General features: G+C 47.6%; 3 protein-coding genes, 1 long non-coding RNA gene and 1 other non-coding gene across 5 annotated transcripts; 2 read left to right on the top strand and 3 right to left on the bottom strand.

Annotated features, from left to right (window-relative positions):
• Positions 1-5,058: 5,058 nt before the first annotated feature.
• Positions 5,059-78,293, bottom strand: LOC144096598 (alpha-crystallin B chain-like). The gene is made up of 4 exons (XM_077629405.1): positions 78,223-78,293; positions 32,007-32,172; positions 9,869-10,138; positions 5,059-5,422 (listed from the first exon to the last, which is right to left on the bottom strand). Exons 1-4 carry the CDS (start codon positions 78,276-78,278, stop codon positions 5,114-5,116), a joined length of 801 nt encoding a protein of 266 aa, XP_077485531.1. The 5' UTR covers positions 78,279-78,293; the 3' UTR covers positions 5,059-5,113.
• Positions 78,294-78,917: 624 nt separating this feature from the next.
• On the bottom strand, positions 78,918-78,990 carry TRNAR-CCU (transfer RNA arginine (anticodon CCU)). The gene has a single exon. It is a non-coding gene; the product is annotated as a tRNA-Arg (tRNA).
• A 3,039-nt stretch (positions 78,991-82,029) lies between these two features.
• Clbn (Nuclear export mediator factor NEMF homolog Clbn) lies at positions 82,030-86,450 on the bottom strand. Its single transcript, XM_077629403.1, has 2 exons — positions 85,598-86,450; positions 82,030-84,661 (listed from the first exon to the last, which is right to left on the bottom strand). The coding sequence occupies exons 1-2, from the start codon at positions 86,167-86,169 to the stop codon at positions 82,225-82,227; spliced, it is 3,009 nt and encodes a 1,002-aa protein (XP_077485529.1). The 5' UTR covers positions 86,170-86,450; the 3' UTR covers positions 82,030-82,224.
• Positions 86,451-86,678: 228 nt separating this feature from the next.
• LOC144096597 (dnaJ homolog subfamily C member 2) lies at positions 86,679-166,362 on the top strand. The gene is made up of 17 exons (XM_077629404.1): positions 86,679-87,009; positions 97,990-98,180; positions 113,627-113,702; positions 114,032-114,130; positions 116,405-116,549; positions 118,153-118,233; positions 125,695-125,760; positions 136,574-136,665; positions 137,925-138,046; positions 138,778-138,846; positions 142,241-142,410; positions 146,663-146,735; positions 148,742-148,929; positions 159,557-159,654; positions 161,127-161,243; positions 164,996-165,156; positions 166,205-166,362. The coding sequence occupies exons 1-17, from the start codon at positions 86,934-86,936 to the stop codon at positions 166,280-166,282; spliced, it is 1,902 nt and encodes a 633-aa protein (XP_077485530.1). The 5' UTR covers positions 86,679-86,933; the 3' UTR covers positions 166,283-166,362.
• A 63,954-nt stretch (positions 166,363-230,316) lies between these two features.
• LOC144098075 (uncharacterized) lies at positions 230,317-239,130 on the top strand. The gene is made up of 4 exons (XR_013307127.1): positions 230,317-230,391; positions 237,133-237,201; positions 237,911-237,990; positions 239,112-239,130. It is a non-coding gene; the product is annotated as an uncharacterized LOC144098075 (long non-coding RNA).
• Positions 239,131-242,985: the final 3,855 nt, after the last annotated feature.

The raw sequence follows: 242,985 nt of genomic DNA, 5'->3' as shown, positions 1-242,985 counted from the left end.
CGCGGTGGTTAGGCAAAGGAGAAGGGTGGAGTGAGCGGCAAAGACGGGGGGAAGTTACCATCTGCGTACTACACTTGTTCCCATATATAGGCATAAATAGGTAAGGGGATGGTGCCCGTTACCACGACAAACTCGGGGCATACGCATCGAATATTATCTAGTACTGTATGGGTGGGAGCACGACTCTGTTCCCATGTACGGAAATAAACTGGGTCGTCCAGCGCCGCAGGAACAGCGCTTCACCGCCTACTGTCAGCTCTTCTTCTGGGAATTCCCACACAATGAGGCGCACGCTCCTGAAGAGCGGAAACATGGCGCGTTGCCGTCTTCCGCGCCCTTCGGCCAAGTTGCGTCGCTTCCAAAGCACGTACATCACTACTGTGATCATGAGGCGCTCAAAGATTGAGCGCCTTCGCGAGTTGCGCGGGCGCACCCTAAACGTCCTGTAGATCAGGAGCCACAAAGTACCTGCTACAACGCAGTCTTCCAGGGCGTGCCGCTGTGTCTCAACAGCGCCGCAATTGGTGCAGCGCGCATTTGGCACGACGCCCCATCTTGCGAGACACTCCCTCGTCGGCAGTACTTGCCAACGGCCACACCATTCGAAGTCTTGTACTTCTTTTGGCAACGGGCTCGAAACGAAAGACTGCCACTTTCTAGGAGATGTTTTTTCTACCTGGTCAGCACTGAGCTCTAAAACAGCAACCGCCGCACTAACAGGTGCCACTGGTATTTCGCGTATATCTGCGTCCGGAAACTGGCGGAGCCAGAAACGGAAAAAGTCAGTTGCCACTTTGTAAAAGGGCATAGGTTGCTCTGCCAGAGGAAGAGCCGACTCCCGGTACCCAACCACTACAGGACTATTGATCGACCCCTGTACGCCTGGGCCGCCAGCAAGTCAAGAACTGATTTGGTGGCGAAAGCTCGCGCTGTTGCCTGCCAGGAGGGTAGGTTCAAACCTCCTCTGTCGCGTTCCGCGGACAAAACTTGTCGTGATACTGGGGCCGGCTTTCCGTTATACAGTACTTGGCCTGCGAGCGAGTTCAGCTTCCCTGCCACGCGACGCGGCATCGGAGCAATACGCGCAACGAAACAAGCGTACGCAGCTGCGCAGGTACGAAAGAACAGTGATTTGGCATTCAAAGAAAGTTCGAGGTGTGCAATCGAGTCTATGACCCGTCGCGCTCGAGTGATGATGTCGTGCCACGATTTTGGCGACACACCTGCTGACTTAAAAACGATTTCTAGCACTCGCACGCCATCGACGAACTGGACTCCCCCAGCCAACGATTCCTGAAAAGTGCCAAAACTCAGTGCTTGACTCTTCGCGGTGTTCAACTGAGCCCCTGAGAGGGCCGCATATTCGTGATAACCTGCAAGAAGGCAAGAAAACTGTCCGCATCTCGCAAGAACAGCGAGATGTCGTCCACGTAAGCGGACACAGAAACTCTTCCCTGCCCCGGAAGGGGGAAGCCTCGGATAGCTGGGTGGTCCTCAACTGCACGGAGCAGGGGGTTGATTGATGATTATACCTTGAGCCGTCGTGGCGGAGTGGCTATAGCGTCTCCGCCTCAAACGCTAAAGGCCCTGGTTCGATTCCGAGCCTCGGCAATTTTTTTTTTTTATTCAGTGAGTGAGCGTGGGGTTTAGTGACTCCCTAGATGCCGCCACCGAATACGTTGGTTGGCGGTTAAGCGCAGGCTCTGTTAAGGCACGTTTATGCTCCGGCGTGACGCATGCACGCGCGCTGCACGGCGACGTCACGTCGGCCAAAGCGAGACCCTTCCAACTGCGCTTGACCGCCGACGCGTTCGGCGGCTTCGGCGCACTCTGACCGCACTGGGGGAGACTTGGAGCATGTCTCTATTTCGCGCCGAGTGCGCCAGCCGCCCACGGCCCAGCCAGACTGATTCGGCTCCGCGGCGAAGTGCGCGTTGTGACGTATATAATTCAATAGCTTCGGCAGTTGGGCGGAGCTGTTATTTTCGAGCTCTCGGCTAATTTAATCCATTCACAGTACACATCTGAAGGTACATGCGAGTGGGCGAGAGAGCCCGATCCAGTGGAACCGTTGGATCCAGGGGAAGCCGTTGAAGCGTCGTGCGTCGGCTTTAGTTTCAAGCCGCCAATTTTAAACGCGACCGCCCTTGAGCACCCATCCGTGTTTTGTGCAAAAAAAAATAAATAACTTGGCCCTTGCAACGATGGGAGAACTCGACGCCGCCTGCTGCACCGTGCAACCGCGCGGTTCAAGGAATCACAATCCGTTGGCCCCTAAGCCCCGGCCAGCCTCCGATGGGCGCAACGCGCCGACGTTGTCCTGGCCCCTAGCGACTCCCCGCACTGGGGTTAAGATATTTAGTTTGCAACGGCTGCTCACTGGGGAAGGGGGAAACGACCCGCCGGCGCCTAACTTAACCGTGCTCCCTAAAAAGCATCGCACGCTCTGTGGGGCTGAGGTCGCTGAAATGCACGCCGGAGTTTTTGCGAGAACTACGTCATCGGGTTCGGGATCCATCGTAACGCTGGCAAGACGCCGGTGCAAACGTAAACGAAGCGACGGCAGCGACCCCCGATAGATGCCTGCAACGTGCGGCGGCGGTAGCTTTCATTTCGGCAGCTGCTAGACCGCACCGCTAGCCACCAGAAATCACGAAGTCTGCGTTTACGTCACTTTTCACGTCACTCCGTCCTATGGCGTCATAAGAGCTCTCCGTGGCGTCATAAGAGTTCCCGAGTTTGAATCGGAGTGGCGAGAAAAACTTTTTCAACTTTCAATCCAAATTTATTTGAAATAAATAATTGCATCTTTCGCTCCCGGACAAGCGGCAACAAAGCCATGAAATGCCGAACTACCAGATTTTGCTAACAAAAAAAAATTGAAAGAGTTCTCCTCAGTGTCCCTTTAAGTGCGCGTTGTGTGGCCATGTGGCGTCGATGCTGTCTCATTACTCCATGCGGGTTACCGCAGTGATTTCGATTTTTATTCTTGTATAGTCATTTCGCTCTCGTGGTGCGGACCTATGGTCACTAGCTGCCCCAAGTAGACGTATTCTCTTAACACTTACAGCACCTCGCTGTCAATTGTAAACTGCTGCTCCCTTCCCAGACTGTTGAACATTACTTTAGATTTGTGCGTATTAATTTTTAGACCAACCGTTCTGTTCATCCTGTGATGCATAAATTACTAAATAAATCAATAATAGATTTGACCGCAGTCCAATTGTGCAGCGAGATGACGTATTGTTAGTCGTGCCTGCACCAATTCGTACACTCGCTGACAATTTGTGTGAGTGAACGCAGTTGATGGTATCCCACTGCGAGGCGTTTTTGAGGTGCGTCTTGAACGTTGGGTTCCACTTCTTTACACTCCATCCATCTTTGCGCATACCTCTCGTCAATGATGCGATCTCCGTAAACATTCGGTAGCTTTTTGTGGTTGTCGTACACCCCGCATTATTAGTCTGTGAAAAATTCAATGATGGCCTATTGCTGCTGAACCGCCGCGGTGGCTCAGTGGTTAGGGCGCTCGACTACTGATCCGGAGTTCCCGGGTTCGAGCCCGACCGCAGCGGCTGCGTTTTTATGGAGGCAAAACGCTAAGGCGCCCGTGTGCTGTGCGATGTAAATGCATGTTAAATATCCCCAGGTGGTCGAAATTATTCCGGAGCCCTCCACTACGGCACCTCTCTCTTCTTTCACTCCCCGCTTTATCCCTTCCCTTACGGCGCGGTTCAGGTGTGCAACGATATACGAGACAGATACTGCGCCATTTCCTTTCCCCCAAAACCAATTATTATTATTATTATTATTATTATTATTATTATTATTATTATTATTATTATTATTATTGCTGCTTGGAATACATTACTTACCTGCTATGAAAAAGAAATACATTAGTTACCGGCAGTGAAAACAAATGAAAATTTGAAAGGAGAAGTTACACTACGAACATGTAGACTTTGGATGACATATGCAATTGAATAAAAACATCATGCCAATTTTCGCATTACTTTGGGTACAACCCTTATATTAACCCTCAGCAAAGAAGCTGCTCGTACGCAGCGTCACCGATGTCGTACATTAACGGCAGTAACTTACCTAACGACAAACGGAAGGATAATGCGAGCTCGCTATCGGCGAGATGACTGCGTGGCTGGGCTCATTGCCCAAAGTTGTATTGGCATTACTTTTAGAATTTTTATTGCAGCTCTATTCAAAGGAGTTGGCGTGTGAGATCTGTTGATAAAAACAGTGGCAGCAGCTGTCGAACCTTCGGAAAGCTCGAAGGCGAGCGTAAGGAAATGCTTTTCGTACTGGCATTGATTGCGCCGTTTTCTCACTTTCCTTCCGGCGTTTGTAGCCGCGGGTACGTGCCTCGTTCTTGGGGTCATCTTGACGCTTGGCTGAAAATATGTTTAGGACAAAAACCTTGCCTCGTTTGCCTGATAATTGTGAAAATTCCCCGAAACTGCATGGAGACTGCATTTACCTATAATTCTCTTAAACACTTTGTAGAGCTGAGCTTACAGGTTTAGCGCATTAACCAGCGGAAGCTGTTATAGCTTTAGCTTAGCCCTGTATTTAGGCGTGGAATCTGCATCGTCAGCCGTAAGAGAAAGCCTAGCTATGAGAATGACAACCATCGCTGATATCTGATCCAGCCGCCCATCGCCTCCACCCTCTCTCTCCTCGCTCTCGCACTTTCCCTCACCCTTCTCTCCCCTAAACGTGAAGGGGGCCTATTTCAGTTTTGCCAGGCAGCTTACTTCTTGCAACGCAAAGTTCACTGCTTTCCCTGACCGAAGTCAAATGAAGTAGCGCATGCGCTTCGTTAAGATTTTGGGCAAGGATACTGTATGGAACGCGAAGCGTCAGCTGCTTTTCTCCGACTCTGGTCAGTGAGGAAGATGTTGCAGCGTGCCTCACCCTGATCAGACCATGTTCCGTCAAACGCTCGACAACTACAAGAGGCTACTTCGACCAAGTCTGGCTGCCAGGACAACGTTCAAGGCGTGCGAGTGCATGAAATCACTGGAACAGGTAGGAAGCAGCACGGCACGAGGAGTCGCAGGCTTTATTCAGGCACACCGAGGAGGAACGTCGCTCTTCGTCAGGGCTCGTGCTGGACGGGCAGCGGCATTGCCGAGCCCTGGACGGCAATGGGCACGATGCGCTCGTTGGGCGCCGACAGCGGCGGCTTCTTGGGTGCCGTGATGGTGAGCACGCCGTCGGGCGACAACGTCGAGGAGACCTGCTCGGGCAGCGTGTCCTCGGGCAGCATGTAGCGGCGCGTGAACTCCCGGGACACGAAGCCGTGTTCGTCCATGCGCTCTTCGTGGCGGGCCGAAACACTAATGCAGCGGTCCACCGTCTTCACCGTGATCTCCTCCGGGCTGAAGTGACTGACGTCAAGCATCACCTGCACACAATTCAGCACACACAAAGTGTTCCTTGTGTTCTGGACGGTCGTCACACATCTTTCTCACCCTACTGGTGCCATCGGTAACACTGTTAACTATTTAGCCACTGTGCCACGCTGCAGTGGCTACGCCAAGAAAATAAAATACTTCGCCATCAGTGCCTCAAGAAGAGAAAGGAGGAAGAGGAAAGGCAGGGAGGTTAACCGGAAGAATAATCGGTTTTCTACCCTGCACGGGGGGAAAGGGGTGAAGGGATAAAAAGATGAAGGAGAAAAAAGAGTAGCAAGAAGATGAAGTTACTATGCAAAGTCTGTTCGACTAAGAGCGTTAGCTACAGGGCCTTCAAGTGTTTACATCGGTGTGCTCAGCAGACGTGGATAAGACCAAATCCAAACATTCGCGGATGTTTCCGTCCGTCTAATACACAAGAAGCGCCATCTGCATCATGGGTTTTGCCTTCCTATTGCGATTTACAGCCTACTTCGCTACATCCGGTACATTTTGTCGTTGTATCAGTTAATAAATTTTATAAACGTGTACATCACAGCAAGACGAATTGTCTGACACCGTCCGGAACCCCCTGCGACAAACGGCTCGGCCGCAATGGCCGTTTGAAGCTCCTCGGGATGCACGGTTTGGGGTCGGAAAGATCGTCGTTGCGAGGCCCGCACATTTTTGGGGCTTCATCTAAATTAGTAATTTTATCCCCAGGAGCACGTCAAGTCATTTTACACCACTTAGAACATTCTGCGTGAAACGGGTGGCCCCCAAATTTTATGCAAAAGGTGGTCCTGAGGGGGGCCCACTTCGATGGCCGCTATACTGGCACATATATAACGGATCGAAAGTACAGCTACCAGTTGAGGCGCTACGCGCCCACTTTCTGTTATGAGATATTGTGTGGTCACGTGGTAACTGTATGGGTCAATTTGACCTTCATTGCAGACAGACGCGTCCTTGTCAAACGTTGACAGAAAACGATTCAAGATGCTTAAGCTGTCTGCTCGTTTCATGCGGGCCATGCTTGCCCGAGACCTCCCTGTGCTCAACCTCAGGATCGTGGAGTTTTCGATAGTTACAAGACATTTAAGAGAGATTCGAAGCAGCAGCTGTGATGGATGTTGTGGCCTTGTGGTAGAGCATCCGCCTCGTATTCGGAAAGGCGCTGGGCTCGATCCCCAGAGCCGCCGGTTGTTAACAACCGATTTTCTAATTAGTATAAGATTTTTCTCGGCCTGGAGCTCGGATTTTCTTGGGTGAAATCCCAAGAAAAGGTGTATTCGACCAACCCGTTGCTTTGACGGGTCAATGTTTCGTTCTTAAGAAAACCGAAGTCCTCCCCGTGTGGTAAAGCCCGCTTACGTCCCGCTGTATTGGTGGTTTACATGTATTAGCCACCCTGGCGGTTATTGTTGACCTTTTTGAGATAGATTTATGTTCGTAAGCCATCCCGATCTCAAAACGGGATAGTGCAGTATTCGTCAAAACCACCTGAAGCCTATCCGGATCAACCCCCTGGGCATTACCTACGACAGGATGACATACACTGCGAAAACTGTTTTCTGATAGGAAAGACACAGTAAATCTGCAATTACTCTGTAGATGCCTCAAGCGTGCCGTGAGGGAAATGATGAACGTGGGAGTGAAAGGAGAGAGACAAAATGTTTGTTGTTGTTGTTGTTGTTGTTGTTGTTGTTGTTGTTGTTGTTGTTGTTGTTGTTGTTGTTGTTGTTGTTTCATTGGACGGCTCGAAAATAGTTTCTTCTTCTTCCCCATTTATCAGTGAAGGTCGGGGGAGCGGTGAGGAGGTCGCAGAGCACATTTTTATAATTATCCAGAACAAAAAAAAACTGCGCAGGAGATGAGACACGGAGGGCAGGTAGATAAAAGGAGCGCTTGTGTTGTCTGCCTCGTCTCTGTCTCGTCTTCTGCATAGTTTTAAGCATGAAACGCTTTTAACTCTCATACCGGCTAACTCAGGTGAATATCGTGGCGAACCAGAGGGCTGAACATTACCCCGACCCTGAGGAGAACTTTCCAGTTAATGACGACCTGTGTAAAATCTGGGCCATCATTTGGGTGGCCAAATAAACGAATTGGTATAGAGAACCCCCAAAACAAACCGCTATGTCTCCGTTCTCTGCCTTCTTCCCCTCCATCTGTCACCCTTTCCCTCGTGTCCATCGAAAGTGCGACTACTACAGCTTTCTTTTCCTCACAAAAACAGTAGAAATTTTTTGTTTGCAACACGGCCTCAACTGCACAGCAAGACAGTGCCAACTGGACGCCCTTACCACCTCAGTCATATGAGTTTGTCTCATTTTTTGCGCTAGTCCCGCTTTGGTCGTCGATGGTTTTATAAACCCTGTCCTCCCATTACAAAAATTTCTTTAGACAGTCTATAGACTGTCTATAGATGCTCTTGTCTATAGAGTCAATACACTTTTATAGACAAATCCTATAGACTAGTCTATAGGCAATCCAAACTGTATAGACAGTCTATAGACGATCTATAGATTTATGGCCAGGCACTTTTGTAGACTACTGCCTATAGACATACAGAAGAAGTTGGCGCGGAAAAACGAGGACAAGCGTACACAAACAAAGACGAGCGCTACTCACAACTGAAGGTTTATTCGAGACACATGCTCGAATAAACAGGAAAACCAACAAGAACAAAACAATAACGTCATGAACATCTCGTTAATCGCAATGATTTGGTCAAAAAGAGATACTCCCTATCAGAGCAACGGACGGAAGTCTGACTAACGCACTTGTCTCCATTGATGCGCACATGGAAGGCTTCCATGAGCTCACGCGTGAGTTGACCCCTGTGCCTGAATAGGATGGTCGTTTCGTCGAAAAAAGGTTTGCAATGGATTTCAATTTTCTTGTCGTTTGTGCTACACGTGCGGCGATGTTTAGGGAGATTATCAAGGGAATCTCCCCCGCGTAATCTTCGGTGTTCTCCTAATCTTTCGTTGACGCATCGTCCAGTTTGGTTGATGTACAGTGCGCCACACGATAACGGCAATTTGTACAAAACCCCTGGCACAGGTAAATAACGGGGCTTTGTGTTTGATGCTGCATTCATTTTTTTTTTTGTTTTTCGCCTCCTCCTTTCATCCGGCTGTGCACCTGGGAACAGATTGCTCCCAACTTTCGAGGGGCGGAAAACACAACCGGAATGCTGTAACACCCTGCAACGTTTTTAAGTCCATGTACCAACCTGTGCACTTATGATATGACGGCAACACTTCGACGCTCTGTTTCCCGGGGTTTGGGTGGCGACCCAGCCTTGATCCACCTTACCAACCTTCCACAAGCTTCCACGATTACATGCTGAGGGTACCCGCTCTCTTTTATCCTCTTCAACTGGGACGCGACACTTTCATTGATTGCGTGTGGGCAAGACTTGGTGATGGCCGCCTTCAGACAGGAATTGACTATCCCGTTCTTTACGACTTTGGAATGGCCGGATGAATAATCAAGCAATGCTTTTTTGCCCCAGGGTGGTATGCCCAACAAACATGCTTGGGGCGAAAATGCAAGGACAAATCTAGGAACTGGAGCCTTCCATCTCTAGGTAAATCTACTGCGAAATTTAGACCGGGGCCGCACTCCTTAAAAAGTTTGAGCATATTGACGGCGGTGCGTTGCTGGTTGGGTTCAGAAGACAGCACTTAGTAGTCATCTCCATACTTACATGCCTTAAAAATTATCCCACCTGACTTCTGTTCTATGCCTCTATCGAACTTAGGCAGAAAAATGTTGCTAAGAATGGGGGCTACGCGAGACCCGATACAAACACCAGTTCGCTGTACTAAAAATTTCCCGTTCCACCCTATGACCGTTGACTTAAATAAAACGTGAGTATTTCCAAAAAAAAACCCAACAGATACACCACATCTGGACACAAATGCGGCTTCGTCGCTGTGCTGCAAAATGCATTCCTGGACACTTTTTATCACAGGCCGCCGCGGTGGCTGAGTGGTTATGGCGCTCGGCTGCTGGCCCGAAAGACGCGGGTTCGATCTCGACCGCGGCGGTCGGATTTCGTTGGAGGCGAAATTCTAGAGGCCCGTGAACTGTGCGATGTCAGTGCACGTTAAATAACCCCAGGTGGTCAATATTTGCGGAGCCCTTCACTACGGCGTCCCTCTTAGCCTGAGTCGCTTTGGGACGTTAAACCCTCATAAACCATAAACTTTTTATCACCTCGTTATTTGGCACTGAGTAGTATAAGTCCTCAATGTCCACGCTGAAAGCACTGCTTTCAACTTCTTCAGTATGCATATCAACCAACTAGCCCAACTTTCTGATATGCCTGTCTATCTACACACTATGAATAGAGAAAAGGAGACCTCTATAGGAAGGCAATGGAGTCTAGGGGAAGTCTGCAGAAAGTCTATATGTGGACCCCTTTTTCAAGGGTCTCTCCTGACCTGGAAGGAGTCCGGCTCGTTGCGCAGCTCGGAGACGCCTCCACCTCCGGGCCGGGACAGCTGCCTCCGGAACGGGGAGCGCAGTCCCACGCGCGAGGGCCTCAGCACCCTCAGCTCGTCGTCCAGCAGCGGCGTGCCAAAGTGCTGGTCGAAGATCCTGCTGCAGGGCGCCTCCCACGCGTCCCACCAGTCGCGGCCTGGGAACCAGCCCGCGGGAACCAGGCTGCGTGCCATGCCTCTCCGCTGCTGCTCTGGTGCGAAGAAGTCGCTCTGCGTGTGCAGTGAGATACACAAAGGGGGAGTCAGGATGGCTGGGGCTTAAGCAGAGTGGCACGGCCTCCACTCTTCCACCCTCCCCTCGTGTTGCCGCCACCCGAAGATCAGGAGCGCATTTGACACAAGCCCTGAGATTCGGCACGGATGATAGCCGAAAATCTGCTGGCACCAAAACTGCGTCTCAAAACTTCTGAAAATCTGTTCGCAGTGAGGGATCTGGGTTGTTCCTAATGCGACAGGGGGTCGTTCCTTGGCCACTTCTAAAACACAGCTGCTTTCAGCCTCTTCCAACTACTCGAACGCTACCAGTGTTAAAATATGTGCTAAGCACCTTTCATTCTAGACAAAGCGCCACGTTGTCTTCACTCGACATGGTTTTTAACAACGCATGTCGACATGAACGCCGAATGTTGCATTGCTCCGTGAAGATTTTGCTTATGCCCAAACGCATTGTCGAGCAGCAGCAGTCTCAAATGCAATCCAACATATTTTATTTCTGAATACCTGCACGGGGAACCGTCTCTTCCGACGATCTGTGAGGCGGGATTACGTTGCAAAAATTTTAAATATTTAAATTGCGATTGCACTAAAAATATAAAGTACGACTGCAATAAACCTTTTGGCGACAAGAGAGGAAAGTAATAAACCTTTTGGCGACAAGAGAGGAAAGTATCCGTGCTTCAAACGTTGAGCAGATCTATGCCGCCACATGGTGCTGTTAAGCTGTGAATGCCGAGACAGCATTCCGCACGAAGGACGATCCGCAAAAGGTGTATTGTGCAGAGTGGCTGAAGCCCTGCTTCACGAGGTCAGACATTAAAAGATCGAAGCTCCACCGTTCGCAAGCCGCCAAAGAATGTTATGCATTATCTCACAATATGAAATGATCGTACACAAAGCTGGCTTCAGGCTTATTGCTGGCGCTCCGAACAAGCTGATCCATCTGCGGCACAAGGCTGACGAGAATATCAATGAAAGCAACCATGCGCTAAGAAGCGTACCTGGCGCTACACGCTATGGAAGAAAGAATATATGAAGGAAGGATGAAGTTATTAAAAAAAACTGCTGGCGACACTTAAGCGCCACCTTAAGGGTATGACGCAATAAAGTTAATGGGTTAATGCCCATATATGCGACCCGCCGCGGTGGCTCAGTGGTTAGGGCGCTCGACTACTGATCCGGAGTTCCCGGGTTCGAACCCGACCGCGGCGGCTGCGTTTTTATGGAGGAAAAACGCTAAGGCGCCCGTGTGCTGTGCGATGTCAGTGCACGTTAAAGATCCCCAGGTGGTCGAAATTATTCCGGAGCCCTCCACTACGGCACCTCTCTCTTCCTTTCTTCTTTCACTCCCTCCTTTATCCCTTCCCTTACGGCGCGGTTCAGGTGTCCAACGATATATGAGACAGATACTGCGCCATTTCCTTTCCCCAAAAACCAATTATTATTATTATTATTATTATTATTATTATTATTATTATTATTATTATTATTATTATTATTATATATGCGGAATTGGTCATACTCTACATTCATAGGTTCCTGGCAGCCTTCATGACACTCTTGGTACAGTGGTGCAGCGGTTAAGCGATGCGCCACTGCCCTGGGATGGCAGGTGCTGCCACCGGTGGGGCTTGTGCGACCCAGGTTGCTTTTCCCTTTTACAAGCAGCATTTCGCGACCAACCATTGATTTAACTGTCACGTGCCATGGTGGGTAGTTTGCTTACAATCCGGTGGGCAGGTCGTTAAGAAAGAGAGTGAGCGAGTGGGTGGGTGGTTGGGTGAGTGAGTGAGTGAGTGAGTCAGTGAGTGCGTGCGTGCGTGCGTGCGTGTGCGTGTGTGTGTGTGTGTGTGTGTGTGTGTGTGTGTGTGTGTGTGTGTGTGTGTGTGTGTGTGTGTGTGTGTGTGTGTGTGTGTGTGCAGGCTTCGTTCTCGAGTTGCATCCGACTATACCAACGGCAGCGAGAACGCAATAAACATCTGCATGCTAACGCATGTGCAGTTAAAAACGTACCGTGATTATTTTTCATTATGATTCGATCAGTGATATGCCGTTCGCTTGGTCCCACATAGCCTAGCCGCAATGTCAAAAATACCTTATGTGCCACACAAGTGAAAAAAATCTTGACAGGACACTTAAGCTCTTCCTTAAAATTTGGCCCCCTCCCGTAGGCAGCATCGTATAATATTCAAACGCGCTGGGAAGCTCGTGTATTAAGAGCACATCACTGAAACTTGGGCACATTCCTCAGCTAAGTGCATATTATATAAATCCCCGAAGCATTTTTTTGTGGGTGCTTTTGTTCACGTTTTACGATTTTTTGTACCCCTTCCCATTGAGTTACGCGCCCTGTCGCCGCCATTGCCGGCAGAGGGCGCAAGTAGCAGATGTCCCGGAAAGCTGGGCATGCTTTGCACACACGACCAATGTTGTCGGCGCTAGACGCCATTGGGGCTCCGGAATAGGAGCTCCACCTAGATTTGTGAGGACCTGGGCCATAGGGCCTGGGCCCAAACACCTCCTTGTAAATAATAAATGTTTACCACCACCACCAACATCACATAACGCTTAACCTACTGTCAAGAGTATTATGCGGTAGCATTAGGGATCACTCACGCGCAAGTACAGCTTCTCTGTAGCCTAGGTTCTGCCTACATGCCCACATACGCGGAACTGGTCGTTCTCCACGTTGCAGTCATAGATTGCGGGGAGTCGTCATACCACCCCTGGCTCATTGGTGCAGCGGTTAAGCGATTAGCCACTGGCCAGGCAAGTGACTGTTTCGAATACAGCCACCGGGAGGTGGTGGTGGTGAAAAGCATTTATTCATCTATATGTGCTGCGAGGTGCTCAGGGGGAGGCCCCTAGTGGGTCTCGCCCCTTACAATAGAAGGCGGAGTCCCTCATTCCGGGACTCCGTAGGTCCTGATTACTGCGCAGGTCCGCCGAAGCAGGGCCTGTTGGGCGGATTATTCCTGGCAGCCGAGCAGAGCCGCCTCCCAGTCCGCTCGGGTAGGGGAAGGGGTGATGGGGGGGGGGGGGGGGGGGGAGAGAAAGATCTTGCCTGCATGCCCAAACCATGTGAAAGGTGTCTGCCACCTCCCCGCAGAATGAACACCGGCCGTCAAAATAAGAATCAAGGTGCTTGAGAACCGCCGGGCACAGCGGGGTGTTTGTGAAGCGCCTAAGGAGAGTTCGTTCGCCAGCTTTACCCAGTCCCTTCATAAGAACCGGGTAGCTCCGGTCTTCGGCAAGATAGTGCTCAGTAAAATCTTTGAAAGAAAGAAGAGGCTGTGATCTGGGTTAAGGTCCTCCCAAGGAACGCCTGGTGCCCGGTAAGTGAATGCGCGGGCTGCCTCATGGGCGGCTTCGTTACCTGGCATATGCCTTTGTGGCATATGCCGATGAGTTGGATCGCAGTCGCGAGTACTGTGGTGAAGAATTTCGTGAGCAAGTGGAGTGATCCAACCGAAATCAGAGTAACGAAAGGCTTCGCGAGAGTCTGTGAGGATGAACTTAGAGGCGGGATGGGAGGCTGCGAGGGCGATCGCTACCTCCTCCGCATGAGTTGAGCTGGGCGCTCTGAACGAGAGGCTGTCCAGCTGTTTTACCTCGTGTATGACTGCAGCCGTGTATCATTCCCCCCTGGAGTAGTAAGGCCCCGCAATGTCCACGTAGAAGGCGTGTTTCTTTGAGCCATAGTGGCGGTGCAGGGCATCCACCCGCGCCTGGCGCCAGCCATTATGGTCCTCCTTGTTCGTCTTAATCGGAAGGGGTCGAACGTAGAGGGCGCGTCTCCACAGTTCGTGCACTCGAGCCCGTTCCATCGTATGGTGGTCATGTTTGATATGTAACCGGTTCAAGAGGCAGCGACCGGACACGGTCTGAGCGAGACGCATGTATTGGTTAACGAGATGCGCCTCGCGAAGTTCCCGATAAGTGTTCACCATCCCCAACGCGAGCAGTCGCGCGTTGGAAGTGGAGATCGGTAGGTCGAGGGCTCTCTTGAAAATTTTGCGGAGTACAACCTCCAAGCAATCTTCATGTTTCCGTAAGCGGAGGTAAGGAGTTGAGTACAGTACTCGACTAGTTACGAAGGCATGGGCGAGCCGCACCGAATCCTCACTTGGCAACCCTCCTCGCTTGTTGGAAACGCGGCGAACCATTCGCCCCACCTGGTCGCCGACTTTGCGGAGTTTGGCAAGGGTCGTGTGACTCGTGTCTGCCTTGCGATGCTGATAAATGAAGAGACCGAGTATTCGCAGCTCCTGCGCTTCACGCGTGGGGCCGCTGGCGAGAGAGAGCTGAACGGAGATTTTGCAGTTCGGAGAATGTCGAATATGCACAAATTCAGACTTGAACGGGGAGCATTGGAGGCCGCAGTACGTAGCATAGTGGCCTACTGTGCTCGCCGCTGCTTGCAGGCATTCCTCCATCTCTCCTATGTTTCTTGTAGTAGCCCAGATGGTGATGTCATCGGCATACAGTGCATGCTGAACACTGCCGACACCCGCAAGCTGTGCCGGGAGGTGCATCATGGTAATATTAAAGAGAAGCGGGGACAACACAGCGCCTTGTGGTGTGCCCCGCGTTCCCATCTCCAACGGGTCGTACTCGATCTCTTGTATGGGTATATAGGCCAAATGGTCCGCTAATAAATGTTTGATGTAGCTGAATGTACGAGGACCGCGGTTGGTCTCGCTAAGATGTTTTAATATGACGCCGTGTTTAACATTGTCAAACGCACCCTTAAGAACGAGTGCTAGGACTATCTTGTCATTGTGTGGGTATTCTATGGGTTCGAGAACCTCGCGATGAAGCTGTAAATGAATGTCTTGTGCGGACTTACGAGGTCGGAAGCCGAACATGGTGTCGGCGAAGGTGTTCTTGCTCTCGAGGTATTCCGAGACGCGGTCACGGATCATCGTTTCTATCTGTTTCCCTACGCATGAAGTTAGGTGGATGGGCCGGAGGCTGTCTGTGTTTACCGGTTTCCCCACCTTCGGGATGAAGGTTACCAAAGATGTCTTCCAATCGGGTGGCAATTAACGAAGAGTCCCTGGTCCAGATGACGTTGATATATTCAAGTAGGGTTTCGTATGCCCGATCGGGGAGGTTTTCCAACAGTTTGACTGTGACCTTATCTCTCCCGGACGCAGTCCCCCTGCGCATTTTGGCAAGAGCCGCGCGAAGGTCATGAAGCTGGAGAAGCTGATCAAGTTCCGGATTATCGCTGCCTGCATACGAATAATCCTGCCCGCGCGGATCTTGATCCTGACTGAGGTATTGTGAGCGTAAGACGTACGATAGCTGCTCTGTGTTTCCTTGAAAACTGTGTATCGCGCGAGTGAGGTGTTTCTGGGTTTCCGAGCGTATTTGAGTAGGGTATATATACATGAGACTCCTAAAGAGCAGCCAAGTGTGGCGGCTCGACATCTGTCTTGCTGCGTCGTTGCATCTATCTACCCAGTTATTGCCAGCGAGCTGGGAAGCACACTCGGCAGCTCGCTGGGTGAGGTCAGAGATGCGATCGCGGAGCTTACGATTGTGTTTCTGCCGCCGCCACCGTTTAATGAGGCTGCGGCGAGCTTCACAGAGGTGCATCAGGTGGTTATCCGCGTCCGGTGAACGCTCCGTAAGCTGGATCTGCTTTTCGTGTGAAACTGGTAGGGCCTGGCGGAAAGCATTCCAGTCGGGAAGTTTGGCTTGGACAAGGGGGCGATGTAAGGGTCGAGTGTAAATTAGTGTTCAGTATGCAGTGGTCGCTACCGAGGGTGTCCTCAGTGTTGATCCTCTTTGCATGACGGATGTGTTTCGCGAGGGTAAGGTCGGGGCAGGTGCCCCAAGTGACGGAATTCCATAAACGTGTAGAATGGGCAGGATCGGGTAGAAGAGGGATGCCCAGCGTAGATATAACTTCCGCCAACTTACGACCAAGCGGCTCTTCCTTGCGATAGCCCCACATGGGACAGGAGGCGTTAAAATCGCCCACTATTATGAGGGGGTCGCGACCCGCGATCCTTAGCGCAGCGCTAAAGATGTTAGAAAAACTGATGTTTTTGAGTTTCGGGGGACAGTAGATGTTAAGGATGTGTGCGGGCCTCTCTGTTCGCCGTAGAGAGAGGGCATAGACCATCACGTACGAATATTCCAGATTTAGCTCGTGGTTAACCTCCTGCGCTGTGTAGGCGTTATAGACTAGGAGACAGGTGAAGGGGTCTCGTTGAAAGGTACTATAGCCCGAGAGCTTGCCCGCATCCCCGGTTTCTTGCAACGCAAGGACTGCGGCGGGGTGTTCGAGGTTGTCAATGTACGCCCTTAAGTTGGCGCGTTTGGTCCTGTCTTTGAAACGCCGACAGTTCCACTGTACAAGGGAAAGAGCTTGCTGTCTTTGCGGCGGCGGTGCCCTCTAGGGGGTTGGTTGGGAGGGGACGCAGCCATGCTGATTTGAAGGGAGATTACCTTAGAGAGCCGGAACAGATTCCGTCACCTGCAGCGGGAGCGGTTCCGGCTCCTCCGAGAGTTCGGTTAAATCAATGGGTCGGTTGAATCTTGATGAGTGATTCGCCTCTTTGAGGGGTCCCATTCGGCGGAGAAGCCGAGGGTTTGACTCTAGCCACGTCTTAATGTTTGCTCTCACGGCTGCCTTAACTGTGGCCGTGACTTCCTTGAGCAGGTTGTCTTGGATTTGGCCAAAATTGGACATCTGAGTCGTTAATTGGGCGAGGGCATTTTCGAAAGCGGTGAAACGCACGTTAGAGCTAGAAGGTGTTGGGTCCGCCGGCATTTCTTGCATCGGTTCTGGAGCTAACTAGGCAGTGGGCGGTGAGGACCGAGTCGTTTCTAGCGCGTGAATTTTGGCGTGGAGTTGAGCATTTTGTGCCCGTAGAGTCTCGAGCTCGCGGCGGAGTTCCGCGACGTCAGAGTTAGGGGGGGGGGAGGAAGATTTGGTAGAGGAGAAGGTAGGAGAGAATGGGGAGGCGGAGGAGGCCCATCTTGACTGCCTACCTTGGACTGTGATGTCTTCTTTGGCGCCCCAGGCGGAGGTCCCATGGGAGCCGGAAAATCTCCGTTTTGGAATGCGGGGGCACCTTGATCACGTGACGCCTTCTGATTAGTTGATCGAGGAGGCTTGGGGGCACACCCGGGCAAGGCGCCCGCCGGTGGCGCCTGTACGATTGTGCCTTTGCACTATCTTGTTGCTAGGCGGGGGGACTTTCGGAGCGGTGCCAGAACCCGGGGCCACTGCACTCTGAGGTAGTTTTCTATGACCGGTCGTGTTGCCTGGTTGTTGGAGCCGTGGAATTTGGCTTTGCAGTCTTGCGAGCCCGTAAGATGGGCGCCACCGCAGACGATGCAGGAGGGATTAAACTTGTGGGACGCCCTGTTGCCGTCTTCGAGGACTGCGACCATTTGGCCGGAGTGTCCGCAGCGATTTTCTTGAGGATTCGGGCATAAGTCCACGCGGTGACCGATGGTGCCGCATAGGAAACACGCGGGGAATAGTCCGCTTATATTCGCGCACCACAGTCAACACACTGTTATAGTGCACTTATCGCGGTACTCTACGCCCCACGAAGGCGAGCAGGGCAATGGTCGAATTCCCCAGCTCGCGGATGAAGGCTATCTCTCCACGGCGCCACTGGAATTTAGATTTCAGGGAGGTAGAAGTTTCCTGCTCATGGACCGTGATAATCCCCCTGCAGACTTCACCGTCGACTTTGGCGTGACCGACCATCGGAGTGGAGCCAATGGAAGATTTAAGGATAAATTCGCGAGCAAGCGCGTTCGCCGCATTGATGTCTTGAGTGGTGGCGATGATGCTATTCTGGTCCCAGATGGGCCAGATAATAAGCGTGTTCACCGAAGAGGCATTTACGTAGGCTGAGAGCAAAGCTCACTGTTCTGCAGGAACTTCAGGGAGATCGTCACTCAAGGCTTGATGACGATCGTGAAATATTTGCGGAGTCGAGGCATAGCGCTGGGTCGCCATTTCTTCGATACCACTGAGAGAGCTGAGGGTTGGAGCTTGCAGCATTCAGATGCACTGAAACAGCGGCACTCACGGAGGGTCCCTTGACCGCCGAGGTGTTGAGGCGTTGCCGGCGTTTACGAAGTGCCACCAACGAAAAGAGACCTTCGTCCACTATCTCCTTAGTCGGAGTGGATGTTTCAGGCGGATACAATGCGCCTGCGACGACTTCTATCCATGCCATCATCTGAGAATCGTACCCGTGGCGAGCGGAGGCCGCCATGGCGTCCGCGAAGAACGCTGGAGACTGGCTACTTGGCTTTAGGCCTAGGTGGAGCTCCCACAGGGTGAAGACATAAATGGGCCTAAAAGGCCCAAAAATTGGCCCACCTGGTCGAGAGCGGTATCTTCGGCTGCCGGGAGATGTTATCCGTCTAGCAGAAGCAAAAATCTCCACGGTCGCATGGAATTTTTCGGTAGCCCGGACGAAAATTGCCGGAGCCGAAATGAGGCGCATCCGCTCGAGACACGCGGGGGCCGCGTTCCGCCACAGCGTGCGAGACCCAGGTTGCTCGTGCCACGAAATCTCTCGCGACTAATCATTATTTCAATTGCCACCTTCCACTGAGGGCAGGCTGCGATGACGTCACAAGGCAACGTGATCTATGTGGCAGAAGGGCTACCCGCTCTTCTCGACACGCTGACGCCGGGGTTTCCACATGTATCTGGCCACATAAAACAATTTAATTTTATTTCATCGCGTAAAAAAAATCGCGGAGCTATGCTAACCGGCTCAGCGCATGTGTCAGCGAAGCTGCTATAGCTTTTATTTAGCTGCATAGCCCTGCAATCTGCTGTGGAACCACCCTGAGGATGCGCACTCCTCCATCCTCGTCATAGCCTCCCGATCCATCAAGCCTACCGTCGCCTCCCCCCCCCCCCCCGCCCTCTCTCTTCGCTTTCCCGCTTCCTCCAGCCCCCTAAATGTGGAGATGGTATTTATTAAATTAAACTATTATTTATTTCCTTATCATTCAGTTAACTGAAATTATTTCTTTATGTAATTAAGGTCTTACGGCTGAGGCTTAGATTCCCCGGCAGAATTAAGGACTATATAGCTAGCTAAAGCTATAATTGCTTTCGCTGTAAAATTTAGTGTGCAGCCGTCCATGCCTCCTTTGTTTTGTTTTTTCTGACAGGTTCTCAGCCTCTTAACGTCTTTTTTACTGCCACAACTTACAAATTTTCCGGGCGCCGAGAAAATTACTCAGACACCGCGGAAACCCGCCACGGACGCCGGTTAGTTTATGTATGTCTAGACCTTGCATCTGCGCGCCCAGGTCCCGGCTTTCTCTGCTGTGTTCGACCGCGATTTCCCTGCAGATGTTTTCCACTGCAGCTGCATACAACGAACAAGCTGACCCAGTAGCCTTCAGCCGGCTAAATTGGTTGTAAGCGCTGCTGTGCAGGAAGTACTGAGAAATGCTCGCTGCAGGCAAAAAAGCGCGATGCAACTAATTTGTGTTCTTGGAGTGCGCTAAATTATGAGAAACGGCCATATTCTTGGCATGTTCAGCGAAGATGACCACCGTGATGAATACGCTCGTGATCGAAAACGGCTGCACACTGTCGTCGAGCAGACCATACGTAAAAGTCAAGCCCCGTCCATGCTGTCGAAGGGCAGCTCGAAGGCTCGTTCAACGCCCCCGCAATCGCCACAAATAACCCACTCCGCTAGACACACTACATTACTAGAAGCCCGCCGCAAACTGAGCACATCCTGCACCTTCCTTTTCCCAGGCAGTTTCTTCTTCACTTCATTCAGTTTAAACGCGATTTTGACAAGTAGTCAGTTTGTCAGTTTTGCGGAAAGTTTTCCCGCACAAAATATATGCTGGTAAGGCTGTTTTTAGGAAACGATCTCTACCGTCGAACCTTGTCTCACCAAGAGTTACCGTATACATATACCAGGGAGAGGTGTGAAATAAAAACTAGCGCAGAAGGCTATCATCTCAAGCAAGGCCGCTCAGTAAAACAACGCATCCAGAAGCGCACTGCGACAAATAAAAGTTCCGCGCCAGCGCAAAAAAAAAAAGACTGACAAACGATCAATGCGGAGAAATCTCATTAGCTGGAAGGACGTGGCATCACTCGCCTGGCAAGGACGTTACCAGGCCAGCAGTGATGTCACAAACTGGAGAATTACCCACTGCTTAGAGGGAAGTGAGATCACCAGACCAGACTAGTGTGTTCGAAGCCTCTACCCGCAAACCGTGACGGGTGCTGTACGGGAAGAGCTCGGATCTCACAAGCCACACCGGTCACTGCCGGCAAAGGCATCATCAACAGCTTCGAATGTTATCGCATTGCCGCCGACGCATAATGCAGTCAGGTGTCCCATTGTTTTTTTTTTTTCAAGCTCATCTGTCCCACAGGCAACGACATAAAAAGGAGGCGCAGTGAAGATTTCGATTCGTTTCCCAAAGAAAGGGAAACAACGCATGTATTGAATACATCAGAAAAACTTCGGTCGTGAAGTAAAAATATCTGCAGCCTTTAGGTACTACGTGGCATCAACCCGGATTCCATCGAATCAAAATTAGAATTTTGCGGAGAGAAGGCAGATCTGTACCATATGGTATGGGCTTGCCAAAAAAAAACAAGTCATCGATACAACTCAGCCAACGCTCGAGGAGTGGGAGGCGGCACTGTCTAGCTTGGAACAAGGGCATCTGCGTCATCTTATCGAACGAGCAAGGGCTGCAGCTTACGACAATGGAGTCCCGGACTCTGGACAACACCTTCCTCTTTCCCACCTCTACCTGAGCTGCAAAAAATATTTTCATCGTCATCTCTGGTTAAAACAATAATACTAAAAAGAAAAAAAAATTGGTAGTGGCTTAGCTCAGCTATGCCATGCAGGATATACGTAGCTAAAGCTGCAGTTCCCCCTGGTCACGCATGTTGTCGAGCTTGTTGCTGTGACTAAAATGTTAAGCATTGAAGAAGTGTTGCTGTGACTAAAATGTTAAGCATTGAAGAAGTATTCGGTGAAACACATTGCTTTTGTATTCAATCTTTTTAACAGCGATAAACAGTCCCGACGATCGGTAGAGTAGCACGCAGTTGTCTCAATGCTGCCACAGTATTTAGACTGGTTTGTTTCTCTCAGATACACAAGGTCATTGGTAGTTCCCCACTGTGTAGTCTGAATGCGAGGATCGCTAGCTAAATTAAGATCAAACTTCTCTTTCATGTATCGACTAAGAGAGTTTTGTTCCCTATTGAAATCACCCAAAGTCACACACAACTCCGACATTGTTCCACATGTGGGTATACACGTGGCAACCACATCGATAGTTTCGTTGATAGACGTATGTGGTGCCACATAAACTCCCTGGATGACGATGCCACTTTCCAGTAGTCGAACCCAGCTTGCTTCGACTACTCAATTTCGCATTCAGATTACACAGTGGGGAACTACCATTGACCTTGTGTATCTGAGAGAAACCAACCAGTCTAAATACTGTGTACATCCTGCAGACGATGACGAAACCGCGTTAAAGCGGTTCCGCTACCTAAAGAAGAAACATACGCAGTTTATCCACACGACCGCACACGCGGAAGCGGCAGCGGCCAAGCTCTGACGTCATGGGCCGCGCACCAGCTGCCCTTCTCCGGTTGCCGCGCATGCGCACTATCAGCCTCTCAGGCTCACGGCGAAATGCTCCACTGGGTAGCGTAGTGTAGCTCTCGCTACAAAAAAGACAACGAAAGAACGTTTCATACGGAAACAGTGCGGGGAATAACTGTACTGACAAGCATTTTTTATGGCAGGAACTTGCAGCAAAGAGTATGCTTTTGTACTATTCCGTGGTCGTCTTGCGCTTGCTGGCAGGAGAATAATTAATGTCCACGTGATTAGTTTTGCGGTGAATCTTCTCCACAGCAACGAAAGTCGCAAGGAAAGTCGCGCTATTTTGTGATGCACTTATAGGGAATCAATTCGGCTACGTCATTAATTTAAAATTCAAGTCGTGGCGGTTTTATTTAGCAAGGCAAGAAAAAAAAGAGTTCTTTTCAATGAGTACTGCCCAGTCGGGAAAAATCGTGTCAAATATACGACAAAATGTTTTTGCAGTTTTCTCGTAATGACAGATTTTTCTGTTCTTCTGGATTATTTTTCTGCAGTACTGTAGTTTTCCCTGTGGTGTTTTTGCGTAGACTGTAGTGCTGTAGTACTTTTTTGTAGTAACGACGCGAAATTCTGCTGTTGCTACAGAAAGGTCTGTCGTTGTTACCAGATTTGCCCCAAAAACATTATAGAAAATCTGTTGTGACGACAGAAACTTTTCTGCTGTGTTTTCCGACTGGGTGGCGCATAAACCCCGTCTATAGTTCACAGATCCCATATGACCGGCGCTTGTTAAAGCGTGTATCTAGTAAAAAGATTCATTCTTAAGGTCTATTCAGTTGGCATACGTTTTTTTAACGTTCTGAGGAAACTCTTTTCCCAAATGACAATAATAAAATATTCGAAATAGGAGTTGCGAAGGTAAAATTTGGTGCTAGCACAATGCTGCCTATGGCAACTGGAAACTACCACGAGAGGACCGAACATTGAGCTGCTCCATACGAGCCACTTTTTACGACGTCTTTTTCCACGCCTCGTGACTAACGCGTCCAGTCACCGCTGCGCCCCCTGGTGCACTTACATCTCTGGAAGGGGGACGAGCTCAGTGTTGCTTCAACGGCTTGCACCGGCGTAAAAGCGAGCAAAGAAGAGAAAACGAACGCGTTCGGTGCCCGGACTCACGCGTAACAGAACGGCCGCTGCACAAAGCGAGTGTCGTTGAGTGATGCTCCGAACAGCCGGAGATGACGGATGATCTGCGACAACGCTGCCGACAGAACTGCAGGAAGCGGACGCGCCAGGCACATGGCGCAAAATAGCGCCTGACGCAGGATAGCCGGGCTTCGAAGCGAGCCTGTGTCAACCGCGGGAGAAAGGAGCCGCAGCGCCAGCTCGCACGACGCCGCTGTGCCAGAATGGCAGCGGTCGTGCTCGAACGTCTCGCGCTAGTGCACTGTTGCACTTCGAGCTGTGCCGCGGAGAGCCGAGGGACCGCCCACATTTTTGCTGCGTGCAGCTGCCGGCCATTCGCTGCAATCTATAAATAGAGGAACAAGTCGGACAGAAGAACTGTGAAAGAGGCACGCCCGTGCCTTACGCGTTATAAAAGAGACGGGGACTGAAGCGAGTAGTCCGTTGAAACGGGTTAGTATGGCAGTTAGTGAGAAGTGTGGTGTTCACATATATCAAAGAGGCTCTCGTTGTAGCTACGATCCCTTGCGTGTCTCCGACTACGAATATTACCAGCTGGGAGTGGAGCGCCTTCAAAGCTCCTGGGGAAACAGGAAGTAGTAGTAGTAGTAGTAGAAAACATTTACTCCAAAAAGGTAGGATAGAGAGGCGAAAATACAGATTTTGGGTGGAGTCCTTATTTCAGGAACCCAATGTCCACCGCAGTTGCTCTTGCTTGGGATATCAGCTTTCGCTGCGTCGCCAAGTCAGAGCTGAGCAGGGCAGACTCCCACTGTTCCTCGGAGTGATGTTTGTCTAGTTCGGGGGGCTTGGGACCGGAGCAGCCCCATGTTACATGATATGTTTTTGGAATTCCGCCACACCAGGGGCAGATGCTGTCATATCTGTCGGGGAAGATGATGTGGTACTTGTGTAGGTTAGGAAAGGTGTTCGTCTGCAGTTGTCGCCATTCCCTCGCCTCCGCCGGCGTTAGCTTACGGTGTGGTGGGGGATAGACTTGTCTTTGTGTTCGGAGAAGGAGGAGGCGCTAGCCGTACGTAGAGGGGTGAGGTCGGGGAGGTTAGTCGCTCGGTTAGTATATCCTCGAGCTAGACTGTCCGCGGCCTCGTTTCCCTCGAGCCCCTCGTGCCCAGGAGTCCAAGTGATTTGGTGCTTGCATGTGGGATTTTGAACTTGTGGGGTAGTCAGAATGGGAGCGACGGAGTGTGGAAGTCTGCCAGAGAGGAAGAGGCGACACGCGGACTGGGAGTCGGTAATAATTTTTAACTCATTTCCCGTAGCATCGCCGTGCTGGATTGCGAGGGCAATTGCCGCAGTTTCTGCTACTGTGGGAGATCACTTTCGTAGGGAGGCGCTGGCGATTTCCTTGAAATTGGTGTCCAAGACGACCGCCACCGCGTTTGTTGAATCGGGGTACATGGCTGCGTCGACGTATTTTGTGCCTGTCGATGTGTGCGGCGCAGATAGTCCACTCACGCCTTTCGTCGTCCCTTTTGTGAGTCCGAGTGCATGTTCTTCGGGAGTGGAGCTACATACACGCGAGTTCGCAGAGTTGAGGGTAGGTCTCGGTTGTCCTGGACGGCGCGTATGTCAGCCGGGGAACCCACTCTTTCCAAGATTGCGCACCCAGCTTTGGTGGTGAGGAGGCGTTCCTTTTGCGATGCTAGGACGGCTTCTCGAATTTCTTCTATTGAGTTGGTCAGTCCCAGGTCCTCGAGGTGGCAGCTGGCCGTGTACATCGGGAGGCCTAACGCATGTTTGTAGGCGGTACGGATGATGGCGTCTGCTTTGTCTCGCTCATTCCCCAGAAGTGGTAGGAATGGGAGACCGTATGACAGGCGGCTCATAACTAGAGCCTGTATCAGTCGAATTGTATCCTCCTCTCTCATGCCCTTTCGGTTGCGGGTGATGCGCCGAATCATGCGGGAGATCTGGAGGGCAGTTGTTCGGAGACGCTGTAACGTGTGATTGGCTTTCCTGTCGCTCTGAAGCCAAAGGCCCAGGACGCGGATAAGAGGGACTTCCTTTATTCTCGTGCCTTCGAGGTAAACCTCGATGTCGCCGGGAGATTTGTAGGCATAGCCCTGAATGCGGATAATTTCGCATTTGTCGGGTGCGCAGCGGAGGCCGCAATTTGCTGCTTGTCTTTCTACGCAATTGACTGCCTCTTGTAGGGTGTTTTCTTTGTCGGCAAGGGAACCCCAGGTGGACCAGATGGTAATATCATCAGCGTAGATAGTATAGCCGATGCCTCCAATAGCCTCGAGTGCTTTTGCCATGACGATCATAGCTATATTGAAGAGGAGAGGAGAGATGATAGAGCCTTGGGGAGTGCCTTTGTTGGGTGTCTGCTATGTGCCGGAGCGGACATCTCCCATGCCAATCGTGGCCGTGCGGTTGCTGAGAAAGTTTTTGATTTAGTTGAAGGTCTTGGGTCCGCAATCGAAGGCGTTGAGCTCTTTCAAGATGGCGTCGTGAGAAACGTTGTCAAAAGCGCCTTTCAGATCAAGTGCCATAATTAGGTGCTCGCCGCCTCTCGGGATGTTACTGAGTACTTCTTCCTTGGGAAGGAGGAAAGTGTCTTGCGTAGAAAGACCTTTTCTGAAGCCGATCATAGTGGGTGGAAAGAGGTTGTTGTCCTCTATGTAGTTTTGGAGGCGGGTCTGGATAACGCGCTCGTATAGTTTGCCCAGGGAAGAGGTGAGGGAGATGGGTCGTAATGCTTCCAGGCTTGGTGGTTTGCCTGGTTTTGGGATAGTCACGATTTCGGAGTGTTTCCACTCTGCAGGGAGTTCTCCCGCCTCCCATAGGGTGTCATTTATGTAGGTAGTGAGGACCTCGGTCTGCGACTTGCCCAGGTTTCGAATCATCCCATTTGTGATCTTGTCCGCGCCAGCTGCCGTGTTGCGCGTGGCAGATCGAGCCGCGGCGTAAACCTCGGCAGTGGTGATGGGGGCGTCCAGCCTCTCATTTGGGCCTCCCGTGTACGAGATTGTGCTGGGAGGATGGGGAGTGCCGATGTATTTGGTTTTGAGGGCGGTGAGGAGGGCCGCGTCGTCTCCGGGGTACAGATGGGCGATTTTCTTGAGTGTACGGTTAGTGGCAAACCGCGATGTTTGCGGATCGACGAGGCTGCGGAGGATCGCCCAGGTGCGGGAGGTCCCCAGCGTGCCGCGTAGTGACTCGCAAAATTCCTGCCAATTCTGTTGAGAGAGGTGTTGTGCATACTCTTGTGCTTCTGCCGTGATCTGTGATATGCGGAGTCTCAGGGGACGATTGATGCGTTGGCGTTTCCATCTGCGAACCAGAGTCCGTCGGGTGTGCCACAACTTCAGAAGGTGACGATCGACCGCCGGATTATCGGGTGTGCATCGTACTTCGGTGGTGGCCTCCTTGTGTGCTTTCCGAATCTGTTCACTTCATTCACTGATTGATTGAATGGGGTCTTCCGGAACGGGCTGTGCACGGTATTTAGTTCAGTCTGTGATTTTGGCTGTTCCCAGGGTGCGACGAATGTTTGCGGAGGTGATAGACGTGCTTACGGTGTAGTGGTCGCTACCTAAGCTCTCTCCGAGATTTGTCCACGTAGCGTTATGGACAGGAAGCCAGTAAATATAGCCACGAGGTGGTTCATCGGTTCCAGGAAAGGACGAAGACGCGCTTTCTCTATCGCCACGATGAATTCAGAAACCTGTATACAGCCGCCCTTGAGACATTTGGGCAACTGAGGAAGATCTTAACTGCATAATTACTTTCCTTGAAGAAGACAAGTAAATCGAGCACACCCTTGTCACTGTTCATCATCATCATCATCATCATCAGCCCTACTACACCCACTGCAGGGCAAAGGCCTCTCCCATGTCTCTCCAATTAACCCTATCTTTTGCCAGCTGCATCCACCCTTTGCCTGCAAACTTCTTAATCTCATCCGCCCATCTAACCTTCTGCCGCCCCCTGCTACGCTTACTTTCTCTTGGAACCCACTCCGTTACCCTTAAAGACCAGCGGTTGTCTTGCCTTCGCATTACATGCCCTGCCCAAGCCCATTTCTTTCTCTTGATTTCGACTAGGATGTCATTAACCCGTGTTTGTTCCCTCACCCACTCTGCCCGCTTCCGATCTCTTAACGTTACACCTATCATTTTTCTTTCCATGGCTCGCTGCGTTGTCCTTAACTTAAGCTGAACTCTTTTCGTTAGCCTCCACGTTTCTGCCCCGTAGGTGAGTACCGGTAAGATTATGCTGTTGTACACTTTCCTCTTGAGGGAAATTGGTAAACTGCCACTCATGATCTGCGAGAATTTGCCATATGCGCTCCACCCCATTCTTATCCTTCTAGTTATCTCCCTCTCATGATCCGGATCAGCTTTCACTACCTGCCCTAAGTAGACGTATTCCGGCACAATTTCTAGGCTCTCGCTGCCAATTGTGAACTGTTGTTCCCTTGCTAGGCTGTTGAACATTACCTTGGTTTTCTGCATGTTAATTTTTAGACCCATCGATCTGCTCTGCCTGTCTAACTCGTTGATCATGATTTGCAGTTCACCTCCTGAGTGACTCAGCAAGGCAATGTCATCAGCAAATCTCAGATTATTTAGGTATTCTCCATTTATTCTTATTCCCAACTGTTCCCAATTCAGGCCTCGAAATACCTCCTGCAAACATGCGGTGAACAGCATTGGCGAGATCGTGTCTCCTTGCCTGACGCCCTTCCTTATTGGAATTTTATTGCTGACTTTATGGAGGACTATAGTAGCTGTGCAGTTGCTATATATATCTTCCAGTATTTTGACATAAGGCTCTTCTACCCCCTGATTACGCAATGCCTGTATGACTGCTGAGGTTTCCACTGAGTCGAATGCTTTCTCGTAATCAATGAAAGCTATATATAGAGGTTGGTTATATTCTGCGCATTTCTCTATCACCTGATTGATGGTGTGAATATGATCTATTGTAGAATATCCTTTACGAAAGCCTGCCTGATCATTTGGTTGATTAAAGTCTAACGTTGCCCTGACTCTATTAGCGATTACCTTAGTAAATACTTTGTAGGCAACGGATAGTAAGCTGATCGGCCTGTAATTTTTCAAGTCCTTGGCGTCTCCCTTCTTATGAATTAAGATAATGTTTGCATTCTTCCAAGCTTCTGGTACAGTCGAGGTCATAAGGCATTGCGTATACAGGGTGGCTAGTTTTTCTAGCACGATGTCCCCTCCATCCTTCAACAGATCTGCTGTTACCTGATCCTCCCCAGCTGCTTTTCCCCTTTTCATTGCTTCTAAGGCTTTCTTTACTTCATCTTTCGTTACTGGCGGGATGACGCATTGCTGTGCACTGCTGTCTTTCTCATTAGCGTTCTGATTACATTGGCTACTATACAGGTCTGTGTAGAACTCTTCGGCTACGTTAACTATCTTATCCATATTGCTAATGACATTGCCCTGCTTGTCTCTTAATGCATACATCTGGTTTTTACCTATGCCTAGTTTTCTCTTCACTTTTTTTAGGCTACCTCCGTTCTTTAGAGCATGCTCGATTCTCTCCATATTAAACTTCCTTATGTCGGCTACCTTGCGCTTATTTATTAACTTTGATAGCTCCGTCAGTTCTATTCTATCGGTAGTGTTAGATGCCTTCATGTTTTGGCGCTTCTTAATCAGATCTTTCGTCACCTGAGATAGCTTCCCGGTATCTTTTCGAACTGTCCTACCGCCTACTTCTACTGCGCACTCCGTAATTATTGATGTCAGGTTATCGTGCATTGAGTGAACATCAAGATCATCTTCCTCAGTTAAAGCCGAGTATCTGTCACTGTTATCAGTCACTAAACCGCTCCATTTGCCGGAGCAAGCCCTCCACTTACTGTTATACCTGTTAGGGGATGCACCCCGTCTGCAGTCCTCTAATACCAACAGGCGGCATCAGTCCACGAGCTCCGCGTGATCGGCAAACCACGGCGTTTGCAATTCACCTGGCAGCTTTATTCCTGCGCCAGTGGCGATTCGTAGCGCTGTTAGTGAGAAGCGTTAAAATTCGGAGCACGGAAGAATGACTCGTAAAGCTAGTATTCAGGCGAAAGCCTTTAATGGCTCATACTCGCGGTAAACGTCCGTCCGGTCACGTGACCTCGCTATGTCCGTCCGTTACATCCTAGGTCACGTGACCTTGTCACGTGATCACAACCTGCCAACTGGACTGTGAGCAAAGTGCCCACTGTGGCGGGTGGCGTGATCCGCCGCCAAGCAACAACTGCGCATGCGCAGCGTGACGTCACCGCTCAAATTCAAATCAGTGCAATGAGTCGCAAACGGCTTTCGCCTTCCCGCAGTTAAGAGATATCTAAGTGCCTCCAACGAATTTTTTTCTCTCTTTTCCTTGCCTCATTCTCCACATACTCATTATATTAAGGAACATCATGAAACCGGTTTCAACAAAGGATGCCAGTGGCTACGAAAAATCACACGTAATTAAAAAATAAAAGAACGAAATCAAGAGCTAAGCGCCCGCAGTTGATTACTGCGCAGTCACGCGGTCCACAGAACACCAGCGGTCAATTTGACGAGTAAAAAGAAGAAAAACAATGTAGCAGAGCACAAGGACAAACACCGCAATGAAATGAGTACACTTGGCAACTGTTGTGCAACGAATCGGTGACACCCAGTCTCTTCCAAGGGATGGGAAGCCGGTGCCCGGGATCCCTTCTTATCGACATTAAATCTACGTGGGTAACAAGCAGCAGATCAGGAGCTGTGCACGAAAACAGAACAGAGGCCTGAAGGACTGCTTAGAGGATTTCATCAGAAGCTCGTGTGTGCCGACGAGATGCCCTAAGAGTCAAGCTTTCCGAGCAGCGAGTGCCACGACGACGATCAGTTGGGCGAGCCAAGTAAACGAGGAAAAGATGCGTGCAGGCATGGCCATTTCCTCGCGGATAGCAAGAAAAAAACGAGGGTTGTAAGGAGCAACGAGTGTACAGAATAGTATATCTGCAACGCCGACATCATACACTGGAGTCAGGTCGAATTCAGGGCGAAACTAGTGCCGCAAAAATGCACACAACACGCAACAATGACCGCCGCCGCAGTATATCCTGCGGTACAGGTAGAACGTGAGCAGAGGATGATGAATCCACCGCTAGGTGCAGTCGTTTGGAAAAGGGAATGACGATGAAGCCGCTCGGCCCGATCAACTCCCCGCTCGCTACGCGCTGTCTTGCGCGGGACGCGAGGCAGAATTTTTAAATGCGAATATCATGAGGGCAAAAAAAAAAACAAGCAAACGACTCAAAGATGCTTTGGCACTCCTCTAGCCGGAAGGCCTGCGTCGCCGAAGGAAGAACATGCGGTGAAGTGTCTACGCCATTCAACCACATACCCAGCAATCCTGGGCAAACGCACTTTCGGACGGGGAGCCATTTATGGACATATTTTTTTTCATATAATGTAACATTTCGCTATAATAGTCAACATAGCCACAGAACACCTGACGACAGTCTTGATTTTTTTTTCTACTAACGTTTTTGCTATAGTCAAACGAGTTCCGCATTGGTTTTCTATGGGAGTCTTAACTGCTAGATGCGGCCGATGGAAACACTTTAAAAGAAAGATTTTCCTACGTATCACAAAAATGGACCATTACCTTCAATATTACCGTAAAAGTATCTCGCAATGTTCCAATTTTCAAAATTTTTGTCCGAAATCGCTGGACATGTGATCACAACGCGAAGCGAAACTGTCGTAACCATCGAGAGAGCAGAACTATTTCTGCAATGACACGGCCAGAGGCTCCGTCCGATCAGTGAGCAGCAGTAATTTCTCGTCGACCCCTTTCTTGATAAGTTCCCGGCACTTAAAAGCGTAATCCTTAAGGACGCCAATATCCACTGCTAAAGGCGTTGTGTCAGCGGCTGCATACCGCGATTCGAACTGGATGCCTCCAGCATACCAGACGGATGCTGTACATCTAAGTCATCACAGCGGCCATCCGGGCGTGCTCCACAACGTTTCAACCAGGCTGGCGGACTTCCTCCCTCTGTCCGGTATAGCTGTTCAGCAGCATCGCTCAGGTGAACGCGGTCAGTGGCCGGTCATCAAGTGATGAGGGGAAAAAATAAAAAAAGTCACAGTTACAGTAATACGACGTCAAATTCAGCGACAGATACTGCACAACTGAAATGTAGCAAGTCGGAAACGCCTCTCGCAGCGTACAGCTGAAAGCCGGTGGTACTGCATCAGGTTCGTTGCAGAAGCACAGGTGCCCAAACGGCTTACCCAGGAAATGCGTGCGCGCATCTTGCCTCCAACAGCTCCCTGCTTCGGCTTTTGCATGCAAGCACTGCGGGGTCTTCGCGCCGCGTACACTTTGCTGCGGCTTCGGTGGACACGCATTCTGTCTGCCGAAGTGCAGGATCTTGGATGGGCTCGACGCTCTCTCCCGGACCCGCTTGTGCATCGCAACCATCTGCTACCTCCGGCTTTCCGGTCGCTTCTGCTTCGAGGCCATCTGGTGTGCGTGCCTGCCCTCGCAGCTGAGGATGACGCTGCCATCGCCGAGAGAGCGATATGGGGGTTTGAGAATCCCATTTTAAAAAGAAAAAAAAAACGCCCACCGCTGCTCTAACCCGGAGTCGCGCTGTCTACTTTTCGATTGCCAAGAGCTAACACCTGCTTACGGAGCGAGCGGAGGATGCCGAAAAGGGGAGAGAATTAACTGCCACGACGCCGATCATGCAGCGCACCTTAACAATAGTGAACAACTGTTTGGGAGCGTCCAACCCGATTCAAGCTGGCTTGTACTTCGTTGCATATGGCAGAGTGTGCTTCTTATTCCGCGTATATCTCCTCACCAAGCGTCGAGTTAAAGGGAATCTACGTCTGAAACAGTCACCTCATTGGAAAACACACATAATAACAAGCAGTGTACGGCATCGGCAGCAACTGATCGCACACAGTAATGCTTAAGTTGGGAGTTAACGTCTCTTGTCAATAGCTGGCATGCGCGGCTCTGTCGTGCGCACGGCGCTAGCGAAAGCGCAGCGAAACAACGGAGATTTGTGGCAGACTCACAGTGCGTGGTGCGAGGCGAGCGTCGCTGTCGTGGAAGACTTGGACTGGCGCTGGGCTTCGCCGATGACAGGGCGTGGGGCGAGGAGAGAGCCCCGAAAAGCGGAGCCACGCGTCTTGTTCGCCCAACTTGGCCCGGGAACCCTCATCCGTTGCTGCTTCGAGACGCCTGCGGGTGAGGAGAGCGGCAAGGGAGAAAGGGAAGCAGAGAGGGAGGCACTGCTGCCGGGCAGCGACTCGCGTGAGTTTCGTGCACCGCTGCGAGGAAGACGGCCCAGGCCTTGCATAATTGTTGGACAGGCTCGCTTTGGGGGGCGAACTTTTTCCTTCTCTCTCCTACTGCTAGGTTTTGTCTCTTGCCTGACCCGTGGCGTCTTGTTTGCTCTGCTCGAATTTCTCCCGGAGTAAAGTGGTGCCCAATGACGGGAACAAAGCGCGTCTAGCAAACTCCAGCGCCTCCTGCGTTCACTCAATCCCTGTTTTATTATTTTTTAAGGAATATTATTTCATCAATACTGCCTCTCTGCGGTCGGCTTTTGACGACGTTCTGTTGTGGTGTTGTAATGGGCCACTCCAGGTAATCTCAACCTACGTGCTAAAACACTGCTTTCGCTGTTTACTTGCATGGATTAGGCATCTCTTCTGATAAAAAAAAAAAAATACTTGCATTTTGTTTCATCTCTCAGCCCTTCAAAGGCCAAGTGCGCTACGTATTGGGCCTTGAATCATAATTCTCATTTGATAAGAATGTCGAACCAAGAGAAATCAAGAACTTAATCTCTGTTTAAAAGTTTAACGTAGCTTTCCGCAAACTTCCTTTTCTGTGCAAGGATTTCGATATATTCTCGGTGATGCTGCTGGAATTGGGTTGCTTTCGAAACTGATCTGCCTGGGTCATTATTATTTGTTCTCATGAAGCTTCTGAGCTGTATCCACTGACTTCATTTCGTTTTGTCAGCGTGTCATCGTCATCATCAGCCTGACTACGCCCACTGCGGGACAAAGGCCTCTTCCATATCTCTCCAGTTACCCTGTCCTGCGCCAGCAGCCGCCACCCTATCGCCGCAAACTTCATCTCATCCGCCCACCTAACCTTCTGCCACCCCGTGCTACGCTCCCCTTCCTTTGGAATCCACTCCGTTACCTGTAACAGCCATCCGTTATCTTGCCTTCGCATTACATGCCCTGCCCAAGCCCATTTCTTCCTCTTGATTTCGACTGGGATGTTGTTTACCCGCGTTTGTTCCCTCACCCACTCTTCCCTCTTCATATCCCTTAACGTTACGCCTGTCATTTTTCTTTCCATAGCTCGCTGCGCTGTCCTTAGCTTGATCTGAACCCTTTTCGTTAGCCTGCGCGTTTTTGCCGCATAGGTGAGTGCCGGTAAGATAGAGCTGTTGTACACTTTTCTCCTGAGGGATATTGGTAACCTGCTATTCATGATCTGAGATAACCTGCCATACGCGCTACATCCCATTGTTATTCTTCTACTTATTTCGCTCTCGCGATCTGGATCAGTGGACGTATTACCATACCGCTTCCGGCACATCGTCGCTACCAGTTGTGGGCTGCTGTTCTATTCCTAGACTGTTCAACATTACTTTGGTTTTCTGCATCATTCATTTTACAGCGGTAGCTGTTAGGCGCACGTCCCTGGCTTTCTCGTCGCCGTCGCCGCAACCGGTCAACCTGAGTCGCACAAGCCTACGGGTGGCTCTGTTTGGAACAGCCGCCTGCCAGTGCAAGGGTGTGCATCACGTGGGCACTACACCAGTGGCCACGTGACTAAACGGCTAAACAGCTATCGCTGAACCTCGCGTTGCATAGTCGTAATCGTCCTGTGATTTTTTTTACTTACAGTACTGCTCTGCCTGTCTGACTCATTGACCATGTTTTGCAGTTCATCTCCTGAGTGACTCAGAAAGGCAATGTCATCAGCGAATCGCAGATTATTTAGGTATTCTTCATTAACTTGTATCCCCAACTGTTCCCAATTAAGGCCTCTGAACACCTTCTGCAAACGGGCGGTGCAAAAACACCATTGGCGAGATCGTGCCTCCCTGTCTGACACCCTTGCTTATTGAAATTTTATTGCTGAATTTATGGACGACTATGGCAGCTGTGCACTCACTAGATATACGTTCGAGTATTTTTACGTAAGGTTATCCTACATCCTGACTGCTCACGAAGAAAGACAAATTTGTGTTCAAACAAAACGGAGCTGTTGAATCTCCCAAAGAAATCCCGTCACATCGGCACTTTTCATAACCAAGTGGCGCATAACCGGATTTGAAAAAACCCACGCAAACACGAAGTATCATCCACTGAAAGGATTTTTTTAACGTCAACATTCTTGCAAGAAGCATTGAAAAGAATACACAGAGAAAATTCCAGCCCTGTCAGATAATTACGCATTTTATGTCGCGTCGTCGTATGTGCACATCCTGATCCTTTCAAGCTCTCAAATATACTTGCTTTGTCTCAGCAATTTGCTAAGAAAAGCAATCAATACATCTGAAAATTTTCAAATGCGCTGATGCTGTTGAAACAAACACACGAAAAAACATTCACCGGAGCTGCCGAAAAAAAAATCACAGGACTGTTACGACTGTGTAACAAGAGACAGATGTTTAGGCGTTTAGTTTCGGGGATATATTCCTGGCGCACTGGTGCAGTGGTCACGTGATGCACCCCTGCACTAGCAGGCGGCTGTTCCAAACTGAGCCACCCGTAGGCTTGTGCGACCCAGGTTGCCCGGCGCAACCGGTGGCAACGTACCCACCAGTTACGCCGACGGCGACGACGCGGAAGCCAGGGACGAGCGCCTAACAGCTATTGCTGTAATTAAAACTGACGCGTCCACCTTAAAAAGGGGAGAGCACTGCAGTATACTGCTTTGAAGAAATGCGTCAGCAACTTTTTTTGCAGGTCTTCGCTATCACGTGACACTTACCACGTAGCCCTTGCATGACGTCGGAAACTTTTTTTGCAAGTCATCGTTGTCTAACATCAGTACACATCCTCAACAGACCCTACCGTCGTACACACCACAACGCGATCCCTTCGAAGGGATCGATCGTGCTAGAGGAGCACGATCGTGCTCCTCTAGCACGCCTGAACCAGCGACCCTTTGTGGTGTTTAGCCACAGGCGTGTTTAGCCTGTGAAAGAGTCGCATAATAGGCCGCCACGGAGAGTCGCCAAGTTCATCGAAGTCCCTGTTCAGAGAGCAGTGTGCTATGGTGCGATCGACCTCCTGCCCGGCTGCCTTTACTCGATTCATGTGTGCGTCTCCCGAAATTTTTATGTTCGGGCGAAGTGAGAGCAGCATGCTGGTGTGGTTGTCTATGACGGGTTGCGGGATGCGACCTGGTTAAGTCGGGCTTGAAGCCTGTCAGGATGGGCGTACTTACATGCCATAAAAAAAAAAGGACTCTTCGTGGCGTATGCGTTGCGAGTCCGCATGTCACACAGAGGGCCTCGGTTCGAACCGCAAAGCCGGCCAATTTCTTTTTTCCAGTGGTCATTTTCGTGCGGATACGCTCTGAAAGACACGCTCTTCCGACCGGTCCTGTACACGCCATTCATGTGATAAGAAATGCTGTCGCATTAAAGCCAATTTTCTGCGTTGATTTCGAGTGCCTAGCCTCCAATATCGGCACATTGGTTGTTTCTAAGCTCCAAACGCAAGCTGCAGCTTTTCGAGCCGCACTATACACCAGCAGTAGCCGAGACCGTAACCAAGCAAGATCCACGCACTCTCAGCAAGAAATCAAACGAGAACAAGATAATTTAAAAACAAACAACAAAATGTCAACATAGTAGCCGGGAGAAGCTCATTACTAGCGCAAGTTAATTACATTCTGAGAACGCGAAGACCGTCACTTAGAAGTGTTAATGAAACTAGCTTGCGTCTTTTCTCCAGAAGCAAATATGCTCGGTGTTCGTTTTTCGGGTCTCCTGTTCTCGTTTCATTTGTTACTGATAGTACAGCATGTGTCGTACTAAGAGGGCCCCGCGCTCCGGCGAGCGTCAGTGTTGCGCGGCTGCGGAAGTTGGCGCATGCGGGGATAGCTCGACAGGAGGAGCCTGAAGACGCGCATCTGCTTCGCGGTGAAATACAGTTTCCTCGGCGTTGAGAGCCGGTTTAACCATTTTTTTGTGTTCTCTAGAAGAGTGACACATACTGTAAATATTAAAATACCAGGCGTTGAAAGGTATAAAGCAAATAGAAGGAAAGAAAAAGGAACACCCATCCCACAGCATGCACAATATCATTCCTGCTTGTGTCCGTGGGGGCCATTACTCGATGAGAACACAGGACGCTTGCAGACGGTCTATAGTCAGGAGCTTAATCCAGAGTCATTTAAGTATTGGAAGAACAGCTTGACGGGATTGTTGCCGGAAGAAAGTTGGGGGCTAAGGCCCCAGGATTTTGGCGTCCTTTAGCGGACGAGAATCCAGTCGCCGGAGCCCTGCATGCCGGGATGCTCCTTCACGGTCAGGCGGACGGCAGTTGCAAAGTCTTCGCACCTGTAGCGGACAACAGGCTGCAGAAATTGCCATACCGATAAGGTAGGAGCAAGCATATGCAAACTCCACTCCCAGCACCGGGGGAGACCGGATTGCAGAGTTGCAGGAACGGATCAAGGCTGTGCAAACAGCGCCCCTTGCCTCCGGGGGTAGTCTTGCATCTTTTAATGGCAAGGAAACCTGATGTTCAGAAAAAGTGGACTCCCGAAACCCAAGTGAACATACGAAAAAAATTAAATTTCTTCCAGGGGTGCTGGAAATTGAAATCAGGACTTTCAGGCTGCGAGGCGAGCAGGCAGCCCGTAGGGCACAGAACTGCGTTGCTTATTACGAACAAAGGTGGAACTAGTATAACTCTACAAATACAATTGACAGTATTACAATGGAAGGCATTAGTTATAGTGGACTCGCACTCGCAAATAAGTTTAATAGCTATTTCAGTGGACTTGTTGATAGTGAACACAACAATATGGCATTGAATTACATTACGAATCATACAAGTTACAGTATTTTTATAACATGTTGTGACGAAAATGAGGTGCTTAATATATATAAAGGCATGGACAATACAAACAGTGAAGATGCTTTTGGACTGAAAATGAAACCTGTTATGTACGTCTTGGACATAATCTGCCCAATTTTAACTTATATTTATAACTTGTCTTTGACTAGCGGCATTTTCCCTTCGGACATGAAAATAGCAAAAGTAGTTGTTCTTTATAAATGTGGTTCGAAAAACGATCTTGGTAATTATAGACCAGTGTCTATATTGCCTATTTTCTCTAAGGGCTTGGAAAAAACAATACATTTACGACTTTCCAATTTTCTTGAAAAATACAACGTGATAACTCCAAGACAGTTTGGATTTAGACCTAAGTCCTCTACTGAAATGGCTCTCTTGAAGGAAAAAGAAATAATCTTAAATAACATTGAATGTAAACAAATAACCCTTGGAATATACATAGATTTCTCCAAAGCCTTCGATAGGATTCATCACAAAACTCTTCTTAAACTTTCTGCATACGGCGTCCGGAACAAAGCACTATCTCTTATCACCAGCTATTTAACTGACCGATATCAGTACGTTTCTATAGATAATCATCGCTCTACTTACAATAAAATAAAGCATGGTGTACCTCAAGGTAGTATCCTTGGTCCCTTATTATTTAATGTATATATTAATGATTTAGTACAGATTGACTCCGAAACAGAATACGTAATTTACGCTGACGACACTACTTTATTTCTGATTGGCACCAACGCGAATGATATAGTAGAAAAGGCTAATAGCGTGTTGGGAAAACTTAACTCATGGTCTGAAAAAAATTCCCTACTTATAAACACACGGAAAACGAAGGCGATATTTTTTAGAGCTAAAAATGTCAAATGGGTTGTACATACAGATTTAGTATTGGGTGGTAATATAATAGAAATAACTAATGTTGTAAAAACACTTGGCGTTCACTTCAATGAATTTATGTTATGGGACTACCACATCGAGCAAATGGAGAGTAAGCTAGCTCGCGTTGTCGGCATACTCAGAAGGTTAAAGTGCATGATACCTACTAGGACAAAACTTGTTATTTACCATGCCCTCTTTGACTCTCATGTTAAATATTGTCATTTGGTTTGGGGTACAACGACGCAAACTAATATTCAAAGGTTTTGACATTACAAAAAAATGCAGTCAGAGCAATTGCGGGTGCCACATACTTAGCACATACGAGTGCTCTATTTGCAAAATACCGCATTATGGATGCAAGGGTTATTCATCAGTACCGTGTAATTCAGCAGTACAAATCTCAGGTACATAGTGACACCACATTTTTTTCTGACCTTGCGAATCTACGGGAAAATACCGCTGTTCACAACACAAGACACTACGAATATTGGTATGTACCTTGTCCACGCACAAATTACGGTTTTCAAACACTCAGGTATGTGTTTCCATCTTTCCTTAATAGAAATGCTTTCACTAATCAATCCATTCTTTCCGTTTCATATAACGCTGTCAAAAATATGTTCTTACAAAACAATGAATCATATCCAACTGTAAAACAAACTAAGTATCCATGTGCTGTGATTAAACTATCATTTGCGTGTGTGTAACAGTACTGAGACTATTCTGGTGATCTGTTATGAAGATATTGTACATATTTGTTATTTCATGCATTCTCTTGTTATTGTTTTACTGCTGCCTGTCATCGCCGTGCCAAGCCGCTACGGGAGATGGGAGCTTTGTCAAGCCGCGTGCGCGGCTTTTTTTCCTTTCTCCTCAGCCATTGTACATGACTGAAATAAATGCAAAATAAATAAATAAATAAATAAATGCTGATCAGTAGGAGTGTCATTAGAAACGAAGGAGAAAAGTTTTTAAAGTGAATGAAAAAGTAAAATGATTTCGCAACACAGCACGCAAGTAGTCCCTTCGTAATTTTCTTTCGCTCCTTTCGCCTCCGTCCCCAAGTGTAGGGCAGCAAACTCGGCATCGCCTGGTTAACCTCCCTCATCATCATCACCATCAGCGCGACTACGCCCACTCAGGGGATGAAATCCTCTCCCGTATATCTTAAATTAACCCGGTCCTGTGCCAGCTGCGGTTACCTTAAACACGCAAACTTCTTAATCTCATCGGACCACCTAACTTCCTGCCGTCCCCTTGCTATAATTTTGCTTCTCTTAGAATCCATATCACTATTAAGGAAATTCGGTTATCTCGCATTCGCATTACATGCCCAGTCCATGCCCACTTCTTCTTTTTGACTTCGACCAGGATACCATTTACCTGCTTTTGTTCTCTGACCGACTCTGTCTATTAACGTTACACCTCCCATTTTCCTTTGCATAGCTCACTGCATTGCCCTCAATTTGAGTTGGACCCTTTCCGTTAACCTCCCTGCCTTACCACTGTTCTCTCTCTCTCTCTTCATTCTAGCGGGTTTTGTGCACGAACGCTGTTAGTTCTGCATAGTTCTCTCTGTGTACTAACGTTACACCTCTCATTTTCCTTTGCACAGCTCACTGCATTGCCCTCAATTTTAGTTGAACCCTTTTCTTTAACCTTCCTGCCTTACCACTGTTCTCTCTCTATCTTCATACTTGCGGGTTTAGTGCACGAACGCTGTTAGTTCTGCATAGTTCTCTCTGTGTACTAACGTTACACCTCCCATTTTCCTTTGCACAGCTCACTGCATTGCCCTCAATTTTAGTTGAACCCTTTTAGTTAACCTCCCTGCCTTACCACTGTTCTCTCTCTCTCTTCATACTTGCGGGTTTTGTGCACGAACGCTGTTAGTTCTGCATAGTTCTCTCTGTGTACTAACGTTACACCTCCCATTTTCCTTTGCACAGCTCACTGCATTGCCCTCAATTTTAGTTGATCCCTTTTAGTTAACCTCCCTGCCTTACCACTGTTCTCTCTCTCTCTTCATACTTGCGGGTTTTGTGCACGAACGCTGTTAGTCCTGCATAGTTCTCTCTGTGTACTAACGTTACACCTCTCATTTTCCTTTGCACAGCTCACTACATTGCCCTCAATTTTAGTTGAACCCTTTTCGTTAACCTCCCTGCCTTACCACTGTTCTCTCTATCTCTTCATACTTGCGGGTTTTGTGCACAAACGCTGTTAGTTCTGCATAGTTCTCTCTGTGTACTAACGGAGGATGCAGCGATGGCGTAGAGGTAGAACATCCGCCTCGCGTGCAAGAGGACCGGGGTTCAAATCCTGGTGCCGCGCAATTCTCCACCGGGTTTAAAAAAAAAAAAAAAAAAAAAATCCGCGTGTCGATGGAATTGCATAACCAGGCCTGGAGTGCGGCCTGATCTCGGTGACCAAAACCGACAACGCACTCCCTCACCAGAGCAGGATTTGGCCACCCTGGTGTAGTACTTGGCCACAACCTTCTATGATCAAACCAATTAACCCTCGGCCCTCAGTCCCCAGCGGCTGCAGAGCAACTGACCACGGCGGCGGTCAGACCTGTGACGCAGCGGAGGGTGCTAAGAATCTCTGGCTCCGGACAGGCCGCCATTGGAATCTGAACCTGGCAACGTTTAACGCTAGAACTTTAGCTAGTGAGGCTAGCCTAGCAGTGCTGTTTGAGGAACTAGCGGGAATTAAATGGGATGTGATAGGGCTTAGCGAAGTTAGGAGGACAGGTGAGGCGTATACAGTACTAAAGGACGGACACATACTGTGCTATCGCGGGTTAGAGGATAGACGAGAACTAGGTGTGGGTTTCCTCATTAATAAGGATATAGCTGGCAACGTAGAGGAGTTCTACAGTATTAACGAGAGGGTAGCAGCCATAGTAATTAGGCTGAATAGGAGGTACAAGCTGAAAGTGGTGCAGGCCTACGCACCCACATCCAGCCATGATGACCAGACCGTTGAAAGCTTCTATGAGGACGTAGAATCAGCAATGAATAGAGCAAAATCGCAGTACACTGTACTGATGGGCGACTTCAATGCGAAGGTGGGCAAGAAGCAGGCTGACGACCACGCGGTAGGTGACTATGGGATAGGCTCTAGAAATAGCAGGGGAGAGTTATTAGTCGAATTCGCGGATAGAAATAATTTACGGATCATGAATACCTTCTTCCGCAAACGAGAAAACAGGAAATGGACCTGGAAGAGCCCCAATGGTGAGATTAAAAATGAAATCGACTTCATACTATGCGCTAAACCTGGCATCATTCAGGATGTGGCCGTCCTCGGAAGGGTGCGTTGCAGCGACCATAGAATGGTAAGGTCTAGAATTAGCTTAGACTTGAAGAGGGAACGGAAGAAGCTAGCGAAGAAGAAGACCATTAACGAGTTAGCCGTAAGAGGGAAAGCACAGGAGTTTAGGATAGCGCTGCAAAACAGATATTCGGCTTTAACTGAGGAAGATGATCTTGATGTTAATTCAATGCACGATAATCTGACATCAATAATTACGGAGTGCGCAGTAGAAGTAGGTGGCAGGACAGTTCGAAAAGATACCGGGAAGCTATCTCAGGTGACGAAAGATCTGATTAAGAAGCGCCAAAACATGAAGGCATCTAGCACTACCGATAGAATAGAACTAACGGAGCTATCAAAGTTAATAAATAAGCGCAAGGTAGCCGACATAAGGAAGTTTAATATGGAGAGAATCGAGCATGCTATAAAGACCGGAGGTAGCCTAAAAACAGTGAAGAGGAAACTAGGCATAGGTAAAAACCAGATGTATGCATTAAGAGACAAGCAGGGCAATGTCATTAGCAATATGGATAAGATAGTTAACGTAGCCGAAGAGTTCTATACAGACCTGTACAGTAGCCAATGTAATCAGAGCGCTAAAGAGAAAGACAGCAGTGCACAGCAATGCGTCATCCCGCCAGTAACGAAAGATGAAGTAAAGAAAGCCTTAGAAGCAATGAAAAGGGGAAAAGCAGCTGGGGAGGATCAGGTAACAGCAGATCTGTTGAAGGATGGAGGGGACATCGTGCTAGAAAAACTAGCCACCCTGTATACGCAATGCCTTATGACCTCGACTGTACCAGAAGCTTGGAAGAATGCAAACATTATCTTAATTCATAAGAAGGGAGACGCCAAGGACTTGAAAAATTACAGGCCGATCAGCTTACTATCCGTTGCCTACAAAGTACTTACTAAGGTGATCGCTAATAGAGTCAGGGCAACGTTAGACTTTAATCAACCAAATGATCAGGCAGGCTTTCGTAAAGGATATTCCACAATAGATCATATTCACGCTATCAATCAGGTGATAGAGAAATGCGCAGAATATAACCAACCACTATATATAGCTTTCATTGATTACGAGAAAGCATTCGACTCAGTGGAAACCTCAGCAGTCATACAGGCATTGCGTAATCAGGGGGTAGAAGAGCCTTATGTCAAAATACTTGAAGATATATATAGCAACTGCACAGCTACTATAGTCCTCCATAAAGTCAGCAATAAAATTCCAATAAGAAAGGGCGTCAGGCAAGGAGACACGATCTCGCCAATGCTGTTCACCGCATGTTTGCAGGAGGTATTTCGAGGCCTGAATTGGGAACAGTTGGGAATAAGAATAAATGGAGAATACCTAAATAATCTGCGATTTGCTGATGACATTGCCTTGCTGAGTCACTCAGGAGGTGAACTGCAAATCATGATCAACGAGTTAGACAGGCAGAGCAGATCGATGGGTCTAAAAATTAACATGCAGAAAACCAAGATAATGTTCAACAGCCTAGCAAGGGAACAACAGTTCACAATTGGCAGCGAGAGCCTAGAAATTGTGCCGGAATACGTTTACTTAGGGCAGGTAGTGACAGCTGATCCTGATCATGAGAGGGAGATAACTAGAAGGATAAGAATGGGGTGGAGCGCATATGGCAAATTCTCGCAGATCATGAGTGGCAATTTACCAATTTCCCTCAAGAGGAAAGTGTACAACAGCATGATCTTACCGGTACTCACCTACGGGGCAGAAACGTGGAGGCTAACGAAAAGAGTTCAGCTTAAGTTAAGGACAACGCAGCGAGCCATGGAAAGAAAAATGATAGGTGTAACGTTAAGAGATCGGAAGCGGGCAGAGTGGGTGAGGGAACAAACACGGGTTAATGACATCCTAGTCGAAATCAAGAGAAAGAAATGGGCTTGGGCAGGGCATGTAATGCGAAGGCAGGATAACCGCTGGTCTTTAAGGGTAACGGAGTGGGTTCCAAGAGAAAGTAAGCGTAGCAGGGGGCGGCAGAACGTTAGGTGGGCGGATGAGATTAAGAGGTTTGCAGGCAAAGGGTGGATGCAGCTGGCAAAGGATAGGGTTAATTGGAGAGACATGGGAGAGGCCTTTGCCCTGCAGTGGGTGTAGTAAGGCTGATGATGATGATGATGATGATGACTAACGTTACACCTCCCATTTTCCTTTGCACAGCTCACTGCATTGCCCTCAATTTTAGTTGAACCCTTTTAGTTAACCTCCCTGCCTTACCACTGTTCTCTCTCTCTCTTCATACTTGCGGGTTTTGTGCACGAACGCTGTTAGTCCTGCATAGTTCTCTCTGTGTACTAACGTTACACCTCTCATTTTCCTTTGCACAGCTCACTACATTGCCCTCAATTTTAGTTGAACCCTTTTCTTTAACCTCCCTGCCTTACCACTGCTCTCTCTCTCTCTTCATACTTGCGAGTTCTGTTAGTTCTGCATAGTTCTCTGTGTGTACTAACGTTACACCTCCCATTTTCCTTTGCACAGCTCACTGCATTGCCCTCAATTTTAGTTGAACCCTTTTAGTTACCCTCCCTGCCTTACCACTGCTCTCTCTCTCTCTCTTCATACTTGCGGTTTTTGTGCACGAACGCTGTTAGTTCTGCATAGTTCTCTCTGTGTACTAACGTTACACCTCCCATTTTCCTTTGCACAGCTCACTGCATTGCCCTCAATTTTAGTTGAACCCTTTTCTTTAACATCCCTGCCTTACCACTGTTCTCTCTCTCTCTTCATACTTGCGGGTTTTGTGCACGAACGCTGTTAGTTCTGTATAGTTCTCTCTGTGTACTAACGTTACACCTCCCATTTTCCTTTGCACAGCTCACTGCATTGCCCTCAATTTTAGTTGAACCCTTTTCGTTAACCTCCCTGCCTTACCACTGTTCTCTCTATCTCTTCATACTTGCGGGTTTTGTGCACAAACGCTGTTAGTTCTGCATAGTTCTCTCTGTGCATTAACTTTACATCTCCCATTTTCCTTTGCATAGGTCACTGCATTGCCCTCAATTTTAGTTGAACCCTTTTAGTTAACCTCCCTGCCTTACCACTGTTCTCTCTCTCTCTTCATACTTGCGGGTTTTGTGCACGAACGCTGTTAGTTCTGCATAGTTCTCCCTGTGTACTAACGTTACACCTCCCATTTTCCTTTGCACAGCTCACTGCATTGCCCTCAATTTGAGTTGAACCCTTTTCGTTAACCTCCCTGCCTTACCACTGTTCTCTCTCTCTCTCTTCATTCTAGCGGGTTTTGTGCACGAACGCTGTTAGTTCTGCATAGTTCTCTCTGTGTACTAACGTTACACCTCTCATTTTCCTTTGCACAGCTCACTGCATTGCCCTCAATTTTAGTTGAACCCTTTTCTTTAACCTCCCTGCCTTACCACTGTTCTCTCTCTATCTTCATACTTGCGGGTTTAGTGCACGAACGCTGTTAGTTCTGCATAGTTTTCTCTGTGTACTAACGTTACACCTCCCATTTTCCTTTGCATAGCTCACTGCATTGCCCTCAATTTGAGTTGAACCCTTTCGTTAACCTCCCTGCCTTACCACTGTTCTCTCTCTCTTCATACTTGCGGCTTTTGTGCACAAACGCTGCTAGTTCTGCATAGTTTTCTCTGTGTACTAACGTTACACCTCCCATTTTCCTTTGCATAGCTCACTGCATTGCCCTCAATTTGAGTTGAACCCTTTCGTTAACCTCCCTGCCTTACCACTGTTCTCTCTCTCTTCATACTTGCGGCTTTTGTGCACAAACGCTGCTAGTTCTGCATAGTTTTCTCTGTGTACTAACGTTACACCTCCCATTTTCCTTTGCATAGCTCACTGCATTGCCCTCAATTTGAGTTGAACCCTTTCGTTAACCTCCCTGCCTTACCACTGTTCTCTCTCTCTTCATACTTGCGGCTTTTGTGCACAAACGCTGCTAGTTCTGCATAGTTTTCTCTGTGTACTAACGTTACACCTCCCATTTTCCTTTGCATAGCTCACTGCATTGCCCTCAATTTGAGTTGAACCCTTTCGTTAACCTCCCTGCCTTACCACTGTTCTCTCTCTCTTCATACTTGCGGCTTTTGTGCACAAACGCTGCTAGTTCTGCATAGTTTTCTCTGTGTACTAACGTTACACCTCCCATTTTCCTTTGCATAGCTCACTGCATTGCCCTCAATTTGAGTTGAACCCTTTCGTTAACCTCCCTGCCTTACCACTGTTCTCTCTCTCTTCATACTTGCGGCTTTTGTGCACAAACGCTGCTAGTTCTGCATAGTTTTCTCTGTGTACTAACGTTACACCTCCCATTTTCCTTTGCATAGCTCACTGCATTGCCCTCAATTTGAGTTGAACCCTTTCGTTAACCTCCCTGCCTTACCACTGTTCTCTCTCTCTTCATACTTGCGGCTTTTGTGCACAAACGCTGCTAGTTCTGCATAGTTTTCTCTGTGTACTAACGTTACACCTCCCATTTTCCTTTGCATAGCTCACTGCATTGCCCTCAATTTGAGTTGAACCCTTTCGTTAACCTCCCTGCCTTACCACTGTTCTCTCTCTCTTCATACTTGCGGCTTTTGTGCACAAACGCTGCTAGTTCTGCATAGTTTTCTCTGTGTACTAACGTTACACCTCCCATTTTCCTTTGCATAGCTCACTGCATTGCCCTCAATTTGAGTTGAACCCTTTCGTTAACCTCCCTGCCTTACCACTGTTCTCTCTCTCTTCATACTTGCGGCTTTTGTGCACAAACGCTGCTAGTTCTGCATAGTTTTCTCTGTGTACTAACGTTACACCTCCCATTTTCCTTTGCATAGCTCACTGCATTGCGCTCAATTTGAGTTGAACCCTTTCGTTAACCTCCCTGCCTTACCACTGTTCTCTCTCTCTTCATACTTGCGGCTTTTGTGCACAAACGCTGCTAGTTCTGCATAGTTTTCTCTGTGTACTAACGTTACACCTCCCATTTTCCTTTGCATAGCTCACTGCATTGCCCTCAATTTGAGTTGAACCCTTTCGTTAACCTCCCTGCCTTACCACTGTTCTCTCTCTCTTCATACTTGCGGCTTTTGTGCACAAACGCTGCTAGTTCTGCATAGTTTTCTCTGTGTACTAACGTTACACCTCCCATTTTCCTTTGCATAGCTCACTGCATTGCCCTCAATTTGAGTTGAACCCTTTCGTTAACCTCCCTGCCTTACCACTGTTCTCTCTCTCTTCATACTTGCGGCTTTTGTGCACAAACGCTGCTAGTTCTGCATAGTTTTCTCTGTGTACTAACGTTACACCTCCCATTTTCCTTTGCATAGCTCACTGCATTGCCCTCAATTTGAGTTGAACCCTTTCGTTAACCTCCCTGCCTTACCACTGTTCTCTCTCTCTTCATACTTGCGGCTTTTGTGCACAAACGCTGCTAGTTCTGCATAGTTTTCTCTGTGTACTAACGTTACACCTCCCATTTTCCTTTGCATAGCTCACTGCATTGCCCTCAATTTGAGTTGAACCCTTTCGTTAACCTCCCTGCCTTACCACTGTTCTCTCTCTCTTCATACTTGCGGCTTTTGTGCACAAACGCTGCTAGTTCTGCATAGTTTTCTCTGTGTACTAACGTTACACCTCCCATTTTCCTTTGCATAGCTCACTGCATTGCCCTCAATTTGAGTTGAACCCTTTCGTTAACCTCCCTGCCTTACCACTGTTCTCTCTTCATACTTGCGGGTTTTGTGCACAAACGCTGCTAGTTCTGCATAGTTCTCTCAGCGTATTAACGTTACACCTCCAATTTTCCTTTGCATAGCTCACTGCATTGCTCTCAATTTGCGTTGAACCCTTTTCCTTAACATCCTTGCCTTACCATTGTTCTCTCTCTCTTCATACTTCTGGGCTTTGTGCACAAACGCTGTTAGTTCTGCATAGTTTGCTCTGTTTATAAACGTTACATCTCTCATTTTCCTTTGCATAGCTCACTGCATTGCCCTCAATTTGAGTTGAATCCTTTTCGTTAACCTCCCTGCCTTACCATTGTTGTCTCTCTCTTCATACTTGCGGGTTTTGTGCACAAACGTTGTTAGTTCTGCATAGTTATCTCTGTTTATTAACGTAACACTTCACATTTTCCTTTGCATATCTATAGCTGACTGCATTGCCCTCAATTTGAGTTGAACCCTTTTCGTTAACCTCCGTGCCTTACCATTATTCTCTCTTTCTTCATACTTGCGGGTTCTGTGCGCAAAGGCTGTTAGTTCTGCATAGTTATCTTTGTTTGTTAACGTCACACCTCCCATTTTCCTTTGCATAGCTGACTGCATTTCCCTCAATTTGAGTTGAACTCTTTTCGTTAACCTCCCTGCCTTACCACTGTTCTCTCTCTCTTCATGCATGCGGGTTTTGTGCACAAACGCTGTTAGTATTGCATAGTTCTGCACCCGAGACAAATGTTACGTGCTGTGCCGCTTTTTTACTATGGTTAGGCTGAACGTCGACTTAGCTGTTGTCGTTTCTAGACTGAGAAGCAATTTCCAAAAAGCGGCTTCCATTAAGGACGGTATTAGAAGTAGCTGACCAGAAATCACAGAGGGAACAATGTGTCGCCTTGCACTTGCTTGGCACCGCTTCTGATCAGTATTTTAAACTAATGGTATTTTATCTCTTCACAGATGGAACGTGCTACCGTCATACTGCATTCCCTATGCGCATTTTCCAGCACCTTCACATATTCGTCTTCTATCCCCATGCATCGGCTTGGTTGACATTGTTCTTTCCTATTCGCACCGACTCTTGAGGGCCTTTATGAGCATTCCTAAAGGAAGTTGCTGACACCTTCAATTTCCTCACTGTGTGATTTTCTTTAGATTACCTGCATAGCCTGTCCAGAAGGCAGATGACTCAGGCACTTACAGAGTATTGTTTCCTATACCGTTATATCGGCAACCTTTTCTGGATTTTCTTGACACCGCGTGCTCTAAAAAGTATTCAACGAATGTGCACTTCATCTGCTGCAAGAACGTTCTTCTTCAAACTGCACATCGACGCTGCCTGTGAAGGCATGGCTTCATGCTAAGGAGATGTTTGTGCCATGGACGGTGAATTGCCCCCTGTGCAATACACCAGATACAATTGGCCATTGTTTTATTCTGTGCAATGATGCTATGTTCTTTTGGGACATATTACAGCGAGCAATTAAGACGGACATTGAAATCACACCCTACAGTATCCGTTTTTGGCTGTTCATAAAAACTGTGTTGTGCCATGTGATCTATTTATATTGATGGGACTATTTAGTATCTGGAAGAGCCGTATGATGGGCCACCATGCCGAATCACCACGGTCGTCGAAATCTTTGTTCCATGAGCAATGCGCTTTGGGGCGGGGTGTATATGCTGCCCTGCAAGAGCCGCTTAGCTGGCTCCCCTCTCTAGCTAGATGCGTGAGTGCGCCTCCCAGAATAATGATTTTTGGGAAGCTGGGAACGTGCAGGGGTATGGTGAGCTCGTATTACTCATCCTAGTGTTTTGTTGCATAAGCATACTCATATTTTCCTTGCCGGCAATATTTCCATGCAATAAATACAACAAAAAAAACTGCGGCGATGTTGTAGTGCTCTCGCGCAGCGACCTTTGAAGCTGATCTGTTTGCGCCACCGCGGGTTCGACTTCCAGACGCGGATATTGATGTGATTTTATTTTCTTTCTGTATCCTTTGCTGCACAAACATCGGCAACGGGCGATGCTGCTAGGCTCTGAGCGTCCGAATTTGTGTTTTCACGCTAAGATAAAAACGGAACTTGAGGTCGATGCTTGGTGCCCAGATGATGTTGCTACGTGATGATCCCGGTGCCTCGCGTGAGGGCCCGGCGTTCGACAACCACGTCCGAGCTAAGCAGCACGGCCTCCCACCGCTCAAAAGTACTGAGTTGCAGCTCCGGTTTAGGGAGATAAGTGGGGCAACAAGTACAACCACTGTAATTTTTTACGTCTGTTATTTCACGTTTCCTGTGCATTGTTATTAACGCGATAGCGCTAAATGCCCCGTTCACCTGAAAATCCGGTGCCGGCGCTGTGAGCCAAATATCACGGGCATGGCTTTGACAACCTGGGAGGCAGGTAGCCCACCTAGGTCGCGTGGCCTTGCGGCGTCATCACAACCTGCCCGGCGGATAGTGAGAGAACTGACCATTGTGGCAGGTGGCAGTTAAATTAATGATGGACCGCTCGGGAAGAGCAAACAGAGCCGCATAAGGACCACCGCTCGGAGCACCTGCCATCGCAGGGCAGCGGTGCATCGCCTAACCGCTACACTACTGCGCCAGGAGAGGTACGTGTGAGACCTCCTAGGGATATATTAATGTAATTTAGAGAATGGCCTTCTGTATATATGGGAATTAACCCATTACATTATCGGGGCATACCCTTCAGGCGGAGCCTATAGGTGTCCCCTCCAATTTTTGTTTGGAATCCTTCAAGCTTTTGGAAAAGTTGGGGTCACAACGCGTTATGCTTATAGGGTGGCAAGGTTTTCAAAGCGCAGTGCCTTCGGCAGTGAATCACAGGGGAGGAATTCGAAGCCGCACACGCTTCAGAGCGCTCTTCGCGAGCAGTATTTTGTAGCGACAGCTTTACTAGCCTCGTCGAGCCAAGGTCATTGGCGCGGTACATTTGACCTTCAAGATGAGGAGTGGAGGGGTGTCAGCCACGTGACTAACCACGTGACTCGCCGCTCGCTTGAAAGGGAGACGGCGCCGCTTTCGCGTGCATACACACTGCCGCCTAGGAGTTTCTCGCTATGGATGAAGCTCAGTCGGCGGGGACCATTTACGCCGTCTGGACGGTCTCGTAGACGACGTTGCCAATCATGCTAAGTATTTAGCTAGAGGTGGGGGACTTAAGCGTGCCAAGTTAGCGGCAGAGACGGCGGTTGAAGGATGCCGAAAGGCGGCAGCGAAGAGCTTTGCAGGCAGCTGCCGCTGCCTCTGCCTCCGCCACGACTTCGGCGACGGACAAAGAAGTTGAGTCTAACCTGGCCTAGCAACACAGGATAAGCATGCATGACAAAGCTTTCACTTGCATTGCGGGGCTTAGCCAAGCTAAGCCGCAGCCGTTTTTGTTGCGTCAACACTACGCCAGCCAGCTCGGCTCGTCGCGTGGTCGCACTTCAGCCGTATGCCGTGGCCCACGAACGACATTGGGCCGCCGTTTCCTAGCAACGCCGCTGCCGCGCTCCAACAGATGATCTCCGCCGGGGTAGAGGGAGAGGAGGTGTCGCCTCACGGAGTGTATATATATATATATATATATATAAAATCACCAAAAATTGAAGAAACATAACAGAATTTAATTCACGACGTTTCGGCTGGAGGACCAGCCTTTTTCGAGTAAAAGGCTGGTCCTCCAGCCGAAGCGTCGTGAATTAAAACCTGTTATGTTTCTTCAATTTTTGGTGATTTTATTTTATATTGACCAAATCAGCGGCCAGAATTCACTTTTGGTATATATATATATATATATATATATATATATATATATATATATATATATATATATATATATATATATATATATATATATATATATATATGCGCGCTTCGCCTCACTGGATTCTAGTCGTCCCTTATGGAAAGCGCGAAAGAGACACGCAACAACGAAAGAACGAAGCGAGGAAAAGACAACGCGCTCAAGAGACGGTAGAAGAACGCGCCGCACGACTCGAGGAGCGTCGCAACGAAGATGCAGCTAGAAGTCGTGCCACGTTCCGCGGGGGAGCGGGGGACTCTTCAACTGCGGAAGAGACGGGTTTGAGTTCTCGAGAGCGTCGGAATGAGACGCTGGGTAGACGACGTGCCGCGGAAACGAAGCTTTCGCAATTCAGCTAGGGTTAACCAGAGCTAAACCACAGCCAATTTTTTTTCTACTTACAGCTGCCGCTTCGGCCTCACTGAATTTTTTTTCTTATCTGACTGTAATTTACACTCTGCAATGAAAGCGACGGCGAAATAAAGAGAAACAAATCAGTTAGCTATGCGCATGTAAAAATAACATACTGTACAGCATTTCGAACCCCACTAAGCCAAGTCTGAAGTGATAATTTTCAAATTCCGTCAGACTGTACGAGGCGTTCCCGTCAGAACAAGCATATATGATCACCACGCTTACGTGCTGCGCACCAGCCAGAGCAAAGAGCCTGCCTATGTCAGCGGCGAGCTTGCCAAGATGGAGGAAGAACGAGATAAAGGAACTTTACTAATATCATATCCCTCAAGCACTGATGGGCTGGCTCGAGAAGCGTTAGCGGCTCGGGCGTACTCAGCGATTACCTGCTTGCCTTGAAGCCGGCTCAAATCATGGGGTATACCACGATGCCAGAACCAGGCGGGTTCACAATGTGGCTTGTATAGTTTATCTCACGTCGCATGCAGTGACATATTGCCGCGAATCTTTGTACTGTTTGTTTGTTCACTCTTCAAAGCTGCCGACACGCGGTTATATCGCTTTGTTTGCGATGCAAGACGCGACCAGATTTATCTCGATTGATCGCACCCAGGCGGAGCCGATTCTACGATGTTACAGAGTGTTGTGGTAACTTTGCATGCCGTATCTCTAAAGCTCGCTGTCAGCTTTAAATTGAGCACGGCCGAGAGCGGCGGGCATTCTGTTCGACGACCGCCGGGACATTGAGTCCATTGTGGGTGCAAGTCAGCCCGAATAAAGAGTTTGGCTTGGAAGCCCCTTTCACTGTCTTCCTGACTGCCGTCACCACTACGCGACAATGTGACATGTGCAAGCAATGCACGTAGCCGGGCAACAAGAGCGGGAAAACGTCCGGCGGGTCAAACGCAGGGATAACGTACTCGGGACGCTGCACACAAACATGCTGCAAGGCAAGCTCCGCCAGTCCATGCCCCTGCATTTTTTCAGAACATATAGCACTCATTGTAACACTCTACAGCATGACAAACGGAACTGTCACCTCAGACTCGTGCTCGTCGTGCTCCTGCATGGGGAAAGCCTCCTAGGTTGCCAAAGCCACGCCCGCGATATTTCGCCTACAACGGTGACACCGACACCGGATTTTCTGGTGAACGGGGCATTTAACGCTATCGCGTTAATAATGGTGCACAGAAAACGTGAAGTAACGGACGTAAAAAATTACAGTGGATCGCGGTGCGCGCAATCACCAGCTGGGCGCCGTGCCCACAGCCACCTCGATTGGTGGCTCTCACTGCTTCCCGGACGACTGCGATACTAGCGACAAACACGACGTACACATCCCCAACACACTCTACCGTCGTGCACACCACAACGCGTTCACTTCGTGCCCCTCCAGCACGCCTGAACCAGCGACGCTTCGTGGTGTTTAGCCGAAGGCACCCAACAAACACAAAACCTCCTCAAGACATCCCAGAAATGTCCCATCAGGACATTTGGAATGTCCCCAGGAGGTGCTAATTTTTCCCGAAGACAACCAAAAAACGTCCCCACAACTAGCCGTGTCCAAAAAGTTGTGCGTCCCAGGGACAGCACCAAAAGGTTAATGCCAGATTTCTCGGCTCTGCCTCAATAAAAGTATTCCTTCTTTTTCATACAGACTTCAGGCATTTAAGCGCACATATGCGCCAAATTTCAGGCACATGCTTATGCATGTTTAGCCTGTGGAGGAGCCGCATGACAGATCACCACGCAGAGCCGCCACAGGTAAGCCAGCTGATGCCGAGGGAGATGATCCTCCAGCCAACAGTGGAGGAGATGCACAAGGAGGCGCAGCGTTAAACAAGTCATAGGCTACTGGCTGTATAATGATGAGAACTAACTACATTCATCATACCGCTAATCGGACATTTACAGTGCAAGAGACTCCTGTTCGACATTGTAACGGGCTCTTCAAACTGGAGATGATAAGACTCGTGTGATAAGCTAAATGTGAACTACGCAGAGAAGAGAGACCGTTTTCTGGGTAATGAATTGGACGTCAGAGGCGTCGCAGCAGACCCCGAGACGGAAGGACTCTTTAGAATGCGCTCACCAAAAGTCGGGCAGAGCTGCGCTCTTTCTTGCGATCGCAGGGGTCAATTCATTTCAGGTATTGCACAGCAAACAAAGCCACTTCAACGTATGCTACATGAGGCAGCGAGCTGGCTCTGGAACAAGCTTCAAGAGGAAAGGCTACTTCATATAACGATTCCCATGTGCAGGACTCGGATACCTGCGCATTCTGCAAGCCGGGTCCACATCTTACGTTCGCTGCTGACGGATCAACTAACCAATATGATTAGGGGCAGTCCTACATCGAGAGGAAGAGGCTGGCAGCAGGCATCTTGTAGCATATGTTTAAACCGCCATGACTCCGACAGAGCAGAACAGTATGCCCAATAGGAGAAGGAGGCCCTGACACGGTACTGTTTGGACCAACGTTCATGGATATAATTCAGTTTCGAAACTCCTCCAGCTATCGGAACAAGCGTCGTCTCCTAGCACCCAACGTTGCGCTTGCGCGGGGGATTCCGAGTTCGCTGGAAGAATGTTTGTTCAGCGACCCTCTTCGACAACTAGGCAATAAAGGCACAGTTGCTTTATCGCATGGATAAGAGATTGAGTCGGGCTGGCTTGATTTTTCTTTTTTTGGTAGCACTGCATACGTTGCGCACCCGCTGCTGCTAGCACACAGCAAAGAGATGCGTCTGAATGCGGCGCTCATCGTGCTGACATCTGCGACAAAAGTGCCGACGAACTAGTGTATATGAGGCTAATTTAGGCTTGTTACGGTATAATTTGAAAGGCACTTGCTCGTCACCTATCGTGCCAGGCCACCAAAGCACCGTGCGCGCATGTCCCGGCGACGTTGAATTCTTTTAATTGCGCTCAGCGCCCCGTCCCTCTGGTTCACATTGCTGCTCATTATGCAACATTCCTCAGCGTACTGCTCCATGATATACTCATCACTGCAGCACTGGGCAAGGTAGCATCGTTCGAATGCGAAAATTTGTAATGAAGGATCGCACCTCGTATCAGGAAAAGCGATCACCAAAATAAGTCACACCATTGCAAGCTATTTACAATATTAAAAGTACGATATTGCCGCGAATATTTCCAGTGTTTGTTCGTTTTTCAAATCTGCCGCGACACCACCTTATCGCTTTCTTTGCGACGCAAGACGCGACTAGATTTATCTCGATTGATCGCAGCCAGGCAAAGCTGATTCTACGTTGTTCCGGAATGTTCTAGTAACTTTGCGCCCTTTATCTCGAATGTTCGCTATCAGCTTTAAATTGAGCACGGCCGACAGCGGCGGGCATTCTGTTCGACGACCGCCGAGCACGCTTGTCGCTTCGCCGCCGCCGAGTGATTCAGTCCATTTTGGGTGCAAGTCAGCCCAATAAACAGTTCTTTTAGAAGACCCCTTTCGTCCGTCTTCATCGCTGCTTCGACTGCCGTCACCACTACGTGACATCTGGTGGAGGTGCTGGGTAACTTTCATGTTCCGGACGCCCCCTTCAAGTCGTGAACCCAGCCCTAAGCGCTTCACACCCGAGGACGAACAAGCAGCTCAGCGAGCCAGCCGACGTCTCCAGGGAGAGGAGCCTGAGTTCGGGAAACTGCCGGACCGCACCAGACAGCGAAAAGACGCTGCTACCAGCACTGCAACCTCGCCAAAGATGTCGACACCGATCATACTGCAGCAGCCGCGGGTGCCGCCAACTTTCAATGGATCCCTAGGCGAAGACCCTGAAGAATGGTTGGACCAATTTGAGCGCGTGGCGTCATTCAACAAGTGGGATGATGCGGCAAAGATTGGACACGTTTTTTTCTCATTGGATGGCTCCGCACGCACGTGGTACGAAAACTACGAGTCGTCCCTTACGACATGGGAGCTATTCAAGAGAGAACTATTGAAGGTATTCACCAGTGTCGTGAGGAAAGAAAGAGCCGAACGACTCCTCGAGTCCAGGATCCAGCTTCCGAATGAGCCCGTCCGCAGTTACGTCGAGGAGATGAAGCGCCTATTTCGCCGCGCCGATCCCGGGATGACCGAGGAAAAGAAAGTTCAGTTTTTAATGCGCGGCGTAAGAGAACAACTCTTTGCAAGCCTCGTCCGCCAGCCGCCAAAAACAGTCGAGGAGTTTATGCAAGAAGCCTGCACGATTGAGAAGACCCTCGACGTTCGAGCTCGGCAGTACAATCGCCCTTCCTCTGCCTGTGCAATGCGTTCGGACACGCCGGCCACCACCAGCGACAGCTTGCGGGAAGTTATCCGCGAAATCGTCCGAGAGGAGCTACGCCGATTACTGCCATCTTCCCCACAGCCACAAGCAGCGACTCTGATGGATGTGGTACGGGAAGAAGTGCAACAGGCACTTGGCACCCCGAAGGCCACAGAACCCCAGGCCATGACCTACGCCGCTGCAGTAAGTACTGCTCAGCCCCAGCGACAACCCCCACGTCCTCCCCGAGATGAGCCAATCGTTCCACAACGCCGCCTCCCAGCCCCCGCCCGCCCAGCCTATGACCGACGCTCAAGCCCCAGGAAATGCGACGCCTGGAGGACTTCCGACAACCGGCCGTTGTGCTTCCATTGCGGTGAGGCCGGCCATATTCTTCGTCACTGCCCGTACCGACATATCGGTCTTCGAGGATTTGCCGTTAACGCCCCACGACCACGCTTCGGACAGCGTCCGCACGAAATCGACGAGTACCTGCGTCGAGAAGAGTACACGCCGAACCGCTTTTCGCGCTCACCATCGCCGTCAACCTCGCGCTTTACGTCGCCACGCAGCAGCTACGCAGCCGCGGTACGAGGGAGGTCGCCCAGCCCCCGTAGGGGAAACTAAAGGCAGCAACCTCTGGAGGTGAGGTTGCTCACGAGCTAAACGCCGAAGATCCTCCACCGACCACGCCCCATGAAGACGCTGCACCCGCGACGCCGCATGAAGAACCGACACTCGCTGCACCGACGCCGCACACAATGAGAACCTCGACCACGACGCAAGCTACCTTGAAATCGACGCCGCCACCCAGAGAAGCTTCGACCACACGCCCAACCCGTGACTCGCATACGCGACGAAGCCGTGACCCGACGCCGAGAGCGACATGCAATGCAAGAGCCAGGACCTCCGACCTAGAAGAGACTATCGACGGCCGGAAAGTTACCGCTCTAGTCGACACAGGAGCCGATTACTCGGTGATGAATGGAACATTCGCTGCGCAGCTCAGAAAAGTCACAACGGCTTGAGACGGCCCACAAATTCGCACCGCTGGGGGCCACCTCATTACGCCATCAGGACGATGCACAGCGCGAGTGAATGTCAAAGGACATACCTATCCTGCGACCTTTGTTGTGCTACCGCAATGCTCCCGCGAAGTGATCTTGGGTATGGATTTCCTTAATGAGCATCAGGCGATCATCGACCTGCGATCCAAGCTGATCACGCTTTCGACAGACGAAGCCATCGCTTCGATGAAAACTCGGGAAAATCACGTTGCCCTAAGTGTCCTGGAGGAAGAAGTGAGCGTCCCACCCCGTTCAAGCGTTATCGTGACCGTAGGCGCCACGAAAGCCATAAACACTGAAGCCATCATCGAGGGGAACATGCAGTTGCTACTAGACCGAGGAATCAGCATCGCAAGAGGCATCGCACATTTCCGCAATGGCCAGGCCGAAGTACTGCTGACTAACTTCAGCGAAGAATACCGGCATATTAACAGAGGAACGACGACTGCTTTCTACGACGAAATATCTGACGTACGAGATTCCTTCGCCCTCTCCGACCCCTCCGCAGAAGATCCGCCTCACCAAGAGAACTCGCCCACTTTCGACATCAACCCAGCCCTGCACCGGAACAGACAAGACCAGATCCGCAATCTGCTTCAAAACTACAGTGAGTGCTTTTCGACATCGCCGAAGGTGCGACAGACGCCAATTGCCAAGCATCGCATTATAACGGATAAACACGTCCGACCTCTCCGTCAAAGCCCCTACCGTGTGTCTCCGCGAGAACGACAAGCCATCCGGGACCAAGTCGAAGAAATGCTTCGCGACGAAGTCATCCAGCCTTCAAACAGCCCATGGGCGGCACCGGTTGTTCTAGTGAGAAAGAAAGACGGCGCACTTCGATTCTGCGTGGATTACCGCCGCTTGAACAACATAACAAAGAAGGACGTCTACCCCCTCCCCCGCATCGACGACACACTGGACCGCCTCTGCAACGCCAAATATTTCTCATCGATGGACCTCAAGAGCGGCTACTGGCAAATTGAGGTCGACGAAAGAGATCGCGAGAAGACAGCATTCATAACTCCGGATGGGCTGTTTGAGTTCAAGGTGATGCCATTTGGTCTCTGTTCCGCACCAGCGACGTTTCAGCGAGTAATGGATACAGTGCTGGCAGGCCTGAAGTGGAAAATTTGTCTGGTATATTTAGATGACGTCGTTGTCTTCGCCTCGAACTTTGAAGAGCACCTCAAAAGACTTCGAACAGTACTAGACGCAATCAAGTGGTCTGGCCTAACCTTGAAAGCAGAGAAATGCCACTCTGCCTACGAAGAGCTGCTGTTTCTAGGCCACATCGTTAGCAAGGAAGGAGTACGCCCAGACCCGCAGAAAACAGCTGCTATTGAACAGTTTCAACCGCCGGCCGATAAGAAAGCAGTGCGCAGATTTCTCGGACTATGCGCATATTACCGACGATTTGTGAAAAACTTTTCGCGCATCGCCGAGCCCCTGACCCAACTGACGAAGGCAGACGTGCCGTTTAAATGGGAAGCGCCGCAAGCAGAAGCCTTCAAGGAACTTCAGCGTCGTTTACAGTCCCCACCGATCCTTGCGCATTTTGATGAAAACGCCGATACTGAAGTTCATACCGACGCAAGCAGCGTGGGACTAGGTGCCGTTCTCGTTCAAAAAAGTGACGGGCTGGAGAAGGTCATCGCATACGCTAGCCGTTCCCTTTCCAAGGCCGAGGCTAACTATTCGACCACTGAGAAGGAGTGCCTTGCCATCATCTGGGCTGCGTCGAAATTCCGCCCCTACCTCTACGGACGACCGTTCAAGGTGGTCAGCGACCACCACGCGCTCTGCTGGCTTGCCAATTTGAAGGATCCCTCTGGCCGACTCGCTCGATGGAGTCTGCGTCTCCAGGAATTTGACGTCACCGTCGTTTACAAGTCCGGACGCAAGCACACTGACGCCGATTGCCTCTCACGAGCCCCTGTAGATGCACCGCCGCTGGACGACGATGAGGACGCCTTCCTGGGACCCATCAGCGCAAGCTCTTTTGCTCAGCAGCAACGCTCGGACCCCAACCTAAAAGGCCTCATCGAGTACCTGGAAGGCAAGGTTTCTTCACCCCCCGCTTCATTCAAGCGAGGACTGTCTTCTTTCTGTGTGCAGAATGAGGTCCTTGTGAAGAAGAACTTTACAGCGAACAAAACAGCCTACCTCCTTGTTGTACCTACTTGTCTCCGCGAAGAAGTTCTACAGGCTTCACACGACGAGCCGACAGCTGGACATCTCGGGTTTACTCGCACCCTCCGCCGCATTCAAGACAAGTATTACTGGCCCCGACTGTCTGCCGATGTCGCACACTATGTGAAAACATGCCGAGATTGTCAGCGACGAAAGACTCCTCCCACACGACCAGCAGGATTTCTGAACCCCATTGAACCTCCCTCAAGACCCTTTCAGCAGATTGGCATGGACTTGCTTGGCCCTTTTCCAACGTCAACATCTGGAAATAAGTGGATCATCATAGCGACCGACTACCTGACCCGCTACGCCGAGGCGAAAGCCCTACCGAACGGAACAGCAGCAGAACTGGCCAAATTTTTCGTGGAGTGCATTCTTCTTCGACACGGCGCCCCCGATGTGCTCATCACGGACAGAGGAACAGCATTTACGGCGGAACTCACGCAAGCCATCCTGCGCTACAGCCAAACCAGCCACCGGAGGACAACTGCATACCATCCACAGACCAACGGACTGACCGAGCGCCTGAACAAAACCATCGCCAATATGCTCGCTATGTATGTCGATGCCGAACATAAAACCTGGGATGTCATCCTGCCTTACGTCGTCTTCACCTACAACACCGCAGTGCAGGAGACCACCCAGATGACGCCTTTTAGGCTCGTCCATGGCAGAGATGCCACGACCACGCTAGACGCCATGCTGCCCAATGTTACAGAAGAAGAGAACGTCGACGTTGCCGCCTACCTTCAACGCGCAGAAGAAGCTCGAAGGCTTGCCCGATTACGGATCAAAGATCAGCAGCGGTCCGACGCCAGACGCTACAACCTACGAAGACGCAACGCGGAATACAAGCCAGGAGACCAAGTCTGGGTGTGGACACCCATTCGCCGCCGTGGATTGAGTGAAAAGCTTTTGCGCCGCTATTTCGGTCCGTACAAGGTTCTTCGTCGGCTGGGTGAACTGGATTATGAAGTCATCCCTGACGCAATGACTGCATCCCAGCGACGCCGCGTACGACCAGAAGTTGTCCATGTAGTCCGTCTGAAGCCGTATTATGCGCGCTAAAGGCCGCTGCATTTCCATGCTCTATTTTCGCAAGATCCGTTTTTTTTTCCCTTACTAGTCGCATTATTTGTTTTAATGCATCGGGTCGATGCTTCTTTGAGAGGGGAGTAATGCCGCGAATATTTCCACTGTTTGTTCGTTTTTCAAATCTGCCGCGACACCACCTTATCGCTTTGTTTGCGACGCAAGACGCGACTAGATTTATCTCGATTGATCGCAGCCAGGCAAAGCTGATTCTACGTTGTTCCGGAATGTTCTAGTAACTTTGCGCCCTTTATCTCGAATGTTCGCTATCAGCTTTAAATTGAGCACGGCCGACAGCGGCGGGCATTCTGTTCGACGACCGCCGAGCACGCTTGTCGCTTCGCCGCCGCCGAGTGATTCAGTCCATTTTGTGTGCAAGCCAGCCCAATAAACAGTTCTTTTAGAAGACCCTTTCGTCCGTCTTCATCGCTGCTTCGACTGCCGTCACCACTACGTGACAATATTAAGGCTATTAAAATTCAAAGGAAGCGGTTAAATTTAATACCAAGTTATTTATAAGTTGACCTATTTAGTGGTAAACTCCTACGAGCGCTCTTTTATACTACAGGCGGTGTTAGGCTGCTCCAGCCTCGCTCTGGGCCCGGGCGACCTAAAACCACTGTAGACACTCTCTCTCTGCACGGATTTTTTTTTTTTGCCATCTTAATTTTGCAACAAAAAAAAATGCATGTGTGTTACCGAATAAAAATGAACCAATTGGGCTCATCTAGCGTTCCAGGCAGCTGATCAAAAACTGATGCTCGCTTCTCTTGAAGAAACACAGCCTCTTCTATCCGTTTCAGAAGAAAATGCACTTCCGGAAGATCACGCTGCGGTTCTAAAAGCGACGTTAAAGTAATTTGACCTTGTGAGATCTTTATATTCTGAAAAAGTCGAAGGGTGGGAAGCAGCAATTTCGGTAACAGCCCCGAGATAAGTACGCTTCAAAGAATTTTGTGACTCAACTCTGTTAACCTGATTTAAAAGACACTGGCTGCGTGCTGCTAAACTTCGTCTACCCTCTACGGCGATCGCTGATTTTTAAAGGCAAACCACAGGCGGCCAGGCAGGATTGATCAGAAATCGCCTAAGAACGGATTTTTTCTCAGTGCGCCTTGGGTATCTGCCCGACGTCACCATTGATGTCTACGCTTTTACGCTAAGTGATCGCTTGAAACTTAATCACATATATTGTGTGTTTTCTCGAGCGGTCTGACAGGGCAGGGATTTTCCTGTTCACTTATTCAGGAACAGAGGGTCACAATTAAGTGAGCAAATAGGTCATTCTTACATATCCTCAGCCGCTAGTGCAACCACGTATGAAGCAGGCAGTCTTATTTGTTGAATATCAGATAATCGGTGTGGATAAAGCAGTGGCGCACCGCTTCAACGGTCGGAAGTTCGATAAGAATAACACGACCAGACAGGGAGCGGCTGCATATGCATGAGCGGCGTTCATGACAGCTTTCAAACTTCTCCCTGGTGGATATCAAACGGCGAAGGATAACGGCTAATCGTTACTGAAAGCCATAAGAGAAAAAAAAGCCGGACGCACAGCGAAACATTCTACCACCATATCCAACAAGATGCTCACTGCCGCCCGCACCGCGAGACGGCCACGACGGCGCAAGCGTCGACTGCAGCGCCCTCACACTCCCTAGGGGCAAGTCGCGCCCGGTTCTGGTGGGAGAGTTTCGACACTGAAGTATATCTAAACGTTGGTTTGGAGTAGCGAACATTTCCACGCTTGTTCTGTGATACTGCATAGCGAAAAAGTTTATACGCAGCCTGAGGTGCCACTTATCTCTACTAAACGTAGTTGTACAAGACCAGGGTTACAGCGGCTGAGAATGCATGTCCCAAAAGTATCATTTTACCACCTTGCACGTTAAAGGCACATAACTTCTCACCGCAAATGCGCTGTCAAGGCAGCCTCCATCATCGGTCCACCTATCAGAAACAAGTGAAACACTTGGGCAGGAGGATACAATCCTGATAGTAGATCTTCGAGCGTGCAGTTCTTAGGAAGACTAACCGCTGAACTTACCAAGGATACTTTCGCCCTAACTGACAGGAGATGCATTGGGAGAACTCCACGCCGTAGCTGCTCGAAGAGTAAACTGAGTATATGCTATATGCATAACCGGTGCACCCAACAAATGTAGCGCGACTAACATACACTTAAAACACTCGTCATGAAATGGCTACCTTCGCTAGCTTCCAATTGCCTGAACTGTTACCTGAGTCTATTTCTACAGAACTCAGTCAACTGCCATAAAAGGTAGATGAACAGCTGCTCGCATCTCTCGCTTCACATTCATCGGGGCTGCCGCTTTGCACCGCATTTACAGGTTACACACAACCTCTATAGTGACATTTTACTTCATTTTATGTCCGTCGCTGGCGCAATGGCTTCACTGCTGCTTGAAAAGCTGTTTCTCACAGTGAGGAACTTTCAGTACGCAAAACGATGGATGCAGAAGCTTTGCAATGCCGATTGGTGGCACTTGCGTCGTGTTCCGCGTAAGCGACTGCGCACACCTGCATAACGCCTATAGACACCAGATAGCGCCACCTTCACAAGATGGCGGCGCCCTGATAAGGCAGTCTGTAACCTCACGATACTCCTGACCTTATCGCACAAGGATTCCGGAACTGCCTACCGCTGTGTACACCAGCGCTCGGAAAGGGGACGGAGGCGGCGGCTTCGGCGGATCGTGACAGATATACTGCTTTAAAGGGTACATGTTAAAGGGGCGCGTGTTTTCAGAATCGATGTTGTCGTCAATACGATTACCAGTTCCGAGACTGCGCTTTGCGTGTCAGTCCCTTCCGTCGTTACTCGTGTTGCTTGTTTACTTAAACGTCGAGAACTCGATTTATTTGCACCCAATGACCCGCCGCGGTGGCTCAGTGGTTAGGGCGCTCGGCTACTGATCCGGAGTTCCCGGGTTCGAACCCGACCGCGCTTCGATGGAGGCGAAAACGCAAAAGGCGCCCGTGTGCTGTGCGATGTCAGTGCACGTTAAAGATCCCCAGGTGGCCTAAATTATTTTCCGGAGACCTCCACTACGGCACCTCTTTCTTCCCTTCTTCTCTACGCTATAGAATAGTACAGCACCAAAACGTGAGTTAACCGAGATAATCTTGCGGACACGGAAAAGAATCCACTGCATGACCCCCTTGACGCAGGTTTTCCAAGTAACACCCGGTACCGCTTGCTACGGTTACCATTAAACACGCATGCTGGAGCAACACGCGCTCGAATACATCTAAATGCACGCGCCGGGACACACCGGCACCAATAAATGCCCGCATACGCTTTTCTTGTTTTATTAATGCGATGGCATTAAAGGTCAGGAGAAAAGTGTGTTGTCAGTCATAAAATTCGCCCACTGGCTGGAAAGAAGTGACGTCACCAGACTGGATAACTCAACCTGGTTTGACGGAAGTGACGTCTTTTCCGATAAAGGCATCAACAGCTATAGTGCTCGGTTTTCGGTATTATTAGGGCTAACCAACCCAAAGCGACTCAGTCTACGTGGGACGTCGTATTGAAGGACTCCGGAAATTTCCACCACCTGGGGTTCTTTAAGGTGCACTGACACCACACACTAGACGGGCCTTTAACGTTTCGCTTGCATCGAAATGCGACCGCCGCGGCAGGGATGGAACCCGCGTCTTTCGGGCCAGCAGCCGAGTGCCATAACGCCGCCACGGCTACAGTGCTACATGTTGCATCGCCAACACGTGTGTTGGCGATGCAATAGCGATAAGGTTATTAGACGGCCCTGTGAATTTATTTTTTTCGTGGCAAGCCCGAAAATAAGGGCACCGAGCACTGAGAAATCTTTGGGCAGCAATTTTCTTTTGTGCGTGCGTATGTGCTAACCTTTCCCACAGATGCCCCCAGCAAGCGCGATCGCGCCGCTATTTCCGTCGAAGCAAAATCTTAGCACAGGCTTGATTTCCTGCGTAGTGTCAGTGTAGATCCTGCATAAAGTAAACGTAACGTGACTTCTTTCGGTTTTCCATTCCGATGTCCGCGTTAAGAGAGTGGATTCTGAACAAATACGGATACCGAACAACGGCGACGCAGAACTGCATCAAATCGGAGCCAGCCCCGCACACACGCAGTTGCGTTCAAGACTGGCCTTGACAGCGCGCTGCAGGGTAGGGTACTGAGATCGGCAAAGGAAGGGAGTCAAAAGCGGCGCCGTCGTCTGCCCGCAACAGCATGCCGAAGCACTGCACCCAACTGCGGAGCCCGCGGAGGCCCCGCGCGCAGCGTCTGCGGCTTCGAGGCAAGCCGGGCGAGCGCTGCTATTTCCGGGCCAGTGACGCAGGGTCTTGGGACCGCCGACGACACGCGGGTTCCAGCCAAGCTGGCGCCTCTTTTCTTCTTATTTATTTCGTCCACTTTTGCTGCTGCTGCCGACGCTGTTGGACGGGGATTCCGCCCTGAGCAGCCGAGACAAGAGCGTGGCGACGCGCGCCGGAATAAGCGTGTCGAGTTCGGCTGGTCGGGCAACAACCCCCGAACCCGGAACGTGGGCCCTCGGTTGTATTCGTGGTTCCGCTCCAGGGGTTCTGAGCTTGGATCTCTTTAAACGCAGAATGCTTAATTTAAAGGGTGCTCACCGAGGTTTCCTGTGGGCCAGTTTTGAGCCAAGTTTTCGTAAATCGCACTCTGAAACGTCACGATAAATGCAGTAAATGCACCTAGAGGCATGTGTAACTGGTGCCTGCGCGAAAGTCTAACCGTATCGCTATCGCGGGATGTAGCTGGTAAGTGACTAATTACGCAAATTATTGGCGGGATAATTACGACGAAATGGAAACAACGAGAAGTCTTAGAGAATGATTCATCATTCTTCAACATCGCTGACGCCTTGCCAAGAGGGTGGTGGTGGTTGGTGGTATGAAATATTCGGAGGGTGGGATACTGGTCCCGACGTATATATATTGGCCCTTTGAGCACCACTGTTGGGGAAGGCTGCTCCCGACAGCGCGTAACGTGAACCACCGCCACAGCTCGCTACCTCCTCCCCGTCCTCCTTTCCCCTTCTCCTCGCTAGACTGTTCGCGAAGAGACCGCATGAGGGGCGCTGCTGGCAAGCGCCGTATAGCGCCGCACATTAGGCGCATCGTTTGTTTGTATACGATTTTGCCTGAAAAAAAAAAGCATTTTGGAGCTGACAAGTTCGACGCGAGGGGAATAAATTGTAATGCGGAATAAACGTGGTTTCAATCAATCAGGCGACTACAAATCTGCGAACTCCTTGCAATGGAACCAGCTTAAAGATGTACATCAGTTTAGAGATTTTATGAAAACGAATGTGTTCTCTGCCTGGCTTCGACGAACAGATTTACATGAAAAAAACGGTATCGTGAATACATAGGCAACATGGGACAGGGTTAATTAACTAGAGAGCTACCGGGGGGGGGGGGGGGCTTTGTCCTGCAGTGGACGTAGTCAGGCTGATCATGATGATTCACAGTTTGATCACTGAAAGCTGCAAATGTACCCACTTTCATGTGCAAGCATTAGACCACAGTCGACGTCTCAGTGTCCTTGTATAAAATGATGCAGGTGCTTGTATTCCCCTTCCACACCAAATGCAAAATTTGCCAGAGATGCATTAACGCTTTTCTCAAGTTGATGACATGAAAAGTCAATGGTGTGTAGTTCATAGCGGTAAAAAGATTCTTCACTTTCCTAACACTGCGGTCTGTTGTGTCTACAGCAGTGTGGTGTAAGTCAGCACTCCGTTAAATGACCACTTCATGTGTCTACAGCAGTGTGGTGTAAGTCAGCACTCCGTTAAATGACCACTTCATGTGTTTACAGCTGCAGGCCATTGGACTGTCGCGGATTGCATCATTATGACATGCTAAGACATGTTACGCAAAGTGCTGACCAGAAGCCCCTCTGCACATATCTTGTGCTGTCCAGTTTCACACAGCATAACACTAGAAAAAAGTCCTTTTCACGAAATAGCACCACAGTTCAGTCCTACAGGCAACTTCTCAGCTATCCGCGAAAAAAAAAACAATTTCAGCGAGGCACAAAGGTAAGTATCCTTGTAAGCATGCCACAGTTCGTCTTCCGCGATGGTGCTTACTCTATTGAATTTGGTTGACCCGTGGCATTATGCATTTTTTTCATTCAATACAGTGTTTCAGTGCTTGCTTAGAAAAGGAAAAACTGGAGGGGACACTTAAGCTTCGCCTATAGGATATGACGCGATAGCGTCAATGAGTTAATTCCCATATATGCGGAATTGGTCATTCTCAACTTTACATTCGTAGCTCCCTGCGAGTCCTCAGACCACTCCTTTTGCAATGGTGCAGCGGTTAAGGAATGCACCACTGCCCTGCGATGGCAGGTGCTGCCAAAGGTTGGTCTTACGTGACCAAAGTTGGTCTACGTAAGCAACGTACCTCTCGCGATCAATCATTCATTTAACTGCCACCTGCCAGTGTGGATAGATTTCTCACAATCCGCTGGCTAGGTTGTGATGACGCCCCGAGGACACGTGACCTAGGCCGCCCACCTAGGTTGCTTCTCCTGGGGTGGGTGCCTGGGCCACCATATTTTTCGCTCACAACGCCAACGCCGGATCTTCTGGGTATCGGGGCCTTTAACGCGTTAATATATCACAGTAAAGTCTCAGAATAGTCTGTCCGAGTCGTTATTAACCCACCGCGGTTTCTCACTGGTTAGGGCGCTCGGCTACTGAGCTGGAGTACCCGTGTTCGAACCCGGCCGCACGGCAGCTGCGTTTCGAAGGAGGAGAAACGCAAAAGGCGTCCGTGTGCTGTGCTATGTCAGCGCACGTTAAATATCCCCACGTGGTCGATTGGATTGGAAAAACATTTTATTTCGTCAAGAAGAGCTCGGTGATCGAAGGGCCCAGTTAGGTGACCGTTAGTCCATGACTGTTGGCGACCTGGTTGGCCCACTGGACGGCCCGGACTTGCGTCTTCGGGTCTGAGCTGGTCAGCACAGCCTCCCACCGCTGGAGAGAAGGCGTTTGTACTAGCTCCGCCGGAGGCGGTTCTTCCTTACAATCCCATAAGATGTAGTCGTAAGTGCGGCGTTCGCCAGAGCGGAAACATTGGGGTTCGTATTGCGAGGGGCACTTGAGTGACAGTTGCGCGGGGTTCGTGCGCGAGCGCGTTTGAAGCCGTCTCCACGTGGTTTCTTGTGCTTTGGACAGCGTTTTATCTGGAGGAGGATGTAAACTCGCCTGCCCAAGTTGTGATGGTGGGTAATATCATGAAAAGAGGTCATGCCTCTTTCGTAAACGTCGGATGAAGAGGCGAACTACCTGCCCGGTTGACGAAACCTCGGGGTTTACTGTAGCGTGAGCTATACTGGCCGAGGTTGAGCAGTTTCGCGTGGCTCCTGGAAAGCCGTGCTGCACATGCGCGAGGAGCAATGACGTCATACGCCGCACAGCTAGCGCGCCTCGCCGGTCATAGCCGCGGCAGACGTACTGGCGCCGGCGCGTGCCCAGCCGTGCTCCTCAGTTGCGGAGTAGCCAAGTCTGACGCCGCGCCAGAGCCGCTTGGTAGCGCCTCTCATTTTGTGCGCTTGCGCAGAGGTGTCAGTGGGAGTATACATATAGCGGGGCGTTTGCCAGTGTGGTATGCCCATGGAGAAGGACAGCGAAATTGCTGCTCAGCGCCAATTGATGCTCAGTGGCTCAGCGTACCTCACGCTACGTATATCCTGGCATAGCCGAGCTAAGCCACTGCTAATTTTTTTGTGAGCTGCCTCGTTCCCCGGGTTATCCGAGTGGGACAGCACCCCAATTCAGTTCGACCTGTCTGGGATGTTGGGCTGCTTTTTTAAGAATGCAAAAGGTGATGGGTGCTACCCCCCCCCCCCCCCCCCCCTGCGAAATTTCGAACGGCGAATTTTGAATCGCTTAAAATAATATCAGCGGTGGTATTAGCTACGCGCAAGACTGTTGCCGCCTCCTCCGCGATCTACGAGGAGCTTGTTTTGATAGTCGCGGCTGCGAGCAGTCCGTCGGGCCCGTCCACCGCCACCAATGCGTAGGCCTTGTTGTTTGGGTACTCCGCAGCATCCACGAACACCACTCGTGGCCCACGGTGTACACGGGATGCATGGTTCTTGGCATGTGGTTTTATGAGTAGGCTCTTCTGAACATGCTTCGGTAGCCGAGTTTTCGCGTCTCCTCTCGGAGGTGCGTTGCCCATTCCTAGTCGGGAGAGAACGGCTCTGCCCTCCGCTTGTGTCGTGAGGTGTGCTTCGCAGAGTTCATCTAGCATGTTGTGTATGCCGAGCCCCAAGAGCCTCTCTGTGGACGTACATGTGACGCGGTAGACCGAGGGCGCTCCTGTCTGATGATATTCTTCTCCGCTGCATGGAGGCGGATGCAGGGGACTGAGTATGCGACTCTGTTTAGAACGAAGGCCTGAACCAGACGACAAAGATCCTTTTTCTTGATGCCCCTCTGTGGTTGGCTATTCGTCTGATGAGTCTCGTCGTCATACTGACAGTAGACTTGAGTTTGTCAACAGTTTGGGTGTTTTTGCGGTTGGTTTGCATGTATAGCCCTAGGATGCGTATGGTGGATACCTCCTTCACGGGCAAGCCTCCTACGCATACGTTTAAGGGAGGCGGGGGAACGTAGTTTTTGAGGTGTATGCCTCTGGGCTTTTTTCTGAGTACAAAGAGTTCATGTTTTCGATGCGAGCACAAGAGGCCCCCCGCTTGGGCGTATGTCTCGACCGTGTCTACCGCTTGCTGCAGTGTACTCTCCACTTGGCCGTCACTCCCTGTGGTTACCCACAGAGTGATGTCGTCCGCGTCGAAAGTATGATGCAACCCAGGTATGGCGGCGAGTTTTGAGGGAAGTTTGATGAGGGACAGATTGAACAGAAAAGGGGAGAGGACTGAACATTGAGGTGTTCCTCTGCCCCCCAAGGGGGATGGGGTCAGACTGGATAGCACCCACTGCGAGCTCCGCGGTCCTCTCTGAGAGGAAGAAGCGGATATCTGTAAATAACCGCACCCCGGGATTATGGTCAGAAGGGTTCGTGAGGATAGCCTCGTGCGAGACGTTGCCGAATGCCTTGTTCAGGCCTAGGCCGAGCATTGCCTTCGTGCCCGTCCCTTGCACGGGGTCAGTGATGTCGGACTCCAAATGATGCATGACATACTATGTAGATAGATGCGCTGTGAAGCCATGGTCATGGTGTGGGGAAGTAGGTCGCTGTCTTCCGCAAACTCTTGTAGGCTGTTGAGGCTTACGTGCTCCGTCAACTTGCCTATGCAGGAAGTGAGTGATCTGGGTCTAAGATTCTCTATAGAGTTTCTTGCCCGGTTTGGGAATGAAGGTGACTTTATCGTGCCTCCAATCCTGTGGGATTTTGCCTTCGCGCCAATAGGTGTTCATGAGGTCTTTGAGAGCCACGACCGAGACGGGGTCGAGGTTCCTAAGCATTTTGTTTGCAACTCCGTCCGAACCCGCCGCGGAGGTGGTGCGGAGTTGACTGAGGGCGTACCACACCTCGGCATCCATGATGTGTGCGTCTAACTCGTCGTTGGGAGCTCCTGGTCTTCCGGCAGTGGGTTATCCGGGGTGGTGTTTAGGTATCGCCTCTGTAGGTCCTCGAGAAGCTCTTTGTTAGTGCCCTTGTACTGGCGTACCAGTGTTGTGAGCTGACTACGTTGAGCAGGTTTGCTCTGGGCGGGGTCTAATAGGTGGCGTAGTAGACGTCTGTTTACAGCCCATCTGCCCGTTCATTTCATCGCATATTTGTCCCCCCTGCTTGTCTTCGAGTTCGAGTGAGTACTCCTCTATCTGTCGCTCGAGTTGTGCAACTCGTTTGCGCAGAGATTTGTTGTGTTTTTGCTTTTTTCCGCCGCCTCTGCCGGCTTAGGTGGGCCTCCCACATGCGCAGTAGCCTAAAGTAAAAAATCTGACCCTGTTCCTCAACCGGTTGCTCGACGGTGGCAGCTTTTGTGTCTTTCTTGGGGGAATCGACCCATTCCGAGTGGTTGGTGATGGTTCTGAGAGCGATTAAGCGGCGTAAATTCCTAAACCTATCCCACTCTGTAACCGTTGCTTTTGCAAATGAGGCTTTGTGTGGTCTGGTGTGAATTGATACAGATAATATGTAGTGACCACTACGTAATGCGTGGCCTGTGTTGGATCACTTAGCGTCCTTAGTGTTTCTAGTTAACGTCTTATCTGGGGAGGTATCCACGCTGACACTACTGCCTATGTGTGTGCATTACAGGGGGTTATTCAGGATGGATCCTGTATTGTTTCCGATAGCTCATTAAGGCGATAGACTTTAATGGCTCATACTCGCGTCCGTCCGTTACATTTTAGGTCACGTGACCTAGGTTACCTTGCGATGTCACGTGGTCGCTCTGCCATGCTCGCGCCAGCTGCTATTCTCCTCCGTCGTGAAATGGATTCAAGCGCGGCAAAATCAAATCAGTGCCATGAGCCGCAAACGGTTTTCGCTTTCCCGCAGTTAAGAGATATCTAAGTGCTTTCAACGAATTTTTTTTTCCTTTGGGACTAGCTTTCCTATACCCCATGCCTGGTGTTGCGTGCTAAAGTCGCCGACAACCAGCAGCTGCGCTTTGGCTGCAAGTTTAAGGGTTTTGACCACCAGGTTGGTCAGGCCAGTGCCCTTGTTCTTAGGAGAGCAATACACATTTAGGACGAAAAGGTTTGCGTCCCCCTTCTTCTTAGGTACTATTTCCCCTAGTGTGTAGTCTACTTTAGTGTCGTGTAGAGTGCGTTGTATAGCTGTGATGTTGCGATGCACAAAGGTGGCAGTAAACGAGCCGGACGGCGCCGTCGTGTCGTAACCCTGTGGCAGGTATGCCTTAAAGCCCGGCAATTTCGCCGCGTCACTAGCTTCCTGGAGTGCTATTACGTCCGGCAGACTAGTGAGGCTTTGAATGTTCAATTGCAGGTTGCCTCGCTTGGGACGTAAGCTCCTGCAGTTCCATTACCCGACCTCAATTTGTTGGCGAGGAGCCATTTTGAAGAAATTGGGGGGGGGGGGGGGGGGGATCACGGCGTTGGGGTGCGCCGCCGAGGGGAGACTGCCTCCTTTATGGCCTTGATGCCATTCGCTAACTGCTGTATCCAGGCGGTGACCTGGAGTTTGTATGAATTGAATTCGCTGGTCATAGAGTCTAGGCGACCTGTTATGCGACCCAGGTGGTCGAACTTATTCCAGAGCTCTCCACTACTGTTTCGACGTGTCGTCGTCGAAAGGAAGAAAGACTGGCCGAGTAGCGTGCGGAGCACACCATGTCTATTGGAGGGCTTCGTGCCGCAGACTGACCGTGGGAGCGGGAGCGCCAGGGGGCCTCGCTCGAGTACGGGAGTTTACGGTGTCCTATGGCCGCAGTACCGCACACACAGAAGAGCGGCGCCGCCGCTCGCGGGCTTCCGGTGCGCATCACTTACGGCGGCGTTCGGGTGTCCACCGAGATGCGAGACAATTACTGCGCCATTTACCTTCGTAAATGGGAGACGGGGATGCTTCCTCTCCGCTTTTATTTTTTTATTGCCTGGCTTTGGCACATAACATTTAACCAAAAAACACTCAACAAAAAGCACACAAGACGCTATGTACATATGACACTGTCGTGGTCAGCCAGCACGAGTCTGGCTTCGTCATACTAAAATGCAGGTAACATACACAGTGGCTCTAGTCTCGAGAGCCACTCAGGAGGCTCCGCAGAGGCTTTCCGGATGGCAAGAAACCAGTCCACACTTTCCCGAAAATACGTTCGGGCAGGTCGTGCATCTTTGTCACAGTGATAGCCTACCATTCTGGAGCGCCATATACAGTGGTGGCCCAAGAGTATTATGAGATCAAATGGTACCTCACCCTCATTATCAGTGCTTAAATAACGAATTCCCTGCGCGTCAAGTGGTATCGCTTTCTTTATTATTATCCTTTGTAACACATCGCAAAAATAAACTTTTTCGCAGCAATGCAAAAAAAAACACGGCTGTTTACAAATTAAGCAGTTCGTTCACCACAGCAAAAAGATTATCCCTTCCCTCTAAAAACTCTTTAACTGGTAGGGTACCGGTGTGCAACTTAAAAAAAAAATGTTTTTACTCCTGGCGGCTCCTGCAGTCATAGTTACGTGACTAGTTAATTATGACGTCCCAAAATCAGTGACGTTACCAATTAATCACCAATTCGATACATAATGACGTCATCAGTCTATCTCCATTTCGGTTGCTATATCGATTTACTATAGGGGCCGCCATCTTCATTTCCGCGGATTTAGAAAATTTCACGCTGAAGGGAGGTGGTAGCAGACCCCACAAAAATAGGGAAACGTGATAAGAGCTAAAGCTCTTAAAATTACACCCAGAGCTCCTCTGTGGATACAACAAACTCCGACAGCAATCGTTCGGCAGTTCGAACCCGACCGCGGTGGCAGCGTTTCGATGGAGGCGAAACGAAAAAGGCGCCCGTGCGCTGTGCGATGTCAGTGCACGTTAACGATCCCCAGGTGGTCGAAATTATTCCGGAGCCCTCTACTACGGCACCTCTTTCTTCTTTCACTCCCTGGTTTATCCCTTCCCTTACGGCGCGGTTCAGGTGTCCAACGATATATGAGACAGATACTGCGCCATTTCCTTTCCCTAAAAACCAATTAAACCGAGCAAATTTTTTCCTTTGTGGTTTTTGTCGTTTCCTGCTGCTATTTAGTCCTACCCTGTAGCCGCTTCTTTTACGTCAGGCAGCGACAGCGTCGCTGAATAGCTACACACTGCGCCAGGCCGGACGGCTGCGCGCACTGGCTGCGTTCGCTCCTTCCTCGCATGTAGGGCCGGGCGACAAATTGCCAGTAGCGCTCCGCGCAGGATTAAAGCGAAAGCTTTACGGCATTTTACTGGCCTAGCAGGAGCGAGCAAACTCGGCACCGAGAAACCAGACTTGCAACAGCTGGAGCTTGACGTCACAACCACATGACGCCGCGAGAAGTGGCGCCACTGCCATAGCAAGCATCACGTGACTTCACCGCTACGCCGAGCCCAGTCCGCCGTCGCTGCGCCGACGCTCCACAGCCGCCGAGCGGCTGCTGCCTGACCACGTGATCTAGCCGAGCCTCAGCTGGATAAAAAAAAATTAGCTGCTGTTTAACTTCTGCTGAACAGAGGTGGGCAACCTCATGAGGTCGACCTCAACCTCACGCCGTGAGGTGTGGTGAGCTCGGCGACGGCTCGAAGTTTTGTGAGTGAGGTCAGCAAATCATACCTCAACCTCACGCGTGAGTTTGAGGTTGAGTGAGGTCGTCACTCACTGAGGTCGAAATTTTCAGGTCGAGACTTTTTGCAGTTGCCGCGGCATAATCCAACGAGCGCCCCTTCCGAGGCGGAGTTACAGGGCACCGCCGCAGTGTTCATTCAGCGACTCTTGTTGTTCGGTTTCCCCTGTTTGGACGACTGGATGCCGCAGTCCGCTCTTAGCTTTTGGCGTTGCGCCGTAATGTCCGTTCAGCCCGAGGAGGAGGAAAAACTTTATTAAAGTGAAGGGGAGTTGGGCGAGCTTATGGGTGGGGCCTTCCTTCCAGGTCTCCACTGGCTTGAGCTGCCCTGCGGACCTGTTGTATGAGGGCCCGTTGGTCCTCCAGGTTACCGCTGGTCAGCAACGCCTCCCACCGCTCAAAAGACGTGTTTCCATCTGTAAAGTGTTTGGCTTGGCCCTACATCCCCACGAAATGTGGAAGAGTAGAATACCCCTCGAGACATCCCAAATCAATTGGAAATATGGCACTGGAACTGTCGCTCGTTTCATAAAAAAGGACAGTCGTTACAACTCTTCATTCAGACCTCTCCTACTCCACCCGACGTCATCTGCCTTCACGAAATAAGAACGCAATCCGTCACCCTAAGAGGCTAGACAGTCAAGTGACCCTGAGCCCACCACAAAGGTGGAACCATCGTACGGGGAAATCCTAAATCACTACAGATGACAGAGGATGGCGTATCCTCCGCCACACCAGCTATTAACGCAATATGAGGCAGTCGGTTAGCGTAGACTGCAAACAGGAAGCTTTCATAACTTACACATACTTCACAAAATGTTCACGAACCAGTACGCGGACACATTCAAGTGGTGTGGAGCCACCCCCACTTTATACCATATTACATGGGAGTGTAAAAACAATTATTCATTCCATAAACTAAAAGAGCCCAATACGGAACAGTGGGAGAGCCTGCTCACCAGCAGCGTGCTGGCGGTCCAAAATGGACTGGTCCAGCATGCGTGTGAGGTAGCAAGACTCAGTGGTGCCCTGGAATAAGGGCACCACCCCTGGAGGACTCGGAACTTCAACATGAAGACACCCGGGTCCCGCTGAATCGACAAATTTTTGGCGCCAATAAAGTTTTTTCTCTCTCTCTCTCTAACCCGGATTCACCACGCGTCGCTGTGTATATATCAAAATCCATAGCCTCTGTGGCCCACTCCACCTCAGTTACCGGGATTAACCACATATTGCTGGAAGTCCTTGCACAAAAGCGGGGAAACACAGCATCTTTATAATAAACCTATATAGCCCATTTCGTGCGCAACAAGAACAGTTTGAAAACATACTCCAGGAGTGCGATCGAATAGCAGGCAAAAACCAGCTTGTATAGTATGAGGCGACCTGAAGAATGCGCCCCATACGGCCTGGGGGTGTACAAAGGACACCAGAAAAGACACCTCCCTGTTGGAAGCAGGGAGGGCCTCAGGCTAGCCACTGACTTTACGACAGAATCGTCAACAGCGTATGCAGAGACACCACTCTTGATCTCTTACAAAGAACGCTACTCACGTCGCATGGACCCTAGGGAGTGATCATTACATCCTGAGCACAGCAATCTCCGCTCCCAAGCTCAGACGTTCAGCTCGAGCCTACAGGAGGACGCACCGCTCCAGTCTTCCTGGAAGGAGTGCTGCTGTCACGGCACGCCACCCTCCCTTCCCCCGCTGGCGTAGGAGCCGTAGCTGCCTGCCGGTTGGCTCCCGGGAGCGCGTGAAGCACAAAACTCACGTTCATCCGCGGTAGCTTTGTCTGATGCCGCAAACAAATAAGGTCAGTCCAAGAGGCACGATATAAGTTCGTCGCAACGCGGATAGCCCAAAGCAAGACTGCATGTTTCGTGTTCACGCTCGTCGCCAGAGCTGAAGTCACGACTCTTGCCTTACAGTCGAGTAAAAGGGTTCCTGCTCTGCATCACACGGTGACTGAACAGAAACTGGAGCAGTTGGCACAGGCAAGAGAATGTGATTCAGGTGGTTTCCAACAAGGACACCTGCTGATTCGATGAAAACAGAATGCCAAAAAAACCTGTAACCCCGTCGAAACTTTTCATCGGTGTCTTCCCCTTTCGAATCTCACACTACTTCTCTATATTCCCGTTCCGCAATGCAAGCAGATGCAAATATAATTTCACTTTTATATCCTTCCGAACAACCTCTCGTTGGTCTCCTGTTCCTTGTGCCAACACAGCACGGCGCTCATGAGTGCAAAGCGAGTTGTAGATCATGCGAAGTAACTGCGACTCGTCATAAAGCTCTGGCGCTGCCGCGCCCAAGGCAACGGATACCGGCGAGTCGTGGCTGCATGACGCAAGCTTCGCGCCTTCAGGCAGAACCACATATTCTGTCGAACCATTCACTGTCCACAGTTCAGTGCGTCCGTTGCTGACGGAACCATGGCATGAGGGACCAAGATGTTCTTCTTCATGCAAGTCAAATGGTTCGGCTCGACAGTCGGGTCAAACACGTCGACAGTGGTATCGGGGCAGGAAACCGGTACGCATACAGCCGAAGAAGGGGGCACGACAGTATCTCGGCTAACACAGAACACACTTTCTCCACTGCACGAGCCTTCCACAAGGCCAGTGGTGAAACATTTGCCGACGCTGAGCTCACCGGTGCGACAGTCGACGTTAGCGCCACACATCTGCAAAAAGTCGAGGCCAAGGATAACGGCGTACGTCGATCAGGCGAGCTCCGCCATTTGCGTACCGAACATTTCAACACTGAAGGAAACTTTAACACTACACACTCCAACTGCAGGCAACAGTTCAGCACTAACACCACAAAACTGGACATTTTTGTCCCACCGAAACAAAACTTTACGTCCGAGGAGACACACTTAAACGCAGCACTCATAACTGAAACAATAGCAGCGGTATCCACTAAAGCCGTCACAATATCAATGATGAAGTATCTTCGATACTCCCCATCCCATGCATGATTATTACCACCACTGCTGCTGCTGCTGCTGCTGCTGCTGCAGCAGTATCTTCGATACTCCCCATCCCATGCATGATTATTACCACCACTGCTGCTGCTGCTGCTGCTGCTGCAGCAGCAGCAGCAGGTAATAATTACCTAGCAATACCACAACAGCTCTCGCTGAGTCTCGTGTTACATATAGTGGCAACCACCTTGTCAGTTTTTTTTTAGAGCTGGATCATGCAGTGAAAGAGAATGCGGTTTGTTAAGTAAAGGGAAAAGCGACCGCCGCACGTCACTATTCAGCAAGCTAAGCGGTGTCACCGCAACTGCGCCAGGCTGCGGAGGTAGGGGAAGGGAGATGGTAATAAACAAAGAGAAAATACAGGCGAAGATGAGGGAGATGCAGAGCATCGCAGCTGGGAGAAAGGATTAGAGAGGGGGGAGGGGGATAAGTGAGGGGTTGATTGATACAAAGAGTAGAAAGAAGGTCTGGAAGGCCTCCGTGGAGTGGAAAGGAAAACCGCGGCGGGAGGAATGGAAAGACTCCGCATATAACCGTCTGACGCAGCCGGTCTGCACGTGACACGAATGGTGGTACGGACAGGAACCATCCTCCCGGGGAGATTCAAAAGAAGAAAACTAAATGAGAATAAAATAAAAAAATTGGCTGTGGTTTAGCTCCCGTTAAGCCTGGTTGAATTGCGAAAGCTTGGTTAGCTTTCGCCTTAGAATTTAACTGTTCCGAAGCAGTAGAGCAACTAGATTCAGATATAGACTCTTCGTCGGTAACTTCCATGGCGAGACTGATCAACCGACGCGTAGCGCACCGCTATATATCCCGGTGAAACCGCCACGGACCGAGCGCAAGGCGAGGTCATCGTCATACCAACGGAGAGACCACCTGATAGGCGCGGCGCCGGCTCGGAGGCCACGGCACACGCGACGAGAGGCTCCCTTCTAGCTGCGGCGGGGAGCAAGCTGACGTCACGCGTCGTCATAGCAACGAGAGAGCTGACGTCACACCACCTGCCAAGCCCAGCGCCGGCTCTGGCGTACGGCATACGCGACGGGCGGTTAGACCTGGCGTAGTATTGCTTTCGCAATAAAATGCGGTAAGAGTTCCAACGGCTTTAGCAGTGGGCGCTAATGAACCGAGCGGCAAGACCAGAATCGGTGAGAAACCGGAGCAAGCTTCGGGATGCCCGGACGTCGGAGGATGGGGAACCGCGCGGGAAGAGGATCTCTTTCGCTTTGGAACAAGGAATACCCATCCTCTTGTACCATGCCACCGATACGGTGGTGTGGACAGATAGTTCTGGGAACTCCAGCAGAAGGTGCTCCAGTCTCGCCCGTTAAGTAAAAGCACGAAGAAGAGGCTTAAAGGAGGAAAAAAGAAAGAGTCGCCGAAGAGGAGGGAACGCGTGCACTGACATTAATTCGCACAGAAGGCAAGCGTTTTGTGCATTTCACCTCTAGGTGAGACCGCTCAAAAACCGGATTCTCTTCCTCTCACCAGGCCCAGTTTCTCAGCGAAACTCCCCTACCGCGTCCTTGAACAGACGTTGTTTCCGGTCACTATTACATCCGGACCGTACCTATAGCCTGGAACTGTACACCCCGGGTTAAATGTTTACAGGGCGAGGGAGTCGCTGAAAAAAAAATACAATTTTTCTCGTAGCGAGGGCTCATATAGCGTGGGAACAGACATTCCGCCGTGTTCCAAAACTGCAGCAAAGGCTGCACGAGCTCGGCAAGCTTTTGACGCCGGGGCTATTAGGTATACGTAGTACGTGTACAGCGCAATTAAAGCTCAGTAATGAACCGCCCGTATTTTCATCCCGCATTAGCAGTGAAACTGGAGAGACAGCTGGCGTCGACCAACGAGGCAGAAAAGATAAAGACCATCCTTGAGCGCGAGCTAGGATTGAAGAGAGCAACCATGCATACAACGTTACGCACCAGTAAGGAGTCCTCTGAACAAAGACGCCTCATTACTTACTTTTGCTCCTCATAATTTATCTACTAATTAGCATTTACGACAGAAATACAATTCACTCCGTATTGACACAGCTATGAGGACAATTTATAATTATTCTCATCTCAATACCAGCACGGCTCACGGACGAAAAACGAAGGACATACCCAACACCGCTCCGCTGTCCTAAACGTTCTTTTCTTCGTCTTGGCCCATGTGCCATGGCGCTGTTTCAACATGGCGTGTTACACCAACTCGCCAAACCGTTTATGGAATGTGCAACTACAAGAGCTGCATGGCTCTCGATCTGCACCCACAATTTCGCGCCATAAAACTCCCAAATGATCGTAACATCCGCCGAACGTGGTACCCCGCATCTCTACATTAAATCAGGCGTGGGACGCCTGTTACAATTCGCTACTTCCGAGTGGCACCTCTGGGTGGCATGCTGATAGGCACAGGTGCAAATCAGTGATCTAACGGTGCACTCAACAGGTGTAAAACGCGGTAACGAAAGCATGATCCGGGCGCCAAAGTACACGTCACACTGCCGCGGCAATCAACGGCAGTACCCGCAGTGGGCTCGCCTGCGCCTCACCGACACCTCCTGTCGCTTCGCCTTCGCATCAGTAACGTTACGGAACCGTACAGCCGTACGGCCGGCTCAGCTTCGCAGGCGGCTCGGCGGCACCGCCGCCTGCGCCGGCGTCGCAAGCGTCGCGCTGGCACCTTTCCCGGCCTCCTTTATTTCTGGACCGGTTCCCACACGCCCAGCCCGTTTCGCGGGCCGACTGCCGCTATCAAGAGAGGGAGCCTTCAAACAAAGGCAAAAAAAAGTGAGTAAAAGTAAAAAAAAAGCAACTACCCCTGGCGGGACTCGAACCCGCAATCCCCGGTTTAGGAGACCGATGCCTTATCCATTAGGCCACAGGGGCGACAGTAGGCAGAGAGTGATTCAAGGCTACTTAAGGCATGGACTAACCATAATTGCGTTCCTTACAACCAGTAGTTTTGAGATGCAGCGCCGGTCTCTCGCACATCAGCACTCGGGGCCAGTACGATTCCGTACCTACCTGCGAGAATGCAAGACCTGTGGCAGTGCGCCTATCGATACGGGGCGTTTAAATCGTGTTTACTATGTTTAATACGTGCCGCATGCGCACCGTTAAATGGTTCAGGCATGCTGAACGCTAACGTTTGGTACTTTACAATTCCCGTGAATTGCGAAAACGCGGACAGTTTCAAATTAGCTTGCCTCAATTCAGAAGGCTCGAAGCGTGAATGAAGGCCGAAGCTCCATGTACGTACGCGAAAACTGACGCGAAGGCGCAGACGAGGAAGCAACGCATTTCTACCATGTTGAAGTTGCACCTTCAACTTCGCATCACAACCGCTAAGCTGTACAACAAAGATGCCTGCCCATGATCGTAAAACGACAGCATCATACGCCCGCTTTCACTCCGGCTGGGTTTGCAGCTTCAAAAGCTGAGAAATTTGCTGGAGTTCAGGACTTGCGTGTACGGCGATGTACAATTATGGGCACTGTAAATCAGATATAAGGGCACAATATAAAATTATAAACACAGCACTATGACCATTTAATCCAGTCAGGCACACAATATTTCATACCACGGAGAAAAATCTGAAAATTTGTGCCTGTACACCTGAAACACCTATTTCAGAAAAATGACGACTCAAAAACTTGGGCACACACACACACATGCCACAAACTTCCACGCTCACGGAACTGCAGCCTTAAAAAACAAAGCACATTTAACATGTTCAATGCCTCGTGGGTCACCCAGAGCCATATATTCCCTTCGGGGTCACCGGGAGGGGGAGGGGAGGGGGGGTTGCGTCATGCATTCATGCTGTGCCGCAGCGAGTACTGAGTTGCGTGATGAATCCGTGGCTCAGCTCTGATTTATCAAAGAGCCTGCAATAATCACACATGCCATGTCGCTGTTGCCATTTGTTGGTGGTTCCAAATGGCTTAAATTCACCGTTGCTCCCTGTGCATTGTCGCAACACACCAAAGCAAATTAAAGGCGGCCACCGGTGGGCCACGCTGCGCAGGGATTAGGGTTCCTCAATGATCACCATCGCAGTGAACTTGTTAAGCCCAATCAATTACTTTCTTTGCCATTTGAAGCTGTTCCCAACACAAAAAAAATCAGCCTCATGACGTTTATTAAAATATTCCAGTGTGTAAGAGAAGCCCCAGGTGAAAATTTGTTAATGGGAACCTACTGGTTTGTTCTGGTTCTCCTGCTGGTTGTACTGGTTCCAGCAGGGTGCTTATGCCAGTTTTCTCCTGGTTGCACTGGTTCAAGCAGGGTGCTTACTGACTCACTGCTGGTTGTATTGGTTCCAGCAGGGTGCTTAGTGGTTTTCTGTTAGTTGCACTGGTTCCAGCATAAGGAATTTTTGCTGTTGTTTGGAGAGCTTTTTCCTTTATATCCTTCAGCTAAAAGAACCTTGCAGCTAAATCTATTCGACTGTGAGTGCTGAAAATTGAATAAACAGTGCCAAGATTTAATGAGAGGGCTTTGCTTATTAACCATTCCCCACTAACACCTGTGGGACACCCATCTTGGGGGGATATATAAGCACGAATCCATATGGCATTAGAATGTGAGTACACGTTACACATGCAAGTTTTATCTATGTTATAGGGCTTTACTGTTGCTAGTTGCTGCTTTTCAAGAGGGGTTTAAAGCTGTATTGTGATCCTACTAGGGGCAGATCTGCATGGTCCTGCAGGATGAGTTTACCGATTTACTGTAGTTTTCGAGTGTTTTTTGCTCATTTTTTTTGTGCGTGCTTAACTTTTTAGGAAGTTACCATTTGTTTTTAATGTTTCAGAAAGGTTCAAAAGGATATATTGTACGAATGATTTATTTAAACAGAATTAAATGTAATGTTTCGGTGCTATATGGAAGCTAATGGCTCCAGCACCTACTGATTCCATCAGCTGTTGGTTCCAGTAGCTGCTAGGAATGTGCTAATATAAAAGTACTGCTGGAACCAGTAGGATCCGAGCAGAATACCAGCAGCAAATTTTCACCTGGGATGACAGCATCAGACAGCAGTGGGCACAACACAACAAACCCTTGCCAATCCCCCACCAAGGGTATGCACCATCTCTTCAGAGGCAACAATAACACAACAACATCAGCACTTGCCATGTGCACCATGCAACTTGGCGACATCCACCTCTATTATTTGGTTTTGAAAAGCAATCCTTATCGCTAGACACGAAATGGACCTCCCATTAATAGCAGCAGAGATTTCAAAGGAAGCCAATATCACTGACTTCCTGAAAACAACGCAAAAGACTTTCAGGAAAATTTTGAAAAGTGGTGCCCACAAACAATTTTTAGCAGAAACAGAAATTGATGCCGGTATCTTAAAAATGTTCAGTGCACCCCGACACTCCTCACGCCCATTTCGAACATTTGAAACAAAATCGAAACGTTCGGAATTGCTGACGACTTTAATGTCCTCCACTGCAAAACTAGGTGCACTAGGATCACAAGAAATCTGTGCTGGACCTGTCAGCTTAAATTGAGATTGAAAATGCCTATTTTGACTTCATGTATGTGCTCTTAGGCTATGGCTCCCTATGATGTTCCATGAAGTGCAAGATGCAAGAAGGGTCAGGACAGAAGTCCTCTCACCATGTCTTGATAATGGGTTATGTTTATCTGATCTTTAGTTAACTTTAATGCTGTGCTCTGACAGTTGAATCTGTTAAATGCCACATGCACATAAAACAGCCTTTACAGCCAAACTTGGTGCTGCCAGCTCTCGCTTACAAACTCAATAAACTAGCTAAGCATGCCCAGTTTCAAAAATAGAGCAAGGAAATGTTCGAACAATGACCACAGCTTATATCCTAATTTTCCTCGCCTGCAACCTGTTCTGCTACACCTCAGGCACCAATGTGTGTCTAGTTAAAGCACAGCACTATCTTTGAGCTGCTTTAACGTAATACGCTTTATTTTGGATTGCACACCACTGCGCCACTCCATGTGTTAGTTCAATAATGCACAGTCATCTAAAACAGCAAGACTTGAGAGCCCGGCAAATGTTCCACTGCCACGTCTGGTATAACAACCACTTGACCCCAACTGTTCTCTCCAGGGAGAAAAGGCCAAGCAGCACGCTCATTTCCGTTTCTGCAGGTGTGGTGCCGACAGCTTGACCTTGCCGGGGATATTGCGCGAGATGTCTTGGTCCTTGCAGGCTCGCAAAAGGTCCCGCTCTCGCGGACTCGTGTTCTTGTCCTGCACAAAGACAGAGAGGGCTGTCTTGGCCGCTTTGCCTCTCCGTCCCGTGCCGGGTGTAACCTTCACTTTATGCTTATAGTTCTGGATGGCAGCGTACGGAGCACAGATAGGTACGGCAAACAAGAGAACGTCTTCTGCTAACGGGCAGCCCGTCAGCGAAGCCACAAGCCTTTGTTGCTCATCGATGATATTGGCCTCATCCTCGTCCTCCTCTGCATCAGCCTGTGGGTCCTCATCCTCTATTGGGACCCTAGCCTTGTTGCTGGCTGGCCGTAAACCACCTTCTACTGTCTGCTCGACACCTTCCTGTTTCAACACCTGCTCTGAACTTTCCAGTCCTGGGCCATCGGTTTCCAAAGTGATGTCTGGTTGTTTTACGTTTGCCTCCGCATTTGTTTGACACTTGGCCTGAGGCTTGCGTGGTGGCTGTTTTGCCTTACCAGCAACTGCCTGCCCACCTTCTTTCTTGCTGCCCTTCTTTTGCTTACGACTCTTGGTTTCTTTGGGAGCACCAGCGGATGCCAGAATCTCCATGCGGATGCGACGCTCTTCTTCATCCTGGTCCTTGTACTTCTCCTTTATTTTCTTCAGCTTGCCATGCATTCCTCTCTTAGGTTTGGCGGTGGTCTTTTCTGTGCTGGTGACAGTTCGTGGTTCTTCAGGCGGTGGTTGTGTCTTCGGCTTGGCGGCTGGCTTGCGGTTGACCTGTAAGCCCCTGTTGGGCTGCGAATAGACAATCTCTTCGGCTGCGTACTGGTCACTGTGCTCAATTGCAGGGGCTTCTAGCTCATGTGGCAGCTTGACCACTGTGTCTGGGAAGAGCTCTGCCTCCCCCCTGATGCTGTCTGTGTCACCGTCACCCTTGACGCTCCCCTTTTCAGAATCCGATGCATCAGACAGCTCCAGCTCTGGCCCCTCCTCCGGCGGTTCTGTGCTGACTTCTGTCTCGTCCTCTGAAACACGAACCCTGCGCTCACCTCGGTGCCTCTCAATGCTTTCATCGTCCAGCTTGTAGAGGAAGCCGAAGCCCATGATGAGATAGGATGGAGGCAAGTAGTTCTTCTTGCCGCGAATCATGAATGCTCCAGGCGTCAAGTACTGTCCTGTAGGCGCCGTCTTGGAGACCTGGTGGTGATGCACCCACCAGGCACTCGTCACCACCTTAGCATCCCAGGCCGCACTGTAGCAGATGGCCATTGTTCCCGCTTCATTAAGGGTCTTCGGAGGCACGGGAGTGCCTGTAGGGTTCTTGATCACAATACTACTTGCGCCGTGCAAGTCTGCGTGTACGTAAATGTCACCCGGCCGCAAGTACTTCTTCACAATGGCCTCGTTCTGCTGTGCATCCCGGCCTCCCACGACAAGATAATCCTCTGAACTGATGAACCAGAAGAACTTCTCAAACCAAAATGCCTTGCGTGCCTTGGCAATGTTAGTGGTTAAAGCAACCTGCTTCAGCGCCTCACGCGTCTTTTTCTCAGCTGACTTGTACGCCTTGGCTGATGATTCAATGGTCTTCTGCTGTTTGCCCGCGGCATGCTTCTTCAGGTCATAATATTTCCGTGCATTGGCGTACGCGGACAGGTCAATGTCGATGTCAACCAGGGCCTCCTCGCCGTCATCGTACGGATCCTTCAAGAGCATCTCGAAGTGGTTAGTCTCGAGCTTCAGCTTCCGGATTGAGCATGCCATGGGGTCGCCCTGCTCCTGGGCTTCTTTCAGCAGCTCCGTAATCTCCGTCCAGCCGATTTGGTTCGCAATGGCACTGCGGACTACACCGAGTGCCCGTTCCACAAGTTCCAGGTTGACCTCAATAAGCTCGGCCTTCCGCACATCTGCCTGCTGCACCTCTTCTAGGGCCTGGATTCTCTTCTCGTGGTCCGTGCGGATGTTGTCAAGTTTCTTAAGCGCCTCCTTCTCACGCTGATGGGCGCGCAGGTTGATTTTCTGCATCTCAACGCTTGAGAAGAACTGGTCCACGGCTACACTGAACGAAGGCAGCTCAATCGTGGAAGTGTTGCCACTGGCTCCTGCAAAAGCATCGTGCTGCCGCCAGAGGAACGGGTGGAACTCTTGGTAGGAGACGATTTCGGTGCTTCCGTCTTCAGCCGGCTGGATGCGTTTCTCAATCCTCTGGACGATGTAGCCACGGCACGGCTCGGATCGCGCCCGTGCCATGATTGCGTCAGCATCACGCAAGCACTCGAGGATTTTTTCAGCAAGTCCTTCAGCTGGAAAACTGCTGATCTTCGCTCCTGCTGAGAGGCCACGACCCAGCAGCACATGATCTAGAAGGGCTGGACCATAGAGTGTCCTAAGGGGAAAGGAGAGAACTGTGTCGGTCTCTGAAACCTCTAGGAATGCTCTAGTGACGTTACAAATAACCCACAAGTCACAGTCTTTGGAAGCTAGTTATCAAGAGCATACATGGCAGCATGCAACTGATGCTATTTTTTTCATACACCAATTGCAATTCATGGGGGTACCATGTCCCGATTTCATTCACTGAATAACATCACTCGGGATATCATTTCCAAGTGCCACATTTTAATACCACAAGCAAGTAAAAGGAGGCGTCGCGATAATAGCCTCACTACACTTGTGCCCATCCCAAGCACACTCCCAGAAAGCTGTGCCAAAAAGTTAAACCTCAGATTTACGCTTGCCTTATGATGACTAGTGTAAAACTGTATAGTTTTATGAGCAGAGAAGCAGGGCACAGAAGACTCATGGCAAAAAAATTTAATGCGTTATGTGATAACTTCTAGAGACGAAAAAAACAAGAGAAGCCCTGCCTGGTTGCCTTTTGTTGCCACCAGTTGTCGCATATTGCAGTGAATTTTCCATTATGATGCTTCCCCATATGGTCCAACCTTTAGCATCACTGAGACCTATACCCTGTATTGATTCGCAGCGATTTGTTTTGGCCTTGCTGAAGGCCTGCTATAAGAAAAACGTCGTCATCATCAGCCTGACTACGCCACTGCAGGGCAAAGGCCTCTCCCGTGTCTCTCAAATTTACCATGTCCTGTGCCAGCTGTGGGTACCCTATCCCCATAAACTTTTTAATCGTATCCGCCCACCTAACCTTCTGCCGCATCCTGCAGCACTTGCCTTCTCTTGGAATCCGTTCAGTTACCAAAGTAGAGTAACATCCAAAGCAACATTGCTGCAATAAACACGCCGCTCACAGTGAGCACTGGGTGTGTGTGGCTCGAAAGCAGCGCACTTCGCTACGCCGTGTGCCTACCTGGGCGTGAGGAGCTTGCGGAGCGTGTCGGCCGGGCTGGCCCCCGCCAGGACACTAGCCAGTTGTTCGGCGTCCAGCGCAGGCGCCTCGGCTAGCGCGCCTTCCACAGGGTATTTCTCGCGCACCACCAGCTTGACGTCCTCATCCTTGCCCAGGGCGCGGGGCCGCAGGATATTCAGGATGAGGTAGTCCCCGTCCGTGAGCACCACGTTTCCCCGGTCGTACAGTTCCAGGATGACGTGGTAGGCCGCCTCGCCCGTGCCGAACTGCAGGTCGACGACGCGGTCGGCGCCCAGCTGCGCGAGCCGCTCGACGCGCTTGTTCTTAAGGTGCTTGCGCAGCTTCATGGCGAACCCCGACGGGCTCTGGTTCTTTGGCCACGCGAACTCGGTCGTGTGCAGTCGCACGCCAGACTCGATCAGTAGCACGGCTTTCTCTTCCTGGCGGCTCAGCTTGAAGAGGTAGGTCTTCGTGTCGACGTCGTACACTTGCACGACTCGCATGCCGACGACGGTCTTCTGTAACTCGGCGACCATCGCGAGGATGTCGACGGTGCTAAAGCGGCTCTTCATGGTTTCGGCTCAGTGGTTGCCGCCACTCAAAAAGCAAACTACGATGCGCTTACAGCGTGAAAGTGAAGGTCTGCTCGGCGATGCGATCGAAGATGACTGCGGCGTCATATGTCAGCACAATGGCCATACCGCTTGATAAGCGCGGCACCTTAGCGCTTGAGACTTGGTGTGGATGCCAGTTGTCAAATCGTGCGAGAAAGAAAAATAAGTGTTTTCATCCGAAACGACTACTCTGCCACAAATCATGCACACGAAAACGCAGACAGCGCTTGGCTCGTCTCGTATTTGAGCGACAGTTTGGCCAAAGTGTGTGCGTGCCAGCAAAAAAAAAAAAATACAAAGCGACCATTACAAGATTACTAGCAGTAACTTATAAGTAAATTAAACTTCATGCAAAGTGAACGCCTTGTATTTACACTTACGTTAATATTTTAAATATAGTGATATTACTTGTCTCACTGGATTGAAGCATAACAATCCAATCAACCCAATCCAGTTCCGAAATCGCCGACGGCCAGTTTGCAAAGCATGGAGCGCGACTGGCGTGGGTCACCGCACACAGTGTAATCTAGCGTAGCATGTTTTGTCCTCACTGTACGTTGTGTCACTACGTTCTGCTACGTCTGAAAAATTCAAATCTTATATAAAGCTTCACCATCATCTACTGCTTCGCTGAGAAGCAGGAATCGACGACGCCGTGCAGCTGACAGCACCCGTGCCTTCCCGCTGTATTGGCCCCCATCGACCGGCGGTGACCGAGAGTCATGGTGCAACTTGTGGTGCTCCCACCGGCGCCTGATGGCCTCACTTCTGGTGCTGTGGCCTTCGGGAAACTTACCGGTAAGGTGTAGTGCTGCTCGAGCGACATCCGTTATTGGGGGGATCTGCGCTCGACAGCCAGTGGCGGCCATCCCGTGGGACGATAGCCAGCGACTGTCAGTACGTTTGAGGCCATTCCTCTGTTTACCTGCTAAGTTCTTTGTCAATATTGATCACCCGCATTGGCTGTAATTAATGACTGAATTGCACTGCGGGCTCAAGATTGCTAGTCGTGTTGCTGTCGCACGTTGCTTTGCGCACTATTTCATTTTTTTTTTTTTTACAGCGACAGCTGTTAAGCACTTGTTACTGCGTCTCGCGTCGTCGTTGTCGCCATCGTTGTCGTCATAGTAGTAGTAGTAGTATGTATTAGAAGTCTGCGTGTCCGATGGATGCATTGCCATGAGAATCACTCAGGAGGAGGAATCCCCAACTAGAGGATGGTTGCCGTTAAAAGGGGAGGGTATGGAGAGAGCACAGGAAAGCTTAGCCGGAGTGTGCTTGCAACGGGGACCACCAGAAAGGAGGAGGATAATATGGCGAGAGTGTAGAAATGCATAACCGAATTGTGGTTACCACGGAAGCAGGAGAGAGTGCTTTATGAGAGCGGAGAATGTAGCATAGCTATCGCAAAACGAGCTGCCCCATGAGAGGGTCGCCAGTAGTGCTGTGTGCCTAGAGAAGAGGAGAGCTGGTCGAAAAACGAGTATGTGTGGAAAACTAATTAGAGCACTCCAGAACTACACACACATGAAGTCGCTGTCATATTCTCTACCTCAACTTGTGGTAAAATATAAATACCTTAACAGCTGTCGCTGAATCTTGCGTTACGCAGTGGTAACTGTCTGGTCAATTTTTTTTTGTATGTGCAAATAAATTTGATTATTATTAATATAAAATGACCAGCCATCTCCGCCTAGCATCCGTTGATCATTTTGGACAGCTGTCATTTCTGAGGAGTAGACTTCTGGGTGAGTTGGTTTGACATTATGTTTTGGTGCTGCACAAGCATGGTACGCAGACGAGATAATACAACGTGTGCGAATGTATCGTGTGTCTGTTTTTGTTTCTCATTGTGACTGTGTCTCCTGTGTGCGCAGTCTGTGGCACTGAATGAGCTCAAAGAGTAACCTTGTTCTGTGTGCTGAAACGCGGCCCGTGAGAGGCAGCTTAGGGAACCTGTAGCTAGCGCTTTTCGTGGTGAAAGCCTTTTCAGCACAGCTGACAAGTACAGTCGCAGCCACACTAAATACCTTTGGTACTGTTGCACTATCTTGAGGCACTTCTATGCAACTTGCAGCTACGGCATCAGTTTTCTGAAATTAACATTTTGCAGAAATTTGAAGGCGGCCCTGTCACTTAAAGTGCGACTGATGCAACTTTAATGCCTATGAGGCACCTGCTGTCACTTCTAGTTCTGTGCTTTTGTGCAGCAGAGATGTGTGAAACAAAGCCACATTTCTGGACATAGTGCGCTTCGCAGTCTGTCTGAACACATTTTTTTTTGCTGTCCTCGTGCTGATAATCATGTTAATTATGGCTGGTGTGTGCTTTGGAGGACATGCAGTTCAATTTAGCACGCAGGCGTCAGTAACTCTGCCTTGCAAATAGCTCAGTCAGCAATGGTTTCTGGGTGCATAAAAAAGAGGCCTTAAATTTAAAGCACATTAGTACATTGTTATCTAGTTCTGCATTGCATGCAGGTATCTGTAACGATAAAAAGGTTTAATGCAGGTAGATGTAGTCGATGGTTTGAGGGCATACCATATGGTCAGGAAGTACAGCAGATGTTCATAGGTCGCTGACCATGGTCAGAAAGAAAACATGACTTTTCAAGAGCACTATGGTTGTCCTGTTCTCACTTAAGCAACCATCTGGATGCATCCAGGTTTTGTAGCACTTAGTACCTTTTTTAGTGATTTGGCTCAAATAGGATACAAGGTGCTAACGTTCCTGTTTTGGTGTGTTAGGTATTGTCTGGATGATACGTGACTGTAGATTTAGGTAGGCTGGTACATTCTTTTCCATTGCCGATATCTTGGCTTTGTCCCAGTTGATCTCATGGCCACTTTTCATGACATGCTTGCGATTGCATTCATTGTTACTTCTTGGTTTCACATGTCATTCTGGGGTTCTCTCAAATATGACATGAAATCTGTCGTTTTGCCTGTGTATACTGATGAACAGTCGGCGTGGGCAGTTTCATAAAGGACGTCGGGAAACTTTCCGTGAGGGAGCTGGTCCTTCATGTTAACAAGCTCAGCCAGTGTCGTGCTCGTTGAGACATACAGTATGGATGCCGTGCTTGCTGAAAATGCACACGTGCGCCACGCTTATTCCTACTGCATACACAGGACAGAGGCTCATTCCGGTTTCCTTCTGCCGTTACTTCCACTTCCCTCAGCACAAGACTGCTTCAGTGATGGCATCCTTGAGTAAAGCTGAGATTTGAGTGAGTCCTTCATTAAACTCAGTTGCTAGTCAGTGCTTGTCTTGCTGTCATCCCTCCTTTGTTGCCCTGTTCACCCATCATGAATGGCATTCCTCTTTGTCTTTTCCGGATGTAGGAAAGTGGATAGCCGTTTCTCTTCTAGTCAATTTTTTTTAGTGCTATAGTGTTAGAACCACATGTCGGCCAAAACTGTCCGATGTTCTCTAAAGCCTCTGAGAAACACCTGCCATGAATGGCAGGTGACAAAGTGGAGAGAGGACCCAAAATACTGCCCTGCGGTACGCCACTACGCACCTCCAGTTGTTCAGTGACCGAGTCAGCTATTTTAACTATTTGTTTTCGATGTTCCAAGTAAGATTGTATTAAATGTATGGCTTTGCCACGAAAACCATACCGCTGACATTTAAGAATTAATATTTTATGATTTATGAGGACGAACGCCTTGGAAAAGTCTATAAATATTCCAAGTATAAAATTACCTTGCTCGAAATGTGTTAAAATATGTTCCTTTAGTGTCAGAAGAGAAAATTCGGTACTTAGACCTCGCCGAAAGCCATACTAAGAGTTAGTTATTATCATATGTTTTTCTTCAAATTTGCTAAAGCGGCTCAATATCACTTTCTCGAAGGCTTTAGATAAAATAGGTAAGATATAGATAGGCCGATAATTGTTCATGTCATTCTTGTTGCCCTTTTTATGAACAACAGTTACCCGTGCAAGCTGCATTTTATGGGGAAAAGCACCTTGATTAATACCAAGGTTGAAGATATGTGTTATAACTGAGGCAAGGAGATCAGCAATGTATTTAAGAGGTTTCATTTTAAGACCATCGACATCTCTGGCATTACTGCTGTTTAGGCTCGTTATAACTGTAAGCACTTCAGCCTCGCTTGTTGGGTGCAGAAAAATTGTCTCTCTATTCAATCGAAGGTTTTCCATATTGTTCTGAACGCTATCTTGCACCATAAGATTGACTAGATATTTATTAAACGCATCTGCAAGTGGTTTTCCAGTTAGTTCGGTGCCGTCTATATTCAGTTTCTGAATCACATTCGGTGATGCCTTATAATTCAATAGTGAAGCTAATCTCTTTCATGTTACATCTGTGGATCCTGGTTTAAATTCCAGAAAATTTGCAAAATGTTCACGACGTGCTATTGCTAAGTCCTTATTTAGGCGATTTCGATAGACTTTAAGATCTTTATATTTATTCAGATCTTTAGTTTTTATAAAGAGATTGTAAAGGTAATTTTTATAATGAATTCTTGTTCTAAGTTCAGGTGTGACCCAAGGCTTTCTAATCTTCCTGTTTTGTTTAATATGCACTTCAGGAAAGCTAGCCGCATATACAGGCTGCAGTATTTCAAGAAACGTATCATAAGCTACGTTGACATCATCACTTTCTAAAACTCCCTTCCAGGATAGTTTTTTTTATTTTTTTCCAAAATATCGAAATGTTTTGTTCGGTAATATGTTGGGCTGTTAGCGTGGTTCTTGACAGCTTACTCCGTACATATCCTTTAGTGCAAAGGAATATCGGTAAGCAGTCACTTAGGTCGAAAAAAAGTACTCCCGACCTAAGTTTATCTTGGCTTATATTTGTAAGAAACATGTCAATGAGCAACTGTGAATTTGTAGTTACTCTTGTCAGGAGGTTAATTACATTTCTAAGCCCATTAGCATTTTAACAGGACTTCAAAATTGGTTTTCGCATTATTATTTTTAATCATATCAATATTCATGTCCCCACCGCGGATGAGACTCAGGTTATTATTAGTCATAAAGCTAAACAGTTTATCTAACTAGTTGAAGAAACGCAACGTTGAACCATTCGGCGGGCGGTAGCACACGACAAGTGCTGTGTTTTGTAGTTTAATTGTCAGGATCTCATAGTCACTTGTTATTACCGAACACTCTGAAAGTATTTCGCAGTCGTAGTCTTTTCTAACCAAAATACATATCCCGCCACCTCGACCAAAGGGACGATTTAAATAGAATGTTTCATGGGGCGGAAGTCGGTAGACGTTTGTTCCATCAGTGCTCCACGTTTCCATGAGCATAATGACGTCAAAAGGTAGCCCTATTTGATCAAACAGCAAGCGTAGCCAACCGGAACCCCTTTTTGGTTAACATCCCTGCCTTTCCCTCCTCCTCTTTATCTATCTTTTTTAAATCCGATTCCTTATTGTTAACAGATCGAACATTAAGGCGAAAGCATTTAAATGACTTGAGGAACTGTTTTCCGATGCAGTTTCCAAAGGATTGTGGAAGTAGGTAGGCGTCAGTGTCGGAGCCTGCCATAGTATGTGACATTAATGGAGTTTTTCAAGATCAAGGCAACTTGAGATGACAACTGCCGTTTCTCCGACATCCTTTCTGAGTAGAATTCGACCATTTGAGTGCCAAGCGTACTTAAAGTTGTTCTGTTTGGCCCAGTTCTTTACATGAAAAAGTAGGTCGCGGGCCTGTTTTGTCAAATTTTCCAGCACTTATATCTTATCGTCACTTTTCTGCAGTTCCTTTCTGCTCTGCCACCACTTGTCTCGATCAACTTGTTTGGTTTCTGGAATTCCGTGGAATTCAAGGTTCAATTTTCGGCTTCGCCATCCAAGAGCATCAAGATCGGCTTTGAGCTTGGTTACTTCTGCGTCCTGTTTTTCCACTTTTTGTAGCCTTTGTTTGACATCTTTTATGTCTTTTTCATGCTGTTCTGTATGCGCTGAGAGGGTGTTTAATTTTTCACTCATGAAATGCAACGCCTCCTCAATGCTGTGAACAGTTTCCGTCAAGGGCAACAACTGGTGAAGTTTGGCACTGATTTCCTGCAACCACAGTCGTACATCTTGTGAGTCTGGTTCGGTGCTCGGTAGTGCGGTTGCTTCTGCATGAGTTTTTGCGCGTCGGCAGGCAGTGCAGCGCCACGCTTTGCGATAAACTTCACCCTTAGCTTTCAACGTGGCGTCTGAGATGCCCGCACATTTTCCTGTTTCCTGTGTGGTATGTACCATTTCACTCACTACACTCAATGACAGCCTCTTCTTTAGAAATCTGCTCATCACATCCTAGACAGTTCATAACTGAAGGTAATAAGTACACCTTGGCAGCAGCAGCGGCAGCAGCAGGAGCACTAGGAAGTGCGATATTCAATGGAAGGAAATGAACACTAACCTGCAATGATACAGGGCAGATTCTTAGCACAGGTGCCTCTCGGTGCCACTGCCGCTGCCAATGTGTCGGTCGCCTCCTTTCGTGCTTCTTTTAAAAGGTTGTCTCATTGACGGCAGTAAGGGAAGGTGTAAGGGAGTCAAGTGTAAAGAGAGAGAGAGAAAGTAATTTAATGAAAGGAAAGGCCTTAATGAAAGGAAAAGCCGGGAGGTTGGCTGGCGGCAAGGCGACCCTGGCCTGCTACTCCACCAAGTGTAAAAAAATGCAAATAAGACTATGTATGCAAGTAAATTCAGTTTGTCAGCACAAATCGGCCACACAATTGGAGTTACAATGTAATGCATGCCTTTCCGCATCAATCGCATTGATTGTGTATCACTTTTTTTCTTGTCATCTCATCACTTAGATTAATGTCTTCACAGCAGAGTTTGCTGGCATGGCCGGTCAGAGTTACAACCACTGACTGCTTTTGATTGTGATTGACTAGGTGCACTGAATTGAAATCCAGGTATCTTCCACAGTGAGCAGGTTTTCGATAGGCACAGGAAGTAAGGCCAGTCGGAGCAAAGGCTACTATCATAGGCATGTGCAGGGTTCTCCATTAGAGGAAGCAAAGTTTCACCGCAGTCCCCCCCCCTCCCGCCCCCAATCCTTTCCCATCGAGCCCCCACGTTCGAAACATAGCGCAGAGATGAGAAATGGTTATAAAACATTTATTTCATTGTGGTGGAATTGCAAAATATACGAAGTATTGTTAAGCTGTAGTTTTTACTTTCATGTATAACATCGGCATAGGAAGGCAGTTCTTGCGCTACTGAAGCATGAATGTAACAACGTGCTTCTGAAGGAATTCCCATTCTCTCCAAACCACAGAAAATATACAACTTATCTGTCTTTTTTTTACTGCAAAAGAGAACCTGAAAAGATTGCCTCAAAGTGACCCGTCAAGTAAACGGTTCTTGGAAAGCATCGTCACGTGTCCTCGGCCACCAGTATTCTTGAAAAACCTACATTGCCATAACACTGGAAGTGAGAGAAGAAAGAGAAAGGTGCTGTAATGGAGCGCTCTGGAATAATTTTGACCGTGCCTAGGGATCCTTAACATGCATTGACAAAGCACACAGGGGCCTTTTGGCCTCCATTGCAGTGTGGCCACCATGGTTGGTTTTGAACACAGGTACTGGGGGTCAGTACCCAAACGCCTAGCCAATGAGCCACCACCCCACTTTCCTTACAGTGTGGTTGAGGTGTCCACTGAGAAGTGAGGAAGTTACTGCGCCATTTCCGTACCTCAAAAACCACTAATAAAATAAACAATAACGGGACAGGCCTGACAGAGTAAAGGTATGTGGGGCAGACTTGGCACCCTTCTTAGATGACTTGGGGGGTGGCCGCACCCTCTGCCACGCCCTCCTGTGGTTACTATGGTGTCTAGGAACAGAAGAGAGCAGTTTGTCTGTTCTTCAGTGGCAAATTTGACTGATTGTTCAATGGTGTTGAGACACTCAGGGAAAAAGGACAGATGTGCTTTTCGTCTAGGACACAGAAGCAGTCGTCCACATTCCTCAGTAATATTTTCCATCACAGCTGGAAAGCGGCCAAAGGTTTGCTCTCAATGGATTCTATTATAATGTTCACTATTGTGACCTAGATGGCTTGCCTCAGTGCTGTGCCAAAAGTCTGCTGGTAAAAGTTGCCGTTGTATGTGAAATGCCTGCTGGATAGACAGAAATGCAAAAGCTGGCACAACTCCACTGTGTTGAAAGGCATCTGATCTTGCCATGAAGCATCTTTTTCAAGATGTTCCTGGTGTGCTTTGACTTTGAGATCAGCAGGTGCACTTGTAAAAAGCGAGCAGACTTCCAAAGACACAATCATGTAGGTGTCTTCTGCATTGACAGCTTTTACCTTGCTGTTGAAATCGTATGTGTTCGTACCTGTCTTGTCAACGAGTGGATCCAGAACACTTTGAACGTGTTAGTGTAGCTACAATGCGTGGACCTTTCATAGTGTTGTCTATGTCAACATTTTTGAACAAGTTCACTATTCAGTTCACATGCAGGAGTTAACACCAGCGCGATGCACGCGTCCCTCACAACGGAAAGGGCAGACCGGTTGGGAGATGCACGCCTGCACGTGCTGCACAAATTCGGCAAAACTGCACTGGAGTGCATCATATTCCTCCTTCTTTCATTGTATTCGTGGCATTCGGTTGCCACACATTAATTGCTGCATGCAATAGCACATACATGAACTCGCCACGGAAGAGGTTTTTCACGTCCCCAAACGAGCTACACGATGTAAAGCAAGACGGAACGGTGGGTGGCTCTCGTCCCGACGGGTAGTGAGCTGGCAATGTCAGGATTCACTGCATTGCGTTCTTCCCAAAAGAGAAAAATAAGGCACACTACAAAGCCCTGCTCTCATATTCTCCTCACCACCTGAGGAAATCGAGCTACTTGGCAGTGTGGTTCCTACATTTTCTGCTCTCATTTAACCTGCTTGACAGAAGGAAACCGCGTGCACCAGGAACCACAGAACGCATCTGATGGCATGCGCTGACACAGTTGGTTATTCCATAACCCTTAAAATATAGTTTGGCCTATATTGGCCAAACGGATCACTGTGTTCACGATAGCATGCGTGACCACCAGTACCATGTAGGTGATCAAGTGGTACCATGGCGTTTGCTGCAGAGAACTGCTCCTCCAGAGTGACAACTGAATGAATGTTGTCGGCAAAACCAGCGCCGCATGAAGGTCGGCCAGTGGCGAATATATATATTGACGAACGACGTGTGTTGGATTGTCTGAAGGGGCGGTGCTCGGCTTGCTGTGTCCGTCATAGGGCTGCTTGATGGCGTCACCCTATTTTGCTTGTCATCGCAGGACCTTGCTGTACAATCTGCGAATACACACACTAACACACACATGCCGCTGGCTTTTCTCGTAATGGGACTAGTAATGTTTCTGCATTAAAAATTGAATTTTATATATTCCAGTTTTGGAACATTGGTAAATACAAGGTTAAGTTAGGATGCCGGGTCAGCGACCACCTACGCGCACCAGTACTTTTTATTTATTTATACAAAATACCTCTAATGGCCCTCAATTTGAGGGTATTACTTGGGGTGGGGGGCAGTACAGGCAAGTAATCAAAAGAAAGAAATAAATAAGCCAAAAATTCAAGAAACTACAAACAAAAAGCAGATAAAAGCATATGGATCCTTGGAATAAAAATACAAAACTGACATAATTAAACATTGAAGCATAAATGGAAGCATAAAAGTACAATGTGGAGAGAATGATCAATGTGTATCTTATTAACATTCCTGGCAGAGACCACTGCTACATGCAGTCCTTTAAAAGCTCTTCTGTCATCAGGAAAAGAGGTAGCTGCCCCACCACAGAGATAATTGAAGCCTTTCAAACTAATTCTGCCGAAGTCTAATGGAGGTCTAGAGTTATCTCAGTCATTGTCACAGACAGGAATGTCGCTTTCTACGACCAACCGTAGCTGGCCGTCATATGCAAGTTTTCAAGCTTTTCGTCACCTTTTCGTATTTTCTTTTCATTCATCTTTTTTGAAAAGCTCCCTCTCCATTTGTTCCTCCTCTTCTTTCGCATCCTTTCCTTCCTCCTCCACTTCCCCCACAGCATTCTTTGCTTTTTCTTTTTGCTCTCTGAGCCTTTGTCTAAGTACTCCTTGCAACATTTCCATTCCCACCATATTAACCTTATGCTTGCATCTGCTAATCGGTCATTAGGTCTCTTAAAACATAACCTAAAGCATGCTCCTCCTCACCTCCGTGCCCATGCCTATACCACTCTAATTCGACCTAAAATCGAATATGCCTCGGCTATTTGGGACCCTTACCAATCTTACGTAATTAATAACATTGAATCATTGCAGAACCGCGCCGGTCGTTTTATTTACTCCGATTATTCACGTAACACCAGCATCACAGCCTTAAAGAAACGCGCAGGTCTCCAGGATTTATGTCTCCGCCGCAAAATTGCACGACTATCACTTTTTCATAAACTTTATCATCATCCATCACTTCATAACGACTTTTTTTCTTTGCCTCCTTTGATTTTTGACCGCCGCGATCATCCCTTTAAAGTTAGGCGTTTCACGTGCAGAACATTTAACTATGCGCATTCATTCTTACCACGCACAATATCTGACTGGAACACTGCCTTCACATATCGCAACCACCACTGATCCTGATAAATATTTTAATCTTATGTCTTCAATAACTACTGCTTAACTCTTCGCATACATTGTTATTTTTTCATGGCTTCCTTTACAGGGTATGTTATTGCAGGGTATGTTATTAAATGATTCATTGCATTAGTGTTCTGTTTGTATAATTTTAATACTGCAGTAATCTTCGTTCTTTGCCGCGCTGCCATTCTTTTGATTCTTTTGCTTACTTGTGTCATGCGAAGTGTCTTATTTTTGCTTTTGTTGTTTTATATTTGTGGTTTTGTTTTATTCTGTTCATTTGCCTGTGCCCCCCCCCCCCCCCCCCCCCTATGTAATACTGTCTCGAGGGCCTTTAGGGGTATTCTGTATAAATAAATAAAAAATAAAATTGCCTAGGTATACTTTCTCAGGCAGTTCCATTCGATCAACGGGCTCGGGGCTGGGTTCATGTCGCATTGTACCACATGTGGAGGGGGTGTTCACCAAAAATCTTGTTTTGTATTTTTCTACTTCTTTCATCGTATTTTCTTATCTCCTCCTTCTCCTTATTCTTCTCCTTGTGTCATCTGCTCTGTTTCTCATGCTTTGCTACTTGGAAACAGATCCCCAGCATGCAATCAGGGCTCATCCGTGTCTCTCTATGTTGTGTCTTGATGTTCCTGCTCTGTTTATCCATTGGTATGTCACTCCAATTAGCCCAAACCACCGCCACCTCACTGTAACGATCCCGAAAACTTTCCCATGGCCGCCCCGACCGGGCACACACCCAACCGAGGAAGCCATGACTCTCCCAATGCACCTGCTCCGGTGTCCACCGGCGGCGCTGCCTGTTCACTGCGAGTGCTGCCCCCTGGGTTCCTGCTCGGTTTCTATAATGTTGACTGTTCTTTGAATTACACTGCACATTGGTTCTTTACAAGAGTGTTGATGCTTCAGGCAGTTGTATACCTTGCCGTAGCAGAATCTCTGCACATGTTATTTACCACTGGTTGGAGCACATTGCAGCTGGTGCACATGTGAAATTATCTCTGCATGGGAAGTTCTTTTTCTACTCTTGTGATTCACTTGCTGTCAGCTGCAAAAAACCATTGCAGAATTAAACTTGAAGGTGCCAATTCTGATGTCATGCTTATTGACAACAATGTGCTTTGCTTATACTCCGTTCCTGGCTGCAGAGCTCAGTCAGGTGGATGTGGAGCCCGTAGGCAGGTGGTTTGAAGCAGTGTACCAAAGCTCGCGCACTCGGCACGTCTCATCGGCGGCATCAGTTGGCTCCGAGTCATCGGATGAAGGCGAAGGGGACAGTGTTGCAGAGGAGCCTGCAGAGACCCGTTACCTGCTCAGTCTGGACCCCAAGGAGTGGAAGGTGGCTCTTTTATCCTATTTTGCTGCTCTTTTATTTTCACACGATGCTGTGCAATTGCATTGAAACATAAAAAAACTTGTTAATGTATTTGAGGGATTCTGGCTTACTGGTAGTATATTGGATGGGTGCTCATACACTTGGCATCTGTTAATTCTGTCAGTGTGACATCATTTAATTTAGCTTTTCTGTTAACTCAGCCACACCTTAATGATTTAGTAGGTGCCGGTGCCTCTTTTAGGAGAAGAAGAGTTGTGCTTTTGTTCAGTGTGTTTTGGCTGACACAGTATCAATTGAGGGCAAGTCATGTCCTAATGGGCCTCCTATTTTCATCTGTGGGGTTTCTAGCAAATCATGGAAGAATAGCAACTGCTATTTGGCAACAACTTGTTTTTGGATTTAGCAGTCTTTATGTCTTGAGGGTGAAAATTTGTGCTGGTGATGGCTTAGGTTTGGTTTGGTTTATTTATTTACAGAATACCTGCGTCGCCTCGAAGGCATTATCGCAGGGGAGACAGTTTGAAAACAACGTGTTCTTTTCGCAGAAAAAGCAACAAGAACATTGAGCGAAGTTAAAATCAAAGTAAAACAAAACAATCAGTGAACATTATTAAAGGTAACAGAAAGCTTGAACAATAGTAAGACAGGAGTAGATTCTCAGGAATACAGTCGACAATAAAAATCGCGATTATCAAACACTGAAAAACACTCTTCCGGCATCAAGTTCCAGTCTTTCACAGTTTGTGGGAAGAATGATTTAGAAAAACTGTTTGTATTAGAATTGTATTCATGCACCTTCCTGGAATGGTCATGCCGAGTCGAGACGTAAGTTGGCTCCAGGAGGTAGTTGCGGCTATCAATTCCTGTTTGATTATAGAAGATACGGTGGAAGAATTTCTCAAATTTCTTCTTCTGATGTTTAATGGTTCCCAGACCAGCAGTGATTTTATCTCAGTGATACTTTGGAAGGGGTTATAATTATTGGGTACAAAACGTGCAGCCTGATTTTGGAGTTTTTCTGATATGGGTCCCAAATAATGGAGGTGTAATCGAGGATGGATCTGATGTGCAAGAAATAAAGTGTTTCTTTAACATATTTTCATGCTGATTTGAAATTTCTACAAAGGAAGAAGAACATTTTACTTGCCTTAGATATTGACTGCTGGATGTGTGTGTTCCATTTAAGAGTCTGCATAAAATGAACACCAAGGTACTTGCACTCTGAGACGCTTTTTATGTTTATGTTTTCAACAATGTATTGTGTACGAAGTTTGAATTTTTTATTTGAAAAATGGACGTAATTACATTTATTAATATTCAGATTCATCTGCCAACGCTGACACCAATTTATTATTTTATCAAGGTCGCTTTGCAGGATAGATACATCTGATGGTGAATTTATTTCCCTGTAAACAACGCAGTCATCCACAAATAGTTTTATGGGGGACTGTATGCCATCTACAATGTGATTTATTTAGATCAGGAATAAGAGTGACCCCAGGACACTGCCCTGGGGCACTTCTGAAGATACGGCTATAATAAAAACATAGGGTCACTGACCAAGTCAAAATTTTAAAGAAACGTATTGACGTTTCGGAAGCCGTACGGCTTCCTTGTTCACAGTGGGTGAAACCAGGCAAAAGCATGCGTTTATATCTTATTCAAAAATGCGTCGTAATGATCTTGCGTAGTCAGCAGGCAGATTTCCTTGCGTCCGATTTAGTGTACCGGGAGTGGTTTGTATCATCAAGGACTCTAGATACAGGCGTCTAGAAGTGATTCGTTCTCTGGCAAGCACACGTGCCCCATCCCAATTGATGACATGTCCAGTCTCTTGCACGTGTTCGGCCAGAGCGTTAGCAGCACTGCGTCCTTTCGCCACGTCATTTTTGTGCTGCTGGATCCGTCTGCACCAGTTTCCGGATTCCCCGATATAATTCCGGTCGCAATCTTCACACGGAATCTTGTACACGACCCCAGGATATCTGTCAGGGGGAAGCGGGTCTTTCACATTGACGAGCTCGTTTCTAAGCTTGCTTGTTGGAACGTGGGCAACTTGCACGCCGTACTTTCGGAATACCCGACCAAGTGCTTCACTGATATGTGGCATGTAGGGGATGGATGCGCGTTTTGGCTTAGAAGCATTGGCGACGTCAGAAGGTGTCGGTCGCTCCAGTAGTTTCTTAAAAAGATGTGTTTGCCACAAAACTTCTTGGATAGCCATTTCTCGCCAAATCCCTTTCAACAGTCTTTAGCCCTTCCTTCAGGGACTGCTCGTTCGAGCACGTGTTTATTGCTCTTTCGACTAAAGAGCAGACGACAGAGCGCTTGTGTGCCATCGGGTGGACAGAATAAAAGTCAAGATGACGGCCTGTGTGCGTAGGCTTTCTGTACACGGTGAACTCCAGGCTCGTGGGTTTTCGCGTCACACGGGTGTCCAGAAAAGAGATGCAGCCATTCGCCTCCTCTTCCACAGTGAACTTGATTGAGGCTTCTATGCCGTTGAGGTGGTTTAAGAACCGTTGGACGTATTGTTTCTTTAAGATGCAAAAACAATCATCCACGTACCTGACGAATAATTTAGGGCGTGGCTCGAATGTTTCTAGGGCTTTCGTCTCGATGGCTTCCATTGTGAGGTTAGCCGCCGTCACGGAAATTGATGCTCCCATGGCTGTGCCGAAGGTCTGTCGATAGTAATTGCCACCGTACGAGAAATATGTGTTGGCAAGGCAAAAGGAAAGAAGCTTACATAGGTTGGGTACGTCGAAAGGTGTGCGCTCTTCAAGAGACGAGTCCTCGTTCAAACGAAGCTTGCAGGTTTCCACAGCCAGGTCAACCGGAACGCACGTGAAAAGGGAACAAACATCGAAGGAAACCATCACTTCACCACTTTCAAGTGCGACGTTCTTCACTTTGTTAATGAAGTCCACTGTATTCCGTATATGCGTCTCGGTCTTGCCAACTAGAGGAGATAAAATCTTGTGCAGGTAGCGAGACAAACTTTGAAGTGGAGACCTTGTAAAATCCACAATAGGACGCAACGGAACACCTTCCCTATGAACTTTCGGCAGCCCGTAGATAGCTGGCGCCGATCCGTTTGTGCAGAGTAGCTTGTAATATAGGCTTCTTTTTGACGGTGGAAGGAACTGAAAAATCGTTGACAGTAGCTTTTGAAGGTCCCTCTGGACTTTAGAAGTGGGGTCTTTGGGTAGGCGGCTGTAAGTTTCCGGGTCCTGAAGCAAATCTTCAATTTTGGCTTTATAAGACTCACGGTCAAGAATAACTGTGACGTTTCCTTTGTCGGCTGGTAGTATCGCAATCCTGCGGTTACTGCGTAGCCTTTCTAGTGACTTCCGCTCTTCTGAGGACAGAGGGCACACAGGGTCAGACTTGCGTATACGTGAAAGTATCCCTATTGCCTTCGTACGGACTTCATCCCTGAGACCAACGTCTAAAAGTTGAACAGCGCTTTTAACGGCAGAGATCACTTTTCGTGAATCTGGTGGCTTTCCTTGGTTGAAGTTCAGTCCGTGACTTAGAACCTGGGCTTCGCTCGGAGTCAGAGTGTAAGAGGAAAGGTTCCGTACCTCAGACAATGGTGTCGCCCGTATGCCCCTTTTTTCGGAGGTAAGTTTGTCGAGCTTCGATTCCTGGGCCCTCTCGTGTTTTTCCTTTGTCAAGCGGGCTTCTTGGTTGGCAACGAGTTGGATCTTGTGAAAAACGTCTGGAGCCGAAGATTCTAGGAGGCGCCTTTCACAGAACACATCATTGTCAAGGCATTTCAGAGTAAGTTTGCATTCTTCAATGCGGGCTTGGACGAGAAGGCGCTCCGCTTTGTTGATCACTTGGTGTCCAAAGGCAGATCTTACGGGTCTGTGCAGACGAAGGGATCTCGGCGTCACACGGTGAATCTTACAGGCCAAGTTGAATTGCAGATGCGTTCGGAAAGCTGCCAGTTTTGACGAACTACGAATGAAATGGCGGATGCTTGTAATGACTGGCTGCCCATACTTATGGCGTATGTTGATGTAGTCAAGAGTTTGACGAAACGTCGTCTGGTCAGGTAGAGGCATAATAAAAACATAGGGTCACTGACCAAGTCAAAATTTTAAAGAAACGTATTGACGTTTCGGAAGCCCTACGGCTTCCTTGTTCACAATGGGTGAAACCAGGCAAAAGCATGCGTTTATATCTTATTCAAAAATGCGTCGTAATGATCTTGCGTAGTCAGCAGGCAGATTTCCTTGCGTCCGATTTAGTGTACCGGGAGTGGTTTGTATCATCAAGGACTCTAGATACAGGCGTCTAGAAGTGATTCGTTCTCTGGCTATGTATGATGAGCTACAGCTATTCAGGACAACACACTGTTTACGACTGTTTAGGTAATTACATATCCAGTTATGGGTTTTATTATGTATATTCAAAGAGGTTAACTTGATACTTAACAAGGGATGCGAAACTGTGTGAAACGCTTTCTTGAAATCTAGGAAAAATCCATATACATGTTTATTCTTGTCAAGGGATCTACCTACAAAGTGCTGAAATTCGACTAATTGCGTGTTGCATGAGCGCCCATTACGAAAACCGTGCTGTGAAGCAGTAAAAAAGTTAATGGATTCAATGTATTTAAATAACTGACTGTACAATATATGCTCAAAAACTTTACACGAAACTGAAGTCAAGGATATAGGCCTATAATTTTCCACCGGTTTCTTGTCCCCTGATTTGAAGATCGGATTGACAGCCGCTACTTTCCAGTCCTGTGGAACCGACCCGGTTTTGAGCGAGGCTCTAAATATGATACAGAGATGCTGTGCTATAATGCTGTGACATTTCTTCAGAATGACGGATGGAGTTCTATCAGGACCCATAGATATAGAGAGGTCCAGTTCTCGTAAAAGACAGACAATACCATGTACATCGATGTTTATTTCAGGCATGCAGTGGTCAGAGACACAGTTAGGAGGGAGTGATGCAGTTGTGGCAGGCATCAGTCCCTTAGAAAACACTGATTTAAACAACTGATTAAACATTTTAACCTTTTCAGCGTGTCTGTCTTTATAGTGTTATCATTCGATTTTAGTGCGGGAATGGAAGTGTCATCGGTTCTACTTGTCCTTACATATTTCCAGAAGGCTTTAGGGTTTTGTTTCAGATCTGTGTTTAACCGGGCAAAAAATAAGCGGTTCGCTTTCTTGATACCTAGCTTTACCATCCGGTTCGCAGCCTTTAATTGTTGGCGGCTGAGGGAAGTGTTACATTTAGAGCACTTTTTGTACGCGCTTCTAGCTTTCCGTATCAACCTACGTACATCCGAATTAAACCATGGTTTATGTTTTTTTCTTAGCCGCAGGAATTTTTTAGGGACATATTTCTCTAGGAGTTCCAATACTCTCATGCGAAACGCGGACCATGAATGCTCAGCGTCACTACTTTCTGAGAGACGCTGAAAGATTGGCAAGTACGATACTAATTCTGCCTGGATGGCGTCAAAATCACCGTTCTCATATATGCATACCTGCCGTAGGAGTTGCAGACGAATCAGTACTACTGAAGTGTTTAAGTTCGTAATCACCGCGTCATGATCACTAAGGCTAGGTTGCGTAGACACTTTGGTCACAACGGTGGGGTCGTTACAAAGTACAAGATCTAATGTAGCCTGTTGTCTAGTGGGAACCAATACATATTGGGTTAAATTATTTAATGTAATCAGTTCACGAAAAGTTGTATTAATTCATGCTTTATTAGTTATTGCACCTTCGGAAGTTCATGTTATCTCCGGGAGATTAAAATCGTCGCCCAGAAAAACTGTATCAGAGGACTGATAAAATGTCAGCAAGGTTATGAATTGGAGTTTCATTATTATCAGGTCGATGGTAGAAGGATTCAAATACTAGTCTATTCCCCTTTGGGAGGCTCACTCGACACCACATGGATTCCGCAACACTGTCAAATTGAAGTTCCTCACTAGGCAGGTCGTTTGATATTAAAATAAAGACGCCTCCGCCATGCCGATGTCTATCTTTACGGTAGACAGTAAACCCCGGTGGGAATGCTTCGCTATTCATAATACTCTTGTCTAACCAGGACTCGGTGCCTAGTACAATGTGCAGCTGCACTGTTGCAACCATAGAGGAAAAAGCGTCCGTCTTATTTTTGATGCTTCTACAGTTTACCAAGAGCACCGAAAATTTTTTGGGTTCAACCAAGTCGATGATGTGGTTTAATGTCTTGAAGTTGCTCAGGCTCCCAATGATTTCAACCACCTGGGATTCTTTAATGTGCACTGACATCACACAGTACACGGGGCCCTAGCAAGGGCGTCCAGAAGGGGGGCCAACGGGGGGCGGCTACCTCCCTCCCTGAAATTTCGGATATTTTTTTTTCACTAGCTGAAAACAACTATATAGCTTGATTAGCACACTTAGGTCCCGCATATGCATATGAAACGCCCTTCAGGATTGCGAGCCAACTTTGCACTTTACACACTATGATTTAGACACTGCTGCTAACGAAGCTGTCATTGTGTTTGGTCCACAGAAGAGTCGTCACATCGTGGGAAACGATTATGCAATTGTATGCTAACAGAATTTCTGTTGGTGTCACATTTACTGTCAAACCCACTTGTAGCAATACTGGATAGAACAATATATCGGATATAACAATGAACAACCACTGCACCGTCAGCTTCACCTTGTGTGCTATGGTAAAATAAACTGCTTATAACAATGCTGTCATAGCACATAAACGGTTATAACAATTGAATCTGGTCTGTGAGAGCCAACCTTAAAAGGTACAAAACCATGGAAATTCTAGAACGACACCAGCCAAGCCGTGCTCAGCACAAAAGTGCACACGACACCAGCCAAGCCGTGCTCAGCACAAAAGTGCACATTGTTTTGAAAGAGCATTGACCTCCAGTTTCAGGAATTAACCAGAGGACTCTTCTTTCTTTCATCCGGGTTGCGTTGGTGCCCGCAAAGACTAATTAGCCACTTCACCGTTGACTGCAGAGTCACTGGGTACTGCTTCTACGAAAAAAGGCTTGCTTGCTTTCTCTAATGTTCCGGAGTCCTACTTCTGCGGAATTCCACCAAAACAGCCAAGAGAGCCCATCCCAGATCAGCCCATTCAACAAGCAGCACACCCCGTGACATACAAAGTCTGTCCAGTTTGGGGACCCCATGTCACCCACTCCTCTTTCTTGCTTCACTGTCCGCCCATGCTACTGCCCCTCCTGGAAGCTCGAGATGGTTACGGGAACCTACCAGAAAAAGAAAATGGAAGGTTCGGAGCTCTAGCATTCGGATATGCGTCCACGATTCTGCCCAAGGGCCGCGCCCACGAAACCTGCTGCTTGGCAGGAAAGAGCCGGAACCGGCGGTGAAAACGCTATAAAAGAGCGCCTGTCTGCCTCAATGGAAGGACTTCCCTCATAATTTTTTACCTTGTAAAGTCTGTCATTTGCTCCATGATGTAAATAAGTGTAAATAAAAATACCTTGTTTTCCCTGAGTCTCCTTCCCAGTCTCCTCCTGATTTCTCTTGCGGGGCACCACTGCAGACCATGACACTCAACAACGTGCGTGCGACGAGCACCTGACCATGCACATGGAGACAGTGGGCGCGCCGGGGAAGCTTGCATGCCGTAACCACGCAAAGAAAGAGAAAAGATTCCTTCTGCACCAAGGCGGAGGAGAAAGTGGGGGAGTTTCTTTTAGTGGAGCAGTCCATTACATTGGGGTGTGCCGCTCATAGAAAATGCACTGGGGCAATTTTTTTTTTGCATTCTGGACTGGCCACGAAAACTCAAGCGCTGCCTCATCCTCCTTCCCCGCTATCCTGATGCCAGCGCCGCCGACGGCACACGCTACATCGAGGCTCCCTATACCCTATCACCCCACTGCGGCAAGCACTGTGTGTGGGGTTGCCCGACTGTGCGGTCAAACCCGTGGAACTCCCCAGTCAGCTTTGCCTCGAGTGGTCCCAGATGATGGACATCTGAACCTTCTGCAAGCGTCAGCGGGTGTCTGATGGAGTTTTATCCGGCTGCCCGGCCGAAGATTTTAGTGTGTCACGTGGCAACGCTGCAGCATTTGACCAGAATAATACAAGCTTTCATCAGCGGACAGCAGCTGAGGTCATCGACTCCATAGAAGGCACTCCACCAACAGTGAGCTCCCATGACGTAGTAAGCCATGATGATTCCCTTTCTCCTTGCTTGGGACTGAATTGCGATGACAACAGTGAGAAAGCAACTAACCCGTCTCAAGAATGTGATTTGGGAGAGTTTCTAGGCAACGCTGAACTCACAAGCATTCCCTGACTGTTACGCCTTTTTTATTTACCCATGGTTGCCAAATGTTACATACGACTTTAAGAAAGATGTAACACCTGACAAGAGAACTTTTCGCTACGAGTGGCTGGCAGATTATGCTCCTTGGCTTGCATACTCAGTGACAGTGAAAGGTGCCTTTTGTCATTTTTGCGTTACTTTTCTTCCGAATGTTCACCGGTACGCAAGGGAGTTTTATCGTGCGCGCTTTCAGCAACTACAAAAAAATGCACGAGGTGTGGAGGGATCACGTGAAATCCCAATGGCACCAGGAGGCAATGGCTGCATCGCAGAACTTTGTGGATGTGATGACTGGCAAGCAACTACCCGTTGTACAGCAGCTAAGCAGAGCACTACGTGAGCAAGGTCAGAGGAACTGCAAGACACTATTTCCTATTGTTTACACCATTATCTTTCGTGCAACGCATGACTTGCCAATTCACGGGGAGCAGTCTGACAGTGGAGTCTTCAATGATCTCCTTGACTTTTGTATAGAAGCTGAAGATACTCGACTTCAGAAACACTTCGCTTTTTCTGCTGGCAATGCTAAGTGCACTTCTGTCCGCGTCCAGAACGAAATCATAACAATCTGTGGCAACACCCTGAAAGAGCAAATAGTAACCGGAGCTAATGCAGCGTTTCTTTTTCCGTCCTTGCACGCGAAATTGCAGGAACAGAGCAGGTGTCTATAGGCATTCACTTCATTGACAAGACAGGAACTGAAGTTTGCGTTTGAGAGCAGTTTTTGGGATTTGTAGACCTGGAGCTACTGAACTCTGCTTTCATCGCTGCTGCAATCTTGAAGTTTTTAACGGATGCTGGGCTGATTCTTTCAAACCTCATTGAACAGGGGTACATTGGATGCTCTACAATGGCTAGAAAAGAAGTTAGAGTGAACAGAATAATACAGAAAGAGCTTCCAAAGGCACTATTCTTCCACTGCGCAAGTCACAAACTGAATCTCATGATCAACGATTGAAATGAGGTCTCTGAAATTTGAAACGCAATAGGGATCATCAAACAAACCATAAACTTCTACCGTGAGAGCATGCTCCGAAGGAAATTGGTGCCCAACATTCTGATGCTGTGTAAAAATAGATGGTCACAAAATACAGCTCAATTAAAATCTTCTCTCGGCATTACATGGCCATAGTCGAAGCACCTGAGGAGCTCGTGTCAATGGAATCAAGCACGAAAGCTGCAACTAGGCAACAAGCTCATATCCTCTATTGTGCACCAACAAGCTCATCTTTCATCGTTTGCTTGCATGTTGTAGCGAAGTACAGCGCACGACTGGAACCAGTTATGAACGTTCTGTGAAGTGTATCTATGGACGTCCATTCTGTACACGACCACATCACTGATGTGTAGAATATTTTTCGCGGCCACCGGACTATCGCTGAAGAGCAGATCTATGACATCATGAACACTGCAAGTGAAGCAGCCACTCGCTTATTGTGTTGATATCTGTACCAAGACAAGCTTCTCGTCAGGCCCACCGACGCAGCTACGGGGTTCAGTTACTGAAGGCAGCTACGGGGTTCAGTCACCGGAGGCATACTATCGCGTGGTAATATATGTGCCCTACTTGGACTCTCTCACTGCCTCTTTGGCTCACCGCTTTTCTGAAAGCAATGCGAAGACAAACTTCTCAAGTTGCGTCCAGCAAAAGTAAAGTATTCGAGCCACGTTGAGTTTGTTTCCCTCGCTGAAGAACTCCAAGGCTTTTACTATGTCAAAAACTTCAAGGAAGCGGGTATCTCTTCGTATGAGATGTGGAAAAGCAAATCTGGGGACTCATTAGAAAACGTACTCTGAACTTCTGCTTGAGGCCAAGGCATTCTTCCCCACTGTAGTAAAAGCCATTGAGGTGGCTCTGGCCTTGCCACTTGCACTGTCGCACACTCCTTCAATACAGTGAGGCGAGTGAAAACCTGAGTACGCCCAACAATGACAAATGATAAGCTGGATGGGCTTTGTATGATGAATGTTATGCATTATAGCGTTATAGATGTGATACCGCACGCGCGGTCCTTTAAATTGAGGTCTAATTGCACCGAGCTTTGATCGCCTGCAGTTCGAGAATACTCAGCAATACTGACCGTTCTTCTTCATGAAGTGATAGTAACTTTTCACATGTTACTTACTAAGTTTATATTTTTGTTTATTAATAAAATTCAATGTATGTTCTCCAAGCCTAGCACTAATATGCTGTTTCTAATTTTTGTTTCATGTGCATAGTTCTGACCACAGATAGTGCCTTTTTGGGGCTAACCTACCACCTCCCCCATCTCCGACCATCAGGTGCCCACCCCCCCCGTAAAATGTTCTGTAGACGCCCTTAGCCTCTAGTATTTCACCTCCACCGAAATGCGACCACCATGGCCGGGATCGAACCCGTGTCTTTTGAATCAGCAGTCGAGCACCATAACCACTGAGCCAATTTGGTGGCTCACAGAAGTGCACAGACAGCATTCACCAACAACTGCTACTCTCAAGGCAGGACACCGGGGACAAACTGAAGTTGGGCTGCATTGTTCGATTGCCACATTTTAATTACAAAGAGACTACTTTCACTGAGAAGGGAGCTTAGCTTTTATAAGCTGGAAAAGGTCAGAAAAAGAACTACAGGTGTCGCCACCATCAGCCTTTTTCGCAAGCAAATTGTGGTGATGACAATAGTTTTCTGCCTGCAGAACCAAGAGGCTAGGGTTCATTTCCATTCAGTACTGAACGGTTTTCACAGAGTGTCCTTGTGTCCTGGCGTCACCGGTTTGACACCAGTGCTGGGAAAATACTTCAATCCAAACAAACGTCAGCTTATCCAAAAAGAGACATAAAACGATTTGGTTCTGAGAACTGTAGCAGTTTTAAGGGGCTGAGTGTGTTCTCTGCACCTACGACGAAACCGCTATGGAAAGTAAATTCGTGCACGCGTGGGCAGGGTGCCCTTTGAGTGGCTCTGCCACGAAGTAGCCTCGCGAACTCAAAGTACGATCACACTTTGTAAACACAAGCTTTACTCTGAAATACATGAAAACTCGTACAGCGAGCATGCAGGCTCATGGTGGCAGGGCGCAGCTCATAAAACCATAGACAGGACATTCCACATGCACGGGAGGTAGGAGGCGGAGGGCTGCCATGGTGCTCAGCTCACGGGTTCTTCGAAACGTTGGTTCGCCGTTGTTAAAGAACAAAAATTGCATGGAGTTGTCCTCAGTAATCATTTAATGCAAGAAAAACGCAAATATGGACATATTTTATTTGTTGTGAAGCAGCCGGACATCATCTTATATTTACTGAGGCAAAGAAGAATAAGAAGAAGTAGCCGCACTGCCATCGCTCAGACCGAGCGCCTGCTGACCTGAACAGACGAGAGACTTGGTCGCCGCCGCCTGAGCGTTAATCTAAGCCACCGTTACATTTGGTGGAGGTTCGGTTTAGCATCCTCGTACCGCCCTGGACCTGCGCAACCACACGCTACCGACCCCCGCTATGCCCGAACCCGCCCACCACCGAGCCGTGCAGGTTGGCTCACCAGTCCTCTGTTCCGGCTCCCTCCGGCAGCGGGACCCCGCATTCTTCAGCGGTACTGACGACCATGACACTGAAGACTGGCGCACATCATACGAGCGGGTGAGCACATATAACAAGCGGGACGATACCACCAAGTTGAACAACGTCATCTTTTATTTGACCGGCGTTGCCAACCTGTGGTTTCGAAACCACGATGCAGACTTCTCCACGTGGACTGCTTTCAAGGCGAACCTCACCGAAATGTTCGGACGTCCTGCTGTGCACAAGCTACACACCGAACACCGCTTGTGCGAGCGCTTTCAGCAGTCGGGTGAGATGTTCACCAGCTACATTGAAGACGTGGTCAACCTATGCTTGCGCGTCAATGCCCAGATGTCCGAGGCGGACAAGATGAAGCATATTCTGAAAGGCATCGAGGATGACGCCTTTCAGATGCTGCTGTCGCGAGATCTCCGCATCGTTGCCGAAGTCGTCAGTCTCTGCCAGAGCTACGACGAGCTGCGCAAGCAGAGGCTCATCACTCGCCAGCATACAGCAGTGCCTGTCGAGTCGCTTGCCGGCCTGTCGACTGCACCCGACCACTCGCAACTGTTGGCGCACATCAAAGATATTGTGCTTGAGGAAGTTGCCCGAGTCTTTCGCAAGAGGAAAACTAGACACTGCAGTTCCTGAGGCGAGAACTGTGCCACCAGCGAAATGTCCAAGGCCTCAATTATGTCCCGCCAATCTGATCGCCGTTTCCGTAGAGGGTGTTTCTGTTCTGGTGCTTGTCGACACCGGTGCTGCTGTTTCTGCCATGGCCGCCTCCTTTTGCTGCTCCTTGCGAAAAGTGACGACCCCACTTTCTGGATTCTCGCTGCGCACCGCAAGCGCGCAGGCTATTGCGCCGTTAGCGACGTGTATGGCTCGCGTCGTTATTCAGAAAATCCTCTACTTGATTGAATTCGTCATTTTGTCAACCTGTTCTCATACAATCATCTTGGTTGGGACTTCCTGTCACGCCATAACGCAGGCATCGATTGTGCTCGTGCTGAACTCGAGTTCTTTGCGCTCAGCGGTTCCTCCCCGCCCGATGCCCCTTCTGCTGCTCCTGACAAAGCCGTTGTTGCCGAAGACACTGAACTGCCTGCCTTTTCTTCTGTTCTTGTGCCCCTCACTTCTGACCTTGTTCACGACGGCAACATACTTTTTACACCATCACCCCTCTTTCTGTGCCGCAAGTACCTGTCCATACCTTACGCCGTCCTCACTCTGTCAGCTGGCCTTAGCGCGTAGTTTGTGACCAATCCATTTACATATGCTTCCGCTGTGCGTCGCGGTGAGTGCCTCAGTACCGTGCAAATCATTGGCTTCATTCTCTATCGCGATGAAAATGACGATTCGCCATCCCTCGACCTCGATGCCCTCAGTTTGCCGGTTCCTGCACTCAACACGTCGTCTCCAGACGTTTTCCATTCCTCCATCGACGCCTCACTTCCTGCACCTCAACGCACTCAACTGCTCGCGCTGCTTCATCAATTTCGTTCCTCCTTCGATTCACACCAACCCGCTTTGACCCGCACGTCGACTGTCGCCCACCATATCGACACCGATGACCACGCACCTCTGCGTCAGCGGCCATATCGTGTCTCCGCCAGTGAGCGCCAAGTTATTCAAGACCAAGTTGACACCATGGTTCAGAGCGGCGTGATCCAGGCCTCACACAGTCCCTGGGCTTCGCCCGTGGTCCTCGTGAAGAAGAAAGATGGCTCTATTCGTTTCTGCAGCCACTGCATTGTCCTCCTCGCCCCTTCAACCGTGTTGGCATCGATATATATATATATATATATATATATATATACGGTCCTCTGCCGTACATCGCTGCTGGCAGCCACTGGGTCATTGTTGACATTAACCACTTGGCCCGGTATGCAGAAATTGCCGCGCTCCCGGCTGCTACAGCTCGTGAAGTAGCGTCCTTCATTTTGCAGCGCTTTATACTTCGCCACGGTGATCCTCGTGAACAACTCAGTGACAGAGGATGCGTATTCTTGTCTGATGTCGTTAAAGCTCTACTCGCCAAGTGGAATATAATTCATCGGACTTGTACAGCCTATCATCCGCAAACAAATGGTCTAACTGAACGATTTAATCGCACTCTGGACGACATGCTGGCGATGTACGTTACTGCCAACCACACGAACTGGGTCCTCGTTCTGCCCTATATTACGTACGCCTACAACACTGCTACTCAGTCCACCGCCGGTTTCTCCCCATTTTTTCTGCTCTACGGCCAGCATCCATCCGCTCCCATCGACACAGTTCTCCCATACCACCCTGCCTCATCTGAGTGCACAACTGTTTCTGAAGGTGCCCAGCACGCCGATGACTGCCGCCAGATTGCACGGTCGCTCACGGCAGACACTCAGGGGCGCAAAAAACATCGCCGTGACGACGGTCAGCATGATCCGGATTTCCCACCCGGTTCACTCGTCTGGCTGTGGATTCCTTCCACTGCTCCTGGCCTCTCAAAGAAACTTCTTTCGAAATACCGTGGCCCCTACCACGTCCTGAAGCGCACATCCTCCGTGAACTACCTTATTGAGCTCTTCACACCATCTTCTAATCTTCGCCGACGTGGTCGCGAGACTGTACATGTCCAACGACTCAAGCCATACTATGACCCGGTTCTGTTGTCGGCACCCTGAGTCGCCAGGATGGCTCCTTTTCTCCCCGGGACCATTGTGAAGACGAAGGACATCATCCTATATTTACTGAAGCAAAGAAGAAGTAGCCACACTGCCATCACTCAGACCGAGCGCCTGCTGACCTGAAGAGACGAGAGACTCGGTTGCCGCCGTGGTTTCGCCGCCGCCTTAGCGTTAACCTAAGCCCCGTTGCATTATTTATTGTACGAAAAAAAAAACGTGAAATGGCAGAATTTAAGTTGATAGTCTCATCACATTCCTTAAAGTCCCCTCCCTCTGGCACAAAAAAAAAAGTTTTTCAAAATACTAAGTAGAAGTAATTTTAAAACAGCAAAAACCGAAAAACCAAACTGAAACTGAATTTTGAATGAACTACTCTATAAACGCTTGTAACAGACGCATTTTTCTTAAAATTCAGGTGTAAATCTTTTGAGGAGTGGCCTTTGCACGAACTGAGAAAAAGCTTATAATCTGACGTTTTTTCACAATTGTCTAGTCCAAAACGGGGAATGTGGCCCATACACGAGATTATCTCTTACTTCACGGCGGCCGAACTATGATGTGATGGATACTGTCACAAAACCAGCCACGTGTGGTTTGATTGGCTGAACTGAGGACTGTAAGTGACAGTTTGGATAATTATGTGTGTGAAATGACAGAGAAGAAGCTCAAAATTTTGTCGTTCAACAAACGCAAAGTGATTATCAATAAGCATACAAACTATGACGTCACATACACAAAAGTCCGTGTAGAAATTACATGGAGGTCATGAAACGGGAGATTTTAATACGCATTCATTTGTGCTTCAACAAAACACCACCTGATTGCAAAATTCTTCGCAAAAGTGGCAGTGGTGTGAATTGTGCTTCTTGCCCGTGTTGCTGTGCGCAGAGCCAGGACCACTACCGGGTATTGGGCCTGCAGACCAAGCGGTATGCCGCAAGTGACCATGACATCAAGAAGGCCTGTAAGGAATGTTCCCGCACCTTTCTGAGATGCCTGGAAGTGTAGCAACAAGTGTTAAGCTAGCACCTAGTAATCTAGAAGAGAAAAATGGCAGAATTTGTTATTTATGTTTTGGATGCTCACTGTTAGCAATAGAGGGAACTTTTAGCATTACAACTTCAGTTTCACTTGTTGGAAAATGACACTAACGCTAAGTGCCTCTCACTTGAAATATGCTGAATTATTAGTGACAGGGTTTTTGTTTTGCTGTTCCCTTGGTTGGTTTCATCTATTTGCACGTTAAATCGTCCCGAGGGGTAAAAGCGATGTGACTGGGTGGTGGGGCCACAGATCGCCGCAAGGTGCTCCTGCACCACCCGGACAAGCGGAAGACAGCGGGCGAGCAGGTCAGAGACCTCGACCATGACTACTTCTCATGCATCACACGGGGTGAGTGGCTTCTCGGCATTGTGGTCTTCCTTTATTTCCTTCAGCACCTGTAAACGAGAAACCTGGACGCAATAGTTCTGATTGCCGCTGATAAGGATAACAAAACTTTTGAGACTACAACACTTAGGTGTCCAGTAGCAGTCAAGGCTTTGCATAGTGTAGCTCTCCACTCGACTAAAGCTGCCTGATCCGTGCCATACATGGCTTCAGTTGCAATGATACATTTCAGCCAGCCTTCACAGTAGAGCTGTTCTTGGTGCATTCAGGATCGGTGGAAGAGTGTTTACACCATTCAAGCACGGATGGGAATGCCGCTACATGTTCTTCATAGATAGCAGTACTTGATTAGTTTTAGTGAGGTTTAACTTTCCTACCAGAGATTTCAGGGCCACTTGAATTTTTGAGTTGTCATCTGATTCGACTGATGGAAAGCACGAAAAGATGGCATCAGTTATACACCATCCTGTCCGGTGTACTTTTGGAGAGGAGTATAACATTATTAGCACATTCATGTAGATCTTAGTCTCTCATGATTACAGTGGGTGCAGTGCTCGTGGTTTTGGCAGGAATTTATGTTTTAATTGGTTAAGAAAGTCACTTCAGAGCTGACAGTAGCACCATGCTGCGTTAAAACTTAGCAGCTGTTCATGTAGTTGCATGGGGGGGATATCTAGTCTGTTAACAGGACTGAATGCCATGCAGAGGGTTGTTATTGCTGGAAGATACTCCAGATGTCATAATTTTTTACTTCTGTGATGATTCACCATTTCTTACACGGTTTGATCTGCTTTTCCATCAGTTCTTAAAACATTTTCAGCGGCCACTATGCTGGCAGTGGCTCTACCATTGAAAAAATAAATAGTTGCCGGTACATGTGAACGGTACTGCCAGTCTTATTTTACTGAAAGTGTTTTTAAAACCACCTTAATCTTTTTAACTGTTGTTTTAATAAAACTTGCACACCTCAGTTACTGTCAGGCTCATTTCTCCACCTTTGGTTTATTATTTGAAGAAAATTACTATTTGCTTCAAACCCAAAAACACTATTCATGCAGGCCTAGTACAGATGCTTTTTTGGCAAGTGGAAGTGGCCTCTGGGGAAGGAGGTGGCACACTTTCTGTGACAACTAAAGATTGCGGAGGGCTGCTGGCTAACATTTAGGTGGCACCAGATGAGAAGGGGCTTACAATAAACAGTTCAAAAACAGAACAGTTAGTGCTTTCTGTGCATGAAAGGTCACATGAAGAGGTTTGTTGATTGCATGCAAAATTTAGTTTATTTTCTTCCACTAAGCTATGAGAACTGTCATGTGGGCCAGACTTGCTCCTGTGTGAAGAACTGATTCAAGCAGCATGGTAAGATTCACAGTGTGTTTGCTGCTAGCAGTTCCCTGGGGCCACACTGCTAGGAATGTGGTTTTTCTGGGGAATTAAGCTGAGGTAAAGTTGTACAATGGCGTCACCAGCATCTGGTACCTGAGATTGTTGTGGCAGCAAAGATAGCTAGGGTTTAGAATCATGTTGCCCTCCTGTTCATAGCACAAGCTGGAAAAGAGAAAAGCATGTGGCCGAGGATGAGATATAGTTATGTTTTCTTAGGCAGTAACTTCCATATGATTATTATCGTTGCCCAGATGACCACACCATTCCTTTTCATTCTGTGCGTGGTTGCTAGCCATATAAGCTCGCTTGCAGTCAGTGCTTGTAGTGGTTTGCTTTCTCCTGTAGTATAATTGTCATTTTTGATGCTGTTTGTTGCATCATGAATTACCAGCTTGCCTGTGTTGCCATTTTACTGGTAAGGGTTGTATGACAGCCGGCTTTAGGAATCATGAAGGTGGCAGTCAGTGATAGCAGGCAACAACTATATGTGAATGAGGTGAGGTACTAAAGAAATGCTCTTGTCTATGTATAACTTCACGTATGGGGTGGCGACCGCAGCGGTGGCCAAGTTGTTGAGCATCCGCCTCGCATGCGGGAGGTGCGGGGTTCGATCCCCAGTGCCGCCGGGTACCCACCGGTGATACAATGGGTACAAGCTTTCCCCTGGTCTGGTGCTCGGCTTATTTAGGGTGAAATGCTTGGAAAACGAGTCCTTGACCCCACCTTGAGAAAAAGAAAAATACCTTGTGTCATGGCGCTCTTTGGCCGTAGATGCCCTTGCGCCATAAAAATCCATAATCATAATCATAATCACGTATGGGGTGGCGTGTGAGCGACACTGGACCAGCAGGCTTAATCTTAATGCCAGCTTTTATCCTTCCCTCCTCACAGCATATGAAATATTGGGTAATCCGGTGCGACGGCGTTCCTACGACAGTGTGGACCCCGAATTTGATGATGACATCCCGACCAACTGTGCTGAGTCACGAAACAACTTCTTCACCACGTTTAGGCCAGTCTTCGAGACAAACGCCAGGTGAGACACTGTGCCATGGGAGGTGTCACATTGTGCTGGTGGTTAAGTTTGTCGTTCTGTTGGCCATGGCTGTCAAGCTTGAAGTGAGTCTGAAGTGAAGCTAGTCAGGAACAGCGCCAGGACATTCTCAGTAGGGTGGCGGGGGGGGGATCCAATTTTTAAAAGCGAAAGCTCTACTACGCCAGTCTGAACCAAAGTTTCACTGCTGCACCGAGCTCCACGCTTCGCCGTGGCATACCTCCGCTGGATCGCTAGACTAAGATAGTATATAGGCGTGTACTAGTTAGAGTGGTTAACCATGGTGACATCATATTATAGTAATAACCATGATTAGTAGTAAACATATGAATGTCCACATGTAATATGTCTGGAAAGAGGAAGTTTAGCCTAATTAAGCAATAGTAATTAGATTAATTACCATGATTTATAATTTGATATGTATGTTGCTATATCAACGGATAACTACAAGTGCTAAACATGTGACGTGACCTTAGGATTGGCCCTGAGAAAGAATTTAGTGAAATGTAAAAATATTGATGAGTGAACGGATGATGTCATATACGGTATAATGCAATATAAAGCACGTGACTTATCACGCGCGTTCTAAAGGCGCTTGCTGATGCTGCTGTCACTACAGACGGTGGCAACATGGACGGAAATGAAGACACAGTCACTTCGACGAGCTTCAGTGCTGGCAGTTGTCCGAAATGTACTCAACTTTGCAGACGCCAAGCCGCATCTAGTTGCCCGATACACCATAGCTTCAGCTCTCTAAACTAGTTCAACAGTAATTAAACCACATCTAATTTTTTGTAGGCTCGATGCCTCTGTGGCTTTGTGCTTTGTCAAGATAAGATAAACAAAATAAATAAAAAGGAGCGGCGAGAGCTCCAAATAGTCAGGCTTGATATGAGCAGTATTCTAAGGAAATGTCTTTCTTGTTCCAATCTGAAGGAAGCACTCGGTAAATTTTTTTGTCTTCTCCGGAAGATTTCTGTAGTGGCAGTTGTCACGCCATCACTGCTAGTGTTTTAGGAGGAGAAATTGTTCCGTAACAGATGGCACAGGGCAGGAAGGCATTGTGAAGGTCTCTGATTTCCTGGGGTGGGAAATTTTAATGTTCTGCAAATTGAAAACAAAGAATTTGCAGCATTCGACGAAAAGTCTCCTGCATGTTAAAGGCAGCTCCGGGTTTTTTCTAACATTTTGATTTAATTATCGCATCACATTCCACATCGCATCACATTCTGACACAATAAGCCATTTTTCAAAATACCAAGTAGAATTGTTTTAAAACAGCAAAAACAGCAAATTTAGACCGAAACTCGATTTATGGTCAGGGATGATGCTTCAGATGAAAAGTTTGACCAACACTTGTAGTGCACAGCCAGTTAAGATCAAGAGATTGATCACCGAAGACGTTTCAAGCAAGTGAAGGCCTGTTGCAAGGTTAAAAAAAAAACACCAGTGAAAGCTGAAGCCATTCATTATTTATAGTGTACGCTTTATGCACAAACATAAAAGAGAACCTACACAGGCGACAGGTCTTCAGAAAGTGAGCCTCACTTTCCAAATGCGTTCAATGTCAATGGCTTGTGTGCAGGTGGTCGACCAAGCGTGACGTCCCTCCGCTGGGCGACGAGAACTCCAGCCGAGACGAGGTGGACCGGTTCTACCACTTCTGGTGAGAGTGGCTCATAAAGGGAAGGCGTGCAGACTCGCTGTTTCTGAGAGTCCCTTGTAAACTGCATTTCATGGGAGCTTATGAAGTTGTGTGAACACTGAATCGCAGTTGATGTGCTCTGTGGCACACTTCACCGCTGGAAGTTGCTTACATTCTTTTCTGTTATGCCAGCGCCTTGGTAGGTAATGATGTTGAGTTAATATATTGAACAGGAACGTGAAATAAGAATACAGCAGAGGTACGAGCGGAGTATTGGGGGTTCAGGCTATGCTAAGCCAATACGTTGCTGTTACTCTGTGGGCTAAGAGCACTTGCTGCTGGGCTAGTTGGTTTTGGTTCATAATTAAATAGTTTTAGGCGCAAAAAAGGACAAGACACATAGGGTAGGAGACAGGACGAAGCGCCAACTTCCAACTGATTTTATTGCATGCGTGAAACGTACTTAAATAGCTTGTCGTCACATGTGCAGATGGGTCACCTAAAGCTCAAGTACGACTTGATAAGGCGCGCTCCAGGAATTTCTTTTCACAGTTGTACAATACTATCGATGTGTCGCTTACGCACAGGTCACCTTTCTTTTTGATAAAAAACGCTTCTATCAACTCCCTAGCATTAGTATTCCAGCTTTTGCCCAGAATGCGCACATCAGTGAAGCAAGGCTCACAATTGCGGGACGGGCACTTACTAAGGTGCTTAGTTAGATGTGTGCCTTCCTTCTTCTGCTCTACGTTTCTCTCATGTTCCCTCGTTCGCTCATTCAGGCACCTGCCAGTCTGGCCTATGTAGGAGTGCCCGCAAGACAGGGGGATTTCGTAGACCACCCCTTCAGCACATTTTACGAACGGTCTCCTGTGCTTTGTTCCGCAGCCTCGTTCCTTGCTGTTCTCTTTATCAGTACGGGAGCAAAGGCCACCTAGCTTTCTCGGTGCCGAAAAGGCGAGCCGTACACCATGGCGGCTGGCAACTTTTTTCAAATTATGGGCCACACGATGCACGTATGGCACCACCACTGGTCTTACCTCTTCTCGAGGGACCTCTGGTCTAGCTCTACCAGTACCATTCTTTGTCTTGTTTAGGAGACACTCAACCACCGCAGTCACGAGCGAACGGGGGAACCCGGCTGCAAAAAGCCTAGCCAATTGGTTATAAGAACTGTCCCGCATTTTGTGAGGGCATGACTTTTTGAGAGCGGATTCAAGGCAAAGCGAAGCAATCCCGCGTTTAACAAGTTTGGAATGGCAGGAGTCAAAAGGTAGCAGCTGCTTCTTTGCACGCGGAAAGTAAGACCAACAGACCCGATCACCACAGAACTCAATTTTCAAGTCTAAAAACTGTAATGAATCATGAGCAGGTAGTTCGTGTGTGAACTCCAGACCTTTTCCAAAGGCAGATAAAACACAGTCCACCGTTTTCTTAAGGTTGTAAAGACCTTCTTTAGTTAAAACAATCATAAAATCATCAACATACCTAAATACTTTAAAAACCTTGTCAATGGGTAAAACTTGCTGCAGAGCTTGGTCAATATGAGATAGAAAGATGTGACATAGCACCGGTGCCACACAGGACCCAATGCATATGCCTGATTTCTGCAGAAAAAACTGCTGGTCAAAGGTGATAAAAGTAGATTCCAGGTAAAACTGTAATAAGGTTAAAAAGTCATCTATGGAAATACCGGCTGAGTTCTGAAAAGAAATCGGGTCATTTCCCTCAATACATTCCCTAACAGCAGAAAACAAGGGGCCATGAGGGACTGAATAGAACAAATCTACAACATCCACTGAAAAAGCACTCCCAACATCAGGGTTGGTTTCAAAAAATTCACAAATATCATTTGACCGTTTTGTCAAAAAAGGATCATTTACATGCAGCTTGGACAGGCGCTTAGTCAAATACATGCTAAGATTTTTCTGCCACGTGCCTTTTTCGGATACGATAGTTCTAAACGGCATGCTTTGCTTGTGAGTTTTGACAGAAAAGAAAACTTTGAGCGCGCTCTTTTTGCTATCTCTAATCTGGTTAGTAAGGGTGCTCAACCCCAGACCATCACACAAGGCCATCGCGGCCGATTTCACTTTTGTAGATTTTTTAGATATTGGAACGAAATCTACAAAAGTGAAATCGGCCGCGATGGCCTTGTGTGATGGTCTGGGGTTGAGCACCCTTACTAACCAGATTAGAGATAGCAAAAAGAGCGCGCTCAAAGTTTTCTTTTCTGTCAAAACTCACAAGCAAAGCATGCCGTTTAGAACTATCGTATCCGAAAAAGGCACGTGGCAGAAAAATCTTAGCATGTATTTGACTAAGCACCTGTCCAAGCTGCATGTAAATGATCCTTTTTTGACAAAACGGTCAAATGATATTTGTGAATTTTTTGAAACCAACCCTGATGTTGGGAGTGCTTTTTCAGTGGATGTTGTAGATTTGTTCTATTCAGTCCCTCATGGCCCCTTGTTTTCTGCTGTTAGGGAATGTATTGAGGGAAATGACCCGATTTCTTTTCAGAACTCAGCCGGTATTTCCATAGATGACTTTTTAACCTTATTACAGTTTTACCTGGAATCTACTTTTATCACCTTTGACCAGCAGTTTTTTCTGCAGAAATCAGGCATATGCATTGGGTCCTGTGTGGCACCGGTGCTATGTCACATCTTTCTATCTCATATTGACCAAGCTCTGCAGCAAGTTTTACCCATTGACAAGGTTTTTAAAGTATTTAGGTATGTTGATGATTTTATGATTGTTTTAACTAAAGAAGGTCTTTACAACCTTAAGAAAACGGTGGACTGTGTTTTATCTGCCTTTGGAAAAGGTCTGGAGTTCACACACGAACTACCTGCTCATGATTCATTACAGTTTTTAGACTTGAAAATTGAGTTCTGTGGTGATCGGGTCTGTTGGTCTTACTTTCCGCGTGCAAAGAAGCAGCTGCTACCTTTTGACTCCTGCCATTCCAAACTTGTTAAACGCGGGATTGCTTCGCTTTGCCTTGAATCCGCTCTCAAAAAGTCATGCCCTCACAAAATGCGGGACAGTTCTTATAACCAATTGGCTAGGCTTTTTGCAGCCGGGTTCCCCCGTTCGCTCGTGACTGCGGTGGTTGAGTGTCTCCTAAACAAGACAAAGAATGGTACTGGTAGAGCTAGACCAGAGGTCCCTCGAGAAGAGGTAAGACCAGTGGTGGTGCCATACGTGCATCGTGTGGCCCATAATTTGAAAAAAGTTGCCAGCCGCCATGGTGTACGGCTCGCCTTTTCGGCACCGAGAAAGCTAGGTGGCCTTTGCTCCCGTACTGATAAAGAGAACAGCAAGGAACGAGGCTGCGGAACAAAGCACAGGAGACCGTTCGTAAAATGTGCTGAAGGGGTGGTCTACGAAATCCCCCTGTCTTGCGGGCACTCCTACATAGGCCAGACTGGCAGGTGCCTGAATGAGCGAACGAGGGAACATGAGAGAAACGTAGAGCAGAAGAAGGAAGGCACACATCTAACTAAGCACCTTAGTAAGTGCCCGTCCCGCAATTGTGAGCCTTGCTTCACTGATGTGCGCATTCTGGGCAAAAGCTGGAATACTAATGCTAGGGAGTTGATAGAAGCGTTTTTTATCAAAAAGAAAGGTGACCTGTGCGTAAGCGACACATCGATAGTATTGTACAACTGTGAAAAGAAATTCCTGGAGCGCGCCTTATCAAGTCGTACTTGAGCTTTAGGTGACCCATCTGCACATGTGACGACAAGCTATTTAAGTACGTTTCACGCATGCAATAAAATCAGTTGGAAGTTGGCGCTTCGTCCTGTCTCCTACCCTATGTGTCTTGTCCTTTTTTGCGCCTAAAACTATTTAATTATGTACTCTGTGGGCGCATTCATTTTATGCATGAAAAAAGAAGTCAGTCTAAATGTTCTCCCATAGCGTGCAACATTGTGCTGGATGCTCTGGGGCTCCTAGAATCAGACACAGATGGCAGGCACAACAACTATTGATTGGACTGACTTAGACACTGTTGAGCCATGCCATGAAGACAAACAGCTTGGAGCGCTTAATAGCAACATCTGGCACCCTCAGTCTGGAATACTTCACTGAATACTCAGAAATAAAATACCTTATTTACACGATTGTAAGTCGGCTCATATGTAAGTCAACCCCCCCACATAACATTTTTGAAAAAAAACAAAAAAACTTGGAGGTCGTTTAGGCTTGGCCTTTAATAATAAAACGTGATAGCGCTATACTGCGGCCTCTGCTTATCGCCAGCCGCTATCGGCTGCCGCGCGCGGGAACGCCTGTGGGCACATTCCAAAACAAAAATGTAAAGTCACTGGACCACTCGTCCACATTTGCGCCATCGTCCTCACCAGCACTGCCGTCGTGATCGCTGCTGCGGTCCCACAGCTCGTCATTCTAACATCTTCATGCAGCGAAATCCCGCACCTCGCAAACAGCCACATCATGATATTGCGTGGAACAGCGGAAGATTTTGCCCCGCTGCAGCTGCCACACCTGTATCACCCGTTGCGAACTTTGAACTTGCGGTCCGGCGCACAGTTAGTTTCTTCGGCTTAAATAATGACAGCCATCTTGAATGTAGCCATGAACGAGCACCAGTTGCTTACCGGACCCGGAGCACAAATGAAGAATGACGAAGCACTACATAAAAACTTGTGAAACGCGGCCGGCAGTAGCCAATGCATCAAAGCCAAAGAGAAACTACGCATGAGTGGCTTCGGCTCTTCCGTTGGCTACCGACACTCCCTGGCGCCGCTGCGGTTCCAAGTGGCGGTGTCGCCGCGATTGGAGCAGCGGCCCTTCCATCAACTATTTACGGTCCCTTGAGTGCCGAGTGCGTGGTTCAAAGTAAGTTAAGAAAAACTTGGACGACACCTATTAAGCAGAATGCGAATGCGCTATCGGGCCGCCACCGCTTATCAGCAGCCTCAATCTGCGGCCACATGTGGGGAGTGGGCAGGTGCCGGCTTGCTGCTTATCGACAGCCACCATGTGCCGCCGTGCGTGGGGTGGGGATGCCGGTTCTGCGCGTTGACATAGCAGCTGCTCAAGGCCAGCACCAAGAGTGATGTCATGGAGCCATGCAGCAAAAATGCAACCACGCTGTAGCATGCCTGATATTTCATTTCTCTCGCCTTTATTTATGGTTCGATGCTTTGGTTTCGATTTTAAGTTGACCATATCACTTCAGATTTTCAAATTTTGAAAAATAGGTTGACTTGCAATCGTGTAAATATGGTACTCCACAGCGCATTCGTGTGGATGAGGAAAAAAAATTTGTAAATGTCAGGTAATTCGTGTAAATAGGCCAAATGCAGATATGTGCGCTAGCATGACAGCAATTGTCGGTTGGAGCTATGACCTACTACAGTAGATGGTACCCTAATTACCACTCCCACTTCTTCCAACTGCAGTGGTGGCCAAGTGGTTGAGCATCCGTCTCGCATGTGGGAGATGCGGGGTTCGATCCTCAGTGCCGCCGGGCACCCACCAGTGATACAATGGGTACAACGATCGAAGGGCTCTGTCTCAGAAAAATAGTCAGGCCGCATAGTTCTGATTTTGCTTTTCTGAGGCCAGCTCGCGACGGCGATATCCATCCTCTCAAAACCTTGGTGATGGGTTCAATGGGTGAACACATAAAAAGCACGAAAATAAGAGGTGGGTGCATGTCAAAGGTGTGAACCACGAAACAGCTGCTTTCCTTGTTTCAAAGGCACTTCGCACATGCTTGCACTTGGGCTCTTTCCCCAGCCCTTTGTGTTTGCGTCCTGTGGAGCACGACTTGTTTCCTCTGAGCAGACTGGGGGCCGTATTCCGAGTTTGTGTCATTATAAAAAGCGTCATAATCTGCCACAGCAGCTACACCTGATTGGTCAAAAAACCAGGAGCGGATGTCAGTTCGGTTGTGACTGTGAGCGGCGGCAGGGTATCACTGCATTGCAGTTGCCGCAGCGAAACGTCCAGCGGCGCTTTTGCTCTTTGCTGAGAAAATGAACGCGACCAATGCGACTGAAGAAATATTCAGCCACAAGTTCGGTTGTGCTTCGGATTCCACTGTAAAGGAGTAATATCAAAGCTGCTTTATTTACCCAACTGACTTCAGCAAATACAAGCAATATAGCTCAGGCACTCATTGCTGCACCGCGAAGGCCGGAGGTATACTTAAAGAAGAAAATATTGTACGCAACCACGCATGGCTTTTCAGTGACAGAAGGCGGCCTCTACAGCCGCCGATCGCCGATGGTAAATGAAAGGCAGCTAGCTTGTTTGCACAACACGGTGTTTTGCATTTATCTTGAGGAGAACCGAACAGGGATGAAAATTTGTGGCATGCACTCACTCGCTGCAAAATACGCGCTTTGTGCCGGGCTGAACCAAGATGCCGTGACGACTTGCCGTCTGCAACATCGCTGAATGTAAGTTGGTGCTGTGGTCGGATGGTTGTGCAGACAGTAATTTGTTTTTTCATTCATTTTATGCAGGCAAGGCAAATAAATAAAAGGAATGAGCTAAAAAAAATCTTACTGTGTTTCTCTTGGTATATGCATTGGAAGACTTCGCAGACGAAGTTTTCATAGATTTGCCATGGTATGAAGTGCACGCATGCCCATTGACGCCTTAAAGCTAACTTGTAAGCTAACTCGCGAGCTCAGTGATGCAGAGCCACACCACCGCGGCTATCGAGAACCATAAGGGACACCAAAAAACCACCTCTGGCATGTCAAACGCTTCGGTATAGCAGCGCGTCGCTGGCGACTGACCATCCGTGCACATGAGTGGTTTCATGCTGGCAGACATTACACACGATCATGATGGAGGATGCTTCAACAGCTAATAGAGATCTCTAGAATAGGAAATGCACATTTGCCCACTGTAAACGCAAGTATTTTGCGGGTCATTCTGGTTTATTTTACATCAATCAACATACGCACACGAGATAGCTCGGTGATAGTGGCGCCATCAAGTTTGAATGAAGAGAACAATTTCTGTAACAAACTGGTGCTCGTTAGGCCTTAGAGCTACTGAATCGTCCAACGAAATAAAAAACAGTCCAAATTTATCGTCCATTCAATTTGTTATAAGCAAGATGAGACGAAGCAAAAGTCCCATACCAGTTTATAGCCAGTTCACGGGCCGAAAAACTCACTAACATCGACGAGTTCACTTCGAAGTGAGAGGCTCCACTTCAGAGCGCGCCGCCATGTTGGCTGTCGAGCATCTGCTGCGTACCCTATGTGTTTGACGTCACCGTCCAGTTTCTTCGACCCTTTTCGCTGCATCCGAACCACCACATCCACTTCCAGAATTTCGACCAATCAGGTGTGCTCGTTGCGGCAGATTATGACGCTTTTTATTATGACACAAACTCGGGATACGGACCCAGGGCTGCCATCTTCTATGCTTGACGTGAATTGTACTCACATTTTCCTTCCGTTTCTTTTGTGGGGTGTGCAGGTACAGCTTTGACTCGTGGCGTGAGTACTCTTACCTGGATGAAGAGGAAAAGGAGAAGGGAGAGAAGTGAGTCACCTTCACTTTCCTGCTCCAGTTTTGCTCGTTGTGGTTCTTATGCATGCAGTGTCATTTAATTTAATAGGACGCTCTGCTGCCAAGCCTGAGGACTTGGGTTCGATCCCGGCCACTGCAGCCTTGTTTTGATGGAGGAGAAACTCAAGGTGGCCATGTGCAGTGGGATGTTAGCTCGTGTTAAAGAACCCCAGGTGGTCGAAATAAATGCAGAGCCCTTCACTACAGTATCCCTCATAGCTAACGTGACACTCCAGGGTGTTAAGGGGGGACACGGGTCTTTGCGGCCGAAAAATTGCAAAAAAATCAGTTTTTCAATTTTGGATTATTCGTGACCGTGAGGTCATTCTCTATATGTGGGTGAAGTTTCAAAGCGGAGAAACCCATAGTTTTTCAGAAAAAGCCAAATAATGGGAGTATTGTGACCGATAGTCTCTCGAAAGAACCTCAAAAATGCTCATTTTGCGCCGTGCAACCATTTTCAAATGACGCGCCGGAAAGCTGCCATCTTGGTCTCGTTTGAAAGAATGTCTCTTCCTCTTTCTCTCCATCGGAGCTGCACGCGCAGCGTCGCTTTGTTAGCCATGAAAAGAAGAAAAAGGAAAGACTGAATCTCGCTGTGCCATTGGTCATTGCCTGTCACGTGTCAAAACCGGCACAGCTCATTGGCCCGTGCCATTTTGTTAGGGTCCGCGCTGCCGACGGACGCGACGCCATATTGAAAAAGTCTCTGCCTGATTTCGGAAGCGAGTTATGTCTCCACCGTACCGAAAGTTCCACAGTGCGCACAAGTTCGGTAAAAGGCGTAAAATGCCTTCTAACAAGCATAAGGATGGAGTGGAAGGTCGTCCGTGCACTCTCGAAGCAGGTGATCGAAGCGAGACACTTGTGTCGCGACGGGCGTCTCCGCGGCTGATTCCGATGACACGGGTGGCCGCCAGCAACGAACACGCATCGACACGACGTTTGTGAGCCCACAAGACTCGGAGCGACTACAAGAACGAGCTGACGCCCGAATTTCAGAGCTCTCTTCTATATCTGCGACCGAGCGCAAGCTGCAGGCTCTTCGCACTGAGAGAGGCGACACAGGCCCGGCGGCGACGGCAGCAGCAACGTACATGATCGTCGATCTGTCAGCAATCAACCGGCTGCTCGAAAAAACCGTGTGCCTCCAGTGCGGTGGCGACGTGTCCATCCAGAAAAGCACTCGCGAATACAGTGTTGCTGTACAGTTGTGCTTGGAGTGTTCTGTTTGCGGCGATGTCGTGCGCGAGTGGAGTTCCCAGCGTCTACCTGGAAGCACAAAGTGCAATCCCTTCCAGGTAAATATTCTTGCTGCCCGGGCTGCGCTAACTACAGGGAACGGCCAAACAGCACTGAATGACTTTTTTTAAACCATGGGAATCTCCCACAGGGGTCTTCACAACAAGGCCTACCAAGCACAACACCTCAAGTCTAAATTGAAGCCTGCCGCGACGCTAGCTGCTGAAAGTGTGCTGACTGATTGTGCTTCCTCAGTGAAAGAACTATACAGAGAACTGAATTTGGTAATCCCGGAAATATCGCAGTCTGTTTCGATGGAACGTGGATGACGAGAGGGCACCAGTCCCACATTGGTGTGGGCTCTGTCATAGAGCTTTTTTCAGGCTATGTGTTAGACTATGTAGTGCTGTGCAACTACTGCCTTGGCTGCAAAAATGCACCCAAAGAGGAGGACCCCCAGTACAACGCATGGAAGGCACAGCATGTACGCCAAAAGAATACAGATTCAAAATCCGGGCAGATGGAGGTGGATGCAGCTCTGATGCTCTTCCAACGATCATTGGAGCGGCACGGCCTGCGCTACACCACAATTCTCTGTGATGGAGATAGCAAGCATTTTCGTGCAGTAGAGGAAGCAAAGGTATATGGTTTTATACCAGTTGAAAAAGAAGATTGTACAAATCATGTACAAAAGCGGATGGGCAGTGCTTTGCGCAATCTTCTCCAAAAGCACAAAGCAGAGGATTGTGAAAGGTTGAGTGGTAAAGGTCGACTGACTGCAGACCTTATCACCAAACTCTGCAATTGCTATGGTTGGGCACTAAAATCTAATGCAGGCGATGTCGAGCAAATGCATCGGGCAGTAATGGCCACATATTATCATGTGACGTCGACCGACAAGCGCCCAAACCATGGCCTATGCCCACGAGGCACCAACTCGTGGTGCAAACAGAATGCTGTGATTGCAAGGGGACAGCAGCCACCGAAACACCGTTACAACCTGCCCGACTACGTCAGCCAAGCATTGCTACCTGTGTACAAGCGCCTTGCACACAAAGACTTACTCAGCAGATGCCAGCGAGGACAAACGCAGAATGCAAATGAGGCACTGCATTCAGTGATTTGGTCCTTGATGCCTAAGACAAAGCATGCTTCGCTGATATCTGTTGAAGCGGCTGTCGCTGAGGCAGTCATGCGGTTTAATTCTGGGACACAGGAGGCTGCGTCACGCATTCTGCAAGAGCTCCAAGTGGAACAAAACCACATAGCCAGCCAGAGGGCACAGGAGAAAGACTCTCGCCGAGCTATAGGCTCCGAGCGGAAGCGTGCAGCCTCAGCCTGCTTCATCTCTGCCGCAAAGCGACGTCACCCAAGAAAAACTGATGAACATTACTCGCCTGGGGCATTCTGAAGTTAGACGCTACTTTTTTTTGCACAACTGTGCATAAAGAAAGCATTGAAAGCATTGTAATTTGTTTTTTGCAATTTTCTCAGTTCGATTATTTTCGTCACATAGCAGTCTACTGACAAGCCTATCTCTGCTTCTGCGCATCAGATTTTGGTAACTTTGTGTCGTTTAGTAGCTAAATAGGTGGTGATTGCAATAAGGGTTTCAGATGGTAGCTAGGTGTAAACACAAATTTGTTATTTGCTAAAATTAACGTTAACTAAAATTTCAGTTCTTCAACCACAACTTTGGATGGCCACAACTTTTGAACTAGAAGGGCTAGAAACATGCTATTACCCTTGTTGCAATCCTTGATCCTTCTAGAATCTAGCAACATACAGAGTATGAGAATCTGTTCAGCAGCTTTCTCTAAAACCCTTCCTGAAGCTCTTCTCATGAAAAACTACATACAATAGAAAGAAAAAAAAAGTGTAGAAACTAATTTCATATTTGAGATCAACATGCTGAAATATATGTACCTACAAATTTTCATGGCAATAACTTCAATATTAAAAATTTTTTCACAAGGACCCATGTCCCCCCTTAAACCCCACATGCCATACCGTACCCCATACCATACCCCATGCCATACCATGCCATACTGTACCGTACCATAACAGAGTAAGTAGTGGCATTGGCCACTTATTCCTCTAAGTCCGTTTTCCAATCTGTTCATTGTAAAATTCAACTTGTTTTTGTTTGCCGATTTCTATTTTGTGCGCTTACTTCTGAAGGTACAAAATGGGGGGGAGTTTTCACAGTGGCCGGCCACCCTGCTAGCCATGCCTCTCGACCTGTGCCCCTGCTTCTGCTCTGTAATGCTTCATCAAGTGCACAAGTGCATTCAGTGCAGCAAAACCACTTGTGTTGTCTGCCATTATGGGAATGCAGTTCTTAAAATGTAAACCATTGCAGTAAAAACAAGCCTAGCACAGCCTTATTAGGACAGAACAGGCAGCAGGAGTATAATACCCCTGTCACACGGGCACTCTAAAGGCACTTTGAACTAATGCTCCTTTAGGCTCCCAAAGGAGCACTACTTCAAGGGAGTTCGTCCGTGCTACACGGTCGCGGAACGACCTTCGCAAGAACTTTTTAGCGCCCTCATCGGCGAAAAGCGTTATTTAAATTGCAAACCTCACTGCACATATAAATACATAAATGTCACATTTTTTTAGTAAATTAGTTTTATAACCGTATTATGTTAAAGCTAGAGTCACTAAATAAAGACTTAGAGTACCGTCACTGCAGCACGGCGGTAAGCAGGGGCGGCCATTTTGTTGTTTATCATTGTTGCCAGATTGCCGCTTCGGCGACCTCGCCGCTAACTTTGGCCCGGCCATTTTGTAAACAACGCTGTTAGCCACCCTGCGCTGCGGCGGGGATCGTAGCCGTACGGCATGGAAAGCGGAAAGCGCATGAAGCGTTTTCCATCATTCTGCGAGTTGAAACAGCCAACAACGCAGCAAAACGGCATCCTCGTATGCTCTTGTGCAGCTGAAATGCTGCGAGGCGCGGAATCCCTGGTCACTGAGTCGGTCACCGGCAGCACTCGCAGCACTAGGACTACCACAGTTGCCCGACTGAAAACGCATAAGCCACAAAATGGCAGCCCCCATGAACCGTCGCAGTGTAAACAAATACCACGTGATGCAAACTGACCAATGATCGTGGCGGCGGCACAGAACAATAAGAGAAAAGAGTGCCGGTACTCTAAGTCTTTATTTAGTGACTCTAGTTAAAGCAATGCAATTTTAACTGCAATAATGACATGATTTTCCAAGTACAGAGCATAACATCACAGTGCTGGCCACACTGAGCCCAAATGGCTCGTATATCTGGAACGAGAGTATGGCGTGGTGAGACTGCCACAAAACAAATGATCTTATATTTTAAAACACCACTAATCTTATGAAGTGAATTTATAAAATGAAAATTTAACGTTTCTTTTCTCAATTTATTTGTGCTGTTAACTCGCTGGGAGAGAGAGTACTCCCTTGAAGCCTCAAAGGACGAACTCGAGCTGCCTTGTTTCGAAGCTCCTTTGAGCTAGGTGTCCTTTGGCGCGTCCGTGTGGCAGCGCGCGTTCGTCCTTAGAGTAATGGAGCATTAGTTCAAAGTACCTTTACAGTGTCCGTGTGACAGGGGTATAAGAGACAGAATTTTATTTATTTATTTTTTACCCACAGCGCCATTTGGCATTACAGTGGGGGGGGGTTGATACATATAACATAGCACATAAATGCAGACAATAAAAGAAAGAGAAACAGCAGCATCGGCATTCGCAAAGTAATGAAAGAATAACAACATTGACGCAGTACGCATGCATGTACAGAATTTAGGGTACAAGAACGGCAACTGTGTAGTTCACCCAAGAAACATGTATTTTTAAACAAAAACAAAGCACCAACTTCGTTCACATGCATATGCAAAAGTGCAGATCATAAAAAAAATTTTAATGTTTTCATCTGTGTCATTATTTGAGAGTCTCCCAGAGTGGTGTCTGTTAATGAGATGCATGAGCTAGAGCTGCCTTGAGACCCTTGTGAACCGAGTCGTATGGTGTTGCGCATGCGTAATGTAGTGCAGTTGCTCTCACAATTGCAAGGCTCCGAGATACAGGGAATTTTTTTGCAGTAGAATCTCGATGATACGATTACGGTTGATCCGAATTTCGAAAGTGTCTTAGATGGTCTACATTGTACAGAATGCGTTACGATTTGTGATTATACAAACAATTTTGCAAGCCAGTGTGGATGATACGAACGCACGCTGCCGCCGCTGGCCTTCTCTACCCCCGCCTTCCTTTTACCGGTCTCGACGGGCGCGAGCTACAACGCATTGCCTGTAGCAACCCGACGAGTCAAGGTGAGTCGCGTGCCTGAAAGGGCTATGTCACCCACTTGCTGGCAGCTCAATGGCCTACCGGAAAAGTTGTCTCGCAGCTGCTGGGAGCTGGCCGGAAGGCCGCTACCGCTGGCTGCGCCCGTCCATTTCCCTCGTTCGTCGCTGCCGTGTGCATTTCGACGAGTGCAACGTGGTCTGCCCAAACGTGACAAAGACACAAGCTGTGCAAGCGTTCGCTGTTGACATGTTGTGGAAGCGGAAGGCTCTTTCTTTTAAGGAGAACCTTGATACACTCAAGAAGGTCAATGAAAACCCAGCAAAGAAACGTGCCGACTTGGCAAAATAGTTAGGACTGGCACCGTCGACACACTGCACCATTGTTGGGCAGAGAGATGTTATTTTGAAGAACGCTCAAAACTTCGGTGTCAACATAAAGCAGGCGAAGACAGCGATGCATGTTAAGCTAGAAGAGGTCCTGATGACATGGTTTCGCGAAGTCACAGCGGCTGGCATCAACGTGGATGGCAATGTACTGCGAGAAAAGCTGACAACATCACGCTTTCTCTTGGAATCAAAGCTTTCCAGGTTTCTGAAGGATGGCTGTACCGATTTAGAGACAGGCACCGACTTGTGTCGTCTCTGGTGAAGGAATGAAAGTGGACGAGTCAGCTGCCGACTACTGGCTGAACATGCTGCCGGCTCTGATTTCGGAGTACGCACCGCGCGACATATTTAATGCCGACAATGCGGGCCTCTTCTTCAACCTGCAAACGGTGAGGAGTTTGTGTGTCAAAGGCTAGGCATGCCAGGGCGGCCAGAAAAGCAAGGAACGAGTGACAGTGCTTTTTTGCTGCAATGCTGACGGCTTGGAGAAGCTGCAGCTTACAGCCATCAGGAAGTCCAAGCAGCAGAGGTGTTTCTGATCGGCAGGACGTTTGCCTGTTTTGTACAGGGGGAACTGAAAGGCCTGGATGATTGCAGATTCATTTTGGGAGTTCCTCACAAACCTGGACCGTAAAATGAAATAAAAAATCAAATAATTTTGCTTTTTGTAGACCAGTGTTCTGCCCACCCAAAGCAAATGACTTTCAACAACATCACAGGTTCCTGCCAGCGAACACTACCAGCCATCTGCAGCCACTAGACGCTGGAATCATTCGCAACGTTAAGTATCACTTCAAAGGACTTTAAGTGAGGCATCTTTTGTCGAAAATTGAGCACCAAGATGTGAATTTGCAGATAAGTCTGTTATATGTAGTGCACTTCTTAGCCATGTCTTGGGACAACGTGAATGCAGGCACAATCTCGAATTATTTTCGAAAATGTGGATTCAACATGGGACCTGATGCGGCTCCGAATCACGAGCCCGGTGAGGATTTCACAATTGAAGGCTGGGACAGTCTCGCAACTCAAGTTTTCGGCTCACGACTTCTTAACCGTGGACGACGCTGCTACATGCGGGTTAAGAACCATGGGAGAGTTAATCAATGAAGCAGACGGAGATAAACTCGAGGAGCCTGACAGTGATAGTGAAGATGCCGATGCGTCAGACCAACCGCCGTCGCTGGCAGAAACCTTTCACGCCCTTTATGTCCTGCGCAGCACCATCGGTGCCGGCAATGTGAGCGACGTAACTGCTGCACGATTTTACGCGTTTCAGACAGGGCTGGTCAGCAACATCGAGGGCAGAAAAGTGCAGACGTGCATTACAGACTTTTTTCGGTGGAAGTAGTTAAGCAGAATGAAGGTTTTGTGCATTTTCGTGTTGAAGTTAGCTTGTTTTGGAACATACGAATTCGGGATGATACGAATATTTTGCAAGTTCCTGAGGAATTTGTATCATTGAGATTTTACTGCAATGCGGAAGCATTGCTTGGCTGTGTTGGCAACGTCGTGCCCGCAAAATGTGTTGGCAGCCTTTGTGTCATTCTCAGAACAGTTAGGATCGAACAAATGATTATAATCGATAGAGGATGATGTGAGGGTATGTGCGACAAAATTTAGTGTTGATAGGATGTTTAGTTAATTAATTAGAGCCGAAAAAGTCGAAAAACCGTCGAAATAGCGCATACGTCGATATAGTGAGTGGAAACAAAGTTTGAAATGAATTGGACTGCATTTGATGAGTGATAATTAATCAATAAAAAAGTTTATTGACAATAATTAGTTAATTAATTAGAAGCAAAAGTCATTGGAAAGCCGAATAGGCTGGACAGGTATATACAGTCGACGACTGGTTTTTCGGACTCTCTGGGGACCGTGAAAATGACCGAAAAATCGGGCTGTCCAGAACATCGAATTTCACTGAAAACTCATTACCAATATGCCGGAGGAAGTGGTCAGCTGTATTGCACACATTCTAGGGCTCCTCATGACTAAATTTCACCGTACGACTTGTGCATAGACAACGGCCGGCGACTGCTTTCACAAGCTTGGCCTGGCTGTGCTGCCCTCAGCACGTCGCCAATGAACGCACGGGTTGGGATAAAGTTTAAACGGGAAAGCGCCTGCGGGAACTGCGCTGCGCCCGCAGTACAATGGGCCCGGAACAAGAACGCGAAGATGGCAAAACAGTAAGAACTGAGAAACTGCCGAAGCAAGTGCTCCATCAGCGCTAGCCTTCGTCATTAGGCCTAGCGGCTAGAGCCAAGATCGGCATGGTATCCGGCGATATCCACTCTGCGGTAGCTTGCATATAATGAGACGTCTTGCCTGTCATCGAAACGCCAGTTGCTTACAGTTTTACGATAGAAGAGTCATGGTTGCGGTGCATTTTGCCGCAGGTAGGCTGACCTTGCTTTGAAATGCACCATCATTTCTCCCCGTGCCCGCCGTCTCTGTGAGGCCGTACGCCTCCCACGTGCTTTGCTGGTACGTCTTTCCATATTCGGGATGAAAGACTCAGCACAGATGCGTTCCGCGAACTCTGACTACGGTTAAGTTCATGCGGCGGAAGACATTGCAGAACAGTATGAATTCAAAACCATGCGAGCGCAATGTGCCAGCTTGTGCAGAATTTCAGCATCACAAGTTAACAGGCTCCCTTTAAGCTTGAATTTCGTTTTGTTTGATCAAGTTTTCGATCTCTCCTGCAGTTTGAATTAATGAGGTTCCACTGTACACATTATATGGCAGCTTGGGTATTGGCGATGAGGAGGTCCGAAAAATCGAGTGGTCAGTTGCGGTGTGTCCGAAATTTTGAGGCGCTCTTATACATTGGCTCTATGGACCATGTCACGGTGCCGGGAAAAAGTCCGAATAATCAAGCATATCCAAAAAATAAGGAGTCCAAATTTTCGGTCGTCGACTGTAGTAGGTGGACACGAAAGCAGCAATGGGCGCCAAATTTGAAAAACCAAAATGTGAGATTGAGCTGAAAGGGGGACTTAATTGCAGTAACTGTGCGAACCTTCTTCTGAAATCCTCCTTAGAGGAAAAAGAGGAGCAAAGAGAGGCGATGAGTTATCCTCAAAACACATGCTTTCGCATTCCTCCACGTAAGCAGGCTTAAGTGCCCTCAGAATTTTTTGTAAGTGCATAAAATTATAAAAAAACTTTTTGAAAAGGTCACTCATGCAAGGAGTAATGTGTAACGTTGTCGACATTTTGCAAAGAGAGGCGATGAGTTATCCTCAAAACACATGCTTTCGCATTCCTCCACGTAAGCAGGCTTAACTGCCCTCAGAATTTTTTGTAAGTGCATAAAATTATGGAAAAACTTTTTGAAAAGGTCACTCATGCAAGGAGTAATGTGTAGCGTTGTCGACTTTTTGCAAAGAGAGGCGATGAGTTATCCTCAAAACGCATCTTTCGCATTCCTCCACGTAAGCAGGCTTAAGTGCCCTCAGAATTTTTTGTAAGTGCATAAAATTATGGAAACACTTTTTGAAAAGGTCACTCATGCAAGGAGTAATGTGTAGCGTTGTCGTCTTTTAGCACCTTGTTTTTTTATCTTGAAGTTCCTTATCACACCTTTCACCCCCGTGGACACACTTTGCAGTTGTAATTTTTATTGATGGTTGTATACAAGAACGCAGGGCCCTGATCACTGGCCATGCGACATTGCAGTGTTGTGGGGTCGGAGCAATGTCGTGGCGTCACAGTTCGTAATGTTAGCACAAAATGCACTGGCCATCAGTTATGTGCTTGCTACATCTACAGATTAAATGCTATTTGAAGTTGCTCAACATGGCACTACAGTTCAGCCTCGTTATAACAAGTTGAAGTCGTCCAGCGATTACTTTGTTATAGCCCGTGTTGACCGTGCTTCCAAGGGATTTCTTCGTTGTATCCATTATTTTGTTTTAAACCATTTCATTATAATGAGGTTCAACTGTACTAACAGTTCAAAAAGGCGTTATCTGCTCTCCCCCTTGAAAATTGTGCCAGATAGCATGTCTTATTCCCAAATGGCTTTTCATAAAGAACTAAGTTTTAAATCATTGAGGTATTGATAGGGATAAGATGTATGACCCTTTTGGGGTGTTTAAAGCATGTTTGTGCAGGCTTTAATTTATAACTAGGACTGTTTTTATGTATATTGCCACACTGCTCACATTACGCCAGTGCCGCCATGTGGTTGAGCGGCATGACTTGGCTCATGATGGAGCGAGGAAGACGACGCTTGGCCGTTCGCTTAAAAGCCCCTTTTTGAGTCGCGCTACATTTGTCAATGACAATATACTTGTGAGTAATCAGGAACAGGGGAATGCAGTACACCGTGGAAACAGGAACCACTTATCAAAGGCTGTGGTGTCCATTCAGTGCCTGAAGAAGCAGCCGCTGGTTGGGTTAGACACCGTGGTTGAACTCAGAAGGCTAGTGCTTCCCTGCTAGGCTAGGCACCAGCTGGCTGTTGATAGATATTAGCATTGTTCCTTGATGTTTTCCGAGAAGCCAGACAGGTTTTTGCCATGCAGATTGCTCAACTTTCTTGTTGCATTTTCGAACACACATCTTTGACCAGCCAAGGATAGCTGCTAAGGTTACCCAACTCTCTTTAAAGGTTTTACTGATAGTCATTTCTAAAATTTCTTCTCTGTGGGATCACTAGGTACTAGTACTAATGTTTTAGGCCTTCTACACCACTGATGATTTTTCACATCTTTATAATTCAGCGAAACACTGTTCGTATATACCTTGTGCTTGGCGCATGATGGCCTTAGTTGCCTATGTGCCATAAAACACAACACACATTTTGGAACTCGAGACTGTGTTCTGAGCGGAACCTGCCCTTGCTCCCTCATGCAGCCGTGAGGAGCGTCGCTGGATTGAGAAGCAGAACCGCGCAGCCCGCCAGAAACGCAAGCGGGAAGAGATGCAGCGCATTCGCCAGCTGGTCGGTGGGTGGCCCTTGTGCTTTTCTCTGCTCACTTTCTTGTCGCTTCATTTCCGAAAAACCTATTTCTTCAACGTATGATTTTCTAATGGGGTATTTATTTCAAATACTACTAAATTTTAGAAGTGGTAAGTGGTGTGTTGTTAATTTGAATTTGTTTAATTTGAACTTCCGGTTTATTAGAACTCAAGTTTGGCACCGTTAGCATCAGTTATATTTAAAAGGGCTTCCTCTATTTGAACTCTGCATAATTGAAAGAAATTTTTGGCCCCTTCCAAATATTAATTATTCCAATAAATTGCCTCCAGAATCACCAGGTACATTGAATGCAGCAGTAACAGCTCCTTGCCGTGCCATCATTTTGATCTTTTTTGAAAGCTACATGATTCTACAGTCTGGTTCTGCTGGAAACCTGCCTTTGTGCTAGGCAGCCATACAGATATATGCTGTGCAAAAAACGCCTGACATGGTTTTGCAGCACTTGCAGCAAACGGTGTCCCCTAAGTGGATGAAGGTGGGCGGTGGGTGCAGGCAGGTGGTGGAGAAAGGTAGGCAGAGGGTGGAAGTGGGTGAAGGTGGGTGGTGGGTGAGGGGGCAGCCCGCTTGGAGTCACCTGGTGGGTGCTTCTGGAGGGTGAAGGCTTCCCTCGCGGAAGAGGCTTCAGGAGGCTTCCTATGGATGATGCCGCCCGCCATTTTTGCCAAGTGCCACTGGTAGTGCTGTCACAGTAAAACCGAAAAAAAAAAAATGACAACCTCAGACATTTGAGGAGGCATCGCGTGATCCAGCAGTGGTAGTATCCACCACAGCTGCCCACTCTGGCATGCTTGTGAAGAATGATCGCATGCACTGCACCCGCAGCCAAAATGTTGTAAAAATACGTATACTGACATAATTGGAGTTATCTGCTACCTGCTGTAAGCAGTCTCTTCTGGGAGACTACTGCACGGAAGTGGAGAACAGAATGTCATTCATTAGTGACTGCAAACAAACTGTTTCAGTCTGTTAGCCCTTCAATTCTCTTGGATGCAGGCCAATAATTCAGAAGGGCAGTCAAGCTTGTTCTGAACTGAACCATCAAAGGTGATGTCAAGTAAGGTGCTTCACAAGCGGGAAAAAATCCCATTTTTCTTATTTTTTTGTCTCCGAACAGTGTACAGACAAGAAGGCATGCAACGAGTTGTTAGTTAGCACGTCGGTGTTAGCAGCAACCAGACCCTTTGCATGGTGTCCTGACCAATGTGCTATTCCCTCCCTGTACAGACACGGCCTACGCCTGCGACCCCCGCGTGCAGCGCTTCAAGGAGGAAGAGCGGGAGCGCAAGGCGGCACAGAAGCGAGCCCGGCAGGAGGCCGCCAGGGCACGGCAGGAGCTCGAAGAGAAGGTGCGTCACGTCTCACCACCCCTTTCTCAGATTACTGCTGCTCAGCATAGTTGTCATCACACCAAATCCCCACCGATGTCCGGTAGCAGTGAAGTAATATAGCTCGGACAGAGGAGTTACAATCGCTGGCTGGTGTCTGTCGTGGCTCATTCTCTGATAAGTGGGCGCGCATGAGTACGTATACACTGAATTTCACATGTGCAGCACGCAGAAGTGACGCACCACTGCTTCGTCATTCATGGGAGGAAGTGAGACAGAGGCTGCTTATAGTCACCCCCATCTTGAAGGCTTGGTATTGTATAGCACCGCAGGGAGAAGGATGAGGGGCGCCTGCAAACATGTTCTCATTCACCGCGAAAGTCGACTTGCTTTTCTCAATCTATCCCTGCTTTGTGATGGCCTGTTGCCCCAGGAGGGGTGATTGATGACGTCCTTTGCGGGCCGCATTTCTTCCAGGGCTTTCTGGCGATGGCGGCATCTTTGCACAATGAGCTAAGCAATGCTCACGCATTAAAATCTCTGGTCTCTTGAAGTTTGAATTAATGACAGTCTACTGTATATCCGAATTTATTATGGTGGGATTCTACTGTCTTGTCATCTTGCACTCCTTCCGATGACTGACATGCCATTTGAGAATAACAGCACTCTTAGCAGTTGCACTGCATTATATTGTACTGTGTAGTATTGTATTGTATTGCATTTCATGCTTTCAATGCTTGTCACCACCACAGGAGCGCCAGGAGCGGGAGGAAGCAGAGCGCCTAGAACGAGAACGTCAGGAGGAAGACGCTAGGCAGCAGGTGAGATGCAAACCATTGCCCATGATGACTTGAGCTCTGTGCAGAGGTGCATGGCCCATGATGTTGGAGGTGACACCAGGACCTAGTGAACTTGACATTCGTTAGCTGTGAGAATTGTTTGAACTACATCGGTCTCCAAGTTATACAAAAGGGAAATAGAAAGAACGTGCCAAAATTTGTTTTCTTTTCAGCACATCGGCATTATTGGGGAAGTATTCATTCATATTCCTCCGTTTTCAGTTTGCATCACACAGGGTCTTCGTTTCCTGTAGGCCAACCACATGCCTTGCCAAATTTTAGGGTCACCACCATTGCAGCTAATAACGCTGCAATAAATGCGTAACAATTTAAATGACTGTTCTAGCAGCTGAAGCTCAGGTGGGCTGATTGTTGTCATCGCCATAAGCAGTTTCCGATGAATGTGCTGGCTTCAACATGTTCACGGCATATTCATCGTATTGCGTCACTGTCACTGAACCTTGACTGTCAGGATCATCATCTGTGTTGAACATAGATTGTGTGTTGAGGTTGATAAAGAAACATGCAAGCTCGGAGCACTCTATCTTTTGACATAATGGCAGACATCTAATGGTGGAAAGATGTTGGTAAGTTCTGAAAATTGACTAGTGTCCACCATTTCTTTTTTTTTTTTTTTTGGTTGGCTGCTTCCTTTATGAATGGGGCTCTGGCAATTAGCAAATGGCAGGTCCCTAACAACCCTGCCCAGTTTGCTGGCTCCGTGTTCTTGTTTGTTTGCATACAGTTAAACCTCGATTTAACGAAGTCAATAAAATCGGCAGTTTACGTCATAATATTGAAATTTCGCAACATTGAAATTTGCCTCCTAGCATGCTAAGAATCCACCAAAAACGTGCTGCGGATAACTCACAGGAAAAGCCTTTATTTGTGATTAAAATGCTTCTTCTTGCATGGTCGTCGACGTCGGCCCCCTCTCTGAATCGCATTTCCCTAACTCTTCCGTTTTTCATGTTGTCGAGAACGAGGAGAGTGCCCTCTAGCGAGTGTGGGTCTTTTTGCACATGCGTGGATCGTCTGAGTTAGAAGCGAGGTTGTAAGGTGTGAAGCACACGTGAGGCTTCACAGCTGATAAGTGTGCCAACGGCACTGACCTTCCAGTCCTTTCACCAGCTTTGGGCATCCGTAAATGTGATAAACGCGGCGCGCTGACTTCGAGCATAAGCAGCGCGTCACATTTGGCGCTGATTCGCCGATTTTGAACGAGATAGCGAGAGCCGCGGGTGCCCTGGCAGGCTGCCAAGGCTGCACAGACGCTCGTGCCAGCCTCACCTATACTGCTCCAGATTGCGCCGCCGGTGGTGCTCTCACCACTGTGATTGTTGTCGTATTTACGTCTGCCATGCTTTCTCTATGTGAGAGCAGTGTGGCGCCCATGCTATGGACGTGCTCCGATACGCTCTTCAGCACGCGCTCCGCTCAACCACTCACGCCGGTGATACTATTTTTCCACAGGTTTGTTTCCAGCCAGCAATGAGATTTTGTTGCATTGAAAGTGTGCCAAAATCTACTTTGTTATATTGAGCCTAAAGATACATGGTGTTCTATGGACGCGAATTTATGAAAACTGGAATACTTCGTTATATTGAAGTTCGTTACATCGAGGTTTAACTGTAGTAGAACTTTTCTACAAAAGTGCAGCCTCAACTCTACGCTACATTATGTGAAGCATTCATTTAAATAAAGATTCTCTTAATTGCTAATAATGCTTGTGTGGTCTCTACACGCACAGTACTTCATATCTTTATTAAGGGTAGGCAAGCTGCACTGTGCAGAAACGTAAATATTATGTAAACCCTTCATTAGAAAGTGCGATATCATGTGCACTGTTAATATTTATCAGTGTGAAAATCTTGGGAATGTGTGGTATGGGTAGTGGTGCTGTACAAGCATGCTGCATGTTGTCTTTCTGTGGTGGTGGAATTTTCACTGCAGCCATATCTAATATGCTCCCATAGCTCACAATGCTTGCAGTGTGTGAAATTTCCCCCCTTGACTCCCCCCCTCACTCTGATGACCTTTGACATGAAATTGGGGTGCTGCAATAAGTGTTTTTTTTCTTCTTGTTTTCTTTATCTCTTTCCCTTTGCATTACCTTTCTTCAGCAAATCACATGCTGCTGAGTGAGTTGGTCTGCCGTAGTCGTAAAATTTGTTGGTGCAAACCAGAGACTTGACAAAGAAAGGCAAGGGACGTTCACAGGCACTGCTGCCAACTGCAGAAAAAGCTCATTAATTTGGAAATCCCAACAGTTTGAGCTGCCGGCTCAGTAATAGCCCTACTCAGACCTTGAGTTCCTTGCTGCAGGGTAGCTCACACACCTCGGACGTGTGCATGACGGCAGATCTGACAACGAACGGGCGGCCCTCTCTGAGAACAGTCCAACTATGCAGTTTCATTTTTGCTTTTTTGAGCTTTGTGCCAGTTCACAGCGACGACGGCTGGACCAGCCAGCATGAGCCAACCAACCTAACCCAGCTCAGCATGGTTTGTTTCAAACGCTGAATTGCGCATCGCTGCCATTTCCTTTCTTGTTTTCTTTTCTTACTGCTTCGGAGCCACTGAACATTTTCTTCTTGCTTCCATCCACATGATTCCGTTCTTCCAGTGGACCAAACCTGTTTGTGTGGTGAAGCCTACTCACACGTGATGATGTCGCTTTTGATGGGTGCACAGTGTAAGAATATATTGTGGACGGGTGTGATGCAGCAGCGGTAGAACTCCCTGAGTCGCACCATGAAGGACATGGGAGGCCCTTATGGTTTTGGAGCAGTTCTGCTTCGATGCTACCCACCGTGGCTGTTGCATTTCGATGGAGGCGAAATTCTAAAAGCCCGTGTACTATGCGATGTCAGTGCACTTAAAAAAACTCTAGGCGGTTGAAATTACTATTAAGATCTCGCCACTACAGCATCCCTCATAGTGTGAGTAGCCTTGGGACGTTAAACCCCATAAACCAATAAACCTTCGATGCTCCCGACTGTATGTACGCAGTAAAGCATTGATGCGAACAGGATAAATAGTCATTGGTACTCTCTTCTCATCTCACAGTCAGGCAACCCCATTGCTCAGTTTTTCACCAGATAAATTTACCGCGATGCAAGCAGTTTCTGGCAGATTTTTTGATGGGGTTCATTTGAAAATTAGAACTTTTTATTAATTCGAGCAATTTTTTCAGTCCCTTGAAGTTAGAGTTAGCGAGCCTTTACCGTAGTACTTTCTCCTGCGCAACTACTTTGACCTGATCAATACATTTGGTAGCAGCAGCTGTAAATGTCCCTAGTCATTTTTTGTCTCATCTCCATTTTCACTGAGGGCTTTTCTGATCGTAAGTCATCTTTCTTGCCTGCACATGCAGCGGGAAAAAGAGCGCCGGGAGAAAGAGAACCTGCGCCGGCAGCTGAAGAAGGAACGCAAGGCACTCGAGACAACCTGCACCGAAGACGGCCACTACGCCACCGATGCCCAGGAGCGCGTGCTGCGGCTGCAGCAACTTGACCGCCTCTGCCAGCTGCTGGCCCTGGACGAGTGAGGGTTTAAGCCTTCTCTCTCCCTCCCTTACAGCTTGAGTGAGGAGAAAGCTCTGAACACTTGAGAGCTTAGCCGGTGACGTACTGACGTGCCCTGGCGGCCACAGCACCATCCAGTCCCTCGTTTCTCCACGACAGCCACATCACCCCTGCCATTCGAAAAACCCAGTTAGCACCCACAGCAAGTGCTTGTCTTCTTCCACAGATGATGCGCCCGCCATAGGTCCCCACAGTCGCAGCACACCACATAACACATAAGGAAATTTAACTATGTATGGCAGAAGCTTGGGCCAACTGGTTATGTCACGAAGCTTGCTAGGATAGGCTAGGTGTAGCTACTGAGGCCCATTTCACTTTATCTTTGGCAGGCGTTCTTTCCATTCACAGAAAACGCTTCGTGCTTCTTCCTGTGAACTTATCCTGCTGGATATAAAAAAAATAAAGGTTTGAGTAAGATTTGGTGATGTGGTAGACATGGCCAAAGTATTGACAGGCTATGGTCGCAAGTAGTTTTTCATGGTACATAGTTTGCAGAGTTTGGTTTCCTGTATTTCTTTTTTTATCTTCCTTTGATCCTTAAACAATAAACTCAACATATTTGAGCACTCAGCATTTTAGTTGATCTAGAATACATTTGCTTCCAGTCAGCTTTTTAACACTCCATGACTCATTACATCAGGTCACCTTTAAATGATAAAGGTTCATTTATTAGTTCTACACATGCAAAGATTTTGAACAATGCAGAAGTGCCCCTTGAATTACCTGGTTTCCAATTGCTGTCAGGACATAATGCAGCTCTGATAATATTGAAATTTATCTGAATTTTCCTACTGCACTAGAATACTCACTGATACTTGTGCTGAAGTGCTGTTCCAACTGCCCACGAGTTTAGCTCAGATTGCTCTTCTAAGCTGAAACGGTAGACCAGCAAGGCAGTCCTTGGCTGACTTGGTGTCACTTTATCCTGGCTAGGGGAGCCAACAACCTTCTTCAAACAAGCTTTTCTAAGCATCCATATGAACACACAAGCATATGTACCGTATTTACACGATTGTAAGTCGACTCGGATGTAAGTCGACCCCCCCAATCGCATGTCCGAAAAAAAACCACCAATGGAGCGCTTCAAAAACGAAAATTTATTGTATAGATGGGCTATTCATCCTCACTTGAGTCATCTTCAGTGGTACTGCTGTCGTCGTCGTCGCCGCTGCGATCCCACAGCACATCGTCCTTCATGGAAAGCCCGCACTTCCTAAATGACCGCATCACGACATCGCGTGGAACGGCCGCCCAAGCGGAAATCACCCACCCGCACACAGACGCCAGGGAGGCTCTCTTCACGCGCCCCGTTGGCGTAAGTTCCCACCCTTCTGCCGCCAGCCACTCGTACTCACGCCGGAGCAAGTCCTTGAATGGCTTGTTAATGCCAACGTCTAGCAGCTGCAGCTGCCCCGTGAGACCGCCGGGAATCACCAGCATATCTGTATCTTCTTTTCGGAGCTCTGCCTTCACTTTCGCGGTAAGGTGGCCGCGAAATGAGTCCAGCACGAGGAGGTTCGGATTACGATTTTTGAGGGATGCCCCTGGCCTCAAAAGCCACACCCGACGGTACTAATCAATAACTAAGTCGTCCGTCATAAAGCCTTTTTCGTTCACTCGCACAATCACACCTTTCGGGAACATTTCCTTTGGCATAGTTTTTCTTTTGAAGACGATGTACGGTCGGAGCTTTGTGTCATCTGCCAAGCATGATAGCATAACAGTGAATCGAAGTTTCTCGTTTCCTGTCGTGAGAAGCTTAACCTCGCGAGCTCCCCTCACGCTCACTGTTGTGTTGCTCGTCATGTCGAAGTAGACGGGAGTCTGGTCCGCATTGCCGATTTGGCCGAGCAGGTATCGCCACGAGTCGCGGAGCTTGAGGTAGTGCCTATGGAAGGCGAGAACTTTCTCCTCGTAAGCAGCAGGCAGCTTCTGGCATACACTAGTACGCCGACGAAGAGAGAAGCCAGCCCTCTTCATAAATTTCGAAGCCCAAGCCCTGCTGGCTTTGAAGTCTGTTCGGAGTATTCCAGCTTCCGCAGCAAAGACCCGGCCTTGTTGCGGGATCATTTCGCATGTTACTGGAAGGGACCGATCACGTATTTCGGTGACATACGCTGCAAGCTTGATCACCAGATCCAGAAAGAGTCCCGACTTTGGCCCGCGGAAACCTCTTCGCTTGGAGTCGCAATTGAAAATTTTGTCTCTCTGCTTCCGCCTCTCCCGCACTAACCGTTCAGAAACGTCAAACTTGCGGCCCACCGCGCAGTTGTTGGTTTCTTCGGCGTAAATGATGGCCTCCCTCTTGAACGCTGCAGGGAATGAGCGCCGAATGCTTTTCGAACCTGGAGAGCTCATGGCGAAGCACGCGGCCGGCAGTCGAGTCAAAAGCACCAACTCCAAGCACCACCAAACAAAGAGTGATCAGTGTCGGGGCATCGGCTCTTCCAGCAAACATCGGCATTCCCCAGAAGGGCCGCTGTTACGTATTGCACAAAGAACTGAAATAGCGGCTCTTCCATCAGCTAGCGACACTCCCGGGCGCTGGCGCAGACTCCGCGATTGGAACAGCGGAACAGCGGCCCTTCCTGCGAGTGAAATGAAATGAAATTGGTTTTGGGGGAAAGGAAGTGGCGCAGTATTTGTCTCAAATATCGGCGGAAACCCAGTTGTAAGGGAAGAGATAAAAGAGGGAGTGAAAGAAGAAAGGAAGAACGAGGTGCCGTAGTGAAGGGCTCCCGAATAATTTCGACCACCTGGGGATCTTTAACCTGCTGTACTGACATCGCACAGCACACGGGCGCCTTTGCGTTTTGCTTCCATCGAAACGCTGCCGCCGCGGTCGGGTTCTAACCCGGGTGTCCTCTTCAGTAGCACTGAACCATCGCGGTGGGTAACGGTGTGTGCAGTAAAAATAAAAAATGAAAAATCCTGGCCAAAAAACCCGCGGAATACCTGAATGCTACGCTTGGAGCCGTAGAGCAAACAAAAACTTCTAACGTTGCAGCAGCATCCCTGATAGATTGTTTTTCTTGCTTTTCTTGGCAGTTCAAGGTTTTGTTTTGATTGTAAGTCAACCCCCCTACTTCGGAATTTTAAATTTCAAAAAAAAGGGTCGACTTACAATCGTGTAAATACGGTAGGGACATGAAAAAGCCCTGAGCTAGCTCTGAAGCCAGACAGAGCTCTTTTGTACCATCCTGGCTCTGTACAATTGCAGCTTTTACAAAGCACTAACCTTGCACAAAAACTGCAGCATATGAAAGGTCAAGTAATGAGCTCGTGTGGCACATATAATTGGCAACTGCGCATCCTCAGTGGCCACCCCTCTTATTGAACATAGCACTGACCTGGACTGCATTCATTGGCCAGGGGTGACAAGATCACATAATTCATTCCAACATGCTGCGCCAGTGGACCAAATACATAACATTTACACCATTAACTCTGGAAAGATACTTGATACAGGCACCAAAGTTTGAAGTATAAACTACGGGATGCAAGCATGTCTGCATGGATTAATGGACTGCATGTGGCATTGCCATGTGATCAAGAGTTTCTACTGGGTTCACCAAAAGCTGCCATGGAAATGTAGCCAGCTGCTGGTCTGTTTAGCGAACAGTGCTTTGCAAATCACTTCTGCCATGCCATGCACTGTATTGTGCGTGCAGTCATCAACTCAGTTCATTTGTGTTCACTTGCATCTGCACATGATACCTCTCTGGCCGGAAGTAGTGTGCTAAGTAAAAAAAATGAATAGACTGGCTGCTGGGAAGCTGAGCTATCAGTCGCTTGATTGGCCCTTGAAACTGCCTGTGGGGCGGGGTGTATTAGGCCAGTCATTTACTACTACTACTCGTTGTGCAGACAAGCCTTCCTTTGTGCAAGGAAGCTGACCAAGCATCATCATCATCAATCAGCCTGATTTGGTCTGCTTCAGGACAGAGGCCTCTCCCAGAACTCTTGATGTGCTTGTGCCAGTCTTAGACACCCATTCCACAGAAGCTTCCTTATCTGTCTCTGCACCGTGTTGCCTTGATCACTGCCCGGAAGCTTGCCTGTAGCACAAGAGTGGTGACGTCAGCCTGTCTTTCATGTTTGATGTGCAGGGCCAGATTCCATGAGGGAAACATTACTGTGCTCGCCTGCTGATTTTTTTTTTTACATGTGTGCACGGCCTCTGAAGATGGACATTTTCTTCCACTGTGCAGGTTACAGCAGCTGAACCAAGCCATGGAAGCAGCTGCTGATGTGGATGAGAGAAAGGAACTGTTCCTTGAAAAGGTAGAGTCTCTGTCTGGAGCGCATTTTTTTTACTTGCCTACTGGGACCTTCACCAATATCCAGTCACTGATAGACTGTGCTGAAAGCTTTTCTTCTACAAGTGCTATCGAAGAGCCTTAACGTCATAGAACCTAAGCGTCCCCCCTTAAGTGTATGAAATGATAGGGACAATTCCCATATAAGCAGGAGGTCATTCTCTGCTTTACGTTCATAGATCTCTGGCATCCCTCATACCCATCCTGGCGCAGTGGTGCAGCGGTTAAGCAGTGCTCCACGATGGCAGGTGCTCCCAGCAGTGGGCCCTGTGCGGTCCAGGTTGCTCTTCCAAGCGACCAATCATTTATTTAACTATCCGGTGGGCAGATTGTGATGATGCTGCAGGCTCACGTGACCTAGGTTGCCCACTTGCCTCCTAGGTTGCTCTCTGGGGACCACCTGACAGAGCCATGCCCGTGATTTTTCGCTCACAACAACGCCGGCGCCAGATTTTCTGGACAACGGGGCCTTTAACGGAATAGCATTAACAAGAAATAAAGAGAAAGTGACATGCATATTTAGTATTTTCAGTAGATGTCACCTCAGTCTGTTTTGGTATAGAGAAATAAATTGTGTGGTTTGACACCTTGAAGCGACGTGGTTATGAGGAATGTAGTATATTGGAGGGCTCTGGATTTTTTTCAGCAATCTGGCGATGTTTATTGTGCACTGACATTGCACGGCACACGGGTGCCTTTGTGTTTCGCCTCCATTAAAATGTGGCCGCTGCAGCTGGAATTGGATCCGGTCCTTGTAACTTTTGAAAGCATAGGACAAAAAGATTCCAGTCGAAGTTGTGTAACCTTCATTATATAATGTGCATAATTCCTGTGGCTTGGCTTGTCGGTGGATCAGTGATTAATAAAATGAAAAATTAATTTGGTCATGAGAAAAGTGAAGGCTGATTAACTGTCTCGATGGTGGACACCTCACATGTGGTTTAGGGCAAGGGATGTATGATGGGGTGAAAGGAGGATGGTGCGGCAGCGGAGGGCTCCAGAATAATTCGGGCCACCTGGGGTTTTTTTATAGGGATGGTCAACTAGATTTTAAAGACCCTTCTTTTTTTTTCCAGGCAAACAGAAAACTGAAGTGACTAAAGGTGCCCAGTTTTGCAGCAGTTTTATCAAAAGCGCCACGCAAGGTTTTTGCTAAGGGTTTTTCAGTGGATGGATGCACCCATTTTTGTGTAGCCCGATGCCATAAACCATGACCAGGGAGCATGCCAGCGATTGCATGTGATCAAAAGGATAAACCATAAACTGCCTAATAGTATAATCTCAGCTGCCAGACAGCAGCCAGGCATTTTTACTACAGCATAGCATGTATTTGAGTTTTCATACCCAAAGTTTTTACTTTGCAGTGATGTGGGCCTTGTTGATGTCTGTTTTGGTGGGCTGTGGTTGACGCCGCAACCAAGAAATGCAAAACACTGGCCTTATTTAGTAAAGTAAAAGAAGCACAAACCACTTCACTGGCGATGCAAAGGGAGCATTGCTTTTCGTCAAAGGCGCACTGCAGAGAGCATAAATTATAATAAAATGTGATGAATGCTTCTAAATGTAAGAGCACTTTGCACTTAATGTGTAGGCAGTATTTTGCAGAGATGTGGTGACGTGGTGGGAAACACCAATAATAAAGAAATTCCACCACAATATGTTACTAGAGCTTGTTCTATGCAATTTTCAAAACCAAATTGAAACTGCTCATTTCTTCTATATGACAACGCTGGATTCTTATAATACTTGGCAAGATGTTTTCATTTTCATCATAATCTCCTGACACGTTTTTGTCACTTGTCGGTCCTTTTAACATGCGTTGGCGTCGCACAGCACACGACTGTCTTTTGCATTTTGCCTCTGTTAATGATACCACACTGATGATTCCATCAATGATACCACATTGTGGGCATGGAATGAAAGATCAGTCGGTGTGTGGTTTTAGCAGAATGCCCACTTCCTCCACTGCAGGCCAGGGCCCTGGAGGAGCGGCTGGAGCGCGAGAAGGCGGAGCAGGTGGGTGGGACACAGGGTGGGCGGAGCCAAGGGGGCGGAGCCACAGAGAAGGGCTCCTCGTCCACTTCGTCCTCTTGGAGCCCAGATGACGTGCAGCTGCTCGTCAAGGCAGTCAACCTCTTTCCGGCTGGCACTGCTAACAGGTAGGATTTATTAATGCGGTGACACTAGTGCAAGCGGAAATGGCAACTGCTGTCACGCATGGCACATGTGTTTTATAACAAACTTGGTATACAACCTTGGATATAACGAACCTAATTATGCCACCTCGGATGTAACAAACTTTCGTGTGTTGACCTCGAATGTAGCAAACTTAAGTGTGTTGACCTCAGATATAGCGAACCTAAGTGTATCACCTCAGATATACAGTTAAACCTTGATTTAACGAAGTCGGTAAAATCGGCAGTTTACTTCGTAATATTGAAATTTCGCTACATCGAAATTCACCTCCTAGCATGCTAAGAATCTGCCAAAAACGCGCTGCAGATAACTCGCAGGAAAAGCCTTTATTTGCGGTTAAAATGCATCTTCTGCTCTTTCTTCGCCAGCAGCAACGGCCTTACGCACGTCATGTCGCGAGCCATCCCGGCACGTCAATCGCTTCCATCCTTAGGTGCCCCAAGCACACCGCCGATACGACATTGCGTTCCGCCGCTGTCATCGCTGCGACCTCGTGGCCGTCGACGCCGGCCTCTCGACAGATCATGCCATCGGCCCCCTCCCTACCTAGCATTTCCCTTACTCTTCTGTTTTTCTTAATGTTGGCGAGAACAAGGAGAGTGTCTCAATCACCAACCAATGAAATGAAATCAGGCCAACCTCACTCCTCGTTTTCTGCCATAAACGCGAGTATGTGTCTTTTTGTACATACGTGCATCGAAACGAGGTTGTCAGGTTTGAAGCGCACAACGGGCTTCACAGCTGATGGGTGTGCCAACGGCACTGACCTTCTACTTCTTTTGCCAAGCTTTGGGCATCCAGAAACGTGATAAACGCGGCGCGCTTACTTCGACCACAAGCAGCACGTCACATTCGGCGCCGATTCGCCGATTTTGGACAAGATAGCGAGAGCCGCGGGCTGCCCTGACAGGCTACCAAGGATGCACATACGCTCATGCCAGCCTCGCCTGTACTGCCCCAGATGGCACGGGCGGCGCCACGCTCACCACTATGATCGTTGTCGTATTTACGTCTGCCATGCGCTCTGTATGTGAGAGAAGTGCGGCGCCCATGTTATGGATGCAGTCAGATATGCGCTTCGGCACGCGCTCCGCTCAACCACTCGCACCCGTGATACTATTTTTCCGCAGGTTCGTTTCCAGCGAGCACTGAAATTTCGTTGCAATGAAAGTGCGCCAAATCTACTTCATTATATTGAGGTTAAAATACATGGTGTTCTATGGTCGCGAAGTTCTGAAAACTGGAATATTTCGTTGTATTGAAGTTCGTTACGTCAAGGTTTAACTGTAATAAACTTTAGTGTGTCAGCCTCATACAAAACGATCGTTTGGATGCTAACGCATGTGAACGATCCACCGAGGATCGCCTAAGGTTTTTTTTTATTCACCCACAGCATCACTTGTTGTATTCCAGTGGGTGGGTATGATTATACAAAACGCAAGGAAATTTTAAAAAGCAGTTACAATAATAATGAAGACGCTTTATTGTGAGTAACATTAACAGAAGTTGAAGATAGAGCATTACTATTTAGAACAGTGTGGGAAAAAAACAATGATTCGAACAAATCGGTATTGCTGTGAATTCGCACACTTCATGATCAAGATCAACATGCTCGTCGGATCTGTAAAGAGAATTAAAAATATACTTTTCTCCCGGAATAGCAACTCTATTGTAGTTGATATTATAAAAAAAATTAAGCCTTAATTATCTTTTCACTTCAAAAAGTTCCCATTTTAATACCTGTTTTACACTAGACATACTAGTTTTAGTATAATTTCCAGGAACATTGTGGGCAGCTGCCATGTTATAAACCCATTATAATTTACGTTTTTTAACATTTTAACTGCCATCGTTGCTCGGTGGTTACGTCGCTCGGCTGCTGACCCTAAAGACACAGGTTCGATCCCGGCCGCGGCGGTCGAATTTCGATGGAGGCGAAATTCTAGAGGCCATGTTGAGTGTGATGTCAGCGCACGCTACAGAACCCTAGGTGGTTGAAATTTCCGGAGCTCTTCACAGCGGCATCACTCATATTTTGAGTCGCTTTGGGATGTTAAACCCCTATAAACTAAACGAAACGTTTAGCGTTATATTTATTGCCCGGTCCCCTACAGTGTAGGCATATTCTGTCACAGACCTAATCTAAGTTTTAAACAATGAGTCCCTAGAATTTTGCAGAATCTTCCTTGTGTTAAGACACAAAAATCAAACATTTTGCAAGCTTTCTCAGAAAAATAATCAATATGCTGATGACAGCACACTTTTGAAGTGAAAAACACTTAAATTTTTGTACTAGATATTCAGTAATAATTTGCAGTAAGTGTCTGTTTATATTTTAGACATAATTTGCTAAATTTTTTTATCTAGTAAAACTCGTGCGAACCATTTACCTCATGTTTAATTTCATATGCCACTGTTTGCAGCACTGATGCACTATATCTAGTCCTTTCTGTAAAGTGTGCGAATCATGACAATTTTTCACTTATCTATACACCACACAATCAATGGGGAACAGTCACATGCAGAAACTAATATTCTCTGATATTTCATCAAGAGACATGAAAAAAACTGAGGTCCCAAAAGTGACCCTTGTGGAACGGCTGACGTGATGGAAATTACATATAAATTGGCTCCATTTATTTATTTATTTATTTATTTATTTATTTATTCATTTACAGAATGCTGCAGGCCCTTCTGGGTCCTAGCAGGAGGGGCAATACAATGCAACATGAATACAAAAAACACTTGAAAGAAATTCGAAACACAAAGCCGATAAGTTTGATGACATCAATCTTCTATTTCTTCAATGGAGTCTATGTCACATAGTGCCGTCATAGGTAAAGCATTCCATTCAGTTACAGTGTGGTGCGAGGGAAGGAGTAGGTATTTAAATAGGTTAGTTCTGGCGGTGAATGGAGTTAGTGAATCAGAGTGCCGATGTCTTGTTGGCCGTGGAGCGGAAAATGGCTTGACGTAGGGATCTGGGCGCATTGACAGCTTGTTATGTTTGAGAAGCGGAGGAATTTTTATTTTGAGAATTTTACGTCTTACCTGCAATATTTGAATCTGGTGTGCTTGCATTATGGCTGTTGGCGAGTCGGCTGAACGGTATTTTGAAAAGATGATCGAATGGCCTTGCGCTGGATCATTTCAAGTGCTTGAATGTTAGTTTTAGTAAATGGGCCCCAGACAACGGAAGCGTATTCTAACTTGACCCTGATTAATGATGAATAGGCTAAAAACTTCAAGTCTCCAGGGGCATTCTTCAGTTTGTGCTTGAGGACACAAAGTTTACGAAAACCCGATGCACATACGTTACTTATATGTTTATTCCAGCTTTGATTATTAGTTTTTGTCATGCCAAGATACAGTGAAACCCCGTTCATTCGTTTTTCACTGGACCGGGAAAAAAAAACGCAACAGCCGGGAAAGCGCAACAGTGAGGAAAGCTCCGAAAATAATGAAAATAGTGCTGCTTTAACTTGAAACAATTTATTTCCACAGAATGAGCTTAAGAATTAAAGAAATCGAGAAAGGTGGATTGCTGTTTCTTTCGCTCACTGGAAAGCACCACTCGTTTCTCGATAGCTTGGAAAGCCTCATTGCTGTCGGCGTCGCTTTGAGGTGCAACGTACCTGCAGAGGAGGTCCAGAGCCACGATGGCTTCTCCAAAGCTCGGATCTGCCTGCTGCCCGGAATCATGCGCCTAGTGCTCCTCGTCATCATCAAAGTCAGCGGCTGCACTCGCGACAGAGTTCGCACCAATCTCGGCGATATTCTGGCACGCCGACATCACGACAGCAGCATCCATGGTGGCGTAGCCGTCATATGTGACTCCTGTGGCACCCAGCGCATTCAAAGCCTCAGTTAGCTCTTGATCACAATAGGCTGCTTCCGACTCTTCAGCTTCTGTGGCAGTTTCCAGTTCCCTGCTTAACTTTCCACGAGCCTGCTTAGCTTTTTGTTCGAAGAGCGCGGCATTCCCTTCTATCTCGGCACGCTTCGAGATGATGCTGTTAAGCGTCGAGGCTGTCAAACCAAGGTCTTTGGCAATGTCGACTCTTTTCCGCGCTGGCTGCCTATAGACTGTGTTTAGTACATTCAGCCTTTCCTCAAGGGAAAGCGCCTTCCGCTTGCGCGACACCATCAAAGCACGACAAATTTCTCGCGGTGTTGCCGGTGTTGTGGTTACAAGACGTTCTCTTTACGACGTTCACGAGGCAGTGGCCATGTAGTGGCGGTCTCTCCAACTCGCGTGCGGCTTCTCACGGCCTCCAAGGTTACCCCCGCACGCGTGAGGGGTTGATTTCGGAGGCCATGGGCTTGCAGCCAGTTTCGTAGCCATGCCTGGCCAAGACTCATCAAAATGGCGGTTGGCGCGCATTGCCCGCCTGGGTTCGGGGTACCAGGTTGCGACGTATCATGCGGCAAATGTTTTCACAGCTACAACATAACAGCCGTGTTCCCAATACATTGGATCCCATGGGAGCTATGCCGGGACCGGACGAAAACAACGTAACAGCCGGGAAACTGCAGCAGTGAGGAACCTAACAGCGGGGTTCTACTATATTTATATTCAGTTACCTCTGTAAGTGGAAATGATGCATGAGCATAGGGGTACAATAGGCTGGTTTTTTTTTGTTAATCTCTTTTTGGTTAATTTGGTTGTTTTTTTTGTTAATACAGTTTACTGTGCATTAAGTTTCATGTCCCACTGATTGCACCAATCCAAAATATTCTTTAGGTTTAAATTGAGTAAGAGTTGGTCTTCATGACAAGTAAGTACATTAAACAAAACGCAGTCGTCTGCAAACAGCCGGATTTGAACAGGATGCGTAACTACTGTCATTCAAGTACATATATTAAAAATAACAGGGGACTGCAGACGCTTCCTTGGGGGACACCAGAAGAGACGGGCAGGCTGTGTGAATAATGGTCGTCAATACTAACGAAGTGCTCTTGGTTAGATAAGCAAGCTGGAACCCAGTTAACTACAAAGTTAGTGAGACCAACTTCTTTAAGCTTGTAAATTAATCTAGAATGGGAGGCGAGGTCGAATGGTTTACTAAAATCCATAAATATATCATCTACTTGGCCATATTTATCAAGTACAGATGCGAAGCTATGAACAACCGATGTTAGTTGTGTTACAGTAGAATAGCCCTTCCTAAACCCGTGTTGAACGTTAGAAAGGATCTTGTTGTCAGGAAAACGGATGATGTACTTGGAGATGATGTGTTCCAGTAATTTGCAACAGGTTGAAGTGAGAGATATGGGAGGATAATTTGATATCAGTGATGCGTCCCCTTTCTTTAGAACAGGAACAACACGTGCAGTTTTCCACTCTGAAGGAATGACAGCTGATGACAGAGACGCGCGAAAAACACAACCAGAAACTCGGAAAGCTTTTTGGCATACCGGTGCAAGAAAGCATTTGGAATTTTATCAGGGCCAGGCGGCGCTTTAGTTTTAGGTTTAGGAACAATTCAACAATGCCAGGTCTTTGTATCATAATAGAAGGCATAGTGCATGGCATTTTAAAAGGACGATGTCTATCACTTGCATATAGCGAAGATACTGCGGAAGTAGCGGTTAAATTGCGTAGCAATATCATTTTTATCTGTGAGAGGCTTGCCGTCGTGCATTATTCGGTCAATTGGTTTTTTCTTTTGACATAAGTGTTTCCAAATTTTTCAGGTGAAGTTCGAATGAAATTAGGCAGTTTGTATTCAGAGTAATGGCGTTTAGCGGACCTCACAGCTGCATTAAGTGATAGTTTAAAAGACTGACTAATGGAACGACTGGTGCCTCCACGTTTCAAACATTTTACTTTTCTTTTCAATTGCAGGACTTCACATGTGATCTAGGAAGAAGCTTTGTGACATTTTATTATTTTATTAGAGACAAAGTTTTCAAGGCAGTGAGTGCGCAGTGTTTTATAAACTTATTCCATAGCTCTTCAGCATTACTGCCTCGGAAATTGCTGAGGCAAAAACTCAATAATCCAACACGCTCTCATCTTTCGCACGTGAGAAGTCCTTTACATAGCAGACTTTGGCCACAGGCTTTTTGCAAAAAAATATGGATAGGGAAGGGACAATTGACCATATCATGATCGGAAATTCCCTACTCAGTTGAAACATGGTAGTCCCTAATAGATCGGCTTACAAAGACAAGGTCAAGTATAGAAGAAGTACAACCATGTACACGTGTTGGCTGCCTCACTACTTGCTGCAAGTCACGTCTCAACATAATACTAAATATGTGCTCTTCGTGGGCAGCATGATCGGGATTGAGAAAGGGCTTGTCCCAGTTAATCGATGGAAGGTTTAAATCACCAACTAGTAATATTCTGTTATGATGAAAATCATTCATGAAATCAAGACAGTTCACGTAGAAACTGTGGAGGGGAATAAGGGGCTCTGTAAACTGCAATTACTAGAAAGGACCGTCCCCAACAAGAAATTTTTAACGCGAGGCGTTCATGGTTTTCAATTTGAGTTAGCAAAGAAGTGTCGATGCCATGTTTTACGAGTACGGCAACACCGCCTCCTCTGATAGATCTGTCCCGACAGAACACCCAGTAAGATACCACAGCGGTGGCCAAATGGTTGAGCATCCGCCTCGCATGCGGGAGGTGCGGGGTTCGATCCCCACTGCCGCCGGGTACCCACCGGTGATACAATGGGTACAAGCTTTCCCCTGGTCTGGTGGTCGGCTTATGCAGAGTGAAATGCTTGGGAAATGGGTCTTTGACCTCACCTTGTGAAGTCGCAAATACCTCGTGCCATGGCGCTCTTTGGCCGCAGATGTTCTTGCGCCATAAAAATCCATAATCATCAATCAGCACCCAGTAAAGTGGAGGGAAAACATCTTCTACATCAATTCCTTCGCGCAACCAAGTCTCTGTGATTGCATAGATATCTTAGAATTATGGATTCAAGGTCGCTTTTATTTGCCACGCTGCGCATATTTATGTTTAGTAGCCTGAGTTCCTTGATAAGCGGTGATGCGAGTCACTCTTCACTCTGCTCATTTCGTATCTTGATTCTGCAATTGTTGGCCTCATCCCCTGCGAAAATCTGCCCGTCCATTTTTAGTTTATCGTGCACCAGAATAGGTTTCGCGCCTTGATCTCTATTGATTTTCGTGCTATCCAACAGGAGCTTTCTTATTCTGAGGGTGTCACGTGAATGGTTATTTTGTACAGAATATTCGGTTCCTTTAAGCTTGCGGACATTCCGCATTACTTCTTGTTTAATGCCCTGGAAGAACACCATGACTGGTCGCTTTTTCCCAGCTCTGTCAATACGGTGGATACGTTGGATTGCACGTCACACCAAGCTTCTCCTGCAAAACCTCAAAAATAACTTTCTCTTTAAGGACAGATTCTGTTTCATTGCTGTCTTCTTGTACCACAAACACAACTAAGTTGGAACGCCTACTTCTGTCCTCCAAGTTGATAACCTTTTCACATAGGAAGGTAACTGTCCTTCTCAGGTTTTCTATGCAGGCTGATTGGTCTTTTATTAGATCGAGCTGTTGGGTGAATTCGCACAATATTTTTTCCATCTTCGCGTTATGCGTCCTTAATGCTGCCGTTTCGTCTGTCAATTTTTGCTGTCCCAAAATCAGTTGCTTCAACAACTCTTGCATGCTCATACTGTCTGAGTCCGTCTCGGGGCCAGGATTCAGTTCGACGTCACCACAAAACATCAATTCGCACATTAGGTATATATCAGATGCGATACGAATGCACTGTTGGGGGCAAGGTAGAACCAGGATACCACGACAATCACTTTTAAATGTACAATAATAGGCACCAACCTGGGTTGGACAGAAGAAGGGTGAGTAAGGCCACTTGCCTCTGCCTGGTCTGCCGAGCTCACTGAAGTGAAATTCTTGCGGTTGGCCATTTAAAGGGATGTCCTGTGAGGTCACATGCTGTTGCGGTGGCGCTGTAGGCATGACGCACATAGCCGGTGTCATGATGTCATCAGGCTCTTGATGAAGGTTGTGCTGATAGTCCGCTCCAGCATGACCAAGCAGAAAAACCGTGGTTAGACAGAAGAAGGGTGCGTAAGGCCACATGCCTCTGCCTGGTCTGCCGAGCCCGAATTGCATACTGAAATCTTAAATATTCCCTGATCTGGTTAGCAACCTTCTCATTCATACTTCAGCAACGCCAACGCGGCTTGTGCGCTAATAAACCATGATCACCACATCAAAAGCCTTTTTGAAATCCATGAACACGTTGTCGGTGACTCTGCAGCTGTCAGAGACTTCACACACCTCGTGAACAAACTCGGTTAGTTGTGTAATGCAGGATGCGTTTTGCCAGAAGCCATGCTGGTTTGTAGTTGGGATGGTATTGAGATGGTTCATAGTGTGTGTGTATAAAATGTGCTGCAGAATTTTACAGGCATTGCTTAAGGAAATAGGACGGTATAATTAGAGACCAATGCGCAAGGCCCGGTCTTATGAATTGGGACCATGCAGGCAACCTTCCATGCACTAGGAAGGGACTGGCGAGCAAAGATTTCCTGAATAAGACAGCCAAAAATGGCGGTGCAGGCTGTGCACGTATCTTTTAAAGTCCATTGGACAAACCATCAGGGCCTTCAGCTTTGGAATCATGTAAACGCGGAAGAAGTGCGGTAATTCCCCTTTAACCTATTTCTTTGTCCTCCGTGTGATTTAGCTGAACTAGATAAAAATGAATGTTGTGGGTTACGCTGGGCAGAAATACCGAACTGAATAAATCATTAGAAAGCTTGCCTTTTCGAGACTTCCATCGATCAGGTGGCCACCGTTCATGAGAGATGGAATGCCTACATTACCTTTGCCATTTCGTCTTAATGTATCGCCATAACTCCTTTGGGTTCTTTGCAAACCTTGGTGAGAAAGAGTTATGAAAGCTCTTTTTAGCTTGCACAGTGACCACATGTAGGCTGTTCAAATCAAATAAACTCTTTTATTTCAGCGTTATTGATGCTGACAGTCAAAAAGCCAGCTTGACAGGGACTGTGCTCCCTTTACGATGCAGCAGTAACGCACACATCAAATACATTTTTTTTTTGTAATTGTGAACAGGAGATGTAAAAGAAATAGTCCTAGAAGAAAACTTCATAATAAATTTTAAAAAGAGCAAGCAGAGTGAAATACAAGCATCTTTATTTATTCTTTATTCAATTTTTACCCCGCTTACCCCGAAGGCGCTACAGCAGGGGTGTTACAATGATGAAAAAAACACATCTTCATTCATACAGCACACTTGCTGACCTGAAAGGCGATTCCATTCACTGATAGAACGTACAAAAAATGAATTTGCATACATATTGGTTCTGGTACAGTATTCCAAAATCCTAAAACAGTGATCAACAAGAGAAGAGACATAATGGGGCCTGTGTAAACATTTTTCCTTTTGAATGCCAGTTTTATCATGAAATATTTGATATTTCATTTGATATTTGATTGAAGGCGCAATTTTCTTTTTCGAGAAGAAAGACTTTCCCACTCTAATTCGTTTTTCATGTCAGTACAGCCATCACCTCTGGAGTATCGAAGTATCAAATGAAATAAGATTGCACTTTGTGATAAACTGTATGCTATGTGAGGCCAGTGTGGTCAATTTATGATGTTCTGGATTAACATGTGGGGAATACGATATCGAAGCATCTGTTTGCCATAATTAATACAAGCAGCCTCCAAGCTTTCTTTGGTTAGTTGCTTGTATCACGCTTATTTTGGCACGTACATTGAGCTGCCATGGCAGACATAGCAATGGCACCATTGTGACCATAAAACATGGAGAAAACACTTGTACTGCACAGGGCAACAATTAACTCATTGCTATTAGTCCCTGCATGTTGCACATAGAGAACAAATGTCAAAGGGTGAGAGGGGAAAAAAAAGCAGAAAAAGTGGAAGAAAATTCATGTATGCTAGAACAAACCATGGTTTCATTGGTATAACTACATTACTGAAGGTGTTGTTATTGTTGTGTACAGAAGGCTTGTTGCAGATTTTTATTTGTTTCTGTTTGCCCTTTTTGTTTCTGAACCTAATTTGGAAACTATTAGAAATTTAGAATATTCCAACACCCTAGTAATAAGCTGTATAAGACACTATAAGAACACTCAAACATGCTCGAGAGCATTGGTTTGTGCAATCTGTGCAGAAAAAAAATAAAAATCGTGGTGTTACCATTGCTGCTCACATGAAGTGCTAATCTGATATAATAGTAGATCACATGCCAGTACACTCTTGCTAACTGTCAGTTAAACTGATATGCCGTCAGCTAGGTCAGTGTGACGATATTGAAACAGACAAGTGGCTGATTGTGTACTAGCCAGAGCTAACCAGTTGGAGTTTTTGCACCGGTATTGCCAGTGATGTCCAGACTCCCGCTCCTGAGCTCATGGGAAATACAACTGGCTTCTTTGATGTATGCACTGAATGTATTCTGTGTACCTTGGGAGGGAAAGATTGATGCATGAGATTCCACTTAGTATTCATATAATGCCGCAGCATGTGGTGGCATTGCCTGTGAAGCATGTGAAGCTTCTCTCCTTTCATCACTGAGCACAGGTGGGAGGTTGTGGCTGCTTTCCTGAACCAGCATGGAGCAACATCGGACCGGACGGCAAAGGAAGTGCTGGCCAAAGCCAAGAGCCTGCAGAGGCTGGGTGCGTCCTTTGTTGTACGCCATGCTTGCCGAACCACAGTGTCTTGCATCTGTCTGTGATCGAGCGCTGCATCTGCTACCGCAGGGAGCTGTCACTTCCGTGCCACCTGCCACACCACTGCTTTCCCCATAATGGCCAGCTCCTGAGTTCTTGTTTTCTTTGTAGTGGCAGCTGTTAAAGGCATGTTTCGTGGTTCTGCGGCGGCGCCAGCATTGATATAACACAGGCGAGGGGCGAAGGCGACTGCTTGCTACACCATGGATTTGTGGCGTCCTCTGTGTGCAGTGGCAAGAAGTAGTGCTTGTGCCGTTCGTACCTCTGCGTACAGAGGGCTCCATTCATTGTCACAGTGCATGTCTGCACTGCAGATAGCTGTCACTGAATCACGTATTACACAGTCATGGTAACTGGTGGTCTCTCTCTCTTGTTTTCTTGGGGTGGTTTTGACATGGGCTTTTATTGCGCAAACATCAGAATGGCCATGCGAATGAAAACCCGGCCATCGTCTGTCCGTGTACAACAAAGTGGAGAGAAGGAGGAGGTTCCGCAAGGTCATGAAGGAGGGAGTGCAAAGCGCAAAATTGTGTAACGGCCCAGGGAGGAAAAGGAGTCAAAGAACTACCAAAGAATGGAAATGGAATTGATATTGGAATTGCAGTTTAAAAATTTTCATCAAGAATTGTAAATGTGACTGCATAGGAAAAATAGGATTTGAATTTTTAATTGGGCTCACAAAATTGGAGCCCATGTGCTAATGCATTCTGCTCTGAATTGATCGCCCGTGAATTTTTTCAATGGGTGTGTTTTAGCCCATCAGTTGGAGAAGTGGGCATGAGCTGCACTGAAGCAGTCCACATGACACATAGAGAGAAAGCTCAATAATTCCAACTCCATTCATTCAAAATTTTAGATACTTTGATCTGTATGACTTAGTCTGTTCATTCTTTATTGAAAGCTGTTAGGTTAATGAGGGTTAATTTTCCAAAGCGACTATGACCTATGAGGGATGCTGTAGTGAAGGGCTCCGGAAGGGGCCTAGGTCTACGTGACCTTAAGATCACATGACATCACAAGGTTACGTGACTTTGATCTGTATGACTTAGTGTGTTCATTCTTTATTGAAAACTCTTGAATTAACGAGGGTTAACGATGAGGTGGGCTATCAGTTTTTTACTTGCAACTGTTTTGTATAAGAAATATAAGTTATAACCAGAGCTTGCAATCATAAGGAAATTCTTGCTGAGGTAGGCGTGTCAGCAGGTAGATGTTCGTCGTAAATCAATTAAGCACACACCTGATGGGTTCAGATTCTCTGTCATGTAGCACTGTCAAAGCAGTTCACTTCTTTTTGAATGTAAAACACTTCTGTGAATTCACGAATGATCTTGTCTCTGTGCTGGAAAACAAGTGCTGCTTCATTTGCCAGTAGAATGCGACCTTGACATGACCTCTCCCTCTGGGGTTGTGTGCAGACCCCCAGCTGAAAGAGGAGGCCAACCGCAAGGCCTACGAGCAGCACCAGAAGTCGGTGGGGAGCAAGGCTGAGGTGGCGTTCAAGGACGAGTCCACCCCATCGCAGCGCTTTGACGGTATGCGCGCTTCTTTGTTATCAGGCAGTGGACAGCAGGAATTGTGGTTGTATAATTGACCAGTCACAGAAAGACTAGGAGACTAGACATGTAAGACAGAGATATCTTGCTCCTGCTGCCGTGCAACACTATTTCAATGCAGACTGGAATGTCATCAATTTAAATTCAGTTAATTCAGACTTGTTTCTTTTTCTGTACTGGCTCTGTGGTCCAGTCAGCATCAGATTGTTAAAAATGTTCCCTTTAATTAGAAAATGTGCATTGTAATTCGCATAGCAATTTAAAAGATAGTGTGAAATAACCCACAGGCTACCTGCATAACGCATGGTAGTTGCATGTATTTGGCACTTAAATTGATGGCAAGTTTTTCACTGCGACTACAGCATTTTTGCAGTGGTGCCTATATGTGTGTTGACATCAAGGGATGCATAAAGGTGTAGCAGTGTAATTAGTGCATCAGAGAATGTTTTGCTCTCTGGAACACGTCGGCTTCATCTTTTTGGGCTTACTTTTGTCATAAGTTTAGCTTTGAAATGCGCTACAAGGGACATTGTCATAATGCCTTGTTTTAGGTTGTATGTAGGTTAGTGGCTGTGTTGTTTACGTGTAACCATATCATGTGCATAACTTTGCCAGGCAAAAATTTTCAACCTTTCTTTCACACACACTCCTGAGGCCAGCAGATGGAGACACCAGCGTTAAGCATGCAATAGCAGTCAGTGGTTTTGTGCAATATTTTCAGAAGTCCTGAGTGGTGAATTTTAGTGCCAGAGTTAGCATGAGAGTGTGTGTACCCACAAAGTAGTATGCTGGATTTCGGAGTATGTTGTGTGTGTGCAGGCAGAGTTAGTGAGAAGTGGTCTGAGTTGAATATAGCAACATTCAGCAACGGTTATTCAGAAATGCCTGATACGAGCACCGAGTTCAGCTCTGGGAGTGTGCTGCCTCTACCAAGGTTGCAGCGCAGACAGAGGCAAGCGTTCCGTCATCTTCCAGCATCACGAGTGTCATCACGTCACTCTCCTCTCCCCTTGTGTGTGTGGTGGAGCGAGTGCAAATTTTAGTTTTCTGTGAGAAGAGAGAAATTAAAGCCATTTGCACATAGTTGTCTTTGTAAAGAGCTGAAAGGAGCGTCATCAATATTGCTTGGAACTGGGGCTGGGATGGTATAGTGACTCTGAAAACAGCTCTGTTCCATTTTTCTTTTTCCCACCCTTCATGAATGGCTGAAGTGATGCCATGCCCTGCATTTGGTCTTCATCATTGGTTCAAGTCTGACGTAACGATACTGAGGGCATGGTGTTGCTACAACCAATCACAAAGGGTGGCAAGTACAGTCAAGCCGACTTGTAATGGCCGCACTTACAACAAACACTCACTTATTGTGCATGAGGCCGGTGCTACCATCAGAGTATGTAGTAAAAGCTCGGTAATTCCTCACCTGTTAACCCTTACAGGTACACAAGGAAATGACCGATGGGAAGATCAATGCAATAATATTTTTCGTTTAATATGCCCTCCAAAACAACAAGAAAACAGTGAATAAGCTAACCGGTATTAAATTAAAAAAAAAAGATATGGGTTGGAAGACATGTGTCCCTATGTACCTCAAGGGAGTAAACTTGCTCCGGCCATAGCCACTGCTTTTACGCGCTTTGAATCTTTGAAAAACAGTTTCCAACCACCGCAAAGCCCACGTGTACTCTACAAATTGTGCAGTAATTGAACTGAAGGTTATAAACCATCCACTTCGCGCATTTCGTACAGCGCTTACGAGAGTAACCTTCGTGCATTTGGCATGCTGTGGCTACGGTCTGCAAGAATGTCACGACGAGTCACTGCATCTCCACAAGACTTGCGCCTCGTTGTCGGCTATGGAAACTAGAGATAAGAGAATGCACCATGGCCTGTCGAAATACTACTGAGGTAACAGCAGGCGTATTAGCATATTTAGCTCGCAGCTTATGGTAGCAAATCTTGGTGTTGTTCATTGCCGTGTTGCGAAGAAAAAGATGAAGTTTACTGCTAAAACGCTTTCATATCTCCGCTTGTTGTAGCGAAAAGAATTCCAGTTAGGTGTGTGTAATGAATACTTTCTTTTACTAGTACGTCAAAAACTAGCGCATCGAAATTGATCACTTCCAAAAAAATCGCAAGTGTTTTGATGCTACCTTTATCTTGGCCTGGTACGCTCTCAAAATTACCAACCCGTACTCCACTTCAGCGTTATTTATAACTTTCTTTGCTCTGTGAGACGTTTCCCATGTGATTTCCTTTTTTGTGGCTTTCATCCCACGGGAATATCCGAGAGCTGAGCGCTGCTGATCCAGTTCACCTGATTCCTTTACTCTAGTGTTTCCAAGGCTCCTGCTTATCTAAGTGCTCAATGACAATCTGTGGTCCAACCTTATCTACGTCTTCCTCCAAGAAATCCAAATCCTAACTGTGGAGTTCTAAGGCGGCCTCATGACCGCTGTCGTCGATAAGAAAGAATATAGCTTCTATCTTTCATACACTAAACACTTCCGCCTTGCACCCTCCTGCGAGGTAAAAAGCAGCACTTAGAAAAAGGAGTAATTGGATAGCTCACAGACACACACTAATTGAAAAAAATAAAAAAATACCGATCATTAGTATTTTGTCACATTTGTAAAGGCGAAAGGGCACCAGCTTCGGTCATGTACACGAATTCAAAGCAGATCCGAACTTCCCTTTAGGTACATAGGAACACATATGTTCCAAGCCACTTTTTATGCTACTGGAGTCCGATATGTGCTGGGGCAACCATTGTTTCTCTTTTCTGGCTACTTAAAAATCCTAACGATCCTAATATTGCCACAGCTTCATTAATAACACACAACAAATATAAAAAAATACACTCACATTATAAGGCGAAAGCCGCTGCTCTCCGGGGGCAATACTGCCTTGTTTTAAGCGGGGGCCGGTGCTAGTTTTACCGACCGAGACCTAATTTTCCGTTAAAGTCGGCACAGAAGATTCAAATGCGCAAGCTTTACGCTTATGCGCACGGTAGTCCTTCAGTTACACCATTTTGAAATCCGGGAACATATGTGTCCCGTGTACCTTAAAGGGTTAATCTAGAAATGTGGATAATTTGAACTGCTGGTGTGGTCCTGACTGACACCCATGTAAGTCTGTGGTGTCAGACACCTGCTAGTTCGGACACTACGGGTCTTGCTCTGGTTAATTCGAACGGGCTCCCGAAAGGAGGTTGTCTCTAGGTGTAACCGTCATTGCAAGTGATCATCCAAATAGCCCTGCTCAAGCCTGAATTGCATTCTGCAGAGTCACCTGCACACCTTTGATGTGCGTGCAACAGCAGGTGTGAAAAAAACTGATGTTTCTGTCCTGGGAACTGTTTGACCACTTAGTTGTGGTTTCACTTTACTGTGCTTCGCTCCAGCCTGTGGCAACTGCAGCAAACTCAGCTGCACGCTTTTGTGGACACTGGTTGGCACATTGCGCCATTTTCTTTCTTTTTTTTTTCTCTCGTTTCAGTGCCACTGCACGTTTGCCTCGCTTTAATTCACGTGGCTCTTCAAAAGTCTAGCTTTTCCGTTCTTCCAGAGCACCAAAACTATGCACTCATCGTGTGTTGTTCGCTGTTTGTGCAGTGAACTCCACTTATATGAACTTTGGATGCAGCAAATTCACTCAATGCAACCATCGCGTTACCCTGGCCAATTTTCTTGTACACTGGAGAATTTGGCTGATGCAGAGCATATGTGCAGGTGATGGCAGTGGTGCAGCGAGCACCGTGTGGCAGGCAGACGAACAGCGGCTGCTTGAGCAGGCCCTCAAGACGTATCCGGCAAGCACACCCGACCGCTGGGACCGCATCGCCGAATGTGTGCCCACTCGTTCCAAGAAGGAGTGCATGCGCCGCTACAAGGTGATAAGCACAGAGCAAATGCGCTCTCTCGGCGTGCATGCAGGCTATTCAGATGCACAGTTGAAACATTGGCCATTTTATTCGTTCTTTAGGGGCGGCAGTAACAACCAGATAGCATTTGACTTGGTCAGAGCTGCCGGGGCAAACACTGACGGTGATTATGAAGTTCACAGAGCTTGATATGCCAAAACTGTAAGCTGAATGTCCAAAACATGGAGAGGTGTTGTAGTTTGTGCCAGACGATCTTGCTTTGCAGTGTTCCATCTGTCACAAGGTGCTCTGACACACCTCCGTTCTTTTGCTTTGTGCAGTCCTTGAGACAAGATGTGTTTGCATGCAGTATTTTAGCAACAGGTACCGACATGCATGTTTTCAGCCATCAGACAGTACATACTTCTTGGCCCTGAAAATTCTCAGACAGTGCTGATTTAAAGGGGCACTGGGCACAAATGCATCCAATATTTGGTCAGTGTTTGCCTACCTGTAGCTATGTTGAGGTTTGTTTAGCAGCAAAAGATACCATTATTGCTGATAAATTAGGATTTCGAATCGGAACACTTTTTATTGTGCCACTCGATTCAAACCCTCGACATCATTGATAAAAATGACTCACGATGAGCAGCCTGTAGTGAATGGCAATGTGGTCCAGCATAAGGATCTACACCAGTGACCAGTCTTGACGCCACTGCAGTTTGCCTGGAAGTGGCCGCCGTGATGGCTCAGTGGTTACGGCGCTCGGCTGCTGACCTGAAAGACACGAGTTCGATCCCGGCTGCGGCGGTCGCATTTCTATAGAGGCGAAATTCTAGAGACCCATGTACTGTGCGATGTCAGTGCACGTTAAAGAACCCCAGGTGGTCGAAATTTCCGGAGCCCTCCACTCCGGCGACCTTCATAGCCTGAGTCACTTTGGGATGTTAAACCCCCATTAATATTGCCAAAGTTGTGTTTTCGGGGAGAGCTGTCATTAAAAGAACTCTGTCGACATACAGGCCAGCCTCAGTGTTTCTTTGGGAACCACGCATCAGCGGTGTCATTGCCTTTGCAGGATCTGGTGGAGCTGGTGAAGACCAAGAAGGCTGCTCAGCAGGCAGCGGCAGCAGTGGCTCAGGGTGGCCGAAAGTGAATGTGGGATTGGGGGAGCGCCTTCGGACTTCTCGTCTTTGTCTGGAGTGAGAGTACCAATAAACAAAAGGGACCTCTTCACCTGTAGGGTGGAACCATTGCATGAATTTCTAAAACTGGCCCTGTGAGGGCACTCTTGGTGACAAATGAGTTGGACTTTGCCTGCAGAACACTGTCCTAAAGAGTGGGCATGCCTTTGTGTCGCTCGTCTTCTCACCGAGTGCTCTGAAGCGCGTGCACATTTTTGCAGAGCATTATTGTCGGTTCAACTGCTAAATAGTAATACTGGTATGAAGAAGGAATTGTTATCTCAACGGTGCTTCCTGCTTTTACTTGGACTGTGTGATTGGAAGAAACTTACTGTTCGCTCTTTTTAAGCTCTTTAGCTGAAACGGAAGCTGTGTCAGTTTAGGTGGCAGTCACCGGACTGTGTTTTCCTTTCCTTCTGGACTTTGGCTGTGGTCTAAGTACTAAAGGGTTTCAAACTCGTCTCACCACATGGGCAAGCTTTAGTCACTCATGTGCCTGTGCTTGGAAAAGGAAGACAGTAACGCACTCCTCATGGTGTCTGCTTGGTTGGTATGGAGGGAGGAAATTACTATCCAGGATTACTCTGTTTCATACATAGCAGGCAGTGCTGTGGAGGTTGCAGAAGTAGTGTATCCGTGAAAACTTATCACTCTGCCGCATACCATTTGTTCTTCTTGAAACCTCGGTGAGTGTCTGAACGAAAACAAAGAGCAGTATAAAATGGAGTGGTAGCATTGAAAATCACGGTCGAAGCTGTGAGGTGCTCTGTGTTCGTGCCCTCTGGCTATAATTTTCACTGAGGGTGAACTACTTTTTAAAGCACGGATGTGGGCAGAGCGATTCACCTTGCCAGTCGCATATCATGCCGCCATGTGTCATTATTACTTCTCGAAGCCTTGGATGAGTCGTAGGACAAAAATGTGGCAAGAGGTAAAGTGAAGTGCAGGAAGTTGCCAGTCAGGGCAGTTCAGAGGTGTCACAAGGAAATATGCCTGTATTCACTCCAGTTGTATGGCAAACTGCTTTTTGGGTGCAGACTTAGCCTGCGCAAACAGGTGTGCTAACTTTGGCAGCGTTTTACTGCTCTGTATGAAACAGGGTCTAAGTCTGCCTATCCGCTCACTTACAGAGAAACTGTCTGGTGTCACCTGCATACATGTTTGTCAGACTGCTGTCTGTTGTGGCGTTGTAGGTGAAGGCATATTCGGGTGGAATGAGCAAGACAGCAAGCAAGCTTGCATTGGCCTCTGTGAGTTTCTCATTTTGTTTGTTGTTCATGGCTCATTTCTCTTCCACAGTTACTGTACGTTGCACCATGGCTTTTTGAACCAAGTTTTCTGACTTCCCCCCTCACCATGGAGCACATTCTGCTAAATTTCACCAGTGAATGTGAAATCTGCTTGAATAATCTTGAACCTGGCTGCTGGTAATGATGCCGAGTATCTTGTTATTATCCTGTTCCGCTCTTTCAAGAGTTCTGGAATGCCAGAATATATGACTTAGGCATTCCTCACTTTGCGACAAACCTTTGGAAGGATTGCAGAAAATCCTTTATAGATGTGCTACCTGTCGCCTCTAGATGTACTCCTCTTGCTACTGCACACGTGAAAATGGCAATATATTGCTTGACTCCTCTGTGGCTGTCTTTTGCGTTCAGAACGCCTGTGAAGTCTCTGCCACACACTTGAAAAGGTAAGGCTTGTGTGGCCGGTCAGCAGGCAGTGAAGAAATAAAGTGACTCGTTGGCCTGGCATTGTGTCGTTTGCAAACACATTTGTGAAGAACACGTTTGACGACCTGTCAGCCTTGAATGGTCCAGTACTTTGTGCGTAGTCTTGTGAGAGTATCTGTAACACCTCCGTGTAATATTAGCTTATGGACATGCGGGACAAGTAAGGATGCTTGTTCACTGCGCTGTACTGCAAGCGTCCGTTTTCAAGTATATAATACCTTGCTCTACCATGAACACATCTTGCCCATGCAGTGCAAAACTGTCCTTCGCTCACATTGATTTTTGCATGCTGTCAGTTAGAAGGTTTTCCTGAGCTCTTTTTACCACGCAAGTTTCAGCTTTCAAGAGCTGTTAACAGCCCTGCCAACCGCTGTGTTGTGTATGAATCTGAAAGCCCGTGTGATATATGAGCTGTACTTCTCAACGTCAGGCATCACTGTTACTGTTTCTGTTTTCTCAGATCCTTCCTCTTTGCCACATTCTTTGTGAGCGACCTCGACATTTGCACTGATTCTTGCTCTCTTTGTATTAACCAACACAACCCATGTCACCACACTTAGAAGTCATTCATTTGTTGGTGCTGATTCCATGTGTTAGCAAGTCTGCTGAATTGTCTTCCCCTTGAACTAGTGCCCAGTTCTCTGTTTTTCTTCGCACCGATCTCTCTTATTCTGCTTTGTACAAATTTTTCCTTGGAGTTCATGGCTCTGCTCCAATGCAAGGCTATCATGGAGTCAGTCCAATAGGCAATACCTTGCACTTCGCCAACATAGTTTCTTCAAATACAGTTAAACCTGTATGTAACGAACCTCCATATAGCAAATTCTTCGATATTACAAAGTTTCTCAATTCCCCAATGCCGCTCCCATTGAAGCATGTGTATTCGAAACCTCCATGTAATAAAGGTGTTGCAACTGTTGATGCGAAAGTTTCGTGACGATAAAGCACGTACTGACATGAGAGCTATGCCGTTCGCAACGAGCGACTGTGGTGGACACAACGCGCCGCGCAGCAATTGAAGCTATTAGACTGCAGCAATTTGAAGCTATCAGTCTCGATTCTCTGTATTCATTGTCATATTGTATTGACTGGAATTCGTCCCGTATGTTGTTTAGGTGGTATATCTGATTATATGTAGCTGCGAGAAGAAATATACTTGACGCCAATGCAAACGTCACCCACATCATCCACCAAATTTTGATTTTGTCTGGCAGCTGGCCCCTTTCATCTTGTTTCCGCCACATAAAGCTTAAGGCATCTCTAGCATCTTCGTGTGTTTCAATTTGCAAAAAGGCTTTCTCCATGCAAACCAATTAATGCTGCCTTCTCCTTTCAAAAATTGATGAGTAGTGCAAGTATGTCTTCATTAAAATTCAGTCCTGCATGGAGATTATCATTCAGAGATGCTCCATGAGTTGAACTTGAAGACACATCAATAAACGTGGACCGTGGTGGTTGCTCTGTCTTCACATATTGCGGCATGATGCAGCATGTAGTAACACATTCATGACTCTCGAGGCTTACTATCTGGAACTCTCTGTGCAACTAATGTCTTAAAATACTCTGATATTGCATAGTTGTATCCTGACAGATTTTCCGGACATTGCTGCAGTCGTTTTGTAAGCTGCCGTAACCGTCGTCGAGCCACTTGACTTGCATCGACGTTGACGCTTTCTTTCCACAGCAGAATCGCACTGTATAGATTGTGTGCGTTTTGTGGTTCTCTGGAACTCTGTCAATGCGTTTTTGAGCTACAGTGCTGTTCGGGTGGCATGATTCCAATTGATTCTAAGGTCCAGAACTGCTGCAATTATCTCAGGTCATCCTAGATGATGTTCGTCAAATTTTTCCGATGGTTGGCAGATATAGAATTTCTGCTCCTGTTTAGCTTCAGGTACAAAAAGCCGCATGCACCATTGCAACAAACACCACTACAGTGCTGTTTCAAAGATACCTGAGAGCCACTGCGGTGGCTGGGTGGTTATGGCGCTCGGCTTCTGGCCCGAAAGACGCGGGCTCAATCCCAGTCGCGGTGGTCGAATTTCCGGGCTCAATCCCAGTCGCGGTGGTCGAATTTCTATCGAGGCAAAATTCTAGAGGCCCGTGTGCTGTGCGGTGTCGGTGCATTCAATTTCAACCCCAGGTGGTTGAAATTTCCGGAGTCCTTCAATACGGTGTCCCACGTAGACTGAGTCTCTTTGGGACGTTGAACCCCCATGAACCATCTTCCCTTATTACACTTACAGGTGTCACCACATGTACCATCACCTCGCCACTGTTCGTCATCGTCGCTTGTTGTTGATGATGTGCTTCTTGGATTATCCACCCTGTCATTTCCAAAATGACAATCTTGCCTCTAGTGCGGTCTATCCTTCCGGCGAAAAATTCCCTATAGAAATCGGAACCAATGAGCCATACCCCTGACTGGTTTAGGTCACCAGCGATTTCAATACAAAATCTGCATAATTTCTGCACCAGCTCTGTAGGAGATCCACACGGCTTGCTGAATTAAATCTTGTCAACTTGCTGTGCGATTTGAGGAAACAGTCACTTCAATGACACCCGCAAACTTGACTTTTAGTTAGTGTTGTCCAGTTGAGTTTATTGTTATGTGTTCTTTACCTATTACTTTTGCTCCAGCTTTCATTGCCAAATTTTTTTTAATAAATGACCATCTGACTGCCACTGTCACAGAGCAGTGTAGCATATTTTCCAGATGCATCTTCTTGCGCCCACACAACAGCAGTCTGCAATGGCACTGAGTGTTGCACTTCAGCTTGCTCCACTGTGTGCAGGAGGGACTCTGAAGCTGCACTGGCCCAACATTTTAATGCGTGAGCACTAAAATCCCCAGTCTCAGATTTCACCCATGCTTTGTCTGTGTGAAGCCTCTGGCAGGTGGCATCTTGACCACCGGGTTGTGGGGAACCTGCCAGCAGGCTTTATGGGCAGCTGTGCAAAACAGGTTAACACAGCATAACAGAACGAAGACGAGAAGAAGAAACACAGGACGGGCGTTTCTTCGTCTTGTCTTCGTTCCGTTGCGCTATGTTGATCTGTTTCGTAGAAAGTATGAACCAACTAACCCACTCCAGAATTTTCCTAGAACGTATATACATAACACTTTACGGCAAAGCATTCGATGGCCATAAGTGGATTTCAAACTTGTGGCGTGAAAAATCAGCTTTGTTGGCCACTGCATTAGACCGCTACGTCATCGCCAGAGCTGAACATCCCGCGTGTTTCACTGCCAGTTTCTCGCGCTGTGCATTGGACATAATTGTCTTCGACAACTTCCAATCGTGTGCAGTGGATTCAGGACACACCATTATCGCACTGTCCTCTTAAACAGAGAAACTGAAGTGCGAGCGCACCTAATACGCATTTGGTCAAACCCCACTAAATCATCGGTCATTCTTTTCGTCCGACCTGATGACCTTGAGCGACACATTGACGTAGCATGATATCCCCTGCAGCGTTTGCACTGAACTTGGACCTTACAAAACTATGCCACATGATTGGGTCATGTACACTGCACTTTCGCTCAGCATCCTTTCCCTGTCTTGGTAGTAGGTTACACTGCGACGGCAGTCCTCAGTTGCATGGCAGATGGACTGCAGAAAACGCATGCCCTGTTTTAGATGTCATTCAAACCTCCCTTAGGGCGCATCATTGCTAATTCGCATTTTATTTCTTTGCGACACTTTACTTGCTCTTTAAGAAATGCTAGAACACATTTCAATAATGCTGCTGTCTTGGCAGTTGGTTCATCCAGTGTATCGTGCGTGAAGCTTTTTGATGCTTTGCCTCTTTGAACTTGATCTCCACTGCTAAGTCTGAAGGAATAATTCTTTTCAGCATGGGCATAAGCATTGGCACATATCCCTCTGCTACCTTAAGTGCCTTCTGTACTAAAGTGTGAACTTGGACTTTCTGCACAATCTTTCTAAGTCCTTCCGTATCTTTTTTCGAACAAATTTGATTGATCTGAAGCAGTTGTTTCATGTGAATTTTGACTGCCTGCTTTTGGTTACCAGATGTTTCCTCCAAAATAGTTTTGGGCTGTTCATAGTTTTTCTCTGAAAACTGAAGGCCTTCAACTGTAGCAGCTTCTTTTCCTGTGAGTTACACCATCAAATATAAGTTAATTTTTTTGCGTTACTCATATTCAATCTTGTGTGGACTGTGGACTAGTACTGAGTTCAAAAATTGGCTGTGGTTTAGCTCTGGTTAAACCTGGAGTGACGCGGTAGCTACAGCTGGCCGAGTGGAACTCGCTCAGTCGAATTGCAAAGTCAGTCTTTTGCCGCTGCGTTTCGCTGGGCATACCTTCTTCATCTTCGGCCCTGGACGTGGGTTCACTCTCTCCCCCCTCTCCACTCCCCCCCCACTCGGTTTTGCCGGCCTGCCGCCGGCAGCTGCTCCGCACCACGTGACCAACCTTGTGACCAGCTGTGGCGCGTGGCCACGGGGTGGCCACGGGCCACGGAGTGGCCTCGCTGAAGGCTGGAATGTAAAGTAGCTATGGCTACAAAACCGTTGCCACTGAATCTTGTCTCCAGCAAATTTTGTCATCTCTATTTTCGGTAGTCCTAGCCTTTTGTTTTCCATCTGACTTGCACTTTGTGTCACGGTTGGGTCTGTCTCATTGCCAGCTGTGGCATTGCCAGCTGTGTTATTGCCAGCTGTGACAGCACTGATTGGACCTTCATGTCATATTCAATGACTCTTTGAAACTCTGCACCAGCTGTCGCTTTAGTCAAAAACTGGTTCATTTGCACGTTCGCTTCTTTAAGGCTCTCTGCTATTCCAGCTATCTGCACATGTGTTGCTGTAAGTCTCCGTTTATCAGCATGGCTACTGATCTCATCTTCCACTGTTGTCACCAGCTGTGTAATCTACATGCATAACACTTCCCGCTTCCGATCTAAGTCTTTGTTCATTATTGGAAGGGTGTGATATTTGCTTGCAGATCAGTAGCTTTGTTGTATTGTGGTCAGCTGTCACGTCTCTGCAAAGTTGTTCAGCTATTCCGCTGCCGCACTCTTCACATCTTCGTCGAGGCAGGACCCTTGCTTGCAGTCTGGGAGGTGTTATCCTGGTCGCTGCACTGTTTTGTAAGAACGAGGGAGCCAACTGCTTGCCTCGTATGTACTGCTTTAAATGCGAAAAAAAAATTGCCCATGGCAGTGCCTAGGTGTCTTTATCTTCATCTTATCCTTCTCTTCGAAATATCTTACAAGGCGAAATGCTAGAGGGCTGCGCATGCGCGATGTCAGTGCATGTTAAAGAACTCCGGTTGGCTGAAATTATCCGAAGGCTTTCATTATGGTGCTCTCCATAGCTCGAGTAGCTTTGAGACATTAAACCCCATAACCTCATTCCAGGACCTCTGAAATCATTCCTCTGCCCTGCCTGTAGAATCAGAAGCCATGCAGCAACAATTCAGTAGTGCACTTGTGTTTGTTTGAAAGCGGCCAGAGTTTAAATTTAAGCCCAGTTTCATGCAAACAATAAGGCATGTATGAATCATGGAAAAATTTTTATTGCCTTTGTCATGTCACAGAGGTTGATACCTGTGGAAAATTTAATATTCCGCAAAGTTTTTAAAAACTGCAGTGTTCTGCAGGAAACACAACACTTTTTAAGATAACCATATAACTTTATTTTCAAAACATGCCTTGCATGCTCCAGGTGTACAGCTGTCGACTAAAGCTTGCGAGATGCAGATTTGCAGAAAAAAAAATTTATTGCGGCGCGATTAGGCAGAGCAGGTCAGTGAAGTGCATAGAAGCGTGGCGAGACTTGCGCTCCATCTGCTAGAATTGGTGCTGTTTACAATATTGCTTTTACCAATTGGCCTAGGTTTTCATTTTACATGTCAAGTGCCTCTTTGCCGTGCTCATTATGGCTTCGACCAGCTGTATCTCGGGTTGTTTATATAGCTAAGGATACAGAAAAGTATATGGATACTTGTCTGGAAATTTATGCAAAAATGAATTTAAATAGTCCCAGTTGTAAGGATGCTACTGGAAGAGAGCCTGGAGAATGCATTATTCACGTGGTGTTTGGAGAAAACATGCAAAGGCTTCGTTTTGAAGTTTCACGCAGATGGCTCCGTCAGGCTTATTTGCCGCCAGCTGTTATGGTCATTTCATTATTCATGCAGGCTTTGTGGTACATTTGCAGGTGTATAGGAATGTGCTAACTGTTTGCAACAACTGGAAATGCAGAATATGTACATTAAGTTAAAGGTTTACTTAATGGCATCCAAGCTTTCCCATTAGATTTCTATAATGATTTATTTACCTACATTTACTTAAGGGGCATTATAGTAGGGGGTTTAACATAATGTTTTTCATAGCTTTTGCGCCGAGGAAAGCAATATACAGAATAGCGCTAGCATTAATACAGGATAGATGAAACATTCAGGTAAGAACAGGGACAGCATGCGTACAAAATGTCGGTGTAAATGGACACTTAAAACGAAAGATAAAAAAGTATGGTAATATTGTGACTCACTCAGCAAATATAGAATATTTGAAACATGGTAAGGGGAAGGAACGTTTTGTGCAAAAGTTAACAAATAGACCAGCGATATCAGTACTAAACAAGGGCCGTCTTTAAAGGGGCTCTGAAACGCCTTCCGAGGAGAGCACATTAACTCACTTAATCACTGCACTGTGTTGCCATGAAAACCAAAACCAAATAATACTCTTCTACACGCAGCAGGCAGCCCACAATCACGCGTCAAAGTTGGCGAGCCCTTCCCGGCGATTTTTTCATGCTCGCACCCTCCTCCGTCCCCCGCATCTGCGTAGACAAGGTGAGAGGTGGCTATTGGTTAGATTATTTCAGACGTCAGGCAGCTACCGTGGCCGCGGCCAATAAGCCGGTTAGCTCCGACGGGTCGGGAAGCTCCGCTCCCAGAGGGGGGTCGGCGAAGGATCACCTACCTTCCAGCGCGCAAAAAGTGACGAGAGGAGAGGGAAAGCCTCGAAGACGCTGAAATTCAAATTTTAACTACAGATAACTCGACTTCTACAAAGCGCATTTAAAGAATCCTTGCTGGACACTATTCGTGAAGCGGCGTGCTTCAACATCCCAGGCATGCCGCAACTTTATTAGAGCCCCCTTCACAGTCCCTTTAATGATGCTGCAGCCAGTGTAATCGGGACATGAATGAGAGAGGCAGTCGTGCACAGCAATGGGACATCCTGCAAGTAATGAAAGAGGAAGCAAAGAAAGCCTTAGGAGCAATGCAAAGGGGAAAGCAGTAGGTGAGGATCGGGTAACTGCAGACCTGTTGAAGGACAGTGGGGAGATTGTGCTAGAAAAACTAGCCATCCTGTATCCCCTATGACCTCGAGCTTGCCAGAAGCTTGGAGGAACGTTAATGTCATCTTAATAAATAAGAAAGGAGACCTCAAGAGCAAGAAAAAAATACAGATCAATAAGCTTACTGTTCATTGCCTACAAGGCATTTACTAAGGTAAATGCTAATAGAGTCGGGACAACCTTAGACTTGAATCAACCAAATGATCAGGCAGGCTTTCGGAAAGGATACTCCACAATAGACCATATTCACACTATCAATCAGGTGATAGAGAAATTTCGCTGAATATAACAAGCCGCTATATATAGCCTTCATAAATTATGAGAAAGCATTTCACTCGGTGGAAGCCTCAGCAGCCGTGCAGGCATTACAGAATTGAGATGTAGATGAGCCGTGTATAAAATACTGGAAGGTGTCTAAACAGCTGCACAGAAATCGTAGTCCTCCATAAAGTCAGGAATAAAATACCATTAAGAAAGGGTGTCGGGTAGGGAGACACGCTGTCACTTATGTCATTCACCGCCTGTTTATAGGAGGTATTTAGAGGCTTGAATTGGGAGCATTTGGGGATAAGAGTTAGTGGAGAACACCTTAGTAATTGCCTTGCAAAGTCACTCAGGGGATGAATTGCAAACCATCACCAATGACTTGGATGGGCAGAGTAGAACAGTTGGTCTAAAAATTAATGATGTGCCGAAAACCTAAGTAATGTTCAACAGTCTTGGAAGGGAACGCAGGTTACAAATGGTAGTGAGGCGCTGGAAGTGGTAAGGAAATATGTCTGCTTAGGGCAGGTAGTGACGGAGCACGAACGAAGGATTTCGTCAACAACTCGGGAAAGGAAGCAGCGGCCACGGTCGGTAAGGAGTTGACGGGGAGCGCCATGGTGTAATATGACGTCGTGCAGAAGGAAGTCAGCGACGTCAGTGGCGCAGCTGGTTGGAATGGCGCGAGTGATCACGTACCGCGTGGCATAATCGGTGGCGACGGTAATCCACTTGTTCCCCGTGGAGGACTCCGGGAAGGGCCCAAGTAAATCTAGCCCAACACGAGAAAACGGGTCGGTCGGGATGGGGATCAGCTGCAGGTGTCCAGACGGCAGGACAGCGGGCTTCTTTCGGCGCTGACAGACGTCGCAAGCGGCGACGTAGCGTTGGACGGAGCGGTACAGACCAGGCCAGAAGAAACGCCGGCGCACGCGGTCGTACGTACGGGAGACACCAAGATGACCAGCCGTAGGTGCGTCATGCAGTTGTTCGAGGATAGTGGACCGTAGGTGGCGGGGAACAACGAGCAAGTGCTCAGCGCCATCAGGTCGCATGTTGCGGCGGTACAGCGTGTTCCCGTCCAGCAAAAACCGGGCCAGAGAAGTGTCGCGGCGGTCGGTGCTGAGACGGTCGATGAGAGAGGTGAGGGTGGGATCCAAGCGCTGTTCGTCGGCAATGTGGGAGAGGTCGGAGATGGAGAGGACACAGGCATCCGACTCACAGTCTGTAGAAGGAGGATCGACGGGATAGCGGGACAGGCAGTCTGCATCTTGATGGAGGCGACCGGACTTGTGAACCACGGAAAAGGTGTATTCTTGCAATCGCAATGCCCACCGGCCAAGACGGCCAGTAGGGTCCTTGAGAGATGAGAGCCAACACAGGGCGTGGTGGTCGGTTATAACAGTGAATGGGCGGCCGAACAAGTATGTGCGGAATTTTCCAATGGCCCAAACAAGAGCCAGGCACTCGCGTTCTGTGATGGAGTAATTCTTCTCGGCGGAAGAAAGAAGACGGCTGGCGTACGCAATCACGCAGTGCTGGCCGCGTTGTCGCTGAGCAAGGATGGCGCCAATTCCGTGACCACTGGCATCGGTGCGAAGTTCAGTCGGGGCAGACGGGTTGAAATGGGCCAATACAGGAGGGTTGGTGAGGACGGCGATAAGGCTGGAGAATGCAGTAGCCTGCTCTGGGCCCCAGGAAAAAGGAACGCCTTTCTGCAACAGATTGGTGAGAGGGCGAGCGACGGCTGCGAAGTTCGGGACGAACCGGCGAAAGTAGGAACAGAGTCCGATGAAGCTGCGGACATCACTGGGCGAGCGGGGACAGGGAAAAGCACTGACGGCACGAACTTTATCAGGGTCAGGTTGTATGCCACTCGCATTCACCAAATGGCCGAGGACTTTGAGTTCGCGGCGGCCGAAAGTACATTTTTTTGAGTTGAGTTGAAGACCTGCGCGGCGGAAAAGTGCCAAGATGGACGAAAGGGGAAGCAGGTGGGTTTCAAAAGAGGGCGAGAAAACAATTACATCATCTAAGTAACAAAGGCAGGTCGTCCACTTGAAGCCCCGGAGTAACGAGTCCATCATCCGTTCAAATGTGGCAGGGGCGTTACAAAGGCCGAAGGGCATGACCTTAAAATGGTAAAGGCCATCAGGGGTGACGAAAGCTGTTTTCTCGCGGTCTCTTGCGTCAACAGAGATTTGCCAATACCCGCTACGAAGGTCGATGGAAGAAAAGTAGCGGGCGCCATAGTCTTCGGCATGTGTCTTGATGACAGCAGCAAGATTGACCCATGCTTGCAGCTCTGCCTTCATCTTACACAAGGCTCTCGTTTTGCTTGCATGGCTTTGAAAAAGGCTGGACACGGAATTCAGAGCTGCAGAAGACTACAGATAATGGGAGACACACAAGATGGTGCCTTGTGTGCCTCCCTATCTAGGTTTTTTTTCTGAGGCACTTCAAAAGTTTCTTATCCTTGCTGTCAGCTCCTTTCCCTACCCTCACGTACACAATTGTAAGAGCTGCCTAGGTGCCCAATATGTGGCCTGATCGGTTGTGGCATTCAGTGCAAGCTGGTGGAATTCTGTCCCAATGACAGTAGGGCACCAATTCAACTGTCATGTGAAAACTGTAGAGACCGTCGATCCATGTTTCGGCGGGTTGTGCCTGCCCAGTTTTAGGCAGCATTGGCAGGCAGATCTTCGGCATTTCTCAAATGTGTCACCACTGGTCCAGTTATAGTAGTGACATTATCCTTGTCCAAGATGAAAAAAGCTCTTGGGGCCTCCTTGCAAGCTAACGTAATTGCGTCTTCTTGCTTTAACTAGAGTGGTTGGTTAGTAAGAACTTTATTTCAGCCGCTTCAGTGGATCAGGTGAGGGTGGGGAAGGGGGAGGGAGAGAGGGGTGTAGCGAGATGGTGACAGGCTCTTGGGCCATTTGAGATCTCAGTTTACTATTTGTCCGTTGTTCTGTTCTGTGTTCTGTTTCTTCAGTGTTGTCCTCCCCCACCCACGGCATGTCCCTTATGAGGCTTTCCTTCTTGCTTCCTGTGTGGTTATAATTGGTCCCTATCCTCAGCAAACTACGTTCATTGTGTTCCTCATTTCAAGCTACCTTGTGTGGTACATACCCTCCTCTTCCACGGCTTGCACCTAGCTTCCCTGTGGCTGGCCCTCTCTTGTGGACCCTGCAGGACAGTGCTTGTGTAATGCCTGTCATCATCATGAGCCTGACTGCGCCCACTGTAGGGCAAAGGCCCCTCCCATATCTCTCTAATAAACCCTGTCCTGTGCCAGCTGGGGTCACCCTGTTCCCGCAAACTTCTTATCCACCCACTTAACTTTCTGTTGCCCCCTGCTACGCTTGCCTGCTCTTGGAATCCACTCCGTTACCCTTAATAGCCATCAGTTATCTGCCTTCGCATTACATGCCCTGCCCAAGCCCATTTCTTCCTCTTCATTTAGACTAGGATGTCAATAACCCATGTTCATTCCCTCACCCATTCTGCTGTCTTCCAGTCTCTTAACATTACACCTATCATTTTCCTTGCCATAGCTTGCTGGGTTGTCCTCATTTTTCTCCGTTTCTGCTCCATAGGCGAGCACCGGTAAGATACAGCTGATATCAGAAACACATTTAACACACAACAGTGCAGAAGACTGATCAGAGGATGAAAGCAAAAGATGTGTGCTTTCTCTAGTTCGTTGTCTTTTATACTGTTTTGTGTTGGATATGCATTACCAACTCGGCCAATTTCTGATGATTCAGGCGCATTGTTGAGTCCTCCATGTCTCCCACACATGGATGGTCACCCTGCATGGTGTTGCTGTGCTGGTACCCTTTCCACAAGCACACCCATAGTAGATATTTTACAGAACCTGATACTACCGAAAAAATTCAATTTCACTGTCACCTTGCATGCAGCTTGAAGTATATATGTCCAGCCTAATTCCGAGTGTCCAAGTTACAGAGTGCAGCAGTAAATCTGAAGTAATGCACCAAGGATGCAGTGAAAATTTCACCAAATTGCGATCCATAAACTTAGGAAGCTTAGTGTACAGTCATACTTGACAGCGCAAAAAAAAAAAACGAGGACAAAAGCGAACGAGGAGACACAACACAAGCGCAGACTATCAACTGAACTTTTATTCACTGAAAGGAAGCTTTATAGGCGTGATAAAACACAAAAAACAACAAAAGGAACCGCCACAACCAATGTACAAAGAAATCAATAACATTTCATTCCTGCGTGATAAGGAACACCACAGCAACAGGAAAACCAAATTCAATCACATCAGGCCAACTCCCCGTACTGTCTACTTGCCCCCAAGAAACTGCGCAGAAAAGGAACTTCCTTATCCTGCAGGCTGACCGACGGTGATGCGGCACACGCTTCACTCTCTTTCTTAATCAAGTAAGCTTCTATCAACTCCCGGCATACCCTATCTTTGTGCCTGAACAAGATACTTGTCCTGTCAAGGCGAGGAAAGCAATCTTTGCAATCCCTGCAGTGCAAAGCGAGGTTGGAGGACACAGCACCTTTTAGAGATCTGCGGTGTTCCGCTAGACGCTCATTGATACATCGACCAGTCTGGCCGATGTAATTCTTACCACAGGAAAGTGGAACGCGATACAGAAAAGAGGCTCACAGATTGCGACACATGTGTTGTGTATCGCGTTCCACTTTCCTGTGGTAAGAATTACATCGGCCAGACTGGTCGATGTATCAATGAGCGTCTAGCGGAACACCGCAGATCTCTAAAAGGTGCTGTGTCCTCCAACCTCGCTTTGCACTGCAGGGATTGCAAAGATTGCTTTCCTCGCCTTGACAGGACAAGTATCTTGTTCAGGCACAAAGATAGGGTATGCCGGGAGTTGATAGAAGCTTACTTGATTAAGAAAGAGAGTGAAGCGTGTGCCGCATCACCGTCGGTCAGCCTGCAGGATAAGGAAGTTCCTTTTCTGCGCAGTTTCTTGGGGGCAAGTAGACAGTACGGGGAGTTGGCCTGATGTGATTGAATTTGGTTTTCCTGTTGCTGTGGTGTTCCTTATCACGCAGGAATGAAATGTTATTGATTTCTTTGTACATTGGTTGTGGCGGTTCCTTTTGTTGTTTTTTGTGTTTTATCACGCCTATAAAGCTTCCTTTCAGTGAATAAAAGTTCAGTTGATAGTCTGCGCTTGTGTTGTGTCTCCTCGTTCGCTTTTGTCCTCGTTTTTATTTTTTGCGCTGTCAAGTATGAATCCACACCAACTAGCCCAACTTTCTGTTCTTATTAGTGTACAGTGTCTAAAAAATTAGCTGCGGTTCAACTACTGCTGAACCTCGTAAGGGAGCGAAAGCTGTGGTGTATTGGGTAAGTAGATGCGGCTTGGCCTCTAAGGTTGAGTGTGTTCCCTTCCGCATACTCGATAGGCAGCGCATCCACCCTGCCAGGTGGCCGTTAACTTAATGGTTGATCGCTAGAGGTTGGTCACCCAATGGACGCTGCGGCCTATTGCTGCAGCGGCAGGTGTCTGCCATGTTGCCAGCGCTAATGCATGCAGCCCACATCTCTCTCTCCCCAACGCCACTTACCTCAAAGTGGGATTGAGGCGTCCACTGCCCCAGGGAGCCAGTTGTGAGCATTCCTTTCCTCAAAATCATCTGATACAACACAATGAACACCGACCATATACAGTATTCCTGTTTCTGCTACAACCTTGTGAATGCCAACACCCACACCACCCACACGTAGCTTAAAGTGCGACTGAGGTGTTCACCGTCCCAGGGGACCAGTTATACGTGCATTTCCTTTGCTTTGGAAGAAAATTGAAGATTGCTTTTTAAAATTGGTTTTGAAGGAAGGAAATGGCGCAGTAACTGTCTCACATATATCGGTGGACACCGAACCCGAACTGGTTCACCCGCTGTTAAGAGGTTTGACCTCTGGCTCACTTGAAAGTCAAAACCACAAGAGGTAGTGTAGTGAACCGTTCGCTTCAAAAGACACACAACCTTCAGCCAAGCTTCTGACACAACTGTTCACAAATGTGTGCTTGGAGGATGCTCCCATCGTGCTGGGATTGGAAGGCGCGGGCTCCTTTCCCATGCCATGCACTATAGAAAGCCGAGCACCAGGCCGGGGAATGGCTTGTACCTATTACAGCATGACCGGTGGGTGACTGGCGGCAGTGGGAGTCGAACCCACCACCTCCCGAAGCCGAGGCGGGTGCTCTACCACGAGGTCACGGCTGCGGTAAAAAAGGGCCACAAGTGGGCTTCTACCGCAAGAGGCGGATTTAAGGTTGTTGACGGCAGAACTTATCGCTGATCCGTCAGAGCAACTGTGGTCAAGACCCTTTTCCCAAACATCTCACCCAGAAGAGCCGAGTACCAGGCCGGGGGAAATCTTGTACCCATTAACAACCGGTGGGTACCCGGCGGCACTGGGGATCGAACCCAGCACCTCCCGAATGCGAGGCGGATGCTCTACCACAAGGCCACGCCTCTCCCATGTCTTTCCAATTAACCCTGTCCTTTGTCAGCTGCACCCACCGTATGCCCGCAAACTTCTACCTAACTTTGTGCCGCCCCCTGGTACACTTGCCTTCTCTTGCAATCCACTCTGTTACCCTTAATCTTTGATAGTTCCATAGTCTGTCCTGTAGTCCTAGTATTTATGTGCTTACTGAGTGAGCTAGGTGCCAGTATGAACACAACGCAAAGGTTCCTGTGTGCCCCAGAGCCTAGTGACGTCATGGATTTCAGTGTGCATCTGCTCTAGTGAGGCCTGCTACTATGTGTGGAAATAGATCTAATAGTTCCAGATGGCTTCTTGAAGAGCTGTTGTACTTCAAGTGCTTTATGTGCAAGCAATGATGCACCTAGCGAAAAGAACCAATAGGGAAATTTATTGGTCTTATAGAAACCAGCATTGGTCTATAGTTCCTCTGCATTTGTATTAGACCAATACAAAAAATAGGCGCACCTTGCTGACCGATACATATATGTCTTATAAACAATGGCATTGGCTGTATCGGTTTATCTACGCATGGGCCCATTATCATTAGTATATCTGACCACAATGCAGAATCAAATACACCTTATCGACCGATACATATTTGACACACTTATTCGTCCATGGGACTGATAAACCAATATGCATTAGTCAGTGGGTCTTTCAAGATCAGTCGGTTGATGGGTCTATTTGCTTTTCATTGCTTCCTTCTCAAAAACAACACATGCTGATCCCAACGGTTAGACATTGCTGTAGCGTAAATTATTTGCCACATTTAGAATACAGAATGCTCAGGCATAAAGAAAATCTGCCACTTCACGTCCCAAAGGTACTGGTGCGCAGCACTGTTTAACAAACTTGCGGTGGACAACGCAGTGCCCGTAGCAGAAACGCACGGCCGGTGCTTGCATTGGGACTGGGGCCATGAGAGAGGAAGGCTCCAAACACGGAAGAAAAAAAAAGTGACCAGCTTATGATTGCCTGCATGCTGGACTCCCCAATGTAGAACTATGATGAGTAAAGCTCTTTTCTAATGCGAGAGCATTACTTATTGGCTCGTTGTGTTAAAACCCTGCCATCGTCAAAAAGCCTTGGCAGGCACGCGTGGCAGAAACGCCGCACGCGAGTGATGCAATCATCTCTCCTGTAGGGGTCGAGTGACCACCGCCGCTCAACCCCCTCCAGGCGAGAGAGGGAAACATGCCTCCACGCACTGCGGAACCTGATTCTCCCACTCCAAGAAGGGCAAGTCAACTTCCGCGACGAGGGATTTCTTATGTCAGCTACTGCTCGTTTTTTGCGAGGTGTTTCTTCCTTGCTTACCGCGCTTACTGGTGTTTCTACTGATGCGGTCACAGTAGTTTCCATTTCTGTGACTTCCGGCATTGGGAGTGGTTTTGGAGGAGGGTCCTTGATTTGGCGGGTGCTTTTAGTTTACCATTTTCTTGTTTCAAGTGTTTGATTCGGTCCGTGAGCATTTGAATGTGGTGGAGTGCCTGATCGAGTTTAGACTGCAATGACTGCAGCTCCGTCCCCTTTCCGTGAGAGACCACTCCTGAACGCCAGCGGCGCGAAAGCCACGGCGGCAGTCATGGAGTACGCCGTAGTTGGGACTAACGCCTCTGCAGTCAAATTCGATACGGCCGATTGGAAAACGATTGTTTCTTACCGTAATAAGAACCCCAAAGCTGAGTCATTGACAGCTCAGAAGCCAAACAAGCAGACCGAGGGGCCGCAGGCGAAACCTCTCCCTCCACTCCATCCTAAGAAACCACTTCCCCGACTCCTGGAGGAGGACTATAAAACCATCTACAGACCAACGGGTGGCGCAGGCTTCACGCGGTACACTGAGAAGTCCATCAGGCACGCGATCTAAACAGCGACCGGCATCACCGCGACTGAGGCTGATAAAGACAAATCTAGAACAAATTCTGCAAAAAATGTGTCATATCGACGCCGGCGCAGGCAAACGCATTACGCTACGTCGCAGTCAGGAAAATCAAGATAGAAGGCAAAGACATCGTCATGGCGTCGTACATCGTCCCTCCGGACGGGGCCCTGCAGGGCATAATCTATCGTACGTGCTTACGATGGCGAAACTCAACAAGAAATAATGACAGAATTCCGCAAAAGAATCCCTGAAATCGTACAAGCACGAACCATGGGATGAACACCAAAGTCCCTTGTGCTGCACTTCGACGCGGACGAACTACCAGATAGCATCGTATACTTCGGAGTCCTGTACCCAGTCCACCCCTTAATTCCAAAAGTAGAGGCGTGCACGAACTGCAGAAGAGTCGGACACAGAAGAGACGCATGTCTGGAGCCACCGCAACAACGGTGCCCGTACTGCAGCAACCAGCACCTAAAGGAAGAAATATGCGACCCAGTCTGCATTGTCAGCGGAGGAGGGCACCGCGCAGGCGATAACAGCTGCAAGAAACGATTTCAGAGAGTCCCCCAAACGAAACATCGGAGCACCAGTCAAGATCCAAATCCCGGACCTGCGACGACCCAACATCCACGTACCCAAAAGGACTAATACCCCTGTCACACGGGACTTCTTCTCGGCCTTTGCCGTAAAGTTGTCTTATTGCTCGAGCTCCTTTCCGTCCTTGGACAGCGGAAGCAGCACATGGCAGCACCAGCAGCCGGACTCTGAGCCCGGGCCGAAACAGTCCTGACCAGCGCCTCCTCTATGGACCTCCTTCACTCCGCGACTATAGAGGCTAGCTAGTACCGCGACGTCACGAAGATGCGGTGGCGCTAATGTTAGCAGCGACTTTCGCATGGTAGGCAAAGCAGGTTCCGCTTGCCCGTGCCTACCGCAGCTGCCGCAGGTACCGGCGGCTGCTTCAAGCCTGTGCACTGCAGAAGCAGCATGTATTGACCAGCTGCGTCACTACTGGATCCGCGTAGTAGCATAAAAAATATTAAATTAGCCTCGATAGGTTTCTCGCGCATAAATGCCGCATTCGGGAACTGGCTAACAGGCATTGGGCCACGGTAGTAAAGCACGAAGTCTGGGAGTCGATAGGCACTGCCACTCAACGCACTTAATAGCATGACAGTTACTGCGTTCATTCACCTGAACTTCAGGATAGTAGGCTGATAATTGCTCAAGGAAAAAAGGAAGACATATGCAGCTGCACACGTACTTATCACCTTGAGCCGGAGTGCGCGGGGCGCCGACAGGTTCACTCGCCCCCAAGGAATGCGTTTTTTTGTTAATAGCACACCATGTTTTAATGGCGCGTTTTATGACATTTAATATTTACTTGAAACTGTTTCTTGATATGACGACGTAATTATTTCATTCGAGTAGAAAGAAGTCTGGTAAGTTGTGTCAATCTTGCGCAGTCGCGTTCGTGTGCTTAGAATAGCGTACCTTAAGTGTGCTAAACGCCATATGCTTTTTCATTGCATCATGCATGTGTCATGTTTCATGAGGTAGTACATGATCGCGAAGCTTGTTTGGAAAGTAGAAGCCGCAGGCGTGCTACTAACAGACACGTGGCGAGATTGAGAGGTGACGCGGCAATGAAAAGTGTTTTCGTTATTCATGCATGCGATATGTAACTAAACTTGGTGCAAATATGAAATTCCTACGCTAGTTTCACTAATTCCTTTTATTTATAGCTATACCTGGTGCAGCTCTGGGTAATTATAATTAACACCGTCGTCAAGTCCCCCCAAGGTCTCAAATAATTGAGTAGATAGTGCGAAGTTTTTTTTTTTATGCCAGCATGTACATAAAGCCCTGTTCTGTACGATGACGCGATTAGTTCTTTTTCTATATGATCAGTACTTATGCATGCATAGTTACATGAAAACGTTTCTTACAAGAAATAACTAACACAGTACTGCACGTGTAGGGAAAAAAATCGAGAGATTTATTACGCTACTCAACGTCTCAGGAATAGTTTGCGACAAATGGAATCATTTGATTTTCATGCGAATTACGAAGGTGAGAGATCCAGTCGCAGAAAATGTGACAGGTCACAAAACGAACCTTAAAGTTTATTCCCCAGTTTATGGCATCTTCGCTTTCGCTTTGGTCAAAGAAATGCGGCACTGAAATCAAAGAAATTACCTCAATTTTTGACGACCACACTTCTAAAAAGCATAATTTATAAATTTGTACTCAATATTTTGCTATAATTTTTCGTCACGAAGCTAGACTTCAGGGCTAGGAAAGAAAATAATTCTAGAAATCAAAAATTTTCACCAAATCGACCAGCTTAACAAGAGGACAAGTCGGCCTGGCTGGTGCGTGGTCATGCGGCTAAAAGCAGCGCTAAGCGAGACAGGAGATCAGGGACACGACGCTGTCCCCACTTTTCGCACAGCGCGACACGTACGTATGTCAGCAGACGATGAGCGCATGTCTGCTCCGACGAAACAAGGCCAGCACTTCCCCTCACTATTGTACCGAAGTAAAATCATTCCGGCTAGTGCAGAGTGTCAAAACTTGTTTTATTCAATGCCTAGCGCATAAATAAACGGCAGGAACGCTTTCTACATGTTTACTACTAACCATATATACAATACAGTGGCAAACTATTTCTCTTTATAGGCCGCACGTGGCCAACGCGAGCTCGTGTACTTCAACAAATTACTAAGTTGGAAGCATCGACCATTGCTATGATTCGCAGAAACTGGAAACGCGCCTACAAGCCTTGAAAACTCGCGCTCAACACCTATCCGCGACGCCACTCCCGACCTTTTGCCTACCACGAGCTCGCTAGCGACTGCAGCGCCACCTCGTTTGTTTACAAACATGCAGGAGTCTATACTTTAATAGTATAGAGGGCAGTGACTGCTACATCCAGGTAGGGAGCCTACATACATGCCGCCTGCCGCCTGGCTTAGGGTGGTGACATCTCTCCCAGTGTTGCCGAAAACGGCCGCTAAACATGACGGGCAGCCATGTTGTTCCCCTTGAAGAGAGCATCCCCGGCTTTCAGTGGCGTGGTCGCTGGGGCGATCTACAACATTAGTTTATATTCTAGTTTATCGGCGTTTCTTTCGAAGTTAGTACCAACAGATGACGCCGTTCCGACGACATAGAGCAGTTCTCAGCGACGGTGCATTACACTCCGAACGGGTCTCTCCTCTGCGCGCGTCATCGCGCCAAAAGGCAGCGCTTATCAATTACGTAAAAAGGGTTCCTCCTCACGATGAGCACTAACCGAGCTTAGGTGTTGGGCGTTCAGAATTTAATGTTATGACGGTAATCAAAAGATTACGCAGGCCCACTTTTTAATGCTTATCAATTACTTGGTTCATGCGCGGCCTGTACAGAATGTGGCCGTAGTGGCTGTGTAGCTTATGTCGGGCATAATCGCCGCAAGTGTTCTATCGTTGGATAGCTTATGTCGAGTATAATTGCACCAGACTAATTGTAGGTCTCAATTAATTACCGGTAATTAGTTAATTGTAATGTAATTGAAATTTACGCTACATCACTAAGTCGCTGGATAGCTTATGTTGAGTACAATTGCACTGAACTAATCTTGTCTTACCGACCATTAATTAGATAACCGTGATTAAAAATCAATCGTTATGCTCCATCATCAAGCTATATATCGTTGGATAGCTTATGTCGAGTATAATTCCACCGGAGTAATCGCAGGTCTTAATTACCATTAATTATTTATTTGATTTAAAATTGAACCTAATGCTATAGCATCGTCATATATCGTTGAAAGGTCTCGATGAGTAGAATCGAAAATGTAACGGTAAACCGAGCTAACGCTGGTCTATGTAGGTTCAAAATAAAACCACGCAACAGAAGCAAAACAGTAGCACCTAATGCTTATGCATTCACAGCACGGGAAGAGACTTAAGTGCCCCAGTAGTTCTATTACCGACATCACAATGGCATTTGCGTGTGCAATGTACCATTAGTTTGTGCATTTTGCTCTTCTGTGAGCAATTACACATGCTCTACGCAATGAGCTATGCAACCCCATACTAGCACACTGTAGCTTCAGCAAAAGGTATAAACATACTTAAAAAAATTTAGGGAATCTTGAGGCTGATGTTAACAAATTAAGATCGAGTGTTGTAAGCGTCTTAGTTTTGTACAGATTGCCATTGAGTTAACATTAAAACAGTGCTTCATTTCACATTGCCTACCATTTTTCCACGTGTGCTGAGAAACTAACTTACACAGGGTGTTCAGTAGGAGGCTCAAATGTTCAGAGTGTAACATGAGACTTGCTGGAATGGAATCAGAGAAAGAGGAGCAATACAAACAATGGGACAAGTGAGAAAACCTAAAATCAAGAAACCAAATGACATTTTCAGACGCCTTCGTGTAAACATTCAAGAAGCTTCTTTTATTGCCGACACACTTCTGGCAACTGTCAATTAAAGGGGAGGTGCTCATATTCTTTCTCAAGCAAACTGACAGAATATATAAGCATCCGCAGCCAGCTAAAGTGCATATGAAATTACATTCTTCCATTATCAGCATCTGTGAAACCAGTGAAATTTTTGTACACATATCAGTCACTCCTGTAAAACATATCTGGTGCGCACACTGATGGTGTAATTGCAAACAGGCTTATTATTTTTAAACATTGACCGAAGTAAAGCAGCTTCGTTGCTCAATGAACACTTCTACATAAAACAAAATATACTGATAGCCGTGAACAAATTGCATGAGTGCAGTACAGAGGACACAATAAATGGGCTAAATTAGCAGGACTAGTAATGCAAACAACTCAAATGATAATGAGAAACACCACGGCAACTCTGTGGGAGCGTATGTTTTACAGCCCCTAAATAATGCAAGGCATGGTAGTGATGCTCCAGCCACAAAAATAAGACTGTTACGCACTTCACAAAAGACTTGAAACAGTGGTTTACACATTTGCATCTAGTTCCAACACTTGCTCCTAAAAACTTCACCTTTGATGAACACACTAGTGGCACGCACTGTAAATCAGTTTGCTATTTCCAAATGCTGACTGAAGCAAAGCAGCTTCATTGGTTAGTGCACACAATCTGCAAGCAACAGCTTGCTACAGAGAGGTGACATAAAAATATGCTGAAAGACGTGAACAATTTACAGGCGAGCAAAGTACACACGACATACACAGTGAAAGTGTCAGAGTGCTATATTCGGGTACAACCCAAGGAAGTAGTGGCAGATGCCCCCCCGACCGTTTCCCTCCAGCCAATAGCAGTGACCGATTTTCATGACAACGCGGTCAATCCGATTAAGCCACGGTTAACTGCCGTTCATCTGCCACTCCCAGCGATGCAACTTCCCAGCATTAAACATGGTGTCATGAAAATCGGTTGGCGCCATTGGCTGGATAGAATTCTTTAAGGACATCTCCCCTATTTTCTTGAGTTGTGTCAAACTATAGAAAAACAACGAAAGCAAGGCCAAATCATTAACTAGCTGACTGCAAGCATCTAAGCATATGATGTTACCATCCTTCTCAGAGTTCAGACCAGGTTTGTTGCGGCACATGTTTTGCTAGACATTCCATCCACCCTCTGTGCATGCTGCTGTCGTAGATGGATCCTCAGTCTTGTCCTCACATATTTTGTCAGGAGGACCTTCCCTGCCTGAGCATGATGTGTTTCACAGCAACCTAAGTTCAACTTGACAGCCTTGCACAGGGCATTCAGAATGCTAGCAAATGGGGTTTTGAGCACCATGATTTCCTTCATATCTGCAAAAGTCTTAAACTGCTCCTCACATTCTATAAGGACATTAATCACTGCTTGCGTTGGATAAATGAGGTTCTCAGAATTTTTCACGTACTCTTTAAGCTTAATAAGATTGCTATACTGATTTGTAGCATCTCCAACAAGGGCATTTTTGCAGTCACTACAGTTACCAATGGACTTCATGACAGACTTGACCAGGAATCCTCCTAGATAAGCAAGAATGTCACATTCTGCTTCTGTGAGAGCACACACAAACAGGTTTTCTAGCTCTTCAGGCTCTTGGTTTTGTCCTTCATGTCTCTGGATAGTTGGGTCAAGGAGGTCAGCTAGATGCAAGCTGTCATCAACCTCGTAGCTAGAATTTGTAGGTGTGTGCATGAACTGTCCAACACAAATCAGCTTCAGTGCACACTTAACGTCGTATGCACTAGGGACCGGCTTCTTGAGTCTCAACACAGAGAATATGTTTTCGAGACAATCTTGTACGAGCCGGCCAAGAAGCACATACTTGTAGCTTTGGTTGTCCAAGAGGTCTTGCGACAGGCTGAGAGCAACAGTGGTCGATGCCAGAAGGCCAGCTTGTGAAGGCTTCCAATGTGCCGTTGCTCCCATTTTCATTTGACGGAAAGTGCTGCACGTCAGTTCCAAAAGCGCAGTGGCCTCTTTATGCTTTGAAGGATCTATATCGCTCAGAGCAACAACCGGATGTCTGGCCGACATAAGGGTGTACCACCTGCTCACGAGGTTAAAAAACCACGCTGTAGCCTCTGCTTTGGGGGGCAAAATTTTTTGTTGGATTAAATATCGGATAGCAGCAGGAGCCTCACGGAACAATTGCACAGCAATGTTCACTTTCATGGTAGTGAAATGTCCACTGCTGATGTGGATTTCCGACAGCCTATTTGCAATCTTCAGCTCACTTTGACAGTCGTACTTCAACACTGCTTCAACATGCTCCACCTTGACAGTGCCAGAAGGAAGACTTTGTTCCTTAACAGTTTCTTCACCCAGAGTGAATTCTCCCACTCGGAGTAGTTGGGCACGGATGTTCTTCAAGACGTGGGCGGGGTCAGCCATAAAGAATAGTTGCCTGCCACGGAGGTGCGGGTGCGGAATACAGCAGACAGTCTGTGAGTTTCTGTGGTTGGACAAGCCAAGCAGGCGCCAAACTGCACGGTTGGCAGCTCCCATGTCACTTGTGACAACAAGCACTCTAAGCGAGATTTGAAAACAAAGCTCAATCAAGTGGAACACAATGTCCTTCAAAATAGAGCCATCTATCGACCTTCCAGTGAAGTGATAGGCGATAACCTGTTTCCATCTCGTGTTCACGCCACCAACCATGAACACAAGAGCATGGTTGGCAACATCTGTAGCGGACTCCGGCAATGTAGTGCTCCCAAAAAAGCAATCAAGCGAGCGATCGTGGTCAAATCCTTGGGAGATTTCCATCTCATCCATGAAGAGCACACAGTCTTTTTCTATGTCTTGCATTGTGGCTACTTTGGATTTCAGGACATTAAAAACTTCATGAAGAACTCCAGGCAAAAATTTATATTTTGAAGCCTTCGTATTAATGTCCTATTGCATGGCAGTGGATATGATAATGATCTTAATAATTCATAGCCTGCTGTTCCACATGCGTGCTTTATTTGAAGGGCCTCTCGAATAGTCTTCTCAGACCACTTAAGGCCCTTCGTAGTTTTCACCGTCAAAGCCCTTCTCTGGTCGTGTTTGAGGAACGGTAATTGTTCCAAGGTTATCATTTTTTGTTGTGGCGACTGTGACTTCTTTACAAGACTGCGCAGTTTTCTCTTTGTTTGCTCGTGAAGCCTCTGTAGGTTTCTGTACTTTTGGGCCAAGTCCTTATTTCTCTTTCTCAGCTCAGCATTCTGTCTTTGAAGAGACAAGTCAGTTGAAGCCGTACTTGAACCAAGTGTGAATGCAGCTTGAGGTATTTCTTTACTTGATCGCTCATTACTATGCTGTGACCTTTCAGCGCTTAAGGATTCGGCCTCCATGGGTGAAGCTGCGGGCAGAGGAAGTCGACTTGCATCAGTGGAATCTTCCCCACTGGCTTTATCTGTTCTCAGAAAGGAATGGGCAACGCTGTCTGCATAGATAACAGTGTCGACAGCTTTGGGCGGCAGCAAGGTGGTTGTTAAAGGTAGATCATACCCTGGTACCTGAGCACATTGTAGTGGACTGACAGTGTCCTGGGAACTCATGCTGTCACTCACAGCCGAGTCTTGTGTTTGTTCGGCTGTTGATGCGAAGACAGGCTCTAGAGCAGCACTACCACATGGTTCATTTCCGGTGGGGTCAAGTACTGGGCTTTGCGTTGGCGTGGCCGGACGAAAGCAAGACCGCTTCTTCGGAGGCTTCCGGTGTTTCGGGATGGCTGAAATAAAAAATTCAGTCAATAGGGTAGCACTACACTCAAGAACTGCAGAAATTCTGCATTTACAGAAGAGCAACCTAGTACCTGCATAAAACTTCCAAATAAACTTCAGGAGTAGTAATATCAGTTGGGTTTTAAGATCCCAAAGCTGTACTGGGGGGCTTTAGATTTCTTACCGCCAGTGCATATTTAACAGCGTCGGAAAGCATGCTACAACTGGCAATGATTCAGTCGTGCAAAATTGTGCTCAACAGCAGGTTGTGTTAGCAGCTGAGGTACCATTGATGCAACTAGAATTACTAATCGTCCTGAATTTTGCCATTTTAGCTTCTGTGCCAGGTGACATAGAACAAATGAGACAGCACAGTATGCAGTCTGCTTTAGGATATTTGTTTGATTCTAGACGCCCCCTTTCTCGCAGGCGTCGGGTGAATTATAAAGAAAAAACGATGCTATACAAAGTATAAACACACTATAGGTGGCCTTGTGCTCTTTGAATACAAGGCTATATCTGTGTGTTACGTTTTGGATCTTAGTATCATATATATGAGTGCATTCAATGTGTAGAGAAGATAAACAGTAGTCCCTTAGGGAAGCAGTGGGTGTTCAAGAAAAGCAAATATAGTAGGGGTAGGCAGAGAGTTAGGTGGCAAAAGTTTTGTTTAGTGCCATACTTTATACCTTTATGGCTTACACGGAAGATTTCAATTGTCATTCATTCATTTTTTTTTTTCAATCTACAGTGAAAAATGAGCCAGAGGTAATGCAGAAGCCGTTAAAACACGGCTTAAGGTGATTTTATGTTTGAAGGTGCTGTTCGAATGCATGATCCTACAATAACGTGCAATATACATATTTTTTTATGCCCGCGATTTAGTTTTACAAGAAATCAATTGCATGGATCCCAACAAATTTCTAGCTAGGGATCTAGATGCTGATGCAAACATGCGCTGTAGGAATGCTTGGATATAAAAGCCATATCAATAGACCAAGAAGTTTGTGTGGATAATGTGGCCACAGATGGCACAGGAACCGGTTAAAGGGAAGTCAGTAGGATAGGCTTCGTCCTGCTATGGACCTTGAAATGCTGATGGTGATGAACCTTTCTTTGCAGCCTTCTAAAAGCAGATGAGCGCACATTTTTGAGCTTGCACAAAGCAACCACAGCACTACCGTATACGTGTAGACAAATTTCTTTGCAAACATTTCATATGAATGAGGCAGAGTTGTATTTAAGAGATGGATCAAAATTAGAAGCTTACCTCGATAAGTAAAAAGTGTGGGAACCGCATCTGGCCTTAGCTTCTTTAAGCCATCCTGTCTGTTTTGCTCGAAACTTGTTTCTTCAAAATGTGCCTGAAATGAATGGCAGCAAGTACTTCATAAGCATCAAGAAGTATATTCATACCTGCACATAACTGTGACAAATGCTGCAAACCGGAACATGACTAGCGTTACAACTACAGAGCTGTTTCTACCTGCTGTAATGTTTTCACATGCTGTCTTTTACCAGGCTATAGTGCCAAGCTAAAAAAACTGGATAAGGGCTTCCTAAAGGCTTCATATGCATGCCAGTAACCGGGCATATACAAAATGTGTTCTTTTAGTCTGATCTTGGGTTTCCAATCTTTTTCTACCGAATAGCGTCGTACAGCAGAACGGTGCCTAGATAACCAGACCTGACTGAAAATAAGTTCCTCCGACCACAGCGCTCACGAAACAGCGAACGCGTACAATGTCAGAGAGATGTAGAAATTTATTTTCACTACCTCAGTCATGTTCTCTGACATGACTCTTGGCGCATGTATTACAGCGCAAACAAGGAAGCGGGCGCCAATATATCGTGAGTGCACTCGCGTGAGAATTACAGTCAGCGAGGGCGAATGCGAACCGTTGCTTCTCGCCCTTGGTGCTCGAGACACGCCGCCAGCGCATCTAAAACTACCTGGTTGTAGGCTCCCTACAACCAGGTAGGGAGCCTACATGTCGCGCCCCCTCCCGGCTTAGGGTGGTGACTTCCTTTGACACAGCACATGCCGCCTCCCGCTAAGACCCATGTTGCCAGCGCGTGTGTTGTCATGGTTACGGGAAGACGCCGCGCCATCTTGTTCCCCGCCGTGCATAGGCGCGCATTAGCTGCTGCAGCAGTTGCGTCTTCATCGCCGTTCATCGTTGAGTGGGACAGTCATATGTTGTCGGTTGTTGCACTAAGTGCGCCAGGAAGCTTACGCAGCAGCAATGCCCGGGTGTTGCGTTCCGCAGTGCTCGAACCACTGCAGGAAGGGCACACGGATGTTTCGTTTCCCGGCTGACTCCAACCGAAGAAAACGTTGGCTGGCACAAGTAAAGCGAGACTGCTGGGAACCCACTGCTGCTTCTCGCATATGTTCTGTGAGTACCGTACCTTTTTCTCTTTTGTTACCTGCTCGCTTGTTATGTTTGGTGTACTGTGCTTCACGTTTACGATAATTAAACCACGGCCGCCTCGAACGGCGTGCGCGGCGTGGGTTTGATAACAGGCTACGCATTGCGGGCGTGGGTGCAATCTTCTCGTTAGTTTTTAGATGCGCTGGCGGCGTGTCTCGAGCACCAAGGGCGAGAAGCAACGGTTCGCATTCGCCCTCGCTGACTGTAATTCTCACGCGAGTGCACTCACGATATATTGGCGCCCGCTTCCTTGTTTGCGCTGTAATACATGCGCCAAGAGTCATGTCAGAGAACATGACTGAGGTAGTGAAAATAAATTTCTACATCTCTCTGACATTGTACGCGTTCGCTGTTTCGTGAGCGCTGTGGTCGGAGGAACTTATTTTCAGTCAGGTCTGGTTATCTAGGCACCGTTCTGCTGTACGACGCTATTCGGTAGAAAAAGATTGGAAACCCAAGATCAGACTAAAAGAACACATTTTGTATATGCCCGGTTACTGGCATGCATATGAAGCCTTTAGGAAGCCCTTATCCAGTTTTTTTAGCTTGGCACTATAGCCTGGTAAAAGACAGCATGTGAAAACATTACAGCAGGTAGAAACAGCTCTGTAGTTGTAACGCTAGTCATGTTCCGGTTTGCAGCATTTGTCACAGTTATGTGCAGGTATGAATATACTTCTTGATGCTTATGAAGTACTTGCTGCCATTCATTTCAGGCACATTTTGAAGAAACAAGTTTCGAGCAAAACAGACAGGATGGCTTAAAGAAGCTAAGGCCAGATGCGGTTCCCACACTTTTTACTTATCGAGGTAAGCTTCTAATTTTGATCCATCTCTTAAATACAACTCTGCCTCATTCATATGAAATGTTTGCAAAGAAATTTGTCTACACGTATACGGTAGTGCTGTGGTTGCTTTGTGCAAGCTCAAAAATGTGCGCTCATCTGCTTTTAGAAGGCTGCAAAGAAAGGTTCATCACCATCAGCATTTCAAGGTCCATAGCAGGACGAAGCCTATCCTGCTGACTTCCCTTTAACCGGTTCCTGTGCCATCTGTGGCCACATTATCCACACAAACTTCTTGGTCTATTGATATGGCTTTTATATCCAAGCATTCCTACAGCGCATGTTTGCATCAGCATCTAGATCCCTAGCTAGAAATTTGTTGGGATCCATGCAATTCATTTCTTGTAAAACTAAATCGCGGGCATAAAAAAATATGTATATTGCACGTTATTGTAGGATCATGCATTCGAACAGCACCTTCAAACATAAAATCACCTTAAGCCGTGTTTTAACGGCTTCTGCATTACCTCTGGCTCATTTTTCACTGTAGATTGAAAAAAAAAAATGAATGAATGACAATTGAAATCTTCCGTGTAAGCCATAAAGGTATAAAGTATGGCACTAAACAAAACTTTTGCCACCTAACTCTCTGCCTACCCCTACTATATTTGCTTTTCTTGAACACCCACTGCTTCCCTAAGGGACTACTGTTTATCTTCTCTACACATTGAATGCACTCATATATATGATACTAAGATCCAAAACGTAACACACAGATATAGCCTTGTATTCAAAGAGCACAAGGCCACCTATAGTGTGTTTATACTTTGTATAGCATCGTTTTTTCTTTATAATTCACCCGACGCCTGCGAGAAAGGGGGCGTCTAGAATCAAACAAATATCCTAAAGCAGACTGCATACTGTGCTGTCTCATTTGTTCTATGTCACCTGGCACAGAAGCTAAAATGGCAAAATTCAGGACGATTAGTAATTCTAGTTGCATCAATGGTACCTCAGCTGCTAACACAACCTGCTGTTGAGCACAATTTTGCACGACTGAATCATTGCCAGTTGTAGCATGCTTTCCGACGCTGTTAAATATGCACTGGCGGTAAGAAATCTAAAGCCCCCCAGTACAGCTTTGGGATCTTAAAACCCAACTGATATTACTACTCCTGAAGTTTATTTGGAAGTTTTATGCAGGTACTAGGTTGCTCTTCTGTAAATGCAGAATTTCTGCAGTTCTTGAGTGTAGTGCTACCCTATTGACTGAATTTTTTATTTCAGCCATCCCGAAACACCGGAAGCCTCCGAAGAAGCGGTCTTGCTTTCGTCCGGCCACGCCAACGCAAAGCCCAGTACTTGACCCCACCGGAAATGAACCATGTGGTAGTGCTGCTCTAGAGCCTGTCTTCGCATCAACAGCCGAACAAACACAAGACTCGGCTGTGAGTGACAGCATGAGTTCCCAGGACACTGTCAGTCCACTACAATGTGCTCAGGTACCAGGGTATGATCTACCTTTAACAACCACCTTGCTGCCGCCCAAAGCTGTCGACACTGTTATCTATGCAGACAGCGTTGCCCATTCCTTTCTGAGAACAGATAAAGCCAGTGGGGAAGATTCCACTGATGCAAGTCGACTTCCTCTGCCCGCAGCTTCACCCATGGAGGCCGAATCCTTAAGCGCTGAAAGGTCACAGCATAGTAATGAGCGATCAAGTAAAGAAATACCTCAAGCTGCATTCACACTTGGTTCAAGTACGGCTTCAACTGACTTGTCTCTTCAAAGACAGAATGCTGAGCTGAGAAAGAGAAATAAGGACTTGGCCCAAAAGTACAGAAACCTACAGAGGCTTCACGAGCAAACAAAGAGAAAACTGCGCAGTCTTGTAAAGAAGTCACAGTCGCCACAACAAAAAATGATAACCTTGGAACAATTACCGTTCCTCAAACACGACCAGAGAAGGGCTTTGACGGTGAAAACTACGAAGGGCCTTAAGTGGTCTGAGAAGACTATTCGAGAGGCCCTTCAAATAAAGCACGCATGTGGAACAGCAGGCTATGAATTATTAAGATCATTATCATATCCACTGCCATGCAATAGGACATTAATACGAAGGCTTCAAAATAATAAATTTTTGCCTGGAGTTCTTCATGAAGTTTTTAATGTCCTGAAATCCAAAGTAGCCACAATGCAAGACATAGAAAAAGACTGTGTGCTCTTCATGGATGAGATGGAAATCTCCCAAGGATTTGACCACGATCGCTCGCTTGATTGCTTTTTTGGGAGCACTACATTGCCGGAGTCCGCTACAGATGTTGCCAACCATGCTCTTGTGTTCATGGTTGGTGGCGTGAACACGAGATGGAAACAGGTTATCGCCTATCACTTCACTGGAAGGTCGATAGATGGCTCTATTTTGAAGGACATTGTGTTCCACTTGATTGAGCTTTGTTTTCAAATCTCGCTTAGAGTGCTTGTTGTCACAAGTGACATGGGAGCTGCCAACCGTGCAGTTTGGCGCCTGCTTGGCTTGTCCAACCACAGAAACTCACAGACTGTCTGCTGTATTCCGCACCCGCACCTCCGTGGCAGGCAACTATTCTTTATGGCTGACCCCGCCCACGTCTTGAAGAACATCCGTGCCCAACTACTCCGAGTGGGAGAATTCACTCTGGGTGAAGAAACTGTTAAGGAACAAAGTCTTCCTTCTGGCACTGTCAAGGTGGAGCATGTTGAAGCAGTGTTGAAGTACGACTGTCAAAGTGAGCTGAAGATTGCAAATAGGCTGTCGGAAATCCACATCAGCAGTGGACATTTCACTACCATGAAAGTGAACATTGCTGTGCAATTGTTCCGTGAGGCTCCTGCTGCTATCCGATATTTAATCCAACAAAAAATTTTGCCCCCTGAAGCAGAGGCTACAGCGTGGTTTTTTAACCTCGTGAGCAGGTGGTACACCCTTATGTCGGCCAGACATCCGGTTGTTGCTCTGAGCGATATAGATCCTTCAAAGCATAAAGAGGCCACTGCGCTTTTGGAACTGACGTGCAGCACTTTCCGTCAAATGAAAATGGGAGCAACGGCACATTGGAAGCCTTCACAAGCTGGCCTTCTGGCATCGACCACTGTTGCTCTCAGCCTGTCGCAAGACCTCTTGGACAACCAAAGCTACAAGTATGTGCTTCTTGGCCGGCTCGTACAAGATTGTCTCGAAAACATATTCTCTGTGTTGAGACTCAAGAAGCCGGTCCCTAGTGCATACGACGTTAAGTGTGCACTGAAGCTAATTTGTGTTGGACAGTTCATGCACACACCTACAAATTCTAGCTACGAGGTTGATGACAGCTTGCATCTAGCTGACCTCCTTGACCCAACTATCCAGAGACATGAAGGACAAAACCAAGAGCCTGAAGAGCTAGAAAACCTGTTTGTGTGTGCTCTCACAGAAGCAGAATGTGACATTCTTGCTTATCTAGGAGGATTCCTGGTCAAGTCTGTCATGAAGTCCATTGGTAACTGTAGTGACTGCAAAAATGCCCTTGTTGGAGATGCTACAAATCAGTATAGCAATCTTATTAAGCTTAAAGAGTACGTGAAAAATTCTGAGAACCTCATTTATCCAACGCAAGCAGTGATTAATGTCCTTATAGAATGTGAGGAGCAGTTTAAGACTTTTGCAGATATGAAGGAAATCATGGTGCTCAAAACCCCATTTGCTAGCATTCTGAATGCCCTGTGCAAGGCTGTCAAGTTGAACTTAGGTTGCTGTGAAACACATCATGCTCAGGCAGGGAAGGTCCTCCTGACAAAATATGTGAGGACAAGACTGAGGATCCATCTACGACAGCAGCATGCACAGAGGGTGGATGGAATGTCTAGCAAAACATGTGCCGCAACAAACCTGGTCTGAACTCTGAGAAGGATGGTAACATCATATGCTTAGATGCTTGCAGTCAGCTAGTTAATGATTTGGCCTTGCTTTCGTTGTTTTTCTATAGTTTGACACAACTCAAGAAAATAGGGGAGATGTCCTTAAAGAATTCTATCCAGCCAATGGCGCCAACCGATTTTCATGACACCATGTTTAATGCTGGGAAGTTGCATCGCTGGGAGTGGCAGATGAACGGCAGTTAACCGTGGCTTAATCGGATTGACCGCGTTGTCATGAAAATCGGTCACTGCTATTGGCTGGAGGGAAACGGTCGGGGGGGCATCTGCCACTACTTCCTTGGGTTGTACCCGAATATAGCACTCTGACACTTTCACTGTGTATGTCGTGTGTACTTTGCTCGCCTGTAAATTGTTCACGTCTTTCAGCATATTTTTATGTCACCTCTCTGTAGCAAGCTGTTGCTTGCAGATTGTGTGCACTAACCAATGAAGCTGCTTTGCTTCAGTCAGCATTTGGAAATAGCAAACTGATTTACAGTGCGTGCCACTAGTGTGTTCATCAAAGGTGAAGTTTTTAGGAGCAAGTGTTGGAACTAGATGCAAATGTGTAAACCACTGTTTCAAGTCTTTTGTGAAGTGCGTAACAGTCTTATTTTTGTGGCTGGAGCATCACTACCATGCCTTGCATTATTTAGGGGCTGTAAAACATACGCTCCCACAGAGTTGCCGTGGTGTTTCTCATTATCATTTGAGTTGTTTGCATTACTAGTCCTGCTAATTTAGCCCATTTATTGTGTCCTCTGTACTGCACTCATGCAATTTGTTCACGGCTATCAGTATATTTTGTTTTATGTAGAAGTGTTCATTGAGCAACGAAGCTGCTTTACTTCGGTCAATGTTTAAAAATAATAAGCCTGTTTGCAATTACACCATCAGTGTGCGCACCAGATATGTTTTACAGGAGTGACTGATATGTGTACAAAAATTTCACTGGTTTCACAGATGCTGATAATGGAAGAATGTAATTTCATATGCACTTTAGCTGGCTGCGGATGCTTATATATTCTGTCAGTTTGCTTGAGAAAGAATATGAGCACCTCCCCTTTAATTGACAGTTGCCAGAAGTGTGTCGGCAATAAAAGAAGCTTCTTGAATGTTTACACGAAGGCGTCTGAAAATGTCATTTGGTTTCTTGATTTTAGGTTTTCTCACTTGTCCCATTGTTTGTATTGCTCCTCTTTCTCTGATTCCATTCCAGCAAGTCTCATGTTACACTCTGAACATTTGAGCCTCCTACTGAACACCCTGTGTAAGTTAGTTTCTCAGCACACGTGGAAAAATGGTAGGCAATGTGAAATGAAGCACTGTTTTAATGTTAACTCAATGGCAATCTGTACAAAACTAAGACGCTTACAACACTCGATCTTAATTTGTTAACATCAGCCTCAAGATTCCCTAAATTTTTTTAAGTATGTTTATACCTTTTGCTGAAGCTACAGTGTGCTAGTATGGGGTTGCATAGCTCATTGCGTAGAGCATGTGTAATTGCTCACAGAAGAGCAAAATGCACAAACTAATGGTACATTGCACACGCAAATGCCATTGTGATGTCGGTAATAGAACTACTGGGGCACTTAAGTCTCTTCCCGTGCTGTGAATGCATATGCATTAGGTGCTACTGTTTTGCTTCTGTTGCGTGGTTTTATTTTGAACCTACATAGACCAGCGTTAGCTCGGTTTACCGTTACATTTTCGATTCTACTCATCGAGACCTTTCAACGATATATGACGATGCTATAGCATTAGGTTCAATTTTAAATCAAATAAATAATTAATGGTAATTAAGACCTGCGATTACTCCGGTGGAATTATACTCGACATAAGCTATCCAACGATATATAGCTTGATGATGGAGCATAACGATTGATTTTTAATCACGGTTATCTAATTAATGGTCGGTAAGACAAGATTAGTTCAGTGCAATTGTACTCAACATAAGCTATCCAGCGACTTAGTGATGTAGCGTAAATTTCAATTACATTACAATTAACTAATTACCGGTAATTAATTGAGACCTACAATTAGTCCGGTGCAATTATACTCGACATAAGCTATCCAACGATAGAACACTTGCGGCGATTATGCCCGACATAAGCTACACAGCCACTACGGCCACATTCTGTACAGGCCGCGCATGAACCAAGTAATTGATAAGCATTAAAAAGTGGGCCTGCGTAATCTTTTGATTACCGTCATAACATTAAATTCTGAACGCCCAACACCTAAGCTCGGTTAGTGCTCATCGTGAGGAGGAACCCTTTTTACGTAATTGATAAGCGCTGCCTTTTGGCGCGATGACGCGCGCAGAGGAGAGACCCGTTCGGAGTGTAATGCACCGTCGCTGAGAACTGCTCTATGTCGTCGGAACGGCGTCATCTGTTGGTACTAACTTCGAAAGAAACGCCGATAAACTAGAATATAAACTAATGTTGTAGATCGCCCCAGCGACCACGCCACTGAAAGCCGGGGATGCTCTCTTCAAGGGGAACAACATGGCTGCCCGTCATGTTTAGCGGCCGTTTTCGGCAACACTGGGAGAGATGTCACCACCCTAAGCCAGGCGGCAGGCGGCATGTATGTAGGCTCCCTACAACCAGGTAGTGTTCCTGGCTGCGTTCCAATACTCCCAAGTAGACGGCTACTTAGACGTCTAGCCGGACAGCCGCCATCTTGGGACGCGTTCCATTTCTCGGCGAAGCAGTCTCATAAGACTGCTTCGCCGAAGTCCACATCGATGCAGGCTAACTTGCTGTCTAAAGATGGCGGAGCTGATATACGCGGACGAGCGAGTCGTGCTCTTGCGGGCGTCGGACTGTACACGGAGTATAGGAAAGGAAAAATGTGAGTCATTCCATAATGTTATTTGGTACGCAAACTAGTGGCTAATTAATCTTCGTGGACGTGCGATTCCTAGCAGTGAATCACGCAGGAGAAAATCGTGCAGTTGAGAGCTTTGCTACAGCAGCGGACGCTGTAGGTCTGTTTACGTGATCCGGACGATGCCGGATCTTAATTAGCACTTGATTTTAGAGAATACTCGTCGCTGTCGTTGGTTTCCTCGACGGGCGTTAAGACGGCTGGCGTGACGGTTAACAAATGTGTTCTTCTGTTGCTGTATTAGTTGCATCAACTCTTTCGCGTGCATTCTTTTTTATCTCTACACTCTCAGAACAAATACACTGGCATGTTGCGAATTGATTTTAGTCGTTGCAGGATTAAAGATCGCTGCTGTATTTAGGTCTCTCGCTGTCTCCGAGTGCCACGTAGGGCAGACAGCGGGTTTAATGTCACGTATGTGTTTTCCTGTTGCAGTGTATATTAGCCGTATCGTATTTCGCGCATATTAATTACAGTCTTTCGTATTCTTATGTTTACAGGACCGTCTGGACGAGCACGCTCGAGGAGCATGTACAGTTGAGCATCAATAATAAAAGAATAATCGCATATCTCTTTAGCGTCGTCTTCGGAGAGCGGTCCCGTCTGCTACAAGTAGACTGTCCGATAGGCACATCCACCAGTCCGGTTTACGCGCAAATTCATTCCAGAAGAAATGTGTAAACTTGTTGAAAACACGTTTTTAATTATCTTTATTGCTCAGTTTGTGAAAAATAGTAGTACAACTGTTCATAAGCTTTAGTTACATTATTATGCCGCGAGGCGGCGTGAGCACTAGACAAGTTCCAATACATGGACATGTAGACTGCTTCCTAGACGTCACACTGGACGTCTTGTTAGACGTCTAGAGTATTGGAACGCAGCCCCTGTATATGCTCCCTCAGGGAGCAGAGTTGCGCGAAGGTCCGCCATTTTGTTCCAAGCTGTGCGGGAAAGCAGCTCCTCGAGTGCACAGGCGCTGGGATTATGACGGAGCTGGCGTTGTAGAGCAGTTCGCTTTTTTTTTTTTTTTGAAAAGCTTACAAACGTCGCTCGATTGCGGGCATCCTTTTTTCCTTTTAGTCTCAGTGCTCAGGGATCGATGCTAAGCCAATCATACTTCGTTGAAAAAACGTCAAAAAATAATCCGATTTGCCGAAAATATCATACAGCATGACAGAAAGATCGCGGAATGACAGCTATAGCTCGCAGTACGGACATTAATGGCGCATAAATTCTTGGAAATGTAAAACATGCGTGAGTTGTGCGATGGAGAGTAGTGCGGTAATGCATCTCCCTGCAGAACCACATTGAAATACATTATTCTATAGGGTTGCGACCGCCGATGTTGCACGAAGCTTGTGAAACCACGCTGCATACGATGTGAATGCGGGCAGTCTAAAGCAATGCATTTTGCACGCAAGTAAATCTAACCAACCAAAGGCACAGATATCGCGAACTCGCGCGCTTATCTTTCACAAAATATACGTATCATTTGTAGCTCTGACTTCTAGCCCTCCGTTGCATTTTTCCTATGGCATGGTCATCTTTTCAAGCCAAACACATCGCAAGCCGTACTTCTTTAATATCCAAAAGTTAGAGGAGCCTGCCTTAAGTCACTGCAGCTGAATTGTGGTATACGAGTTTCCAAGGATCTCGAGGAGTGATGTGTATCTCCTTCTGGTGCTGTTATTTGCTCGTTTTTCCCTAATCACTACTGCGTTTTCTCTTGACCTACTTGAATTATATGTACGTTCACTGTATTCTGAAATATCTTTGTTTTGGACTGCTCCATGCTTTTACTCAAGGAAAAATAATTATCTGAATATCCAATTTTGCTTTCAAGTATTTCATGCTATTTTTGTTCCCCTCTACTCCAATGTTAACATCCTTGTCAGTGGAACCTTAAGGGTACTCTTAACAAATGAAATAGTTAAATAGCCGCCTAGGCAAAGCTTGTTCTCATTCAGAGAGACTGGTCTCCCACTTCTGTGTGGTAGACTGGGACTAGAACAAAATTTCACATAGAGTTTGCTTGTCAAACATTCTTTATTTCCCAAAACAAACCATTTCTACAAAATGCTGGAGGTGGCAGCAGAATAAGCAGACACGCTGGCAGCGGCTACACACGAGAAATGCTCTGTCACGTAAAGCGAGGTTAGGAATAAAACCTTTGTTCACATTTTCATTCGGAAGTCGTAGCGTTGCAGGAAAATGAAGATAATTTGTTGATGGAAAACATGAGCCGCCGCATGGAGTTTGAGCGTGCCTGCTGAACAATTTATAATTTATATTGAACTGTAATTTTTATCAGACTAAGCACATAGCCAAATGATGGTTGCAACGTCAGAGGGAGGTATGAGATAATGGAGGTTATGTGGTTAAGTGAGCCATGCAAATACGGTAAAGTTGTGCTGTTTATTCTCTAGCAGTCATTGTAACAGGCCAGCACTAAGAGTTGGAATGGATTAAAATATGAATCAAAAATTTAATTGCACTTTTTGTACACATCATGTGATATCAATCCTGCCATGCTGCAACTACCCTTCGGCCACAGAAACTGAAAATACATAGGGAGAGAAATCAATTATTAATTTACGGGCGAAACCAACTGCACGAGGTAATACGCTGTCACTAGTGTCCTATGCATAATTCCAAACAAAACACATGCAATGAAAATTTTCTGGTCTCCACCCTTTAGAGAAATATAGATGACAGAGAGGCGCATCACACTGGTCCCCATTATCTCCTAAATCTTGCAGCATAGCACCCCCTCCCCCCGTGGTGCACCACACGCGTAATGGCATATCTTCTACTGTGACTGTTCGCATCCCGTGAGCCTATACTATTTATCCGTTTCGCTGGCAGCTCTTGAGAGCGGCTTCATATTGTTCACAATTCAAGAAATACAGCAAATAGGAACATCAGCGCGGCACCTTTATAGTGTCAGATATGAAAGCACGAAAAAAAAGGCCATGAGCAAGGCCTTAAAATTTTTACACTACCTTTCACTGGTTTCCTGCTCTCAAGATACAGGAAAGTAAACATGTTGTTGGGGCAGCCGAGATTTCGTTCTTATTACTGTCCATAATAACGAGACAGAAAGACATAGGCCCCATATGGGCTATGGGCATGTTCACCCAATACAGTGTATGGACAGCGAGTTTCTATATGAACGAGGCATAAATGTTTCTAAAAAGTTTGGTCCCCAGAAAAATTGTATAACTCGAGTCGTCCATATTAACGGGGGTCGTATCAACATGGCATGGCTGTATACAGATCAGGTTGCAGTTAAAAGGCGCAGTACCGCATGAAATGGAAATACGTTTCTTGCAGTTTGGCGCGGTGCACCGCGTCATAGTTGGAGGCTGCCGTCACTGCACACTATCAAAATATATACAACTGCAGCGCACGGAAAATGCGGGAACACACCGCAGCCGACCGCACCGGACGCGTCCGATCACGATGGCAGCCGAGAGTGTACTGGGGCTGGCGAGGAACCGGCGTTGCGCCTGGAAAGTCGGCTCCTCCACTTCAAAATGGAACAAACGTCGTCAGCAGAATCACGTGACGGCCGCTCGGCGAATGGCGTCAAGAGCGGTGCGAGGAAAACAGTCGCGCAACTCTGCTCCCTGCGGGAGCATATACAGGAACACTACAACCAGGGGCCCTATTCTCGACACGCATGGCCGCCGTTCGCCGCCATATTGTCTCTCTGATTAGCTCATTGGGCGATCACGTGCAAGTCACGAGTTTTAAATCTGTGGCGCGAAACCATCAGGCTTCGAAATAGCTTTCTGCCGTGACGTCAAAATGACGTTTACTTAATTGGTTTAATGACTGGTTTTTTTATGGGGGGGGGGAAGGAAATGGCGTAGTATCTGTCTCATATATCTTTGGACACCTGAACCGCGCCGTAAGGGAAGGGATAAAGGAGGGAGTGAAAGAAGAAAGGAAGAATAGGTGCCGTAGTGGAGGGCTCCGGCATAATTTCGACCACCTGGGGGTCTTTAACGGGCACTGACATCGCACAGCACACGGGCGCCTTAGCGTTTTCTATTCTACCATTTTGCCTGCAAAGGGCTGTGGTGGAGGCTACCTTGAAGGCAGTCTACACGGCCCCGTGATCTTTTCCCCTCATTTTCTTGCAGCCACTATTACAACTATTTGAATTAATCGCAGGAAGGAAGACACATGAAAATTTTAGTGTAGCGTTCATGTGTTACGCCCAACGAGCCCAACCAGCGCGCGCGAAAGAGAGTCGACCAAGGTGCTTAAGCACCGGGTGTTCCCTTCGTTGTGGCCCCTGCTTGGAAAGTGTTATTTTTGTATGCTGAACGTGCCGCGCCGACGTGGGAGTATCCTGCACCTGGTAAGTATCCTGCACCAGGTAAGTATCCTGCAATAATAATAATAATTGGTTTTTGGGGAAAAGAAATGGCCCAGTATCTGTCTCATATATCTTTAATAATAACAATAATTGGCTTTTGGGGAAAGGAAATGGCGCAGTATCTGTCTCATATATCTTTGGACACCTGAACCGCGCCGTAAGGGAAGGGATAAAGAAGGGAGTGAAAGAAGAGAGGAACAAATAGGTCCGTAGTGGAGGGCTCCGGAATAATTTCGACCACCTGGGGGTCTTTAACGTGCACTGACATCGCACAGCACACGGGCGCCTTAGCGCTTTTCCTCCATAAAAACGCAGCCGCCGCGGTCGGGTTCGAACCAGGGAACTCCGGATCAGTAGTCGAGCGCCCTAACCACTGAGCCACCGCGGCGATCCTGCACTCAACACAGTATTCAATGCACACGGCAAGAAGGAGTGTAGAAGATATTAAAAATGGCATTTATACAGCATGCAGCAGCATCTATATAGCAGCATTTATACAGCAGCATCAGACATGTACAAAGCCGTACGACGATTATTACAAGCCCAAACCGGGGTTGGTTCGTTGGCGGCAGAGCTTGTGTTCTCGACGTCACTTCAAACACGGTTGCGCGGTCTGACCATACCTAGGAAAGTCGTCCGGAAGCAGCCGAGGCAGGGCCGGTTGTCGAGAAAACCGCCGGCTCCCAGGCGCTGCTGTCTCCCGTCGCACAGCCGAGTCGTGACGGGATACCGCTGACGAAGCCACGTGACCGGCTTCACACTCTGCCTGGTGTGCATGTAATGCTCATGATGCACCTCTTAACAACGGCACTTTGACGTGCATGAGCCTCAGAGAATACGGCTTTAACGTAGTTAAACTGAGTACAGCCACCCACACACTTAACACGAATGACGGAAATCGTGGCCTAGCCTGCCGCCAGCGCCACGAAGCGGTAGTGATCGGTTCGAGATGACACCTTCGGTAGGTTTACGGTGGCGGACGATAGCTGGTGCGCAGCTCGCTTTCACTGCGATTTGTGATTCCTGCGATACGAAACTGAAAAGAGCGTTGCCGGGGCCATAGAGGCCGCATCGGCGAGCAAAAAGCGCAGAAACGCCCCTCTGACGTGCGCGCTGTCCGGCTGTCCACGCGGCAATCAGGCACACGCGAAAAAGAACTCAAGGCTAGCTGTGCACCAGCTATCACCAGCCACCGTAAACTTGCCGAGAGCATTGTCTCGCACCCGATGACTATCGCTCCGTGGTGCCGTAGGCAGTCCAGGCCACGCGTTCAGTCATTCGTGTTAAGTCTGTGGGCGGCTGTACGTACAGTACTCACGGATTGAAATAGGACATTCGGAGCGCTAGCCTTGCAGTGCCACGCAGGCATGTGGTAAACCACAGGCCGGCTCATTGGCTACTGGAAGGAACAATTCTGCTTTGTAGATGTTCTCCCTCTCGCGCCATACCACAATGCACCACCTTGGTTCCATGAGCGTCTACGGGCGGCGCTCCATGAAGCGACGGCCACGCGCTCCGAATGTCCTATTTCAATCCGTGAGTACTGTACATGTGCGAAAGCATGTGTTTAGCCTGGTTGGCTCATCCATGGTTTTGCTTTGATAAGACGTGGGCACGTCTGGCGACGATATTAAGGCCAGGGCCTTCATAGGATCATGACTCCCTAGCGGGTTTGTTAGCAGAAAATCTTCACACCATACCTGTCAATCAAACTTATGACGTCATCGAATAAGCCCCAAAGAGAAGCAAAAAAACATTAAAAATGAAAAATAACAAGGAATAGAATTCAAAGATAATAAATGTAAAAATTAAATAATAACAATAAGGCAGGTTTGATCCAGCTGATTTCGATTGTGTCGAATAAAAAAATTTGAAGTTTTACAAACAATTCTATATACTTCAACATCTTCAACATCTTCAACACGCCTCAGCGACACAAGCAACAACACCGCGCTAAAAGGATTTCGCCCCACCGCACTTCGGGCCGCGAGAGGGCAGCGGCGCTTGTTTGCTCTGCTCGAGCTGCAGTTCAGGCACATTTGCGGGTGAGATATTGGGGACCCGGCCCACTCGATAGCTGCGGTGCTCCTTACATAACTGTGGACTCCGTATACCTGCTCAGAGCCGTTGATTACCGAGCTGTACTACATATCTGACCGTGATGTGATGCTTCAGATTTCAATCTTGTGACCTGCGAAATTTTCTGACCAAATGCTGCCTAAACAAATGCAGAACGGTCACTTAAGTTTGCTTCAATGTTGAATGAACAGATGTGACCTCGTGCTTTCTTTGATCTTGAAATAAATTCTTGGGGCATGCGCTTCATTTTTTCGGTGTAATCGTACGTGGCCACCCAGGCGGCGCCTTTATATCGTGGATGAAGTCAACTCGTCGCTTGAGTCAGGGTGATACTGCAAGCTCGCGATCTGACGCGGCAACCTCGATCCCTACCAAAACAGCTCGCTAACTTTTGCACCGTGCGTTGTGTTGTCATATGCCGGCACGAAAAAGAGACACGACACTGACAAAGCGCGGACCATCAAGTGTCAGCTACAGCAGGAACTGTCGTGTCGAATTTTCTCAACATGGCGCGCGCAGTGCAAAAGTGAAAAACTACCAAGCCCAGTTTGCTGCCTTATAAGGGGCCGTTGTGACAATCTATACCACCAACTTTGTGTTGTGGTAACAGGGCTTACTAAGTGCGCTTATGTGTGTGCGTTGTGTGCAGAGGAGAGAGAGAGAGGGTTTATTGATAGGAAGGGCAGAAAGGTTGGCCTGAAAAATAAATATCTGGCCTGCTACTCTGCTCTGGGGGACGGGAAGAGGAGATAAAAGAAGGTCACGATGGGGTACGATGATGATGGGAGGAGGCAGATGAAAAACTACTTAAAAAAAAAACAGGGCACACTTTCTGACATCACAAACGCGAGACAAGGTCCGTGTCGCTCAAAAAGCGTGAGAGCGCTCGCGTTGCCTTTACAGTTCTAAAACTATCTGGCCAAGCGCCGAGGATCAAATCCTCAGAGAGGAGCGATGTGTCCATAGGCTTCAGAGCAGATGCGAGTATGAGTCTTTCACGTGCATACGCTGGACACGCCACTAAAACATGTTCTATAGTCTCTAGCACGCCACATGTGGTACATTCCGGGGAGTCCGCTTGTCATATTAAGTGCAAGTATTTGCGCGTGAATGCCACCTTTAAACGTAGTCTACGGATAACGCATGCAATAGGGCGAGGTATTCCGCGAGTAACTGAAAAGGTCATCGTCGGATCTAGCCGTTTAAGGCGGATGTGGCGGGTGTCTGGCAGGGCCCAGTACCTAGCCGTCGCCCTCCTCATCAATTCCGAAAGGAGACAAGTTGTGTCCACTACAGAGAACGGTACAGCTGTACGCAGGCCACTGCTGAAGGCGCTCCTTGCTTCAGCGTCGGCGGTCTCATTTCCATCGAGTCCGCATTGTCCAGGGATCCACTGAAACACTATACGGTGGCCGTTTCCCTGAGCAAATGATACGAGACTAATGATATCAAGAGCCAGAGCTTGGTAGGCTGTGTGGCGTAGGAAGCATCCTGAAATGTGTAGCGCATATTTACAGTCGGTGAAAATGCGCCACTCCTGAGGCGGTTCTCCGCAGATGTGGCGAATCGATTCCCGAAGGCCCACAAGCTCTGCAGCGGTTGAAGTAGACTTGTGTCCCAAAATGAATCTGCGGGTCGTCTGTTGTGCAGGGATTGCGAAAGCTGCTGTTGATGCATTTGGAGACGCAGATCCATCCGTGTAGACGTGCTCACATATGTGGTATTCTGACCAGATGTAGGCAAGTGCGAGTTGCTTCAGTCCGCTAACCGGCATCGCAGACTTCTTGATTATGCCAGGGACATGCAGGCAGACTGAAGGCTGAGCCATTACCCATGGGGGCTGCAAGGAATGATGCGGCAGGGCATAGTCTGATGGCAATTCGGAGCGATGGAAGCGCAGTGCGCGTGCAAAACTGCTGTCCGGTCGCTCATCAAAAATCTTTGTCAGCGGGTGACAGCGGTGCCGTGTAAGCGCACGTAAATATACACGAAGTGGTTCGTGTGACAGGTAGACCGATATTGGGCACGCACGAGATTCCTCAATCGTGCCTTTGTTCGAGGCACAACGTGGTAATCCGAGGCATATCTTGAGCGCCTGTGCTTGGACACTCTCTAATGTCCGCAAGCAGGAAATACTCATGTTAGAGAGTACAGGAAGGCTGTAAGGAATGTAGCCAATAAAGAGGGTATAGTAAAGTCGAAGCAAGGAGCGCTTCGTTGGGCCCCATTTAATGCCTGCCACAAAGCGAAGCACATGGCAAAAAAGAGTGAGTCTTTTCTTTAGCATGTTTATATGCCTCGACCATGACAGATCGCGGTCAGTGATAATGCCCAAAAATCTGTGGTGGGAGACGTATGGTATTGCAACCCCTTGAAGAGTTACCGGGTAGTGGCAGACAGACTTGCGCGTGAATGCGACCACAGCACATTTTTCAGCTGCCAAGTGCAAACCCTGACGCCGTAGGTACCTTGAAGTAGATGACACGGCACGTTGTAATCTCGCACGCATTTGCGGACGTGTCGAACCCGACGCCCAGATGCAGATATCATCAGCATAGGCACTGATGTGAATGTTAGTGGGAAGTTCATTCACCAGTCCAATCAATGCCACGTTAAATAGGGTTGGGCTAAGAACTCCTCCCTGAGGAACTCCACGGCAAACCTGATGACGGGTAGTCTCCCCATCAGGCGTAGACATGTAAACAGACCGGCCGTTGAGGTAGCTCCCAATCCACGAATACATTCGGCCGCCAACGCCAATGTCGTCAAGGGCATCAAGGATGGCGTCATGAAGTACATTATCGTAGGCCCCTTTGATGTCCAAGACAGCAGCCACGAGTCGGCGACTACGTTTTTCATGTTCCACTGTCGATGAGGTCGATTACGCTGTCAATCGAAGAACGTCCCCTCCGGAACCCGGTCATCATATCCGGATAGAGAGCATTCTGCTCTAAAAACCATTCGAGCCGCGCCAGCACCATTCGCTCCATAACTTTGCCGACGCAGCTTGCTAGTGCAACTGGCCGGTATGAGGTAAGCTCATAAGGAGGTTTTCCAGGCTTCAAAAGTGCAACCAGGCGGCTGATCTTCCAGTGTTCTGAAACGATTTCGGAAGCCCATGTATCATTGTAGTAACTGAGCAGCACAGTTCGGCCTTCCATGCCAAGGTGAGAGAGGGACGCGCACGAAATCCCGTCAGGACCAGGTGCAGATGGACGCCTACACGAGGAAAGAGCAGCTTCTAAGGCATCGTGAATAGCATGTCGTAGTGGTCATCTGGTGAAGGTGGTACAAAAGCCTCCAAACTGGTTGATGGTAGCATATTTGTGCCCACAACCATTTTGCAAAATTCTTCTGCTACCTCTACATTATTACGGCGTTGGTAAATAGACAGGGCATGGAAAGGATAGCGTTCCTGCGGGGTTGAACACAAGCTCCTGGCTACATGCCAGATACGCGACAGTGGTTTGCGAGGGTCCAGCGATGAACAGAACTGCCTCCAACGTTGTCTCCCTAGTCTCGCTAGGTGGCGCTTTATTTGTCGTTGAGCTCGGCGACAAAGGGCAAAATCATACGTGGATTTGGTTCTCCTGTATTTCCTTCCGGCGCCCCGACGGACTGCGCGTAGTCTTTCGAATTCCACGTCAATAGTAGACCCTGGCGTAGGCGCACATATATACCGCGTGGTCTCACTGAGAGAGGACGTAATCAGGCCTTCTATTTTAGATGATGTTGAGAGGTCCACACAGAAAATCTCCACGGACGACCTAAAGGCAGGCCAGTCTGTACATCGCACGTGAGACGGAGTAGTAGGTGCATACCACTTGACGCAAACATATGTTGGAATGTGGTCACTCCGATGTGTTTCCACGTCACTGCACCAGCTGACGTAAAACTGGACACTTGCTGAAACAAACGCCAGATCCAAGCAGCTGCTGTACGACGTGCCACGCAGAAACGTAGGTGAACCATCGTTGATATTGATGAAGTTGTGCAGAGGAATCTCACACAAGACATAAGCGGTGCCTTTTGTCAGATATTTACCCGGTGTGCTCCCGGACCGCAGACGTTGCAGCGAGAGGCCGGATCAACGATCACTTCCTCACTATTGTGTCTGAACTAAATGCGACTTTCTGGTTTCATGAAAGCGCTCCAGTCATTGACACTGTCCTAACTTATATCATATAATCGAGAACCAAACCCACAACTTTCGTCGCGGCGCCTGTTTTCTCGGCGGGCTCGAGCAGGGCAAACAAGCGCAGCTGCCCTCTCGAAGTGGCGTTCGTTTACGACGTAGTTACGTGCAATATTGCGCCCTGCGACTATCGGCCTAATCTCCGATGCACGCGGATGCCAAACGGCTGTCTCAATGCGACAGGCGGAGAAAACATGGTTGCGGAGCAGGCGTTCGTCAGCTACTTGCACCTGAATTATAGCGAACTAATATACTGGTCTAGTGGCGCGAACGGAGGCGCGCGCAGGGGCTCGGCTGAAGCAAAACGCCTCTCCTCGCCGCAGGGGGCGCTGCCGCGCCTTTTACTAGCATGTTTACTAGCATCGCGCCCGTGGCGCCACCGTAGCCTGGCAGTAGGAAAGGCTCTCTGCGTTTTCGCGCTTCACTGCTGGCGTTCTAGGCCCAAGTTCTGCATCCGTTGACAAGCTTAATTTATTTCTGTCGCACCTGAGTGCGTGGGGAAACCAGACAATTGGAATAAAACGTTTTTATAAGCAAGTCGACAGCTACAGGACTGCGTGTGACACTGCCTAGCGTGTTGTCACTGTTTAAGTACGTAATAGAACGTGCAGGATTCAATTACCTGATGACACGTAGAGTGAGCCAGGATCCAGCCGGGAATCTTATCAGAATGGTGCGCCAGGCTTCGTTCTGGCTGCAATACCCATATCCAGCGGCTGAGCAGACATTCGTAGTTATACTGGAATCTGCCTTGCATTTAACAACCGTTCCCGCTCAGTTTCTACGGGAAACCTGGAGCTTGGCATCCTCGTTGCCATTCTGTAAACAGATGCTAGCCAGCAAAGCTGTCACAGTGGCACGCAGGAGCTTGATAAAATTCTAGATGCAGGCAACACGCAGCAGAGGCAATGCTTAATTCTGAAAATACTGCCACACCTTTCCACTTGCACTGTAGCATCAAGTGACAGGGGCTATTATTCTAATATAGAAGCTTGGGCGCGTTGGTGGTGGATCATTCCTAAAATAGCGCAAACAATTCGAGGGCGCAGAGACAATACGCTCAGACGAGCGCTCATGTGTACATCTCGTCTTTGCGCCCTCGTGTTGTTAGCGCGGTTTCGTATTGTTAGCTGCACGGTTATGTAGCAAAAAAAAAAGGCATCTTGAAGACAGCCTGTGAGAGCTGCCCGAATTTGCTTCTAATGACCAATGAAGCGGCAGCGAACTCAAGCCAACCGAGTGCACCCACATGAACGACAAGGGTGGCGTTCTGTATCCCTCCGCAGGGCCCCCTCTACAAATTGTAGCTTACCTGGACATGCTTTAACCTCCCATACAGCTACATGCAGACAGTATCCTTGATATTGCACAGGTGGTTAAGGCAAAAACAGAGCTTAGATCTGGCGGTCCTGGCCCCTGCGAAAATGGGGCAGCCGAGCTCACTGCTGCGGTGCCTACCGCTGCTTTTTACATAACAAAACGGCCTTCCATTTTCAAACAACCGGAAGGGAAAAGGTTATGAGCACCAGGAAATTGGTGCGCTTAGACCCGCAAAACACCTGTTTGGGTGTAATTCCATTTATCATAATTTCGGTTACTCGAAGAATGCATGTGCCTGCAGGAAGCCAAGATTTGCTATAATTTTTTTTTTGCACTTACGCTACAAGCCTTGCATAAAATTGGGGTGAAAATATTTTTAATCGTGGGTAAAATTTTGTGAATAAAATGCGTTTCCGAGGCCGCTGAACCACTTCAGGAAAAGTGGAAAAGTTATTCCGTTCAAGCAGATCATACAGTGCCCTCAGAGATGAAATAAGGGGTTTTAAAAAAATCAGCTTAGTAAGAGATGCATCTAAACCAATTACATCAACCAGCAAAACTATCATCATTTCGCATTGTTTGTTGTCGGTAGCAGATGACATAGAGCGACGTGATATTTCATCATCGCCAAAATGCGCGAAGGAACTCGGTGGGGAAAAAAATAAGGCGCCTAGGAGGTTACGTCGAAGCTAGTTGAAGCCAATGGCACGCAGGTTTCTTAACTAGGCGCTTATTATGCACCCCACCGTTACGAAAACATGCACAAACTCCTGAAGCACCAGCGACGGTGCCGCTAGAAAAAGTTGAAGTGGCGCCATTTGGTGGCTTCTATGCCAAAGAGCACGGCCGCGCCCTCCCGTTCGCGCCGCTATGACAGTATTCTAGTTCGCTATAACATCAATCAAGGCGGCCGGCTGTACGGCTGGCTGGCTGGCTGGCTGGCTGGCTGGCTGGCTGGATGGATGGATGGATGGATGGATGGATGGATGGATGGATGGATGGATGGATGGATGGATGGATGGACGGACGGACGGACGGACGGACGGACGGACGGACGGACGGACGGACGGACGGACGGACGGACGGACGGACGGACGGACGGATGGATGGATGGATGGATGGATGGATGGATGGATAAGGTTGTACTCTTTAAATCGGGCAGTGCTTCAAGCCACCTAGCCATGACTTCTGAAATTTTACTCTTGTCTTGATTTTAGCCACCAATCACATAACCTTCGCTTGGTTACTTCTATCCGCTTAAAATCTAATTTTCCTTCGCTATCCTTAGACCCCAATGCTTTGAATAAATCAGCCCCGCTGCTTACCACTGCAGGGTGAAGCTCTTTAGAGAGAACTATCAAGTGTTCATCCGTTTCCTCCTCCTCTCTGCACGCAAAGCACAAGGTTTATATCTCGTGGTACATGACTCTATATGTCTCAATCCGCAAAACTCCCGTCCTGGTCTCAAGCTACAAACAGCTTCCCCTACAATTATCATAGATATTTTCTTCGGCAATTTCCTGCTTAAAGATCCTGTATGTTCCCAGTGCCGATTTCGTCAGCATCCCTGTTTTCCACAGAGCTCTCTCTGTTTGTTTAACCTTTTTTTAACCAATAATTGCTTATTTGCCCCTCGACAGCTGTCCAGATATGTTCTTGTGAATTTGCTAGTTCGCTTTCTCCATTTCGTGTCAACATTCCTTATATACAGGTATCTGAAAACTTTCCTAGCCAGCTGCTTTTCCCCCATTTTTTTTTCAATCGCTCCTCAAATGCTATCTTACTGCTAGCCTCTCTGCTCTCGAAAGACACCCATTCCATATCGCCCTGTACCCCCTGATTTGGTGTATTGCCATGTGCTCCCAAAGCTAGCCTCCCTACGCCGCGTTGTTTGATTTCTAACCTTGCTTGAACATCTGGTCTCATGCACAGGACCGCACTACCGAAAGTTAGGCTAGGAACCATCACCCCTTTCCAGATCCCTCTTACCACTTCATACCTATTGTAATTCCACTGTGCCCTGTTTTTCATGACAGCTGCATTCCTACTAGCTTTATTCATTACATACTTTTCATGCTCTGTCAGATACTCAGCACCGTTATTTATCCACACCTCAAGATACTTGTACTCAACCACTACTTCTAGCGTGGAGTCCTGTATTCTATGCTCGCCGACCTCATCATTAAACATCATGGCTGCAGATTTTTCCTTACTAAACTTGAATCCTAATCTATCTCCCTCTGTGCCACATATGTCTATCAACTTCTGTTAATCTTCCTTGTTGTCAGCCATTGGCACTAAATCATCGGCGTATATTAGTCCCTGTAATGACTGTGTAATCCATTCTCCTTGCTTGAAAAAAGAAAGGTTGAAGCCTAGTCCGCTCCTCTCTAGCTTGGTCTCCAACCCTTGCAGGTACAACATGAACAACAAAGGAGACAGAGGACATCCTTGCCTAATCCTCTGATACTCTTAGTACTTTTCCGCGACGCCTTCAGGCGCTTATTGGCGTGAGCCTTCACGCTCTGTCGAAGGCGCACGTGCTGTGCGTCAGCTTGTGGGCTGCGCCGAGAGAAGCTAGGCAATGAATTCTGTCAGCCAAACGCGGTATCTAATCGCGCAGAATGTGTTCTCGCGTTTGAAGCGGCCCAAGCGGCTGACAAAAGCAGTTTTGAGTCACCGAATGGAACAATTGCAGTGCCACCTTGGCAGCGCAGGTTTCCCATTTCTCGCTGGCCTTCGTGTTTCCTGCTTATTTTCTTGCAGTGAACAGAAAATACATGAGAAATCGCATGTGCAGTGTGCCACGGTGCACTATCACGGCCGTTCACAGCGAAATAAACCTGTATTAATTTCCGTACGACCGCAATTGAAGAAGGAATCGATATTACGCTCGTGTCTGCGCGAGTGTTATGCCTTCCCGGACTGGTAGCCGTTGCCTATGCAAGGCAAAGGCTACCAGTCTGGGAAGGCATAAAGAAATTGGCCCCGAAGGCCCGGGCAAACACTCACATACGGAGGGCCTCAGCCAGCGCTCTCGCCATGAATCGTCCTCTCCGCGCGAGTGGCTCCGTGCATACTGTTACGTGCGCTTTCTTAAATCGGTGGTTACGCCCCCTTCAGTCGCTTTTGCGCATGTCCCTGATATGTGTCTTCCATGCGTCGCTTGATAAGCGCGCGCTGGCCGGGCGGCTTACAGGAGTTAGGAGTGTAAAAAGGACTAGATAGATAGATAGGTAAAGAGGAGGAGGAAAATGCAGGGATGTTAACCAGAAAGGGTTTCCGGTTGGCTACCCTGTACTGGGGAAGAGGAATTAGGGGACTAAAAGGAGGAAGAGAGAAGGGGAAAAAGGCATAACACACACACACACACACACACACACACACACACGCACAACGCTGTCACAATTTGTCACTCAATCCAGTCGCTCGCAAGTAGGCAAAGAGTGCCTTGTATGCCTTGTGGGCAGTCGACTGCTGTGGCCACGGACCGAGGATCTTTTGCTCTGTTAATGGGCGAGGATCGAAGCGGTCCAGGGCACAATATAGTGTATGTCTTGCACTAGCAAATGTAGGGCACTCACAGAGAAGCAGAACGATGATGAGGGGGAGTAACCCTCGATTAAAGAAAGACTAAAAAGTGCATTTATTGTTGCGATCTCGAGCAACGTGAGCCTTGTACACGATGAAAACACGATTCCCCTGACAAGTCGAAACCGGGCTCATTGGCCATAGGCGTTACACATTTACGAACTGTGTTCTCGACGGGATTTCAGACACGGTTGCGTGGCTTCGTTAGACCGATGAAAGTCCTCCGGTAGCAGCCGAAGAAGGGCCGGTCGACGAAATAAACGCCGCGTCCTAAGCACCGCTGCTCCCCTTTGTCCAGTCGAGTCGTGACGACGGGATGTCTCTTGCGAAGCCACGTGACGTGCTGCATTGCCCACCGCACGTCGATGTAGTGCGCGTGGAGCACCTCCAGGAGCGGCAGTTCGGCCTGCATGAACCTGAGAAGAAAAAAATGCAGGTAGATAAATTACGAATTTCTGACATTCTACGCTGCACAGGAGAACGAGGAAAATAAAGAAAGAGGTTTATGATAGGCATAAGTCGACTCACTCATTTATACTGAATACGCCTCACTCTCACACTGACAGACGTGAATGATACGTGAGGGAGTGGAGGACGTGTGTTGAGTGGGTACGGGTAACGAGTGATTGTGCTGTTGAAGAGTGGTGCGTTTCCTGATCTGATGTTCAGAAATGGTGTGTTTCCGGATGAACTGAAAAGTAGCTCGTGTCTGCCCCGTATATAAAGGAGGCAATAGAAGTGAAACCACGAATTACCGGCTTGACGCCGTATTATATGTGTTTTACAAGCTGTTCGAGCAAAATGTTAACAGGAGGTCGGGAAAGTTTTTTTAGCGTTTATAATGTCATTAACACCTCTGTGTATGGTTTTGCAAGATCAATCGTCCGAGCATGTTTTATTAGCAGATACTTATAAGATAATGTTACTGATAACATCGAATCAAGGGAAGCACTCGTGGTCTGTAATTAGACGTTCAAATATTATCGACTTTGAGTAGCATGAAACTTCTTTTTCTCGTGCTGAACATTCTCGAAACACGTGAAATGACATTGAACCAGCTGAGAATTATTTGAGTAACATGTTACAGATCTTACCATGTGTGCTGATCACACGAATGCTTTCTAGAATATTTGCAGACCTGTAGTCGGATAAAACTCAAGAACGAATAGGCAAATGGCACTCAAAGGAGGTCATCCAGATAATGGCGTCGACAGATTTTGATGATCCCGTGGTTTAAGTTTTGGTTATCCCCTCCTTCATCTGGCACGCCCTGTGGTTTTACGGCAGCAGGTCCAAGGGGATCGGTCAAAGCGACGATGGGGCGAATAGGCCGTCGCTATTGGCTGGATGGCCCCATTTGAGGGACATTTGCCGCTTTGTTCTTGGGCTGTATTCGACTATTGAGACTATTGTGAATGTTAATATAGTAAAGTTATACGCTTGAATGCAAGCAAACAAATTTAGTTTAAATTTGAAAAAAAAAACATTTATATTATATGGAGACCATTTAGTGCTCCAGTTCATTGCACGTTTAAACTCAAGTATACCAAAAACAAAACTGCAATAGGTAACAATTCAGAAATTGCTTGCCGTCTGTTGCTGGTTCAAAGTACATTTACACCCACCCGAACGCAGCCATACGGCTACAAAGGAAAGCTATACAGCTTCCTCAGAACAGCTTTCCCAGAAACTTCGTAGGTAAAGAAAAATTTGTCCTGGTCCGGGACCACAGCTGCACCGGAGCAGTCGCTCTAATAACTGAGCTAACTGGGACGGCAAGCTTACGGCAAGCTTCATAAACGGCAAGCAATTTACTCCACCTTGGGGGATTGCCCTAAATAATTTGGCCAAATGATATTTGCCACGGTATGCATAATTGAAATTCACAGATATTCTCCCCGTTTAGTTAAAATTGTGTTTGTATTACGCCCTATTTTTCTATATTATCTTACAGTGCGAACAAAGTGGAAGCTTCGGAGAGTTGGTGCAGCACATCCTCAATAAAAACAGTTAAAGTACTGGTATACACATTTCGTTGGCTACAACATATCCATAGTGTAACGAAGACAGGACCGGCCCAGATCACGGTCTCAGCGAAGTCCAGCGCACAGCAGGGAACTCACAAGATGGCTGTCCGAACCACACACACACTTCGTCTTTGTCCACCGGCATACGCACACTTCGTCTTCATCGTCGGCGCGCTCCCATGAGCACGCGCCATTACCCCCTCCATCAAGGCGGCGGCCCGACGCCGGAAACGAACACGGACAGCAAAGGTAATGTTCGGTATAGACGGCGGACGGCAGAGAATACAGAGAGCTGTTAAGCTGGTAAAGCGGCGGGTTGCAGCCTGTCATGGTAGGGCTTCATGCGCACCACGTGGACAGTCTCGGTCGGATGGCGCCGACGTAGTGAGGAGGTCGTGTCCCGCGGAACAACTTCGTATGTGACATCACTTATACGACGAACCACCTCGTACGGACCGAAGTAGCGTCGGAGGAGCTTTTCGGAGAGTCCGCGGCGGCGCACAGGTGTCCATACCCTTACAGAGTCGCCGGGCTCGTACCGAACGCATCGGTGTCGGAGGTTGTAGCGACCAGCGTCGAGTTGTTGATGTCGAATCCGGCACCTTGCGAGTTGGCGGGCTTCTTCAGCCCGCTGGACGAATGTGTCAATGTCAGCGTAGGGGCCGATGTCTCCATCGTTGTGAGCAGCGGGTAGCATAGCATCCAGCATGGTAGTGACACACCGTCCGTAGACCAGCTGGAAAGGTGTAAGACGGGTAGTCTCCTGTTCTGCCGTATTGTAGGCGAAGGTTGCATAAGGAAGAACTTCGTCCCACGTACGATGCTCAACGTCGACATACATAGCAAGCATATCTGCAAGCGTCCGGTTGAGGCGTTCAGTCAAGCCGTTTGTTTGGGGATGATAGGCTGTTGTCTTCCGGTGACTGGTGTGGGTGAGTTCGAAGAGAGATTGCATTAATGCCGCCGTAAAGGCGGTTCCACGGTCCGTGATGACGACTGATGGCGCACCGTGAAGCAAGACGATTGATATCATAAAAAACTGAGCCACTTCTGCAGCACTAGCGTGGGGGAGCGCCTGTGTCTCGGCGTACCTAGTTAAGTAGTCTGTCACCACAACAATCCATTTGTTCCCAGAGGAATACAATGGGAATGGGCCCAGCAAGTCCATGCCCACTTGTTGGAAAGGTGTTGTAGGCGGTGACATGGGCTGGAGAAGCCCTGCGGGTTTAACTGGTGGTGTCTTTCGTCGCTGGCAGTCACGGCAGGTCCTCACATATTGCTGGACTGATGAGAGCAACTTTGGCCAGTAATACTTCGCACGAATGCGGGCATACGTCCGCGTAACACCCAAATGGCCAGCCGATGGCTCGTCGTGGCAGGCGTGCAAGATTTCTGGACGGAGTTCGGAAGGCACAACCAGAAGAAAGGTTTCGTGTTATGGGCGAAGTTCCTCTTGTAAAGGACGCCATCTCGGAGACTGTAGGAACCCAAACCTCGAACGAAAAGCCGCGGAACAGCGACGTTAAGGCCCTCCAGATGCTCGATGAGCGGACGCAACTCTGAGTCAGCCCGTTGACGCCGGGCCATATCGGACGATGTGACGAGAGCAAAAAACGGGAAGTCATCCTCCGTTTCGGCCGGAGCAACGTCGGCAGGTGCACGTGACAAACAATCGGCGTCATTGTGCTTACGGCCGGACTTGTACACTACCGTGATGTCGTATTCCTGGAGGCGAAGGCTCCATCTCGCAAGCCGTCCCGAAGGGTTTTTGAGATTGGCTAGCCAGCATAACGAATGATGGTCACTGACAGCTCGAAACGGGCGACCATAGAGATATGGTCGGAACTTGCTAATCGCCCACACTACCGCAAGGCATTCCTTCTCTGTGGTAGAGTAGTTTGCCTCTGCTTTCGAGAGGGAGCGGCTGGCGTACGCTATGACTTTCTCGTTGCCATCCTGCCACTGAACGAGAATAGCGCCGAGACCGACATTGCTGGCGTCAGTATGAATTTCAGTGGCAGCTCGTTCATCAAAATGGGCGAGTATTGGGACAGTTTGTAGGCGGCTGCGTAGCTCGTTGAAGGCAGATTCCTGATCATCATGCCACACAAAAGATACATTGTCTCTAGTAAGCATTGTAAGGGGCTCGGCAATTGTGGAAAAGTTTTCAACGAAACGTCTGTAATAGGCACAGAGGCCCAGAAACCTACGAACGGACATTTTGTCGGTTGGGCGCGGGAACTGTGCCACAGCGGCAGTCTTCTCCGGGTCAGGACGGACTCCGTCAGTGCTTATCACGTGACCAAGAAAACTGAGCTCTTCGAAACCAAAGTGACACTTTTGTGGCTTTATCGTCAACTGTGCCGAACGGAGCGCCTGTAAAACCATTCGCAGCCGGTTGAGGTGTTCCTCGAAGCTAGGAGCAAAAATGACAACATCATCAAGGTACACTAGGCATGTCTGCCATTTCAGCCCAGAAAGAACGGTGTCCATCATGCGTTGGAAGGTTGCTGACGCAGAACAGAGTCCAAAGGGTAGCACTTTGAACTTCATAAAGGCCGTCAGGTGTCACGAACGCTGTCTTCTCTCTGTCCCTTTCGTCCACTTCGATCTGCCAGTAGCCATTCTTAAGGTCGAGTGAAGAAAAATATTTAGCGTCACGCAGACGGTCCAAGGCGTCGTCGATCCGTGGAAGGGGGTAAACGTCACGTTTCGTGACACGATTCAACTTCCGATAATCGACGCAGAATCGCAAGGTGTTATCTTTTTTCATCACCAATACCACAGGCGAAGCCCAGGGGCTCGTGGACGGCTGGACTACGTCGTCTGCAAGCATTTCTTGCACTTGGGATCGTATAGCCTCCCGTTCCACCGGCGACACTCTGTACGGGTTTGGGATATGGGGCTAGTCTCCTCGTTGACGATGATGCGGTGTTTGGCTACCGGGGTGCGCCCTACCTTTGATGTCGTGGCGAAGCACTCTGCGAAATCGTGAAGGAGCTCTAACAAGCGCTGCTTCTGACCCACCGACAAGCCGGGATTAATGTCCACGGTAGACAGAACGGCTGCTGCATCGCGTCCGTCCGGCGACGGTAGCTCCAGAGCACATATTTCTGCGGGCTCAACGAAGTCGGTAACGTATGCGACGGCCGTTCCTTTCGCAATAGGCTGGAACTCTGTTCCGAAGTTGGTGATCAAGAGTGTCGCAGAGCGATCCCGTAAGCGAACAAGCCCTCTTGCAGCGCAGGTTCCTTTCTCGAGTAGAAGGCTGACGTTTCTCTCTGCCATAACGTCTCGATCACCGGGTGAGTCACTTTGCACGGGGACCATCATGCTGCACCGCGGAGGCACCGTCACGTCATCAGCAGCAATACGCAGGGTGGGTATCCTGGAGTCGTCTGGGTCGGCTATTTCAATTGCTTGCGTCGGCGAAAACGTCACGCGCGGCTCTTGTAAATTGATAACGGCGCCGTTAGCTTGTAAAAAGTCCAGGCCGAGAATGACATCGCGCGAACAGTGAGGTAGGACAACAAAGTCACAAACGTAAACAAATCCGTCGATTGTAACTCTCCCCGTACACCGGCCAACAGGGGTAATTAGGTGCCCACCAGCTGTGCGACTCTGAGGCCCAGTCCACGCGGTTAAAACTTTCCTCAGTTCTTTTGCTAGCTCGTTGCTCATAACCGAATAGTCCGCTCCCGTATCAACCAATGCTAAATCGTCGATATCGGCCGGTAAGTCCGAAGCTGCACATCCTTTGTGATCGTCACGTGTCCTCGTTTGATAGCCGTCGTCTGGTCGGGAACGCGATGGAGGATGTTCGGCTGTTCGCTCGTCAGCGGCCTTACCTCCGCAGGCCGCTGGGTCTAGTTTCCCCGGCGAGGACTCGGTGAGCGGCTGAAACGGCTTGTCGAAGGACGGGGACTCGGCGAACGATAGCGGGCAGAGGTTGGTGGGCGGTAGTCAGGGCGAGGGAAATCAGTGTGAGTGTGATCCCGGCGCGTTGACAGGTGCTCCTCAATTTCGCGGGGCCGTTCGCCATTGGGCGGACAGGGGACTCGCGGATGAAATCCGCGAACTCCAGCTCGACGATAAGGGCACCACCGCAAGGTATGGCCAGCCTCACCGCAGTGGTAGCAAAGGGGCCGCTGGTCAGGTGCCCGCCACACGTCCGTCTTCCGCAGTCTGGCCTCGGGCAACACAGGGACAGGCGGGGGCCGCGGCTGGAAAGCAGATGCAGATGCGCTTGTGCTCCAAGGGGCGAGGTCGCAGTTCTGTCGGAGTACCGACGCGTACGTCTGGCGCGGGGGCGTCGGTGTAAGGGCAGCAGGGGCAACAGGTTCAGGGACCACCTGCTGCACTTCCTCTCGGATAATTTGTGCTAACGATGGGCACTGCGGCTGCGACTGGGCAGAGAGGCGCATTTTGTGCAGCTCTTCTTTGACGATAGATCGAACCAGCTCCCGAAGGGTGTCAGCGGAGTCGCTGGAGGCTGGCGCAAAGTCGGCAGTTGATACGGTGTTCACGGCGCGATAGTAATAGCGGGCGCGTTGTTGCAGGGTGTTTTCGACGGTAGTGGCCTCCGATAGAAACTCCGAAGTGGTGTTAGGTGGGTTTCGCACAAGCCCAGCAAACAGTTCTTTTATCCCGCGCATCAGGTGGCGCACTTTCTTGTCCTCGGCCATGTTTGGATCCGCCCTTCTGAACAGTCGTGTCATGTCCTCATAATACATTGCGACGCTCTCATTGGGTCGCTGGTTCCTTGACTGCAGCGCCGACTCAGCTCGTTCCCGACGGTCGGTGTTGACGTAGGTCGCCAGCAACTGGCTACGGAACCGTTCCCAAGAAGGAAACGTTGTCTCGTGGTTCTCGTACCACGTCCGCGCCGAGTCGTCAAGAGCGAAGTAAACATTGTGCAGCTTCCGCTCCGCATCCCAGCCGTTGTACCTGGCAACGCACTCGAACTGGTCAAGCCAGTCCTCCGCGTCCTCAAACACTTCGCCATGGAAGGTCGGCGGCGTTCGCGGCTGCAGGACCAGGAAATGAGCAGCTGAGTTCCCGTTGTCAGCCATAGCTGCCGCGTCTCCGTTGCTAGCCATAGGTGCCGCGTCAGTCCTGCGCGTCGCAGCTGGAGCCCTGGTCCTGGGGGATAACGGACCGTACTCTGGTGACTGACCTTGGATTCGGCGGCTCGTACTGCGATGAATCGGAGTCAAATCCGTGTTCATAGAGAGCCTCCGGGGCACGTAGATGTTGGAAAGTACCCCGCACCTCCACCAAAAATGTAACGAAGACAGGACCGGCACAGATCACGGTCTCAGCGAAGTCCAGCGCACAGCAGGGAACTCACAAGATGGCTGTCCGAACCACACACACACACTTCGTCTTCATCGTCGGCGCGCTCCCATGAGCACGCGCCAATAGAAAATCATTTGTATCCAATCGTTCCTAACAGTCCTCTTACCGAGTAATCCCTGACTAAATAAAAACATAGTCACTAAAACAAAGACTATGGAAAGTAAAAGATAAGTTAACAGCTTCCACTTGTTCTCTGTCAACCAATTGTAATATCAAGTTTGCTCACTCTAACTTCAAGAATAAAAACACATTATAAAACAATTAATCAATGCTGAAATGAATTAACTACCTTTATTTTTCGTGACGGATGCATTTGTCACGTAAACTTAAGTCTATTAGTTACAGTGATTTTTTGGAATGTTTATAGGCTGTTTCTTGTGCATGGGCTACTGTCAATGTACGCATTAGATTTTTTGGTGTGACACTGCCCTTTTCTGTAATTAATTGGTTTGCCATAACACTGAGTTCATTTTCATTTTACGCGCAGCGCACTGCTGTACACTGTCACGCAGACCTCGTCACGCCTTTTGTCAGAGTTTCCTCTTTTGTCCCTGAAATAAATAAAACTCAAGCTGAAGCGTATGTGAACGGCTAGTGGATGCGGAAGCGAAGTTTACCTAATGTGTTTCGGGACGACGGAGTACGCATAGCTTTTGTTTATGTTCTTGACGGGTGAGGAATTCAAATATGTAATTCCGAGGGCGCTCGAGGGCGAGGCAACGTGCAGGTGTCTCCGGACGGCCGCAGCACAGGATTCTGCTGGCGCAGAAACAGCAGCTTTTTGTTTCCGCTCGCCTAACTATAGTATAACGTTGGCATGGGCGCAGACCTTTCACGGGTGAAAGGCGCCGCTACGGGTTGTACGTGTCAGGCCTTTTTGATCGAATTTCGCTCTGCCACTGCTGGTGTGATGGGTGTCTTGTCCCGCCTCATAGACAGCTCGAGTTCATATTACCAGAGTTCTGAAGCTTGTTTGTGAGACAAGGGCTGTCCTCTTATCAGCACCAATTAGCGAGCCCTGCCGTGCACGCTTAGGGTTTTCAGTGTCCGGGTGTGTGCATAGGGGAGCTGCCCTGCATGGCCGTAATTCATCGATTGCACAGAAAAAATGGAGTATTATTGTAATCTGCTCCAGAATACTGTTCTTTGCCAATAGTGTTGAAAGGGGTACGGTTATTTCTGGCAGTTGATGTGAGGAGGCAAGCAATGAAATTTGGCGCTTCTTTTTTAATGCAATTTTTCACCTTTTACACTGTAAAAAAAGATACAACTTAAAATGTCTCTAAGAATTGTTCTCATCAGAAAAACCAAAAAAAAAGAATAGCAATGCAAGTGCATGAAAAATACAATCAAGCTAGGTGAAGCATTTTTCGTTTGGCTTTTTGAAGTGCCGATACAAATAAGACCGCGAAGAAAAAAAAAACCGGCAGAGGGACCTCTCCCCAAAAATATAGAGAAAAGAACAACACACTGAGGAAGTGCCAGCGCGGAGGGGGGGGGGGGGGTTACTTTGAAATGTCATATCTTGCAGTCACCCCTCCCCTGTCGAGGACATGTACGCGGAAAGACTGCTGAGGCTATCCTTGCGAGAGCGCCACTGCATGCAAGCTTGCGCTGCATGTGGGCAAGTCCTCGCTCGATTGGGAGCGGAAAACCGCGGCAGTGGGCGAATGAAATAGGCACGTGAAATGTCTTTTTCTCTGAGTTTTCTTTATTTTTGCAAGCGGAATTGTTTACACACTCCGGTTTCAGTAATTATTTCCCCGCTTATTTTTGAAGGCCCCGAGGAATCGCCTGCACCAGCTTCTGTAATAAGCCTTTTTTTCACTGACGTCCTGCGCATGCGCATAGCCTCATCGCCAATTGTTTTGCAAGGAATACTCTGCAAAATTTATAAGATTGCTGCGCCAGTGTTTTTCCGAGAATGATGTTGTCTCGACTAAAGATGCGGTGGACTGCAGGGCGCGTGGTTCCCTCACCCACCCTGCCTCAAGCGAGAACACTCAATATGGTTCGCAGGCGCCATATGCGCTTGCGACTAGCGGCGCTACAAGAAAAAAAAAACCAAGTAAAGTCATTTCCTTTTCCGTACAGGCACACACTCGATCTTTTCAAAAACACTCCATTTCCCACATTCCCCCAAAAAATTGTAGTCGCCACGCGCGTCGAATGTGTTGATGGAGACTGGCGGGCGCTGCATGGTCAATGTCATGATTGGTATTTAAATGCAAAACCTTCGCGAGCAGTAGCGATTTAGCAGCGTCCTTTAATCTATGTACACCCACGCACCATGAACACCCACATTGAGAATAGCAAAACTCAGCATTTTCGCTCGCGCTATTAGCAAACGTGGGAGCCCATGTGAGTAACATTGGTTCGGGCCATGGAAGCTACCCGCGAAACTGAAAGTTGACCAGACAAAGATCCGGAGGGCTCATCATTGAATCTGTGAGGGGTATGCACACCAGTCGAGCTACGCTGTGGGAAGGGAACGGAGCAAAGGCCACTAGAAGATAAGCCGCCAGAAAAAAAGAGAACTCAGAAGGACCCGTAGGCCGACAGGCACAAACAAAATCCTTTGAGAGTGAATATGAGGTTTTGAATTGGGGGGGGGGGGGGGAGGCGAGTGCAAGTGAATGCGAATATAAGCCACTTGTGATTGAGGCGAGGTGCCATCAGTGGACACAAGGAAATAAATAACTTACGTGAAAAAGGAGGTGACATGGTGCTCGGTGGTGATAACCTCCGTGAGGACGCACATGTGTCGCAGAGTGGAAATGGTTGCGAGGCCCTCGGCGAACTCGTTCTGCCTTAGAGGGGTCTCGCGGGCCTCGATAGTCAGCTGCGTGAGCCTCGGGTTGGATCGCAGCAGCCGACTCAGGCTAGAAGAAAAGACGGCAGCGTTCGTCGCCTCCTGCTCGAGGCTGTGAAGTCTGAATCGCAGCTCGATGACGCGACACTGATTCAGGAAAGTTAGCGATGACATCTTGGCCGTATCATCCAAACTCAGCCGGCGAAGTTTGGTCGTCCCGTGTAGCTCCTTGAAGTCCGCTTCGCTGAAGCGGAGAGGTACCCTGCAGAATGCGCACTGGCAAACGCGATTCGAATCGCGCTCCGCACGGACATCTAGCTCCTCGAGGTGTCGGCATCCCCGGGCCAGCAACGTAAGGGATTTGTCCTGCTTGACACCGCAGGGTGCGAGCGCCAGTGCCCGTAGATGAGGCAGCGCGGAGGCCACGATCTCGGACCCATTCGTGTGGCGGTGGAAGTGAAACGACGCCATGTTTAATTCTATGATGTTGGACACGCACGTATTGAAGAACAGCTTAGTTACTTCGATGTGGCACCTACAGGCGGTCAATGTTCCGAACGGCTCCTGACCACGCGGTGCTGTCAGGACAAGGCACAGGGACGAGACTTGACTCCAGAGCCCCGGCTTCGAGACGGCTTCGGGAAGTCGGTGATGCTCTATGTGTTCGTTGCCTTGCATAACCAAGACTGCTTGCTCAACACCCCTTAGCTGCTCGTTCTTCGGTCCGTCCTCGAATTTGACCAGATTGCGTGAACGGGCCGGCGCCAGCTGATAGCTCATGTTGCCGAAGATGACGTCTTCAGCATGATTATGGTTCGGACTTCGCCGCCTAGGCCATTGTAGATCTTGGGGAGCCCTGATCTGTTCGCGGGTGAACTTGAATGTTTTTAAGCACGGCAGGAGATGACTGAAGGACGTGCACAGTTCGGCGAGCTGAAAGCTTGAACCTCCTTTCTGAACGGAGTGGATATGCAGGTTTTGTAGCAGCCCGCACTGCCACAGGAAATGCGCTAAAGTGCGAGCATTCTCTCGCGTTGCTGCCAGCTCCATGTACATGCTTTCTAGTTGAAGCTGTCCGTTTAGCGACTGAATGTAGGGGACCGACCACGGGTCGTAGTACGAGCCATCGTGAAGCGACCATTCAAGCTTTCGAAGTTTGGTCAGTTTGATAGGTAGCAATGTGAAGAGCTCGGAAGGTCGAACGACGCAGTTGACACAGTATAGTTCTTGCAATTGACTGCAGCTAGACACGCAGCCTAAGAGGGCTGTGCACGAAAGGCCAATGCAATTGTTGAAGTCCAGTTTTTTCACATGGATGAAAACGTTTGCTTCATGAAAGACCTCTATGGTTCGCTCATCGGCGTCATGCGCAAATCTGAGCTTTCGCACAACGTACTCATGGAAGACGAAACACTCGAGGTTGGGAAAAGCTTCGGCGAGTGCTGCCAGGGACCCCGCGTCCAGAAATGACAATATGGTCTCCCATGCTAGAAATGGTAAGGAATCAAGATGCCTCCAGATGTCGGAAGGCGGCAGCATAATGAAGAGTTTGTGGGAACGAAGATTTCCTCGGAGCACACGACAGAGGCAAATTCTTGAAAAACAGGACCAATGCCTCCGCGACCACAGTCGGGCGGCACAACGGGAAACCACTAGTGCACTTTGCAATCCTCGCGAACCCTAAAAGAGAAGGCACGCACGGAACAAGGAGACTTCACTGAACGAACTGCTGATGGAACAGGCGGAGATCCCTTTTGTAGGCGGCAAGAGAGGCACTCTGACAGAAGAGGGAAGGACGGGCTTAGAGAGAGAGAAAAGAAAGTGACGTGTCGAGGAAAGTGTCCAAAGCTGCGCTTAGAAATGCCGTGCCACACGAGTCACCCCTTGACCCTTCTTAACACGTGCTGTGGGGCGGGTTGGTTGGAGTGGGCGTGGAAGCACCGCAGTAGCTATGGCCTCCCGCTGGTCTCTGTTCCTTGTGCAATTTCTCGGCGCCTTCCTGAATCCCTACCAGTACGGCCCTGCATCGACTCCGGCATACGGGATCTTCGTCGCAGACGTGTTCCTGGATCTGTTCTTCAACAGTCTTGATGCGCTAGCCTTCACTTCTTCGTTATCCAGTTGCGTCTTTTTTGAATGAAGTGCACACTGTCTGTTTGAATGAAGTGGTGGCGCTGGGAACCTCGCTCCAAACAAAGCACCCGGAGGGACATCGACAACGACGAGTCCGGCGCTGTGGTCGGCAAGAAAAGCGAGCATCTCGAGCACCGTTGTCAGTGGGCGTGGAGGCACCGCAGCACCAATGGCCTGCCGCTGGTCTCTGTTCTTTGTGCAGGTGAGTCATCTTCCTCATGAATGTTTCACTGTAACATTCTTGAGGAAGTTGGTTGCGCTTCCACACCCAGAAGCAGTGCTGCAGCTCTTCAGCGTTTTTCTTTTGTTGATATGTGGCGCTGTAGAGAGCATCCCTGGTCCGGGGAATGCGTCGCTCCCTGATATTTCCAAAATCTGGATGACATACGTCGAAGGTCCATTCGCATAGAAGCATCCGAGGCTACGATGTCTAATGACTTATCCGAGTTGAAGCGAGACCAACAGGCGGCAACACGCGATATTGCTGACATTAAAAGCGTCTAGAAGCTGTAGAAAACGTAACGACTGGTTTTGAAAACTTGCGACGGGGCCTTTGCAATACACGCAAAACACTCGAACTTGTACAAAAGAAAACACATGCTTTGCGTGCTCGTTTAGATGATAGCGAGGACCTCTCACGGCGTGACAACCTTGTATTTTATTGGTTTGATGATAGTTCTACTGAGACTAACGAGCAATACGAAGAAAAATTTCTTAAACCTTATCGCCGAAACATTAGAACTCTCCTTAACGAGTGACTGCAATGCACGTGCGCACAGAATTGCAAGATTCGACGAGAACAAAACCAGGCCCGTGATAGTAAAATTCGCCGCACATAAAACCACGGTGCAAGTGCACTCAAAGCGATCGTTGCTGAAGGAACAAGAAGTATCTATGAGGGATGATTTTTCTGCGGCGACATGTAAGGCGAAAAAGCCGCGAATTGACTATGCGAAGGAGTTTGATTTAAAAGTCAATTTAAGACACAACAAACTAATTGCGAATGGCAAATGCTATGGTTATAATGCGGAAACTGACCTAGTGTTTGAAATGGGACCTGCTCTAAAGAACGAGAACATTGAGTCTCCGCGCTCCCTTTGCTCTGGTCGTACTCTACCATGCGGTACTGGAACGTAGGGACTCGCCAGGGTTGGTGGTACTGCCATTGAGGACCTCGGTCTGATTGAGGTTTTTACCAATATACGAAGTATTTGGCGAAAATAGATTACTTGAGCGCTTTGATAAATGACTGTGGTGCTGATATCATTGCGTCATCAGAGACGTGGTTGTCTGATAAGGTGTCAGGCAGTCAACTACTTGTTTGTGAAAAGAATTACGAGATATTTCGATGTGACAGATATGAAAGGCAAGGCGGTGGTGTTTTACTTGCTGTCAACGAACAAATGGAATGCTTTCGTGTGGCTGTAATTACTAGTTTAGAAATTGTTTGGTGCTGTATAACTTTCCATTTTAAGAGAATTGTTACTGGTGTGTCCTATCGACCACCGTCAAGCCCCATAAGTTTCTGTGAAGATTTGCACTACGGTCTCAACGAAACGTCTCTTCGCTTTCCGGGTGTGATCATTTTTCTATTAGGCGATTTCAACTTCGCAGACATTGAGTGGAATCATAGTATCCCAGTCTTTGTTTCTACGTGTTCCAATTCGAAGCGCTTCCTTCACATAAGTTCTGATTTCGGGTTATCGCAACTTATTGAGCTGCCCACACGTGTTACTCCCACGGCGTCATGCTTTCTTGACCTCGTCCTCACATCATCACCAGACATCGTGTCCTCTATCACTCATTTGCCTGGGTTAAGCGATCACATGATAATCGACTTCAACCTCTCTCAACCCCTAGAACGCTCACGTAAGCGGTTCAAATGCGTCATAGATTACAGCATGGCTGACTTCCAGGCTATTAATAATAATCTGTCTTTATTTTTAGATGAATTCTTGAGGGCTTATGTCGACCGTAGTGATCATCGTAACTGGGAAATCTTCAAAACTAGTGTTTCTGACCTTGTGAAGGAATACATACCCACCAAAAGGTATATAGCAACAGTGCTGCGTCCTGGTACAAAAGGTATCTTAATCAGCTTTACAAAAAGAAAAAAGAATTTTTCGTATTGCCCGCTTCACGCACTCTGCTGTCAGGTGGTCTGCGTATAAAGCCGCTGCAGTCGCTTAGTCAAAGGCATTAAAATCAACCAAATTTACCTTCTTTAATCAGACTCTCCCAGCAATGCTAAACAATAGCCCGAAGCAGTTTTGGAACACAGAGAAAGGCAAACGAAACACTACCATACATACACAATACCACCATAAATATCACCATACAATATCACCATACACCATACATAACAACGAAGGGCATCCAATTCCTGACCAGCTGTGCAAATCGCTTCTCAATAGCACTTTTATCAAAGCGTTGTCTAGCCCCAACGACACTTCCGCACTACCTTCACTCATAGAATATCACTCTTTACCAATGGATCCCATTGTCATCGCATCAGAAGTAATTCGCTGCATTATTAATCAGCTTAAAATGTCATCCTTTTTTGGCGCCGATGGCCTCAGTACCAAATTCTTGAAAAAAACCGTAGAATATTCTTCCATTATACTACAGCGTATCTTTTCGCTGTCTTTAAACCATCACACCCTTCCTAATACCCGGCTCACCGGGAAAGTAATCCCCGTGCACAAATCAGGGGAAACTCAAGATCCACGTAATTACCGTCCCATCTCACTTACTTCCGTACCATGTAAAGTTCTAGAGCACATCACATTCAGTCATCTTGTTTCCTGGAAACCAACCAGTTCTTTACTCCGAAACAGCATGGATTTCGCAAGCTCTTCTCGTGTGAAACGCAGTTAAAGACTTGCGTGCTTCTTTAGACTCCGGACTCATTACAAATTGCCTATTCTTAGAGTTTTGAAAAACCTTTGAAAAAAGTACGTTATTTCCTTTTAAATATAATGCAAAGCCAACTTAATATTGATCCAAATTTACTCGATTGGATTCGTGCCTTCATTCGTAACCGTACTCAGTTCGTTTTCGCCACTAACGACAACACATCACCAGCGCCAGTACTTTCAGGTGTGCCCCAGGGGTCGGTCCTTGGTCCGTTATTATTATTCTAAGATACGTAAATGACTTACCTTTAAAGATATCATAACATGTGCTTGTTTGCTGACGACTGTGTAATTTACAGAGTAATTAATAACACTGATGATATTGTTCATCTACAGACAGACTTCAATGAAACTTATGAATGGTGTAAAATCGAGGAAAATGGAATTAAACATATCTAAATGCAAATGCATGTGGGTAACCCGTAACCGGCAAACAAGCTCAAACTTTTTTATTAACAACGCTCAGCTGAATCCAGTATCTCCTTACAAGTATCTTGGCGTTAATGTGAGTTATAACCTTTCTTGGAATGCTCATATCAAGTTCATCACTTCAAAGACTAATCGCATGCTAGGATACGTTCGCAGAAATTTTTCTTCCTCTCCACCTTCATTGAAAATGCTACTATACACTGTACCCATTCGTCCGCAGCTAGAGTACGCATGCTCGATTTGGGGCCCCGGCACCATCACATTAATAACAGAACTAGAGGCCGTGCAGAATCAAAGTGTCCGTTTCTTCTTTGGAAACTGTCATCGCACCGCCAGTGTAACAGAAATGAAATCTAATCTTAAACTCCCTTACTCTCCCCTCGCCGTAAACTTTCACGCATTTGCCTTTTCCATAAAATTTACTACCACAATCTTTACCTGAAAGCCATCTGTGTAAAGGCACCATCTTTCATGTCATTTCGCGTAGACCACAATCAAAAAGTAGCAGTTCCACACTGCAGCACGGTGACCTGCTCTAATTCCTTTCTCCCTAAAACATGTCGTGACTGGAATAATCTTTCACCCACAGCCACTTGTATTAGCGACCCGGCGCGCTTTAAAAGCAGATTACTCGCACTGTTAGGATCAGACCAATTGTGATATATTATTTAGCAATATAGAGTTTATAATTAAGGTTTAATTTTTGTAATCCTTTTATTTACTTCAGTACTTTTGTTCTCAATGTTTTGGTTCTCTCTCCTTAGCATTTTTCGATATTGTTCGCATATATAGCGCTCTTTTTGAACTATGTATTGTTTTTCACTCCCCCACCCCTTCTTTAATGCGAAAGCCCTGAGGGTAAAATAAATGAAATAAATGAAATGAAAAAAAAAACAACGTTTTTTTCGATATGAGGCAACAGGGAAATAAGATCAAACCCACGAGATACTCACGTCGGCGCGCTAAGAATTGAGTTTTTATTTCTTGTTTGAGGAGAATATATTACTGCCGCCAAGCCCCTGACACCCAGAAAATCTCTAGAGGCACACAGAGCACCCCCCCCCCCCCTAACCCCCAAAAGAGCAGTAAAATGCGACAGACAACCTTTTTTTTTATTTCATTTCAGTCTATGCACTGACCCCGTGGCATGCCAGCTACTTTATTGATGAGACGCTCAGAGATCTGGCAGAGGAATAGCTGAGTTTTTTTTTTTATCTCAGGGCCTCTAATATCTCGCTGTTCTTTTATCTTCAGCGCTATCGAAACCGTAATTTTTTTTGTACTTTGGTGCTAATTTGTGCTCCCTGCAGTGAATTCCTAGATTACTCCAAATCTTATTGGCCTACCTCTTTTTTCCTTTCCTATCTTTTTTACCTCAGTTAAGTGTCTACCTCAGGCTCAGATGCAGTGATACTGCTGAGCTCGGTAAACAGTTACGTGCGTCAGGATAATTTCCTTTGCTTCCTGAACCACATTCTTTCTCTCTTGTAAACAACAATCGGGGGAAATATTCTCGCGTGGTTGCATTCGTCTCACGTGACTAGCGCCTGTCCGCTGGAAAGCCAGCCACACTAGAATCCAGCCCCGGTACAAGATAGCATCAGTACACGATAACTAATCGGGTTTCTGGACACCTGGGCGTTCATTGCAGCAAGCTTAAGTGTGCGCCAGAGTTCGTAAAGACCCGCTCTAAAGCAGGGCTGAAGATTAAATAAGAAGAGGGATATTAAAGGCTTTGGAGATAACATAGCGCAGCGATTTCATTCAGTCATCAGTACCCCATTCCGCAAGGGCTTACCGCGAGTCCAGTGCATAAACGGAAAGGAAATAAGAGAAAAAAAAAGTTACTATCGCGTCAGTCTCAATTTTGTTTTGTGTATTATGCATGGCTACACAAACTGCACGGATATATTCATGACTTACTCACAACAATTTATTCTGCCCAAACAAGGAATAAACTCAGTTGTTATTACACAAACTCGCATGTTATTATCGTACAGTTTCTCTCTTGGCGTACTTTAATAGGAAATACTACCTTCACCTTCCGCGCACTCATGAAAACGGTTTTACATCCCTGTCACACGGGTACCGCAATGGCAGAGTCCTTCAAGGCGTTGCACGAATGCCGTGCTGCACACAGACATAAATCGCAGCTGCGCGACTCGACGCACAAAACGCTCAGCCCGTGGCGTCCGAAAGTCGAGACTCCTACGTGCTCGGCGCTACGCCAGGAGCAGTTTGGCCGTAGCGCATGCGCAGAATGGACGGGCGGACGGACGGACGGACGGATGGATGCATGGATGGATTGATGGATGTATGGAGCGTCCCCTTTGAAACGGGATGATGGCAGTTTCCATCATGCTCAGCTTTTTTTCCTTTATTTTTGTTTAACTGCGCTGTAAGTTGTTATTAAAACTCGCCATTTTCTTTAAATCCGTCTTCCTACTCTTCCAACCTTATGTAACCTCTCTGCTTTTGAGCCACCAATCTTCCAATCGCTTCTTGCTAATTTCCACCGCATATTTATTCACATAACCATAGTTATCTCTGAGCACTAGGTCCTCAGGAATAGTGACTGCCTGCATCGACATCGGGATGGATACCATTATATTTGAGTATAAGGTGTTCGAATGTTTCTACTGATTTACCAAAGACAGCAGATGTGTCATCATCTTCTTTAAATTTCTTTTTGCAGATGCACGTTCTAAGACATCCTGAACTAGCTTTAAAGAGTAGGGCACTGCCTCTTGAGTTATCATAAAAAGCTTCCTCCCTGATCTACCTTTTTCAGTATCGATATAGTTCCACGCTGTGATGCTTTTCTATTGAATTTATCCAATCTTTACCTTTCGCGTTCTTAAACTGTCGTTTAATGCTCTTTCTTTCTCTGTCCTCGTGTCTGGCATACTTACTGGTTAGCTTGCTAGTTCTTTTACCGCCATTTTGAGTCAACCCTCTTTCTGTATGTGTATTTAAATATCTTAGCTGCCCACTTGTTATCGTCCAATTTGCTGAGGCGTTCTTAATATAGAATTTTACTCTTAGCTTACCGGACATCGAACGATGCCCAGCCCATATCCCCCTGTACTGCCTCGTTTGTGGTTTTCCCGTTTGGACGTAGTGCTAATCTACCAACAGCTCTCTGATTTACTTCTAATCTCGACTGAAATACTGCCCTTAAGCACAGAACCGCATTCCCGAAAGTAAGCCCCGGCACCATTATTCCTTTCCAAATACCTCTCAGTACTTCACACCTGTTCTTCCCCAACAATGCGTATGTTTCATTATTCCGGCATCTCTTCGCCCTTTTGTCATAAGAGACTTCGTGTTTTTCCGTGTGCATCTGCCATTCGTCTGGCACACCGCCTGTCGTTAAATTTACAAAACAGGCCTGGTCGCCTCTGCGACCTCCGCTGAGACGTTTCGAATTGCCCACTTGCAATAAGCGATTACGCGCATTTCGCTTGTCAACGTTGCTTGGGATTGCTTGGTCATTCCTGCAACGACGGGAATTTTTGCTCGCGCTGATTCTGCGTTGTCTGCGGCGGAAACGCAAGCGCTCCATGTACATGTCAAATTTTTGACAATTGCCCTTTCAGCGGGGAGTACCAACACCTAGTGCAACAGCTTCGGCACTCTGGCCCGGAATACGGCTTCGAGTACTTCAGGTAAATAAAGCCATACTTGTGGTGCGCGTTTCACTGACCAAACTTGTGGCAGTTGTGCAATGAGCGCTAAACGACAGCGGCGTCACATCTTGAGCCAATCTTGCACTCTGGATTTGAAGAGTGAGCTAATTGTTGCTAAAGGAAAGAATAAAATATTTCTCCTATGCGGTAGGTCTTCACCATTTGTTCATATTCCACGTACAGAATTACCAAAAGTTCTTTTGAAGAGCTGCTGCAGTTGGTCTACTACAGAACTCTTCATGCACCAACCCACAGGAGGCATATCTGCCCTGCAGAGAAGCTGGCAGTTACCTTGCTGTAAATAATTTACATTGTTTCGTTCATAAAAAAATACAATACATATGATTTCGCTCTCTTCACAACTTTTTTTCCTTCACGTTCTTTATTTACCACGAAAAAAAATTTAAATCTGTAACATCTTTAGTTACGAACAGACTCTGAATAGAAGATGGAGCTCTTGATTTGCTTTTGAATGTTTACTGAGCCGCCTGTCCTCGTATTTGCTTGCGGTCGTATAATGCAACACTGATATCCTAAATGGTTGCTAGTAGCCATATTAAATTAATTTATCTTACTTTGAGGCCATTAGTGCATTTCGTGCGCTCTATGCAACACAACAATTAGTACTGCAGCACGCGAAGCCTCATCATGTTGCCGCTGAAGTCTCAGTGCTGTTTTGTTTTTGCAGGTTGCTCGCTACAGGCGAAACTTTGCAGGAAAGAGCTACAAGCTATCGAATGCATGCGTCCACAATGTCGGCCATCCTGCGTTTGACAGCAAAAACGTTTCACTAAAGAGAGCGAAATCAAAGGCAAAGAAACTGTGTAACAGGCTCAATCTAACAGGACTTGTAACCCACGTAGACAAGAGTGAGAATTTGTCATTACAAATGTTGTTTGCCGCCAAAACGCACAAGCCAGAGTGCCCTTTCATGGGTCATAGTGTCGGAGCGTGGGACGTGGCAAAAGAGCATTGGAATTTTCTTGCAGGACCAGCTGAGAAAGTTTACCTTTGATGACCCGTTCCTAATCAGAAAATCTCAAAGAGACGTTGCCCTCCTTATGGGACTGCCTTGCTCCGGTTGTTCTTAGGACTTCTTCGGCAGCCGAGTGAGAAGCCATCAGGGAGAATTTTTCCTTATATTAGAACTTTCCAACAATGGCTTCGATTGTTGTAACTACGAAGGATTTTATTCGTTATTAATGTTTGGAGTTGCAGATGCCGACTACCGCTTCATTACGGTAGACGTTGGGGCGTAAGGCCGACTGCCTAAGAGTTTTTTTTTCACGAACAGAACGATACAAAACTCGCACAAATGCTGGCACACTTAATGTCCCATAACGCGCATCTAGATGGCCAGCTTGTTTCTTGCAGGACGCTACCTATTCTTTGAAAACGTACCTCTTGATTCCTTATCCTGGCAGCGGCCTTAATGCAAAAAAAGGCCTTCGTCTATCAAAGGCTCCTCAATGTGTAGAAAATGCCTTTGGCATTTTAGTTTCCCGGTGGCGCTGTTTTTTCGGAACATGTAGCACGGACCTTGATTTGATTGACAATATGGTGAAAGCAGCAGTGTGCCTGCATAATGTTCTCCTCCTTGACGCTGCCTACTGCCCTCGCGACTATGGTGACAGCGTCAGTGGCGATTCTATACAGGACGGAAGCCGTAGGCAGTATTGTGCAGGCAAACACACAAAGCTCGTGCACTTCCAAACGCGCTGCTCCCGCTGCAATAGCAATGAGGGACGATCGAGTTGGCAGAGTGTTTTATGTCTGCAGAGAGTTCCTTGCCATGGCAGATGAAGCTAATTGCCCGGAGCTAACGTGTATACTGCATCTTCGAAAGCCATGTAACAGTAATCATATTTTGCACTTTCCTTTGCACCTAGAGCTAGGGGTGTGACTTAGAGGTTGACACTATGGAAGGCCACTAAAAGTAGGCCGAATTCTTTTACTTAAATTCCATTTTAACCGGCGAAGATTAATGTTTGTTCAGTATATGGTGCGCGGTCCTTTCGTTCAGGGCACAGTGGAACGTGCAGGTGACAACAATGTTTTTGGAGCTAACATTGCACTTACGCTTCTGCCTCATGATCTAACTTTTAACTTCGACATTGTTTTTCTTTTTGCATTGACTGTACGACTTTTTTCTGCAAGGATAGCGCTTGTACGACCTTCTATGTGTTAAATAGTGCTCCATGAGGTGCAGTTTCTAAGAAAAGAGGCCAAGAAAAACTGCAGGACATGTTTGACTGCACAAGGAATATTATACATTCTGCCGAAAAAAAAAGGAACAAAAATTATTTTGCAGAACATTGTATTCGCCGAAATAAAATAAAAAGTAGCGTTTCCAAATAAACATCTAAAAAAGTGCACCGAATTTTCATAAATGCCGAAAAGCCCAACCAATACCTACAAGTAACCAGCACTTCTTTTTTTTTAGTTTTGTCTGCTGCTGTACCTCCAGTGAAGTACATGTAACTTTGAGATGGAAATGATTGTGTGAACACAAAATGAACATGGTGTTTACGAATTATTTCTGCTGCCAAGATGAGTAATAAAAAGTGCGAAGCCAGGATCTTGACTGGTACCTATTACAACCGCGTGTTTCGTTGGTTTCGTAGCTAGACATTTCGACAGGTTTGCCTGGCTGGTTGGGTTTGAGGCCTTATAATAAACTCGGCGCATCTCCAACCAAAAAAAACTTTAATTTGAAACCCAACGTTTCGACGCCGGCTCGGCTCCATCAAGGGTGAGGGGGGGGGGGGGTAGGAGCTAGCGTCCTGAAGTGGGCATGGAGCGGAGGAGGTCAAAAGAACGAAATCTGTGTTGTGGAAGGCGTGGGGGAGGGGGGGTTAAGGCTGCGAGCACGGTTTCGCACTCTGAGGAAGCGGTCAATGGCGCCTTTTCTTCTTTGAGTTACAGACCGAAGTCCCTGAGCATATACTGAAGGCATGTTTCCTTTTGTGCTGTTGATATTGTTCGGGGTAGTTATGATGTGGCAGGATTCGAGTAGCAGCCTTTTCTGGAAATTTGCTTCGGTTCCGAGGATGCTGGTTTCGTCGAAGTTGGTTCTGTGGCCTGAGTCTTCGGAATGTTCGGCTACAGAATTGCCCTCTTGCGAAGTTGCGGACGTTTCACAAATTAAATTAGTGGGTTTAAAGTTTGCGTGCCCTGAAAGTTTCTGCGGGCAAAAGGGTCGGTCAAAGACCTCGGGTAAGAGAGAGTCAGGTGAGGCTTTTCGTCATTACCTGTTCCCTCAGCAGCACTGCTATGTCTGGACGGACGGCCATAAACGCTCTTTGTGGCTTTGGCGCCTTTCGGTCGGACATGGCCTGTCGGCGCCTATCCCTACCGAAGCAAATGTCTCCCGCTCCGGGAAGCGGTAGACTGCGCCTCGCTGTCTCCATTTTGTCAACGCGGTGAGTGTTCGATGACCCCAGTTCAAGGAAACGTCGATAGAAGCAGGAGCAACTGATGGAGCTAGAATGAATGAATGAGTGAAACTTTATTTATGGGAAGAAAAGACATTGAGTGGAGTCCTTAGTCTAGGACCCCATTGAAGACGACCGCATGTTTCGCCCTTTGCAAAAGTGCTTTCTGGTCCTCCAGGCGCGAGCTGATCAGCATCCCCTCCCACTGCTCAATTGTGGGGTTTCTGATGATTGCTAGCCCCTGGTTTTTTTGGCGTGCCCACACCATGTGAAATATATTCGAGTATTCTTCACAAAAGGGACATTGACATGAATATAGCGTGGGATGTATCCTATACATAAGGCTAAGGAGTGGGTATGTGTTACACTTCTGCCTCCTTAGCGTTTTCTTTGTGTGCCAGCGGGGATGCTTTTCTTTCCAGTCTGTAATAGCTGCCAGTATGCGTTTAGTCGTTCATTGTTCTCCCCACCGACCTCGTATAACGCCCGGTAAGCAAGTGCTCGGGCTGCGGCGTGGCGCCAATGTTGCCTCGAACAGTCTCGTGAGCAGGCGTCCATATACTACGGTGACCATTTCTATGCTTTTGGAATTTTGCTTCAGGATTGTTGCCGCCTTCTTGGCAACTCTCCCTTTGACGATGTTTCTTCAGGGGGCTTGATAGTCTGTGTAGTGCATCAGTTATTGTACTGAAGGCAACTAAACTTTATATTTACTGCTCTGTCAATTTATTTGGTACTGCTTCATAGTTGCATGCCCCACCATCGAACATTAAAATGGTACTGAGCGTACAAATGTGAATAACGAAATCAACTTTTGTAGTTTTTTTAGAGTACAGTTATATTTGAACCTAAGAAAATACAAAGAAAGCAATATATCTATTCGAAAACAAAACATTGTAATGAATAATAATGACAACTTATTGCAGATTATACAACAATAAAAACAAACCTATTCATGAGATATTGAAGGGAATAACAAGAAAATAAATAAAAACTGCATGCTTCATAATTTTATACATAAAAAAAACACGGACAGCTGTTCATTAGACTTGGTCTTCATAATCTGCCAGGAGTTCCATCATTTTTGCTTTGCATCGACTCGCTATCTTCCTGAGTATCTTATCCAAACTCTGACCAAGTGATTTCCGAAAGCTTCATTATCGCTCATTTGTTTCTGGCGATGGCCAATAAGCTGCTTCTCGAAGTCGTCTGTTTTTTGTATTGCCATTTTTCTTGGGTGCGATGCTGCTGGTGATGGTGCTGTTGATGTTGTACGCTAACATGGTAAACTCTTGCAGGGGTTCCAGTTGGGGCGGAGAGTCTGATGTCCCTAATTCAATTCTATTGAACATCTCCTCCGCTCTCTCTCTCTCCGTACGCGTCCTGAGATGTCGATGCAGCATCCAACCTGTATGCGGTTCTGCGGAGAGAGCAAAAAGAATTGATCTGTGTTGGTGTGAATACATGGGGTGGCACTTTCGATTTCGTATTTCATTAAATAAGTTTTCCCGAAGACATTGCATCACTGCTTTGCGATGACGAAATGAGCCTTCCCCGCGATCAGCAAAGGAAACAGGGGCGTACGGCAGCAGACATTTGATCAAATAAATACAATGTTTAAGCTAGTTACGAGTCTAAAAAGCAAAAAAATGTCATCACACAGCGTTGACCATAGAAGAAAACTAACTTTCTCGGGCGGCGGCAGTCTTTCTAGAAGGCCATGGCCTCTTCTAATTCCAAAGTTCTCCTAGGCACGAAGTCGCTGCCACTCTTGCTCTGCCCAATTACGTGCAGCTCTCTCGCGTATCTGTCTCTCAGCCTCTTGCAGTTTGTGGCATTCTGCGAGTGAAATCGGGAAAGCAAGACATAACAATACAAAGCGATTATGTTTTCAGCTGGAGAAAACCCACTGCATGCAGCGCGCCAATCATCCGAGAACGTACTTGTTTTTTCTCTGCTACGACGGGGGCACGTCTGCCGAAGATATTAAGGCGGAAGCGTTTTTCTCGCTAGCGGACACGACTCGCTAGCGGGCATGTTCGCACAAAAGTGCCGCACCATAGCTTTCAGCCAAACTGATGACTTCATCGAAGAAAACATTGTCATAAGCAAAAACATTTAAAAGGAATGAAAATTACAAATAAAATAAATTCAAAGAAAATAGATAAAAAAAAAACTAAAACAGGAAATAAAAATGCAGGCAGATCCAGCTGATTTCGATTGAGTCGAATAAATGACTGAAGTTTTACAAACAATTGTGAATTCTTTAATCAACATCTTCACCACACATCAGCCACACAAGCAACAACACCGCGTTTAAAAGCCTACC

Source organism: Amblyomma americanum, chromosome 7 (genome assembly GCF_052857255.1).
Source record: "Amblyomma americanum isolate KBUSLIRL-KWMA chromosome 7, ASM5285725v1, whole genome shotgun sequence".
In the NCBI taxonomy this organism is placed as follows: domain Eukaryota; kingdom Metazoa; phylum Arthropoda; class Arachnida; order Ixodida; family Ixodidae; genus Amblyomma; species Amblyomma americanum.
The sequence above is the reverse complement of the archived record's forward strand: the minus strand, read 5'-3'. Positions and strand labels throughout refer to the sequence as shown.

What these genes read in the sequence shown, in the direction of transcription:
- LOC144096598 (XM_077629405.1), bottom strand. Translation starts at nt 78,278, where the DNA reads ATGGCACATGGGCCAAGACGAAGAAAAGAACGTTTAGGACAGCGGAGC. An exon ending in GGACAGCGGAGCGGTGTTGG is followed by an intron (nt 32,173 to 78,222) that starts GTATGTCCTTCG and finishes CCTCACCCGCAG; the next exon opens with GCGTCTCGAAGCAGCAACGG. An exon ending in ACGAGCCGGACTCCTTCCAG is followed by an intron (nt 5,423 to 9,868) that starts GTCAGGAGAGAC and finishes AATTGTGTGCAG; the next exon opens with GTGATGCTTGACGTCAGTCA.
- Clbn (XM_077629403.1), bottom strand. Translation starts at nt 86,169, where the DNA reads ATGAAGAGCCGCTTTAGCACCGTCGACATCCTCGCGATGGTCGCCGAG. An exon ending in CGCAAGCTCCTCACGCCCAG is followed by an intron (nt 84,662 to 85,597) that starts GTAGGCACACGG and finishes CTTTCCCCTTAG; the next exon opens with GACACTCTATGGTCCAGCCC.
- LOC144096597 (XM_077629404.1), top strand. Translation starts at nt 86,934, where the DNA reads ATGGTGCAACTTGTGGTGCTCCCACCGGCGCCTGATGGCCTCACTTCT. An exon ending in CAAGAGCCTGCAGAGGCTGG is followed by an intron (nt 159,655 to 161,126) that starts GTGCGTCCTTTG and finishes GGTTGTGTGCAG; the next exon opens with ACCCCCAGCTGAAAGAGGAG. An exon ending in AGTGCATGCGCCGCTACAAG is followed by an intron (nt 165,157 to 166,204) that starts GTGATAAGCACA and finishes TTGCCTTTGCAG; the next exon opens with GATCTGGTGGAGCTGGTGAA.